The sequence below is a fragment of the Arvicanthis niloticus genome, chromosome 30 (genome assembly GCF_011762505.2).
Source record: "Arvicanthis niloticus isolate mArvNil1 chromosome 30, mArvNil1.pat.X, whole genome shotgun sequence".
Taxonomy (NCBI): Eukaryota; Metazoa; Chordata; class Mammalia; order Rodentia; family Muridae; genus Arvicanthis; species Arvicanthis niloticus.
In genome coordinates, this window is record NC_133438.1 from 22,263,923 (window position 1) to 22,552,280 (window position 288,358).

At 40.3% G+C, this 288,358-nt stretch overlaps 2 protein-coding genes and 1 long non-coding RNA gene across 16 annotated transcripts in view; 2 read left to right on the top strand and 1 right to left on the bottom strand.

Moving 5' to 3' along the window:
- The first annotated feature begins 90,365 nt into the window (after window positions 1-90,365).
- Ahi1 (Abelson helper integration site 1) lies at window positions 90,366-219,068 on the top strand. Of its 8 annotated transcripts, none has more exons than XR_013108290.1 (25): window positions 90,451-90,587; window positions 93,951-94,419; window positions 96,842-97,011; window positions 97,458-97,677; window positions 99,305-99,497; window positions 99,712-99,807; window positions 103,179-103,364; window positions 104,928-105,080; window positions 106,129-106,261; window positions 111,091-111,214; window positions 115,052-115,281; window positions 116,569-116,675; window positions 119,186-119,304; window positions 121,244-121,374; window positions 122,861-123,001; window positions 132,962-133,161; window positions 139,244-139,270; window positions 148,493-148,613; window positions 174,794-174,849; window positions 188,076-188,238; window positions 190,948-191,045; window positions 204,324-204,572; window positions 206,723-206,784; window positions 212,216-212,318; window positions 217,698-219,068. XR_013108290.1 is itself a non-coding variant. In XM_076928087.1 (24 exons), the coding sequence occupies exons 2-24, from the start codon at window positions 94,109-94,111 to the stop codon at window positions 217,698-217,700; spliced, it is 3,147 nt and encodes a 1,048-aa protein (XP_076784202.1). In that variant the 5' UTR covers window positions 90,366-90,587; window positions 93,951-94,108; the 3' UTR covers window positions 217,701-219,068. The 8 variants fall into 8 exon arrangements, 5 of the variants coding, with proteins under 5 accessions (XP_076784202.1, XP_076784204.1, XP_076784205.1 ...); XR_013108292.1 differs by having other exon boundaries at window positions 204,324-204,365; window positions 206,726-206,784; XR_013108291.1 differs by having other exon boundaries at window positions 204,324-204,365; window positions 217,698-217,902.
- A 9,410-nt stretch (window positions 219,069-228,478) lies between these two features.
- On the top strand, window positions 228,479-234,832 carry LOC143441035 (uncharacterized). The gene is made up of 2 exons (XR_013108293.1): window positions 228,479-228,805; window positions 229,999-234,832. It is a non-coding gene; the product is annotated as an uncharacterized LOC143441035 (long non-coding RNA).
- A 27,030-nt stretch (window positions 234,833-261,862) lies between these two features.
- Window positions 261,863-288,358, bottom strand: part of Myb (MYB proto-oncogene, transcription factor) — a 35,657-nt gene continuing 9,161 nt past the window's right edge. For 4 of the 7 annotated variants that reach the window (XM_076928096.1, XM_076928095.1, XM_076928092.1 and 1 more), the window contains exons 6-16: window positions 287,008-287,242; window positions 285,721-285,801; window positions 285,290-285,394; window positions 283,243-283,497; window positions 282,013-282,375; window positions 280,125-280,258; window positions 279,104-279,218; window positions 278,891-279,016; window positions 277,710-277,820; window positions 276,436-276,543; window positions 261,863-263,205 (exon numbers count right to left, since the gene is read on the bottom strand). In XM_076928096.1, coding sequence (XP_076784211.1) covers window positions 263,089-263,205; window positions 276,436-276,543; window positions 277,710-277,820; window positions 278,891-279,016; window positions 279,104-279,218; window positions 280,125-280,258; window positions 282,013-282,375; window positions 283,243-283,497; window positions 285,290-285,394; window positions 285,721-285,801; window positions 287,008-287,242 — 1,750 coding nt within the window. In that variant the 3' untranslated portion in view covers window positions 261,863-263,088. The remainder of the gene's footprint in view (window positions 263,206-276,435; window positions 276,544-277,709; window positions 277,821-278,890; window positions 279,017-279,103; window positions 279,219-280,124; window positions 280,259-282,012; window positions 282,376-283,242; window positions 283,498-285,289; window positions 285,395-285,720; window positions 285,802-287,007; window positions 287,243-288,358) is intronic. The other 3 variants (XM_076928098.1, XM_076928097.1, XM_076928094.1) reach the window with 2 other exon arrangements.

Consider the following 288,358-nt stretch of genomic DNA (forward strand, 5'->3'; position numbering starts at 1 on the left):
CCTTCAGTCCTCACTCTAAGTTCTCCATTGGGAAACCCTTGATCATATCAGTGGTTAACTGTGAGCATCGTCCTCTGAGTGTGTTAGTCTTTGGCAGACCTCTAAGGAGACAGCTATATCATGTTCTTGACAGCATGTACTTCCAGCCACCAACATCAGTGTCTAGCTTAGGTGACTGTACATTGGATGGATACCCAGGTGGAATGGTATCCAGATGGCCCCTCCTTCAGTTTCTGTCCCATGTTTTGTTTCCATATTTGCTCCCTTGAGTATTTTTGTTTCTCGTTCTAAGTAGAACTGAGGCATCCCCTCTTGGTCTTCCTTCTTCATGAGCTTCATGTGGTCTGTGGGTTGAGTCTTCGCTATTCCAAGCTTTTAGGCTAACATCAGCTTATCAGTGAGTAAATACCATGTGTGTTCTTTTGTGATTGGGTTAACTCACTCAGGATGACATTTTCTAGTTCCATTCATTTACCTAAGAATTTCCCAAATTCATTATTTTTAATATGAATAGTACTCCATTGTGTAAATGTACCACATTTTTTGTATCCATTCCTCTGTTGAAGGACATCTGGGTTCTTTCCAGCTTCTGGCTATTATAAATAAGGCTGCTATGAACATAGTGGAGCATATGTCCTTATTATATGTTTCATCAACACATCTTGAATTGATTCATTGTTTATCAAAATAATGGATTATCATTACCCCCTGAATAACACCTACTTTCCACCCTACAATTACTGCTCCATAAATTTATAGTGAGTCAATTAAGATGCATGTCTTAGTTAGGGTTTCCACTGCTGTGAAAGGACACCGTGACCATGAACTCTTATAAAGGACAACATTTCCAAGTTCAGACAGGAAGTATGACAGTGTCTACACAGACATGGTGTTGGAGGGACTGAGAGTTCTACATCTTCATCAAAGGAAGTCAGGGAAAGAATGTCTCCCAGGAAGCTAGGAGGAGAGTCTCAAAGCCCACTCTCACAGTGACACACTTCCTCCAACAAGGCCACACCTACTCCAAAATGGCCACACCTCCTAAGAGTGCCACTCCCTGGGCCAAACATATTCAAACAACCACAGTATAGTGATTATGCTTCCAGTTTTAGCATTACATCACTGATTCCATGTGATTTTCAGTATAATGTTTCCAAAATTTTTGTGCAAACAACCTGGGATCTTATTAAAATGTAGATACAGATTCAGTGATTCAAGTTGATCTAGATTTTTCAACCTGATTGGATTGAGTGATACCTAGGTCATTATTCCCATATAAATCTTGGTATGTCTATGAGAGCATGTCCAAAGATGATTAGGTCATGAGAGCCATGACATAATCAATGGTTTAATCTTTTTATAAATTCAAAATTAGAGACTATTGAGATATGATGGGACTGTGGAAGACAGGGCCTCATTGGAAGAAGAGTATGTGTACCTTTGAGAATATCTTGGCCTTTGGTGTCTTTCTGTTTACCTTCTCTCTGCTTCCTGACAGCCATGAAGTAAGCACCCACCTCCATCACATGATTTTGACATTATAATGTTCTTTTCATAAGCCCGTAATAGAGACGCAAGCAACCCCACTGGAACTGTGGGCCTAGATCAGTCTTTTGTCAAGTCATTTCTCTTGTGTATTCGTCACAGCTTTGAAAGTCTGACTGACGCAGTGGACCTGCAGTGGGGTCCAGAGTGCATTTCCAACAAGCTCCAAGAAATCCTGGGTCTGGGTTAAGGAAGAGACTTCCTGCTCATGCAACATCTACAATGACTTATAGAACAGAACTCGAATGTTCATAAGAAAACAGTGGCTCACGTGCACATTCAGTTTAGGAGTCCAGCTCTAGAGCCAACCTCCATGACCATGTATGGAAAAGTTAGTGTGGTTGAATTGAACAGCTTGCTGCCAATAGTGGAACACAATCCAGGTGGCTTTTGAATGTATAAGAAAACAAGAGAGGGCTTAGAATTGCTTCTAGACTCTGTGTTATTTATTGTTCTACCCAAAAAAAAAAAAAAAAAAGGTTACAGAGGACTTGTGCAGTAACTCAAAAGTAACACCTTCCAAAGGAAATAAAGAGAGAGCCCAGGGTCAGTCCTAAAACATTTTATAGAAAAGAATTCTTCTGAAATCAGTGACTAGCAAAAAAAAAATCCATATAGTTTAGTCCCAAAACATCATGGCAAGGTTGCCAAGATAGTGAAAACACTGTCAGGAAAATCAGTAACTCTACAGTAATGGGTCATCACCAAAGCCGTATCTCACAACTGCCGTGTATCCATTAGAGAGCTGACGTGAGGTGGAAACTCAAAGACCAGATACTGTCACCCCCAACTGGAGATGATACAGTGGCGGTGCACCACTAAAACGCCATCCGGACGTTACACAGGTACACAACATGGAAATGATAGCGATTTTTGCTGATGGAGCTTGAGAATATCAGCCTTGTGTTCCGAATAAAGAAGTTTTAATTTATGAGACTGCTGTCCAGTTTTGCTTCGTCTTTTAATGACAGCATCCCCCCAGCCTCGGAAACACTACGTCTTGCCATTTTTTATTGGTTTGTTGAGGGCTGCTGGCTGAGGAGTGAAGAAAGATGTCCTCTTTGTAACACAAGTAAGACGAATCAGTAAGAAATGTCGGGGCTCAAGGTAAAGTTGTTGGTGGAGATAAAGGACACACAAGCATGCTTTTGTTAAAAACAATGTTGAAAGTTCAAGAATGGAAGCAAAAGAATTGCGCTTTCAAGAAGTGGCACTTACTCAAGTGGAAGAGAGCAGAGAAGGTCCATTTGGCGCCGAGCCTGGCCTGGCAGAATGTTGTTTTCAAGGGCTCTTGTGCCTGGAGAGCACTTGCCGCCCTGCATGAGCGAAGGGGCTGGTACATGCCCTTTGTTCACAACCTGGCTTCCTAAGCCTCTCAACATGGTCTTGCCCTTCTGTTGCCTCTCATCTCTTAGTTCCGTCTCTCAGTCCCATACAATTACACTCCTAGCCTTCATCTTCCAAGCACATTCTTCTGGCCCGGTTGCTGGCCGCTTATATCGCCAGCTTTATTTACTTTGTTTCTCCTATGAACTCATGACCTTAATTGAGTGATGCCTCACTTCATATCGACAGCCCCAGAATCACGTGGTGCTTAGCACTGGGTCTGTGTTTAAAGCAAATGCGTCACACTTCGGATTTCCTTGGACAGGTATGTTGTACAGTGTGGCCCTCATCCTGCAGATGACTTCAGCCATGTTTCCACTGGTGGTGACACTTGACCACGGCTTTCTTTGGGTCTTTTACTTTCTTCACACTTATAGAAAGTCCAAGTCATAAGTTTTACTAAATGACTGTCTACTAAATCTTGATGGCTAACTCTAATTCCAGTTGCACAAAGCATAACATTGACTAGTGTGTTCTTTAGAAAGAAGAGAAATCACCCACTCTTCATGAAATGGCATCTATTCACAAATGATGGATACAGTTTATTCATTTACCTATGGCCCCTGAGTGTCTTTCCTGCATATTTATCTCACATCATGAAAGGATTTTTCATGCATGTAGAATGGATTTAAGATATGAGGCATTGCTACCTGCCTCACTAGCTTGGCCTTGCTCTCTCATAAACTTTCAAAAAAAAAAAACTAAAGGATATTTGAGAACTCAGAACCCAACCCAACTCTTTAAACATCTGCCATACACGTTTTACCTTACCGACAGCATACAGGGCTGTGGGCAAGGTTTGACCGCTGTACAAATTAATAAATTGAGCCTCAAAAGTTTACCAGCTTTATTCAAAACCATACAACTAGAAAGAGAAAAAAGCAAGTTCCCATGTGGGTGCACCCAGCAAATCATCATGGGATACCTATGTTCCTATTGTGTGATAAGGTTCCTTGTTCTCTACCAGAAGACACGTTGCTAATGGGATTTCTTTTGAAATTTGTGTTTAACCTCTGTGTGTCTTGGTAGATATGATGACCTCATGACAGATGGCAGATGGTGTGGCTGTATGTTTTTTATCTACTCTGTTACATGTCTTTTACTTAATGTGTTTAGGCTTAGAAGGGTTAGATGATTGCCAGTGTGTCTAGGTTAAGATTCTCTTGACTACTGACATCTTCGGTCATGAATGTTGTTCTCTGTTCTTATGTTGTCTTCTGCTCTTTCTCTATTTGTTGAGCTTTAAACTGAGCATATTATTTTATGGCATTTTCTCTTTTGGTATAGCAAACTTCTTATGTGTACTTATAACCAACCCAGTCAATTTTCAAATGCCCCACTGTCACAGCACAGATAGCTTTTTTTGATATTTTATTTATTTACATTTCAAGATGCCATCCCCTTCCCCATTCCCCCACCCATTAATCCCCTATTCCATCCTTCCTCCTCCTTTTTTTTTTTTTTTTTTTTTTTTTTTGCCTTTATACTGTTTAAATTACATGCAAGTATTAAGGTCAGTTCTAGGTTGAGGAACTAGCAATACAATAGATGCAAATAGTCCAGAAATAAGGAAGACAATAAACCCAGATAATAAAAAAACATACACAACAATAAACAGAGTCTCGTGATCACTCCTGTGATCACTATTTCTAAGGGCTTATCAGGATGATCAAAGTATCTGAGCCTACCTCCCTGTCCTAGCCCAAAGTCATTTTCATGCTTGAAGCCTATTTCTTTGTTCTAGCTTAAGACTTAGATTTCTGCCTATAATTCCTTTATTCTAGCCTAAGATTTAGATTCCTGCCTGAAATTTCTTCTTTGTTCTAGCCTAGGATTTAGATTTCTGCCTGAAATGACTTCTTTGTTCCAGCCCAATGTCAGATTCCTGCCTGCAGTCCATTTTCTTGTCCTTGGCCTATGTCAGATTCCTGCCAGGCAGCCCCAAATGCTTTCTACATCTCCCCATTTTTATTGCATAAATCAGACTGAGCCTGTCTTAGGTCGTTCTGACAAGAAAGCCTTCCTTACTCATCGTGGAAAATGCATTATCATAAGCAATGGACTTCTGTCTTAGGTTGGTAAGGCTCTGTGCAGAATTTTACCCATCCTTGGCTTGCCAGCCTGTTAATTTAATAACTCTGTCTGGGAGTCCGTTATCAGTTTCAAGTCATGTACTTTAGCTTCCAGTCTTTTGATGTAGTTAGAGACAAGCTTTAATACGATGGGCAGAAATAAAAGTATTCCCAGGACAAGAAGGGCTAGCCTGATCAAGCTATATATGCCGTTCCTGAGGTTTGGCCAAAATGGAAATACTGACCTCAGGCCATGGATAATTTTATCAGCATTATCTACAGCATCAAAGCTCAACAGAGCAGAATTCTTTAAATTCATAATCTCACTATGCAAAGTTAACACACCCAGAGAGGTGTTAGGATTATGCCAAATATCCTACAGGTGTCTTTAAACTTTTTTCTAATTATAATGAGAATCATTGTAAATTTTAGAAGTAACACTACTGCAATGATATTTGTCATGAAACTTGGGATGGCTCCTAACTCTTGAACCCTGAACCTCCTTCAGATAATTTGAATGGGTTATACAGCATCATTCGTTGTTCCAGATACCTACATAAATCCTTTTGTATATTCAATACATTAGTAATATATTTTGCTAGATGGTTAACAAAAATAGTTGTCTTAACTCCTTGTGTCAATGCTATTGCAGAAACAATTAATGAAATTAAAGCTGTTATTCCAGCAATAATCAAGCCTGCTACCCTCTTGCCTCTACTTAAAGCTTAACTCACTTCTTCCAGCACTTTCAAGCTTTTTTTTTCCCAAAGAATCAAGGTTTTCTAATACTCAGGGCAGTAAGACAAAAGCTGGTTGATAGACCCCCATAACAGACATGCCAGGTCTCAACACACTAACATAATTGGAAATTATACAGTCAATGCAACTTACAAGAAATGCTGTAGAAGAGACAAAACAAATTTTAGCTTGACAATTAAAAGAGCCTTAAAACATGCACTAACCCTTGTTTGAAATCCAGATTGTGTCCCACCTTTATGTCTTGCTATCACAAATACTTTATAATAATGTATTCCTAATTCTCCATCCCATCCTTCCTATCATTAAGCCAGTCACTTTTTGTTTATTGATAAGCTCCTACAACACCATAACTACAATATGTATACACACAAGCATATATAACCAAGTACATAGCTGCTATTACTTTTTAACAAGCAATTATATGTTTCACTAATAACGAACGACATATACAACTTCTTCATTTCTTCTGGTCAGAGTTTCCTACGTGAATCATTTCCCTTCCCTCTGAAGAGATTGCTTCAAGTTTCTGGCTGTGTATCTACTGACAACTTTTGATAAATCTTGTTAAATTTTTGGTTGCATGAAAGAGCAATTATTTTCTCCTTCAGTCTTGAGGCTTACTCCACGGTGTACAAGATCATTGGATCCACCCTCTTACCACCAAGTAGTCACTCTGTTCTTTTCATGATTAGGAGGGTTCTCAGAATTCAGGCACAACACGTTCCTTTGTCTCTGTGTTGGTAAAGTATTTTCTGCCCTCGTGGATTGGTGAATTGTTTTTTCAAGAGTATTTCTTTATCTTTGACTTCTGCAATTGTAACATGGTACAAGTGGGTGCATTGTTTTCGGAGGGTTGTTTGGCTGGTTGGTTGGTTGGTTGGTTGGCTTTTGGTTTTGCTTTGGGGATTGTTTTGTTGCTTGCTTTTGTATTTATTCTGCCTAATGCTCTGGTATTAATTTTGGAAACGCTCCTAGTAATTATTACTTCAATTTCTGTTTCTAGTTTTTCCTCCCTTTCTCTTCTTCTGACATTAATGTTATATGTAGATTAGTCTTCCTATTGTGGTTCATAGACAGCTTGTTCCATCTTTTTTTTTTTTTTTTTTTTTTTTTTTTTTGTCTTGTTCCCTTTGCTCTTGGATTTTGGAAGTTTCTGTCAACATATCCCAAAGCTTGGAGATTCCTTCCTCAGCTGTCTCAAGTCTAATCATTAACCCGTCAAAGCGGCTCTTCATTTCAATCATGGTAACTTTTATCTCTAATGTTTCCTTTTGATTCTTTCTTACAGTTTCCATTTATGTCTTTATTATTCCTCTACTTCTGAACATTCTTCACTTTGTCCCCTAGAGCCCAGGGCCCTAGAGCCTGTACTAGTCCTTTTCCCATCCACGTGACAGAACGTCTGAAAACAAACACCCAAGGAAGGACAGGCTAGTGCTCCTGGCTTTAGGGGATACAGTGTGTGATGGCAGTGAAATCATGGTGGTTACATTGTGTATGTTCTCAAGAAACCAAAAGGCATGGATGCTGTACCCACACTCCCATTCCAATGATCTTAGTCAGGGTTCTCAAAGGAACAAAGCAAGTATGACAGTAAAGCCTATGCATCCAAAGATCTATTTCTAAGAAAGCACTCATATGATTATGTAAGCTAGTCTGAAATCCACAAGATGGGCTGGTAAGCAACAAGAGTTTAAGTTTTGCACCTGAAAGTTGCAGGACAAGAAGACATGTTGCAAACTCAGGCAAAGGCTATTGCTGTGGTCTTGAGAAAAAAAAAATATCTTCTTGTCCAAAAAACCTGATTTTGCTTTCAAGTCTTCAGTTAATAGATGAGTATCGATTTTTGTTATTAAAAATACTCAGGCCAGTGAGATCTTTCAGTGGATAGAGACAGTTGCCACCAGGCCTGATGATTTGAGTTGGATTCCTGGACCCACATGGTAGAAGGAGAGAACCAACTTCCTCTGACCTCAACACACACACACACACACACACTAAATAAATAAATAAATGTAATAAAGAAAAAATTAAGAATAATTTTATGACCTGCTCTAAGGATATATATATATATACACCATATACATATATATACACATATATATGTGTGTGTATATATATCTCCATATATATATATATGAAAACAATGTGAAAGACACTAAATTCAGATATATTTTACTAAAGGGTAAAGAGAATTCATATTAATTATATCATGTGAGAATTTTAGGCTATTACTGTTTTAAGTCACAGTGGCTGATAACGTTTGACAAATTACTATTTTGCGAAACCCAGGGTCACGTTTTGAAAATAAATGACCTCTTGTATTATGATGAGGAGATGGTGGGGTCGGATAAACAATGTAAAATAACTTGCACACAGGACATATTTGCTGGAATTTTATTTGTTTGGACCAGGTAAGAAAGCCATATGACATGCTCTACGACTATAGCAGGTGTGTGTGTGTGTGTGTGTGTGTAACGTGTGGAGAGAAGAAAGTAGATGGTGGTAGAGGAGACTTGACAATCCCTTCTGAAAAACCCATTGTGTTTTCCTAAAATCTATCTCGCACTAGTCAGGGAGCTCTGGAGAAGCAAAACTAGCAGCATGAAAATATCCTGAGGAAAGAACCTGTTAGATTGGCTGGCATAGTGTGTTTAAAGAAGTCCAATGATGCCTGGCTCAGATGGGAGAGGCTGAGAACCTGGTAGTTGCTCAGAATATGAATCCTCAGCAAGCACAATAAGGATTCCTGGAGTACCATCAGCTTAGACTATGGTGAAGGCCTGAAGAAGCTGTTTCCGACAGCAGTGAAGGAAACATCATCTTCAGCAGCAACAGCAGCAATGAACTCACAGTGAGAATGAAACTCAAAGAAGCAAAATGGCAGAAGGCCTTCCTTCCTCCATGTCCCTTCTTCTGGGCCACCACTAAAAGGTGTCACCCACACTTAGCTTGTGCCTTCCCACATCAGTTAAGGTAAGCAAGACGATTCCCCAAGACACACCCACAAGTCAACCTGAGGTAGGTAATCCCTCGTTGAGGTTCTATTCCTAGATGATTCTAGATTGAGTCAGGTTGGTGATTAAAATGAATTATCACAGAGATGCTTGTAGAAGCCCAGGGTTGACATCTCAAGTCTCTCCCCTTGCACTCTGCCCTGTTTGTTGAGACAGGGTCTCCCAGTTGCACACAGAGACCATTGCCTAGGCGAGGCTACCTACCCAGAGTTCTCAGGACACTCCTGGCTCCACCTTATGAGAAACAGAGTTGCAGGCAGGCTGGCACATCTTCCTGGCATTTAAGTAGGAAATTAGGAGTGGGGTTGAATTCCATTTCTCATACCTGACTCCATCTCTCTAGCCTAGAAATTAATTTTTAACTTTCATACTTAAAATTGTTATTGATCAAATCTTTAATTTTATTTTGAGATGGCTTGGGTCAGTCTAAGGGATTTTAAACAAGAATAACACTATTCCTTAGTTTTACCAGAACTAATAATTAACAGTAACAACACGAAAGAAGTCTTGATATGTGTCCAGTCTAGAAGGACTGAAGCCAAAATGAACATTCGTGTCCTCTGCATGAACAGTTCATTTACATATGGATACACTAACTCGATTTGAATAGTGTGTTCTTGAATCCCGGGAGGAAAGAGCTAAGTTCATATCCCTGCTGGTTTGTATCCAAACCAAAAAGAAAATAAACAGTAAAATTGGGCAGATAAATTTATTGAAATTATACATCTAGATATTTTTATAGAAAATACTGACGTTAAAATATTTTCCAATAATGTGAAGAAAAAAAACATGAAGTAAGCTTTGTATTATCTTTGTAATTTCAAAACTATGCCCTCCTATACTTAGTAGGCACTAAAGGATTTGATCACTACGGTGCTACCTCGAATTAATATTTTATGTTTTCACAGATATTTTTCATGCTAATGAACTCAAGCTACAGTTAATAATTTTAATTGCATCTTGTTGGTTACTTTATTGCTGCCGCTTCTAAACTTCATTTTAATTATATAAAATGTATGCATGAGATGGTAAAAATGTGCATGGTTACAAACTATTTCATATATCACAAAATTTGCTTGCAGTAAAATAGCCAACTAACAAAAATAACTAAAATTGAAATTCATTGTTTCTTTTTTATGTAATAATTGTGATGGTTTTATTTTATTTCTAAACCTGAGAACCATAGGATGAATGGAGCAAAATGTTAAGTTGTTCACTTGTTTAAACGTTCTTTATATCAACTATGTCAACCTTGTGCTCATATCATGTTCATGGCATGTTCGTTGGTAAATGAACCCTCAGATTTCCGAGAGCAATCGTGGGTCTCCAAGAGTAGATGATATCCAACCAATGATGCCGATGCCGTCAACTTTATCATTGGAGTTGCAGTGAATGAAATTAGGCAGAAGAACAGTATACTGAGGAACTCCCATGGTTTCTGGAAATGAAGGAGGATGACAGTGGGGTGAAGGATCAGGAAGTGTCCAGGCGAAGAAACAATGTTTTATCGGAAGACTGCAGGGCACGTCTTACAACAGCAGAGTACCTACCATGAGGCAAGGTGAGGGACCAGAACCAACCCAGGGCTAAAAGGTCAGCAGAGGCAAGATCCCCGGCAGTCACTGTATTTCTAATTAGAGATTTCCATCTGGATCTTAAAAGGCACAAACCAAGGAAACTCAGGCAAGACAAAAATGGTGAGAATTTGCATTTTAGCCCAAAGTGAAGAGTGGGTGGAACTGGCTTTGTGGTAGGTAAGGAAAATCCTCTCAGGAACTCCCGGCAATTCAGAACAAGTGAAGAACAAACGTTTAACCAGGAATAGGTGGACTAGTAAAATCAGGACAGATCAGGAAACAAAAGCAATGGGAACTGAAAGCTGAATAAATACTAGAGGCTCGCTGAGGCTGGGAGAGCCACGGAGGGTGAGGCACCCAGCACAGGAACAAAGCCAGCCTCCGGGGAAGCGAAGCAGAGCAACAGCTAGGGTTTAGTGTACTCGATTTGTGGACATTGCTTTCATCTGCTGAGACAGGTAACCCTGGAAGCAGCTCACAATTTTCCTTTTGTAGTGATAAGGAAGGGAGCAGAGAGACTCAACTGTGGATCTGAGTTCCGGCACAGCGGATTTTCTGTCCTTGTAGATGTCCACAAGGAGGCTGTAGGCAGCGGCTGTACTTGTCTAGATGATAAAAGAGACCAGGAGAGAGACAGGTTGTCTCAGCACACGTTCCGCAGAGTCCCAAGGGTCTGTGAAGTGTCAGAAGGGCTTCCCTAAGAAAGACTGACTGAAAAGGCATTAAACATCAATCCCCCCTTCCTGTGCTAATGATGGCCTGTGAAGAGATATTCCTATTGGCAGCTGTGTTCGAAAGCTTTCCACACCTTACAGCGGTGCACAGGACACTGGGCATCTGGGGATGTCTGTCCTCAGCCCTTGGATACCCAGTTTGCTGCACAGAAAGGAGGAGCTGACTGTCAAACTTTTCCACACATGGCCAACCTCCTTTTATACATAGCTAGCCTAAGAATGCAAATAAATTAAGAATGCAAATAAACCCAACCAGTGTAATAAAAAGATAAAGAAGCTGTTTCATTCTAGGGTAGACACTCCAACACACTCCAATTTACCTTGTCCCTGCTGCTTGGTTCATTTATTTTGCTTTGTTTTGAGATGGCATCCCACAGAGTAGCTCTGACTGGCTTGGAATGCACTATGAAGACCAGGCTGGCCTCGAACTCAAACCTACTCTGTGCCAACATGAAAGGTACATGCCATTATTCCTGGCCTTGATTTTGTTTGTTTGTTTGTTTGTTTGTTTGTTTGGCAAATGATAAAAATGCGAACCACATAGGTTAAAAATAAATTGTGTCACTAAAGTTGGCATTTAAAAAAGATTTCCTTAGTACATGTTTCATTTCTGTTTAATTTTGTGTTTCATAACTGTCTGACAGCCCAGTGTGCTTACCTCAGAACACTAGATGTGAGCTACAGAAGAAGGGCCCTAAGCATAAGCCCCACGACACTTGGATAGAGTTTCAATGCTGAGTCCATTGAGTGTGCACAGTGAATAGACAGTAGGACAATGGAAAACACCTGATAAACGGAGAAATACTGAGAGATGCTCAACTCCAGAGCACAGTCATTTCACAAGTAAAGATGCTAAGTAGTGCTTCAGTCTGTCTGTCTGTCTGTATGCATGCATGTATGTATAATGTGTGTATGCATGCATGTATGTATGCATATATGTACAGTGTGTGTATGCATGTGTGTATAGTGTGTATATGCATGCATGCATGTGCATGTCTGCATGCATGTATTTTGGTTCAGGCTGCCCTTGAACTCACTATGAAGCCACGCTTTTCTTTCAACCCCTCATCCTCCAGCTTCCGCTTTCCAATGCTAACAGCCAGCATGAGCCAGCACCCTTGGTAAGACGCTGCTTATGTACAAAAAGTGATTTGAATCTCAAACAAGCAGAATGAAGAGTTTGTTAACAAAATACCACACCCAATGAGAAGGCTTAAAGAGCAGGTTAAATAGAAATTGTTCGAGTATAATATATTGCTCAGGAAAGGAAAGTTATGTACTTGCTGGGACTTTAGTAAGGAAAACGAGAAATTGTAATTCAGAAAATGCCAGGACCGATTCCATACAAGAAACTAAAGACGTCTCCATCTCAGCCAGCGTGAATGACAAGGTACAGATGGCATGTCTGTGGATGCTGACAATATTTTACAATAATAACGATCTTGAAAATAATAGCCTCTCGGCTAAGATTGATGTAGGAACAAATTTCACCAAGAGATGTCAAGCAGTCACACTTGTACTCCCACTGCAAGACATTATCTAAAAAAGCAAAGGACAAGATAATTTGATGTTTGTCTTCATACCTGAAAACAGAGAGTTTATTTATTATAAGTACTTCCTCGGTATTCACATGGATGAGGTCCTAGGGAAATTCATACCCAGCTTACCAATTCCTCCCAGACAGTTACTACTGCGAAAAACTCTCCAATGTGAACAGAAGAACAGCTGAATGATAAGATCAAAATGGTCAACTTCACTAAACAAAGACCAGTTCCTTCTTAAGTGAATTTGAAAATCCTAATGGTGCACACACTCAGCTTCCACAGCCAGAGCCTTGAGAGGGGAAGTTCTCAACAACGTGATTGGCTCTTCAGTGGGAACATTTTCAAAACATGAGTAGGTCAGGGTTTGTTAATGTTTGCTATGAATAATGGCAGCAAAACATATCTACTTGGACAGTTTTTTTTTTTTAATTACATTATCCAGTTGAATATGTCTTGTATGAGTCAAGGGGAAATGGTTTTGTTTAATTCAAGTGATAGACCTTTAAATTAAAAAAAAAATTAAGGAAATACAAATCACAAAGAAATTTGGGGATGTTTCAAGTGATCATTGATCTAGAATGAGAGTGAGGACCTGTCCACACTAGAAGCCATCCCAAGACTGGAAGAGAACTCAGCACAGGGGACTGCAGGGGCCAGCATGAGAACTTGATGTCTGAAAAGAAAACTGTGAGCAGAAACCAGCTTTTTCGCTCCAAAAGATGATGTGAGGCTTTGGGCAGCTCCGAGTCTCTGTGACAGCAGAGTATCTTCTCTTGCAAAGAAGTAACAAGCATTTTATTGTGGTTTGTAGTGTTTTTGACTTAGGTGACTCAAGTGCTTTCTTATCTAACCAACATCAAAGAACAAGGACAGACTTTTTGTTGTAGTTGAAAATAGAACACACATGTACTTCTCGTTTTGAGATCATAATATAGTTATACCATTTTCCCACCTTTTTTTTCTTCCTCCCAACCCCTCCCATTAACTCTCTTGCTCTTTTTAAAATTCACGAACTCTTTTCATTAATTGTTATTACATGCTTATTTGTACATGCATATATATATTCCTAAATGCATATATACAACATATATATCTTCAGTCGGTATAGTTTCAACTTGTATGTTTGTTTTGGGGGCTGAACACTTGGTATTGGATAACTACTTGGTGTGCTCTTCCTTGGGTAAGACCATTTCTCCTGTTCTCAGTATTCCTTGGTAGTTCCTCGAGTAGAGTTGAGGCCTCTTGAGCTGCCCCCATCCACACTGGCATCTGCATTGATGTCATTCTTCTCCAGGTTATAGGTAGGCAGTCATTTGGTGAGACTTTGTGGATGCAGCCTGTGATATTACTATGGGGATGGTCTCCCAGCACACTTCCTGATGCTCTGCCATTGCAATCTTTCTGCCCCATCTTCTGCAATGTTCCCTGAGCCTTAAGTGTAGAAGGGTTTAGTAGATGTGTCCACTGGGACTGAACTCCACAACTCTGCATTTTGATTAGTTGTGGTTTTCTGTGATGGTCTCCATCTGTTGCAAGGAAAAGTTTTTCTCGGAAGTTTGAACCAGTATTGAGAATTACTGTAACAAAAACTGAGCCACAGGTTTCATGTTAACTATGTAAATCTCACTGTTTTTTATTGAAATAATACTTTTAACCATATTAGGTCTCTAAAGAAGATTAAGGAATCAACATATTTGCCTAATAATTTTATAATTGTGCAGCCTAAATTTCAGTTTAATCATGTCACCTAGTAATAAATATTATGTTAAAGCTTTAAAACACATATGCGCACTTAAAAATACATACTTACATGCATATACAACAAATGATATTTGTATTTTTAGTTCTTTGGCTTATTAATGTTGGAGATTTTCTATAAAGCATTCATAATGTCTTTGTGTTCTTAGTAGCATTAATTAAATCAATTTGAAAACTTAAATTTATCAACTACAGTTATTTAGCAGAAATACATTGTTAATTTGTGACTTTTAAATGTTTTATTGAAAAAATAAGGACATCAAAATTTAAAGACTTAAAATAAGCCTAATGGCTTTATTTCTTTCGGTTTTCTTTTTTTCCTTCCTTCCTTTTATTGATTTAAAAAGGCTTAGTTTAAACAGCATTTTTAGCTGTAAAGGAGAAAACCAAAACAAAGCCTCCTGAGCGAACTCTCCCTTACTGGACTCTTTCATAGTAGGCACTCGTAATGAGATTGAAATATATCATGTACAGTTAAAAAAAATTAATTGGAATTTTCTTTTTTTTTCCTCAAGAAAAATTTAGTGTACCTTTAGCTTACATTTAAGTCAGTGTCTTTAGTGAAATGGGGAACTAGATCGAATGAGACGAGCTAATGACAAATTAGCCAAAAATAAATGGATTCATAGGAAAGCACCATTGTTTCCTTAAAACACGTGAAAGCTTTGGAATTTCAAGGCAAAAGCCCTTGCCCCAGGAATCCCTCAGACTAGGTGTGGTCATCCATCTGAAGAGTCAGAGACAGGAGAAGTGAGGGGAAGAAGCTCCGACCAGGACAGATGCAGAGGCTTCACCTGAGTGGGGGTGAGAGGGTATGGGAAAGGAGAAAAGACCTTTTCCCAGGCACCGGGCTTGGGAGGCAGAAACCTCAACACAACTGGAAAAAACCTCTAAATTGACAATAGAGAAAAGACCTATTTTTATAAAGATATCACACACAAGGATGTTCAAAACAAGAAGTCAATGTGTGTGCTTTGGGGCATAACGCCTCTGACTCCAAGCTTGAGCTGTATCAGCACTCTCTCCCCATGCCTAAACCTGAATAACACAGCTCAGAAAACCACCTCACAACTTAAAATTAGATAATCAGCACATAGTTTTGTAATTAATTTTTAAACATTGCTTAAACTTTAAACATGCTGGTAAATTGCCTCTTCTGAACAATGTAACATGCATGCCATGCCATGTGAAGATTACCCTGATAAGGAGTTAAGCCTGGATTCCCGTCTTGGGGCAACTGCTCCCGCTCAAGAGGGGAAATCTTATGAGGTGATCTCTTACTATGAAGCTTACTATTGCTTCTGATAAATTGGATCCCCTTCATAAAAAGCTTTATTCCCTAGAAGTGTAGATCCTTGAACCCAAGGTAGCTTCAGGGAGGGTGATTCTGAAGGGAAGCATTAAAGAGACAGAACAGAGACCAACAGAGGCAAGAGAGTGAGTTAGGCCAGTGACCAGCCCTCTTTCATTAATGTTATTTTTGGTTCGTTGCAGTTATAATCATGCTAATATACTCTGCACCGTAGAAATATGTCTTATTGGGAATCCAGCAAGTCCAAACCTTATCAAGAAAGTATGATATAGGGAGAAGAATAGAGAATATCAGATTAAAGCTTAAAGAAATGCAATACTCTGAACATGGTGGGTGTGTCTGTAATCTAAGCATGTGGAAGAAAGGACAGAAAGACCTCCATGAGTGCAAAGCTAGTCTGGACTGTAGAGTGAGTTCTCGGCCACTCTTGGATACAGAGTGTGATCCTGCCTAAAAGTTTACATGCACACATGCATACACACACACAAGTGCACACACACTCACAAGCACATGCCCTCACCCACACATGGACACATGTACACACACGTTCACACCAACACATGCACACACACACATGTGTATACACTTACACACATGTATGTATAAACACACAAACACAACACAACACAGACACATGAGCACATACTCACAACCAAAGGAGCCGAGAAAGGAGGATTGCTAGGAGTTAAAGGCCAACTTGGGCTACATAGTGAACACTAGATTATCCAGAGCTACACATCAAGACTCTGTCTTTTAAAAAAAAAAAGTTAAAGTAAAAATGTACTATTGTTACAGATCAAAAGGAAAATAATTGGCTGGTGAAAGCGTAATGAGAAAAACGGCATCATATGGAAGATGCAAGCAAGAGGAGACAGTCAGTGGAGGTCAACTCCATGGTCAGGCCAGTTTCGTGATTTCTCTGGTGTCGAGTCTTAAGACTGTGTTCAGCCCATTCAAGGGGTTATTCAACAAGAACTGAAGAGATCCAGTCACTGAATAAAGCTCACCTGTTTGCATTCTGTGTATTTCTATGTACAAGAAAGTCAGGGAGTGTTCAGAGTGTAACGTAGGAGTAACTGGGATTTGGGTGTGTGTGTAGAAGGAAGACACCAGAGGCGCAGAGGAAAGGCAGGCAGTGGACTGGCACAAAGGCAGTGGGAACTTCACAGAGATTCCATGTACATTTCATTTGGCCCCACTCCTCTCCCGGCACCCCACCCATTTTCCCACTGAGCCTCACATGCTCAGGGCTGCCTCTCTCTACTTTGTGCTATTGTCTCTCCCTTAAAGTGTGTTCTTTGCCTAGTCCGTGAACCACTTCTAGTGTCTTGGCCTTTACCTGTGTTTATCTCCAGCAGGTTATGTATATTTAAAAGAAACTAGGACACACACACATACTCAAACATATACACTCACATACACAAACACATACACACATAAACACACACATATACACACACATACATATACACACATACACAGACATAGAGGGTTCTTGCCTTTCTGAGCCTGAGTTATCTTGTTTGATATAAGCTAATCTTTTAAAAGGTAATGTAAAGATGCGTATGTCCATGTGTGTCATATGTGTGTTGTGGTCTGTGGTTTGGGGAAGGAAACACTAACATTGGTGTCACCCCTAACTACAGTGATCTCTACAAGACTTGACTCTTTAAAAACTCTTTGTGAAGTAAGCAAGAAGTCATGAAAAAATGAAGGCCGTGTGTGTGTGTGTGTGTGTGTGTGTGTGTGTGTGTGTGTGTCTGTGTGTGTCTGTGTGTGCTTGAGAGAGAGAGAGAGCACTTTATCTGCTACATTTTTTACAAGTAGAAGAGTTTGTTTTCTCTGTTAAGCACCAAAATAATGAGTGGATTCTTAATCCCTTAATGGATTAGGTAGAAGGGTGAAGAATGAGGAAGAGGGTGGAGAGGAGGAAGAGGAGGAGGTAGTGATGGAGTTCTGAGGTAGGTGGAAGGCAGTCCCATGGTACTAATGGTCAATCAGTGGGAAGAAGAAGCCATGAGGCAGAGGCAAGGTGGCAAGGTCTGCTATAGAGACGAGTTGATCTCCCGAGGATTGGAACCCCAGGTTTTGTTTTAGAGTTTAATTCTGTGCTTTCTTTGTTACATTATGCTACTCAGCTGTAAACAAAACCTAACTTTCCTGTTGGAAATAATAGCATGTGACAATTCACCTCGATCTCCTCTCTTCCCCTCTGTACCCCCTCTCTGCCTTATCTGCCTGCATCCCCTCTTGGCCGAGGACAAGAACAATGGTCCATTGAAAGCTGATGTAGGACCAGCAAGTCAAAGCCCTTTGTCGACTGCTATGAGGTGCCTGTGTTTGCCAGGAGTCATCATTCTGTTTGAGCATTCAATAAGAAGACTGCATATGCCACTACTCAAAGCAGATACTAAATCAAAAAGAGCAGAAGAATTTAAAAAAAGGAAGCTGTGATTGTGAGCATATAAACATGTCGCCCCTTTCTGGGATGGTGCCAGTTTCCTGCATCTTGTCAGTGTATATTGTGAATTTTATGAGATTTAGGAGGTTTCTGGCAGGAAAACTATTTGTGCTTTTGAAAGAATGTAGGTGGAGAAGCTGGAAGTAAAAGATTAATTACTTCTCCTAAGCAGGAGCAAAACTGGCCTTCTACTCAATGTTTTTTTTTTTAAAAAAAAAAAATCAAAACAAAATGGAAAACTGAGTAATTATCCTAAAGCACAGGGATTAAGAAATTACTCATTATGCTGGTGCTTAACATAGAAAACAAGTTCCTCTAATTGAAATGCTGTAGCAGATAAATAGCGTACACACACACACACTCACACACACACACTCACACACACGTGCTCGCGCTTTAAATAAGAGTCCCAAGGCATTCATCTGCTCCAGTGTGTGTGTGTACATGTGTGTACCTTTTGAGTGCAATGTGTGTATGTGTGTATGGTGCGTGCCCACATGTATGTGCATGCACAAAAAAAGTCCCTATGAGGTTGTCAGGGTTCTGTCCTATTACCCTTGCTGTATTTCTTAGAGATGGGCTCTCTCCCTGAACCTTGAGGTAGCCTGGTAACCAGTAAGCCTTATCTCTTTCAACTTTGTTCCTCTCTGTAGGTACTAGGATCTGAACTCAGGTCTTATTGTTTAGACAGCAGGCAATATTCCCCACTGAGCTGTCTCTCCAGCCTCTAGAAATATTTTTGATCTATAGCATTGAGCACAAAATTCCCAATTTAATATAAAAGTAAAACTCTCAAAGAATTCATTTACTCATGTGCCTAAAGCTATGTATTTGAATGAAGTATATTCTGAATATATTCTTAGATAACTTTATCCATCTCAGATTTCTTCTGGCGTATTAAGTGAAAAAACGGTGGCTCAGAGCAGTGTCACCAGCAGGCAATACAGGATACGCACTTCAGAAATTCTCCTGAGCAATGAAGGAGCCTGCAAACCCAGGCATATGTGTATCTACAGCATGTGGGAAGTTCTTTATAGAAAAAGACTTCGATAGGAAACTAACTTCAAATACTTGGTATTTGCACTAAGGCTTGCATCAAATGAGTTCTCGATGATTTCTGTGTCAGTCAAAATTATCTTTTATGTGTTTAGAATAATTGCTAGTATTCTAAAATGCCGATCTTGTAGAGGTGAATGAAACGTTAGCCGAAGACCCTTGCTTTGGGTTTTGCTCTCTGTTTTATTTTCAAATATTAGGAAAATAAAATACCAGGAGAAAAAAAGTCCACGAACTCTAAAACGAACACAGATAACATTATTTACTTTAAACTTGAATACTGTTATACACTACCTGGCATTTTTAAAATAGGCTTAAATCAATTTATTTTTATTGTATAAATACCCTTCTGTGGTAGCCACAGCTGGAGCCTGGGTCCTCTGAACAAACTGGTATGGTTCCTGGTAAGGAGACTTGGTGAACACAGTCTATTTCCAGAGAGATGGCGTCAAATTGGCCTTGTCAGTCAGCCTCTGGCTGATGTGTAGCAGTCACCAAGTCCGAACCATCATCCGTAGCTTCTTGGGCACAGGAGCAGAGACAATGCTAGTTTCTCTTGGGGCAAGAATGAGAGGCACAGACCAACACAGCAGCCTGACACCTTGCACGGATGGCCCCTGGGATGACACTGGATCTAACTTTGTAGCATTTAACACCAAGACCAGGTCTGATGGCCAGGCAAAGTCTGCTTCTGCACTGGCATGATCTTTAAAACCACATCCTTTAGGGTTGTGCCCAGGAAAAAGTCAATAATCTCAGATTCCTGAATGAGCACGGAGAACAGGCAGACCTCCTCCAAGGACTTGATCCTCGTGTCCTCATCTGGTGGCCCAACTAGGTGACAAGGATCCACTCCTTGACTTCTTGTCTTGGGCTTTACCTCCATGGGCCCTGTGGCCTCCTAATTCTGCCCACCACCAAACCTCCTGCCCCCAGGTCCTCCAGTGCTCCAGCTGCACCAGTCATCCTCCAGTTGGTATTTTCTTGTAGGAGAAACTACCTGGCTATTTTTAGATTGGTTGTATTTATATGAGTTTTAATATTCTAGTAATATTGTAATTTAGACTTTGGGGTTAGCTCACAATCTAAATTGCAAAACACTCACTCACCCCGTCCCCATCACACCCCATCACATCCACTATTTTAACTTTTATATCACTTGCCATTATTTAAATATGAATATTTGTTGACAAAATAGAAAAATCTATTTACTTGAAAATTGTTCATTCACTATCATATAGAAATGCCTCAGTTTCTCAATCATAAAACATTTGAAGCTGCTCATGCTTCTAATTCAGGATGCAGGGAATAGTCTTGTCTTTTTGATTCCCTTGGCAGAACTATAAGCTGCATTCTGTGCTAAAAGCCCATTACACAAATCACAAATTTGGATTAAGCCATCATTAGTTGCTAATTTAATGAAGAACTTTAAATAGGCATAATCAGACCATTTGAGAACAATTTAATGATAATCACAGTGTCGTAGTGAGATTTCTAGGTAAGCCCTCTTTTTGAACATGTGCCAACATGAAATATTCCTAGTACTATGCCTGGACCACACCCCACTGAACTCTGACAGAAGCCCTTCATTATAGGCACTAATATCTACCCCCATTTAGCCAACGAGGAAACTGGGACTTGGCCTGATTGACTAACTTAGCATACATGACTTGTCTAACAGAGAACATAACTACACAGAAGCATTTCATCTGAACCCCTGTCTTCAATACTTACATTGTATGGTCTGACAGGTAGAAACAAAACTTTCTGTTTCCAAATCTTAATGCCACCCCATCCTCACAAGAGGTGACCGGCAGGGAGAAGAGGAAGGTAGCCATTCTGAGAGGCTACAGAAACCAAGGCACTCTTCTCATAGTTTATGAGAAATCTACATTAAAATAATTTAAATATGACTTTCCTTATAGCTATGCTCTGCCTTATAAAATATGTGATTTTTAGGAGCCTAGTATGTATCTAAGTTCATGGTTCCCATTCATAAATACTTCTCTTTGCCTCAAAGATCAATCTATAAGGGCTTCCTTTAACTAAAATGACTGCACTCTTCTCTCCATCAAAAATTGTGAGCTTTATGGTTTTCTTTTCACAATCATGCTCAACACTTTTCCTCAGTGAAGTGACTCCTGAATGGCTTCATCTGACTTTAAGACAAAAAATGTTTGCACATCCCTGCCCCGTTGCTACTAAGCAGGGTATACCTTTCTCTTCCCTGAATAAATCTAAAGTTGTCCTTTCTGACTTATTAAGTTGAATGCCAGAAAAGATGCTACAGAATGCTCCCAGGAGTCAATAATAGAGTGGAGACAAAATTTTGACATGTCACTGGGTCATCCTGCTGAAAAGCACAATTTCATTGGCCAGTCAGCAAGTCCCAGGCAGCACTGGGTGTTTGCTTTCACTGACTCCTCCATGGTCATGTGCTACCAGCCAAGCCAGGAAGCACATGGTGTTTCCTGTCTCCCTGATACCTGGCAGAAAATGTTTAGCTTGAGGTAACTGAGGATGTAATGGCTGGAAAAGCTACAGAGGACAGAAGAGGCTGAGGCTAAAACCAGAGAGTAAACAGAGCTTCTTGGCTAAGTGTTTGTGTTAACTCGTGTGTGCATCTCCTCCTCATTCCTTCACCAAGCCCCATCTATACATAGTGATTGTACACACACTAGTATAGAGCTAAGTGATATTAAATATTTCACTTTATCTATTCTTAAAACTTCAATTCTACATCATTCAATTCTCTCTCTCTCTCTCTCTCTCTCTCTCTCTCTCTCTCTCTCTCTCTCAAGCCATAGATCATTCTATAGACACTGAAGTGTTTCCACTCTGTCATTAAAAATGGAGAGAAATGGAGTAGCTATTCTAATATCAAATAAAATCGACTTTTAACCAAAAGTAATCAAAAAAGATAAGGAAGGATGCTTCATACTTGTTAAAGGAAAAATCAACCAAGATGAACTCTCAATTCTGAACATCGATGCTCCAAATGCAAGGGTACACACATTCATAAAAGAAATCTTATTAAAGCTCAAAGTTCACATTGCACCTCACACAATAATAGTGAGAGACTTTAACACCCCACTCTCAGTAATGGACAGATCGTGGAGAAGGGGATTGTGTGAAGGACAGGAGGCCAGGGCAGGAAAGGTTACAAGGATCTCTATAGCACATTGCAGGCTTTACTGTACTTTACTCAGAACTGAACAAAATTGTCTGCATTTGGTAGTTACAAGAGTGTATATCTGGTTAATTAAAAATAGCTTGTCATATTAGTAATTAATAATATCTGATAATAGGACACAAATTTCCTTTTATAATTATTATAACTTCAAAATTAACATCACTGCTTGGGAAAAGCATTAGACAGAAGCAACTTTGAGCCCTGGGGATTTGGCCTTTCACCCAATGATGGGCTTAACATTTCTTTGGGCAGTTTCATCTCATAAATCAGTCTATTACTAGAAAATCTACTCATTATAAAGTTCTGCCTCTCCCTACCCCCCCCCACACACACACACTTGAGACAAGAGTTCTACTTTGTATTCCAGGCTGGCCTGGAACCTTTACATAGTCCAGATCTCCACGATCTGTCCATTGCTGAGAGTGGGGTGTTGAAGTCTCCCACTATTATTGTGTGAGGTGCAATGTGAACCTTGAGCTCTTTAGGCTGACTAGAAAGGGTTTTTGTCTTATTTTCATATAGACTTTAGGAGGGTATTTCTATAAACACACACATGTACACACACAAAGAAGAGTAATCTGTCAATAGACTTTAAATAAGTTAGGTACCTGAAAATTTTGAGTGGAATTAGGAAATTTTGTGTTTGCCATTAGCATTATTTAACCTCAACCTTCTAACAATGAAAAGGGTGATGTAAATATACTCTATTATTTTAAAAAAAACCCTGTGGCATGTGAATCCTAAGAAATAATACAAACATGCTGTTTACCTGTCTTTGGCTCAAAATTCCATGACCTATGTCATCCCAGACCATACTCACAATGACAAACAAAAATGTGTTTGTTGTTATTTTTAAAACATAGTTTTACTAGGTAGCCCTGGTTAGCCTGAAACCCTCTGGGTAGCCCAGGCTGGACTCAAATTCACAGAGACCTATCTACCTCTGCCTTCTGAGTGCTCGAATTAAAGATGTATATCACAAAGTCTGACCTGTTAGCGACAAAGCTATCATTTCATAACCACATATGTTTTCTGTAAACCAGTAAGCACATAGATTGTGTGTGCATGTGTGTGCGCATGCATATATGTGTGCGTACATGCATGCGTGTGTGTGTGTGTGTGTGTGTGTGTGTGTGTGTGCATGGCTCACTAGATATGTACATATGTGTGTAGGGTGCACATGTGCGGAGAGCAGAGAACAGCCTCTGACATCCTTCCTTGAACATCTTCCACTTTTTGTTTCAGACAGTGTTCTCCCTGGCCCAGGACTTCTTCATGTAGCCTTGGCTAGCCGGCCAATAAGCTGCAGGAGTCCCCTGCCCATCTCCATCTTTCCGTCCTGGAACTACAAGCATAGACAATATCTCTAGTTTCTTTACACAGGTTCTGAGGATTAAACTGAGAACTTTCTGCTTATGAGGAAGAAGATTTATTGGATGAAACATCCCCCTGACCCGGAATGTCTCTCTTTTCTCAGGTACCGAGTCACTAACTTCATTATACAAGTGAGAACAAAGGCAGTCATACAGGGTTGGCTGAACAGCAAAGTGAGAAGAACATAATTTGAACTAACCTATTAATGGTTTCATTATTTTTCCTTAGTGGAGCATGGACGCCATTCTTAACTAGCTTAAGGAAGCATTCAATTTGTCATAATAGCAGCTAGAGAAAGCATCCTATATACAATATAATAAACTAAAGATTAAAAACACGCAAGCAGATCCTGGCCATTACTGTGAACCTGTAATGAAAAAATGGACCTCCATCATTTCTAGTCCAGCTGGTCAATTTCATCTTTCTACATGTGAGTTTGCATATGAAAAATGTAGAGAAAAAAAAAAGGTGAAGTTTGAGGTGATCAGAGTGTTGAATTTCACTAGAAAGTAATAAGTGGTAATGGGACAGAAGTTAGTACTGTGACCCAGAGAAGAAATCCCTGAAGTCAGTCAGGTGGCTAACGAGCATGTGAGAGAAGAGATGGCCGCAGCTGTTTCTCATAGGACTCTTAGGAACAAGCCTTAAGAAAATGATTTTATCCATCTTCATAAAAACAAACAAAAGTGCTAAAGTGAAAAATGGTTATACTAACCTCCGCCATAACTAAACAAACTCTAGGACCTGAAGACCCTCAAGATATACATTCCAGACTGGTTAGACATTGCCTGGCAAAGATCTAGAACTTTGTCTTAACCAAGAAAAAGTCTATTTCCTAGATCTAAATCTCAGTCTTCAGGGAGACGTTTATTGAATTAAATATTTAAAAGTGTTGCCCGTGGAGCCAAACTGTCAGAGCTTGGCATCAGCCCAGTCACTCTCTATATGTGAGTCCAGTTACTCAACCTCCCTGCCTCTTGACCTCCCGCTTGGGAACTACTTACACGTAGTGGTATTTAATCGGTGCCAATCTCTGTTCGGAAAGATTTTTGTGAAGATGAATGATGTTACATGTCTTAAACACTTAGAACTGTGCCTACCCATAAGTAACTGTTGATTAGTTAGTTCTTACGTTACTTCCCACACTATTCCTCCATCTGAGCTGAGATGTTCTGGTTGCATGGGCCAATCTCAAACGCTGCACACTTTCAAATACACTGTGATCCACAATTGGCACTAATAAGTGATTACAATTCGCTTATTATAACTCCTCACAATATGCCAAGGATCTAAGACATGTGAATTCTGTATACAGCTTGAACTATTTCTTCTCTTTCCGTCCACTACACATTCACAGTGTAAAACAGAATCAACTCCAGCAGGAAGGCTTCAGAATGCTAACAAACCTGTGATTTAGGTTTAAAGACTTCGGATACTTTACACCTCTGCGATTTTAAGGAAAGTGGTATTTTCAAACACAAGCTACCAAACCAAAATCTGTATTCAAAGTGTGTCAATATAAAGACTTTAACAAAAATAATCATCTTTGTGTTATCTTCATGGATAATGAATGTAGAAATATTTTTTAAAAGTGATCTACTATTTATTGATACTACGGGCAATTGTTATATATGTATTATATAACACATAAATCACATTTAAAATAGTCATACTACTTTTCAAAACATCGTTAGTATTACAAAACTTAAACTACATTAGTTCCAGTATTATATCATTGTAACACACTGTAACGCTCCCAGTAGCTCATTTTGGACCTTTCAGTCCCTTGCCAATTAATTCCTACTTAATGATGAACTAACTATTTCAAATCAGTTCCCAGCTTGAAACTTCATCACATCAACCCAGCCTCTGCAATGTAAGGTACCCTGAAATGCAAATTTAGCGTTATGATGGATATGTCAAATAGACTAATTCATCCACTACTGAGCGTATGCTAAGCATATTTTTAAAGACCCTCTATTTCTTGATGTCTGGAAGAAATAAAAAAAAGGAAGAACTAGCTAACTTTTTTGAAAGTGTTCTGAAGAGTGAATTATGGCGAGTAGCAAAGCTTTAATTTCTAGAGAACTCTGTTTTTCCTTAAATATTTTCCTTTAAAGGAAAACAAATTGTTTCAACCTGTACCACACTGATCGGGAAGCCATGATCACGAACAGCCTAGAGATCATCTAGAGGTCAAGATGACCTTTGCAGAAAGTACACTGCAACTTGGTGCACAGTTATTCTGCAAGTCCAATGAAAGAGGGTATCCATGATTATTTTATAAAACCCCATCTGTCTAGATAAAGAGAGCGGTGGTTTTGTGTCACTCTGTAACATTAAGCAATGTGATTAAGTCTTCACATCTGTTGCTCTTTTATTTTTTTTCCTTTATCAGCAAATAAAGGGAAAACATGAAAGAAGCAACTATCTTGAACAAAGGTAAGAGGAAAACACTCCACCTTTGCTGGCCAGCAGCCCGTGTGCGAGGCTAAGCCCTACTCTTGAGCCCTGAGATACGGAGCGGAAACAGCACTTCAGTTTTTCCCAACAGAGTGTCCCAGATGCACATATGTCCTGGAGACAAGGCTTGTGTGTGGGTTATGTTTGCAGTGTTGAATAAGAAACTGTCTCTTCTTTGTTCTTCATCTGGCCAACAAGCAAGAGTTCTCATGTCTAGGAACTCAGTTACAGTTGGAACTGAGTTCAAGTCCTAACATCCCCACTCACAAAATGTGCTAACACTGGATGAGTTATGTCTACAAAGCTCAGCTCCTTCATCTGCAACGAAAATGCACAAAGGAGCTGAGCACCCATTGACTTAAGAAGCTAGGCTTCAGTAGTGAGCATACGGAGACCATTATAGTAACCTGATCAAGAGTGTTAAAGTGGATTCCTGTGGCTAAATAAGGAATAGTTATCGGCTATTTGGAGGAGACTCTGTGCGCTAAGTGTGACTAGAACTGGATTTTAAAACCAGAGAATAAATCCTAGTGTGACTGACAACTTTTGTTTTTTCAATCAATCCAGTAACTGAACAAAGTGTTTCTAACAGTGAGGAGAGGGGACGCCATCGATGAAGAAGAAAATCAAATGCTCAGCTGGAAATCAATTGTCATAATTCCAGATGGAGAATTTTGGACTCTAAACCAAGGGCTTTATGTTGCAAATACCTTGATGCTATTCCACTGAGGTTATTAGATTCTGGGTTCTCAGCCTCAAGTTTACTGCGAGAGTGTATCTATGCTACACGGAGCAGGAGCAATAGTATTGCCTATAAAATTCACTGTAGTTAGAGTTATTAAACTGAAAGGATAACCAGATATTAACTAGCATTACAGTTCAGGACAGTTTAGCAGCCCCATACATTCCAACTCAGGAAGTACAGGAGTCAGTCGCCCATACACCTCAGTCTCTGGTTTAATTTCTACATTATTGCCAGCAGTAAACATTTACTTTAAAATATTGGATGAAAAACTCAGTAGATTCCAACATTTTAAATTGCTTTAATATAGTATGTTGTTATAGTTATTATTGTCTATTATTAAAAGTGAGGCTAGACTTTCCCTGGAGAAATGCAACAGACATCTCATGCCAGATAGGGAATCCATGACAGAACAGAGGATATATTCCATCAAAGTCAAACTTGGAGAACCAATGAATTTTACTGGGGTTATTTACAGGAATATGGGTAAAGGGTTCTCACAGGAGCAGAATTTCTCAAAAAAGAGCTGCCTCTCCAAAACTCACTCCAGCATGGGTGACAGTTACAAAAGCTGAAAACCTGGAGCACACAGCACAGCTACAGGCCACTCAAGAGGTTGAAATGTGTCCTTTCCTAGTGATTCTGTGTGACCCTGATCCCCACAGCTGGGCTGGTTTCTTCTTCTTCCAGGCAACATTTCTGGTCTTAGAGTCTTCTTTGTACCTTGGCTTGTCTGGGATTGTTCCTTAACTATTTACTCTTGGGGCCCAAAGAATCTAGTCAGATTCAGGGACTTACTGAGGCTGTTTTGAATCCTTTACCTTCTGATTTATGGAGCTTCCCTGTAGGACTGAACGTTTCAGTCTTGGAGAAAACTGCTACACTGTAGATGTTGATCTTTTATTGTGACCAATTTCTCTAATTTACTTCTTTAGCCTTATTTTTGGTGTGCATATTTATGAAAACAAATCATATGTAGAGCTCTATGGTTTCCAGGTTGAGGTATTGACCGGGTTCTTGATATTTTGTGATGAGTGTAAAGAACAAGGTAGTGGCTTTAGAAATATACTCTGTCAAATAAGAATGACAGTGGGGCCCACGCTATCATTTTATAATATGGATAAAATTAGTTTTCATATGGAGAGCACCAGTGTCTGACCCATCCTAAATTTCTTTTAGATAGTAATAATAATGGTAGTGGCATTATTGAGTGATTTTTTTTTAATTTGCAACTTTTCTTATAATAAATTTAAAAATTAAAAAAAAATAAAATCAGATAAATAACACCTACTCAAATATATTTCTTTAAATATTTTACTTGGAGAGCATTTAGAAACTTGTGAACTGCAGAGTCCCTTTCCCAGGCTCCAGTCAGTCCTTGTTTTGTCTGCCCCTAGCTTTCACTTCCCAGAAGCTCTTTCTCCGCCCTCCAGCAGATGAATTAAAGCTTTTTACAGTCTTCCGCACTCATTTCCTGACACTGACACCCCAGCTACTTGGGGTAAGACACATGGAGAAAAATAACAATATACATCTGCCTTGGAAGACAATTCTAATCAAAGAAGAACATTTTCTTCTCTCAGAGTTAGAAGTACCCAGCAGCCTTGGCTATGGTCACTGTCACTCCCACATGACTGCTGCCCTAGCCAGAGCCGGTACTAGAAGGCTTCTCCTGGCTTCTCCTGAAAGTGTGTTCCCATACTGCTGTGGACTCACGAGTCTAGGGCCATTAGGAGTCTAAGTCAAGGATACAAGAAGCAGAAATGGCGAACTCTCCGCATATCCATTGGTGCTTCAAATCCTGGCCTTCTTGCCTACCATACGTATCTGGCTGTCTTCACTCTTTAAAATCCGCAAATATGAGCTGTCTTCATCCTGTCCAGGATTTGCAGCTGCATGTAATGAGAACAGTAATAACACTGGGAATAACTGTCACCATGTGTACACCTCTCTCTGTACCTCTTAAGAAAAGCAGGCAAACATTAGGTCCCGCTTAGCATTTCAGTAACCTGGGGCGATGCTTTGTGTCTCCCTTGGAGAGCTGTGAAAGAGGACCTGGGTTCACATGCTTGGCCTGTCTCTAACTGAGATTCTCCTCAATCCTGCACATGTGAATACATGGGTTTGTGTACCTGAGAGCTCATGTGACATTCAAACACACACACACACACACGTGTGTGTGTGCATATACACACGTGCATGTACACATGTGCACATACACATGTACACGCACAAACAAGCATGCACACACAGGAAAGAATGTTAGGAATATGTGAAGAATGCAGACAGAAATTAATTCTTTGTGTGAGGATGCTGCATGTAACTGAATAAGTGAATATAAGTAAGCACTTACGTAAGGATTGTTCACAGAGATATAGAAACTGAAATACGACAGGCCCTCAAAAATCAAGTTCCATGTTTTTCTTTTCAATTAAAATGTTCTGCATTGCAAGAAAATAACTGTTTAAAGATGCAGGCGTGGAAGAATAAGTTTGTTTAGATGGCAAAATATATTGGAAGTCAGATCATATACAGTGTTCATAATGCTAACAAGCATATGACATTTACATTGCCAGACAGTATATGTTATATGAAGCAAGAAAATGTTTGAGAGAAAGCTCAAGTGGCAGGGTGTTCTTCAAAACACCAAAACTGAATTTTGCAAAAAAAGAAAAGAGTAACTACTTTTTTTTTTTTTTTGAAAATCCAATAATACCTTGCATTTGGATATTTGTACTGTTTTAATTGAAGAAATGAATTGCCATCCCAAAATCGGAAGCAGGTAGTGTGCAGCATGAGAGAGGGAGAAAAGACAGTCGTTGGGAAAGGGACTGGTTTGCAAGTCTCCAGCCACAGAGGCTGGAACAGAACCAGCAAGGTTACTAATTCTACTGACACCCTTACTAAGCAGCTCTTAAGTTCTCTGCAGCAGAAGAGAAAGGATAAGTGTCTTAAGGTTCTACTGCTGTGAACAGACACGGTGACCAAGGCAAGCCTTATATGAACAACATTTAATTGAGGCCAGCTTACAGGTTCAGAGGTTCAGTCCATTATCATCATGGCAGCATCCAGGCAGGCCTGGTGCAGGAGGAGCTGAGAGTTCTACATCTTCATCTGAAGTAAGGAGGAGAATGCTGTGTTTACAATGATGTTCCCCAAATTTCATTTATTAAAAATTTTAATCTCTAAAATCTATGGACATTTAATTAAAAGTTAATTATTTATTTTTTTCTCCTTTAACCTTCTAATGTCATTTGTAGGTGGGGCCTTTGGAGGGTAAATAAGGTTAAATCACATTGCACAGTGGCTTTGTAAGAAACAGGAACTAGGAAGTGGGCATGCCGGGCTTGTCCCACCTTGCAGTGCTTCTCAATATGGCGTTACTATGCAGGGAAGCCCTCACCAGAGGCCAATGCTGAACGGTGCTATCAGGCTTCCAGAGATATGAGCTAAAAAAAATCTCTCCTATAAAGGCTGCAGGATTCAGTTATACCAACAAAAATGGACTAAGGCAGAAAATAAGCATATTTTCAACCTTAGAAAATGGGATTTTTTTTTAATGCCTTGCTTTTTCTTTGACTATTTGTGTTGTCTTGTTTGTTCCTTGACTATTTGCATCTATTGTATTGCTAGACCCTCAACCTAGAACTGACTTTAATACATGCATGTAATTAAAATGGTATAAAAGCATAAAGGGGGAGGGGGATGGGATAGGGGATTATAGGGAGGGGAAATGGGAAAAGGGGATGACATCTGTATTGTAAATAAATAAAATATCCAGTAAAAAATTTTAAAAGGAAAATGGGATTTTGCTGTATTTTAGGCCTATGTCAATGAATTTGAATTTCTAACATCTTTCACATTATCTTAGCTAAAAAGTAATATATAAAATGGACAAAGAATTATGTCACCTCTAGTTTTAATAAACTAACTTTATTAAGTATCTTAGTAAAGTATTTTACTAAGTATTAATTAAGTATTTTAATAAAGTAACTTTATTAAGTATCTCGGAGCATCTGCAGGTTAGAGCCACTTTTGTCTTTGAGAAATTAATAAACTCAGATAAAGAACAAAAAATTATTTTTTTAAAAAATTATTTTTTTACTAATTATTTTCATTACTAAGAGTATTCCTTTGGGTGATGAGTTATGAGCTGCCAAGCCCCTTTATTTTCATCCTACAGTTTTATAAAGTTCACAAACATAATAATTTCAGCCATTATGAGATACAGGGGTAAAATGTATTAAAAAAATCAACATTCGACAAGCAGCTGATGGGGGGAGCAGATGAAGAGACCCATAGCCAGACATTAGGAAGAGCTCCAGGAATCCCACATAAGACAGGGAGGAAGGGGCCAGAGGAATCAAGGACACCACAAGAACACAACCCATAGCATCAACTAAGCAGGGCTCATAGGGGCTCACAGAGACTGAAGCGACAATCAGGGAGCCTGCATGGGTCTGACCTAGGCCCTCTGTGTATACGCCATGGCTGTGTAGCTCGGTGTTCTTGTGGAATGCCTCATGGTGTGAGCAGGGGCTGCCTCTCCTACTGGGGGGCCTTGTCCAGCTTTGATCTGGGGGTTTGTGCCTAGTCTTATTTTAATGTTTCATGCCATGTTTGGTTGATGTACCTGGAAGGACTGCTCTTTTCTCAAGGGAATTAGAAAAGGAATGGCCCTGGGGCAGAGGGCAGGTTGGGGGAAGAAACTGGGAGGAGAAGATGAAGGAAGAGCTACAGTTGGGATATAATATAAAAGAGAATAATAAATAAATAGGTCTTAAAGGTAAATAAAAATAAACTATCAATGTTCAAAATATCCACTATGTATATGTGATGTGCTAAGTATTTCCCTAGACACTGTAGAAATGGCAGTGAATAAGATGGCTCATGCCTCAAGGAAGTTACATTCTGAAGATATTGACAGATAATGAACAGATGAGCGGATGAAATATATATATATTAGACAGTGATGACGGCTTTAAAAAGAAAAGCATAACCAAAAGTAAGCAACAGAGGGAACCTGCAAGATGGAAGACAGGAAAGTTACGTAAGTGTGCACGAGGCCCCAGAACTGGAAATGCCCTAGAACCTTCATCTGTGTTAAAACTAACGTCTCTAGGAAAACTGCCTTCCTTCAGCCTGCCTCACGATATCTCAATAAAAAGTCGAGTTATTCATGTTCAGTGTATTTCACTCACGGTTTCTACTAATTTCCACTTACCAGAAGATAAAATACTTCAAAAACAGCTTCACACAGGCTCGGAAGCCTTGGGCTTGAAGATGACCTCTGACGTAGGAATAACTTGACCCTAACATTAGAAATGGCATCAGCTGTTCCTCTGTGTGACAAATTACATTGCATAGTGATCTTAAAATAGACTTGAGAAGCAGTGGAACAGATGAACCCATTGGCAGCCGATCTGTTACCACCTGGAGACTCATGTTTACAAGGTGTGTGAGCATAAGACTGATCTCAAGAGAATTTCGGTGTAGGGAGCACTTTAAAGTTTTTTTTTTTTTTCCAAAGTACGATTTTAGGATTCCACGGGAGAATCCAAGCCACCTTGAGCTGAGGCTTTTAAGAACATTTTGCCAATATCTTGATTAAAAACAATAACTGCATGAATAGTTTTTTTAAACTCTCTGCACTGTCAGTACAGGTGGTCATTGGAGGTAAGTTTGTAGTTACAGAGTAATAATGAATCCTATTATTGATGGATTTTCCTCTAGTGATTAATGGAGGTTTTGTTTGTTTGTTTTGTTTTGTTTTTTTGTTTTGTTTTGTTTTTTTTTAGAAAGAAAAAGACTTCTAGATGTCATAGAGTAAGAGCTGCAACTTTGATCTATAAGACATGGGAGTTAGGGGGTACATAACCCAAGAAAAACATAATTGTGGGAAATGTCCTCCCAGGCACCACCCAGAATTCTTTGTTAATTCTCTAGGCATCTGTCAACACAGTTAAGTTGGCACTCAAGATGAGCCACCACATACACTAAGACAATTAGCTAAGACTGGCAAATTTATTTTGCTGGTATTTTCTGCTGGGGCTGGCATTTTCTAGATTAAAAAAAAAATAACTGTATTGGTCACTTTTTGTCTCTGTAGTAAAATATAATAACCAAAGCAATTTATAAATGAAAGAATTTGTTTTGGTTTACAGTTCCAAAGGGCTGGAGGGCATATTGGCAGGAAGGGCATGGTACACCACCAAAACCATGAAGCTAGTGGATCGTATCCTCATTCACATGAAGGGAGCAGTGAGGGTGGGCAGAAAGTGGGGTGAAGCACTAAACCCCCCAAAACCTTCCTGCAGTGGCACACCTCCTCTAGCAAGGCTCTGCTGAAAAGGTTTCACAACCTCCACAAACAACGCCAACAACTGGGGTCCACGTGAGCCAGTAGGGGGCACTCTTCATTCACATCACCACAATAGCCAAGCTGAAAACCGGACCTGTAATGAGCCAGACTAAGAATTTATTATTCATTGTTATTATTTTTTTTATTACCGTCATTGTCATTGTCATCATCATCTCATTTGAAACACGGTCTCACATGTTGCTCTGGCTGCTCTGGAACTCACTGGGTAGATCAGGCTGACCTTAAACAAAGCATACGCCACCACAGCCTGCTAACAGCGCTAAGATGACAACTACCGCTACAAGCTTTTACTCCACTACTCTGTCTCCGTCTGTATCCTGGTATTGTCCCTAGAGTTTACAATTCTCACCCAGAGTTCCATCTTTCCTGACATTTCCTCATAATTTCATTGGGGTTTGTTTTTTTTTTTTTTTTTTTTTTTTGGTTTGTTTGTTTGTTTGTCTAGAAAGTGTTAAAGCAGAAAGCTCAGTCATTTCCTTGGACATGTGAAAATTCCAGTACAAAGGGAATAGAATGAACTTAGTAAGGAAGTTATGCCTTCCTCTTGTGCTGCTGCTCTCGTGTTAGTGACTTCCTAGATCCTGACGAAGATCCAGTATGAGAACCAAGGAGTGCTCGAGCATATTTGTCTTTTCCTTACAGAATAAAAAGTAACTATTTCTAAACCTTCACCTCCATTTAAATTGCTTAAGTTTGTGGTTATCTCATTTTTTTTTTTTTTTGGTAAATCTATATCAAGAAGGCCTTCACTATGTAGTAATAATTACAAATAATTAAAGATAATCTATTAAATGATACTCCTGGGGGTGTGTCTTTTTTTTTTAACTTCCATATTCAAATTACTCTTTCTGTGCTATGGCTGCTTGTTTCTCCTAACACAGCCAATGCTTGTTTCATTTTGCTTTGTCCTCAGCCCTGAAATGTAGCCTAGAGCTGCTTGTGCGCTAGGTAAGTGCTCTAACACCGGTCAAATCCAGCAATACAGGGATCGTTTTCAACTCATGAGACTGTAGATTACTGCAACAGTAGAATTAACAGGAATGTTTCCAGTGAAAATCATTATAGATACAAGAAATGATTCGTGTTTTAAGTATGAACTTTAATTGAACAAAATAGCTCAAAGATCTAGGATGGCTGTCTAATGGCAAAGAGGTGATTAAATAAAGTCTGCATGTGTGTGGCTACTGTACAGTCGCAATCTGTTATTTCTAATGATGTGGTGGGATCCTTACAGAACAAGTTTGGGCTACAACTCTTAAAATATACTCACAGACTTCCCGGCACCTAAGCTGGTCAACTCTTGAGTATCCAAAGGTTTGTAAACATGTCACAGGAAAGAAATACAGCTTAAACAAGCGTAAGGGATGTATTCCTCACTCGACACCCTGACAGTTATAAGAGAACTGAGTGTTTTCATCGAACATACAGAACATATAGAAATCCCGTGCCTTTGACAGAATAAAATATGCTTGTAATAGTACAGTGTTCAAGTTATAGGTCTTGATGAGTCTTAAAGTCACAATCACATTATTTATTAAAACTCGCTATAGAAGAAAACCACATAAAACAATTTATTAACACACACAGCACAGCAATCATGCATATTACTAAATAAGACATTCACGCTATCCCAAGCTCTAGTGGATAGACTTTATCATTATCAGCTATATCCACACACAAGACTGCTGTGTAGAGACCAGTTGGTTCTAACAATAGCAGTTTGAGTAAATTCTTTTAAAATACTATCTGTTAAATGCTATGGTTTTTCTGGTTTGAAGCATGCACACATATAGGGAACCTGGTCAGATAGAAAGTGCTTCAGGGGAGAAACGGAGAAACAAGGCTATGAGGAGATAGGCACATACTCCATCTTGACAGGTTCTGAAAACTAAGTGAAAATAAAGATGGCTCGGCATTAAGAGTAGTTGCACATAAGTTCAAATTATTTATTTATGTACTGTATATGATTCTGCCTGTATAATTGTACATGCACCTCATGAGTGCCTGGTATCCACAGAGGCCAGAAAATGGCATCAGAGCCCCTGGGACTGGAGTTACAGAGGGCTGTGAGCCACCATTTGAGCATGGGGGATCTATCCCAGGGCCTTTGGAAGAGCAGTCTGTGTTCGTAATCTCTGAGCTACCTTTCTGGCCCTACTGAGACATATTTGAAATAATAAAAACATAAATATTAAAACAACAGTATCTGAGTGTCTGTTCCCTCATCTGAGAAATGTTACTGATGTCTGTACTGCACTGTGTTGTGCTAAGCAAAATATTTTGTAAAATCTGTAACATGTTGGGTGTTAAAAAATGGGAAAGCCAGCCAAGCTGGAGAGATGGCTCTGAGGTTTAAAGCACTGGCTGCTCTTCCAGAGGACCCAGGTTCAATTCCCAGCACCTACATGGCAACTTATAACTGTTATGTAACTCCAGTTCCAGGTGATCTGACACCCTCACACAGAGATGCATACAGGCCAAACACCAGCGCACATAAAATAAGAATAAGTAAATCATTAAAATATGTTTAAGTAAAAAATGAGAAAGCTAGAGTGTAAGTTGTTGCAGCTTAAATTGCAACTGACATTTTCCCCTTTCCCCCTCCAAATAAACTGTGCTGCAGCTGTGATCTTCAGGTAGTGAAGTTATTCAGTGTGGAAGAAGCTTTCAGAGACAGAACCTGTCCAAGGAGGGTGTCCTTGAAAGGTACACTGAGACTCGTCTCCTCTTTCTCCCCTTTTACTTCTTAGACACCACGAAGTGGGCAGCTCTAAGATAACACACACTCCTGTGTGATGCTGTCCTTCACAAACGCCTAGAAAAATTAAGATAGGTTATATTTTATTATTTCACCTACTGAAACACCTGAGGTTATAACCCAAATAGGTTTCTGTCCCTTAAGTCGATTCTCTCAGGTATTCTGTTGTAACAGCAAGCTGACTGCTACAGACATATATTCTCAATCCTGATGTCTTCATTTATGTCCAGTAGAAACAAAACAATTTTAAATCGTTCGGTATTGTATTGTCATGTAATGTGTTTCCAAGCCAATTTTATATAAAGTTTGAAAACACAAAGTGTGTGAAATCAGAACTTCAGAGACGAATGTGGCCCATTTCTCCGCCCTTCCAATTACATGCCAGCTCCAGCGACCCCAGTGTAACAGTGGCTAGTATAGACCACACTTCACAAAGAAATGTTTTCAGGCCTACAAAATCTGCCAATTAAATTATGGACCTTTTGATAAAAAAAAATTTTAAAACAATTTATTACCTCTCTTTCACCCTTGCCGCAATAGTCTCTCATTACTTTGAAAAATAAAATAACTTTCTGCTATGTTGGGGCTTTATTTAAATATGAATGATGATGCAAATCTAAGATAATTTTCTAAATTTGTAGTCGGCAACAGAAAACTGAATGGATTCTCAGAGCATATGGTACAGAAAATGGTTCTTAGGGCCGTTTCTAAGGTAGTGCTCGCTCATTTATAGCTTCTGCATTAAAAAGGAAATGTTCCCCTTACATTTAGTTCATTAGTGACTCTCATGACAAGAAGAGGCCCCTTTATCAAAGCCATATGACAAAGGGGAAGCATAAGTTTAAAATGGTGGTTTTCTTAGTCCTAACGATGTTCCAGTACTCATTAGACTGTCTCCCTCTAACCCCAGCCATGTAGCTCCCTTGTTGTCTTTCAAATTCATAGCCTATTGTTGTTATTGATATATAAAAGCTTCTCAGTCCGTACATGTTATGTGTGTGCACATTTCCAGGGCTGACCGCTTGGTATTGTATAACCTGTCTCTGTGCTCTTCCCCGGGGAAGGTGATTTCTCCTGCTCTCTGCGTTCCTCAGGACTCTAGGGCGGAAAGCTTGGGAGCTTTCCACTGCCCACTTTAGTGTGCCTAGTGATGTCATCCGTATTCACGTCATGAGTGGGAAGATAGTAAGCATACAAAATGGCATGGTGAACATGACTCTTCTCCACGCCCTTCTTCTGCTTCCCCAGATAACATGTACAAACCCTAAGATGTTTTCTCCCCTTACAGAACCAAGGACTAAATGTTTGGAAAACCAAGATATGTGTACATACCCAGCATAAAAGCGTCCATGTTCTCCAAAGCAAGGGTCCATTTCCTATGTGTTTCCTTTACCAGTCTCACAAAGAGTAATGCCCTTCTACATGTCTATATGTAACTTGTGTGTTACCTATGTTATCTAAATATGTTATGTATCATCTATGACGTGTAACGCATATGTCATTTGTCATGGTACTAGGCACGTCTTTAAAATCTGGAGGTATTTTCCATGAACATGTTTTGCCTTTGCAAAATATTACTAACCCATATATTTTCACAAAATCAATTGTAATGAAGTCGAGGTAACTTTTTAAGTGTGAATTCAGTTTAATCCAACATAAATTTAAAGTAAATTCAACCTTTTCATGGTAATTTAAAATATAATTAAATGTATGAAATTTTAGAAAAAAATTTTTAGATTTATTTAATCGTTTTTTACAGTCCAGATTTTATCCCCCTCCCCTGTCCACCCTCTAAGTATTCCACATCCCTTACCTCCTCCCCTCTGTTTCCACAAGGATGAGTTTTGCAGGCAAATGGATGGAACTAGAAAATATCATCTTGAGTGAGGTAACTCAGACCCAAAAGGACATGCATGGTATGTACTCACTGATAAGTGGATATTAGCCAAAAAAGTACAGAATACCCAGTATACAATCCACAGATCTCAAAAAGCAAGCCAAAGGGCCCAAATGAGAAAAATATTTTTTTTTTAACTCACAGTAAGGAAACAAACACGCACCCATAGTCTTTTACTGAGAGAGAAATACCTTGAGACTTTTGTACACAGTAAATGCATGTGCAGTCATTTGTATCATTTGTCTCATAAAAACAACCCCCTGCAGTATAGCATGGATTTGTGATGCTAAAACAAACACGATTCCAAAGGTTTCAGCATTCTGTTGAATAGCTGGTTTCATTTATTTTTACCAACTTTTTTTTTTTTTAAAGAAAACCCTTAAGCCAGCATTACCTCATCATCCTAACCCAAGAAATCAAACACAGGGAGAGTCAGAGTTCACACAGCAGAGAAAGACATACACAAGATAGCTTTATCCCACAGAATTAACACAGGTCACATCTACTCTGTGCGTGCTCCCGTTTTTTTGTTTGTTTTTTGTTTGGTTTTTTGGTTTTTTTTTTGTTTTTTTTGTTTGTTTGTTTTTGTTTTTTGTTTGTTTGGTTTGGTTTTTTTTTTTTTTTTTGGTTTTCCGAGACAGGGGTTCTCTGTGTAGCCTCTGGCTGTCCTGGAGCTCACTCTATAAACCAGGCTGGCCTCGAACACAGAAATCCGCCTGCCTCTACCTCCCAAGTGCTGGGATTAAAAGCGTGCACCACCACCGCCCGGCCTGTGCTGCGCTCTCTCTCTCTCTCTCTCTCTCTCTCTCTCTCTCTCTCTCTCTCTCTCTCTCTTTTAAATTTATTTATTCTATGTATCTGAGTACATTGTAGTTCTCTTCAGACACACCAGAAGAGGGTACCAGATCTCATTACAGATGGTTGTGAGCCACCATGTGGTTGCTGGGAATTGAACTCAGGACCTCTGGAAGAGCAGTCAGTGCTCTTAACCACTGAGCCATCTCTCCAGCCCCTATCAACTTTATATTGATGGAGCTTAGCATTTTCTCAAAATACAGTTTACACTGTTACACAGCATTCTTCATCTGAACACCTAATTCAAAATGTCCCCAAATCTGAAATTTGTGTCTCCGAATGATGTGGCCAGTGGAAGACTCCACAGCATGAGACTGTCTAATAAACAGCTATTTTAAAAATTGTGTAAAACTACCTTAACCGACATATATGAGCTTTATTGAAAACATTAATGAGTTTCACATTTAGACTTGGGTCCTTTCTTAAAATTGAATGAAAAGTTCACATCTAAAATACTCTGTCCCTGAGAATTTAAGAGAAGAGATATTCAAGCTGTAAACGTAGCTTGTAATTAATATCCTCACACTGATAAATGATATATAATAGGCCAAAGTACCAGCCAACCCATCAAAATTTATAGCCAATTAAACATAAAATAAAATTAAAAGGCCAAATCTTTATAGCCTTCTACATGCAAGGGTCAGCTTGGTTTATGCTTTTACAGTGTTTGCTTTCTTGGTTGACTATTTTTCTCTGGAAAAATTCTTTAAAATTGAAGTATTGGGTGGAAAATAAGAGAATTTTGAAATATGCTCTGGAATTAACTCTATAAGTGGTTGCTGTAAATTTATACTCCCATCAACGTTGATGGGGTTGTCCATTCTCAGCACTCCTCGACATTTCAATGCTAAATGCCGTAAGAAGGCAAAGCAGCTAACCCTATGTAAAAGGTAGCATACAGTAGACTGTGTTAACGGCACTGAGTCTGCACATGGCCTGTGTTAGCATGCCTTCACTTGTGCCTTTTAGTGTCTCTTACTAGAAGATAAAGATACAGTTCTCTGTTGGTTAGATCTGAATCTGGTCATGCCTTTTGCTTTGGCCAATGAGATGTTAGTCAAAAATAGTACAAAAAGATTGATAAGTACTTGACCACTGGGCTTTGGTGATTGGCACAAGAAGTATATCCTTAGGCTATCCCATTTGTCCAAGGAAAAGGATGAGAAACGCATGGAGACTTAGCATAGTACAGGACACAAAAGCAGAAACACTCTCACCCAAAGCTTTTCTAGCTTACCCTGAGAGAGTTGGACACCAGCCTACATATTAAAGCAAGAGCCAGCCCAGTTCAGACCATGCTTCTGCAGGCAACCCCCAGACAACCAAAAGATATGTTGGTTACTGTTTTAGTCACTGAATTTGTGGACATTTTGTGACACAGAAATAGCCAACTTACACATGATCTCTATTCATTTCAGCTCACATCTTTGATGTAGCTTTGTATCTATTTCTTCTGTGTAAGTATTTATTCTGTGGCCTCTCTGCTTAAACCCCTCATCATTTATGAAGGGATGTTATAATAGTTCCCATTAATGATGTATCTCATTTATTATATAATTTGCTTAAACATGACTCTCTGAAATATTCTGCAGTATTTTCTTAGCTCATAAGTCATTTTAACTGCATATGTTGAGTTTAGCATAAACTGTTATAAATATATATAAATTGACCAATAATTTTGTTTATTAATTGTGCCTTGAATGAATAGTGAGTTACATTTAATGGAATAATTAACTTTCATTGTACTGATTGGAAATTACGTGTTTATCATATACAGAACTAATTTTCAGTGCTTGCACTTTTACCCAGAAGGCAGCTGTCAGTGATTTGCTAAGTCCTCTCATTCACAGTTGCCTCCATGGTCCAGGAAACTTTATGCAAAACTTAAATCTTGAGGAGAAAATCCACATAGGTTAATCTTTTCACTTGTAAAAAAACAAAAGGGAATAAGGAAATTTATATTTGTTTTCCTTGCAAGCCAATTTTGATTATATAGGTGTGTGTGTATGTGAGTGTGTGTATGTGTGTATATGTGTATGTGTGCGCAGCCATGTCACAGTATGTGTAGATATCAAAACACGACTGTGAGAGTCAGCTCTCTTTCCCACCATGTGGTTGAACTAAGGTAATCAGACTTAGTATCAAGTGCCATTATTCTCTGAGTCAACTCTATAGCCCCTAATACATATACACAGAAGTAACAAGTCTTCTAAATTATTAAAATATTATTATACTCTATACTATAAATAGTTAATTATACTCATTATTAGCATTTTAGACATTTAATCATATAGGGGTTTTATAACTTTACTTACATTTACTATGCTGAGATGGACTCATATTTTTAATAAATTCTGTAGAAGTATTATATTAATCTATTTTTTTTGTCTGTGACAGAACATCTTAGGAAATCTGCTTAAAAGAAAAAAAAATTCAGTTCACAGTTTCAGAAATCTCAGAACACATATGAGCTGTGTATTACTTTCAGGCTGTAGCCAGCAAGAACAGCAGGGTAAAAAAGCATGGTGAGGAAAGCTGCTCACCCCTTGCCCTGTGGCAGTCAGAAAAGAGGAAAGGAGGGAGGTAGAGAGGAAGGAGGATCCATGGCAAGATATAATCTGCAAGGACATGCTCCTAGTAACTTACTTCTTCCAACTGGGCCTCATAGACCCCACCTCTTTTTCTTTATTGTATGAATTTATCAATAAATGCGTCTATTGATGAAGTTAACCCTCTTCATGGTCCAATCATATAGCAACAGCACCAACAACTGGAGACCAAGCCTTCTATACATAAGCCTTTAGGAAAACACTTCATTATGAAAATCACTCATAAGTAGTAATTTTATTGAGGTGTTGACTTTCAATTAATTTTATTTAATAAGTAATAACATAATCATCAAGAAATTTCTGTCCAGTAATAATGTTAGAAATAAAGGGAGAAGAAGATATGGGAATTGTTATTTTGAATTTTATGTAACCTAAAATATTTTTACACAGACATCAAAATTGGAGATTTATAAAGGGATTTTTCAGAATCTTTTTAATACATTCTAAGCCATTCTTCATAATAAGTTATCGATTGAAATGACAGAGTTCTCTACTTATAAAGTACATGAAACTTTTAGAGAAGTTTTTATAAATCATAATTTTATTTTAGACAGTAAAACCTGCTAGGGAGTACTACCAAAAAGCTCTTCCAGAAGCGTTAATAATTCTGTCATCTAATTCAAGAGCTTATAGGTTGTGCTTAGGTCCTCCAAGTTCCTAACATATAACTTTAAAATACTCAGGTCCACCTACTTGGATTTTGAATATTACAGAGAGATCAGTTTGACAAAATCTAACATCGGTTCGTGATAAATAGAATTAAAAAAAAAAAAAAACATACCTCAGCATAACACAGCCCATATACAACAAACCTACAGACAACATTATACTAAATGGATTGAAAGTCTAAATGTTTCTTCTAAAATCAGGAATGACTAAAGAGTGTCCACTTTCTCTACTCTTATTCAGTGCTGTCATTAAAGTCATAGCTAGAGCAATGAGACAAGAGAAACCAAAGGGATACAAATAGGAAAGGAAGTAGCTAGAGAGAGAGAGAGCCAAAGAGTTGGGAGCACATACAGCTCTTGGAGCGAACCTGAGGTCTGTTCTCAGCACCCACATTTGGAAGTTCATAACTACCTGTAACTCCTAAGATGGTGTGCACATTCAAATTTCCAACACACTTTTAACAAGTTCATGCAATGGTGGTTCTTTTTTATTGCATTGTGGGTAGATGGCGCATGAGACAGCTTTGTGGGGTCAATCCTCTTCTTCCACCTTCATACGGGTACCAGGGATTAATCACAAGTTGTCAGATTTGTGTATCAAATGCCTTTGCCCAATGGCACTCTCACTGACCTATGATAGTGGCTTGTTACAAACCCATAGAATGGTTTTTGTGTCAGCTAGAAAGATTATAAGGGTGTGTAGATGCCCAGCAATTGTACCTATGATGATTTGATGAGGTCCCAGTGCACAACTAGAACTGGCATATCCTTGTCTAACCAAACTCTGGTCTGTAGAATACTCACAGGAATCAAACTGAGAGGAGAGAGAGAGAGAGAGAGAGAGAGAGAGAGAGAGAGAGAGAGAGAGAGAGAGAGAGATTAGGATATAGATAGGTAGATAGATCTATAATCCATCATCTATCTATAATAGATTAGACAGACAGACAGACAGAGCTATACTGGGCCTCACTAAATCTCTATGGTTATTATTTGGATCTATGGACTGGTAAACTTTTAAAGTGTCTCTCTTCGACATTTGCAGTATTTTGAGGATAAATATCCCCAAGACCCTCGGCATCTAAACACTTGGTCCTAGCTGCTGACACTGTTTGGGGATGCTTAGATAGTGTTACTTGTTGGAGCAAGTGTTCCTGGGAGGCTCTGGGAGTATAAAGAGCCGTGATATTGAACTCTCAGCTTTTGCTTACAGTTGACGATGCTTTCAGCTGCCGTGGTATCACATCGTGAACTCTAACTTCTGGAACTGTACAGGCAAACTCTTAATAAACTCATGATTCTACAAAAGTTGCCTTGGTCAAGGTGTCACAGCAAGAAAAAGGTAGCTGATACAATCCTCAGATGGAGGTCCTACAGATAAAGCACTAGCAGTTCCTGGGAGCTCATCGTCAGTAAAGAATCCTGGGCCCCAGTCCAGAGCGCCTACACCAAAATGCTCACGGCAGTAAGATCTTTAGATCTGTTTACACAACAAGGTTCCTGGTGCTCAGATCTGACAGGATTTACTGTGTGGTCAAGAGAGAGGGTTGCTACAAGAAAACAGCATATCCTCCATTTTAAAGCCCAGCAACAAAAACATTGCTTCTAAGTTTGTCTTTCAAATAGACGTTTGGAGGGCTGAAGGGATAGCTCAGTGATAAAGAGTGCTTGCTACTCTTCCAGAGAACCCAAGTTTGGTTCTCAGAAATCACATTAGTTGGGTCAAAACTTCCTGTAACTCCAGCTCCAGGGATTTAATGCTTATTCGTATGCGCATGTGCACAAACACAGGTATACAAATACACATACAACACACCTACACACTACACACACATACACCCACTATACACACACATGTATACACATACTGCACACATACACACACATACACATGCACACTACACACACATGTACACATACACATGCATACTACACACATGTACACATGAATACACATGAATACACATGCACACTATACACACATACATACACACATACACATGCACACTACACACATACACATGCACACCACACACACATGTACACATGCATACACATGCACACTATACACACATACACACATACATACACACATACACATGCACACTACACACACATGTACACATACATACACATGCATACTACACACATGTACACATGAATACACATGCACACTATACACACTATACACACATACATACACACATACACATGCACACTACGCACACATGCACACACTAAACAAAAACACTTTTCAAAACATATTTTTTTTCAGTTAAAAAGAGCAAAAAAGATTTGCTTTGCTCCTTAAGACAGAATTTCACCAAAGGGGAAAAGGGGGAGGAATAAGAAGTCCCAAGGGGAACATCTCCTAAAAGTCCACTTTCTCATAGAATACCAAAAAGCGGTTTCAAGACTAAAAACAACTAATTTGCTACTCCCCTTGGAATTCCCTGATTCATTTATCAATGATACAGAGCTTCTAAATATTCTTACGCTATTAACAGACCTTTTATTCTTACCATTGTAGGTTGCAATTGTCTTTCTTTTTCCACCAATTATTATGAATTAAGGATTCATTTATCCTTATCTCACATCAGAAATACTGCAAAACATCCTCAGACTTTATCTCAGGAAAATCTTAGCTAAAAAATATCAGAGACAGAGAACAATAAGAGACATAGACTCAATTAGGGTGTGTGTGAACATGTGGCATGTGTGTGGTTTTGTGTGTATGTGTAGGTATGTATATGTGTGTGTGCGTGTGTATTGTGTGTATGTGTGTGTATGTATGTGTGTACAGTGTGTAGATGGGTGTACATGTGGGGCACACTTATTCTACAAAGCTCTATGTTCAACTTTGTTGCATTGATTTTATTGCAACAGTGAGATAAAGGCTATGATGAGAATCATATTTAAGAGTCATGAAAGAGGAAGATATTGAGAAGCAAGAGAGCATGTTATCCTACTTCCACCATTCCTGCAAACATCCTAGAATCAAGCAAGGCCAGGAACAGCTGTGTTTAGATTCATTTTGGTTGTTTAAGGAAATTAGAGATTCCATGGTCTTGTTTTTCGTCTCGAGTCTCATGATATTTTCCACATACTTAGTAGCTGAAATACTTTCTGAATGAAGAGTAATTAAGTCAACAAGACTAAAAGAATTCCTGCCCCCTCTGGCTCTTCCTAGAAGGACAAAAGGATTTCTTGAAAGGTGCCTTGTTCCATCACCATGGGATCAATTGCCCGACTTCCATAATAAAATAAAAGTCATTATCATAATGGTCTGATTCCCTGTCTGCTTTCCAGTAGGCTCCTCTTGAAATTGCCTTCTAAAAGCATTGCATGAGTTCTGTCTCTCTTAACAGACTGGCAATATCATACTTGTGAATTACCCAAATTTAGCCCCTAAAGACTTAAGTGCTTACCTGTTCCCAAAGAGAGCCATAAAGACATCAGTATTTGGTCAGTAGAACTCATGTCCTGTCTGTCTTGGGTCCACCACTGTATCTGCCCAGAGGTCAATGCCGCCTTTACAGGGGCTCAGCTATTTCCGTCCACCACCACACAGGACTGTAAAGCATGCCATGACAGTAACCACTACGAGACAGCACTTAGCCCAACTGGCCCCGTGTGCTGCTGGTGTCTGGCCTTACATAGTTCATAACATTTCATTTTCTCCAGTAAAGCCTCACAGACACACAAAGGGCCGGATATTCTCATTCATTTGTAACTGCAACCAATATAAATATAAACAGAAACATGATTGGAAATAGGATCCTAACAGCCTGTATAAGTAAATAGTATCCATGCTTCGATAGACTGTGAAAGTCACTAACAAAGACACACACTGTGTTGTGACATAGCTTGTTTTATTTGCTGAATTAAAACCGGATACAACTATTCCTTACACCCATTACAGTTCTTTTAACTTTGTATAAATTATTTACTGTAGCAAATTATTTCTTCAAAGTCAGCACCACTATCATTTGAAGCTCAAAAGAGACCCTCTATAAGCTATATCAGCAGTAAGCTTTCCTTAAGAGTTTAAAAAGCCCTCTGTTAATGGGGAGCACATTATACTTATGTGCGATACTGTGCTCACAGCCCCTAAAGAACATGCCTTTAATCTCGCATCAGGCTTCACGACAGTGTATGAAATTTAACTTTCATCTACTGTGTCATTAAAAGATTCTAAACATTTGAATATGTAGGAAGAAAATCTAAAGCAAGCCATGCCCTATGGATGCACACTCATTCTTTCCTCTCTTTTTATCAAGCCCATCCATGAGCAGTGATGCTGTAAGTCCTTAGCCCTTATTATCAGCCAGGTGACCAAGAAAGGGCTGGAAGCGTTCCTAAGGTGACAGTCCCCAGTGGAGGAAGTATCTATCCCTATAAGGTCCTAGGCTGTAGGAAATCCATGATGCTAACACCTGCCAAGGACATTTTCCTGGACATCCTGATCCTGTTTCAGGGGCCCAGGATTTGCCTTAATTATTAAAATGTCTCAAATGCTTTGTGACTGTATCCCTAAAATATTACATGTTTCTCAACTGTACCCTTCCTATAAGTTACCAAAACTGACTTTGCCCTTCAAATCAAGTTTTTAACTATTTGTTCACCACCACCACCACCACCACCACCTCCACCACCACCACCACCTCCACCTCCACCACCTCCCTGCTTGTCCTCTCAGATCTCTCTCTGTAACTCTGGGCCCACATCTGTCTTCTGGGAAGCAAATCTCAAGATGAGATTAGTTCTACAAGCATTTCATTAGTGGAAATTACTGGAAGATCAAGAGGCTGGTCTGGGATTAGGCATGAAGACCCTTCAGACTGTTAAGCAGATGAGATGCCCCTACCATGGAAGAAGTGAGCAGAGACCCTCAAGACAAGACAGTTCTGAGCAAGTTTTTGGCCCAGGCTAATGGAAACTTTCATAGCAAAGGGAAGAGTAGACCCTAACACCCCTATGAAACCCAGTCATGGGCTGTAAGCAGCACCAGGGCACACACACTGGGTGCATATGTTAAGAGTGGCAACTGGTAGCAATGACTGCTTCCTGCAGCAGGGCCTTCAAAGGAACTCCAAGCAATGCTCCGTCCTGTGTAAGCACATTAAAATGAAAGGCTACCCTAAGTCTGTCCTATGGGATGTCTCAGAATAAATTAATAGTGGACATACAGAAAAAATAAAAAGCTATACAAGAAAGAAAGATGATCCTAATTCACTGTGGCTCAGTGCTGGGCTATGTTTGAATAATCATAACAAACGTGGAATTTAACCAAGAAAAGGTATGAAAACAATTTAATCAAAACCTTCATCAGAAGGAAGGAGAAAGGAAAATGTGGATAGATAAATATAAAGTAATGAAGGTTACTAGGTAGGGAAAATTAAGAAATAATAGTATGAGCAGACTAGTCTCAAACATCAGAGTAAATAACACACATAAGGACTGAATTGCTTTTTTAAAACAAGGATCTTTATAAAGCAGGATGGTAGGAGACAGTGCTGTTTTGAATCCTTGTGGTGGTATTTGTTTTTTAATTCTACCAATGTTTACCTTTAAATAAGATGTTAAATTAAAAACTAAACAGACTGTTTAATACCTAATCATAAAAACAAATGAGGGATACTGATTTCATATAATTCTCAGTTGCTGTGCTAAGGGGGAGTGCATTATACTTATTGCTATACTGTGCTCACAGCCCATAAAGAACATGCCTTTAGTCTCACTTCACAGGCCACTACAAGTGTTTCAGTGTGCAAAATTAAAACCACCATCTACTGTGTTATTAAAAGATTATAAAAGGAGTGTTTCAAGTCAGACAGTGGGGAGTTTTATGGGGCTTTTAGGTTGTTTTCTGATAATACACACTTGGCTTAAGTTCACATGTGTCAGCTGCTATCAGCTGCCCATGTGCGTCATTCAGTGAGCTTTGTGGTATTATCTGCAGCCAACGGAAACACAGGGGAAGTCATCACAGCAGCTCCACACAATTCTAATCAGTTAGAGAGAAAACCTCCCTCCTGCTGGTATTTTCACACAAACCCTTAACAGCAAGTACACTGCACCACAGTAAAAAATGTGCAAACAAAAAATTGATACAGACTTCTGATAGCTTCAAAGACGGCCTTAAAAAACAGAATTTGTATCAAGTCGATAATTCTTGAAAACCACCCAGTTCTAAAGCATGCATTGGTCTTTGCCCACAAGGCACATTTTACACAGATACACACCCACCATCTTACCCTATTTCTCAAACATACTGTTCAGGGAAACACTCACCTTTCTATAGGTATGATTAAAACACACAGACATACACAGTACACACACATATGCACAGTGCACAGCACACACACCACATACATACACACAGCACACACACATATATACACATACCACACAGACATATGCAATGCACAAACACACACCACACACATACACAGCACACACACATATATATACACATACCACACAGACATATGCAATGCACAAACACACACCACACACATACACAGCACACACACATATACACACACATACAACACATGCACACACAGAGCACACACACACAACACACACAGAGCATGCATGTGCACACACACACACACACACGTCATCAAATGGTAAGATGTAACATAATAAATTGTTCTACAGTACAAGGTGCTAAAAGATGGCCAACATCTTTATCTCTATCCAATTATTCCTGGATCCAAGTTTTTACTCATGTAAGTGTGAAGGCAGTGGGTCAGAATCCACACTTGGTACCCCTCTGTGACTCTTAATCCCTTTAAAGCATTGCCTATGGAGAATTAGGTGGGAACCGCTCTCCTTCATCATGGTTGTCATATTGCTGTGCCTCGTTTGGCCATTATCTGGCCCTGTCATTGAGAAATGTTGATACAAGGGCTTTTAGAGATTCCAGAGGTTTCTTCCCGCCTCCGGTTCCCTCCACAGGACTGATCTCACCTCAACTACAAGAAGCCAGAAGTTGATCCACAATTTCAGCTCCTACAGCTTTACCGTCATCACAGTCTTCCACGGGAGATCACAGCCCCTGGGTTTTCTCCTTTCTTCCTCTGTTTCTTTTTTCTTTCTTGTGTGTGTGTGTGTGTGTGTGTGTGTGTGTGCTGCGCGCGCACACGTGCGCGCATGCACACTTAGCGTTTTTGTTGTTGTTGTTGTTGTTATTTACGTATTTATCCACATCCCAAACACTGCCCCCTTTTCTCCCCCTCACAGGGTCCTTTCCTCCCTCACCCTCCTCTTCTCCTCTGAGAGAGTGTCTCCCCTTGTTCTCTCCCACCCTAATGCATCTAGTGTCTTCAGGATTAGGTGCATCCTCTTCTCACTGAGGACTAAGAGTGTTTCACTAGGAAAGAGTGGGGTGAGATGTGTATGCACTACTCCCGGAAAACATCAGTATCTCGACACCTTGCCACAGTTATGTAAACGCTTCTGGTTACTCGTCCAAATTTTCTTAAGGTAATGAAGAGTGAGTGTATAATGCTAACACCCACGACTAAAATGATTACAGTAAGTCCTCACTCGCCACGAGGAACTGTGCTTTTGATTCCTGGGTTGACAAAACATTTTCACGAAGAATAAAAGGTTTTCAGAAAGTGAAATGCAAAGGCCAGACAAATACAAAACTCAAAAGCAAATTAAATAAAAATCCAAAAGATGACTAGTTCAATCAATGCAAAGCCTGCCTGTCACTGAAAGCCTGTTCTGGTAGGAAATCCCTTCCCAAAATACATTCAGAGTCATTCCTGCTGGTCTGTGATCTATTGAGGCAAAGCTGCTGATAAGCTTGTTGATCTTGTTTTTAGACTAAGAACCATTTTCTTCTCTTGCTGCCAGGATATCGAATGCTCTGCTTCTGTACTTTTCCACTTCATAGGAAAGGTCTCTTGAGGAATAACTACGAGTGTTATTGGCATGTCTGTATAATAATTATGGTAGCAAGTCAATACAAGCAGTCATGTTGAGGCTTTTAAAGGAAGGTGACATCACATTAGTCTAATATTTAATAGGAATGTATGTGTTAGCTGCCCCATAGCGCTTGAAGAAGTCAGAAATATCCTCATTTTTATGAATCAAACAAAAGCTGATGACCAAGGCAGCTCAGTCAGTCAACAGGTTCTCCAGCGCAGGAGTGAGGATTAAAAGAAAAAGACAATTAGACAATATTGCAGCCTGACCCTAGTCAGTTCTGAAGCTGAAGGCTGAGGCGGGTTTATTTTTTCCCAATTTTCTTTTAAACTATTTTAATTACATGCAAGTATTTAGGTCAGTTCTAGGTTGAGGAACCAGCAATACAATAGCTGCAAATAGTCAAGGAACAAACAAGGCAATAAACAAAGTCCCGTGATCAATCCTGTGATCACGCTCATGATCACTGTTTCTAAGGGCTCATCAGGATGACAAAAATATCTGAGCCTACTTCCCTGTCCTAGTCCACAGTCATAGTCAATGCCTGAGGCCTACTTCTTTGTTCTAGCCTAAGACTTAGATTCCTGACTGAAATTACTTCTCTGTTTTAGCCTAAAATTATATTCCTGCCTGAACTTACTTCCTTGTCATGGCCCAATGTCAGATTTCTGCCTAAAGCCCATTTCCTTGTCCTTGACCAATGTCAGATTCCTGTCAAGCAGCCCCAAAGCTCTCTACAAGCTGATACTAAGCTTTCATCAAGGATGGCAATAATTCCATGTGTGCTATTATTAATGTTCCTTCAGCTTTTTTTTTTTTTTTACAAAACACTGTATCTTTGTATTAATTATTGATGTGGTGAAATATTGGGCTGCAGAGATGATAGCTCATTAGGTAAGAGTCTATTCTGTTCTTGCCGAGGACCTAAATTTCATTCATAATAACCACACCAGGCTATTCACAACCACCTGTAACTCTAGCTCCAAGGGATCTGATAGCCTTTTCTGGACTTTGCTGGTAATTACGCTTACAGGTACAAACACTCAGACATAGGCATACACATATGCATACAATTTAAAAAAAAAAAACAAATCCTTTAAAAAGAAGTATTGTGTTCCTGAAAAGAAAAAACGGCCTCTTTGCTAAAAGAATACAATTTAAATTCACTTTTCCCTGTGACAGTTAAATTGTGAAGTAGCTGGATTGAGACATACCCAAGAGATTGGACAAGTGCACTTCTGGGATGTCTGTGAGGGCATCTGCACTCCTCTTGGTGCATCTGTGAAAGCATTTGCAGCCCTCCGAGTACAGCTCTAAAGGTGATTGCACACATCTATGTGGGCAGTTGCACACCCTAGGTGTGTCTATGAGGGCATTTGCACACCCTGGGTGTGTCTGTGAGGGCATCTACACAACACGGGTCACTGGACAGGGAGATCCTTACAAGCCATCTCTGGTCTGACCCCTGCCCACACCCACTTGCTCTCTACTTTCTTGCAGCCATGGTGTGGATTGCTCTGCTCGCCATAATCCATCATAAGACACAACCCTTTTTCTTTCTCATTCCTTTATATCCAGAAGTAGGCCACAGTGATGAAAAAAGTAACTAACAGTACGCTTTTCTAGAGCTGCACCAGATCCAAACGAAGAGGGAGAAATTTAAGGAGTGAATGTCCTTTTGCTGCCTAAGGCTCTTTGAAGCACCTGTTAAAATACTAAATTCTGGCTACCATTCCTGGAGATTATGCTTCAGTGGTTCTGGGGCAGAGCCCAGAAATTTCTATTTTGAATATTTATAATAGAGTTTAATAAGTAATGTCGATAGCCAAACTTTGGGATAAAAATATGAAATGAAACTAGATCTTGCAAATAGGAAAGATCTTATATTTTTAAATTTTTGCTATAAAATGTACATTATAAAAATTCCAAAGATTGGTTTGTCAAGAGATGTCTGTAGTGTTCTGAAATATGCCATTTATTTCAAGCCCTCTATTTCATGACTGTGGCAGAATCCACACATCATGAGATTTGTCATCTGAACCACTGTAAAACATAAAGTTTTGTAATATTAAGTGCATTCATACGTGTGGTCATTTGAATGAGAAATGACCCCCACAAGTCCTGGATCTGCCTCCTCCAGTCTCTATTGCCTGATCAGCGACAGTTCATGAGTGAGTGAGTTATCTCCCAGGAGCACTTCTGTCAACTATTCCTTCCCTTTCTGGCATCCATTTTTATATTTATTTTTATAAGTATGTTTATGGGAGTGTGTGCATGTGGACATGGGTACCTGCAGAGGCCAGAGTCATTGGATACCCCTGAAATTAGAATCAAAGGTGGTTGCAAACAGCCTAACTTGGGTGCTAGAAATCAAACACAGCTCCTCTACAAGAGCGATATACACTCTTAACCGCTGAGTCATCTCTCCAGCTCCTCTTCCCTGGATAGTCTAGTTTTTCTGTAAGCCATAATTCTGCCAATCTTTAAAAGCAGAAACACTCAGACCTGCATGTCATTTGCTGTGCCGCCAGACCTATTTTAACTGCTGAACACAGATGCCCACACCAAAAAACAAACAAACAAACAAAAAACAAAACAAAACAAACAAACAAAAAAAAAAAACCTTTATTTTCTTTATTCATCTTAAGCTTTGCTGTAAGTAGCAAAGCCAGTGACCACACACACAGCCCTACAGTCCCGAGTAAAGAAAAATACAGGCCTTCTAGGCTATACTAGTCAGCTTTCTGAAGTTACTTCAATTACTTGAAGTAAGCAATGATAAAGAGAAATGAATGATTTTTTGCCTCAAGGTTTTGGAACTTTCTGGGTCTGATCAATTAGCCCTCTGAGACCTGTGGCAAAGCAGTACATAATGTCGGGAAGCAGAGAGCAGTCACCAGCTGCACAGCTTGTAGCCAGGAAACAGAACAGAGAAAGAGGAAGAGACTGGAGTCTCACAATCCCCCAAAAGATATGTCCTCAATGATCTAGATCCCTGCTAAGCTCCCACCTCTTAAAGTTTCCAACCCTTCCCAACGGTACCATGCAGTAGAGCATATCTCTGACCTGTGGCCTTTGGGGATATTCCAGATCCAAAGCATAGCAAAGGTAGCAGTTACAAAACACACAGAGCTATACTGTCTCCCTTGCTCCTACATTATTTAGATGATAAAATGTAACTCAGGCACCATTGCTTTTTGCCCACACACACATAGGCACATGCACGCATAAGGACCCCCTATGCATGCACTCGAACACACGCATGTGTGTACACACACACACACACACACACACCCCTTTCAGAGTAAGTCTGTGATAGACTTTCTTTCCCTCTTGTGTGAACTACATTGAGCTCCTGGCAGTTACTTCCTTCTGTCTATTGCTGATTACAAAGCAGGTATGTCACAAGTTCTAATTCACCAGTAGCCAAATGACTAGACTCTCAGGACTTCTGAGCATCAGAAATTATGTAACCCACATAAACAAACAAACAACAACAAAAACTTGGCTGTAATCTCCAAAGTTGAGCTTTCAATTCAAAAACTGCTGTCTCCTCAGCAGGCTCTACACTGAAATTGGTCACTCTTGTGACTCCGAAGCTCAGGTGGTGACAGCACGGGCAGATTAAGCTTCACAGGGACCCTGATCTGACTCACAAGAGTGGGTGTATTCTGGGTCAAAGCTAGTAAACATTTCATTGAAATAGCAGATGGTAGGAATTGTTTTTCCAAACAAAGTCATTGTACAGGAATCAAAATCAACTAAGCTTTTAAAACCAGAATCCATAATGTAGGGAAAATATTTTTTTAAAAAACCTTTCTGTATCCCACCCCACACCCAATGGTAATATCCTCTTCCTTATCCTCCCCCTTCCCTGTTAAATTCCACCAAAAACTTCTTGGATATCTTACTACATTTTTTTCTATCTATAAGAATATTTTAATTGGATCCATTCTACCAAAACTGTCAGTTTAAAACAAAACAAAATAAAAATAATAATGTGTTATTAAAAAAATAGTTTGTTAAAATTCTACTTTAGTGGTGGTCTGTTTTCTATACTGCTGATCAATCTAAATGTGTATAATTTATTCTGTACATAAATATATGCATTATATACTATATTATACCCCTTATATTATATTGTTCATATGAATCATATACAAGACATACATTATATACATCATATGCATTGTATATATTATATAGCATATAATATACATTATTATACATTGTATGCATTATTTTATTATATACAATGTAAATAAACATATGCATAAAATACAAATTATATAGTCTATAAAATATACTATTTTTCTATCTGTATCAAGAACTATGAAAGCTATTACAAGTTTTACTTTGTTAACTATGCTTCTTAATAAAATTATCTAAATAGAGTTTAAAAGCACATATATACATATACATGGTATTTGGTACCATATGTGTTTGGTAGTGATATTTTAATAGAATATTTTTAAAAAGAAACCAGCAAAGTTTAAGCAAGTTACCATAGACCTTTAAGCTATTTTCATAATCTTTACCACTGTAAATATATGTATGACACACTGAATAGGCTACTGAATACAGATAATATAACTATAAAAACACATGGAGCTCAGGGGCACCTGCTGTTCTTGCAGAGAACCCAGGTTCAGATTCCAACATCCACACAGGGGCTCACAACTGCTTATAACTCCAGTTTCAGGACATAAAACACATTCATCTGGCTTTCTTGGGATTCTGCATGCGCGAAGTATACATTAACTCACAGAGTAGCTAATATATATATATATATATATATATATATCATTTATAAGTATATATTTTCAAAATCTAAAAGGCCAAAATTGTATAGATAATAGCAAACTTAAAGCAATGTTTACTAGAGTTGTGGCACTGCATTCTTTCCCAGTATTCCAATATTTCATAATATGTCCACACTATTTTATAGCTAAAGTGATGTCTGGCCTTCTTAAAGGAATAGCACCATTCAGCCTTATAAAATCAGTATTAAAATAACTGCAGTGCTAATGAATATGTTTCATCTAATAAGCGTATCTTTAATACATTTCAGTCTCTTTTAAATGCATATGAACTTTTTCTCATTTAGAATCTATCTGGGAAGACTCCCTAATGCTCCAAACCCTAATGCACTTACAGTGTTTAACCTACAAAACAGCTCTCTTATAGTCTGTTACCCAAATGAATGTCTCAAATGTGTGCAAACACAATGGGTTTCCAAGCTTATTCAAGCGCTAACCATTCACTTGGATGGAGGTTGAAAGTTTATATTATTTTCTCTCTGACGCTAATGAAATGTTTCTGACTATGTCATTTTCAACAAGGCCAAATGAAATCACAAATTATTCAGCTGTGAGGACCTTATCGCTACATCCTGCATAACAAAAAGAATGCACGGGAGAACAGCTTTGGAGAGCTGGTTCATTTATTGGGAGAGGAGAAGTGGTATTTATGTCCCTGGGGAGGTGGCCAAGGTCTTTGGGGCAAGGTTTGTGTGGCCATGTACCACTGGCCAGGGCAGGGGTATTGGACAATACCTCACCTGCATACACAAGGGTTGTAGGATTGGGGGGAAAGACCTTATAAGGCCAAACGAGGAGTGAAGCCCAATTACTGTCAGGGTACTAAATTCCTGCTAGGGTTGATGGTTGGGGAGCCGGCTTCACCATGACAGATTGGGATGGGGAAGAACCAAATCCTGCCATCCTTATACTTGAGGTATCAGAGGTTGACGCTTCCTCAACCTTTCCTCCATAACCATGGGCTATTGTGACCCTACACATGTCAACAGGGTATTTTTGTTTCATTGTAAATAAAGAAATGATAATGTTTAATGTCTGCCTCACTTAGGGTTATTATTGTGGTGATGAAAGAACATGATCAAAGAAACTTGGGGAGAAAAGGGTTTATTCAGGTACACTTCCACATCACAGTTCACCAACAACGGAAGTCAGGACAGGAACTCAATCAGAGAAGGATCCTGGAGGCAGGAGCTGACGCAGAGCCCATGGAGGAGTGCTGCTTACTGGCTTGCTCCTCCTGGCTTACTCAGCTTGCTTTTTTTTTTTTTTCTTTTTCTAGGACCACCAGTCCACAGACGGTACCCCCCACAATGGGCTGGGTCCTCCCACATCAATCACTAATTATGAAAATGCTCTACATGTAGAAAGATGCAGATCGACCCATTCTTATCTGGTTGTACAAATCTCAAGTCTAAGTGGATAAAGGACCTTCACATAAGGCCGGGCAGTGGTGGCGCACGCCTTTAATCCCAGCACTTGGGAGGCAGGGGCAGGCGGATTTCTGAGTTCGAGGCCAGCCTGGTCTACAGAGTGAGTTCCAGGACAGCCAGGGATACACAGAGAAACCCTGTTTCGAAAAAAAACAAAAAAAAAAAAAAAAAAAAGACCTTCACATAAAACTAGATACACTGAAACTAATAGAAAAGAAGGTGGGGAAGACCCTCGAATACTTGGGCACAGGGAAAAAGTTCCTGAACAGAACACCAATGGCTTATGCTCTAAGAGCAAGAATTGACAAATGGGCCCTCATAAAATTGCAAAGGTTCTGTAAAGCAAAGGACATTGTCAATAAGACAAAGCGGCAACCAGCAGATTGGGAAAAGATCTTTACCAATCTTACATCCAATAGAGCGATAATATTCAATATATACAAAGAACTCAAGAAATTATACTCCAGACAACCAAATAAGACTATTAAAAGTGGGGTACAGAGCTGAAAAAAGAATTCTCAACTGAGGAAACACAAATGGCCTGAGAAGCACCTAAAGAAATGTTCAATATCCTTAGTCATCAGGAAAATACAAATCAAAACAACCCTGAGATTCCACCTCACACCAGTCAGAATGGCTAAGATCATAAACTTCAGGTGATAGTAGATGCAGGCGAGGATGTGGAGAAAGAGGAACACTCCTCCATTGTTGGTGGGATTGCAAGCTGGTACAACCACTCTGGAAATCAGTCTGGCAGTTCCTTAGAAAACTGGACCCAGCTATACCACTTCCTGAGGCATATACCCAGAAGACTGCTCCAACATATAACAAGTACACATGCTCCACTATGTTCATAGCAGTCCTTATTTATAATAGCCAGAATCTGGAAAGAACCCAGATGTTCTTCAACAGAAGAATGGATACAGAAAATGTGGTACATTTACACAATGGAATATTACTCAGCTATTAAAAACAATTAACTTGAGAAATTTTTAGGTAAATGGATGGAACTAGAAAATATCATCCTGAGTGAGGTAACGAATCACAAAAGAACACACACGGTATACACTCGCTAATAATTGGATATTAGTCCAAAAACTCGCAATACCCAAGATGCAACTCACAGACCACAGGAAGCTCATGAAGAAGGAAGACCAAAGTTTTGGTCCTTCTTAGAAGGAGTAACAAAATACTCATGGGAGCAAATATGGAGACAAAGTGTGGGACAGAAACTGAAGGAGGGGTCATCTGGAGACTCTTCCACTGGAGTATCCATCCCAAGTGCAGTCACCAAAGGGAGACACTGATGTGGATGTCAGAAAGTGCATGCTGACAGGAGCCTGATATAGCTTTTTCCTTAGAGGTCCTGCCAGAGGCTGACATATACAGAGGCAGATGCTCATAGCTAACCATTGAACTGATCAATGGGTTCCCAATGGAGGAGTTAAGAGAGAAGACTGAAGGAGCCTGAAAGAGTTTGTGGCCCCATGGGGAGAGCAACAGTATCAACCAACCAGAGTTCCCAGGGTCTAAACCACCAGCCTGGGAGCACGTAGGGAGGGACCCATGGCTCCAGCTGTATATGTAGGGGAGGACTGGCCTTGTTAGGCATGGGTGGGAGAGGAAGTCCTTGGTCCAATGAAGGCTGGATGCCCCAGTGTGAGGGAATTCGTGGGTGGGGAGGTGTTAGTGGTAGGGTGGGTAGAGGCACATTCTCATAGAAGCAGGAGGAGGGGTGATGGGATAGGGGGGTTCCTGGGTGGGAGGGAAATGGGGAAAGGAGATCACATCTGAAATGTAAATAAAATATCCAATAAAAAAATAAAAAGAATAAAATGCCCTACAGGCTTGCCTACACCCCGTTCTTAATTGAGGCATTTCCTCAGTTGAGACTCCCTCCTCTCTGATGATCCTAGCGAGTGTCAAGATGACAGAAAACCAGCCAATACAATGTCCTATCCAAACAAACTTGTTCCTGTTTGCACACAATGCTAGTCAAAGCCATATCCAGATCAGAGCGTCATAAAAGGACCGTAGAGATGTGACTGGGCAAAAGTTGAAGTGGTAATTTAGAGTCACATGATCATGGGAATGTGAACTCCCTTGGAGCCACCAGGTGGCACTAGTGAGAAGTGAGGCGAGAGTGTCCTGTAAATCTGCCCTGTGGTGGGTTTCAGAGAGCTCCAGTCACAGGTCTCTATTGCAAATGATGTCTTCCTCTCAGAACAAAACAAGAAGCCTATGTTTGTGTGGGAAGCGTACACAGAAAGAGCATCAACAAATCTCTCCCCCATTTCCTCTTTGCCAGTGGATATTTCTAAGCACTTCCGAGGCCTTGATTCCATCCACACAGCTGTGGAAATAACCAAACCACAGCGGCAACGGGGGTGTTTCTTTTTTTCTCAGTGAAGTCCCCTGAGCAGCAGTCACCCGGAAATTTTGTGCTAGTTTGATTTATTTTTCTTTTTATTTTAAGATAGCTGGTCTTTCTTATGTCTTGATCTGAAATTCTTTTTATTATCAATGGTTTCTAACAATCTTTTCAGAGGTCAGTTTAAATTTTTTGCCAAAAGTCTCCTGGTTACATAAAGTCAAAATAGATCAATATCTACGGTTAGAAGAGAATAGGCGAATATCTAATAATTTTTCATTACTAAAGAAATCAAGAAGCTAGCTCAGTTTCCATAACTCAAAACCCTACTGTAGGTACAGCCTGCATTATATATAGGACTGTGCCTGCATTATATACGGGACTGTGCCTGCATTATATACGGGACTGTGGCCTGCATTATATACGGGACTGTGGCCTGCACTATATACAGAAGTGTGCTTGCATTCCTGTATCTCCCATGCACTTCCTCTCATTCCTACTTAGTAGAATCATAGAATCTAAAACTAAAAATTATCCTTGGGTTGGTGATATGGAATGGGCAAAAATTTTACACTCCTCTCTAATAAAGCAAGACAACACCAAGTCAAAAAAGGAAGCAGCTGGAGGATAATTTGCAACTGCACAAAAAAATAAGAGGGTTTTATACTTAATAAAAAGCTCAAACCATTAAGGAAAAGAGAAACTTCCCAATGGGGAAATGAGCAATGGACTTAACCTAGCAACTAGCCGCCATCCTGGGAATTCCCTGTGGGGTCACTTCTGTTACAGCTCTGTTGCCTGTCCCCCCTCTTCTTGACTCATGCCTGTCAACGATCCTTCCTATGTTCTTGCATTTCTGATAAAGCAGGCAACACAGGCTAATACATTAAAATCTTACAGGTCTGAAATTATTATGCATTATTCGTCTTGCTTCACATAGATTTTCTTATGTTAAAAACAGTAATATGCTCAGGGTCAAAGAGATGGGACAATGGGCAAAGTTGCTCGCTCCCTGCCCACCTGAGTGTGATACGCAGAACCCATACGATGAAGAGAGACTGCACCTCTGCAAGATGTGGGACACCCACAGAGGGACAGACACATACAAAATGCATAAATGTTTAAAATGAATAGAATAAGATGGTTTATTTTATTCTTACTAATTATTGAGATGTGTTTAATGTCAGGCACTGCACAACTTCTCAAACACAGGATTCATGGTGACAGAATCTCACACTGGGCTGCCTAACATGGCCCAGCATGTATGCTATCCCTCTGTCCGTTCCACATTGTCTATACAACACACCTACTAGTCACCTAGTATCTGCCTACCACGGTTATCAGGTCAACCGTGGCAGTGTCACAATTCTATGCAGTGATACCCTTTTACTTAATTGTCCCAAGGTGGGAAACTGCTGGATGTTCTAGGACAATATATTGTTAGATTTTTTTTTTATTGTGGTTGTTCATCTTTTACTATTCCTGACTTACAGATTTTATGAAGTAATCTCAGAGGTAGAAAGGGTCTGCATAGGGTATGCAAAGTCCTAGGTCTGTGCGGTGCTGTAGCTCATGCGTGGGTGTGGGTCCTGTTGGGCTGAGTTGTAGGTCCTGCATGTCTACCACAGCTCAGGAAGGCAGAAGTGCAGGAATTTGACTGAATTTACTCAGACGCTGGGCTATGAGAAGCCACCAAGCTCCACTCTGGACATGGGGAGATCTCAGTCTGAGACCCACAGGGGCAGAGCTCACAATCATTTCACCCTGCCCTCGTAGAGCAAACGCAGACATATGTGGGGATGAGCACACTATGCTATAATAACATCTTACTGTTTGACACCTATTTAAGTTCTATGTAGTTTCCCATCATGAGGATTTTTTTTTTTAATACTTCTGTCATTTGGGTAGTAATTAAAAATATAAAAGCCAGCTTTATATGAACAGGCTGCAGTCTCTGGACTGCACATTTTACTTGAAATACATAGACTGGGAATGGGGGTGTGTTTCTCAAAATCAGGATAATGAGAACCGAACCAGAGGCTATAAATATTCCTACTCTACGACCGTGATGCTTCATAGTTTCAGGCCACAAGCTTGGGGTACAAGGCTCTGTGAACTCATGGAGCTGTTCTGAAAGTGGAACAAGAGCAGCCCACCCTGGGTTTCTGACTCCCTGGTACTTTCCACTAGAGTTGTCCAGCACAGCTCATACAAGGGTCTGCTGAATTTTCTATACCATCAGCAAACAACTGGGTTAGAAGACAAGATAGGTAGGCCTCACAAGCCCTACCAACATTTGTAAGCTATGAATAGTGCCACCTTGGGCCCTCCCTGGAAAGTGCCTGTCCTGTGATTGAGCGTGAATGTTGAGAATCTGTTTTTTATAGCCACATGGTACCAGAAAAGAGGTCTGTTGTGCTAGAATGAGTTACAAGCTAGCCACCAAAGGTATTGATGAGTCGAACGTTACAAAGTAATGGCAGAGATACATCCTCCATTTCCCCTTCTTGCCTGCCCAGGATACTGGCTTTGCCCAGCAAGGAAATGTGTTGGACAATGCTTTGTTTTGTCTGAGTTGAGAAGTTCTTGGTGTTGACTTTCCTGTCCTTGGCTGGCCGCCTATCACTTACAACTCCTCTCAGACTAAGCCTATTGCTATGAATAAGATAGTACCATGGTGTGACCATAGACTCTGTAGCTTACTTTCTCTCTCTCTTATTTTAAGTAAGCTTCCTAATGCTGCAACCTTTTAATACAATTCTTCATGTTGAGGTGACCCCCCACCCATAAAGTTGTCTTCATCGTTGCTTCATAACTGTAATTCACAACTCTTATGAATTGTAATGTAAATATTTGAGATACAGGATATCTAATATGTGACCCCTGTCAGGGTTGCGGTTCACAGGTTGAGAACCACTGCACTAGAGACACCTCATACCCCACTTTCCTGGATAGCCTATTTCCTTTTTCCTTTCTTTCCCACTGAGAGATGACCAAAGTCAAATAGAAACTCAGTATCTCTGTTTTAGTAATTCATTTGGGCACTATAGTTCATTATCATGGCTTTTAAATGATGCCTTTCTCTAGTAAAAAAAAAAAAATAGGGGACAGAATAATGGTTGCATTTTGCAACTCAACTTTATGTTCATCAAAACAAATGTTAGAGGGTTAAAAAAAAAAAGATAGTTATTGTTGAGAGCATAACTCAAAATCTTGGTAATCACAGAAAATAAACCTGAAATGAACTAACTTCACACTCTAGTGTTTTGGATAAGACTATTCAAAACACAAAAGACCCTCCCACCTAAAAAGACCTCCCTGAAATGGAAACGAGTGTTCTACAGCTCAAAACCATGAAAAATTTAAATAAAGTTGTTGTATCTCCCAGCTACAAGGGGCCTTAGAAATCATGTTGTTTAACACCCTCTGAGTTCACAGTGTTGGAATTTTTATAGCTCTTTTATCCTTACAGTCCAAATATTTAAAAATTTTTAATGCCGTGTCTATGAAACAGATTATAAGGTTGTTTAAATCCTCAAATCACAACAATAAAACCTTTCTTTGTGCATATGTTTAAATCGAGGTATTTTAAATTAATGATTCTTATTTAGAGAAGGGATGGATGGCATCAGAAAAGTCTCAGCCTACAGCCTCTGCCCCCACAGATGTGACCTTAATGAAGATGTCGCTGTGACTCTTGCTGGCAGGAGGTGCACCCACAATCCTACTAGCCAAGGATGCTCAGAGCAAAGTCATTTCTTGTAAGACCCATGAGATAGAGATTAAGGAGCACTTCTCTGTTTTATGACGATGCTCTCTTAAGCAACAGCATCACATTTTAAGTAGACTTTTCTTCAAAATGTTTTTTTCTTACACTATTAGGAAAATCATTTAATCAACACATCATCGTGAGTGCTGCATTTCTTCCCTCTCAGTAGCAGGAATGCACCTCTCCTCCAGGTGTTGGGTTCTGTTGTCTATGTTGCTATAGACCAGACTCCATGTCTCTGTGAGCGCGACAGAGCTTGCTCTGTGGGCACAGGTGCATTCTCCATTCACTTTTTCAGCATTGAATAAGAAAGACTTCCCAGTGGGAAGAATGCTATAAAGTACCCAGTCACTTTTTAATGGGATTATTTGAGAATTTTTTCAGATAGTTCTTTTCTCTATAACTTCCAGGGTTGAACATGCCTTATTTTGGTCTATCCATGGGACCAATGCTATTACTATATACATGGATATAGACTACATTTTTTGTTTATCAATGCCTGTGGTTTAGAAAGATGCAGCAGATTTTTATAAATGGATGCAGCGGTAACTGTGATCAGCTAATGAGTCTGGCCAGCTCTTCTTCCTTCTCTCAGCCATTCACCCACTTAAAATGTACAATAATAAGTGCTTTAAAATCGTCATTGAGCTTTAAAACTATCATCAGTTTTAAAAGATTTCAGGATACAAGAGTCCTGATAGGAGAAATGGGAAACGGAGCTCTCTGAGGATGAGAAAGAGAAGTAAATCCAGAAGAGGAAAGGAGGTGGAAGATTAATAATAAAGATGTGAAGCAAAGCTACCAGACAAACATCCGAAGCACTGAGGCACCCAGCAGTTCCACTCAGTAATGGTGCCTGTGAACCACAGCAACAACTGACATGGCATATGATCCCTAAGCGGGCAGTAGTGGTACACATACTCCGGCACTAACCACCAGCTCTCTAATTGGCTGTAAGACACCCTCAGCAAGAGGAAGGCCATTCCCAATGCTGAAAACCTAGCTACCCGCTCAGTTCTAGTGAAGCTGTGGTTATTGAAGGAGAATCTACAATCCACTCATTTATTAAAGTAGCATAATCCCTAACAACAATCTATAAAGATTTGTCCTTATACCCACAGAAAGCCACAACCGGTCAAAATACAGATGTCAAGCTCAGTCCCAGTGGATATACCTACACATGCTTAGGGAACATTGAGGAAGAGGGGGTGGATGATCACACGGGCCAGAGGATCTGGAAATTTGCTATGAGATTGTCTCTCCTGATAATATTATAAGCTACACACATAAAGTCTCAACAATGTGACTGTCCAATCATGAACTAAACAAAGACCACCAAAGTAGATGAAGGAAAGCCAATAAGGCTTCAACAGTATACAAAGAAACTGTAAGCAACTTAGGAAAGCTGGGCGCAGGAGAAGCAGTCTTCTCCAGGGAAAAACAAACAATTGGTGCCAAATGGTCATCCTTGAAAACATACAGACAAGTAACATTATATAGACTGAGCAAGTTATATTTAAGAATACATGGATATTTATATGCATGCAATAACAATTAGTGTACAAAGAGGCTTTGAAGGAATGCAGCAAGAGAGAGGGTTTGGAGGGAAGGAGCAGTGAAATGTTGTAATTAAAATCCCAAAAATAAAATATAAAAACTGTAATAAAGGAGTTCTGTAAAAAAAGCTGTAATAAGGACTTCTCTGAAACCCAGGGTATAGACTTGACCCAGAGAGCTACAGATTTACATAAGCTGATTTGCTCCGAAGTAAGCAATAATTTTTGGTTGCTTATCTGAGGTAGAAAACCAGGGATCAAAGTTTGACATGGAGGCTCATGCCTACGCTCTCAGCACTTGAGATAAAATGGGATATCAAGACTGCTCTGAGTTTGATGCCAGCTTGGGCTACAAAATAATGACTCTGTCTCACAAAAGCAAAAAGAAAACAAGAACCAGGAAATGTGTACTCTATCTCAGTTGGTTGGAAGGAAGGACAAAATTCAGACAATCACACACAAAACACTGGAGCTTTGGTGACCTCTTGTGGGGTAATTTGTTAGCAGTCCCTAAGAAAACATTTCTAGAATAGAGTTCAGACAGGTTTCCTTTGTGATGTGGGAATTCACTGATAGTATCTGCCTAAGAGCCAAACTCCTCTCTCAGTTTGGGAATGTCTATTCATGCATAAAATGAATCTGAATGCTTTGCTACTGAGTAAGGAGAAAAGCCAAAAGTGAGCCCATGGAAATGTGCATCAACCAGACCTAGGCTGTGGTAGCGTTGGGATCATTGCTTGGATTTGTGTCACTGCATTTCACTGATGTCACTATTTCCATGTGCTCTGGAACACCGTTTTCAGAACTCTATAGAATGAGCATGCACTTCTCAAAATTATACCTCCTTAATAATCAGATGCATTCACTTTTTATTTACTAAGGAATCTAAAATAAATGTAAGGTTAAGTTAAACATTTTTTTCCTCTTAGTTTCTAGTTCCTTGAAAGCTAACATGCGATCATCTTTATGACATTGAATTATTAAGTTAAGACATGAAACTTGGATATTTTGAAAAGCAGGAATATAAAACTAAAGGCTACTGAGTGCCCATTGCAAAGCTCAGAGCCAAGTTGTCTAATAAAGCTGTATACACACTTAACGTGTTTTCCTTTACTTGCGTCTCATTCTAAAGCTAATTTTAAGAGCTTATGCTTTGATTATAAACCAAGATTATCCATAAAATAATATTTCTAGCATGCAAGGCTTGTAGCTCAACCTTGGAAGCCAGGTATATGATTCATTCATGTCTGAGTTTACAATTAAGCATGTAAGAAGAGGAATATTAGTATTTAGTATTTTTCTCCATTGCTTGGAGCATCTATCTCAATTTATATTAAGTGCAATACTTATACTATCATAATACTGATGATCATGAAGAACTTAAAAAGTTAAATTTTAATTACATGAACTTTTAAAATTAAAAAAATCAGGCAATCTATACCCAAGCACAATTACCTCCATATTTGTTCAAACCCTCATCCAAATATACTTGCAATTTTACATGGTTACAGTGAAGGTGGGTTCTCAGTGTCGAGACTGTTACTTCTGGTCCCATGTCTCTACACTCTCCCTGTGTCTCACCTTGGAGATGAAAATATTTTATCATATGACATGATAACATTTGTATATAAGTTTTCAGCTTGCTATTAACTGTGGTGCTTCAGTGAGTGTCTTTTTATATAAAAGCTTTGAAATGACTTTATTAAAGCCAATAATCTGTGCTTCATGTCTTTGGAAAATAACTGTCTGGGATCACATACTCAAAAAAAAAAGAAAGGAAGAAAGAAAGAGAGAGAGAAAGAGAGAGAAGAGAGAGAAGAGAAAAACCTCTCATTTCTTTGGAATTTAATGAGAAGTTTAGGTTTACCAACAGGATCGGTGACGATCACAGAACACAGATCTTGGCGCGAGAGAGACTGAACTACCAATCCAGAGAACTTGAAGTGCAAAGCGAAACTGCTGCAAAGGCTGAGCACCCGTGAGAAGATGACCCAGGCTGAGCTCCAGCTGGTGAGAGACACTGCTCTCTCTCCTGCCTTCCCAGACTGCGCAATGACCCCAACTGGCTCACTCAATGGACAAAAAGGGAGGTGAGAGCCACAGAGGACTCTGCAGTTTACAGAGAAGAGCTTCTGGGAGCAGAGAGAAACGGTTTGCACGGGGAGTGGAGTGGCAGATAATAACTAGCCCAGAAGCCCTATGTCTTCTTAATTTAACAATTTAAGTAGTAGATAGTTGTAGTAGCGCCAGACCAATGACTCCTTGCGTCCCAAGTAAAGCTGTCTGGGCAAACGGGTGTCCTGTGTGACCACCAGACACATCGAATCTTCCACAGGGAGACGATTTTTGTTTTGTCTTTTCTTATTTTTCCTTTTATTTAATTTTTACTTTTTGTTGTTTTTTTTTTTGTTTGTTTGTTTTGTTTTGTTTGTTTCTTTGGGGGTTGCAAGGGCAGAGGTCATATATGGAGGGACGGGGAGATGAGTAGGATTGGGGTGCATGAGGTGAAATTGACACAGAATCAATAAAAAAAATTTTAAAGAACTTAGGTAGAGGGGGCTGGAGAGATGGCTCAGAGGTTAAGAGCACTGACCGCTCTTCCAGAGGTCCTGAGTTCAATTCCCAGCAACCAAATGGTAGCTCACAACCATCTGTAATAAGATCTGATGGCTTCTTCTGGTGTGTCTGAAGACAGCCGCAGTGTATTCATATAAAATAAATAAATAAATCTTTTTAGAAAAAAGAACTTAAGTAGAACACCATTCAAGTATTTAAATATTGGTGCAGACTCTGCCTCCTTTCCTGATATCTTTTCACCTTTGACATATTTATGACATCACCACCCTTATTTTCCTTTCACAAAGCAGCTCCTTGAAAATAATAAGTTTGTCTATTTTCTCTGCTGCGAGGACTTCAACATATAGCTCTTGAATGAGCAAAGTGTCTTGAGAAGCAGTGTATCTGGGAAACCAGGGGAAGAAATCTTTACCCACAACTTTAAAATATAAATAACTGTAAAAATAAGGGGGGGTTCTCTTGAATGTTTAAGTGTTGAGATGAACATTAAAGTGTAAAAGGCAGTCTTTACACTTTAAACTATTTTCAAATATCTATAATATTCACAATAAGTAAAGGGACTGAAATTTAATGCAATTTGTAAAGCTACTTACAAATTGTTTAAAGTATTACTTCCTTACTTATTAGTAATAAATAAATAGCTTGCTATTTTAGACTCTGATACTGCAAAAGTTGAAAAAGGTGTTTTACATGAGTTCTTTACCTTTTAGGTTGACATATCTCTGTGCAGATGAACCATGTTGGTAATGTTGTTTCTTTTCTGTTGCTTAAATATGGAGCTTTCGGATCTTAGTAGTTTTACATGCTGCAGGTGTGTAAAGGGCATTCAGTCTTTGCCATTTGCAAAGCACCACATAGAAACATCATGTTACAGAAAAAAAAAAAATTTCCCTGAACACTTGACTTAGTTACTATTCCATTTCTGTGAAGAAACACCATGACCAAGACAACTTACAAAGTACTTCATTGGAGACTTGCTTACAGTTGCAGAGGGTTAGTCCAGGGCCGTCATGACAGGACATGTGGCAGCAGGCAAAAAGAGTAAGCTAGAATTGTCTGTCTGTGAGAGCCGGTCATTGGTCATGACGAGGAAGGAGGTCAGAAGTCCTCAGTTATACAGAGCGTGCCGATAGGTGTCTCCTTAAATGAAATACAGATGTGGCAGAAGATGTCAAGATGGCGCAGAAACGTAAAAATGAGATAGAAAACTTTGCCTAGTAGAACGGGCCTGAAATCCAATCTGCTTTGGATGCTAAAGCAGGGGGAATCACAGCTTCAAGGCCTTCCTTAGTTACAGCACGAACCTCACACCAGCCTGTAAGACCCTGGCTCAAATGAACATACGAAAAGTCTACGTTATATCTCAGTGGCAGAATGATTCCACAGCACATGCGAGACCCTGGGTTCGGCCACCCCTAGCCAAAACAAAAGAGAAAAGAATGCCGCTGAAGAATTTCTATCTCAACTAGCCTCCTAAAGTGACAAGAGGAGAAGGGCTTGAAATTATCCTAAAATGTTTTGAAAGCAACTTTAGTGTCAAATTCAAGCACATGAAGTTTTTACTAGGAATGATTTGTCTCATAATCATCTAGCAAGTCTGGAATGGTAAGGCTCGGGCAACCCCTGCCTCTGTTTCAGATAGCTTTAAATCTGAGCTGCTCCACTGTGCTTCAGCTAACCCACACTTTCTTCCCCCCCCCTCCCCCCCTTAACCCACACTCTGCTATTTACGCTGGCCACGCTCTTGGCTCTCTTGCTCCTCTGTCTCTGCTAACCTTTTTCTTTAGGATGGAGCCTTCCCAACTCCGTACATTGAAGTAGAGACTCTCCTACAACCGTTATCCCCCTCCTGAGTTTTATTTTCTGCATTGCCTCTATTGTTTATTCACACTAGAATTTACCTTCCCGGGAACAGAAACCGCTGTTACTTTGTTTCCCTGTTATTGGCCTCTGCTCTTCAGCTGATGCAGTAGCACCTGGCAGTTAAATGCTCGGTAAACATTTGCTGAGTGAATGTTTGCACCCACCGACAGTAAAACCATTCCAGAGGATTTATGAGTAATTTTTGTTTACATCAGTGGCAAATGACTTAGCGTGACGAAAACTGGCAGTAATAAAGAGACATCTGATATATCAGGCCCACAAACACATGAAGAAACAATGAGGTGATTTAATTATAAAGTATCCTTATTTAACCCTGAAAAATGTTTAAATGTATTCCTGTATATTGGAGTGCTATTTTTTACTGCATTTTAATGAAGTGTAAGTACTAAATAAAGGCCCACTCCTACAGTGCTCAAGGCAGTGAAAACTAAAAAGAGATTTTTCTCTTGACAAGTTTGCAAGACAAGAGATATTCATGTAAAAGACATGTGACCAAAATACTGCTACTGCGATGTTGTCCAGAACTGTTACTGGTGAGTCCTGTCCTTGATTATGTGACCACTGGTCTCCACGCATGCCCTCTGAGGCTCTAATAGATAGTCCAATCTGATGATCACACAGATCACTGGTTAAATAAAAGGGGTCACAGAATAAAAAATAAAGTCATGAGCTAGAGAAAGAGACTGGAAGGAAAGAGGAGACTTGATAGAGGGTGGGTTCTAAGAATGCAGGAAGGGAGAATGATCAAAATTCATTGTACACATGTGTAAATTGTCAAAGAACAAACTTCATTAATATGAAAAATGCTTTTGGATCAAAAGTTTTGTCTCTTAGGAACATACCTTTCTGCAAAAAAAAACAGCAACATTAAAATAAAGCTAATTAAAATATATATTTAATAGATTTTATTTAATTCAAGCATATTTGTGTGTGTGTGTGTCTGTCTTTCTGTCGTGTGTGTGTGTGTGTGTGTGTGTGTGTGTTGTGTCTGTGTGTAGGTGTATGCCTTGGTATGTATGTGGAGATCAGAGGACAGCTTGCTGGAGTTAGCTCTCTTCTTCTACCATGTGGGTCACAAGGACTGAATTCAGGGGATCATATTTGGCAGTAAGTGCCTTTATCTGATGACCCATTCTGGCCAACTCACGTACATATCTTTCAAAGGGCTCTTTTTTAAATTAAATGAAATAAAGACAAAAAAGTGCTTAGCAAAATATTAAGCATACAGTAAAGATTCACTAAACGCCAATTGTTACAACTTACATTTCCTAGTAAGGGATTCTTTGATTCAAGTCAGTGTTAAGAATCTTTTTTATGTAAGTTTGAAAATATATCTTCTCATATTGCTTCTGATAATAACAACCTACTCCTGTTAAATAATTAATTTTACTGGCTAAGTAATAGCTGATATCCGAACTTTATGATATATGCCTCAATTACAGAGAATCATCATCACTTGGTCATGTGGTGCAGACCTGTCCCTGTCATTCCAAACACTGGAGAAGATAAGGAAGAGGAATCCAGCTTGTAGTCCTCCCAGGGCTGTAGAGTGAATTCAAGGCTGGAATAGGCAGCCCAGCAAGACCCTATCTCAAATAAAAGCAAAAACACTTGGGTATAAGCTCACTGCCGGAGCGCTTCCCTAGCATGTGTGAAAACTATAGGTTCAATGTCTAGAATAAGATGGGGGAGGGGCAGAGAAAGAAAGAGAACAGAGATTATTGATCTGTTACCACTAATAATATTATTACATTAACATAATTTTCATAACTGTACTTTCATTAAAAATGGAAAGTCATCTTTCAAACCATAATCTTACTAAGACTATCCATGGGAATACGACCATAAGAGTCAGGTCCCTTATCTTGAAGAAATGTTCATCATGTAATACTGTAACTTACCTCTCATTTGCTCTTGGGCACTGCCCAAAAACAAATACTTTGTTTTTCAAATTATCTTTTAGCTTATTAAATGTAGTCTTTATAATACCTGGGTCGAAAAAGTCTTGGAGAGCAAAATACCTAAGAAATAAAGTATGCTAAAATTGTGTGAGGATAATCTGAAAATTAGATCATCGATTGATGATCTAATTTGTCTATTATATTATATTAATTATATATTAATATAATATATTATATTATATTAATATATATATATTATTATTATATTATATAATATATTATATATAATATAATTATTATATTATATTATATTATATTATAATATTATATATTAATTATAATATTAATATAATATAATTAATATATTAATATATAAGTAATATAATAATTAATATAATATTATATATTATATTAATATGTCTTCCAGGAAATCTGCAGTCTACGGCTCTCTTCTTCCATAGCTGTGTCATTTGAAGTATAAAATATAAATGTTGATATTGCTAATTTAAATATCATCATACAAACTTATAAAGTTATTTTAAAGAGTTATTTAGTACTTTCCTATTTCAGTCTGTTTTCTGTTCTGTGCATTTGAGAAACAAAATTCAGTAATTCTGAATTGTTCAAGAGTATAATTAAAATTCAACACCAAAAGATTCTGGAAGAAGTTTAATGGTGACTCTGTCAGCCCCATTCTTGTCCTATTCACACACATAAATCTCTATCTTCTATAGCAAAAAAATATAAGATACAATTGTGTTCCACAATAACCACCACTAAAAATATAAGATACAATTGTGTTCCACAATAACCACCACTATAAAACAGTATTTGTTACCCAAATATATATAACTGATTTATTACAGGCATCATTCAATAGAAACAGCATGTCAAAAAGTAATAAAATGTTATGAGTTTCTTTTTTATTGCAAATAAAGTTTACATATACTTTCAAAGGGAAAGACTTGGAAAACTGAATCTTAAATAGCTTCAAGATTAATGGGAGGGCACTCCCAACTGGCCGTGTCACAGGGTAGCTGGGGAAGATATAACTTAATTGCAGTCTGCAAATACATATGCTGGGCGTTTTAAAAGCAGTTTTCACTATGGCTATTTATTCAAACAATAATATATGCCCAGCCATAATAATGTTTTATTTTGTCATCTTGTTTGAACCAGACTTAAGCACACAGTTGTGGTGTGTTCAATTTCTAAGATGCAAAGTCAGTCCAGTTTCATGAGTTTAGACTTTCTGTTCCATATTTGAATTTATTCTGGAAAGAAATATTGTCTGGAAAGGAAAAATCATTATAATAGCATCTTGTCTGGCGCCATGAACATAGTAGAAGCTCAGCAAATATTTACCATTGTTGAAGTTAAAAGAACCATTGATCCGAACCCTGCTGGATACGTTGGGTTAGGACCATATTTCTTGCAAAAAGCAAGAACATTCGGGTGCAATATTAGAATCTTTGGCAATTTTTGAAAGTGGCAGTTTTAGTAGGAAGCCTAATATTCTCACAAAGGATAAAATGTTACTTATAAAGTATGATTAAGATGCATTGTAATCTAAAAGCATTGTTCAGAAAAGCAGATTGTACAGATTGCTGAAAAGTTCTTACTCTTTAGTATTGTGATCTGATCAGTTCTGGCAGGAGAACCAGGAAAGAACTATAGCCGTGGCTTTCTCTGCAGGAGAAAAGCAAGCCAACAATGGTGGGTCAGGGTCAGCCTTGTCGGTATGACTATAGAACTCCCCAGTTTTACAGACAAATTAAGGCTGGTAATCATCATCTAGGATGAGCCAGGAGGGATGCTGCACCAGAAATGGTCGCTATCTGATGATGATGGCTTTATGCTTGGAGTGGGAGTTGTCTGGCCTGTAATAAGACCTTCACCAGTGGGCTGCAGAGGGAAGAACACTAGGAAAAGATCCAAGTCCCCTGGAGAGAAGACATTGGCAAGACTCCTTGGCTTCTCAGACCCAGACGAATCTGGCTGGGGTTCAAGGCTGGAATCAGTTTCCAGCAGAGAGTAGTGTGCATACAAAGAACAGGGACAATAGTCTAGGTACACTATGGATTAGGGTCAGGAACACAGGCTTACTATTGGTGGTCACAGTGGATGTTTATACAGTACTCACTCAGTAGTAGGCCTGGGGCAGCAGATGAATCCCAGATTCTACTTATTAATAGAAATGGAACACTTCTTGTGTTGTCTGCCATTAGGCATTACTAAATAAGAGCTGTTGGTTTAGGCATTTTTTTTTTAAATCCTGAAATAAACTTGAATAAATCTAAACCTACTTTAACACTCTTAATTCACTTCTATAATAATAATAATATATTAGCTCTTTAAAAATGAATCCCCCTCCCGTGAGTATGCTATATATTTAGCTGGCATATGTATATATATATTTTAGTGGAGACTCACCAAACAATATTGTCACATTCTGGCAAAACTTGGCAATAACCCCCACTCCCTTTTTTTGTTTTTGTTTGTTGTCATTGTTGTTGTTGTTCTGAGACAGAGTTTCTCTGTGTAGCTTTCTGTGCCCTGGAACTCACTCTGTAGATCAGGATGACCTTGGATTCAGAAATCACCTCTGCTTCTTGAGTGCTTGGGATTAAAGACTTGCACCACCACTGCAAGGAGAGGCTGTCTTCTAATGGCCTTCACTTCATTTCTTTTCATGTCAGCTGTAGACAGAGTGGGATTCAAAGCATTTTTCATATCTCCATTCCATTAAAAAAGGGAAATTTAGTACTTTATTGGATTTTATCAAGAAAGCACACACACACACACACACATTCAACTGATTAGTGTGGGTCCAGATACTTGGTCTAAAGTTATGCTAGATGTTTCTGTTAGGGTAGTATTGATGAGTTAAACTTTTGGAATAAATGAACCACATCAAACAGACTTGACCTTGCTACAGTTGTGGATCTTAAGAACTCATTCAAAGACCTTGTCTTAGTCTGGCTTCAACTGCTATGATACACAATGACTAAAAGCAACTGGGGAGGAAAGGGTTCATTTGGTTCATAGCCTCCATCATAGCAGGGCAGTCCAAGGGAAGTACTCAAGGCAGGAACCTGGAGTCAGGGAACTGATGGACAAGTGACACTCATCAGCCTGCTTCCCGTGGCGTGGTCAGCCTGATTTCTTACATCCCCAAGGCCACCTGCCTGCGAGTGGCACCATTCCCAATGCACTGGTTAACTTCCATGTCAATGATTAACTCCCACATCACCGATTAGCCAGGCAAATGTCCTACAGACTTGCCTACAGGGTAATCAAATGGAGGCTTTTTTTTCTCTCTCAACTAAGAGTCCTTCTTCCTAGATATGTCTAGATTTACATCAAGCTGACAAAATCAGACCAGCATGGAACTAAATACAACAAAAATACTGACAATTTTCTGAACAAGCGGGAGTTCCTCCCATCTCATTACATTTGAACTGTGATTGACTTTTTCCGTACCTTTGGATTCTATCTGAGAAATTGGTTGTTGAGCCAGCCTGGCTTTGGACTGGAACTACGCTATAGACTCTCCTGGGTCCCTAGCTCACGAACCACAGCTTGGAAAGGTCCTAAGATGAAAGTAGCAGAGAATTCTGTGTCCGTTGGGAGTCCAGTCTCTGCTTCAACAATGGCAATGTGTTGATATGTTGTTACCTGGTGGAGAGGACAGACTACATCCTCATGGGGGAGAATCAACTGTTCTGGCCTCTCGAAAATCTTAGAGTAGAAAAATGTCACAAGCAATACAAATGACTTACAGTGTTCGGCTATATTAAAGTCATTGGCTCTGTAAGGAAGGAAGTTAGGAACAGAGATGTTGCCAGTAAATTAGTACAGGTGCTTGGGGACTACACTGAAAATAATTCTGAATACGCAGACTGGATTATTGTGGAGAAATGATACAACAGGTTAGCAATTATGGAGACAGCATGGTGGAGTATCCATTCATTTATTTCTACTAACAGCCAGCAATTTTCAGTCTCAACCATGCAAAAGAAGTAAAAATATTTGAAAAGGTAAGATACATATCCAAAATGTCATAATGACCAGTGTTGCATAAGTTAATAACATTTCCATTCTATTATGTAATCCCTGACCTCAATGAGAGCTGTCATATGACTGCTGAATTCTTATTGTTACCATGGAAACCTGAAGAACTTGCATATTTAGTGGATCATGGTGAAGCAGGAAGAAAAATATAAAAAGGAGAGGAGATATTTGTTGAACACCTTTACATAACCTGGTTTGTCCTTTACTTTTGCAGATTTTTATCTTAATTTAGTATATTTCAAATACTGCCTGCTAAAAATTCTTCTGAATATATACCAACTTAAGATTGTAGACTGACCACACACATGTATTGTCTCTGTTTCCTAATAACCCCGTAAATGCTCATGAAAGAAACCAACACATACTTCCGGTCTGGGCCCGAGCACTAAGTGGATCACCAGCAGCAGCTCTGCACCCAACCTAACAAAACCCAGAGGAGGCAGGGCTCCCAGGAGCTCTAACCCGGGCAGTATCTCAGGTAAGGAGACAGCAATACTCTACCCAAACAGGGAGTAACCAGGACCCACAGGGACCCAGGAATTTACTCCTGGCCCGGAGCACTGGTTTCTCAGCAGCAACACCCATCCCAAACAGTTCTGACACAACCAAGATAATAGGAAAGACAGGCTCCAGTCAGAGACAGCTCAGGTAGCACCAAAGAGAACCAGATGTCGAAAGGCAAGCGCAAGAACACAAGCATCAGCAACCCAGGGTACTCGGCATCATCAGAACCTAGTTCTTCCACATTAGAAAGTCCTGAATTACCCATATCACCAGGAAAGCAAGAGTCAGATCTAAAATCACTTCTAATGATGATGATAGAGAACTTTAAAAAGGATATAAATAACACCCTCAAAGAAACTGAGGAGAACACAGATAAACAGGTAGAAGCCCTTAAAGAGGAAACACAAGAATCCCTTAAAGAATTACAAGAGAACACAACCAAACAGGTGAAGGAATTGAACAAAAACATCCAGGACATAAAAATGGAAGTAGAAACAATCTAAGAAATCACAAAGGGAGACTACCCTCAAGATAGAAAACCTAGGAAAGAAATCAGGAGTCATAGATGCAAGCATCACCAACAGAATACAACAGATAGAAGAGACAATCTTAGGTGCAGAAGATACCATAGAAAATATTAACACAACTATTAAAGAAAACACAAAATGCAAAAAGTTCTTAACACAAAACATCCAGGAAATTCAGGACATAATGAGAAGACCAAACCTAAGGATAATAGGTATAGAAGAGAGCGAAGATTCCCAACTTAAAGGGCCAATAAATATCTTCAACAAAATTATAGAAAAAAACTTCTGTAACCTAAAGAACGAGAAGCTCATAAACATACATGAAGCCTACAGAACCCCAAATAGGCTAGACCAGAAAAAAAAAAAAAAAAACCTCCCGTCACATAATAACCAAAACACAAAATGCACAAAACAAAGAAAGAATTTTAAAAGCAGTAAGGGAAAAGGGCAAAGTAACATACAAAGGCAGACCTATTAGAATTACACCAGACTTCTCACCAGATACTATAAAAGCCAGAAGATGCTGGACAGATGTCATACAGACCCTAAGAGAACATAAATGCCAGCCCAGGATACTATACCCAGCAAAACTCTCAATTACCATAAATGGAGAAACCAAGATATTCCATGACAAAACCGAATTTACACAATATCTTTCCACAAACCCAGCACTACAAAGGATAATAGCAGGAAAGCTCCAATACAAGGAGGGAAATTATACCCCAGAAAGAGCAAGAAAGTAATCCTCTTCCAACAAACCCAAAAGAAGATAACCACACTAACAATGCCTCCACTATTAACAAAAATAACAGGAGGCAACAATCTCCTCTCCTTAATAACTCTTAACATCAATGGACTCAATTCCCCAATCAAAAGACATAGGCTAACAGACTGGATACACAAAGAGGACCCAGCATTTTGCTACATACAGGAAACCCACCTCAGTAAAAAATCAGACACTACCTTAGAGTAAAAGGCTGGAAAACAATTTTTCAAGCAAATGGTCCTAAGAAACAAGCTAGAGTAGCCATTCTAATATCTAACAAAATCAACTTTCAAGTTAAAGCTATCAAAAAGAATATGAAAGGACATTTCATATTCGTCAAAGGAAAAGTCAACCAACAAGAACTCTCAATACTGAACATCTATGCTCCGAATACAAGAGCACCCACTTTCATAAAAGAAACCTTACTAAAGCTCAAAGCACACACTTGCACCTCACACAATAATAGTGGGAGACTTCAACACCCCACTCTCAGAAATGGACAGATAAGGAAACAGAAACTAAACAGAGATACAGTGAAACTAACAGAAAGTTAGGAACCAAATGGACTTAACAGATATTTATAGAACATTTCACCCTAAAACAAAAGAATATACCTTTTCCTTCACCACCTCATGGTACCTTCTACAAAATATACCATATAATCAGTCACAAAACAGGCCTCAATAGATACAAAAAAATTGAAATAATCCCCTGCATCCTATCAGATCACCATGGTCTAAGGCTGGTCTTCAATAAGGACAAAGACAATGGAAAGCCCACACTCACATGGAAATTGAACAATACTCTACTCAATGATAATGTGGTCAGGGAAGAAATAAAGAAAGAAATTAAAGACGTTTTAGAATTTAATGAAAATGAAGACACATCATACCAAAACCTATGGGACACAATGAAAGCAGTGCTAAGAGGAAAACATCATAACTCTAAGTAGCTTACAAAAAGAAACTGAGAGAGCATACACTAGCAGCTTGACAAGCACACCTGAAAGCTCTAGAACAAACAGAAGCAAATACACCCAAAAGAAGTAGACAGGAGGAAATAATTAAACTCAGGGCTGAAATAAACAAAATATAAACAAAAAGAACTATACAAAGAATCAATAAAACCAGGAGCTGGTTCATTGAGAAAATCAACAAGATAAATAAATCCTTAGCCAGACTAATCAGAGGGCAGAGAGACAGTACTCAAATTAATAAAATCAGAACTGAAAAGAGTGACAAAACAACAGAAACCAAGGAAATTCAAAAAAATCATTACATCCTACTACAAAGGCCTATACTCAACAAAATTGGAAAATCTGGATGAAATGGATAATTTCTAGACAAATACCAGTCACCAATGTTAAATCAGGAGCAGATAAGCAATCTAAACAGTCCCATAACCCTGAAAGAAATAGAAGCAGTTGTTAAAATTCTACCCACAAAAAAAAAAGTCCAGGACCAGATGGTTTTAGTGCAGAATTCTATCAGACCTTCAAGGAAGACCTAATACCAATTCTCTTCAAACTATTCCACAAAATAGAAACAGAAGGAACACTACAAAATTCATTTTATGAAGCCACAATTACGCTCATCCCTAAAACACACAAAGACCCAACAAAGAAAAAGAACTTCAGACCAATCTCTCTAATGAATATCGATGCAAAAATACTCAATAAAATTCTCGAAAACAGAATCCAAGAACACATCAAAGCAATTATCCATCATGATCAAGTAGGCTTTATTCCAGGAATGCAGGGTTGGTTCAATATATGGAAATCCATCAATATAATCCACTATATAAACAAACTCAAAGAGAAAAACTACATGATCATCTCACTAGATGCCGAGAGAAGCATTTGACAAAATTCAACATCCCTTCACTGATAAAAGTCTTGGACAGATCAGGAATTCAAGGCCCATATCTTAACATAGTGAAAGCAATATACAGAAAACCAGTAGCCAACATCAAACTAAATGGAGAGAAACTTGAAGCAATTCCACTAAAATCAGGGACTAGACAAGGCTGCCCACCAGGTTACAGCCCTATGAAGACAGAAACACAGACTGGAGTGATGGACTACAAACTCAGAAATGTTAGCACTCACCAGGAATTCAGTGTTATCAAGACCTGTATGTTCCCCTTGACCTTAGGATTCATTAAACAAAATCTGGCCTCCAGGTTCATGAAAGAATACATTTTTTGTTGTTATTTGAAACTACTGTGTTATTAAGGATTTCTTAGAATGGTCACAAGAAACTAACACACACAGTATCAAGAAACTGAAAAAACAAAAACTGGTCTTGTAGAAATACATAAAAGTAGAGAAAATACCAATTAAAGGGTGGTAGAATGCGGAGTCTAGACAGGAGAAAACTGGAAACAAGTGTAAGCTGTAAGTACTGTCCCCACTATCCCCACTATTTCCCCTCAAACTCAGGATGGTTTTAACCACAGCTGGACATTTACCATGTCAGCATGATTTTGACATTGTGTTCACCACAGAGACTACACCATTTAGTGAAGAGAGCAGGTGTGAATCTCCAGGTGTTAAAGCAAGGTTGAGGCACAGATGATCTCAGCCGTCAACTTGTCTGGTTCTCCACTGCTTTATTTCTTAACAGATAACTAAAGAGCCTAGGCTATTTTATTACATCAGGACTTAAAAGAGTAGCTGAGAGTTTTTTTTAATGGAAAAAAATCTGGAAAGAAAGCTGAAATAATTCAAAGAAAAGGAGAAAATGGCAATTAAATAAATAGTTAAGCTATTTATTGTATAGAGTCTAACTAAGCTCTCTCCTCTTCTCTGCAACTGGACATCTGGTCCTTGGTGATCAGTTTTGTGTGGCCTTTGGCAGAAATAAGAGTACTGGGAGTAAAACTGGCAGTATTAATAGGGAGGATATATTTTGCCATTATTTATTTTTTATTTTAACCCACTCAATTGAAGGATGACTGAAATGTGTTTAATGATATGACTTGATTAGTCTGGAAATAAGTATTCCTTGTAAATCCATCAAAGCCATAGAATGGGCCCTAAAGCAATGGAGACAACCTGTATCATCAATAACATTTTTGGTCCAGACAAACAGACAGTGTCGCAATGGTTAAAAAAGTTTTGCAAAAGTGAGCCTTGAAAATAAAAAGCAATGTAGGAGCTCGGACATTGGAAGTTGATAATGGCCCACCAATTGAGAACAATCATTGAAGCTGATCTTCTTACAACTATGTGAGAAAATGACAAATAAGTCAGCAGGTGCTTTTAATGACAATGGCCCCCATAGGCTTATATGTGTTGGGAGCCTGACTTTTAGCAGAAAGCGGCTATCAGCTTTGCAGCCATCTTGAGCCATATACCCTGACATGAGACTTGGATTACAATAGCCTACAACAGCTGAGCACACTCTGATAACATCTTGCTTTAGATACCCTAGGACTTTCCTTGGGTGTGTGAGATTAAAGGTGTGTGAGATTAAAGGTGTGTGACTTAAGAGTTTGACTTAAAGATCAGATTAAGAGACAAGACCTAAGGGCATGATTAAAGGTGTGACCAAAAGGCATGGCTTAGAAGTGAGACTTATAAAAGGAGAGAACAATTTGGAGTAAGGGAGAATCAGACACTTTAGAGAGTACAACTTAGAGAACAATTTGGAGTAACTGAGATTCAGACACTAGGAGTAGGAGTAGACATTAGATACTCGGAAGAGAACAATTTGGAGTAACAGAGATTGAGTACAACTAGGGACTAGGAACTCAAGACTTGGGACTTGGACTAGGAAGAGAGACTGAAGAATAAACAGGATTGAAACATACTATGTCTGATCTCCATTCTTTGAGTTCGTTCTCACTCTCTCTCTTGCTGAACCCCGACCCGCGGACCTGAGCGGCAGCTTGGGCCGGGATACAGTGGCCACCAAGCGCGGAGTGGAGAGGGCCTCAACATTTTAGGCCGCCCAAAGTGGGGCAGCCTAGGCCCCAACATTTTTTGGTGCCCAAACGTGGGACTAGTGCGGTCCTCAACATATATGCTTGAATATTTGGTCCCCAGTTAGTGGAACTGTTTGGGAAGGATTAGAAGGTATGGCTTTGTAGAAGATATGTCACTGGGGGAGGGAGGACTTTTAGGTTTTAAAAGCCCATGCCAGACCCTCTCTTGGCCTGCAACTTGCAGAACAGAAGTGAACTCTCATCTACTTTTCTAGCATTGGTGCTATACTCTCCGTCCATGATGATGATGAATTAATCCTCTGAAACTGTAAGCCAGTTCCCAATTAAATGCTTTATTTTATGAGTTGTCTCAGTCATGATGTCTCTCCAGAACAGTAACTAAGACAGGAGTTGCTACCAAGAGTGAGGTATTGCTGTGACAGACATGACCATACTGTTTGTTGGAGAAATATGGAAGACTTTGGGACTTTGGATTAGAAAAGCACTGAATTCTTTTTTTTTTTTTTTTCAATTTTGTTTTCTTTAATTTATTTTTTATTGGATATTTTATTTACATTTCAGATGCCATCCCCTTTCCCCATTTTCCCTCCCTAGAAAACCCCTATCCCATGCCCCCTTTTCCTTTTTGCTTTTATACAATTTTTTAAATGTTAATCAAAGGGAAAAACACTGAATTCTTTAAGCAGGACTTAATGGTCACTATAGTAGGACAATGGAAGACAGTAATGCTAAAAGTAATGTGGCGCACGCCTTTAATCCCAGCACTTCGGAGGCAGAGGCAGGCGGATTTCTGAGTTCGAGGCCAGCCTGGTCTACAGAGTAAGTTCCAGGACAGCCAGAGATACACAGAGAAACCCTGTCTCGAAAAAACAAAAAAAAAAAAAAAAAACAAACAAACAAACAAACAAAGAGTAATGTGGAATAAGGTGGCCCGGCTCAATAGGTTCGAAAGAAGAGTAATATTGGAAACTGTTCTTGTGACATTTTGGGGGGAAAAAATGGCTGCCTTTTGCCCTTATTCTAAAAGTCTGCCAGAGGCTAAACTGAAGAGATGTAGACTAACACCATCAGCAGAGGAGACCTCAAGATAGCCTACTACAGTTGTGTGTGTCATGGTTATGTGATCACTTATATACAGATCTACAATGAAAAGGAGCAAGAAGGGCAAATAGAAATACAAACGGTATGGTCTGAGGAGAAAGAAGCACAAGGAAGTGTAATGTTAAAGTCTTGCCAAGTCTTGTGCACAAGGAGATGAGAAGTTTACAGAGAGGTCTGATGCTAAACAGTAAAGGGAGTGGCACCCTCAGGGCAAGACCCCACCCAGATAATCCTGCAAATTGTGAGAGGAAAAGGGCTAAAGCAGTGGTTATCAACCTGTGGGTCGAGACCCCCTTAGTGAGCAAATGACCCTTTCGTATCTAAGACCATTGGAAAACAAGAGATATTTTGATTATGATTCATAACTACAGCAAAATTACAATTATGAGTAGCAATGAAAATAATTTTATGGTTGGGGTCACCCATGAGGAACTGTATTCAAGTGTCACAGCATTAGGAAGGTTGGTGACCACTGGCCTAAGGCATTTCCTAGGTCTAAATAACAATGTAAAGTGTATGCAAATGTAATTCAAGAATGGGGCCATGTTCCAGCCCCAGCATGCAGGAAAAACTTGGCAGCTTTGGCCATGTGATTCTGGATTTAAGTCAAATAGGATGCAGCAAAGGGGTTGTCTTCCTTTACAGTTAAGGAAAGCTGCTGAGGCTGGACACGCGACAAGGCATCACTAAATGGAGACCCCAGAGTCCAATGTGTGATGCTTTGAAGGTGAAGCTTGGATTGCATTGGAGATGCCAGAGCCAAGCGATGAAGACAGTTCGTGGAGCCAGACCAAGAGAGACAAGTGTGTTGCAGTCAACCAAGCTGAAAGGACACAGCCATCTGATAAACCATTTAACATCCAACTTGGAGGGTAGGATTTGGAGCCTGCCTGATGGTTTTCAGTTCTGCTTTGGTCCAGTGTTTACTCAGTACCCTCCATTTCCTTCCTTTTGGAATGGTAATGTATACTCTGTGACATTGTATGCTGGAAGCCTGTGATCTATTTTTATTTTATTGTATTTATATTTATTTTACATGCATTACATGTTATTTTTACATGGATTTTACTTTATATTGTTAAGGGAGTGTCTTGAGTTTCAGAAGAAACTTTAGACTTTGGATTTTTAAGCAGCCTTTGAACTATGGAAACCATGGAGACCTTTGAAGTTGGACTAAATGCATTTTTCATTATGGTAAGGCTACAAACCCATGGTAGTCAGGGAGTAGAATATGGCGGTTTGAGGTCCCATAGACTCCTATCTGAATCCTTGCTGTTCAGTCGGTGGAACTGTTTGGGAAGGATTAGGAAATGTGACTTTTTGTTGGGGGTGTGTCACTGACGGTGGGCCTTGAGGTTTCCAAAGCCCATGCCAGGCCCAGTTTTTCTTTTCACACCTTGAAGATTGGATTCAAGCTCTGAGCTACTTCTCCAGTACCATGCCTGTCTGTTGCCACACTTGGTGTCATGGTAATAATGGATTAACCCCTTGAAACTTTCAAGTGCTTTCTTTTATAAGCATGCCTTACTCTCCTCACAGAAATAGAACAGTAACTAAGACAAGGACCATTCAATGGTCCTTAGTCATCTGAAGCAAATTGGACATTTGAAAATGCTCATTAAGTAGATGTCGTATGAGCTAACAGAAAAAAGTCAAAATGTTTTAAGCTATTGTTTGGTCTTAATCTATCCCACATTGAACCATTTCTTTATATTGCAATTTTTTTCCAGTGTGTGTGTGTGTGTGTGTGTGTGTGTGTGTGCATGTGTGTGTGTGCATGTGTGTATGTGTGTGCATGTGTGTATGTGTGTGTATGTGTTTGCAAGTGTATGTATGTGTGTGTATATGTGTGTAAGTATATACAAGTATATGTATGTATGTATGTATGTATGTGTGTATGCTGGTACCCATGGAGGGTAGAAGATAAGGTCAAATACCCTGGAGCTGAAGTAACAGGATATTGTGAACCACCTAATGTTGGTGTTGGAAACCAAACTTATGTCCTCTGGAAAAAGAGCAAGCTCTGTCTCTTCAGCCCCAGGGTAAACTGTTTCTTGACTAGATTGAAACTGGATTGTATACAATCACTACCAATGGCCCACTTAGTGGTTGGGTTTAAAAGGAGTTCCAAAGCAGTTCCCAAAGCCAAACTTATACCAGAAAGTGTCAGGGTCACCATTCTATTGTCTGCTGCTGGTCAGATCCATCACAGCTCTGAGTCCCAGTGAAACGTCATATCTGAGCGGCATGTTCAGCAAATTGATGAGACATACTGAAACCTGCTGTCGATGGTCCCTGTCAAAAGAAAAGGCCCACTCCTTCTCCAGGGTGATGACTGACCTCAAGCTGCACAGTCAAGTACTTCAAAATCTGAAGTAATTGTGCTCCGAGATTCACCTTATCCACTACACACAGCTGTCCTGACCACTACATGCCGCTGACCTGACCACTACATGCCGCTGACCTGACCACTACATGCCGCTGACCCGATCACTACATGCCGCTGACCCGATCACTACATGCCGCTGGCCTCTCACCAACAGACTAGCACTCCTTTGAGCATCTCAACAACTTTTTTCAGAAAAACCACTGGCAGCAGGTACAGAATCCGCTTTCCAAAAGTAAATCAAACCCCAAGGCTCAGGTTTTTATGTTACAGGAATACATTGGCAGAAAGAAATGTGCATTGTAATGGTTCTGATTTGGATTAATAAAGATTTGCTTGAGCCTAGGTATAATTGTTTAAAATTCATGATCTAAAAATTCAATTTTCATTGCATCAACTTATTAGAAAAAGAGTAAATTGTGATCCAAAACCAGCAGAAGAAAAGCGCTAACAAAGATTAGAGCAAAAACTGAAATTAACTATAAAGAGATCACTAAAACTAATTTGCATTTTGAAACACAAAGTTGATAAACCGTTAGCTAGACTAAAACAAAAACAAAAAAATTTTCAAGTAAATAAAACTGTAGACAGAAAGGACGGAATTGAAGTAGGCATCATAGAAATACAAAGAAGAAATCTGTAGAGGCTATGGTGAGCATTACTTCTCAAATTTGATAACCTCAAAGAAAAGAAAATATTCCTATAAACATACTAAGACAACACTGAATCATGATAAATTACTTTTAAAAATTGCACAGGTCAATAATGAATAAGAATATTGAAACAGTAATTAACCGCACCCCCAAAGCAAGGCTTAGTCTCAGATCCTCACTGGTACCAGTGCCAATTCTCCAGCTCCCCCAAAACATTTCTATGAACATTTTACAAGGGCAGCATTGCTTGATGCCAGAGCCAAACAATGACATTACGAGGAAAGAACATTACAGGCTAACATCCCTGGTGAAAATGGATGCAAAATTCTCAGTGTAACACTAAACACAGCATCTCATTTAGAGGGTCATACACTACAGATGAGAGGTGCTGGTGCTTTTCATTCTGGTGTTACTTCCCTCTCATCTCGAATGCAAGTGGCGCTTCAGTTGTCATAGCAACACCCTGTGTGTTTCTGTGGCAACCAGGCTTTCTGTGGGCTTCCTTCTCTTCAGTTTCTATGTTCCTTCCTCATGCACTACTCCTTCTGTCCAGGAGTGTTGACTTTCTGCAGTCACTCTTCCTGCATACCACAGGCTCCCCCTGTAGTAATCAATACACCTCTTACTTAGCTCATTACTTATTAAATTCACAACTATTTTCCCTATCCAAACATTAATATGATTTTTGTTTTCTGACTGAATCTTACCTGCTGTGATACTCTGTATGAAATTGAGTCTTTAAAATGCTGAAAAACTGAACATTAGAGATCAGATCAACCTCTTAGAATGTATACATTTTTTAGTTACCATAAAACATATATCAGATGGTTAGAAGATTAATAAATTCTCCCAGAATATAAAATAAGCCCATCAGCAATAGAAGACTTTGGGAGTGAGACTGTGATGGGGAAGAAGAGCAATGTAAGGTTGTGAATGTCTTTATCTTAGAAGGTCATGTGTCAGGAAATAATATGTAAGGCAGGTGGTGGTGGCGCACGCCTTTAATCTCAGCACTTGGGAGGCAGAGGCAGGCGGATCTCTGAGTTGGAGGCCAGCCTGGTCTACAGAACAAGGACAGCCAGGGCTACACAGAGAAACCCTGTCTCAAAAAAGAAAGAGAGGGAGAGAAAGAAGATATGTATAATTGACTAAAAGCAAGAGGTTGACGTTACTTAGACATGTAAAGATAGAAACTAAAATGATTAAAACACAAAGATAACAAAGTCATTGCACTAAAAAGTCTAATACTTTACGTGTATTGAACCATTTATCCTCACAATAATTCATTCTCTAAGAGTTTTCGTATCCACTTACCAATAAGGAGAGTGAGGCTTATAAGTGTAATGTACCCAGGTCACACAGCTGGCAAGTGACTCAAGTAGGACTTGAGAATGTGAGCTCTCGTCTCAGTACTACCTCATAACTGGGCATGGTGCTGCACACCTGTCATCCCACACTCGGGAGGTGGAGCCAAAAGATGAGGTGCTTAAGTTCAAATTCATCCCCAGCAACACAGAAGTTCAAGGCCAGCCAGGGCTCACTGAGACCTTGTCTCAGAATGAATAAATGAAGAATAAATGGTGGCTGGAGAGATGGCTCAGTGGTGAGGAACGGATGCTCTTGCAGGGGACATGAGCTATTTTCCAGCAACCACATGGCAGCTCATAGCAATCTGTAACTCCATTCCAGGGAATCTGACAGCTTGTTCTGTCCTCCAGGGGAATTTGGTACACACAAGATACATAGAGAGATAGAGATAGAGATAGAGATAGAGATAGAGATAGAGATAGAGATAGAGATAGAGATAGAGATAGAGAGAGAGATAGAGATAGAGATAGATAGAGAGAGAGAGATACATACATATACATACACACATACATACATGGGGAATCAGGTATACACAAAGTACATAAACATGCATGCAGGCCAACATTCTTCCACAAAAAAATAGAAATAGAAATAAAATACAAAATAGTAAAAACACAAATTCAGGCTGGTAGAGTCCCCATCAGTGAACACATTTGGGCAATAAATCAATGCGTAGTAAACTGTAAAGAGTCTTCCACAGCAAGTTCAGTCTAGTATGGCTGTGTGCTGCTCTGCTGCCCTCTCGTGCCCGTTGCCTCAAAATGTTAGAGTGAGCACAGGTTACCAGTCTATGGGGGACCACAGGACAATGATTGATTTGTTTTCTTGTAGTCTCTGCAGAAGTTTCTGTTTTCCATGACTCTGAGAAGTCAAAATGTTTCCTATTACAGTGGTATTCATATGTAGGCTGCAAATCTACAGACAATTTCCTGGAACCATGGAAAGCTGAGAGGACCCTGGCCAAGTCTGTATCTATAGGCAAATATGTTTTTCGCAGAATTACACTCCAAATAACATGTATCAGAAAGAACATTGTTTCAAGAAGTCATTTTCTAAGTCTGAATGAAAATTACTACTACAAACAAGTTTTCATTAATATTCAGAATTTTAAAAAATAACTCTTATTTTGCTCAATATGTCAAAGAGATACTCTGAAAGGGAAATTGAAAATCATTTCAGAATGCTGGCAGAATTACATCAATGGCTTTGAAGAAAGGCAAAGGAAATTCTCAGGCACACACACACTTAAGATACTTACACATTCACAAGTACTTAATAGCATCTAATACATAGACTACAGTAAAATTTGATTGCTTTATTTATATATATATATCTTATATGTATATTATATGTATATATGTGTGTGTGTATATACATATACATCATATACACACACATACATATACATCTTTCTACAGTTATTTCATTTGAACCGGAAACCCACCACTCAATAGAACTGTTGTTTCTATAAATCACTATTGTTATGTGCTGAGCTTACTCCCAAATTCATTCAAGTCCTGAGCCCAATACTTTAGAATGTGGCAGTTTTGGAAGAAAGGGTCTGAGTCAAAAGGAGGTCATTAGGATAGGTCCTAAATTAATATGGCTGTACTGAGAGGACATTTGAACACAGTCAGATGGAGTAGTGGCAGAGCATGCGAAGACATGGGAAAAAAAAAAAAAAAAAAAAAAAAAAAAACAGCTATCTTAGAGCCAAGGAGAGAAATCCTATAGACACATTCATTCTGAGCTTCTAACTTCTGAAAGTGAAAGAACAACTTCTTATTCTTTAAGTCACTTAACATGTGATGCTTTGATTATGATGCCTGTTTCCAGGTAGAGTTTGATGTTGATAGTTGCTTGACTAGTAGTGGTGATTTTTATCACCACTGGCACATTTCTACAGTGTCCCCTTTATAACAAAAGTACACTTAATGGGCTACTTAGTATGTGTGTACAAATAACATTATAAGCTTCTTAAACTCTTATCCTTTGGCTTAACATATAGTGATTTTTCAAAATGAATGATTTTTATAATGGTTGCCACATGGTCATATTTCTGCACATATCATTCCTTCTATATTAGTTTGCATTTTAATGTAAGAGAGAACTTTTTCTTTCAAGTTTTCAGAATATTCTTTTATTTCACTGTGGCTTTATTCTTGTTTAGTGCACTCTAACATGATTATAAGGTTGCTTAGTTTGAGCTGTCTGTAGTCAGCTGTGGCCTTTTCAAGATGACTTCTGGCAATCTCTCATATGTTTCATCATTCTGCAAGAATATCCTTAATTTCTTTCACAATATTTTTTTCAATTCCATTTTGTACATGATCTGTTCCTGTTCTAGAATCAAGCATTTCTCCAAGGGCCCCTCATTCTTTTACAGGAGAATGGTGCTCAAGAAACTAAGGCCTTGTAAGTACTAAGTACTCATTACTCCTAACATCCCACTTCTCCTAGATCCTTCCAACAGACAAAACTGGGGAAAAACTACAGAGCAGTAAACACACAGACCATTTTACCCAGAAATTCTTTTCAACCAAAATACCTGTACATGTTGTTAGGCTTTAAATGTCACTTCTGCTAGAAATACTGCCTGCTCCCACAATATACATTTGCAAATACACCCCTCCAATATATGTATCTACTCAAGCTGTTACAAAAATAGGGGCCAAAATGGTCACTGGCATGAATCTCAGCCAACTGTGTCCTGAAAATAATACCCGATCCAGAATAAACAACCAACATTATAACTGTGAAACTGGGAATTCAAATGTTAAGAGTATATATGCAAAGTTCAGAAGACACAGCTCTAGAAGTTCATAATCCATCTAATAACTGTGTATTAGGTACTATCCGATACTTCTTAACATGCTGTGGGTGAAAATATCAAAATCCAATAAAAATTTTTAAAATCAATACACACAGTCTAATGAGGTGAGCATATTAGGAATGCTCACAGTATTTAATAGGTAACTTACTAAGATTCACAGAAGGGACATAACTTAGGATTTTCAAGAGAGGGGGACAATATGTTTGAAGATCATGGCAGAAACGGGTGCTTTGGCATTGCATCCATAATTCAATATTGTATAAAATTACATGCAACATACAATTCAATATTGCTTATTTCATGATGTACGCAATTCAGAAAAAAATCGTATAAACTGAAAAGGTAACGAGAGAGAAAACCAAGTGAGGAGCAGCATGGTAAAGTGATGAGATTTTTCTCCTTTGAAATAATTAAAAGAGGGTACCAGTAGGGTCACATTAAGTAAGGTTAGTCTGGTAGTGTTGTGAAAGAAAATTCGTAGTCAAAAACTGGAGTCAAGACACAGGTCATGAAGCTAGTTCCCTGTAAGTCATACTGGCAGCTCGCCTTATGTAACGGTAATGGTGGAAAGGCTATACAGTGGGAACATTGAAGATAGGTTTGGTAAAACACTGCAGGGATGGTTGTTAGTCGTCTGCATTAGAAGTCTGGCTGCAGCTCAGAACAGACCACTCCAGACCACACGGTTGGGGGTGGGTGGGGAAGGGTTTATTCAGGAGATAGGGCAAAGGTGGGGGGAAGGAGATGGAAGAAGAGAAGTAGAGGCTGGCCATGACCACGTGGAGAGAGAGGAAGAGAAGGAGGAAGGGAGAGGGGACAGAGAAGCTAGAGACAAGAGAGTAAGAGAGTAAGAGAGAGGAGAGGGCAAGCAGCCCCTTTTATAGTGATCAGGCGGTTGCCAGGTAACAAGCAGCCCCTTTTATAGTGGATCCCTACCTGGCGGTTGCCAGGTAACAAGCAGCCCCTTTTATAGTGGACCAGGCCCACTTGGCTGTTGCCAGGTAACTGTGTGGAGGTGGAGTTTAGACTGAATACTAACAATGGCGATAGCTTAAATCAAGATAGATTTAGAGGTGGAGATTTTTGGAGTGGAAAACTCAGCAGCTCGACACGGCAGGCTTCATGGTGGTGCCATTTCCAGTGATGTCATTGCGTTTTGAGCCCCTAATGAGATGTGTTTTGTTTAGGTCTGATACCAGTCAGAAGGGAAAAACTGGCGTCCCCACAAATATGCATTACTGTCGCCATAACAAAGGTGCCTCACGGGTTGCAGAAGATGGCTTCTAATTCGGAGGGAATGACGCACCTAGTATTTTTCCACTCGTGGTGACTCACAGCCCAAGATGGCGCCTGAAGCGGAAGTGAGGGGGCGTTGGAAAGAAAACGTGGCGTAATTCTTTTTTTTTTTTTTTTCCAACACAGTTAATTTAGCGCCTGACCGATTTGTCTGCAGCAGGGCTCCCCGTTCACACTTCAAGGCGCGTTTCGTTTTGTGGAGTGACGAGCCTTTCACGGTCATTCACTCGCTCATTCATTCATTCATTCATTCACTAGTTCATGGATCTACGCGGGACGCGTCGGCTTCCACTTCCGTTTCCCTCCCCCCCCTCGACATTCCTTAGAGCTCCGAGTTAACGCGCTTTGCCCGCGGCGAGAACGGACACGACAGAAAACGAGCAGAAAACCAGCGCCCGGAACTCGCTTCCGGCTGCAGGGGCGGAGCCTCGGCCCCAGCCCCGGTGCGCGCGCGCGCGCGGCCGCCGAACTCCATTAGCGCGCCGCTGCGGCTGGGTAGGGGGCGTGGCTGTGGTCCGGCTGGGAGCGCTGGCTGGGCGACTGAGTTACCTAGGTAACAGCGGCAGAGGCGGGCCTGACGTCACGGGCGGCGCGCCTCCGCACTGCGGCACTGGGCTGGCTGGACCGTGTGCGTCGCCAGCGGTTGAGCCGGCGGAGCTGTTGCCTCCTTTGCCTAGGCGCAGGGAGCCGCTTCGCGCGGCCGGGCTGTCCCTCCTCTCCGTGAGTATCCCGCGGGCGCGCCGTGGTGGGGGCTCAGGTCTGCCCGCTCCCCGGGGAGCGGCGAGGGGGCTGCGGAAGACCCGGGGATGCCCGCAAGGGGCCTGTCAGAGACTGGGGGATGCTCACGAGCGGCCCCTCCTCTCCCGCTCGCTCTCCTTTGGTCCAGGCTGTCCATCCAGCCCGGTGCCCTGATGGACGGACGCAGCCTTCACCATCCCACCCCAGGTTCAGGCTTAAATGCCCCCCAAGCTGTTGCGTACCAAGTCTGTTCTCTTGTAAATGACTGCGAGGTGTGCTCTTGGTTACATCTAAGTAGAGTGATGAATTTATTATACAAATTTATTATAAGAGTCCACCTCTAGGGTCATCTCAATACGTAAAGCCCCCAAAACGGAGGCTATCCGGGAATCTACCAAATGGTTGCTCTGCCTTTATTATAAGTGCGAAAGCATCCGTAGAAACGTTTCTTCCGTGATTTTGTTTTGTTTCATTAAAGCAAAAGATGCTAACAGGTATTTCACCTGTTGCGTCAACTATATTGCTTGAGCTCTCGGGAGAAGCCTGTTGTGAAGAAGGTAAGGGAATTTTTAAAAAAATATATCTGAAGCAAATTCAAATGCAAAAAGGAATTTTAGCAATATTTATAGTATTTATTTATGGGGACTATCACAGATTTACTGGTCGAATTATGCAAGCATAATTTTTGTTTTCTTCTTTTATTATGAAATTTTGCTAGAGCCATCGTCCAAATGCGGCCGCTTTGTGTGTGTGTTGATGTGTAAGCACATTCTTCATGTTTTTCAGAAGGGAGGGAGGAAACATAATCCAGTTATTTTTTCTGCGTAGTATCTCTTAGAAGCTCATGTAAAGAAGCTCCCATCTTTGGATGGGAAAGACTTAAAATAATGATATAATGATATCTAATATTTTGTATACTGTTTAAAAATTGTTTTATAAAATGACATCTACAAAATTCGGGATGTTTTATTAAATATAATCTAAATATAAGTCTATATTGTAAAATATAAATTATAGTTATGTTATTAATCAAATATAAGTTACTAATTATCTGTCTTCTGTAGTATACATTAACATTAAAATGATTATTTCTGTAATTGTGGTGTTATCATTAAATATTACTGTTTATTCAGTTATGCCTCAAAATATCAAATATTAGATCATTTAAATATACATTTAATCTTTTATTTCTTAATTATCTATTTGTTAAATGGACATAAAGTAATTTTACCTGTGACGTGTAGAATCTTTGTTAATTACCCTTTTAACCTGAAAGACACAGACCCAGCCTTCTAGCAATGTAGTGTATGTGTGTGTGTTTCCGCGCGCGCGCGCACGTGTGTGTGTGTGTGTGTGTGTGTGTGTTTCCGCGCGCGCGCACGTGTGTGTGTGTGTGTGTGTGTGTGTGTTGGACACTAGCTCAATCGCACAGCTTAAACGCACAAGGACTTGTGAGCATGGGAGGTGCGCGTGCACGTGTGTCTGTGTGTGGTATGTACACGCCCACAATCACACTAGCGCTCAAGCACTGAAGCAGCATGTGAGAACTCCAGAGCATGTGTGCGGAGTGTGTGTGTGTGTGTGTGTGTGTGTGTGTGTGTGTGTGTGTGTGTGGCAAGGGTGCGCGCGCACATGTGTATGTGTGTGTCTGTGTGTGGTATGTATGCGCATGCGCGCAAGCGCACATAACTGCACGAGCACTCAGGCGCAATCACGCGAGCACAAGAGAACGCGCAAGCATGGGGGAGAGGTGGAGGTGTGTGTGCACACTTGTGTACATGTGTGTGTCTGTGTCACGTGCCCATTCGCGTGAGCGCGGGGGTGGGGATGTGCGCCCGTGTCCATTGTTTGTATGAGAGGGTGTGCTGCGGCTATGTGACTGACTGTAGCCATTCTCATTAGAAACCCTAGACTATATATATAACTATGTATATATTCGTATATATTCACTATAAAGAACATACACATTTATATTCACTATAAATCACTAGGCATTATATTGTTGAGACGTCATGAGCTTTCCTGTCGAACACAGTTAAGCATGCTTCTCGCTCCTAGCAGCGCTCCTTTTTGCAGCAGACAGAAACCATTACATAAATCAAAACTGGTCAAAACTGAGAACAACCAGCTGTGAGGCATCCAGCCCCAACCTATACATAGTCCCCACACCAAGGCTCATGGGACATCACAGAAGGGACAGAAAGGCTCTCGGAGCCAAGGAACAAGAACATCAGTTTTGAGACAGTCTTCTATGTCCTTACGTCCTTTCTTGTCCTTACGTCATTACCTCCGTAACACCTTTCCTGACCCCGTGGCTATTTCATGTATCCCACCTCTTCAAATACTCCAATGTAAACACACATATCGAATAATTCACAGCAAGGGTCTGCATATGTGAGAGTATGTTTTCCCATTCCATCCATTTTTCTGTAAATTCCTTTTTTAATGGATGAATAAACTTATCAGTGTAATCTTGATTATTTTTTAAATTCTTAGAGAATTTCTCTAATTTATTTTCTATCTGATAATATTCTTTTATAAATCTTAACCTTTTACTGTTTTTATTAAAAATTATCTTAAATAACTTTGACAAAGAGGTATGGATTTATTAACTTGTCACAACTTTCTAGTTACTATTTAGCATTTTATGGATACAGTTGGGAAACAATTGAGGATGATTTGGCCTTAGAGCCATTGTTCTCAACCTATGGGTTGTGACTCTTTGAGGGTTGACCAGCCTTTCACAGGAGGCACAGATCAGATATTTATATTACGATTTGTAACAGTAGCATATAGCTAGAAAGTAGAGATGAAGATAACTTTATGGTTGTGGGTCACTATGATATGAAGAACTGTGTTACAGGGTCACAGTATTAGGAAGGGTGAGAACCACTGGCTTAGAGTATAATTATGATTAATTATTACAAGATTAATAACCCATTATGAGTTTTTTTCTTGAGAAATTTAAAATGTTTTATCAGCCATGGCTTTTTGATGAGTTGTCTAAAACATATTTTAGCCAAATTAACATTTGGATCACTCTACTAGTAAGAAAATAGCAACTAAGCAATTAATTTGTTCCCCAAAAGCCCATAAGTACTCTTGTTAACTAACTCAGATAATAACTAACATAACTACTCTTGTTAATCTGAAACCACTTTCAGAGATTTTTTTTAATCTAAACATACAAGTATAAACTAAGAGTGCTCATCAGATGTTCTAGAGAAGTATCATTCTACCCTCGAAAAATCTGGTTGTCTTAGTAGTGGTGGGCATCAATCATTATATTTCCCTTTAAGTCATACACTGTCCCGGACTGACATTGTTGTTGTGTTCTTTTCCTAGCCTGTTACCTTCAAAGTAATCTTCTGGCTACCTTAGAACTAGAATTAACACTAATAACCTAGAGAAGTGAGCAGCACGTGAAGATTCAGCGGATAATGTTAGTGTAGAGCCAGGCAAGCAAGAAAAGCCAAATAAACGTTACCCAGATCACACAGGAAATGGAACCAGAAACTCCAGAAAAGGTGGATTCTGCACAGGAGAAAGTCAGAGGCAAGTCCCAGCCAGCAGGTGATTCAGATGACGGCCAAGAAAAGGCTGGGACAGAAGGGAAAGGAGAACTGACCGAAGCCTATCAGCTGCAGGTAGCTGAAGAAATGGCCAAGGAGATCAAGAAGAAAATACGAAAGAAGCTAAAGGAGCAGCTAACCTACTTTCCTCCCGACACTCTATTGCATGACGACAAGCTGGGCAGTGAAAAAAGAAAGAAGAAGAAGAAGAAAGTCCCGGTGCCAGCTAAGCCTGAGACAAGGTACTTCACAAAAATATAAGACACACTCAAGCACCTTCACCTCATCACACACAGTTGCGCTTCAGGGTGTTCACATCGACACACACAGACACACTCTGGGGTCGTCACGTTGACACACTGATGCATTCTGTAATTTAAGAAAGTTAGCGCTGTGTTTGGAAACATTGCCACTGAAGTGATAATTGCCAGCATTTACGCAGTACTTGTGCTAGAAACTTTATGAGAATACACTCTGAGTATTTACAACAGCCCTGTGAGGGACAGGAATGGCGCTATCCTATTTCTTCTAAGAAACTAAGTGATGTAAGAGCCTGAGCCGTAACACTGACAGTCTACCTCCAACATGTCCACATTCACCCACTTACAACTGCTATGGAAGTAACAGGCCTGCTGACTATGGTGGTTCATACATGTAGTCCATGATTCATACATACAGTCCAGCACTCGGGCACTAAGGCAGGATAATCTCGAGTTCAAGGCCAGCCTGCACCACATAGTGGAGTTGAGGCCTACTAGAAAACCATGGTGAAACCCTGTCTCAGAAGACCCGTTTGCATCTACACACACACACACGTGCACACACACACACACAATTATTTTTTTGAAGTTAAATATGTTAATCTCAATTTTTTTCCTTATTATACAGATAGTATTTGTTCACTGTAGAATAATTATCAATGATAATAACTATTGCCAATTTAATATTTAGTCTTTTATGTATGATACTCATGCATATATATATATATACATATATATATATATGTTTCTGGAACTATATTCATATTTGTAAGTTCTCTATATGAAGCAGTGAGATTTTTAAACTGTCTTCCAAGTGGCATATTTCTCTTTTCCCCTGCACTCATTATTTACATAAACAGCTTGTACGTGGCTAGTTACTTTATCAGCCTCTTTGTGACTAGCCTTTGGCAGTTGAGGTAATTTTCCCTTAAGCTCTCAGCTAAAAAGAAATCTCATAATCTAGATGGTCAGTGCTTCAAGGATATGTTAGTATAAGAATGACCTATCTGTTGGCACTTTAAAAACTTAGCCCAGAATATACTAACTTAATACACTTGTCTCACACCTGCTGCTGTTCAGAAGGCAGCTCTGACTTTCACAGGCTCTCACAAGCTTCAGTCAGGATGCTATCCAGGACAGATGTCTCCCCACAGGAGCTTCAGAAGAGATGCTTCTCTGCATCACCATGAGGCTGTAGGCAGGCCTCAGGTCCTGGTGGCTTCTGGTCAGAGATACGAGTTCTTAGCCACATGGATCAATGCATTGGGAACTCCTCACCCAGGTGGCAACTTTCTTCCCCAGATCAAAGTTCTGAGAGAGTAATAGCAAGACAGAAGTGAATATTTTTAAAATAGCATATATATTTCCTCTATCTTATTGGAAGTGGGTGACAAAGCCCAGCCGGTACTCACAGAGGAGATTCTTGAACATTAAGAAGCAAAGGTCTGCTATGGCCATCTTACAAGATGCTCTTCATAGTGTACTGTAAATCATTAACACATTGGCATGGAAATGAACATTCTCTAGTTTAATTCAAACTATACCATACGTGCTGGTGGCATGCAAATGTACCTGTTCTTTAACAGTAGTATTTTGTGACCGATAAAATAGCATATAGTATTCAGGAATAACTGCTATAAAGTATTTATCTAATCTTTTTATTTCCCGGTGTTTCTTTTTGAACAATAAATGAATATGTTGGAAGTTAATTTTTTATTATTTAAAGGCATATTTTTACTTCATAGATTATGAACAGACTTTAATAGGGCAGCTTCTGTTCCAGGCTGCTACCTCTTACTGTTTGCATGTAGTACAAATTTAATTTTTATCAAGAATTCTGAAAAATGTAGTCTTACACCTGCCCCTAGAGAACAAAAGCAATGAACTTTTGCATAGAAATCAAAAGTTGTATGGCTGAAATTTCTTAGAACAAACTTGGAAAAATTCTTTTACCTTTTAAATCATTTAGAAATGTTTTCATTAATCATTTAGTTAGCAGCAGGCTGAGGATGCTTTCGAGTTCTATACAGTATAGGTCCACAATCATAAAATAGGATTTTATTTTCCCGTTGTTTGTTCTCAGACAGTGTGACAATTTGTAGTTGAGTCCAGCCTCAGATGTGTGGTCCTCATGTCTGAGCCTGCTCAGTATGAGGTTATTTTGTGGAGTTCATAGTTTTGTTTTTGTTGGCTCCTAAGATATGTAACTCTTCATTGGGTTGAAAATATTATCTATGACTCCTGGTTTGACAGTCATTTTATTCTATGAGAAAATATCAGATCGTGACATTTTTACAGGAACATGATAGATTATCCTTGCTTCTACTCACCACTCACCCTGCTATACCATGAATAACAGTTGTAGAAACCATTTGTAGTGATTTGTTCTTGGGCTGTGCTTCAGTCCCTCAGATGTCTGTAACAGTGCAGTTGAAGGTGAACAGAAGAAAGAAGGTGCCCCTGAAGGATCTCACCCCATGGAGGGAACACACTCCACAGACCAGGATGCGGATGCCAGTGTGCCAGAGAACACAAAGCCCAAACCCAAAAAGACAAAGAAGAAGGCGAAAGCAGGTTTGTTACCTAAATTAAATAAAAAGTATGTGCCTTTGTATTCCCCATTGGGAATACAAGACTCTAGAAACCTTAATTCTTAAAACTGAAGGTATAATTTAAAATAAGTCAAGATACACTGTGTATCTTAATTCATAAGAGTAAGATGTTCATTTTTTAATAATGACTTATTCACAATTATATGTGGGTATGTATAGTGAGCTTATAGTTTTTTATTTAACTGTACAAGGAAATGATTTGTAGTGCATTGTGGCATAAAATTTTTTATTCTTAAACGACTGATTTTAGAATTGCAAATGGTTATCTTGGTGAATGAAAGCTAGCAATGGCCTTTCTTTTCCCTTGAAGTTCTTCTATTAACAGAGTAAGACAGTCGATTGTAAGATTAACTAAATGTAACCCCTAAGTATGAGAGCGATTATTACTGACTTTTCTTCCTGCTTTAGTTTCAGAGGATAATGAAGAGACAAATGGAGATGGTGTTCATGAGATAACAAGCCGAGACAGTCCAGTTCACCCCAAGTGTTTGCTTGATGATGATCTTGTCATGGGAGTCTACATTCACCGTACTGATCGGCTTAAATCTGACTTTATGATTTCTCACCCAATGGTAAAGATCCATGTGGTTGATGAACACACTGGCCAGTATGTCAAGAAAGATGACAGGTGATTTTAAACATTACACCATCTTTAGGTTGAAACCGTGCAGTAGAAATCCTCTTGGCTGCCCTTGTGGCTGAAAGTGAGTAGGCAGAGAACTGTGGGCTGACGTCAGAGAATATGCCTATGGTTTAGGTGTGCCTCAGTTCAATCGGTAAGCACCACAGAAGAAATGGAGGGAATGCACCATCTTGAATATTGAGGCTATCAGGCTTACTAATTAGGTCATAAATTTGCATGGTAAATTTTGTAAGTGTTCTCATTGTTAGCCTCTTGCTTTCCATTGAAATTACTGTGTTTGATGGGCCTGAGGTGCTGAAAGTATGTCTTGAAAATGTTTTCCCCTAAGGTTTATCTAGAGAGAACCATTTTTGAATCTATATACATAAGTTATAATGTATATAATAAGAGAATACACATACATAGGTTTAAAAGCCATTAAAATAAATCATTACTATAAAAGTAACTTTTATTTGTCAAATGTAATTGTCATCTCGGAGGCTTACTGCTGAATAAGCTCACCCTTTTAGTTCTTCTGGAACTCTGGATGGCTGTTTCAACTCAGCTATTCCGGCTCAAATTCCTCTCCAAGATGACTTACTCAATTAGGCTTCTGTCAGATTCTGACTGAATTGCTCTGCTTGGCCTCAAACTAATTCTAGCAATCTGTTCTAATCTTCTGGCCCCTTCTCATTCTCTGGCTCAGTCTGTCTTCACCAGTGTCTAGCTTGTTCTCTCTGCAACCTATCTCTATAAAACTGTCCCAGTAAAAACTGCTTCTGCTGACCTGCACAGAACTGTACGAACTTACCACCAAGGAGCTCAACTCTACTGCCTACACTCACTGACTGTCTGAACTCAACTCTGTGGACCAGAACTGACTCCCAACTGACTGGACTCTCTCCCTGTGCTCCTCTTAAATAGCTTCTCTTTCCTGTGCTGTTCTTGTTGAGAGTTGGGCGTATCCTATACTGTCAAATCTTTCTCTGATTCATCACTTTGTCTGTCCCTCAATTGGACGTCATTGTTTGACATTAAAGGTGTGTACTGAGGGGCATGTCTGCATTCCAACCAGAACACACAGACCTACAAGGTCATTGGATGTGGCTAGAGCAGCTATGTTGCTGGATTAAAATTTCTCTATGCATTATACTAGATTATACTAATTCAAAAAAGTATTTGCTTAAAAGAACATTAAGATTATTACAAAAAAGAGAACACATCTGCGTAGTTGTGTTAGTACATACAAAGAAAATATGATAGTGTAAAAGATCTTTTTACGTTATTATCTGGACTTATGCATTTTGTCATAAGCTCATTTAAACTTCTGGAAGAGTTGCCATATTTTAGCTCTGTACATTAAAGGTTGATTACACCTTTCTACTTTCATAATAAATTATTTATCTGACCCAAAGAACCAAAACAGAATACAAGATTGTAAGAAGACATCGTTACTTCTAATGCTTTATAAAATTTATGATTTTTTAGATGTTAAAAGAACATTATTTTTGCTTTTGTGCCATTGATAGCTACTATTTCTGCTTTTATGGGCTGTGCAATTTTTTTCTCCTTAGTGTTACTCTCTAAAAAATATGTAATGAATTGTAGTAATAGAAACTTTGTCTTTGAACAGTGAACGTCCTGTTTCCTCTTACTATGAGAAAGACAATGTGGACTATATTCTCCCTATTATGACGCAGCCATATGACTTTAAAAAGCTAAAGTCAAGGCTTCCGGAGTGGGAGGAGCAAGTTATTTTTAATGAAAATTTTCCCTATTTGCTTCGAGAGTTTGATGAGTGTCCAAAAGTCATTCTGTTCTTTGAGGTATGAATTTAAAAATAATTTTAGTAAATATTTAAGCATACAAGTGTGAATTGTTGATTTAATAGTTTTGTTATGTGCTAATGTGAGAATTTAATACCAAGAATGTAATGTTTCAGTATGATCTGTGGGTGCCAGATGATAATGTATCAATAGAGACTATGGAATTTAGACAGTCTGTTATTCTGTGAAATAACTTTTTAAAATGTATTTACAGATTCTTGACTTTTTAAGCATGGATGAAATCAAGAATAACTCTGAGGTTCAAAACCAAGAATGTGGCTTTCGAAAAATTGCCTGGGCATTTCTTAAGGTACATTTTCACCTGTTCTTTTAAATGTATTTAAAATAATCTCTTCTAAATTTGGTTACAGTTTTCCACCAAGTTGTTTCAGTCTCTAAGAGTTTGTTAACTCTTAGTAAAGCAATTAAAAGTCTGAAATACTTATTGATTACTCAGAGTGCACTATTTATACTTTTTGACTCTGGGGATATTGTACTCAAAGACACATGCATGCTGCCACCTGTTGGTCACTGTGTGAGGTATGTATTGAGGCCTTTCAGTGTATGAGCCATTGTGCAGTCAGCAGCCCTGAATCCTTTGACCTCATAACATGAGTATTGGTAGATGGGAGGGTCTGAGCTGCTGCTAAGTTTTCATGAGCACTGTAAAGTATAATAGTGTGTCACACAAAGCAGGTTAGTAGGAGCTGCTCATTTATCCTGTGTTACAGTTTGAGCAGGCCTCTGTGTGGGCCCTAAGCTATAGCTAGAACACCACGGATGTCACAGCATCTTGTTTTTTATTTTTTCAAGATCATGTGGATTTTAATTCATCCATATTGAGCCATTGTCAGAAGAAATTAATTCGGGAGTCTATCCCTGTCTCCATAAAGGGGAGTGGATTGTGTGTTTTCCATTTTTAATACTGTGTGTCTTTTCCTTTATTGTACTATAAGCCTTACAGAGTTACCAGTAATTTTGTTTGGGTTAATTTTTGAACAGTTTTAGTTTTTATTTTATTTATGTGTATGCACATATACATACACGCAGTTGTATTAGATATATTACATAATTTCCCTGGACTTTCACAAGGTCACTGTGTCCCAGCACACACAGACACACAAAGGGGTGAATGTCAACTGAAGGATTTTCTGACATGAGTGGAAAGCAATTAGGGTAAACTTAAAAATTGAGTAAAGTGACAAGAAACAAGTTTAAATGTAAAAGTCTCAGTATTTGTGCTGGTGGATTCAGGACCATCCCCCTTTTGCTATGGTCCATTAAACATATGTTAATTTTCAGTTAAGCCTTTGGTCTCAGGTACTTTCAATTCTTGTAGAATATGTTTGTGACTATTTTAACCATGCAATAATGAAGCTTATATAGAACTAGCTATATTATACTGTAATGACATGTTCATTATGGATTTATAGTCACAATGACTATAGTCATAATGACATGTTCATTATGGATGTCTTAGCATGAATTGTTTACTTGGCTAAGCAATACACTAGTATAAACTACATTATCTAGACAATAATAAAACAACTTTAAAAAGTATGTTTTGGGAACTGGGGAATCCTTAAAGTGTGTTGTGCTTTGGGCAATAGTAAAACAACATATCAACCAACCAGACCCCACAGAGCTCCCAGGAACTAAACCACCAAAGAGTAGACATAGGGGGACCCATGGCTCCAGTTGCTCATGTACCAGAGAATGGCCTTATCTGGCATCAATGGAAGGGGAGGACCTTGGTCTTGTGGCGGCTCAATGCCCCAGTGGAGGGGAATTCGAGGGCAGGGAGGCAGGAGTGGGTGGGTGAGTACCCTCACAGAAGCAGGGGGTGAGGAGCATGGGATAGGGGGTTTGCAGAGGAGAAACTGGGATGGGGTAACATTTGAAATGTAGTAAATAAACTATCCAATAAAAAATTAGAAAAAGGAAAGGGGGCCTCTGTCGAGTGTGCAGAGATCGTGTTTAAAGGGCAAACGCTAGTTTACGCAGTTTTAAACTTGTTTCCCAGTCGAGCACAGTACTACTCCCTGAGCTTGTAAATCCATGGTCTCGTCATGCTTTCCCCAAGTTGTAGGGGAACATGCTACATTTGCTGTGTGCACTTCTTTGATGATATGTTTTCAACAAGCCACAATTTGAATTTCGCCCCTGCCACCAAAACTTTTCCAGCTGAATCATGAATGTCACTTGTTCCTGTGTCAAACATACATGTGTTTAACAGACTGTTCCTGTGAGTCCCTGTTGTCTCTGCTTTCCTGTCAGCACCCTCCTGTGCCGTGGTTATCCCCTTCCTTCAAGACTGGTCCCTACCTCCTAATGGAACCCAGTTTCTTCACTGATTTACTTTTCTTAAGCCCACTTTCATTTCTTGCTCTTTAAATTTGTGAATACATTTTCTTTTTGGCCATTTCAGCTTCAAATATCCTGCCAAATCTCTTATCCTTTCTCCTGTCTCTTAGTTTTCCTACTGTCTACACAGTCTCATGAGCTTATAACCATAAGTAACACATAGCAAGTTTATTGCAGATTAAGTGAAATTAATCATAACTAAAAGCTCACTTGTGTAGTTGCATCAAGCACACTTGAGGACTTGACAGGCCCATGTGCTCACTCAGCGTAGAGCATCCCGTCATCATAGGTCTTTGGGACAGCTCTACACTGGGTCTCCCTTGGCTCTTTTCTCCCAGTCATCCAAGTATGTCAGTCAGCAGCAACTACTGATGCCCTGCGCTTCATGCCTGTGCTTCTGCTTCTGGCCACACGTAATTGCTGAGCTGCACAGTGACGTCACTTTGTACTCCAAGTTCACAGTGTGCACAGCACTCACTTTTGGCAACATTTCCTCTTCACTCATTAAGTAGGAAAAGAAAGCTTTATCCGAACTGCTGAGAGTTTAAACTTTTTCCTAAGAATCTCCCTGCTTATCTTGGTTTACCTCTATGATTATCTTATAATCTGTCTGCTTATCTTGTTTTTTGTCTAATTGGCTTTTTCAATAGTCCTTTCAAAGAAGGTAGACTAAAATATTGAAAACTGAAGTGGACAGTTTGGATTAACTTATCTTAAAATGATTTTGCATCTTAAAAAATCTAAAACATATCATTTTAACCACTAAAACTATTAATGTATTCCTGGAGTCCCAGCTACTGGGGAGGCTGAGGCACAGTGTTAACAAGTCCAAGACCTGCTTGAGTTCCAGGGAAGGAAAAGAAGGCTAGGGGCATGTCTTTAGTAGTAGACACTTGTGGAGCGTTTGGAAGACCGCAGTGGGTTTAATCTCCAGTCCTGCTAAGAACAACGACTGCCATAAATGGAGAAACGTGTTTGTGGTCAGTGATTTGTACTTTATTCTTTACTATTGTTAGTTCGAACAAGCGTGTGTCACCCACTTTGTTTGTGTAACGTACCTCCTGGTACATGGTGTAACTGCTTGCACAGCAGTCTGAGGCTGAATGCTGAAAAGAGTGCTTTAGGAAGTGTTCTCCAAGTCATTTGTCAAAATGACCTCACGGTGATCTTCCTTTTTCTTCACACGCCTAAGGAGTTTCAACCTTGTTTTAATCTTTTAAAGCCAAGCTTCTGACTCTGCTGTTGCTTTCTGTTGTGTTGCTGTTGGATGTGTGTGTTTCAGAAAAGTCAATAATTAACACAAATTCTTACTTTAAGCTTCTGGGAGCCAATGGAAATGCAAACATCAACTCAAAACTTCGGCTGCAGCTCTACTACCCACCTACTAAGCCTCGATCCCAGCTAAATGTTGTTGAGGTGTTTGAATGGTGGTCCAAGTGTCCAAGAAACCGTTATCCATCAACCTTGTATGTAACTGTACGAGGATTGAAAGTCCCAGACTGTGTAAGTTAATACTGTATATAAATGCATCTCCTCTATTACAATTAAGGATGGCATAGTATATTTTCTATATTTAAAAAAACTGAAGCTCTGAGAATTATTTTAACAGATTTTTAGATGCCTGCAAAGACTACACATTAAGTGTATAACAGTTGATAGTTCGATGAACTTTTAAGTTTTAAAAAAGTATAGACTTCATTGTTTAAAAGAAAAAAAAAACTCTTTGGCACACTTTCATATTTTGTAATTAAAAGTGAAAGGATGAAAAGTTGGTACTGGGAAACCTTTTATTATAAAGGGCAATAAATAAAGTATTTTAGGCTTTCAGCCAGGTTCTACGTATCACAACTACTCACCCTTAAGTGAGAGAGTACCTGTGGAGACATTAAGACAGAATGCCTTCATGTGTTCAGTGTATCTTTATTTGTAACAAGTAGTAAAACAGACTTCATACGTGGCCTGTCCTTTGCAGACCTCTGACTTACGTATTTCTCACTGGAGTCATTCAGAGACCCAGCAGTAGCATTTACACTGCTCTTGTCTACGATTGTATCATAAATGATCCTAAAATTAAGCTTTTGTCTTTCTTAATATTAATCTTTCAGGTGAGCTTCACATTCCACAACTGATTAAATATACTGTGAGCACAGAGTTGATTTGCACTGATCTAAATAGAGTTAAGTAAAATATATGAGGGGATAGACTTTTTTTAATCTCAAATTTTTAATAATAGCTTTGTGATTGTTTTGAAGCTAGCAGTATCACGTTATATCAGAGGCATGCCATAGCACTAGGTAGGTATTTATGAAGAGGTAGACACAGGAGACAGAGCACTGAAAAACATTCTGTGCATCTGGATGTGGATGCAAGCCTGTCACCCCAGCATGTGGGAAGTAGAGAACACAAAGCCCACTTCATTCATAGCAAGGTCGAGGCAGCCTCAACTACCTGCGACCTTGTCTCAAAAGCTAAAACAAATAATGTAATAAAAGTAATAAGTAAAGTAAGTACTACTGGAGTCTTCTGGTTTTTTTTCCAAACTTTTAAAGCTGTGTGTTTATAGAAGCATAGTTAAAATAGCTTTTATTTATTTAAAGTAATATACAAATAAAAACAAAATCTGGCTTATGTTTGGAAAAGGTTTCCATACTGTTTGTTTCAGTATTTTAATTTTGTTTTGTTTTGTTTTGTTTTGTTTTGTTTTGTTTTGTTTTGTTTTGTTTGATGCAAGACAGGGTTTCACTATGTAGGGTCTAGCTGTCCTCTAACTCACTCTGTAGACCAGACCAGGCTGGCCTCAAACTCACAGAGATCCCCCTGCCTCTAGCTCCTGAGTGCTGGGATTAAAGGTGTGGATCATCACACCAGGCTCTGTCACAGTATTGTAAAAACATTAAGAAGGCTAATTAGCTTTGGACAAGCCTCTTGACCTCCACTTGACCCCCATGGAATTGGTTCACTCAAACCAGTTCCCACAAATGCGCCATGGCCTGTGCCTGTTTGTGCGTGTGTTTAATTTAACAGTTGAACTTGACATTCATTTTCCCATTTTCCACATACATTTAGATAAGGCCGTCATACCGCTCTATGGTGGCTCTCCAGGAGGAAAGGGGCACACCAGTGTACTGTGAACGCCACCGTGACACAAGTTCCGTGGACACGGAACCTGGACTAGAGGATTCAAAGGAGGAGGTAAAGTGGAAACGTCTGCCCGGCCAGGTGAGCTGCACTTGCTGGTTTAACCATTCCTGCAACAAAATATGAGAGAAAAGCAGTGTAAGGAAGGAAAAGCTTACTTGATGCAAACTCCCTTCTGAATAATCTTTATTAGCTGGGTTTAGTTAATAGTACTTACTGTCGGCTGACAGTAACTATTCACTGGGCTATTGTAATGAATATATTTAAAGTCCTTTGAAGTGAAGCACAACATTGATGATCTACACTGAGGATCCAGTGTGTGCTTACTTCCTCTCTTGAGTAACTCAGGAGCTAGGCCTTCTCACCTTTGCACTCAAAGGAACGCCATGTACAGTACCACCGCTTTCATGCCTGGTGCCACCATTAATGAACACAAGCTCTGCATATCATGATAGTCAGCCTGATAACTAGTCAATGGCTAAGTACTAATGGGCCAGTAAAACACATAACATTACATGAACAAAGAGATCATTCATATCCAGGGTAGGAGGTGGGATTACAGAAGTCCAACACATTTTAAAACTGAGGAATTGTTTATTTCTGGAATTTCCCACATGATAGTTTTAGATCATACTGATCATGACTAATCGAAGCTACAGAAATCAAAACTGAGGAAAGTCAGAGGACTGTGCTCTGTCTTGGAGATAGCAACAACAGGTGGTTATTGGAGGAAAGAAGTCCTGAGAACAACCATTCATAAGTCCTCAATTTGGCTATGATGTTATGTGTTCTTTAGTTTTGAGATGTTAGGACCTTAGGAAAGGTGGCTCCTGCCATGGAATAAACAGGTGAAAACCTCTCTGTGCCTGTGTAGAAGCAGTGCAGCAGTGATGGTGTTGAAGCATCAGACATTGGCATTCTTCCCTTTGTTTTAGATTAATCAAGTGCTAATTAGACACACTAATTTCATGGAAAACCAATCCTGTACTGTAGTTTTCCATCATTCTATGTACATGTGTTTCTTTTCCTATATGTAATAGTAAAAGAACTTTAGGGGGAAATTATGGTAATGGAAATTATCAGGTTATTTTATTTTTTGATTCACGTAGTTTAAATGTATTCTTTTCAGGCCTGTCGTATCCCAAACAAGCATCTCTTCTCACTAAACGCTGGAGAACGAGGCTGTTTTTGTCTTGATTTCTCCCACAATGGAAGAATATTAGCAGCAGCCTGTGCCAGCCGAGACGGATATCCGATTCTATGTGAGGACTAATGCTACCTACTTAACCGGGTTGTATTCTGTATAGTCAGTATTGGGTTTTTTGATATCTAAGTCTTAGTTTAAGAAGTCCCTAGTATTAATCAGATTTCTTCAAATAAAGGGACAGTTACCTTATAGAATCTACTCACAATGAGACTGCTTGAATGGAAGGTATTACTTTTTAACATACAGGTGGAATTTTATAAACATTATCTGTCTTAAATATACACATTTAGTACAAGAAGGAAGAGTAAATGTCACAGGAAACTTTTAGTCCATATTAATTTAGTGGATAGTTGTGATGATGTCACAACTATCCAGCATTTGTCATATGCTAGAATTGTAAGAAAGACCTGAAGTCCTCAAAGACAGCGCCCATGGTGACAAGGGTGCCAGCAGAAGGGCCAAGACATTTCTGTTGCTTTAGAGCGTTTCACAACACTGCTGCACTGTTCTGGACTTAATGACTCCTTTCATCTCAGTAATTAATGGGCTCTCCTGGGCAAGAAGAAGCAGCCCCTCTGGGTGTCTGCCCTGGGCGCTAGACCGCACTGCACTTCACCCTACCTCACACAGTTCATGGTGTTCATGAGACACATTCCCAGAAAGCAATACTCAGTTTTTGCTTTTGGGTAATGAACAAACTACTCTCGTTCTGATTTGTCTGTGCTAAATGTTATTCCAAGCTTAAATAATCAGAGACTTAAATATGCTTCCTATTTAGATCCAGAAAATACAGTCAGAGTCATTGTCTCTGGCTTTGCACTGTTTGAGTATGGCATGTCTGACTGAGAATCCACCTAGCTTTAGCTTGTTCAGTGTGTCTTTCATGAACTTCAGAAATCTCATTTATCATCCTCTCCGATGCTCTGTTTGCTCCCGTTGTCTCCTAGGACCGTCATCACACCCCTTTGTGACGTGGTCTTGTCCAGTGCATCTCTGTCACTTACTCCTCTGTCCTTCAAACCAGACCATCTCAGTTGACTGACTGTCGAGTTCAGTGCTTCCTCCTCCACCAGCTTAGAGCAGTGCTGAGCCACTATGCTGGGTTCTTCATTTCAACAACTTTGCTTTCCTGCTTAAAGCTTCCTTTGGGTTTGTTTTTATTTATTTACAGATGCTTTCTCTCTTTGTGAGGAGTCATTCTTATGCTTTAACCCTTTGGTTTTCTTTAGATCTTTGACCATACTGATAATGATAGGTTAATGATGTCCTGGAGAAAGTGAGCTGCCACAGTTTCTGTATGGATGCTTTCCAGTAACTGCTTTTCCTTCCTGTGGGAAGCTGTACTTTCCTGTTTGTTTGCTTCTTTCCATGTTACATCTTTATGGTGAAAACTGGGAATTTGAAATGATGTACAATGTAGCTCTGTTTCCCATGGTCTTCCCTCAGCCAGCTGAGTTTAGCTACTGCTCTGGTGCAGTGAATCTCCTGGACGGATTGTGTAAAGTCTTTATTGTCTGCTACATTATCAATCTTCTGTAGACTCTTCCCAGTCCGCCAGTTAGTATTAGTATTGCATGGATCTGCAAATCTTCATCTCCAGGGAGCACTATCCTGGGATATGCCAGGGAGCACTATCCTGGGATATGCCAGGGAGCACTATCCTGGGATATTGTCTCAGTTCTTCAGCTCACAATGCAAAGCTCCCCAAGCCTCCTCTTCCTCTTTGTACTGAACCTCTTCCTGTCCCTACACAGAGATAAAACCCTCCAGGTTTTTCTTGGTTATGCACATAGCCTTTACCTATGGGAACCTAGGTTCTAAACAGTATTTAGAATCTGCTCTATTTTGTGTGCATTGAGTAAGCGTCTTCTTTTCCCCAGGTAGTGTCAATCCCTTAGACAGCCACAGTGTCAAACGATGCCACTGACTGCTTCAAGTGCACACTAGAATCGGCACGTCTGTATGAAGCCTACAGAAAGTCCTGTTACGTAAGCCTTGGGTCCTATTTTGGATCTAACAAATCATGAAATAGGGAAAATTCTTTGGAAATGGAGTTTTCATGGAGTCCAGAGCTCTAGACCCATCTTGCCTCATTGAGTAGCTTCTGAGCACCTGAGTTGCGTTGTTTGTAAGGTTGTGTGAGTGTGTAGGGAGGAGGAACTAGATAGTTGTAACAACACAAAACTGATGTCCTTACTGAGACTCAGCTGTTTTCTCAGAAAGTGCTCCCCAGCTCTCCTAAGAACTACCAGGTAATTCTAGAGGAATGTGGCACTGAGGTTTCTCTTCCCTTTTACAGGGGAATAGACACCCAGTCCCCACTTTGTTAAAGTGCAGTTGAGTTGACCACTAGGTGGGAGTAGAGAGTTGGCCCTGTTCTTTTTTTTTTCTCTTTTTCTTTCTTTTTTTTTTTTTAAATTGTACTTTGGGTTATTTTTTTTCCTGCTTTCTTTTTTTTTTTTTTAATTGGATATTTTATTTTCATTTCAGATGTTATCCCCTTACCCCACTTCCCCCTGCCCAGGAACCCCCTATCCTATCCCCACTCCTCTTGCTGCTATAAGGATGTGCCCCCACGCCCCCCAACCCACGAATTCCTCCACACTCAGTATCCAGCCTTCATGGGACCAAGGATCTCCTCTCCCACCTATGCCCAACAAGGCCATCCTCCCCTACATATACAGCTGGAGCCATGGGTCCCTCCCTATGTGCTCCCAGGCTGGTGGTTTAGACCCTGGGAGCTCTAGTTGGTTGTTACTGTTTCTCTCCTCATGGGGCCACAAACCCTTTCAGCTCCTTCAGTCTTCTCTCTAACTCCTCCATTGGGAAACCCTTGATTAGTTCAATGGTTAGCTGTGAGCATCCACCTCTGTATATGTCAGTCTCTGGCAGACCTCTAAGGAGACAGACAGCTATATCAGGCTCCTGTCAGCATGCACTTCCTGACATCCACATCAGCATCTACCTTTGGTGACTAGACATGGGATGGATACCCAGGTGGAATGGTCTCCAGATGGCCCCTCCTTCAGTTTCTTTCCCATACTTTGTCTCCATATTTGTTCTCTTGACTATTGTGTTACTCCTTCTAAGAAGGACCAAAGCACCCAGACTTGGTCTTCCTTCTTCATGAGTTTCACATGGTCTGTGAATTGAATCTTGGGTATTGAAAGCTTCTAGGCTAATATCCAATTATCAGTGAGTGAATACCATGTGTGTTCTTTTATGATTGGGTTACCTCACTCAGGATGTTATTTTCTAGTTCCATTCATTTGCCTAAGAATTTCTCGAATTCATTGTTTTTGAAATTAGACTCCAGACAACCAAATAACCCTATTAAAAATGGAGTACAGAGCTAAATAAAGAATTCTCAACTGAGGAAACTCGAATGGCCAAGAAGCACCTAAAGAAATGTTCAGTATCCTTAGTCATCAGGAAAATACAAATCAAAACAACCCTAAGATTCCACTTCACACCAGTCAGAATGGCTAAGATCAAAAACTCAGGTGATAGCAGATGCTGATGAGGATGTAGAGAAAGAGGAACACTCCTCTGTTGTAGCCCGTACTGCCCGTTCCGGTCCGAGGGTCAGGGTCTAGCGAGAGAGAGAGTGGGGATAAAGGGGAAGAGACTCGAAGAATGGAGACAAGACAGAGATTCTGATCAAGTCTCGTTTATTGAAGGGAATTCGGAGCTATTTATAGGCTTTTGCCACGTGCCTTGTAGGCTCGTGGATACCACGTGCCTTGTAGGTGTTGATATGATGTAAGCCTTACAGGCGTCTATAGCGTGGACAGCACGTGCACTGCAATGCTTTGCAGGCTTGGATAGCACGTGCGCCTTATGAGCATGTATGGTGTAGATAGCACGTGGACAGCACGTGAACTGCAATGCCTTGCAGGCGTGGCTACCACGTGCACCTTGCAGCTGGGGCCAGTAAACAGCAACACAAAATATGTGGGATATCAGAGTGTGCTTCAGCTGTTATAGGCTATTGAAAACCAAATCTTTCGTCAGGGTATATGGTTCTAGATGGCTGCAAAGTTGATCTAGCCGCTTTCTGCTAAAGTCGGCTCCCGACACTCCTCCATTGTTGCCGGGATTGCAAGCTGGTACAACCACTCTGGAAACCAGTCTGGCGGTTCCTCAGAAAATCGGACCCAGCTATACCACTCCTGGGCATATACCCAGAAGACGCTCCAACATATAACAAGGACACATGCTCCACTATGTTCATAGCAGCCTTATTTATAATAGCCAGGAGCTGGAAAGAACCCAGATGTCCTTCAACAGAGGAATGGATACAGAAAATGTGGCCCTGTTCTTATTAGCCAATTGTCCTGCCAGTTTCTTTGAGCCCTAATACTGTTCACCATGCTCTGTCTGTCTGTCTGTCCAGTTCACTCACTGCACATCCCACTGTGCTCCACCATTCTCAGATAGATTTCTTCCTCACAGTGGAACAGTTACATCTCTCATTACATCCAAAACTTTTGGAATTTAATTTTTTTAGAGGAAAGTAATACCTTATTCATGAGCCCCCAAGTTGTAAAGTACTTAAAATGAAATGCTATGTAAATTTTTATTCATTTTTTACTAGCAAATTATGAAAAGTTCTTTTGGTATTCTCACAATGTGAGAAACTGAGAGCATATTAAAGAATATTGCCAACATTTAGCACATATAAAATGTTGTGTAAACTTGGGATTAAAGCAAATGAAAATAGTTCTTGGGTATATTTTGAAATTGTGTTAATGTTACAAATATTTTTGGTTTTAATTTTATAGATAGTGCTTAATTTTTATCTAAATTACTATAAGTTGTGTGTTTATATATTTGTTGAAATAAAGATCTCCTAGAAATTTAATTTCTAAATATTTTTATTAGTATATGAAATTCCTTCTGGACGTTTCATGAGAGAATTGTGTGGCCACCTCAATATCATTTATGACCTCGATTGGTCAAAAGATGACCGCTATCTCGTTACTTCATCCTCTGACGGCACTGCCAGGTTAGTATACATTCAGGAAGAACTTACTGTGTATGTTGTTTGCGATCAAGGAACGCTACAAGAATATAAAGCAGTCCATATGCCCCTGACATCTTAGCTGTGCACTGTGCAGACTGACTGGTTCACAACAGTAAAACTTACGGCAAGTCGTATCTTTTATTTGTGTAATATATATCATTTCTGGCTCTTGCTGGTTTTAAATGATTATATGTAAACTGCTAATTAAATCTTGCAGAGAGGTTAAATGTTTGAGATTTGTCCTGTATGTATATGATGATTCTGTCCTCATTGTAGGCTTGACAAAGGAGCTCGAATCCACTGGTCAAAGTAAACCAAGTAGATCCTCAGTTAAGCACCCTACAGCTTTATAAATTATAAATATTTGCATTTTCACAAAGTCAGTTTTATCTCCTTTCAATTAAATATGTTTCACAATACAACATTTTTATTTATTATCTGATTATTCAGTTTTTTTTATAGTCTTACTTGTAGCTCAGGGTAACCTCAAATGTGCATACTTAATAACTCAGCCTCCTGTGTGCAGAGGTCATAGGCATGTACAGCATACCTGACTCAATAAAATATGTCAAAAGCTAATACTTCAACTCTGTTTACATCTTTTAGCTGTTTGTTTAACCTTGAATATTTATGATAGTCAAAATATGACAAAACATGATAAAATGAAAGATGTGTGTCATTTTTTATGTGTCATTTAGATTAGACAGACATGTTCTCTTCAGCCTGGGAAGCTGTTACTGGACTCACTTTGAGACCCACGCTAACCTCATTCTCATTTGCTCTCGCTGTCTCCTGTGCTTGCTTAATAAACCATGTGTTTTCTAATGCCTGGGCTCCTCCACTGGTCACTTTGTCAGCTTCCCTTTTTGTATAACTAGTGATCAGAATGTCCCGTTGTTCATATTTAAGTGAGAGACTGTAACTAAGGACCGTTCACTTCCCTTTCTATTCACTGGGAGACGCGCTACTCCTCGAAGTGTACTTGGTATTGTCTGGCAAACTCTCTCAGCACAGCCGTCCAGTAATGCTAGAGAAAAGGGCGGAAGCTTGCTGAGATGTGACTATGGGTTTTGAAGTGCTGAGTCACCTGACCACTTAGCCTGCTCAGCCGTCTTTCCTCACCTGTGGGCCACAGATCCACACCTTCAAGGCCTCAGTTTCACTATCTTCCATCTTTCATTAGGTTATGATAGGCCGATTGTCTCCATAGTGGCTATAAGTGGGACTGTCTTTTATAATCTGTGCCTGACTTTTAACAAAGTACTGACTTTTTACATCTGTATGGGCATGGACTCCTTAATCAATTAAAATCCAACCCAGAGTGCTAGTAAAGCAGTCACAACCCAGCCTGAAAACCTAAGACAGTTGGGACCCACATACTGGGAAGAAATGGCCCACGTGTGCAGATCACTCCTCACCTTTACATATGCGTGGTGGCGCGTGCATAGCCACAGGCATACACACACAGAAAATAAATGTACGTTTAAAACTGTAAAGCCAGTTGAGATTTCATCGTTTCTTGAAGCTGCCATGGGCATCCACGAGCATACAATACGGTTCATTGTTTTTCTCTAGCATTAAAATTGGCAGGAATTCAAGCTCTATATATCATAAAACTTCTGTGAATGCATAGAAAAGCATCATAACTGGAACTGAGAAGACCAGACCTTTGAAAGAGAGAGGGTATATTAGTAATGAGTGCTTTATCTCTGAAAGGAAGGTAGCACAGTGACCCTGCCCATGAGCGGCAGAACTGTGGGTTTCTACCTCTGACTTGCACTCTGTTCTCCTGACATCACTGTGTGTTTTCATTAGTTTTTCCCAGTGTCTCCTGTGTCTGGCCTGCTAGCTCTGTCATCCAGCCTTACCTTATTCTCTCCTTGACTTGCTTCGTGCACAGTCTGGTCCTCTCAGATCAGCAGCTTGTGATACAGTGGGACAGATAACCACCCGTGCTGGCTCTCCAACAGGCTGCTGTCTCCCAGTTATACACATTTCACACAGTCCGTTGTAGCTGCTTTTAGGATATGTTTTTCTTTCCCAAGTCTAGAGACATTTTTGTATTTTTGTCCACTCTAATTTGCATCTCCTCATTCTTTATGAACAGCTGAGAAACCATGAATACATTTCCTTTGATGTTGGAGCTTACTCTTGCTTTAAAAAAATCCACTAAAAAGTTCAGCTTTTCCACAAAAAAAGAAAATCTTTATTTAGAATACATACACATCTACCCTATACTGTATTTAGTCATTTAGAAGGTCTTCATTTCATTGTTATGTATGGTATTTCAGATAATGACCTAAGACTCATTAACAACCGACTGAGGAATTTACTTTTAACTATCATGATATTCCTTTCAAACTAGCGATTTTGTTACCTTCATCTTAGTTCTATCTCACTTAGCATATGTTCATTGAAATCTGTCTGTATAGTAGCTTGTGCTTTAGTAATCAACGTATATTTTAATCAGCTGCTGAGAAAACTCAAAATACCTATTTTGGATAAATAGCTTGACTATATTTTTTCTTTTATTTATAATTTGGTTCATAAGTCTTAGGCAGTAATTTATAAATCAACTATAAATTACCAATACAAATATACTCTTTTGATTTTATTCACCTAATTCATAATATAAAATACCTTTTGACCTACACTCATAGAGCGACATCGTATTGCCTGCTTTCACCTGTCTGACACATGCACCCGGGCATTTAAAAAGAAACGTAGTGGTTAGCATAAACATAGTGCTTAATGTATGAAAAAGTTGTTCTCTGCCAAAATACCAGAATTCTTTTACTCAGAGCAGGATATGCATAAAAGTGCAAACACAAGGTTCTGAGTTCAGATCCCCAGACCTGTCCACAAGAGCCAGGCACAGCAGCACACTCTACAGGAGCAGAGGACACAAGGATGCCTGAACAGCCTGTCTAGACCATCAGTGAGCTTCTGTCTCAAAAAATAAGGCTCAAAGATTGAGGAAGTATCATGCTTTGGTCTTCACATGTGTGCACATGGGCACATACACAAAGGATTTTTAAAAAGGAAATTGGTTATTTAATTATGATGTGCAAGTGTTTAGGACCTAAATGTATATTAATTATTTAGACTTCGAAATACAAATAAAAAGTTATTAGGCTCTCTAATTCTCTTGGCCTCCACTAGGAAACATTTTCAGAACCAGTTCATACAACCTAATAGAAAACTCATTAAAAGTTTCGTCATGTCTTTTAAAATTATTTATTTATGTATGTGTGTATTTAATTATGTGTTTGAGTGTTTTGCCCGAATGTGCGTATGGTCACCATATGCAGGCCTGGTGCCTGCAGAGGTCAGAGAAGGTGTCTTGGATCTCCTGGAACTGGAATTACAAATGTTTATGCGCCACCATGTGGGTTCTGAGACCCTAACCTGGGTCTTCTACAAGAGCAGCCAGTGCTTGTAACCTAGCCGTCTCTCCAGTCCCCTTTCCTACTTTTTAATACATATTATACTAATATACCAACTACTCACTGTACATTTACTCAATATCAAAAATAGTTTTAAAGTAAATTATGTCCAAATAGAAATAAATTTTAGTTTTACAGTATAGATTAGTTATAGATAAAATGTATTTGATTAGAAATGATTTTGTAAAAAGCAAAGTGAGATCATCTAGTCCCATCTCATTTGTGATCAGCATCATGATTTTTATAAATACTAGTTTACGTTTGTTGGCCATTGCTTGGCATTTGCTCACCTAGGATTTATTGCCTATATTCTCCTAAAAATGGTTGGAGAATGCTTTGTACTTGAAGTCAGTTTCTTTCTCTCCTTTTCCAGGGTTTGGAAGAATGAAATCAACAGCACAAACACATTCCGAGTCTTACCTCACCCTTCCTTCGTCTACACGGCTAAATTCCACCCAGCCACACGAGAGCTGGTGGTTACTGGATGCTACGACTCTGTGATACGGATATGGAAAATTGACGCAAGGGAGGACGCTGCCATATTAGTGCGTCAGCTGGATGTGCACAAGAGCTTTGTCAACTCAATCTGCTTTGATGATGAAGGTATATCACAGAGTGTGCTCACATCAAGAGTACTTACCCGAAGAATCGAGTCCTTTATTAGTTGGTGCTTGTAAGAGATGTGCTATATTACTGTTTGCACATATTTACAGTTATTTGTAGTTTCAAGTAATGAGATAAATCTGATAGTGAAAGTATTCTGTTAATAACTTTAAAGTTTTTAAGTTCCTAGTATCTGTATTCACTTACCATTCTTTGTTCTAAAAGCCCTCATGTACTGCATTTCATAAATATATTTATTTGGGTTAGTGGTTATTATTTAGTAATTGCCTTTAAGAACATTTTAAATTAGGTTGTACAGAAATAAAAGAGATGGGAAAAATTCCAAAAGAGTGTTGTAAATACATCTGCTGGATGTATTGACAGGATTTTAAAACACATGTAGAAGGGAATTTGCAAATAATTAAAGGACCTCAGCATTTGAATAATATATGTAACATTTTAAAATACAACATAGGCTTTTATTGGTAAGAGAATAAAGAAATTCATCTATTAACTTGTCATTTTATATTTCAGAGATTAGACATGACAGCTGCAGCTATAAGCATCTAAAATAATATTTAGAGAAAAATAATACTGCAATATACTCAGTTCAACTTTAGAGATTCTAATATAAGAATATACTTTTCTTTTGTCTTTGCTCAGAATTAGAGTCTAATATATGGCAGTATTCACCATATAGTTGAATAAGCTAATTTGTAAACTATTAAATTCACAGTTCCAAAAACCATATTTGTTAGTGGTGATGTGTAATGTAGTCTTACCTGGCCATGATGTGGAACCTATATGTTTTCTGGGTCCCATTCAGTTTTTTAAAACTGGTATTACAATTTTTAAAATTCTCTGATCATTTCAAATTTAATAGTCACTATAACTGTGTTTACAATGTATATTAAAACATGTATTTTTCTAGGAGAATAAACAATTACAGAGGCTAATAATAGACACAGATACACACTGGGTACCTGAGATCCTTGGAGTGTGAGTGTATGGGTGCTAGACAGGCAGACTACATTGCCCATTTCTTTTTCCATTCAGATAAATGACAAACGGAAATGTTATCAAAAATGCTTTTTAAAGGTGAAGAATTTACTTAAGATAATTGGCATATTACTATGCATTTTACTTTTTAACCTTTATAAGTTGAAAAACTCTTCATTGACAGTTCAGTGCTTTGACTGTTTGTCTAAGTCATGGCTTCCCCCAACTTCATACTTTGTTTTTATAACTTGTGTGATGTTCTTGAGTGAGTACTTGCTGTTTTACCAGGTCACCACATGTACTCAGGAGACTGCATCGGGGTTATCGTTGTCTGGGACACGTACGTCAAGGTGACTGACGTGCAACACTCCGTGCGCCATTGGTCGATAAATAAGGTACAGAACCACATTTTATAACCTGAGGCTTCATGGAGGGACTGCAGGAGAATCAACCACAGGACTGACTTCTAAAGGACCATGAGGACATTGAGTCTGTCCTTTGAAAACTTAAGCTTCTCTTGGTCCAGACGCCCACCTCAAACCTTCCTGCTGACCACAGTCTGGAATTACTGATTCACCGTCTCATCTTTCTGAGAGGGGACTGGTGTCAACTCAACTTTTGAGTGTGGTCACACTTTACTCTCTGCTTTTTTAGGCCCTGGACCATGGTAGGCAATGACTTTCCACTAAGCTACAACTTCAACCCATTTGTGGTCTTCTGAGGTCCAATCTACAGAATGGCAGTAGCTGAAATTCACATTAAAATAGCATATATATCCTATTGCCACCTGTAACTGACAGCTAATTTTCTGTTATTGGTATCCTGTGTATTCTCCATAATCTAGTACAATCACTAAAAACAGCATCTGTAATGTAGGTATGGTGGGGATTGTTATTTAATCACAATAATTGCTCCGTTGAAGTTTGCTAATGAGAGAGACAAACAAGGAAGTAATTCCTTCTGGGATAGGGTATTCTGGTCTATAAGCAATTGTGCAGTTTGATTTTTGTAGTTAAAGATGTAAATGAATTGGTAAGCTTGAGCTTTTGTTATATGTTCTGCTGTACTGCTGTGGCTTCTACCTGGAACTGCTGCAGGGCTCCGTCAGCTGCTAGGCCTAGATCTGCTAGAGGAAAACCTCTAGGTAAAAACTATGAAGCTCAAGTGAGAAGGGGGCCAATTCAGAATCCTGCCCTGGGTTAAGGGATTTTCTTAGACTCTTTAGACTTTAAGCAAAGTTATTTGGGGAGACAGCTCTGCTCAGCAGTAACACCACTAACTCCAAAAGCTTTTTGAATTTGCAGGGTTTTTCTCCCTTGTGGCAATCCCAAAAATGATCATTGGTAATCTTTTTTTAAAAGTTTATTATGTACATTGAAGGTTATAGCGTGGTTGAGAGCATACATATATTTAGTAAAATGTTACTATAGTGAGTCAAGTTAACATAACCATCATGTTGCATTGCCCTTTTGGTTGTTTGTAACAGAGAAGCTGAACTCTGTACATTTTGCATGATTCAGTGCAATTTCATTACATGTAGACTTCATATTGCATACTCAGTGACGAGCTGTTCACAGTGTGTTCTGACCTAAAGCTTCCTGTTTCCCCCACAACTCAGTTTCTTATACATTTAACTCTTAGTTTCCACATATAAGTATTTAACATGTCTTACAGGATCATCCCTGCTGTGACAAAAATAGTTTTGTTTGAGGAGATTAATAATATTAGAGAGGAAAGAGAAGAGATGTGGATGGATGGATACATTCCTTAATGCCTAGTATCTTCAGCCCTGTTCATGTCCTTTGTGGAGCTATGTCTATTCACTCTTTTCCCCAATTATTTGTTTTGCTGGTACTGAGCTTGTGTGTTTAGGGATTGATCTCTATTGGGTAGATGTGCAGATTACTTTCCCAGTGCGCCCCCTGTAGTCCATTGTGCAGATTACTTTCCAGATGTGCCCACTGTATTCTGTGAGCTGTTGCTTAGTCTACAGTACAGCTGCCTTTAGTTTAATGGACTCCACTTTATGCATATTTTTGTGGCCTAAGTTTTTAGTATTGACCATTCTCCCCCAAAATATTGTGAAGGCCAATACTCAGCAGCGTCCCCTCTGTTGCTACCAGCTGTGTAGTTTCTGGTTCTCATTCAAGGTTCCTGGAGATGGTTCTCAATGCTGATGTCTTAAACGACACTGTCCGTTACTTATCCTCACCAGCTGCTGCAAATAACTGGAAAAAGGCAGCAGGAAGGAGTGGAGTCAAACTTCCCAAAAATGATAATAATCTCAGGCATACAATGCAGATATCATGCCTGGAGCACTCTCTCTGAAAGCAAGTGGAGGTTTATGAGGAAAGAGTCAGCTCTAAAACTTGATGTGTCACTTTTGAATTTATAAAATACTGAAGTTTTTCTTGCATGATATAAACATACAGGGCAGTGTGAGAAGATGCATGTGAAGTACTTCTTTTAAGAATTGCTATATCTTGAGAAAGTAAATGGCATATAATAATTAAATACAACACTAAATAACACAAAAATCCAATTTGCTATTTTTATTTTTTCAATCTAAATTGAAGTTGCTAAAAATCCTTGTTACTAATAATGTTAAAATATTCAGTGTAGTAGAATTGAAATTTTTGGGTCATTCTTAATTTTATTTTATTTTGTTGAGAAATGCTATTATATTGTTTCCCATGATAACCTGAAACTTACTTACTGTATATGCCTCAAACTCATGGCAATTCTCCTGCTTCAACCTCCCAAGTACTGATATTATATAGGTAAGATCTTGTTCTCAACTGGAAATGGCATTTTAGATTTAATTTGTCCTTTATAAATGGTGTAACATGTAACATCAAACATGTCAGTATCAATAGTTTGACTTTTTTCCCCCTCACCATTTTAGGAAATTAAGGAAACTGAATTCAGGGGAGTTCCAATAACTTACCTGGAGGTTCATCCCAATGGAAAGCGTTTATTAATCCACACCAAAGACAGTACACTGAGGATCATGGATCTGCGTATGTAAGTATCTTAGAACTAGTAGGATAAGAACGTCAGTTGGTTTTTTATAATTATAAAATGTAGCTGTGTTTTTGAGTAGGCAGTGTGGCCCTAGGCCACATCTGTAGAGATCTTTCTGTTGCTTCTTACATCTGATGAGTGAAGACCAGGGGTGCATGTTATGTGGGGGACTAGGACAGCCCCCACAACAGAGAAATACTTGACACTCCTTGAGTAGCTCTGAGGCTGAAATGAATCAGTGGTTTCTATTTTCACAACGAAAAGCAGACACTCATACTTTGGTACTGGCCTAGACTACAATATATATAACTGAAGGAGGCGCCTCTTGGCTAATGCTCTTTGTCTTTGACTTTAACAAAGGAAAGGATGGGAAATTCCTTACTATAAAAGGCAAGCAGAGTTGGTCAAAGGCAGTGTGCACTGCTAGTATAGTTTTTGTTGGTGTTACAATACCATGTGAAACAGACAAGAGAAACTATTTCCTGGGTTTGCTATTGTATTTAGCAATGCACCTGTCAGTCTATATGAGTTGATCCTGTACATACCTTTTCTGTGCCTTAGTTCTTCAGTGTTTCTATAATAGCTCAAGACCCCACCATGTACAATGTGGGAAAGTGATAGCAGAATTACCACATCTGAAGTTAGTAATCTCATTATTGGCTTTTGCATAACAACAAACATTTAGGTGAAAACATGAGATTAGTATTGTAATCTGAATATTCTTTTTTTCTATGCATAGTATCCATGGCATCCCAGTAGATAAGCCAGATCTCAATATGTGCATCTTAATGAATATAAATGTGTATATATAATTACTATATATATTACAGCAACAAGAAAGGTGACAGTTATCATTCTATTAAAGGTTCTGTTGAAATACTGGCCTTTGAATCAGCCTTGAAGGATGGAAGATGAAGGATTTCAGTAGGGTAGAAAATGAAATAGAATTCTAAGTGGGTGTGTGTTCAAGACAGATAGGCAGCCTGAGCATGGGTTTCTTGACAAGGAATACCAAGAGGGAAGTTCTTAAAACAGAAACTAGGACTAGATAAGGGGGCCAAGTTATTCCCTTCTTAAGCCCCATAAGATCATACCTGGATTCCAGAGGAGGGCTGCTTAAAGAGTCAAATGCTGCTTTTTCTAACCCTTCCCCTTTTGATGGATGGGAGAAATACTACGCCATATCCACAAGAGGTTTTGTGGAAGAATGAACTAGTTAGTAAGCAGAATGCTTACAACAGTAAGAGCACACTGTAAGAGACTCCATGAATGTTTTACTCAGTGACTCACAGTCTGGAAATCTAAACCAAAAATGTTAACACACACACACACACACACCAAGATTGCTAGGAGAAAGCAAGACATACACTAAATGTTGTCCAACAATAGAATATTTCATAAGATACAGTTAGACAATGACATGATTCCATTGAAATCAAAATGTATTCTCTGTTATCTGATACACAAACCCACTATTGATGACATTTTGGTTGAGTGAAAAAGCATGTATCTGGTTTCTTATCTTAAAGATTGTGAGCACTAGAGGCAGGCGGAGTTCTGAGTTCGAGGACAGCCAGGGCTACACAGAGAAACCCTGTCTCGAAAAACCAAAAAAAAAAAAAAAAAAAGATTGTGAGCACTGAGACAATGTCAGCTGTTGCTAAATGAGAAAGTCTATACATTAATTTTATATTCATATTTATTATTATTATAGTTCAGCAAAGGAAAGAAGTGTATCACATAAATTAGAAAGAAACAGAATTAATGCTTGTTTGTTGACTGTCCATCACAGAATGTCTACCATATCATATACTCTCAGAATTAGAGTTACTCAAATTCAGGATTTACAAATAGCATCTCTTACCCTCTAGTCCTTTAAGTAGTTAAGTTGGGTCGGTTTTGCATTGGTTTGTTTGTTTGTTTGTTTGTTTGTTTACAGATTGGCAGCCAGGAAATTTGTGGGTGCAGCAAATTACCGGGAGAAGATTCACAGCACTTTGACACCGTGCGGGACTCTGCTCTTTTCTGGGAGTGAGGATGGGATAGTGTATGTTTGGAGCCCAGAGACAGGCAAGTGTTCATCGATCTTAAAAAGTATTTGGTGAATGGGTTGGAAAGTTCAAAGTATATGACAACTACAGTTTTGAGTATTTTTAGAAAAATTCTGACTTTGTGTTTTTAACTATGTGTTTTATAATCAGGAAAAATTAGTTTCCTCATTACCCTGACAAAATACTTGAGAAGAAGCAGTTTAAGGAAGGAATGGTGTCTTTTGTTTTTTTTTTTGTTTTGTTTTGTTTTTTTTTTCTGTAGAGTTTCAGGGATATAATCTATCATGGCAAGGGGTACATAATGACAGTAGCAAGAAGCTGCTGTTCATATTGTAATGACAATTTGGAAGCAGAGAGTGGGATTGAGGAGACATTTTAGTCAGTAAAATAACTGTTTGCCATGTAAGTGTGGAGACGTGAGTTTGAACCTTCAGAAACAGAATACCAGCATTCCTGTGGCAAAGTGGGAGGCAGAGGTAGAAGAGCACCAGGAGCTCTTAGACCAGAGAGTCTACAGGCATGTGCATGTGCTTGCACATGCGTGTGCGCGCACACACACACAGAGAAGCCAACCTGTCAGCAGGCATAGGACCACTAACAAACTTCAAGGCCCACCTTCATTGACGTTTTTCTCCACCTCCAGGAAGGATCCACATCCTAAGACCAGCTCAGACCAGCTCGAGACCGAGTGTGCAAACACATGAGCCCATGAGGAACATTTACAACAGACCACAACAGATAGCTTTTGATAAAATTCAGTTATATTCTAAATATATATTACATTTGTTCTTGATTGATTGAATATCATTGTGAATTTCACATTATAAATCAAGGTTTATTTTTTTCAAGGCCTGTGGGATAGTTGAAGATGCTTGAAAAGTAACTTATGAATACCGTAGCACAAGGTATAGAAAAGTATGAGCTGAGCTGTAATTGTGGCGATGCCTGGTCAACACGGATGATGCGCTTTGACTGGTGATGAGACATGCTTGTGCAAGTCTCTGATGCCTGAGACTTCTGGATGATGACCCTAGGTATCAGAGACTTCAGCTGCTGCATCTTCTAGCTGCTTCAAGCAGTTAGTGCCTCAGCCTCCAGGAGAAAAATACAACAGAAAAATTGAGGCCTTGCTTGTTCTTCCCTGACAAGAGAGTTTCCTCAGTTACTGAGTTTTGTAATCCCTCCCCAGTTTTGCCAAATTCTTTTTTAGTTACAATTCACACACTTTTCTCAGGTCTCAGTCATACATAACTCTCCATTTACATCAAAACACTTCCTATGTATTTTGTTCCACAAAACATTGAAGAGGTTGGACTAAAACCTACAAAGAAGCCAACGTAGATAATTATCCCTCACAGAGGTACTCAGACACCTAGAAGTATTTACTGTCATGTAAATAATGTGAGCCTCATCGTTGCTGCAGAGATCTTCAGGTGAGATATAGAATAGTCTTGGAATGAGAAGTGTGTGGCAAAGCACAAGTTGCTGCCTTTCTTTTTCTTCAGGAGAACAAGTGGCGATGTATTCTGACCTGCCATTCAAGTCAACTATTCGAGACATCTCTTACCATCCATTGGAGAACATGGTTGCATTTTGTGCCTTTGGACAGAGTGAGCCGATTCTTCTGTATATTTATGATTTCCAGGGTAAGTCTACTACTTAATGTAAGTGAAGTAATGTTTACATTTATGATGGACCAAGAATCAGGAACACTATAAAGTCTACTAATAATTATTTCAAGTAACATAGTCTCTTTGAATATACTATATAAAAGAGCCAAAAAGATGGCATAGGCTGTTATTAGGATGTTGGAACATTTCACTATTTTCTGTGCATTATGAGCATGGAATTTAGATGTTAGCAAAAGTGCACATAATGAGGCTGCCATAGAGATCAGTTGATAAAGTACTGACCTAGCTAGCATGCATGGAGCCTTGCCTTTGATTACCAACGCCACATGAATGAACACACACCAATACACATATGGTGGTGTATGGCTAGTGGAAACCTGGTGGAAACAATGCCTATTTAGGTTTACAGTGGAAACAGGAGTTTCACATTTCTCCTGTTGTGTGTTGGTTTGAAGCCAACCTTAAAAAGTCTTAAAAACAAAACACATGACTGTGCTGTATTGGAATCACAAATAAATAAATGAAATCCATATAAAATTAGGACTATATCAACTTACTTTAAGTGGTAAATATTGTACAAAATACGGATTTTTTTTAATGTTTTAGTTGGATAATGAATTATTTTGTTATTTGGGTCTTGTTTGTATGTTAGGGGATTTGTTCGGTTTGGATTTTATTTATGTGTTAGGTTTTTTATTTATGTGTTTTGGCTTTTTTGTTTTGGTTTGAGACAGAGTCTTTGTAGTTCAGGCTAGCTTTGAATGCATTTTGTAAGTTTAGGGCGCCAGGAACTTAAGGCAGCCCTCTTGTTTCTGGCTCCCAAAATAGAACACTGGTTTAAGCTAATTTCTTTTCCTATGATTTTTTTTTTAAAGCAAAAATCTTTGGTAAATTTTAGTTAGGAAATTTTTAATATAAAATATGGACAAACTTTTAAATGTAGATGAAAATGGAATCTGGCAAAGATTATATGTGCCTATCATTCTAAAAATAATGATGATAAAATTTGGATCTACTTTTTAGTAATTAAGATGCATTCTGAGAATAATTTTGGTTCATGTTTCTAAAATATTTATTTTTTATTCTGAAATTAGTATTTTTCTTTTCTAATTGTTCAATCTTTCTCAAAAACAATATTTTATAACCTTCATATATTAGTTGTACAAAAACTATTAGTTTCCTTGCTTTAGTTAATTATGACATAACATGATTATTTTTGCAAGCTAGGGTAATATACATGCATGGTATTTATACATGTAGGCATACAATTGTATGTGTGATAGTAATGAAGCCATAAACAAGTTCTTAATGAAATAGCAGTTACATTTGTTAAGTCACTACATGTTGGCTTATGTGATGCTCTGACAGATGTGATTAGACAGTTGAGCTATCATAACCCTGAAGGTTTTGTTCATGGTACAGAATATAGTACACATTTTCCAATGAATTATCTTAAAGAACACAGAAAAAAAGGTTTATCTTAATGATCTTTATAGAGAAGAAATTATTTCTGCAACTTACACTCGAATTTATGAAATGCTGTTGCTAGTGATAGAATTGCCAGGCAGGGAGTACCAGTTCCATTCACTCGCAACTGTTGGCAGGGATGCTGCTACCCTGTTCCGAGAGGGCTGAGTGAGATCCTCAGGTCAGCCAGGACCCAATCCTGTCTCACTGTAACAAGTTTCCTGAAACAGTTACTTGCCCCGTTCCAGTTTTTCCATAGACAAGGAGAATTACAGCCCATTGCTGTCCAATTGGAGCTGTTCTCCAGGACAAGAGAGCAGTTATTGCCTCAGACTCTTAGGAGATTTCACAACATTTTCATTCAGTTTATAATTTGCTTTCTTTTAGACTTTTGAAATTTTCACTGCAAAGATTAGTTAAGTTCCGCTCTGTCTTTTGTCCTTAAGTAGCTTCCCATTGCTAGCAGGGACCCTTGGCCCAGAAACAGCAAGTGGCTTTAGCTGGCCAGTAGCATGGAGCTCAGGCTCCCATTGTGCTCACTTCAGGGACCTTGGCTAATGTCCCCTGCCCTTCTGACCCTCCATTATCTCATCTTTGAAAGACACTTTAGGAATAGTGCCTGCCCTACCAGAGAGCTCCAAGGGCCAAGACAGTGGCTGTGAAGGAGCCTTGTAAAGGGATATGCGGGCGCCCGAGTAGAAGATCCACGATTAACAGTTTATAAAGCTCCTCTACAGTAGCCAGTCACACTCCAGACCCACAGGCACTCGTCTGTGGAGCTGAGAAGATGACGTTTCCCCTTTACTCCATTACTCAGCCTTTGCCACACCAGGCCAACTGCACTGCGGCATTTAATACATAAGGTCAACTCATCTTCGAGCCATGAGGTCTTAGATGCAGGAGGATGGATTTCTGTGAGCATTTCAGAAATGATATGTGAAGAACAGAACATGAAATTACTTATTTTATGCAACACATTTAAAGCATTTTTGATACAATGCCTATACCTTGCCCAAAAAAAAGTTTTTTAAAGCTCAAAATGTTTCAACATATTTTCCAGACTCTGTTGCCTATTTTTAAAAAAAGGGGAAGCTTAGGAAGAAGTAGAATAACTTGAAGACATCTAAGATCTGGGACAACTCTTAATGACATAGGTACAAAACAAATGAGAGTTACCTCAGTCTGAGTGCTGTACTCATTGAATATAGGCCATAGTCAGTAGTTCAAATCGTCACTAAGTTTTTATTAAAAATTTAATGTTTAATGAACTTATTACAGGTTTGCCCTATATTTTACTTTTTAAACATAGCTCAAACTATGTTTTCTGAGAATGAAGTTCACATGTGGTTTTACTGAGTTTTAATGGTATAAAGTTCAAAAGAAACAGCTAAGTTACTTTTAAAATAGCTTCTGAAATATTCAAGGAAAAAGAAGCAAGTTCTTTTTTTGTAAGTTAAATCAGCTACAAATGAGACCACAGTGGTAGCTAAATGTATCAGTCTTCTTTCGGTTCCAGCAGAATCTGTGAGAGTCAGCAAGCGTCTCTCCTGCTGAGTATATATTCGGCTTGTGGTCTTTGAGTCCTTCATTCTACTGAATTTTTGCCTTTTTTTTTTTTTGTAAGAAGTGTAATTTTTACTTTCAGAAGGCAGTTTTATTTGCCTGATTTTGAAAGGGTTAATCATCTAGTAATACAAAGTTTACTCACAGTATACCACAAACACAGTATACCACAAGCAGTGTGCATGGACGTTCCCACAACAAGGTTCTGCTCAGAGAAACGGTTTCTGCTGGATTAACTATGAAGCCAAACTGTAGCAATAAATGCTTTGTTATTAAACAATAGTTGTATATGTCTCTAGGATATTATTGTGTATTTAAGAATAATTATAGTACCCATTTAACACTGTATTAAATACTATAAATATATATTTAAAATTTAAAAATTTTCACTATGGTTTTATGACAAATTTTCACAATTTTATAGGATCTAGGAGTTGCATCACTGTAGACTGTTTTTTTGTTTGGTTTGGTTGTTGTTAGTTTTGTTTGTGTTTTGCTTTGTTTTGTTTATTTGAGACAGAGTTTCTCTTTGTGGCCCTGGCTATCTTGGAACTCACTCCATAGATCAGGCTGACCTCGAACTCAGGGATCCAATCTGCCTCTGTCTAAGATTAAGGCATGTACAACCACTACCACCCAGCCAAAATTTATACTCATATTTGCCTTCTAAATTAATTAGCATATGACCTGCTATATTAGGTTTTGAATGGTAAAGCTTTTCTCTATAGTATCAGTTTCTCTGAAATATGTAATTTCTATAGTATTTTTATATTTTGTAGGAAGCAAAAATGTAGGCTTTTTCATTTGTTTATTACCAGCACCTAGCCTAAATGCTGACATACATGACTATGTATGCAGTATGTTAAGTAGGGTCAAGTCGGCTTGGCAACTTAATACTGCTAACACTGGGTAAGGAGCCTGAGTTCTCACTAGGTGGCAGTGTCCCTTTCTGTGGCAGTACAGACCTTTCGAAGCACCTGTTGTGCACCAGGCTCACTTGAGCCATATACCCAGGGGTCGGACTCAGTTTACCTGCTCACTGCAGGCCCTTCATGCTGTTTACAGAGGTGATTACAGTACCAGAAAACCTTTAGTCAAACTAAATAGCTGTTTCTACAATGACAACATTTTAGAACTAGAATTTAGTGATCTGGAAAGATATATTGAGAAATAGATCAGTGATCTCCTTTGTCACCTTGGTAATAGCTTTATTTTTCACACTGTGGCATGCTCTCCCATAGTTCAGGGACTTACATATCTTTATACTCATAAAATTTTGTTATAGCTGAGCGTGGAGTCACATGCATTAAATCCCAATATTTGGAAGGTAGAAACAGGAGAGTCATGACTTCTGGGTCATCCTTGGGTACATAGAGCTTCCAAGGCTAGCATGTGCTAAAAGAGACCCCCATCTCTCAAGTTGCTAGTTGCCTATAGTGTCTATAAAGTACTATGTTTAGCATAGGTCATGTGCAGTACATGTTTGCATTAAGAATTAAAATTCTTACAGAATAGTGTTATTTCTTAAGTTTTATAAAAATATAAAATGGCATCATTAGTAAATTTGGGATTATTGAGAATAGTGGCAGTCATAGCTAACATCAAGTGCTTTCTTATAGAATACTTCCAAAATACTTGAGAAAAATCCCATTATTGTCACTATTAATACATGACGAAACTGAGGCACCACAGAGTGAAATAACTCTCCTAAGGTCACAGAGATGTGGGTAAAGCTACCATTTGGCTTTAGGCTGTCTGACTTATGTCTTCACAGGATAATACCTAGGTGATATAAATTTAATACCCACAGCGTATGTATCATTTAATGTTTTCCATGAATGATTAAAAGTTCAATTTGGATATTATAATTCTCATCTTTTCATGAAATTACACCATAACAAGTAGTACTGATTGTAGGATAGAGTTTTAAATATTTATTTTTACCCTAGTATAAGAAATTACAAATTAAAGCTACCATGACGAAGGCCTGATGAAACTGCTTTCCTGTATCCTGAAGTACTTACTGTTTCCCACATAATGGATTCTTGGCTTTCAAATCCCAGACCATTAAGTGACTAAGGAGATGGGAAGATTTTCATGTACATAATGGCCTTGAGTCCCTCCCTAGGGCCTTTGTATGCTTACATGTGTGCTTTCTAAAGCACAGCGAAAAGGAACGATAGAGCCCAAAGCAGACAGCAGCATGGCAGGAACATGTGCAGAGGGACTGGACCTTTGACAAACACTGTCACTCTGTTTAACCCTCAACACATCGTTTCCAATTTTATATGCATCTGCTTTCTAATCTGTGAAATAAAAATTATGCTTATTATACCTCCATATTTTTTGTAATGATAAACTGAAACCATAAAGCATAAAGATGTGGCGCCTGGGTATTAATAGAGTTAGGAGCCAGGCTGCAGCAGGGAATGCTAGTGGTTTTTCTGTAGCAATGCATGTCACACACTTTCAGCTGAACAGTGTCATGTGGATAGGAAGGCAGCAGTAAGAGAACAGCACTTCCAGTGAGGATTTGCAGACAGCCTGTGGGGATACCAGAACATTTTGGTGTCTGTAACTGCTTTCAAGCAAATGCAGTTGCCATCTGCAGGTTCTTGTTGCCTTGTCCATTCCTCTGCTGTTCACTTAGCTCCCTGTAGTAACTGGTTCCGCTCCAAGAGTCAGAACTCTAAAAGGAGTGTTTGTACTTCCAAGCCTGCTATAATGCATGCATGTAAGGATTTCTCAAAAAGAGATAAAAGGGTATGGATAAGAATATTAAAATTGTGAGCTTTAAACATAGCAGGTTAGATCAGACCTAAGTCTTAAACATACAAATTACATTGGTACAAAGAGCAATGATACAATGCAGAAATCGGACTGTCTAATTGCAACATGTTCTCTAACCAGAACCTAAAAGTAACTTGGTAACCTCCAGATGGTTACACGCGTACAGCTTGAAGGATAATCCAAAAGTCATCTATCACCAACTATTTTACAATGAGAAAAGCCTATGTCTTAAGCACATGTACTGATGGGGGGTTGGGGAGACTGAAGAACTTATAGACAGCAGTTTCTGTTTCGGGTGTGGTCTAGTATACTTTGTGAATATGTCTGCAGACTGTAAAGATCCTCCTCACGGAGCTAGAGGCACTGACAGTATAGTAGGATGCTGATTTGACTGCTTGAAGTCCACATTTTTATATAAGTGTGAACATGGCACCATAGAAACAAATACCATAGTTTGTAGTTTTGTTATTTTACTCCTTTTAGAATATTTTAATTTACAAGTATAATTCACAACACATTGTAAAATATATCTTAATACTTTGAAACATACTTAATAACTTAAAAACATAGTCACTGCCTTTTTCTGTTTTTACCAGTTAAAAATTCTTTGAAAGAAAAAAACATAATGCATACTTAATGAATTGTAATACTTTAAAAATACAGTTTAATCCAAACTATAAGAGAAAAAGTAGTTAAGTCCTGTTAACTTGCTACTGATGCCAGTACATGTGTTCCTTGGCTGCCCTGCGGCTGCTCATTCGCTCAGTGAGATGAAATTGTAGTTCACAAATTAAAAGCTCAGAAGATCTGGGAAGTTAGCATGCCAGACTGCTCTTATGTGCAGCATTATGTGCAGCAAAGAAACAGCTAAAGGTTGGTAGCACAGTTTTCAACATGAAGAATACAGAAATCATGTAACACATTTTTCAGTTGACTTCTCAGCCCTGAAACCCACTCACTGTAGAGGCAGACCTTCCCAATCCCACACATGGAGCACTTTTCCTGAGTTGTTTTCTACAGCTCTACACTTGCTTATTTTATAAAGCTGTCTTTGAATAATTGAGGGTGAAGTAAATATTCTTGTTACTCTGGAAATAAGTCCAAATTAAATACAAGAATGTCAATGTCAAATGCACACATACCAAATAAAATAAAACAAACAACAACAAAAACCAACCCTATAGGGAGTGGCTTATGTTTTAGCATCTATCAACAGCTCATCGTTTTAACCGCCTACTGTTGCTCCATTGAAGAGATTTGCCAGTGTATCTGTTGTCTGTTGATGGATATCTAGCTTAGGACATTACAAATAAAGTTGCTGAGTCTTCATGTGCAAGTTTTTGTCTCTAGAGATGCTTTCATTTCCCTCATATAAACTCAAAAATGAAAGGTCGGGATCATATTGCTAACGTATTTTCTTAAGCCAAGTTAGACATGGTAGTATACCTGTAATCTTACTACTTAAGAGACTGAGGGAGGAAGATAGTAAGTTGGAAGCTAGCCTACACTCTACAGGGACTGTCTCACAGAAAAACAAAAGGAGCCTTTCCCCTCAAGTGTTCAAGCTTCTTCATATCCTTGGCAAATCTGAGATAGCAAGACTTTTTTTGTTTTAGCCATTCTGACAGACAGACTTGCTGCTTTTCCCTTGCTCTGATTCACTCATCCCTTTCTGACTGGTGATGCTTTCTTAGGCACCTGTCCACCATCTTTAGAGCTTCTTTAGAACCTGTTTAAAATTGGACTGTATTTTTGGCTTCTTGTTGTTGTTGTTGTTGTTGTTGTTGTTGTTGAAGTTGGCTTCTTTTCTTTGTTTTGATGTGAGAGTTCTACATGCAGATGCTTCCAGGAATATGAGTGACAGATACTCCTCCCAGTGTTTGTCCTATCTTCTAATTACTTTAACAGTTTGCAGAACATTAAATTTTTGAAGTACAAATTATCAGTTTGCTCTGTCCTGGATTTTAGTTTTGTATCTAAGAAACTTTTGCTTACTCCATGCTCCCAGAATTGTTTGCCTATGTTTCATTCCGGAACTTTCAGAGCTCAATGTTTTATATTGGCACCTCACCACAGGGCGTGAAGTACGGATCAGAGTTCATCTGGATGTCCAACCGTCCCGACACCATTTAATGAAATATGTGTTCTTCATGGTTATCTTATTCCTTGTCTGTATATGTACTGGGTTCTCTGTTCTGTTGGTCTCTTTAACATTATGCAGACATCTAACTGTTTAGCCATCCAGTTAATTTTTGTATATTCCTTTCATGGTAACCTAACTGAAGTTAGTTCCTAGTTCTAGTGGCTTATGAGGTTTTTTTCTGCTTGTTTGTTTGTTTTTATTTCCTTCAGGTATTTTTACAGAGATACGGGGCTAGTTCTTTGGAGTCACTGCCACCTTAAGCTTCATTCCCTAGATGCCTCAGTTTTTTCTCCTGCCTTAGCATGACATAGAAAATATCTTACAAAGAAGTCTTCCTTTTTTTCCTTTTCTATATTTTGTTCATTATTTGGTGATTTTCGACCAAGAAAGGAAATCTGGTTCCTTTTATTATATTTTTATCCAGAAATATGAAAAGTCATTGCCTGTCATATGCTTTTTCATTTATATCATTGTGGGTCTTCGTTTGTTTAAATAAAGATCTAAATGTTTCTATAACAAAATGGATCGTATTTTTTTTTCTTAAACATGTTGGTAATTCTTGACCTTTTCTGACTCACTTAGCCCTATAATGGATAGATAGCCTATGAAATATAACAAATCTGTTTTTCTGAAAAAAACATCTCACTTCATGTTTCTGTTTGTAAGAGTATACAGAATTTGAAGGCTAGTTCATTGACTCCAGTTTTCATTTTCTTCTTTTTGTGTCATTTTTAGAAAGCCCTCCATTTCAATATTGTATAATTAAGAACACAGTTTTTAAATAATAACTTTATGTATTTTTCCCCTTTGGATTAATTTTTTCAGATTCCTTTATCCAGTCAAGTAAGAGAATGTATTTGAGCATTTTTTTTTAATATTTTTAATTATTTATTTATTTTCTCTATTTGAGTACACTACACTATAGCTGTCTTCAGACACACCAGAAGAGGGCATCGGATCCCATCACAGATGGTTGTGAGACATCATGTGGTTGCTGGGAATTGAACTCAGGACCTGTGGAAGAGCAGTCGGTGCTCTTAACCACTGAGCCATCTCTCCAGCCCACATTTAAGCATCTTATGCCTAATAAAGAGCAGTGAAGATGCTGCTCTCAGCACTGGTTACCACCATTGTCAAAATCAACACCATTTAAGCCTGTGTGTCTGTATAGGTATTTAATCCAAAACAAATATTATGTTAAGAAACAAAGCTGACTATGAAAAGTACTTTTCATACAACATCTACAACACAGAAAGACAAAATATTGTAAATATTTAGTGACAGAGAAAAGTGTTTTAAAATTATGATGGGGAAAGGCTCCTTTTGTTTTTCTGTGAGACAGTCCCTGTAGAGTGTAGGCTAGCTTCCAACTTACTATCTTCCTCCCTCAGTCTCTTAAGTAGTAAGATTACAGGTATACTACCATGTCTAACTTGGCTTAAAAAAATACGTTGGCAATATGATCCTGACCTTTCATTTTTATGAATTTATATGAGGGAAATGAAAGCAAGCAAATGTTATAAAACATTTAACATGGTAGTTATAGAAGCGTGTATTTAATTTGTATTTAAATTAAGAAATTTTTAAATTATACTTACATTTTAGTGTTTTATATGGAATAGATATATGTATATAATTTGAAGAGATAGAAATATACAAATAGGCTTAGGTACATGGGTTTGTAAGTGATTATTTTTGTCCTTTTGTATCATTATTGAGCATTTGAAATGTTATCCGTATGTATATAAATGTGTATTAGGCTTAAATCTCAGTTTACATTGCCATCAAAGCTCTATTATAAAATAGCTTGGTGAGGAACTATCAATTTTCTGCGATTTCATATCACCTCTGGTTTTCCATCTTGCCAGTCATGTTTTCTTCTTGTTACTTAGTAATGGAAATGTACTGTTGCGTTTCTGACTGTTTATTCTTATCATTTCATGCCTTTAGAATTTGATTATCTTTTTGCTGTGATTATTTGAACTAATTTTAAATTCTTTTTTTCTTTTTAGTAGCCCAGCAGGAAGCTGAAATGTTGAAACGCTATAGTGGGACACTCCCGTTGCCTGGGATACATCAGAGTGAGGATGCTTTATGCACCTGTCCTAAACTGCCCCAACAGGGCTCTTTTCAGATTGATGAATTTGTCAACACCGAAAATAATTCATCAAGAAAGATTCAACTTGTGAAACAGAGACTCGAAACTGTCACAGTATGTTTATTTTATTTATTTAAATTTTTTGGTAGTTAAAAACTTAAAACCATTATGCAATAACGATTAACATAAGGAAGTTACTTAATTTCTTAAAACAACTTTTTCTTTTATAGTTCTTTCCAAGTACTAGTTTTGAAGCCATTATTCACAGCATACAAGCTAAATTTTTACTAATGTATCATGCTATTAGGACTTACACTTTAAAGACCAGTTCAAGACCTAATAATGAAGTGTTCTGAACCAAGTAATCCTACCTAACAATTGTCACATGAACAGGATGAGAAACCATATTCCCATCGTCAAGGGCAGGCTGCCTGCAGGTATAGCTGACACTCATCTAGAGTCTTGTTCTCACTGCCAGCATTTCCAGAGACTGCTACTTAAAAAAATCAGGTCTTGAAAGTCTTTCTCAAAGCATAAGTCTGAGTGTTTCTTGAGCTTCTGTGTGCATCAGAGTCACCTAGCCAACTTTCTCATGTCACTGACTGCCAGGCTCTGTTCCTACAGATTTTGATTCCATATATCTGGCTTACTCTGTGAGTTTTCATTTCTGGCGTGTTTCCAGATGCTGGTCAGGGCACTCTGTTTAGGACAGCTATGCTGGCTTAGTCTATAGCACATAGGATGTCACACACTGGTCATGGCACTCTGTTTAGGACAGCTATGCTGGCTTAGTCTATAGCACATAGGATGTCACACACTGGTCATGGCACTCTGTTTAGGACAGCTATGCTGGCTTAGTCTATAGCACATAGGATGTCACACACTGGTCACGGCACTCTGTTTAGGACAGCTAGCCTGGCTCAGTCCCTAGCACATAGAATGTCACGCATTGGCATTTTATTCCTGCATTCATACCATCAGCTTCTTGAGGGAAGTTCTGATCTTTTTTAGCATATTTATACCCTGGACCTGCTTGCCTGATTTTTCACAATTCAACAGAAGTGGACAATCAAGGGAAAATTTGAATTCCTAAATTTCTCTTCTATAGAGAATCTGTTTATTAATTTGTTTCTGTCCATTCTTTTCTATATTCCATTTTAAAGGATAAATCAATACCCTAATTTTCCTTCCAGTTTCCCCATTTTGACATTTTCCATTACTCTTTACCTTCCTATTCTCTGATTGGTATTACACTATTGCCACCAAGTATTAATAATGTAGTAATGGCTTCTGCCTGGCAATACCCTGTCCTCTACACGTGTGTGCTTCCTTTGTAGGAAGTGCTGGCCAACCACAAGTGATAAACCATCACACACACACACACACACACTGTATAAACTGCTCGCATTGACTCTTTTATTGTAGCAGGTATACAACATTGACACTAGAGTAGCTGGTATCCGTGTTTTATAAACAACGCAGCGATTTATGTTCAAAAGACAGGTTTCATGATTTTCAAGATTATGATGTCTGTTGGAGTATTGTTCCTCACATTTTATGGCAACCTTCTTTAAAGTCCATTGATATATATGTACACATTTTAGAAAGTTTCTACAATAGTACACTTATTTATGGCTTTTTAAAAAGACCTTAGCATTAGTTATCCCTCCCCATATTGCCTCCTCCACCTTCCCCTCCCGCTCCCCACCCCACATAACTCCCCTTTTATGATTTCTCCTTTATCCCTTTAACTCCATATTCTATTTCCTCAAAAGATCTCCCCAGTCCATTATTGTCTACCTAACCTCTGCTGGTATTCTAAATAGAACTCAGATATAGACCTGCATAAAACCTGCTGGACAAACCAAAATCAGAAATAAAACGAATTGCCATTCATGGAGAAACGATAACCTCATTTAAAGCAAGAGCGCCATTAAATGTTGTGAATTACAGGACTCAGTGGCTGAAGTGCTTACTGCACACTCATGAGGATGTAAGCTCAGTTCTTCAACATGCACAGGAAGGCTGGCATATGGTCTGTGTCTATAATCCCAGCACTGAGTAAGTAGAGGCCACAGGATCCCTAGAGATCACTGACCATCTGGCTTAGCCAATCAATGAACTCCAGGTTCAGTGAAGACCCTGTCTCAAAAAATAAGATGGAGAGTCATAGAGGCAGAAATCTGCTGTTGACCTCTGAACTCCAGGTGTATACACAGGTGTACGCATCTGTCTGCAGATGTGCCTATGCCACACACACACACTCACGCACGCACTCATACGCACATATGTACTCAGGTATGCATGCACACACTTATGCACACACACATGATTACGTGCAATAACAAGAAAAGGGCAATACAGGCAAAGCATATTAGAAACAATAATTTTGATTGTTTTGTGAAATAGAATATGAGGATTTTTATTAATGAAATCAAAAGGTAGTCTGAGAATTTTATTTAAAAAGAAAGACTTCCTAAGTTAAAAATAAAAAACCAATCAAAGACAAATGTTAAAACTCTGCATTGCAAATGGTAATATGGAAAGTTGATACTTAAACTCTCCCATTAATAAGATGGAGAACTGACTCATCAGCTTAAGAATGCATGTGCAGTGAGAATGCATGGTAAGTAGCTCTAGGCCGAGAACTTAGGCACAGGCATAGGCACGTGGGTTCTAACCTCTGCCTGCCTGTGACTCTCCAGTACATTAAGGAAGCCTAATTTTGCTCATTTCTAAAAGTGAGGACTCACGAGATCCTAAATATCAACTTCTCCTAGGGTCTCTGAGATAAAAATGGTAGCTGTCTGCTGAGAAATAGTTCAGCTACCTCAGCCTTCTCCAGGTGAGCCAGGAAAATTAGAGATGATAATGAGGACAGTCTTATCTTACCAGATATTTAAATATATCACAAAGCTGAAATAATATAGATAATGTAATGCAAGTTCATAAAACTAGATATATCTGAAGGGAAAAATAAGAACTATAATATTAGGAAATGTAGATATAAAATTAGCTGGGAAATGTACGCATTAGGTCACACATGCAAATAAAATTTCGCTGACCAGAGTGTGTGGTTAGTAACTATGGAGATGGACATAAAGTTCAAAAAAAGGCCACTCATCTTCTCCTCAAATAGTAATAAATTTTAAATTTCTAATAAATATAAATGTATATATGTGTGTTTATAATGTGATATGCCTACATACATGCAGCAAATACCAACATGCAAAAATGTCAGCACAAGCTGTATTAAAGAAACGGTCTCATTAACTTGTAATAAAGAAAAACGGTTACCATTAAAGAAAAATAATAAAACCTCAGAAAAAATGGGTAAAAGAAATGAACTTGTAACTTAGGATTTCTTTCTTACCGCTAAGTGCCGAAGAAGCTAGGTGTCCCCTGGAAGACAGGGAGGGGCTATGTTCCTGTCTGCCCTTAGCATACGTCAGTAGACGCTCTTAGTTTCAAAAAGAGATGTGAGTGCGGGCTCAGAAGCTTAACCATTGCAAACGTGTGTCTTCTCTGACCGTGGTGTTGAGACGGCCTTTGCCTGGGGCTCCTCAGCCTTGCTCAGAGGTCGTCGCTGTTCTCCTCAGTCTACGCTGAGCCTGGCAGTGCTCCCTGCTCCTCCCTGACACAAACCTTGACTGCCAGGACTGACCCCGCAGCCCTGGTCCTCCGTATGCCTCCCTGCCCACCTTTTCTGCCTCAGAAGCTGCGCTAGGGTATGAAGCATGCTCCTCCCTGGGGTTAGATTTAGTTGCAAAGGAGAGGTTGGTGTATTTTGTTTTTTTTTTTTTTTAATTTTACTCAATTAAAATGAAGACTATATGACTTTGTATTTGTTTCAGTGTTTTAATTCTTATACATTTTAGTGTTTTTAATATAAGCAATCAGATGTGTTCTACATTTTAAAAGGAATTGTAATAAATATGTTGCTTTTTAAAATTTAGAAAAAAATGCATCTGCAGTGGAAGAAGACAAAGGACTCCTGTCCAGTATTCCACGTAACAAGTTTTTCTGTAGACACAAGAGCTACTGTGTCCTGAGCACTGACCCTTGCCTCCACTCTGTCCTCAGGTGACAGTCGACACCCCAGAACACAGAGCTTTTATAACTTGTCTTTTGATACTACTTTATGTCTTTAGATAAATGAAAATAAAACAAAATTAAATGTAAAAGAAAAATAATGTCAAAAGGTATTTTTAAGAAATTAAATCAAAGACAGAAGAAATAAATTAATAATTTTTATGAAAGAGAATTTATATCTCCTTACTTATTCAGCTTTTAATGTATTTTCATTTTAAAATAGAGAATATATATGCCTTGGATTGATATAAAAGTTGTCTTTGGAAATAAATCTTTGTCCACTGTCTGTGGTTTAAAAACAAAACAAAAAATACATTATTATGCCTGTGTAAAGAGATTTTACTAAACTTTTTTCATGTTATGCATGATGTATTTTTTATCAGTCAGATATAGGAACAAAATATTTTTATCTCACCTTTTGTTACAATATCTTTTCCCTTGTTTCTTGTAATTATATAATTAGAAACCCATTTTATTTATGAGGTCCTCTAGTTATAGAAGATAAAGCACTCAGCATAGCCTTTTGTTGCTGAACCAGGAATATTTTCTAATAGAATTCATGTTCAAGGTGTGGTTTGTATATATTTAACTTACATAATAAATTAATCTCATCAGGCACTTTATGGGTGTTTATTCATTAGGAAAGGACATAAATGTAGGTGATAATCTGGTCCTTAGAGCATTGTCATCCAGTCATAATATAAATCATTGTGCCATGGTCTGCAGACCTGACGACTGGTCCCTCAGTAAATCCTACCAAGGACACAACTTCTCAATTTTTAGATTCAGAGATTTGCCCTCATGACTATATTCACAGTTGCTTAGAATCTTGGGTACCTGTCAGGAATAAACAGTCCAACAAGTAGTTGATCTATAAAACTGAATCTATGAGAAAAGGTCTTCTGATGACAGGAGACCCTATCTCTTCAGCAGCTGGACCACTCAAGATTGCCCCAGTTTTCACGTTAACCTGAGCCCAGCTTAGTTGTCACAGGGTGCTTGCCAGCTAGAACCAGAGACGCAAGAATAGAATGACTTTAAGAATTATTTATGTCCATTTTCAGAAAAGTTAATGTTTTCCATTGCATAAGCAACTCATCTTATAGAGATTAATGACAAACAATGTTTCATTGTTAATAATTCTCATTATAATGTATTTCTGGCACTTTTGTGCCTGTTTTAATGCTTTAGGACAATAGAGTATTAGTACCCTCGCTTTCCAGAGAGGAGCTTGAAGCCTATAGACAAGAGGTAGAATCCAAGAGATTGCGAGGGTTGGATCTGAGATCCAGCCTGGCTAGCAGGGTTCCCGGCTCTCCTTTTGGAGACTGAGTTACCATCTCCATTAAACAGTGCCTACTCTTCAATTTTTGCAAGAAAACCCCAGTGCTCTTCGTTTACTCTTGTTTGCTTGTTCACTTGTTTGCTTGTTCTAGACTTGAGGTTGATTATTGGTTTTTTTAGTATGATGATAAATACTAGTTAATTCTAACCACAGTTAAATATTTTTGTTGTCTCCATAATAAGAAATTTTCAACTTGCCCATTATTCATTGATTTCTACTACTCTTCTTTTTAAAAGTGATCACTGTGGCCTTATCCCATGATAAGGGCTTATATGTGGCTTATATCCCATGATATAAGCAGTTTGTTTCTGCTTATCTATGGTATTTATGAGATTTTTGTTAGATACAAATTGCTAATGTTTCCACATTATAGGTATTGATGCCAGTCATAGTAACAACTTTTTACTCTAGCCAATTGAGAGTTTATCTTTTTGGGCCTATTTCTGTTGTAGGACAGGATTTTGATATTTATGGCAGGCTTATTGAGGAGACAAATCTCCCTTGAGGCAACCAGAACTGTGCCCTCGGCAGTTTGGGAATTGGCAAGCTGGTCTTACTACAAAATGGAATTAAGTCTCTTGAATTTATCCTATTTGCAGCTCAATGGAAACAATGCAGACTAGCAATACAGGGTGACAAGGAAACTCTCAAATGCTAGTTTGGGTCATTAGAAGATTGACATCTGAATGTTTGAGAAACCGCAATACTTTTTTTAAAGAAAATTATGAATACTTGTTTATTGTACTGTATTTCTTTTAGGAGGTGATACGATCCTGTGCTGCAAAAGTAAGTAGTTATTACCAGGAAGACAACTTAAAATTAAGTTCTATTGTGATATACGAAAAAATTGGATTGCACCATTATGGAGGTGACAGCTCCTATAAACGTTGCCTGAGGTGTGCTTTTCTTGTTGAGCTTCCCTTTGCCAGAATTTTAACACCGGGCCCCAGAATAAAGTCCTAGCAATAGGGGTGTAATTTCAGTGCCGGTCCAGCGCACAACAGGCATCCCCTTTTTACAAGCAGCCTATCTTTACATATGCTAGCTACTTTAAGCATTAAGGAGTCACAGTGCAGTTCCTTACATCCTTCCCTCCTCTTCTGACATTTTATCATTTACCAAATAAAATTATATGTCGTATAGTAAAAGATGAGACATCCAGAAGAGAAAGCATTAGGATGGTTGGAAGACGCCTTCATACAGCGTCACTACAGAGAAAGAAAACATTTTGTTGAGTAGGCATCTGCAGCTGTATGCGGAACCGTGGAGTGAGACAGGCATGCCAGAAAGTACCAGGCTTACCCCAGCACTGAGCTACTCGGTATCATTAGGACCGATCACATTTTACCTAATTATCACAAGTCAACCGGATATTGATTATAGACAAGGGGAAGGAAGATGGGGAGGGGACAAGAGAACGAGCTGTGTTCTGACTCGGCTGCAGATGTTCAGGAAGCTTGTTCCTGATAGCAGTGACTGTTGTAGTGATTATAGCTCCAAGATTACCAAATCCTTCCAAGTGTGCAATATATATAAGGCTGATAGCAGTTTTCTCACTAGTTCTGACCTCTCTTTCTCCCACTCTTTCCCCTCTCCTTCTCCCCATCCCTAATGGTGCAGTATCCTTCTCTACTGATGCTGTTTAAATGTCAGTTGAGTCAGCTACTCTGTATACATTTAACCAGTCATTAGAGACAATGCCCTATTCACCTGAAAGCTCCCTGAGGGAAGTGGGCAGGTGGCACCTTTCATCTTTGTATCCCCAGCACTTAACACATGTAGAATGAACCCTCATCGAAACTATAATTACATATTTGAAAATTAAAATTAGGATAGATTAACATTATTAATGTCTTTTTATACTATTTTAAATAGCTTTTCATTGAGATATAATTCATATACCATAATGCCCTTTTTAAAATTTATTCTCTTATACAGTGCATCCTGATGGCAGTTTCCCCTCCCTCCACTCCTCTCAGCCCTTCAGCACATCAACCGTCCCTCCTCCTCAATTTCCCTTCAGCAAAGAGTTGGCCTCCCAGGGATATCAAGCAACACAAAAGCAAGATAGCTCGGTGAATGAAGGCACAGCTACAGAAGCCAGAGTTTGGTCCACAGGACACTTGTAAAGAACTAACTCTTAACAGGCTGTCCTCGGGCCTTCACATGCACACTGTGACACACACATGCCTACATACATCATACACGATAAGACAAAAACAATGCATAATAATAAATCTCAAAATAAAGTGGATAGTTCACTGTTTTTAATTATATTTAGCATTATGCAAGTTTCCCACATAGAAAACCAGTGTCTGTTAACAGCCCTTGCTAATTTATACACATAACATGTGTCCATACAGACTCACTGTAACTGTTCATGTGTTTTCCATAGATTTTTTTTTTGCATGTGGAAATTTTATTTAAATGGAGTCATACAATATGCTATCTTTGGGTTTAGGAATTGAGAGTTTTCATTTTATTTTTATACAGGCGTTCATTGTGTAATCTAGGCTGCCCTCATGTTCCCTGAGTAGCCTGGGTTGGCCTCAAACTCATTGTGATCCTCATATCCCAGTCTCCCGTGTGCGTGGATCATAGGCATGAGCCACCACATGTAGCTTTAGTATGTGGCCTGTCAGGACTGGCATCTTTCTGTAAGCGTCTCACGATTGCCAGTGGAGACTGCATCCGTGGACTCCTTAGTCAAATGCGCCTGTGTTGCAGTTTCCTACCTGTTCACCAGCTTACCAGCATTTCTACCCCTTAGCTTCGAGACTAACATTGTTATGACCATGTGTCGGTACAAACAGTATTGGTGTAACTATTGTTGTTATTCTCTGGGATTTTTGTGTTAGTGGGAAATTTTTTGGATCACATAGTAACTATTTTTAATACTTTGAGGAACTCTCAAACTCATTTCCAAAATGGATAAATCACTTTAGAACCCGACAAGAAAGGTGTGAGGGTTCTAGTCTCTCCTTGTCTGCTGTCTCCTTGTCCATCTTTTTTGTATCATATACAAAGTCACATCGACTATCCCTATGTCTTATAGATTTACTCCTTTATTTTCTTCCTGGGGTTCTTATAGTTTTGGAGGTTTTAGCTATGCAGTGATTTTTTGAGTTAATTTTTTTTAATATAACATGATGTGAGAGCTCAGTTGCAACTGGCTGCCCAGTGGTCCAGGCACTTGTGCTCCTGCCCCATGGCTGGTCTCTTGTTCACCTTGTCACTAGTCATTGACCCGTCAGCAAAGCGTACTCGTATAGCCTCTCATACACTCCTCCTGAATAGTAAGGTTTTGATAAGTGCTTGACAAAAATAAGGGTCTTTTTCTTTTCAAAATCTCAACCTGATGATTACATTTTTGAAGATTCAGATTGTCTTTTGAGATCTTTATAGAAATATTTTAGTGGCTACCAGTATTTTTCAAAATGTTTGGGATGGGATAGAGCATTCACAAGAGCATGCTATTACATGGGAAGGCATCCTGGATGAAGGAATTGCAGATAATAGCTGATAGAGAGCAAAGTAAGCTTGTAGGGTGGAGAATGAGTAGAGCAGGAGAGGCTGCTTTGCAGAGGAGGATCATGGGATATTTCCCAGAGAAACATTTCATAAAGACCCAAAGCAGTAAACTAGGAATAAGGCTGTTCAAGAATCAGAAACATTATTTAACTTAACTGGGTAGTGATGGTCAAAGGCAAGTAAGGTTTCAGGACAGTACTAGGAAGGTGTCAAGGAGTGATTGTGCATGCTTTTTAAAGGATTTTGTCAGCACAACAGGGAGTTAGTATGTTGTCATAGAGAAACAATCCAGGTTGAATAGGAGACTTGACTTTTACTCCAGTAAGGTCTTCCAAGCACAATGATCGGCAGACAGGTCCACTGGTCCTAGAAGAAATGCTGGGAAGACCCATATGGATGAAGTTGCGAGTGGTAAACAGATTGAAGACACTGGTCAGTTTGTTGATTTTGCATATATTTTGGAAATGGGCCTTTGGATATATCCAGTGTGGTTGAAGAAATGAGGAGCTCTTCCGGGTTTGGGCTTTCGGCAGCAGTGCAGCTGCTACTCCTGGTTTCTCATGGGATGAGGGATGCTAGGATGGAGGGAGCAGGTGTGAGAAGTAGATTTGGGGGCACGAAGAAACTGAAGTAGACAGTGGCTGTGTGAGCCTTGCGTTCAGGGCCAGAGTGCTTTTTAAAAGAGTTATAAAACTGGATAGGGCTCCAGTGGAGACAGCAGAGCTGAGGTGGTGCCCGAGAAGGCAAGGCAAGGGGGTTTTACAGAAGAGCATTTCAAAAAGAGGAGTCATTTCCTGGCATGTGCTGTGGGGAGAACTAGTAAAGAGAGAACAGAGCTGACCTTTGTATTTGACAAGATAATGGCCTCATGTTACTCTCCTTACATGGGTACAAAACTCATGAGGAGTGAGGTGAGAGTGGAACAGGAAAGAGCAGTTTACAGTGAGTGTTGTGCTGGGGACTAACGTGGTGGGAGCATTTGATGGACATTAGAGTATCTGTGTTTGCTGCTCTGAATGGGTCATTAATTCTGGCTGTCCACTTCCAGCACTAGATCATCAGTTAGTTCAAAAGAGTCTTCTCACCTCTCTCCCCTTCCTTTACTAACCTATAAATCATAGCAACATAAGCATTGAGTTTTTTATAATATTGTTTTCACTTCTGGGTCTTGCATATCTGTCTCTTCACATCCCTGTGTAAGCTTCTTGAAGCCAGGCAACCTCACCTTTTCAAACTTAGTATCAACTCTTGGCTTATATTAATAAAAATTAAAATACAGTTAAGTTTAATTTAATTTTTCTGTTCCATATGTGATGAGATTGGGCATGTTAAGAGTGATGTGGCCATAGATTGGCTAGTACAACAATATGGAAGAAAGTTAAAAGTGCTGGAGAGGAAACTGAGTCAGTAAAATGCCTGCCATCAAAGGCTGATGGCACGCTTTACATGAGATGCACACCACTTACAAAGTGCTAGCCGTGCGCGAGGCAGAGGCAGCCAGGGCACTGGAGCTCACTGCTTCAGGAGGAAACTCCTGTGCAGACCAGCTGAGGGAGATGCCTGATGCGGACCTTTGGCCTCCATCATACGCATAAACTGTTGCATATGCATGTATACTCACCCACATGTACATGCACACAATCACACACACAGAGTGCTATAAAGTAGTGATGTATATTTTAGTCAGAATTACCTTGAAATGCACTGCTTACCAAAACCATCTTTTAAAAATATTTAAATAATAGAATATTCGGTGACTATAACTTTTTAAATTTTTATTATATGTGCATATATGTATGTATAATGTACCCATATATATTTACATATATATGTGGAGCTTGATAATACACACAAGATGTAGAGGCAATAAGGATCAGGAATTGAAAGCTAGCTTCACCTGAGTAACAATTTCAAGGCCTGGACTCTATCAGAACCTGTCTAAAAACATTTAAAAATAATGTGTGTGTATATAAGTATTTGTATATATTCATTATTAAGAAGACAAGAATGATTTGAGCAGAATAGTATTTCAAGAATTGATTTCAGTTATTTGCAAAGGTTTTAAAATCATTTTTAAAATACAATTTCTTCCTGACTTGGGAAACTAAATAAGAACCAATTAATCCTTGTTGATCTGAAGATATGTGGAAGGCTGGCTTGGGTGGGAGACCTACTATGGTAATTGGTAGGCCCCATGTACAGGTCAGGAGCAGTCTGGGCTGAGTCAAGCATTATGGCCTGGTCCCTGTGCTTCCTCGGGAAAGACTGAGTCACCTCTGTACTTAATGATCAGGAGACAGATGCTTGTAGATTTAAGAAACAGGGACTTAGAGAGCACACGAGGTGATGGCATAAACAGTCCTGCCCAGAGCACCCTGGGAGGTGAGGTGGTCCTGCCCAGAGCACCCTGAGAGGTGAGGTGGTCCTGCCAGAGCACCCTGGGAGGTGAGGTGGTCCTGCCCAGAGCACCCTGGGAGGTGAGGTGGTCCTGCCCAGAGCACCCTGGGAGGTGAGGTGGTCCTGCCCAAAGCACCCTGGGAGGTGAGGTGGCCCTGCCCAGAGCACCCTGGGAGGTGAGGTGGATCCAAGGGAGGAGGATGCAGGTACATCCAGTGAAAAACACTGTCAAGAATGGCAGGTGCCAAGAATGGCAGGAAAAAAATAGGGGAAAGGTGGTGGGGGTGCTGTGTGGCAGCAGGGCCTGAGCAATGGGCTGGACTCAGCTGTTCATGGAGACAAGCTCTGGTGAAAAGAGCTGAGGTGTGGCATTGTTCTTAAAAGAGCTTATCTTTCAGTGAAGCTTAAGGGAGTTCCTAAGGTGGAGGGAGAGCTATTTTTGGTTTACTGATATTTTGTACTAAGTAGAGGGGTCTGTGTAGAGAGTTCTACATAGAATTTGGAAGCGCCTTCGTGACTCCTGTGAGAACATGAAGTGTCCAATTGAGTGGAACCACCTCTTGTGGCACTGACAGAGAAGAGGATAGAGGGTGTTCAGAGATTGGATTGGGCCAACATAAAGGGTCCCCTATGAAGAAGGACAGACTGCCAAGACAGACTGGAGATGTAGGCTTAGAGAAGGCCAGGAGGTACACCTGGAGGCAGATTGCTGGAGTATCGCTTTGAGCCAGACTAATTTTAATTTTGAACTTCATGTAGGAGAATCACATCAGAAATCTATGAACCACAGATCCTTAGTATCTGCTATAAGCTCAAACAGTCCTGATTAAATACTTAAAAAAAAAAAAAGAAAAGCTTTTCTATAACTGCTTCGCATTTGAATTCTTGATGTAATAAGGTATCGAATGGTTGAGAGTTTTCAGAGGAAGGACCCCTGACCCTTTCCTATTGTAAAACCTTGCTGGACGTCACTACTGCTGTTTCTCACCTCTTGTCCTGCCTTACATGGAAAACATCTGAGGCCTTTGATCAAATCCTATAAGCTACTCATTCTCCACATTTCACTCTCCAAACCAGAGCAGCATAGGCACTCACTCTCAGACTGAGTGACCTGATGGAGAAAAATGACAGCTGTCTGGGAAAGTCAAGAGTTTGAACTTTTCAACAGGAATCACCGAAAGTTGAAAAGTCATAAACTTGTAGTTCTGGTGAGAGCACAATCTGATCTGCAATCGGCTGCCATGATTAGACTTGTAAATATGAATGAGAGTGAGTGTGATCTCTTCCCCAGAGGTTTTTCATTTTAATTACTAAAAGAGAAATTAATTATTAGCTTGTTTAATCTTTCACATTCAGTTTTATGTTCGGGGCAGTAAGAGTTTTAACAAGAAAATCAACCCAGTCCTGGGAAATTAGTGCTTGTATTTCAGCATGATGCTGCTTAGAGCCAGAAAGAACAGGAAAAGCAGTTTTGTAACTAACTTGGCAGAAGTTCTTGGTAATTTTTTTTCTTTCTCCTTATTATAAATTTCATTCAAATTTCTGTGCTTTTAGGTTTCTCCAGTATGGAAGTATTAAACTGACCTTAGCAAGCTGTGGTTTTTTGCATGAAGCAAGCAGAAAAACGTGTTGTGAAAAGAGGGTAGATTGGTAGAGGCAGACTGTCTTAGCCAACCGTTCTGTTGTTGTAAAGTTATTAGGCAATCCTTTTCCACAGCATATATTTCAAAAAAACACGTTGCTCCACTCTATTTAATGGTTATTATTATTTTTCTTCCTCTAAATGAAATTCTAAATATATGTCAGATCATTTTGAAAATCTTTTGACTTCTAATTTCCAATCCCTACTAATAATAACTGTTATGTCAAATTGTAAAAGGTTTGTTACCTACTGTACTGTTGCTACTCCTGACCTCATCAACATTTGAATAGTATCCAAAAAAGATGTCGGGAAAGATCAGAGTCATAACAGTTGCTTAGGGAAAACATGGAATTATTGTTGTTCTCCCTACACACAACATTAACTTATTTTAAGAAGAGTATTGAGTCTTAGGTTCGAGAAGAGGCATTTAAGCACCCTATTGTAACTGTCTGCTATTTGTTTTTGTTTTAGCATAGATAAAGCTTTAAAGAGGAAGATATGAAAGATGGGTATACCCATAGTCATGGCATAGATAAAGGCATAGAATCGTGTAATTACATCCCTAGTATACACCTGTTCATTTACATCACACTTTAAATACACAGTTTAACATGTTTGAAAATAATTTTCAAGAATACAGAAGCAAAACTGACAAAGGCTGTAACAAGAGGGTAATTAAATAGCCAAGTGATAAATGTGTCTTTTATATTACAATTTCTGCTAAGAGCAGGGAATTACTTCCTGCATCATCTCTATTAGGTTTGCCTGATTTTCTGATAGATCATGCTAATACCTAATACTACATTGGTATCACACTTTATAGTTTATTTTTGCAAACAGAAGTATTTGTGTAATTTTATAATACAGACAAAAATCCTGTCACTGAACAATAGCACCAGCACTATTTACTGTCTTCACTACGTCGTCCAGTTCTTGATAGTTAGCATGTAAATAGAATATCATCTTTATTGACACATTCTTGATAAAGCATAGACAGGACTTTCATTGAGATTCCCAGTTATAGATAAATAATGAGGCTCAACGGTTTTCTTTGTTATTTTAGTAACATATAGTTATATTAATTTTGGCCAGAGCTTAATAATGGATCCTGAGAATTTTTCAGGTTTGGTAATAAGTTAACACTGATGTGGTTTTAACTCCTTCTAATTATTTTGAACAATTTTTTTTTGGCTGGGAATATAGCTGTGGGGTAGGCACTTGCCTAGCATGTATAAAGTCCAGATTGGATTCCCATAATTATACCCACAAAAAGGTATGGGGTTTTTTTTTTTGTTTTGTTTTATGAGATAGCATAATAATTGGTATTTTAGAACTGTATTACTGTATGGTCTTAAATACCTTTTCTCCAAATCTGCTAAAGCTCTTTGCTCCAAGAAAAGAAGTGAAACTAAGATACATAATCATCATTTGAAAACAGAAGCATTTATAAATTTGTAACAAATGAGGCAGATGAAGAGCATGTAACTACAGCACCACACTATCCTGTACAGAACACATAAGTCTTAAACATTAATGTACTGGGATGCCTAGGGAAGTTCTGCGTGGTTTTGATTATTTAAAGCAAACTAAACAAAAGAAAATAAAAAGAACAGTATTTTCATATACTAATATTTATAATGTGTTATCTTTTCATTTTGTTAATTGAAGGACTATTTTCAGTGAATTTTTAAAATCAGGCTATGTCAATCTGTAAGAATAAAAAAGGTCATATTTTATGATTCTTAAAAGAAGAAAAAGATTGAATGAATTTTTCATAATAAACAAAACTAGTTTTTTCCTGAAATTAATTCTAATTTCTAAGATAAATTTACTAATAAACTTTTTAACTGTTTTAGTGAACATGTGAACATCTAATGAAAATGTACCTATTATATATTTTACTTCTTGGAACTGTTATGCTTTTAAGTAGTCATTCTGTGTTTAGTCTTTAAGAAAAGGATTTTTTATGCCATGGAAACTTTGTCATGGCAAGTGAGATTGTCATGTGTGAGTTACATCTATCATCATAATACATGAGCAGCACAGGTCTTTTCATCTCTATATTGCCTCTGCTGCTGTCTTACTAAGATACAAGGGAGATGCGGGTAGGAGAGATTGACTTTCTTAATGGAAAGCAATCAAGGAATCACTTATATATCTACATTTCTTGGAATCTTAAGACCTCTGTTTTTTAATTCATTACATAGTATTAATTCCAAAAATAAGTATTTAGAAAGGTAAACTACTTTGAAAGCCATTGTATCTTTAATTAAAAAAAACTGGTCCTGTCTTCCAACTGTAAAATGTAACCACCTAAATCCCTGTCATTCCCCTTGCCATGTCCAGGTTTGGATAGTCAGCAAATAGTTCTCATCTGGTTCTTGTGTTAGTAACTCAGGAAGTCTGAGGTGCTTTCTGATTTGTCTTTTCTATTACAGGTCAACAAAAATCTCTCAATGACTTCGCCACCACCAGGCCCCGCAAAGAAGCCAAGGGTGAAACAGTCGTTCGTGCTGACCACTGATGAGATTATACATCAGTTTGGACTCCCTCAGACGGGTGAGCAGCTTTCTTGCACTGAAAATCCTTTTAAGCGTGTAATGCTGATTGTATGAGTGTGCTTATCTCTATTCAGAATAACACACACAGCGATCTGCTGCTGGGCTTTCACTCCTCACCAAGTCTGTCCTACAGTTCTTCTTTCCTTACATCATAGAAATGGTATGCAAGTTCAGATCTGGTGACTTTAACATTCATTACCTTGAATTTATATCCCGTTAAAGAGGTCATTTAAAACTTGAAAACCAGAAGACTTAAACAGTACAATATGAAATAATGAGGTTTTTCAGTTGAATAAAGGAACTATGGCTTATGGGTAATTTTATTTTTAACTGTTTTTAAATTTTATAAAAACCCAAAACAGTATGCCTTTTGTGGGTAAAAGAGGCTACAACCTGAAGTGATATCTCAGCCCTTCAAGTTATCAAGTTAAGAGAAAATACAAAAAGTTTACTTTAAAAACCTATATTAATCACTGAATTGAAATGAATTGTGTACAGTTGCAAATTTTAGACTAATATTTTAAATGTGCTTGAACAAGGTTTTCAAAGGATATTAAAGTTAAAATTTCTATAAGAAATGATAATCTTTGTATTGAAAGATGACCTTTCCTGTCCTTTCACTACTTTTTACAGTAGTCTACATACTACCAAATTAAATTAAGAACTGAAAAAAAATCACAAAATACTCATCTCTGATGAAGAGACTATTACAAAGAGGTTTAGCTTGAAAAGATCGACACAGTTTACTTTGAAATGTGGGGATTGTATCACTTTTCTGCTATGAAAGGATTTGGGATTCATCATTATAGAAGTTATGTTAATCTTTGTATAAATTATATATCTTCGTGAGGAGATGCTTGGATTTAGAAATCTTGTATACACTCTTGTAAGAGTAAGGTATTGTATAAATTTGGCATTTACATTATAAGCATGCTTGTGTGCAAAATTTGAAACTACTTGGAGTTGTCATTTTAAATCACAATAGTAACGATATTGTCCCGCGTATTAGAGGCTTTACATTTCTAAGGCTGCTGATGTGCAGCGGAGTTTCTGACACCAACAGCAGTACACATGTGCCGTGTGTGCCCAGCAGACTTAGTCGTTCTAGATGCTAGAGGTTAGCTTCCGTGACTAGACAAGAAGGGATTTTGTCTGCCCATCACGCCTTACCACTTTTCTGCCGAGTTTCTGGGAAGAAACTTTTTATTTGTCTCAAAGGCATAGAAGTTAAAAGTCTAGTTTCATTATTATATTTTCTTAAATCAATTCGAGAAGAAACGTCTGTCAGCCAATAAGATAAATACTATAGAACACGTTCATAATACAGGCAATGTGGCTGCACCTGATTCTGCTTTGGTCAGTAATGTGCTGACTTTATTTTAGACCAGGTCCTTCATACAAAGGTCACATATATATTATACGTGTGTGTGTGTGTGTGTGTGTGTGTGTGTGTGTGTGTGTGTAAATAAAAATGTAATTAGTTGTAAATTGACCACTAATTGTTTGTCGTGAAAAAGTTAGTGTTTGTGAAAGAAGTCGTCATCCACAGCCAGATGACCTGTTCCCCTGCTCACAGGTGGCTGGAGCAATTTCTTCAACCTTTAATTTTTTTCAACCCTGCAGAAAATTGAGGCATTTGGTTTCTATCTGAAAATTCTGTGATTCTAGAGTCTATCTAGGAAGAGATGGGGAGGAGCTTTGATGAATAGGATCAAAATTTATTGTAGACTGTTCTTAAAGGATTAATTAAAATATTTTAGAAAAATTATAGTATTTGTCTCATGTTCAAATAAGCTTTAAATATGTATAAGCAAGTGTTCTTAATTATATACAAATCTGTTAGGATATGAAATATAGGAAAACCAAAACAAACAATGTACATATAATATTTTAAAATATAAATCTTGGGGGTTGGAAAGATGGCTTAGTATTTGAGACTGAATAGTGCTCGTGCAAAGAGCATAAGGTCAGTTTCTAACACCCAGAGAGGCAGCTACAACCCCAGTAATGCCAGCTCCCAGGGATCCAGCTCCCTGTTCTGGACTGCATAGGTTCCTGTACTCAGAAGTACATATTCCCACATATAGACACAAGTCACACATGCTTTAAAGTGAAGTAAGTCTTAAAATATGTTTTTATACACACATATGTATACATATTTTACACACATTGAATAGGAAGCCTTAATTCAAAACCCACATAAAATGTGCAGGCCCTGTAATGTTTAGTATAGGGAAAAGCTATTTGTCCAGAGCTATAATGGACGGGCCCACTTGGAGTCATGCAGAGAGACTTTCCATTGTAGACTACATATAAGTGTATTTACATGCTAAGAGTTTGTACTCTGAAGTAAGTCCATGTTAATCTTAATCTAGTCAAAACAAGTTCTAGAAAATTGGGGCTGCTAGAAAAATAAGCATTTCTTTCTTAAGTGGTTTATAATTCTCAAAGTTTGGAAATGCTTCTTTACTCTAAAATTGTTGTAAGTGATTTGTTTGTTGTGACTTCTAAAAGACATGTAGTATTACAGTCCCTGCCTTCAGAAAGCATAAGTTCAGCCTGGGAGACAGTGGGACTGTAGAAAATTAAGCCGGTGTGGTGAATCTGAAAGTGCAGATTGAAAGACTGTCCACCAAAAGCAGTAGCCCAGAGTAGTTAAGAGGCTCCTCAGACTGCAGCTGCAGGTAGACCCCTGCCTCCTTTCCTGCCTCCCTCCGCCGAGCATCTCTCTGTCCCAGCAGCCCACCCACCTCTTAGATGCTGGCAGACTCACTGTACTTAGCCTAGGAACTCACTTTGAGTTAGCTGTGTAGAGTAGAATTACCCAAGGTCTGAGTATGAAACGAATCCTATATTTTATGAGATAAAATATGTTTTAAAATTACATTACTGACATCTGTGTGAGAGAAAAACTGAAGAGGGAAAGCGTTCCTGGGAATACTTCATTTAGGTATTATTCTCTGAGCTATTACTCCATGTCCCTGATCATGAAACAGTTAATAAACTGACTTTTTAAAAATTAAAACTATATTTTTAAATGGAATTCTAATTTAAACATTTGAGGTAAAATTACAGGTACAGCTCATAAAACTGCTTTATGATATAGTGAGCAAGCTGTACTATATCTTAAAATTGCTTTCAAAACTTGGAGAGTTCTCATCTTAGTAAGTTCCCAGCGCTCCTGAAAGCTCTAAAACAAAACAAGAAGAAATAATGCCCCAAAGGAGTAGATGACAAGAAAGAATGAAAGTCAGGAATGAGGGCAGTAAAACAGACACAACAGCCAAACAACAACAGTATCAGTAATCAATGGGACAAGGTTGGTTGTTTGAGAAAGTTACTAAGGTTGATACACCTTTAGCCAACTTGACTAAAAGATGAACGCAAAGATCCACATGAATAGACTTAGAGATGGAAAGGGGACATAACAGCAGACTCTGTGGAGACCCAGAGAGTCACAGACCTCAGCTGGAAAATGACAGGCAGTTCCATTCTCCAGTGTAGTGAGGAAATACCAAGTGATACCAATTCATGTTTATATTGCTCTCAACAATTCTATAGCAGTTACTCATGAATCATACTGAATAAAATCATTTAAATCGTCCAAGACCTTAATTCAGTGAAGTAACAGTGAATCTGCGACACAGAGCACTGCCTGGGAGGCCTGCAGCAGACTCAGTGCGCCCTGCTCACCATTCAGACCGCAGTCCCAGTGGACGGCACAGGTTGGAGAGGCCAAGTAATCGCTTAGAGCTGCTTCTCTGCCAGTGGCCTCGTCCCTCTACTTTGCCAGGTTTCCTAAATAGTAACTGGAATAGGGAGCTGTCATTTGAGAAAGTGTGGTTTCTGAAACTGAGGTGTCAGCAAGACATCTTAATTCTTGATTGTCAGTAAACTCACTCTTCCTATGGTCTTAGATTTTGTACTTGTCATTTATTGGGTTTTTTTTTAAGCCCACATTCTAGTGTAGTGTAGTATAGTGTAGTGTAGTGTAGTGTAGTGTAGTGTAGTGTAGTGTAGTGTAGTGTTTGTTCTCTAGTGAAATCAGCAGGCTCTCAGGAAAGAAATTTTACTCTGTGTTATTTGGTCTAAGTCTAGGTCCCATTCAGCCACCTTGGTCTCTTCTATAGAGCTATATTTTAAAGTGTGACACCAGACATGGTGGTCCATACCTAGTCCCACTCACTCCAAAGGCAGAGGCTGGAAGAATGCCTACGCCCACAACTTCAAGACCAGGCTGGACCACATAGCTAGACCCTAATGTGGGTTATTTAATAATAGATTATTTAATAGTCTAATCACTGTTGAGTAGATGGGCGCAAAAATATCAGAAATTTTCACTGCTGGCAGGGCAGTGTTTGTATCATCTTTACAAGTTATTGTTCAAGGAGAATTATGTATTGTGTATTTTTTCATATCATTTCTCTAAATGCAGTTCAGATTAAATAGATAGGTCAAGCAATATAAAGTAACTTTATTCATTTAATCTTCATATCTTTTTAATTATAAACTTGAGTTTGTATAACATCTAAGCTGGAAACATGATGATTCTTGTGTTTCAAAGGAAAAATACACTTTGGCAAAAATTAGGAACTAGAATGACTCAATAAACACAGCTGATGTTTAAAAGGGGGTTTCCATTGTAAGGAAAGTAAATTAAGCTTCAAAGAATCCCCTCAGCCCGTCAGAGTTGGCACGGCCTTCGCTGGTGTTACTCAACGAACTTTAAACTGTTAATTGAGAAGAGTGTCTATTGAATTCTGATTTCAGACTTTTCAAAATTCCAAAATTTCAATCCAGTGATGAGATAAATGAAAAAAAATAGTTAATTGTCATAGATCAAAGATAATCTCCAGAATTAACTGATTTTTCTGTAAGCAGATATCTTTAATTGGACGTTAGTGTATTAAAAGAATCAAATGCTTTTAATGTATTGTTTTTTGAAAGAAAGACTTTATTTAAAAAAAAAACTCTTTTATGAATTCAGCACATACATCATGGTGGCAAAGCCTTGGTCTTTGGTGTCTTTGATCTGATTCCTAGTTTCCCTCAGTAGCTGTTTACTTGGGTAGTTGGCTTCCTCTCGCCAGCTAGATGTGCCTACATTTCTCACTTCAGAGCATTATTAGGGTCATAAAAATACCTGTGCCTTATGCACAATGTTTTGAGATTAAATAGCATGAGGTTATTCAAATTTTTCCCATCATTTTGAAATCATTGTGGCCAAAGTAACGGAGGAAATCTTATTTAAGGAGAGAAAGGGTGTGGAGGACAAACAGTGAAGACACAGTGTTGAGAAGCACTCAGTGGAGAGGGCACCGTGAAGAGGAGTTACCAAAGAAGTCTCCAAAAACGAGTGTCCAGTGGGAAAGATACTTAGCGCTCACTTGACTGTTGAGACTTTAGCTTTCTATTCAAGTGCCAACTTGCGGTCATCTTTGGAATGTGGTGTTAAGATCAAAACATACCTAAAAAACAAGGCAGCATGTCAAAATCAGTGTTAAGAGTACATGGGCTGGCAGGTTACACTTTGCCTCACAGATGATGGAACAACCACGTACCAACACACTCTGTTAGCTAGCATCTCTTGGGTTTGCTGTCTTAAGAAACATCAACTCACAAAGCGTGAAGAGTGCAAGGTGCTTCTTATAACCCAACTCTGTAGCCTCTTAAAAAGTGTCCTTATAAGTGTCCTTCTAAGAAGGACCGGAGCACCCACACTTAGTCTTTCTTCTTCATGCGCTTCATGTGGTCTATGACTTGCATCTTGGGTATTTTGAGCTTTTGGGCTAACATCCGATTATCAGTGAGTGCATACCATGTGTGTTCTTTTGTGATTGGGTTATTGGGTTACTGGGTCACTCATGATGATATTTTCTAGTTCCATCCATTTGCCTAAGAATTTCTTGAATTCATTGTTTGTAATAGTTGAGTAGTACTCCATTTTGTAAATGTACCACATTTTCTGTATCCATTCCTCTGTTGAGGGACATCTGGGTTCTTTCCAGCTTCTGGCTGTTATAAATAAGGCTGCTATGAACATAGTGGAGCATATGTTCTCAAAATACTCATGGGAGCAAATATGGAGACAAAGCATGGGACAGAAACTGAAAGAGGGGCCATCTGGAGACTGTTACACCTGGGTATTCATCCCATATGCAGTTACCAAAGGTAGACGCTGATGTGGATGTCAGGAAGTGCATGCTGACAGGAGCCTGACATAGCTGTCTCCTTAGAGGTCTGCCAGAGACTGACATATACAGAGGTGGATGCTCACAGCTAACCACTGATCTGATCATGGGGTTCCCAGTGGAGGAGTGAGAGAGGAGGAGCTGAAGGAGCTGATGGAGCTGAAAGGGTTTGCTGCCCCATGAGGAGAGCAACAATACCAACCAACCAGAGCTCCCAGGGTCTAAACCACCAGCCTGGGAGCACATTGGGATGGGCCCATGTATATGTAGGGGAGGATGGCATTGTCAGGTATAGGTGGGAGAGGAAGTCCTTGGTCCTGTGAAGGCTGGATGCCCCAGTGTGGGGGAATTCGTGGATGGGGAAGTGGGAGTGGGTGGGTGTGTGGGGGCACATCCTCATAGAAGCAGGAGGAGGGGGGAATGGAATAGGGGGGGTTCCTGAGTCGGGGGAAAATGGGGAAAGGGGATAACATCTGAAATGTAAATAAAATATCCAATTTAAAAAAAAGTGTCTTTCTGTAATAGGTACCATCAAAATGGGAGAAAGGCATTTTATTATTATTAAACATTTTGTTATATTGTTGACTAACAGAGGCAGTATTATATAGAAGAGTCAATTTCAGATTCGGAATTAATGTCACTTTTCTAATTCTGCCTTTATTGCTCAGCAAGTTGCTAAACTTTTTTACCGTCTTCTAAACAGCTTACAGTTAGCCAACCAGTATGGCAGTGCTGGTTGTTGAGATTAAAATCTAAGCTCCCGGGCTGGAGAGATGGCTCAGTGGTTAAGAGCACTGACTGCACTTCCAGAGGTCCTGAGTTCAATTCCCAGCAACCACATGGTGACTCACAACCATGAGATCTGATGCCCTTTTCTGGTGTGTCTGAAGACAGCTACAGTGTACTCATATATGATAAATAAATAAATCTTTAAAATATATATATATATATATATATACATATATATATATGTATATATATCAGGTTATAAAGAACATTTAAAAAAAAAAAAAAAACTAAGCTCCCTAGCCTGCAGTATGGTGGTGTAGGCAAGGGAGAGATGTTCACCCTGGTATCCCCACCCTTTGCTGGCTGCAGCACTCAGGAGAGTATGCCCTGCACCTGGCCTGGGCAGCACAGAGCTCTCCTGGAGGTGTGAGTGCAGATGAGCCAGCCCGAGAGCTGGAGAGCTGGCTCTGGTTGTATGAGTGTGGGAGAGATGGCAAGCTGACCAGCCTAGCAACCACCCAAGACCAGATCCAGGGCTTTGAGTTGGCCCACACCATTACCTACCCCATGTGTGAACTGATCTGCATCAAGGAAGCTTCAGAGCTGCAGGATCTCCGTGACACAGGCCAATAAGATATCAGAGAGGAGCTTGGTGAGGATCTAGTACTGATAGTGTAGCAGAAGTCAGAGGCCTCAAACCAGACCAGTGACACACTGCAATAAGCATTCTCAAGTAAAGACGTGCGGACAGAAGGGTGTACTGTGGGACACACTGACACAGTGCAGCCTCTGTGTTTTTAGTTTGGTTTGGGGGGTGGGGGGTGACTTGCAAGGGTGGAGGGCAGATATCAGCGGACAGGAAGATGAGTAGGATTGGGGTACATGATGAGAAATTCACACAGAATCAATAAAAAGGTAAATAATAAATGTTGCAACTATGTAAATAAAAACTAAAAATCTGGGGTGACTTGGTAGCTGACCGTGTGTGGCTGGCATGCTTGAGGCCCTGGGTTGGATTCCCCATATCTTAAAGTAATTAGATTTTAGAGCTTACCTTCAGAAAGTCAGCAGGTTTTTTTGTTGTTAGAAAAGGACAAGAAATATTTATGTATTCAGTGATTTCTAAACTAAGTTTTGTTTTTTTTTTTTTTTTTAAGTTAGCGTGTATTAAAAGAAAAGAGCTCTAAGTTTGAGGAGCAGCAGCAGCCTGTGGAGATAGAAGGAGTAGAGGCTCGCAAGCCTGCTTTTCTGGCTACTCGGTGACGATTCCAGAGATGCAGTGTGGTAGCGTGTACCATGAAGTCAGTTATGAAGTGAATGAGCAACCAAACGTAGGAAGCGGATACTACTTTAATTTTCTACCATTAATACAACAATAGTCCCTTATAAATAACTAGCAGTATTTTTTAAGTTATAAAAATGAAGTCAGGATGAATATATGTATGTGTTAGACAGCTGGTCATGCTGTCTAATCTAATTAAATGAATTTAATCATTTAAATTCTGTCATCCCTCACATCTAGCAGAGATCGAGTCACTTCCAAAGCTGGTGTTCATAGCCTTCTTTTCCTGTTTCTAATAAGCAGTCAACACTGGAGGCCCGAGAGTGACAGATTTTACATTTGGGTTTTTCTGATCACTGCTTCGATCTTAGTTGCTTGGATATGTCCTCCAATGTGTCATTATTTGTATTCCCTTCCCCAAATACTGAGACCTCATTTGTTAGATTCTCATCGTTTTGGGAATCTCCAAAACTTGAGTTTGAGCTGTACATTAAGAGTGTGAGTTACTGTTTCATGTCCCAGAGACCATTTAAGTGAGCATCCAGTGATGGGTATTAATCTACTAGTTAAGTATTCAAATTTATTTATAATAGCGACTAATTTTAATAAAGATATTAGAATTCATCAATTGTTTTATCTCTGCTGATAATTTAAAATATATTCTATATGTCATTTCTTAGTTTAATAACATTTTTGCCAGCCTGTGCATGGTAATCATCATGAACCATTAAATTAATTCCAGTGTTTTCAGGAGGTAGATTGTGAATGCAAACCTTTCTTATCTAAGTCAGATTCAAATGAGTGTTGGTCTGCCCATTGTTTCCTAGCCATTTATTTCTAAGAAAAGCCATTTTATTCAATTTTGTAAGGTACATATGGTTTCAGCCTTACAACTTTGAACCTTCCCCCATCTGTTCAAAATAGGAAATTTACTAAGCTCTCATTTCTCAGCTACATCGTTGTATAGCGGTGTTTTTTCTCTTCAGGGACCTTCAAAGTATATTGTCGTATTTGTCCAGTGGTATACAACCAATGAAAAATAAAAGCATGTAACTGAAATTTTTAAGCTGTAGGAAAATTTTAAATAAGGTATAATTGATTAATGAATATGAAAACTTTGTAACCCTATATAACCAAAGTGTAAATTCAATTTTTAGAAGTATATATAATTACAACATTTATTTTGTACCACATATGTCATAGAATTCTGCTTGAAATTCTCTGCTAAGACAGAGAAAAAGGACTGGAAAACTAAATACTAGTGATTCTCCGCAGGAGGTGAGTTGTCTTGCCCCAGGACCTTTAAGATACCTGGAGATGTTTGGGGATGCTATCAGCATCAGGGATAGGCATGCAGGACACTATGAAACATCCCAAAATGCATGGCAGCATCCCTGCCACTCCAAACAACTAACCAAATAGCTAGCCTGAATTGTGCACAGCTCTCTTGCCGAGAACACTGGTGACACACATAGTTAGAAACCATGCTGATCTCTGGTTGAGGCTTCCAAAATAGTGGGATATGTAAGGAGTAGTGAATTCAAACTTTAAAGACTCTGGTACCTACCTCTTCTAACGCTTTCTAGTTGGTGTGTTAATTATTTCTTGATTTGTCCTATTTATATTCCGTAGATTCGTGGAATTATCTGCCTATAACGTCTTGAACAGAAAGTTCAAATGTAAAAGTGGAAGACTAGGGCAGGTAGAACAGAGCTATTACATATGTGACTGAAATAAATATAACGTAATCTGACAGGTGATGTTCGGTCTCACAGTTGTATAGCAGGACACCGATTTCCATGAGTGTGACAATGTTGCTGTGAGTGGGTGTAAGGTCCTCAGAGCTTCTGTGACTCACTGTGGCCTCCGTACTGAGGCCAGCACTGCCGATCTTCCTAGGAAGACTTTGCATTCACCTTTGACATCTCCCAACCTTTCTGTAGTTAGCCCTCCTCAGAATTCTCTCGTTCTGTGTTCTGCCTCTCACAGCTGATGGATTCCCCGTTCTCTCTAACTTCTTGTAGTCCTGTGCTGTGGGCACCATTACATCTTCCTAAAGTCTTCCAGAGTTTCTGCTCAGAGGTTCCCTGTCTTTACTTGTTTTTATCCGCTTCTGTGTTTTTCTTCATTGTTTTGGCTTTTCATTTGTTGTAAATTTCTAAAGATGAAGGACTAGTTTTATGACTTCTTCTATTGTGTGAATAACTGTAATCTTACTAATTCATTTGCCCATGCATACTTATTAAAAATTTACATTTGTGGCTAGGACAAACAATGTGCACTTTATATTTAGGATAAACAGGAAAAGTGTGTCAGGATACTTTCCAAACTGAGAAGGAACAGCTGGGACAAGGGCTGTGTGCTAGCAGCCTTTGCTCCTGCAGTGTTACTTTTGGAGACTGATTCTATTTCTCGTGGCCTGGGTTAGTGCTGGACAGACCCCCAGTTATTTAGGGCTTGCAGCCTATTTGGCTTAGATTGTTTTTTAACCTTTGAATCCCAGATTTCTTTCGATTTGACTTCCACCAGATGTGCTGATTGCATGCTCATAGCTTTATCATAGCCAGGATGGCATCCATACAGACGACCTCACACACTCCCAAGCAATGTCTGTCCCCAGATGTTTCTAGTCATTTTCCATTGTATGGAAGTATAACATTTCTAGTATATTCTTTTCAAGCTCACCAGTGACCCTGGCACTGCTAATGCCAGTCTCAGTTCTCCCCCTTATCTTACTTGACCGATCACCAGCTTTGAATACATCTAGTTACTTCCTAATGCATGGTTTCCAGGACACCACACTCTCTTGGTTTTTTCTTATCTTGTGAGTCAGTTCTCTCTCTTTTCTTATGCTGCATGCCTCATGGTTCCTGACATGCCTTAATAGACTGTTCCTTCAGAGTTCTGCTCTTTTGTTCTCTACATACACTGACATCTTTAGTAACTGCATGACTTTACATAAAACTCAGGGAGCAGTGACTGTCTGATGTCTTACATTATCCTAGGCATCTTTCCTGAGCTCCAGTTACACACAATACATTATTGTAGCCCCCGAGCTTATGTGACTGTTGAGTACATGCAATATCAGTGTGACTTAGGAACTCAAACGTTGATTTTAAAACTGTGCATGGCCTGTAGGTACCGCATAGAGTTCAGTTCTGTTCCAACTACTTCCATTTAAGTCTGTACCTGATCCCAAGGAAATCATCTAGTAAACAAGTGTTGGTTTTTAAGCAGATGTGAGTAATGGTCTCAATAACAGACTTCCTTGGGTAAGAGTTTAGGATCTTTTATCAACATGACTTTGACACTGTTATTAAAAGAAAGTATCTGTAAATTCTTCACTCAGGGGGCTGAGGCAGGAGGATCAGGAGTTGAAGATCAGCTACATAGGAAGTTTGAGGGCAGCTTGGGCTCTGGCCAATGACTTTCACAGAAATTGTGTTTATCTCTTACTTCTCTCATTTAGGTCAGAGCATGAGAGTCTAGTAGTGGTTAGCAAAGAGAATTTAGATATATAGTCTGTACATGTGCTATGGCCTTGAGTGACCTTTTTCATGTTAGTGATGAAAAGTAATGTTTACTGGTAGTATTCATACAAATAAAAAATATTAAATACCAAAATATCCATGGCTTCCAATACAGTAGAAGTTATAAAAGTACATTGCATAACTGTATTCAGAATTACTCTCATACGTGAACCTTGTTTTAAAGGTCTCTGATTTTCCACTAGATTTTAGAAAGGGAAGAAAACCCTATGCTCAATGGCTTACACTTCAGAATCTCTCCTGTTAAATTCTTACTCAATGGTACAGGGTGTTACTTCAAAAGAGAGTTTTTAGTAGTACTGACTAAATGTTAGGTGGTGAATAAAAGCCTTTCTGTTCTGTCATTCCAAAGCAGAGGACTGAATAACTCATGCCGTGGCCAGAGTGCTCCGGGTCTGTAAGTGAGCGCTGTGCCTCCATGAGAGGAAGATACGGGCATGTGGTTCACTCAAGGCAGGGGTGGAGGAGAGCACGGAGAGGAGGCTCTGGTACAATGGCTGAGCCATGTCGACATGAGAACAAGACTCTCACTGCCTTCATATGCTTTACTGTCAACCGTTGATTCACTGCACTGACTTTATAGTTTTAAACTGAAGTTGACAATTTTGCATATTTTCACATAATAAGGCACATAAAGTAATATTAGAATTTATTTCATAGTACTCAAATTTAGGGCAAATTTTTCTTTCTTTTTTTGATAATAAACTTCCTGTGTGCTTCTTAAAGAAAATGAGTCGAGCCTCATTTCCAGGCCACTCTTTGGCTCCTCATGGCTCCTGTGCTGCATCTTCAGTTGGAGCCAGAGTGTGGCCCCTCACCCTCCCGAGTCATGTGCAGCTAGCACTTCCTGCATTTCATGCCAGCGTCTGAGGCAACCACTGATTCTACAAAAGGGAATTTTTAAAAGTATTATATTTACTAACTTACTTAGAGTGGGTACTTCTGTAACTAAGTAAGCAGGTCTTCATGTCTTCTTCCTTAACAAGGAGAAAATGAAATATAATCTGTATGCCATAAATAATAATTCTTGTTTCCTTTATAAATTCCTAAGACTCCAGGTAATTCTTCATTAGCTCTATGACAGGATAAAGCTTGGTTCTAAGCATCTCAAGTTGTATCTACTACAAGCATTGGTAGGAAAAGAGCTGCCCACATTTTCTCATTTACTCCCCTCAGGCTGAAGCAGTATCTGTACTGAAATAGTCCCAGGGCTTCCCTGAGAGAACGAGAGCTTTTGCATTTTGTGGTTTAGTCAGTTTGGGGTGAGTAGTGAGTGTCTATGATATCACAAAAATTACTGGTAATGTTTTCTGAAAATGAATACCCATCACTTATTGAAAGCAGCCAACTAAAAATGGAAATGAGGTTTAGGAGCCAGACCTTCTGGTAAGGATAGAGACCCCTCGAGGTCAAGAAAGTGTTGATTTGTATTTTCCAGAATTTTAAGTGTGCATTTTCAGGAAGCTTTTTCCTTGAATGAAAACTGAATGAAATGTAAAGAATCATTCTTTATGTTGTTCTTAGTCAGCACCTTGCCTCCCTGTCTCAGAGCCAAGGTGATGACACATACAGAAACTGACAACTGAGTGCACGAGGTGACTGTCAGCATTTTAAAGTCATGTCACAGGCTCTGTGTTATAAATGTCCAACGAGTAGGCTATGTGTTCATCGCAGTGTACTTTTCTCTCTGAAAAATATCTTCATAAGAAGTAAACTTAGGAATGACTTTTTAACAGTTCTTACCTTTTTTGAAAGTAGATTCAGAAACACTATATTCTTGGCAGAAATATTTAATGAAAACATTTCCTTGGTTTTCAAAAATAAATACTTTTCTTATACCTAAAAATGAGTCCATGCAAATGACTAGACTGTGCTTATGGAGGGACTGTTCTGTGCAGAGGCTCAACCCAGCAGATGGCAAAATGAAGATGACAGTCAGCCCCCAGGCTCACCCAGCCTAGCAGAGAATCCAGCAGGCACCAAAGTTATAGTCGCCCAACAGTGGGGAGCTTAACAGGAGCAGGCATGTAACGTTGTGGGGACAAGAAGAGAAGAGACCAGGCTAAGCAGATGACATTTACTAAATGCTCCTAGTTGTTTCATGATGCCGTGTAGAAATCTGGGTGGTGTGGACAATACAGAGCACTGCTGTCTATCCAGGGGGCTTCTAAATGGTAGTTGAGATCCGAGACTCTGCATTTTATTGCTGACCCTTTCACAAGTCCTGTGGTGCCTCCAGTTGCTATTCTACATTTAAAAATAGAGCTGCTAACAGTGCTGTAGCTTCTGAGAGGGAGTAAATGCTTGGGATTCATGTTGAAACATAGGTCTGGAGTAAGTGTGCTTCTGTATGTGCTCATTTTGTATACCTGCCCTTCTACTGCAGGAGACTGAGTTCTAGATATTTATGGCTATTGAATTTGAAAAAAATAGGAAGTGATCAGGTTTCCTTTTTTTTCTTTTCTTTTTCTTTCTTTCTTTTTTTTTTTTTTTTTCTTTTTTTTTTTTTTTTGCAAATTAACATTCACTGAGCTTTTTTCCTCTTAGGGGGTATTTTATTTTCTTCCTCCTACTTTTGGTAGTAACATGAAGTTTGACGTCATCTTAGTCTTTTAATATGTATTTTGAAGTAAATATTTAAAGAATGGAAAATAAACAGCTTAACAGCTAATGGCAAAGGCAGTTATAAGAATTACAACTTAACCTTTTTATTAGAAATAATTTTCATAAGAATATTTTGATCCCTTACAGTATATTTTGATCTGTCTCTCCTCCTACCTCCTCAGACGCATCCAACTCCATGTTTTCTTTCTATCTTTAGAAAACAAACAGGCCAATTTTTAAAAAAAGAACTAAAATAAAACAAAGTAACGGACCAATAGAGGGGGAAAAAATACAAGACACACATACACACGTGCACACACAAAACCTATAAAAACACCAAATCAAACCCATAATAAATAAGCAAAAGACAAGTAAGCTTAAAAAACAAAGTATTATGTGATAATGACTCTCCAAAACACCACTGAGTTTGTCCTGTGTTGGCCATCTACTGCTACGCTTGGGGCCCCTTAAGTCTGGTCTGTACACCCACTGAGACTCCACTGGAGAAGAGTAGTGTGTCCTTAGCAAGCACTTATCAGTTGGAGATAACTTCTGCTTAGGAATATGGGGGCTTGTGTCTACTGCTCTTCTCAGCATGGGGCCCCATCTGGCTTGAACTTGTTTGCAGGCCTGTGCCTGCTGCCACAGTCTCCATGAGTCCATGTGTCCCTCAGCCCTGTGTGGAAGATGCTGTTGGTTCCCTTGGCATTCCCCTCTGGCTCTGAGTCTTGGGGCCTCCTCTGTATCCCTGAGGGAGGTGTGTGATGGAGACATCTCATTTAGAGCTGAGGGTTCCAAGGCCTCTCAGTGCACACTACCCAGCCATGGGTCTCTCTCTGTGTTGGTCGCCATCTCTTGCAGGAAGAAGCCTCTCTGATGATGTGAAACATAAATCTGATTCCCAGACAGCTCTTGCTGCACCTTTACAGTGAAAAGGAATAGGACATTTTTAAAAAACTGATTTCTCTTTAATTCAAGGTATAGGAAATTTCTAAATCATGATTATGCTTAAAATTTTAATTTATGATTTTCTCTTTAGAAATTACATCATATCATTATTTGTAGATATGATTGTGTTCCCACCTTCCCACATCGTCAGTATCTTACCAAGCCAATAAGTGAACTTTTTCTTCAGTAACTCTTTTCTTGCTTAAACTTTGCTTCTAATTTTAGTTGTTTGTTTTACTTATAAAGATAGTTTATCCCTATACATTCAGGATCTGAAATGCAAAGTCATATATTAAGTAAGAACCCAATAGTGCTTTTGTCTGTGGCACTAGACCCAGTTAATAGCTAAATCTAAAAAGCAAATGATGCTCTTTCATGAGTGTCCGAGCTAATCCTGTGCAGATAAATGTTTTGTGTGTCTTGGTCTTCTGGTGGGAAAGACAGTAAATAAAAACTAAACACAGACTAAGTGACAAGTGACAGAGAGAAGAGGTCCTAGTCAGCACTTCACTGGGTGACAAAGTGCTTTAAGATACCAGTGAATAACCAGGAAAGGTTTGCCTTGACTCAGTTCTCAGAGACTGTGACCCACTGGCCCCCTTGGCTTTGAACCTGTGACAAAGCACAGTAACACGGCAGGTGGCGAGCAATAGAGCACAGCTGCTCCCTTGTGGTATCCAAGAAGCAGAAAGACCTTGAACCCTATTACCGCCTTCCCACATATACCACTGGCAAACCAGTATGTGTCCACTGGACCCTCCTTCTCAGCCATCACTCATGCCTTCAGTACATGGTGTGTACAGACAAATTTAAGATCCAAACTAGAGTGGGAGGGGTAGAGTCACATGCTGAGTAAGGATGGTCACCATTTACTGTTAACTTCATTATTGACTGTGTTTGTGTGCATGGTTGCGGGTGGGGTGCATGTGTGAAGATCAGAGGACGATTTTACATGGGTTCCAAGGATTAAACTCAGGTCTCTAGGTTTGTGCAGCAAGTGCCTTTACCCCACAAACTCTTACTGGCCCATCAGTCAGTATTTAAATAGATTAGTCAAGGAACATGCCATAAAGAAGCTGACACTTGAACAGAGTTTTACATAAGAAAGACGATGTTATGTAGAAAACAATGTCTCCAAACAAGAGCCAAGACAGGAGTTTACTTTGTGTACACATGCTTTGTGTGTGCACATGTGTGTGCGTGAGAGACAGACAGAGACAGACAGAGACAGAGAGAGAGAGAGAGAGAGAGAGGGAGAGAGAGAGAGAGAGAGAGAGAGAACATGCATGCATTTTGGCCTTGCCAGTGTAATATGTGTGGCATGTTTTATTAAACACACACCTAACTGCCCTAGACTGATATGTATAGCATGTGATAGCATGTAGTAGCATAAGCAAACTTGAGCCTCTTCTTACAGATATGGAGGAGATTTAGCAAGTGTTGGAAATTGCTGCCCCTAATGTTTTGTTTTCTCCAGAGAAAATAGTTCAATGTGTAATTAGCTATTAGTAAGCATAATTAAATTATTTGGGCAGTAGTTTAAAATAGTTAAATATCTACTGACTTTATATATTCATAAGGTAGCGGTACATGCCTGTTGTGTGTGTGTGTGTGTGTGTGTGTGTGTGTGTGTGTGTGTGTGTGTGTGTGGTGTGTCTGTGTGTGTGTCTGTGTGGTGTGTGTGTTTGTGTATGTGTTTGTGTTTGAGACAGTCTTGATTCATTATAATAAACTGTCCTCAGACTCAGCAATCTTTCTTCCTCAGCCTTCTGAATGCTAGGATTATGTATGTAGGTATTAAGTCTATGACCTCACCTCTGGTATGAATTTAATTTTTATTAGTGTTTGAGAAGAAATAGAACAGATCAGTTAAGAGTGGCGTAGACTAGGAAAGCTTCCAGGGCTATGAGGAAACACACACCCGAGTCACAAATCTCATAAACTCCTCTCAGTCTTACTCTCAGTGTCTCCAAAATCAGGTTTTGAAGTAATTTATTTGAATATGAATAATTTATCCCCAAATGGTGTTTATTCTATTTTTATTTTGTGTGTGTGAATGTTTTGTCTGAATGTACATGTCTGCTGCACATATGTGTGTACCTCATGCCTTTATAGGGGTTGAGTTCCTTGGAGCTAGAGTTACAAACAGTTGTGAGCCATGATGTGGGTGCTGAGAATCAAACCCAGGTCCCCTGGAGCAGCCAGGGTTCTCGACCACCAAGCCAACTCTCCATCCCTCAAATATAGGGTTTACTAATTACAAAAGGAAAATACTGGTGAGGGGATTGACTGGGTAAAAATTACTACTTTTCAATAAGGATAACTTTTTTTCAATTTATTTTGTATGTTATGTGTCTGAATGTTTTGCCTGCATGTGTATATGTCTGTGCACCATGTGTGTGCATTGCCCATGGAGACCAGAAGAGGGCATCAGATTCCATGGAACTCAAGTTACAGACAATTGAGTGTCCTGGTAGTTCTAGAAATTAAACCTGCATTAACTGAAAAAGCAGTCAGGGATCATAACCACTGAACCACATCTCCAACCTCAAATATTACTTTTTAGCAAGTCAATCAATATGTAAATATGAATATGTATTATGACATCTACTCATTCATGCATATTCGATGTTTGTCATTATAGGCATGTAGTTGATAAATCCAATGTTGAGAAAAAACTAAAATGAGCTTGTGGGTATCCACTTTCCTTTCTGAAAACTTCACCATACATCTGATAAAACTAAGGACTTTACTATGTAAATGTACTTTATATAGTACCATTATCATATATGAAAAGTAATAAAGGTAATAGAAAAACTATCTAATGAAGGCTCACATTTAGATATCCCTAATTATACCAAAAATGCCTCAAGCAATCTTTGTATCTCCAGCATCCAGTCAAGATTTATATTTTCATTGATGGTTATATTATTCTTATCAATTGTATTAGCATCAGTTTCAGTTAACCTAGAAAGAAAAACTTTCTGGGCTAATTGTCTTATAAAATGTCAGTGTTTTAAATCTATCTATTTCATTGTGGTTTCATTCAGGCAAAACTTGTGGCCATACTATGAGTGATAATCACTTCTGCACATCTTATCAAGTGTCATGTGTTGTCAGGGTGTCCCACTACTGCTGCTGGTAAGTTTAGTCTTGGATGAAGGAGGTGGACAGCAGATCTCTCTGTTATGAAAATAAAGTGCTCCTGTTTCCTTTACTGCATTCTATAGGGTGTCTCTTCCCAACAGGCTTGCTGAGTAGTGTCAGCAGCCATTGGTAACTTTCCTCAACTTTCCTAGTGAGAGAGAACACAAAATGCCACTACTTTTCCAAAGTAGCCATTCCCTCCCACTTTAGGGCTGAGCACAGTTTGAGTCCATGACCACCGTGGTGGGAACATGGCAGCAGGCAGACATGGCACGGCACTGGAGCTCACATCTTGAGACACAACTACAAGGCAGAGAGACAGGCATTGGGAACGACATGGACTTTTGGAAGCTCAAAGCCCACCCCCCAAGACACACCTCCTCCAACAAGGCCATATCTCCTAATACTTCCCAAACAGTTCCGTCAACTAGAAACCAAGTATTCAAGCAAGTGAGTCTGTGGGGGCATTCTCATTTGTCAGCACAGCCACCAACTGCAGACATAAGCTGCTCTAAGAGATGCTGGCCTATGAGAAGAATGGTAAGTCATCAGAAGCTAGTGTAGTATTGTGTCCATTTAGCGCTGTAATAGTAGTAGATTCTCTCCTAGGGCCTATGATCTGTCTTAGTCGGATAGTTGTGGCAAGTATGGGTATATTCTTGTAAAGAGAAACTTAAATCCCATCAGGGAGTGGTCAGTTGTCCCCAGGACGTTTGCGCCACTGCTGCGGTGGACATGCCTTGCCAGGAGAGACCTGTAGCCCAGACTTCACAGCTGGACGTCACTGATGCTTACAGGTCTCTTCTGGCAGCTCCTTATCATCTTCTAACACTGTGAAAACTTGTTGGTAAGAAGGGAGCTTCCAGGTCAGTAAGTACCAGCTTTATTTTGCATGTTATGTGGCACAAATATGTGGTGTCTTCAGCAATTGTGTCTTACCATAGATTCTAGAGGGTAACCAGGAGCAGTAACAACCACCTATAATACCTGGGGTCTAGAGGACCTTGCTGGGAAGCAACTCCAAAAGAAGTGACTGAGTAACTGGTTCCAGCACTGGGCTTCCTGTGTGTTACACTGGGGTAGCTGGTAGGGTCGTGCTGAACTAGCTTCTCTCTCTCTCTCTTTCTCTCTCTCTCTCTCTCTCTCTCTCTCTCTCCTCCCCCCCCCCCGTGTGTATGTGTGCATACATGTGTGCTCATGTAAGCGTGTACAGCAGTGGGTTTACATATGTTTATGTGAAGTCTTTGGTGTTAGAAGCCCTTTCCCACCCTCCCTCCTCTACCTTACACCACATTCCCAAGCTCCTGCCCAACTCTCCTGTTCCATTGCCTTCCTTTGGTCCTTCATAACAGCGTATTCTCTCTCCTTTTCCTTGAAAGCCCCTCCCTCATGCCCCTTAGTAATTTTCTGACCTCTATGGATATTCCAAATGACACACATATCTAAAGTGTCAAAGCTAACGTCCATAGTTAAAATGGGTCACAGCTCTCAGAATGAATGTTTAAAGGTTCATCAATTTACTTGAAATGTTTAAGAAAAAAACAGTGTTGTTTTTCTTAATAGTTGAGAGGTATTCCATTGTGTAAATGTACCATATGTTTAGGCTGTCTCAATGTTCTGGCTGTGAGTAAAGCAGCAGTAGACATGGATGAGCAAGTGTGTCTCACGGGAGATGGACTGCAGTAGGTATGTTCTCAGGAAAGATATGACTGGATCATATGGTAGACTTATGAGAAACTTCCACATGGTTTCTATCATGAATAGATCAGTGTTACACTCTCACCAGCAGCAAATGAGTGTCTCTTCCCACACCCAAACCACCATTTGTTCATTCTTTCTTCTCCTCCTTCTCTTCTTCTTACTCCTCCTCCTCTTCCTCTTCCTCTTCCTCTTCCTTTTCCTCCTCCTCCTTTGCCATTCTGACTTTGATGAGATGAAATCTCAAAGATGTTTTAATTTGCAATTCTCTGATGCCTAAGGGCGTTGAACACTTTTGTTTCTCAGTGGTTTGTATTTCATTTTTTGAAAACTCTGTTTAGTTCTGTGCTACATTTTTCATTGGGTTTTCTTCTCTTTTTTTTTTTCCAGTTCATTTTATGTTTTAAATACTAACCCTCTGTGTTGCTGGTAAAGATTTTTACCAGTTCTGTAACTGCCTCTCTATTTGAGTCCTTGGCCACATAGAAATTTGTTTCATGAGGTCCTGCTTATTAGTTGTTGGCTGTAATTCCTGATCTGTCATAGTTCTGTTCCGAAAACTCCTGTGCCAGTGAGTTCAAGCATAGCTCCTACTTTCCCTCTCTCAGGGTCAGGATGTTGGGTCTTTTGTAGGTTACTATGGAAGGTTTTTTTGTTTTTGTTTTTGTTTTTGTTTTTGTTTTTGTTTTTTGTGGCGGGGGGGTTGGTTTTTTTGTTTGTTTGTTTGTTTTTTGTTTTTTCAGTTTGGGAAGAGCACTATATTGGAATGTTGCTAAGGATTGCACTGAATCTGTAGGTTCTGGAAGGATAGCCATTTTCACAGTATTAATCCATGAGCATGGACAGACTTCCCATCTTCTGATATCTTCTGTTTCTTTCTTTTCTGTCTTAAAAGTTCCACTCTACCAATCTTTCACTTCTTTGGTTAGACTTTGTTCACACTTTTGTTGTTGCTGCTGCAGACTGTTACTCCTGTTGCTGAGGCAGTTGTGAATGGTGTTGCTCCCTGGATTTCTTCCCTGCTATATTTGTCTTTGTATATATGAAGACTACTGACTTTTGTGTGCTAATTTTGCTTTTTCATGCATGGCCAGATGTGTTACCAGTTGTAGCTATTTTCTGGTGCCATCTTTAGGATCATGTCCATATAAAATGGGATCATCTGCCATAAAGACACTTGCAGCACCTTTCCCTCCATGTGTCCAGCTGCTCCAGCTTGGGGACCGTGTCAGGCAGGAGCGGAGAGAATGTGCCCGTCCTTATGTCCTGTAGCATGTGCCCGTCCTTATGTCCTGTAGCATGTGCCCGTCCTTATGTCCTGTAGCATGTGCCCGTCCTTATGTCCTGTAGCATGGAACGCTTGCCCTCTGCATGGTTTTTTGCTTGTGATGTTCAAGGTTCACTCTCTCCTGCCCCACAATTTTTAAAAATAGTTTTGATGCTACAAATGGATAATGGAATTCAGGAACTACATTCTAGGACTCAGCACACTGGCTGCTGTTGATGAAAAATTACTCCCAGGCCCTTTCACTCCAGAATCATAGCTAGGGAGTAAAGTTTTTAAAAGTGAGTTTATAGTGAAACTGCCACTTCAAGTTTAAATTACATTCACATTTGTCTGCTTTGGCTTTTTATAACATGAACTTGTCATCAAAACAAAGGTTACAAATATTTTCTCTATTTTTCCATTTAACTTTGAAATAAAAAAAAAAGCCTTGTTTAGAAGAGGTTTCCCCATAAATAAATAAAATAATTAAAAAAAAAAAAAAAAAAAAAGATAGCTGGCCTAATGCAAAGGACAAAAAAAGAAGGAGGAGGAGGAGAAAAAGAGATTTCCCCATACCTGAGTATGCCCACAGTACAGTTTACCTGTGTTCATCTAAATTGGAAACTCTCATTTTTAGTAATTATCTGATGCATTAGAATATATAATATTTATATAGATTGTGACATATAGAACATATTGGTATAGATTGTGACATAAAATTTATTGATATAGATTATAACATGGAATATATTGGTATAGATTGTGATGTATAGAATATATTATATTGGTGTAGATAGAATGAAATATAGAATATATTTTATTGGTGTAGATTGTGAGGTATAGATATTTTTTTCCAAAATGTCCATCCAGTTGTCTGATACCACAAACCAAAAATAATCTCTTCATTCTCATTTGCTAATAAGCACTTGGATCTTTTTTTAAATATTTTAAGCATTTCTGTTGGTCTATATAATCACCTCAAGTCAGTAATGTGCTGTTTCGGTTGAAGAGGCTTCTTCCCTCATCCTTAAATATCCTTTTTGGGTTTTGTTTTATTTCTGTTTGGTTAATTTTTCAGAAAATACAACTAATTTTTAGATAATGTAATTTTAAACTACATAGCTCTAAATCAGTGCTAAAACTAACATAATAGAAGCTCAAAGAGCATGATATAAAATTCAGTATATAGCTAATATCTCTTAAATATTCAGACAAATTAGATGGTGATAGAGAATACACTGTTTACATGAGAGATGTCAAAGAGGAACCATGACAATGTAAGAAATGAAAAAATGAAAGAAAGAAAGAAAGAAAGAAAGAAAGAAAGAAAGAAAGAAAGAAAGAAAGAAGCAATGGTCCACAATTATCTTAGGAAATGTTAAGGCGACCCTTGCTCTGTGACCAGTGTAGCACTCTACTGTCAGCTCTGCCCAGAATAATATGTGAATTTAATAAGATTTCAGTTAAAATGGAGGTCCAAAATTCATGTGGATCCTGAAAGAGTTAGAAGAAAGAAAGAAAAACCAGAAGAAATAAACACAGCTAAACATCAGTCCATCCCTGACAAGGCTGGTGGTGGAGTTCAGGGGTCAGCACTCACCTAGCATTGTGTAATGTTGGTATGCATACACTCTTCATACTGTGCTGTACATTACAGAAGCACTTTCAGGTGTATCCATACAACCTTTTATTAAACTTCACAGATACTACCTACCTTCTAAAATTCTATTCTAAGGAATATAGTAGTCTTTAGTTTATTTTTCATAGGCAGTTGTCTTAGTTAGGGTTTCTATTGTTGTGAAGAGACACCGTGACCAAGACAACTCTTAAAAAGGAAAACAATTAATTGGGTCTGGCTTACAGTTGAGAGGTTTAGTCCATTATTATCATAGTGGGAAGCATGGCCGCGTGTAGGCAGACATGGTGCTGCAGTGATGACTGGGAGTCCTACATCTGGATCAGCAGGCAGCTGAAAGCAGAAAAGATAACACTGGGCCTGGCTTGAGCTTCTGAAACCTCAGAGCCTACTCCCAGTGACACACTTCCTCCAACTAGACCACACCTTCTAATAATGTCATCCCCTGTGAATCTGTGGGAGCCATTTTCATTCAAACCAACACAGCAAGTAACCAAACCATAATTCATTTATTCTCAACCTACTGTGCCTCCCATGTTGTCTGGTGGAAATCTGTTAGCAGAATTTCTTTCTCTCAGGAAAGGTCAATGATGTTTTTAGGCCTTCAACTGATTATGTGAGGCCCACTTACACAGTGGGAGTAATTTACCTTACTCTGATTCTTCTAACTTAAATGTTAATACTGTCCAATAAAGAGCCTACAAAGAAACATCTAGAATAGTGTTTGACTAAATATCTGGATACCATGGCTTAGCCAAATTGACATGTAAGGTCATATATAGCACGATAAACCACGTGTGTGTTTTCAGTTGTTGTATGCTGAGAAATGTAAAGCCAGACTGAAATGTGGACTTTTAAAGTAAGAGCTACTTAGAAGAGGAGGCTGATTCAGATTTCCTCTATGACCGTTTCTTTGTATATGTTTTTAACTTCAGCCTTCAGGAAACATGTACTATTGTCCTTTCAAACTGTTATTTCTGTATGCAATTGCAATTTAAAGCTAAGCTAATTTATATAATCCATTTCTAAAATTTCTCTTTTGGGGGGCTAAGAAGTGGGTGCTCACTGATTAGAGAACTTGCCATGCAAGCCCCCAAGGACTCTAGTTCAGATCTCCAGTACCCAAGCTTATGCTGGATGGGCATGACATCCTGCCAGTGGTCTTAGAACGTAGCGCTAGCTAGATTAGTCATTGGTAGTCTGTAAACTCTGGCTTTAAGAGGAAGACCCTACTGTATATAAGGGAGCAGGCAACGAAGGAAAATACAGAATGTCAACATCTGGCCTTACACACACATACACATACACACACACACACACACACCTATGCATGCACACACATGCACATATGCATGCACACACATGCACATATGCATGCACTTGCAAGAAAATTTTCTGCTCTTGAAATTGAAAACTGAAATCTAGAAGGTTTATTTTTTTCTCTTCCTGTAATTGTACAAATTCTAATGACGTAAATGAGGGGAAAGTTTGTTTTTATCATTTTAAATTACATTTTATTTCTGGGCCATGCCAAACTCTTCTCATTGATTGCCGCCATGAAAGTTAGCAGAGGTGGAGGACAATAGAAATTGCACAAATCGACAAGAACCAAAAGTGTTTAAATATTTTGTAATTTTTTATTTGTCTTTTTTTTCCACTCAGAAGTAAGATTAATCTGTGAATGAATGTCATTTTTTCAAAGTTAAAGACTTTATATGTAAGGAAAAAACCTGCTTCATTTACTCTACATTTTTTTTTTAGTATAGAACCTTTCTGTTTTATTATACTAGTTTATCTTTTATCTCACTCCGAAAGAGCCACTCAATAAGTGTTAGCCTTGGTTGGACCAAAGCTATATAGTGATTCATATGCTATTGCAAACAATACATGCTGAGAATGTGGGAGGTTTTGCTTTCATATTGCTTGAAGGCTTGTTTTGTACCTTGGATTTACTGGATGGTTGGGGCTGCATCAAATTTTTTTTTTTTTAATTTTACCTGTAGAGGGCTAATGCAGACATACTCAGCATCCTCAGTGCTGAGATTAGTGGCATGTATCACCATACCAAGCTCTTAGCATCCTCAGTGCTGAGGTTAGTGGCATGTATCACCATACCAAGCTCTTAAAAAAAAAATTTAGAGGAAGCAAAACTGTATTATTAAATATTATGATGTTTTATTTTAAAGATAGTATTTGAAAGTGATATAAAGCTATAGTTTTTCTTAATCTCATTTCATTCATTTACTTTAAGGAGAGTTAAATAAATACTTACATAGTAATAATGTACATAGCCTTTTGCTTAAACTGGGAATTTTGCTAATTGCTTCTAGTAGACTTTATAGTCCTTATCTCCAAGGCCTGTGTGACAGCCATTATCGTTATTTGAACCAAACCATTCTAGTTAACAGTTACAGCATTCCAGCCCACACGTTAGTTTGTAATGTACAGACATTAGAAAGTAAATGAGACCAGAACCTGTGTTCACTCTAAGTCTAAGCTGGGCTTTGAGCTAGTGTCTTACAGATCAGATACAGATGGTATGTACTTTACAGGCTACTTACCACAAAGAAATGCAACAGAGAGCACTAGGAACATGTGATAAAAGGATGTATCTCAAGATTAGTCCTCGTTGTTACCTACCATTGTAAAGGGAAGAATCAGAACCTACTTTCTGTCATTGGATGGTGACTGGATAAGTGATGGAATGATCACAGTAGGAGATATCGGAGAGAAGTTCAAATGGATTTGTTTATTCTTTTGAGAGACTACGGGAGCATGGTTCTTTCAAAGCTTCTGTGGTGTTGCTTTATAAATCCAGTGACCTTCAGTCAAAATTACCTCTGCTGGAAGAATGGTGGACCTTCCGTGCTGAGAGAAGGCTCCAAATACATCTGCAACCATCTCTAGACGCCACTCAAATGGGAAAGCTGGCCTAGCGAACCTTAAATTGGCCATCTTAGCTGAACTCATCAGCTGCCCCTGACCAAAGAATTTGTGACAGTTTGGTAGGCCCCTGCCATCTGAAGACCGCTTCTTTCTTACAAACTCTACAAGGCATGTCATATTGACATAATGTTTTAAAAATAAAATGGACATAATAACCAAGTGTGTTTCTTTCCCTTCCACAGCATTTATCAGCATAGAAAGAGAGCCTTTTGTGCAACAAGTTGATCCACCACCAATGGTAAGTAAGGCAGTCTCTCTCTGTCTCTCTCTCTCTCTCTCTCTCTCTCTCCCCCTTCTCTCTCTTTCTTTCTCTCTCTTTCTCTCTCTCTCTCTCTTTCTCTCTCTCTTTCTCAATTGTTAAAACTAGTAAGAAACTACAGCATAGATCTGGCTAATGACATAAAATGCCATATTGAAAACTCTTTTAACTTCTCTTTTCCAAAGTTTTAGCCCTACAAGAAAATCAACTTCATGTCTTCCAATTAAAGAAAACCTAATTTTTGCCAAAACATAGGAAAATAAGACACAATCTCTTACAGCCACACATTCATTTTTTAACCTAAAATAATTTATACTTTTAATAATGCAAGTATATAATATAATATTTGCACTTAAAATGAATTATTTTCTGGGATGGTGTTATTTAGAATGGATATTTTATAATAGTAAAAGACTTCCTTAATCCATCATTTCTCTTAAAGGTTATTTTTGCTATATTATTATGGAAGTGAATTTTTACCTTTTATTCCTTTTCTATTAGTAGTAGACAATAAAAGGCATTTAATTATAATATGTATTACAGTAACATACATGAAATGGTATTTCCTTTTAGTCTCTTAATGTGCTTATATGAAATAGCCTAAGTAACTAAATTCTGGTTGGGATTTTCATAAGATGATATAATCTATGCTATATCTGTTTTCCCATCAATGTAGTCTTCTCCTCCCTCAAGAGTTCCAAGCTCTTCACATGACTCACTATTTTCTATTGTGAGAAACAATTTTAAATGAAATAGACAGTATTGAAATGTATGTTGATATTTTCTTAATAGTTGCCTCCTAGAAAATTAACATCAGTTTTTTTATTTGATTAGTTTAATGTATTTTATGAGTCATGGTATGGTATGTATGACATGGTAGTCACCAAAATAATCATCAAAAGTATTCAACTGTAAGACTGTTCCATCTTCCCTTCATATATGTGCCGAGACTGTAACCACAACATTGTGTACATTTTATTCATTTGTAAAATTAGAAGCTTAATTTAGGAAGTTTGTTATTTTAATGTATTTGAGTAAAGTACTCAGTCCTTGGATTGCTTACATACTGTTATTCTAATCTTAATCATAAACAGAATGGAGATGATACTTAAGTGTGCACGTCTAAACTATCCCTCGGTTGACTCTGTTTAGTCCCATTTTTGTTTGGGAGTATAATCTTTCACTTTTAAAGATGTGATAGAAAGTGATCACTTCTGCCTCCTAGCAGTTAGCCTAACATTCTTTTGTATAACTAACCTGTTATTGTCCATCATAGATTCTGTTCCATTTGTACCTAGTATCCTTGGTCTGACCTGATGATTGACACTGTAACTTTCTTCTTGTTGACTGTTCTGATGAGCAGTATTTACTTGAACACTGTCCTGAAAATCAACAAGGCACAAGTTGGTTACTTTAGTAGATTATATGAAAATAATTAGATTATGCCCTTTAAAGACTAGTCTCCCACCTGCTGCGAGCCTGTGGCAAGTTAAGGATAAATCTCAGATCTTTCAGAAGTCTTTGTCTGAACTCTTGAGAGGCAGGTGTAAAAGTTAGTTAATAATTAAGTCAGAAAAGGTGTGAGTCCTTTATTTGGTTTAAATGAAGGGCTTATTTGCAAATCAAAAAGAAACACCCACTAGTATAAGTAAATGTTCCTCGGGAACATAGTATAAAACAACCTGCTTTTTAACATGCTATCATATGCATACCATATCGTTTCATATTTTGTGTCAATTATTATCTTTGCAGAAGACATTAAAACATAGTAATCTGTGCCAAATATGTACATGCCTCTTAGTGATTGGAGCTTTATTTTTAATCTCTTCAATAAAATGATAAGGCACAATGCAAATAATATTTGTTGACCTATTCTGATTAGTGACTTGAATTTTTGCAAAGTTCTGCTTTTCAAATCTGTAACAATTACTAATATGCATTGCTCTTAATTTGTTCAGTCGTCCTACTACTGAGAGAGAACACATTGTCTTTTAACATATGGATTTGGAGTAGTTTATAAAATTACAGCTTATATTTTCTAAGAAGTTTATTTTCACACATCTGCCACATGCTCAGACAGAACAGTCTGTCTCCTTAGGCTTCTACCTGTTGTAAAATACTTTTACATTTGTCAAAGTAGCCCTTTCATCAGAAGGAGTTAAAGCATCCTACCTCGACTTGACATCTAAATGTTAGCTCAGTCGTTGTTCTTCCATTTGTTCTTTAGGTTAACATTGAATTTTTATTGGCTTAACTGATAGATTTTTGTCATAACTTATTAGCAATAAACCATAATGTTTTAGACTTATTTTGTTACTTTTGAAATATTTGAGATGACCATGGTGTTGCTTGGCCTCAACACTAAATTTGTTCATAAATCTACTAATTGAATCACACAAAGTAAATTTTATTGTGTGTCTTTGGGATTTTATGATCTGTCTTATTCTGTAACATTTTGAGCAATTATCGCTATATAATTATCATTCTTTAGCCCTTTATGTCGACAAAATTCCTACATATTGTATTATTGCACTTCGTGTAATAACCCTTACTTGTATACTTATATAAAAATACAACTGTTTCACAGGCAATGTATTATTTCTAGATAAAAGTATAGATTTAAGTGAAATGTCTTGATTCAAAGGGCACACGTTATCTTCTTCAGTGAACAGCATTTTCCAGGAATTCATAGTATGTAAACTGAGGTGAACGTGCCCCACAAAACTCATAAACTGGGACCTGAGGCTGGTCTCTTCCTGTCGGTAATTGCAGGGTGGAGAGGGGACATGGAAGCTCTAAGCCTTTATAACTTGTTGTAAAAGATCCTATTTTCATTTATCAGTGAAGTAGCAATTCAAAGAAGCTCTGCTGAAATTTCCATTGAAAATCAAATACACATGCTAAGTAGGATCTCCTTTAAAACCATGAATGGCTTTCATGAAGGCCTTTTTCATTGAGTATCCTCACTCTTCTCTGTGCACTGTGACTGTAAAGCCTGTGTGAATTTTCCCATTGTCACTTGGCTGACATTTATGGTTTTCAAAGAGTTCTCTCTTCTTTGTGCTTTAGTAAGTGTTTTTAGTCTATCAAACTGACTCTGAAGTTTTTCTGTCTCTGAAGCACTGTAAAGTAACGGTGGCATAAACCCAATTCTAAAGTATCAGCAGATACACAGTGTACATGGGAAAATAGCATGGCAAATGCTATTCAAATACCAAAAATCAACCAACCAAACCTGCAATAAACGTCTTCATCAACTAGGAACAACCAAACAAACATGCATGTCTTCATCAACTACCATCATCAAGGAACATGCCTTTGACTGTTTCTTATACTCATAAGAAAGGTGACCTGTATACAGCTAAGTCAGTATAAGATGACCCGTCAGGCTCAGAGCAATCACAGAAGGAACCCCATGGCACCATGGCACCACGGCAGTCCACACAGGTCGAGTTAGTTCAGAACAGGCCTGAATGCTGTGAGAATTCCAGGACTGAGTCATTTGGAAACTCTGCTTAGAGTTAATATGTGCTAAACCGGGTCTTACAAGAGGGAGAGAGAGAATTTAGTAAGTGGTAGGATGTTCTAGAGCAAGGTAAGAGAGCAGAGATTACAGGAGGAAGCACACACAGTCTGGCTGAAGGAGAGTAGGTGAAGTGGGAAGTGAGGAAAGGTTGCTTTGGAAGTGAGTCTAAAGGTCATCGGGTGTTAGGTTAAGAAATCATAATAAAATACTGAATTGAGAATAAGTGATTGAGAGACTGCTGCTCTGAGAGAATTCCACTTAAGTAGCTTTGAAGTCAAAGCAGATGGCTGGGGTTGGGAAGGGCTTGAGTGTAGAGCAACTTGAGTTCACAGCGGAGGTGATTAGAAGCCTGAAGGAACCGTGCAAGAGAGACAGGACTACAGAGTTGTCATTGACCCTTGCTGAATTTCATCGACCTGCTTTTTTACCTACTGAGTTTTATGTTTTGTTTTTTGCACTTGATATTAGCTTGAAAGTCAGCTTTGTGCAGTCTCTGTGGGATTGGCACATTTTATAGCATGGCTTTATGAATTCTCTGCTCAAAGCATTAGAAAGGCATGAAACAGACGGTGGCTACTGCTTTGGTCTCGGGCAACTTAGGGTTTTTCAGTCTTTTGTTTGAGATTGTTATTGAATGGTATTTGCAGTTTTATTTTGTTTTTAACAAAGTTATAACTGCATATGTTTTAAAACAGTATTTAGTGGTTAGTTAAAATTTATCTTTTGTAAAAAGCAATTAAATTTATTCTTTTAAAAAGAAGTATCGAAATACTCTACAACAGAAATCAGACAAGAGTAGATCCTGTTGTTAAAATGAAGAAAATGTTCTTTAGAAAAGAAACCAATTGCCTGACAACTGTGGCACACACCTTTAAACCCAGCACTTCAGAAGCAGAGGCAGGAGGATCTCTGTGAGGTGGAGGCCTACATATCCAGTTCCAGGACAGCCAGGGCTACACAGAGAAAGCCAGTCTTGAAGAAAAGAAAGAAAAGAAAAGAAAAGAAAAGAAAAGAAAAGAAAAGAAAAGAAAAGAAAAGAAAAGAAAAGAAAAGGGGAGGGGAGGGGAGGGGAGGGGAAAAAGGGAAAAGGGGGAAAAGGGGAAAAGGGAAAAAGGGGAAAAGGGAAAAAGGGAAAAAAAGGGAAAAGGGAAAAAAGGGAAAAGGGAAAAAAGGGAAAAAAAAGGGAAAAAGGGAAAGGAAAAGGAAAGGAAAACAATTAACATGAAATATTTATTTTAGGATAAGTGTAATCAGAGGGTATAAAACTAGAGACAGAGGACCCAGCTTTAGTGATAGAACCTAGCATTTGTAAGACCTTGGGTTTGTTCCCAGCCTTGGAAAGTAAATAAATAAGGACTATCAGGTTAGTACTGTGTTGTCTGCTACGACTGATGTTCAGACCGTAGGTTTTCTTTTTCTTTCTCCTTTTGACAAACATGAGCTGACCAGGTTTCGACGTTCTGGATGCTGTTTACTCTGCCGTCCTCGGCCTGTAGCAGAGATGGCAGTGATGCTTAGAAATCATGATAAACTCCTTTTAAAACAAGGCTTATTCTGTGATTGTATTGGACATCAGAAAGCTTTCTGGCCGCCTTGTCTCTAACTGCTGATACCTCTGTACACCGGAGTCAGGCTTCCCTAGGGATACTTCGGGGATTTAGAGCATATTTTACCAAACATGTAAATAAAGCATGACTATTTTCAAATATGTAGTTGGAATTAACAGATCGATATATAAGGTCATCTTTATAACTTCAGGGTTTTTGGGGTTTGGGGGTCTTTTTTGGTTGTTTTTTGTTTGTTTGTTTGTTTTGTTGTTGTTGTTGTTGTTGTTTTTGGTTTTTTTCGAGACAGGGTTTCTCTGTGTAGCCCTGGCTGTCCTGGAACTCACTCTGTAGACCAGGCTGGCCTCGAACTCAGAAATCCGCCTGCCTCTGCCTCCCAAGTGCTGGGATTAAAGGCGTGTGCCACCACTGCCTGGCTAACTTCAGGGGTTCTACAGTAGTATTTTACTTGAAATAATATTCCTCTATGATTTGAAGAGTTTTTGAAAAGTTGAATAATAATACTTATCTCCAGCATACTAGGCACTTTCTGTGTACCAAGCACTGTTCCTTTTAAGTGATTTCAGTTTTCTATCATAATTATATAAAATAAGGATATTCTCATTAACATCATTATTTGCCAAAGGAGAAACTGAAGCAAACAGTGTTTTAAGATCATCTAGAAACACTTTAATGTGTTAACGAATTAAGGCGGTCATTATACAGCTAATAACATTAACTGTAAAAGTAGAATCAGTCTTCATTAATAAATAACTAAATTCCTATGGTGCTCCATAGCATAAGGCAGATTTTGTGGAAATCATGAGTTATTCTGATAACAACAACAGTTAGTACTGTAAAACATTTGAAAGTCTTTTTAAAGTCTGCTACATAGTGTTATTCATCTCTTCTGACCTGCATAACATCACTGTAATGTGTAACGCTTCTGTGGTAGGTGGAGAGCCGCCATGACAGGCTAGGCCACTGAGCACCATTGCAAACACTGAACAGAAAGAGCTGCACTAGAGAAGGGCCGTGAAGAAGGGAGCAGAACCCAGTCCAGTGCCTTCCTGGGAAGCTCCCCAAGAGGGTCGTTTTCTGAAACAGTTCTCGTAAAGCATCCTGTCAACCCACCAAGAAGTTTCTAGCAGATGATGGTTTGAGATTAGTGGATATAATCTAGGTGATTTCCTAGGAAAAGTGGCCTTGAATTTTTCAGTAGCTGAGGGGTGAGAGACACATAAGCCAGAGTAATCTGGATGTGAGAAGGGGACCTTGGGGTTTGGTGGGAAGAACAGGGCCCGAAGCTGTGGTTTTTCTAGTGCATAGACATTGTCACCTGTGACCTTGAGAAAGGAAACTACAGACACCTGCTGCCCTGCAGCCCTGCTGCCTGCAGCCCTGCTCCCCACATGCCACAGACAGCTGTGTGAAGACGAGTGGGGGGATGAGAAGGTAGTTATGAGTGTCCCCAATGAGGGAGAGGGGATAGGCCTCCTGCACTCTTCCCCGGGGGCTATTTGGAACGCTCAGTAAAACACTTGCATTAATACCTAAGTGTGAGTGATTGGACAACTGGTATTCTGAGCTTAACTATCATTTTCCTTCTACGCAAGAAAAAATCTTTATAATCAATATTTAGGGTGTTCTCATTTGAGAACCTACAGAAAACAAAACTAAAAATAAGCATTGCTCAATACTCCTGTCTTCTCCGGGGCCTTCCCATTCACTCCAGTTTTCTACTCCAATACTAAGAGCCGGTTCATTCCTACAAAGAAACACTTGGGGGTTATTAGGCTTCTGTAGTTTCCTTGTGTCCCATACATGTTGCTTTCTCTGTCCATTGTAGTCTACGATCTAACCTCTCGTGTTTACTTCCTGGCCAGAGCTAGAGTCTCCTCTCTAACATTGTTGAAGTGTCACCAGTACTGTTGCTTTGCCTATCATAAGCAACTTTACCTCCCATAACGATTATTTGAGTTACAACTATACTTATTTATAAATAACAGCTTCATTTTAATATGCTTCCCATCTTCCCATTGCATAATATTTAGCCTCTTATTACATTTATGTATGTGCGTATGTATGTATATATGTATGTATATGAGCTGGCTGGCTTTCAAGGCTACCTTGGTGCTGCCAAGGAAGTGTTATGTGTAAGGCAAGTTAATGCTTTAGTTACTGTTGTTTTTTAACAAGATTTAGCAATTTTTATTAAATACATAATCCTCAAATTGTTACAAGCTTTTGTTACGTTTTTAGAATTTTGGTAACTCTGCAGTTTTTGACAGCGTTCTTGCTTTTTTACCCTGTTTTTTATTATTCCACGTCACCAGAAGCTTTTCCCTACTCCTTTAGAGGAGTAGAGTCAGAGTCTTCCATGTCTCAACTGCTATTTGTTATTTTCTGTCCTGTCATTTAACAGATTTTTTGTTAAGCTTGAGAGTCTCTTACTTAGTAGTGTCTATCTATCCCTGTTAGACATAACAAGAATTAGATGCCTAAATTTTTCTGTAAGATTATTCCGTTTTTTTCTGCTATATCTTTATCTTCTTCCCTGCTACATCAAATACTCACATGCATGTACATGAACATATCTAGGAAAATTTAGTCCTTTTGCTTTACGGCTATGGCAAGATAGTGCCAATGGAGAAACTATGTATCCAAAGGAAGTTGCTCACCTCACTGCGGCTAGGAAGCAAAGAGATTAGAAAAGAAAATTATCATATCCCATAATCCCTTTCAAGGGAAAACTGCCATTGTGTTTCCCTTGTTAGAAGCTCCGTGGCCCAGTCGTGTTACAGACTGGGGCTGCCTTTGCATTTGTGCTCCAGTTACTCTCCACAGAGCCTGCATCTGTGACTGTGACATTGGCCATTAGGTGTCAAAACATTGATTTAGAGGGACACAGAAATTCATAGGATGGCTTTAGTCATCGTGTTAAAAATAAGCCTTCACATATAAAGTGCTTTAGTTTTGAACCCAAAGTAAAATTCACTAGCCTCCATTTTCATTTGTTAGAGAACTCCCAAAATAGTCAACTCATAGGGACTTCTCAAGACTAATTATTATTAAGGGCTTTTCTGCTGTAAAAATTGCACCCATCAACTAGAAGATTTTACAACTTGTATATGACCACAAATAAGACCAAATCATTATCCTGTATATTAATGGCTTCAATTTACTTTTAAGTCTATGAATGGTGTTCTTTTGGAATAGTTATTTGAAACATGTAGTAAAATTCTATAGTTGAAAGAAGTATACCAAATACCGTTACACGAACTACGTATTTAAAAGTCGTGCACACCAGAACTCTTCTTGATTCCTAGTTTTATATTCTTTTGATTTACTCATGGTTATTGTTTTATCTGAATATAATTTAACCCAAATGCTTTCAAATACTTCTTAGATAAAATGTGTCTAGTTTTGTGTGCACCAACAATATAAAGCATGACAGCAACAGAGTGTATCCTGTAAAGACAAACAGCTTTGTACAGCTATTTGCTTTCTTTATCTCTGATTCCTTATCTATTATTATCTAGATAAGATTAGTTAAAAGTAACAGGACCTAGATTACTTTTTACAAATATTCTCAGGGCTCTCTCATGTAGTATTCATATAAATAATTAGAAGACTGGTTCTGCCATACTAGTCTAGGAATTGGGTGTGTGTTTATTTATTCATTCTTATGAAGGAAAGTAGAATGCAGTATCACTATGTGGAAAGGGATTATATAACTCTTAATAATAGGTTTCTATACAATTCAAGATTTATCATTAAATTTTCTTTTCATGTATTTTATCCTCTTGTTTCTATTTTAATAGCAAAGAAACAATGTTCCCTAATTAGTACTAGAAGCAACTTTCTCAAAGTCTATTTAATTTTAAGATAAATACTAAAAAGTAGTTTAAATTTCATCTTTTATTACTTAATTGGTAATAACCTGCCAGTTACCATTATAAGTACATTTATGTATTGACTGAATGCCCATATGCCCATACATAGGACAGAGGACCATCAGAGAGTGCCCGGCACAAATAGCAAGATTGGGAAATTTTCCATTTTTGATAACTGTAGTAGAAAAGCATGGGTTTCAGAATGATTACATTGTTGTATCTTGTCTGTGAGGCTAATTCCGCTGTAAAGTTGTCTCTTAAATTATTCTGACAAAACTTAAAAGTGTCCTAGAAAGTGTCGAGATGAGCTAGGTCACTGCATGGCACAACAGGACCCAACTCACATAAAAGGGATACAGGAAAAACCAGCTCATTTGCAAAACAAAATGCACATTTTGTGATTCTCAGGGTAGGGTGGGGGCTATAGAGTTGGTAAGTAAAACCATCAAACATTATTCTCTGGAAGTTCTGAAGGCAGGAGAGCGTAGTGAATAAGTGAGGAAAAGCATGGAGGGTAGGAGAGCACTGGTTTCAGGCTGGCAAGCAGAGGTCTCCAGTGATTATGAAGCCAGCTGGAGCCCTGTTTCAAGAGAATGTGCTCAAATGTAAGAATTTATTCAGCATAACTTGGCTTTCTGAATTGCCTGAAGACACTATGAATATTGACTATTGATTTTGTTCTAGATAAAAGTACAAGGAACAGCCAGATTGCAGAACTTCACTGTTCAGTGTTCCTGCAAGGGTCATTGAGACTCCTTTAGAGATAGCCATAAAAAATGTTTGATTTCTTGAAATATATTACAAAGAAAACTCTACCTAGCATCTTATAATAACCAGAATAATTTTTAAAAAATACAAAACTGTATCCAATAGCTACTGCTGTTAAGAATGAAAAAAACATATGCATCAATAATTAAAGTTTAAACCTCAGTTAAGCAGTACACACCCATAATCCAAGTTTTTTTTTTGAGGTTGAAGCAGCAGTTCAAAGCCAACATGGGATTCATAGTAAAACCCTGTCTCAAAAAGCCTCCGACTAGAGCTGTAGCTCAGAGGTAGAGCTCTTGCACAGCACATGTAAGGCCCTATGCTTGACCCCCAGTCCTCATGCCTCTGACAAAGGAAGGAAAGAAGAAAGGAGAGTCAGACAGAACAAATGACCAACCTAACTCAGTCCCACCATTAGGGAGGCTGAGGCAGGAGGATTACTTAAGCACAAAAATTTGAGACCATCTTGGGTAACATAGTAAGACCTGGTCTTAACTAACAGACAGACAAATAGAAACAAAACTTGCATGTGGCCCTTCACTCAAAAGTGTGTTCAACCAACTTGGCTCTGAGAAAGAAACAAAATTCTGTTTTGAATATCCAGTCTTCACTCAGGGTGGCACAGAAATGTACCCATATAAATACTCTGCCTTCCAGCATAATATTCAATTAATTGTATGTAGTATTCAACATATTGTTGTGAATAGACTACTATTAAATAACATTTCTAAGTGTAGGCCTAATATGAATTTTTAAGGTATATTTACAGTATGTCAGGATAAGCCATGCTACTGGATAGATTGGGTATATTAAATGCACTTTCCAGTTAAAGATAGTTCGGTTTACAGATCAGAGGCCATCTGTATATAAACAAAGTGGATTTTATGAAGCCTTTAATTTCCCAGACCTTATATTACCAACTTGAACACACTAGCATGTATCTTTAAACATTTGTTATGGAAAAATTTCATAATTACTCTTTTCAGCTCAAGAATCAAATCATATTGCAGAAAACAAGTCTGCCCTATGTATATGCAGGGAACATACACACACACAGTGTCCTACATGAATGCATTGTGGTTACACACCAAGTGGAGTGTTACAGAAGGCAGTCACTGAGAGCCTTCCAAACAGACTGTTTATATGGAGGCTGCTGTAACAAGAGAATGGGCCAGATATGGTTTACTGGGGACAAACCTCTTGTTAAGATTTTGCCTACTTGCCGGGCAGTGGTGGTGTATGCCTTTAATCCCAGCACTTGGGAGGCAGAGGCAGGTGGATTTCTGAGTTCGAGGCCAGCCCGGTCTACAGAGTGAGTTCCAGGACAGCCAGGGCTACACAGAGAAACCCTGTCTTAAAAAAAAATAAAAAAAGATTTTGCCTACTGTTGTTTGGTTGGTTGGTTTTTGTTGTTGTTGCTGTTCTTACAGTTTTGCTTGAACACTCAGACAGTAAAATCTTGTAGCTAGAAAGGTCACGATGTATTTATAATTTACTACCAAATTCAACCAAAGAATGCATGGTTTCAAATGAGAAGTTGCAAGCATTTTAGATATGAACACATCCTTGAATACCACACCACCAGCTTCTCCTGAGCCACATCTATCTGTCATAGATTTACAACATGAGAGACGAGTCTAGCCAAAGATCAGACTCCTTTGCCAGAATGTAGACTGTTGATGTGACAGGCACTCCATTGCCTCGCTGTGTAACAAATCTGTACCTAAATGTCAATAATACCATGGTGGCATGCTCCAAGAACTATCCCATTGCTTTAGAGCATGGGCTCTCAGCCTTCCTAACGCTGTGACCTTTGAATACAGTTCCTCATGTTGTGGTGACTCCAACCATAAAACTGTTTCATTACTACTTTGTAATAATATGATGTGCTATATTGGATACTAAGAAAGCATCCAGTGGGGTCTATAACTATTAGAAGTATAGTGGGCAATCTTATAAAACCCTGTCTTTCAAGAGATTCTTTCATCAATGGATGCTTATGAAACTTTACTGAAAACTAAATGTCCATTACTAATATATCTGTTATTGATATATAGTTATCAGTTATTGATATATTAATGTCAGTTAGTAATGTATTAATAATATATTAATGGCACATATTAATGGTAGCATATATATTATCAGTTTGTAAACTCTAATGACATAAACCTGATGTGAGACTTTGTAAATGATACATGTGCCTAAGACTGAGTCCCTGCCGTCCTTCTGAAGACCACACATGGCCACTGTAGTCCTGTGACATATGTCATCAGACCCCAAAAACAAACTTATTTACCCTAGTTTCAGCTTCCCTTGCTTTTGACTGACACAGTGCTGGGCTTCACCATATTGAACTACTTGAGGGTTTCTCTTTCCTGCACTTAAACAATCAATAGAGAATCTGGCTGAGACACACACCCATATGTTTTGCCTAGCTAATTTAATTATCCTCTCTTCTCCTGCCGAGCCTACATGAGGTGCCTCTTCTAGAAATGATCTTATGAACCACTGCTGCCAGGACACCATGCACATTAGCATTTAAGTCCTTATTCAGTGAGACACCGTCAACCTGCGTACAAAGGGCTACAATGGTGTGTCTTCATGATACAGTTCTGTAACATATACATTTTGAAGCCTTATTTAGGAAAAATGGTAAAGTAATCATATTTATACACATACATGTCATATACATACATGTTAGGCACATACATGTCATGTACATTCATGCTGTGCGCATACATGCCATGCACATACATGTCACTATGCCTCACTCTATACAGTGCACCAGATCTGGGTGGACTGAGCTCCCCTCTGAGATGCTATAAAGGGCTTTTAAACACCTCTGCCATGCAACAGCACCATTTTGACTTTTTTTTTTTCCTTTAAAGAAAAATAAATCAAATATAAGGAGTAGTATAATAAGACAAAGAAGAGGATTGATTGTCTTAGGACCTTTCCTCTTAATTCTTGGCTAGCAAAGATCAGCCTTTAAAGTTAAGTCAGGAGAGATTTAGGTTGTTGGTATAATGACAACAGAATTATATAATCAAGTTGTCCCATTGAGCTCTTCCTTTTTTGTAGTTGATAACCTGCATTTTTTCCTTTCAGATGCATCTGCTTAGCACAGAGAACAGAACCTAAAGGAGTATTATAAAGTGCTTAAGGGTGTGTTGTGGGTTTGTTTTTTTTTTTTAATTTGCTTCATACTTTCAAACTTTAACATCTGGTATTTTGAAGCTAATCTTGGTGTGATGAGTGTTCTTAGCCATTTCTCAATCCCACAGTCTTTTATCTTGCTTCTCCTGCTGTGTTCCCACCACCCCTGATCCTATTAGCAACCCCTGAGACAGCCTCAAACTTGCCAAAGTCCTGCTTTGGTTTCAGCTGCTCTTCTGCAAGAGGAAGTGAGTGTTGGGGCTTTTTCTGTGGCACAGTTGTGATAAAGCTGTGGTGGTCTTATCTCTCCTGTAGGTAGTGGCTCTTTATGACTACACAGCGAGCCGATCAGATGAACTAACCATCCATCGTGGAGACATTATCCGAGTGTTTTTCAAAGATAATGAAGACTGGTGGTACGGCAGCTTAGGAAAGGGGCAGGAAGGGTTCTTTCCAGCTAATCATGTGGCCAGTGAAAGTAAGTGCATGCTGTCTTCCTGGTACACTATGATATAACTAGGCCCAAGATTTGCTCGGCCTCTACCCTTTACTGTATGTGTTGTCTACATGATCATTGCTTATGTTTAACGTGGAACATTTTTTCCTCATGATGGGAAAAGCTGAAAAGGTGCCAGAGAGCTACTCAGCTCTGAGGTTGGAATGTGTGTGAGCTGCCCTTTTCACGCCTGGAGAGCCTGCAGCAGTTGCTTCCTTCAGCTCCTTCTGCACTAGGTTTTGTCAGCTTTGCTCCCACCACAGGGACTCTTGGTTGACTAGCATCATAAGAACCTCAGATCCCTCAGCTGCCGTTCTACCTGTGTGCACCTCAGCTCCGGCCAGGTTCCCACTGCAACAGGAGTGAAAGGGGGCTGGTCCTTCTCAAGTTCATTAAATGAGAAGAAGAGAGCACAAACAGTTCCTAATGAGGCAGACATACCATTTGAATGCTGAAACTACAGCTACCTCACAGAGCCTGAGGATGAGGTGAACTGTCATGGAGGAAGGGCACACAGTAGTGCTGCTTCTTCAGAACACGGCCTAGTTGCCTCTGCTGGCCTAGTGGCGTGCTGGCAAAGCCCAGGACTCTAGCTAGGAACCTCCAGCCCTTGCCCAGCTCATACTGACCTGTGGAACTTCACCTTTGAAATAAAAGGCATTGGGCTGCATCAGCTAAGCTGTCTTACACAGATGCTGATGTGGTGTGGTTCTGGTTTAAAATGAAATAGGAAACACTGTTTTGATAGTTTTTTGCCTTTTGTTTCTGCAAATAATTATTTATTCCTAATAGATGATTTTCATGCTAGTCTTTGAAACCCCGTTTAAAACAAATTATGACTGAACAAATGTACTATTAATTCCTGACTTAAGTTTCAAAATTTGAGAGTAAGAAAGTAAAAAATTAAAAGGAGGAAGAAGAATGTCTTAATGATTGCCATGCTAGGCTTCATCTAGATGAAGTGACTTCCCTTTAATGTCCCCCCTTTACTGCCCACTGCTCCTTCCCAGATCTGTACTCTGGTGTCTCTTGCTGCAGTTCCCTTCCTCAGATTGTCCGTTGTCTCAACAGACTCCCCCCTTAGACGTGCCAAGGAGTGCAAAAAGTGCCCACTCCTCTCCTATAACAGAGTTTTGAGTTTTCTGGTTGCCCTTGGTTTGTGTATTCTCTGAGGAACTAGTAGCTTGTAAACTCTCCTAGATGTGCATTCTTTGGCTAAAGAAAGTGCATACCTGAGAAAGCTTTAAGCAGACCACCGAAAGGAAGTTGTTTTAGGAAAGGTAACTCCCAGGTAGACTTTAAAGTCCTTTCCCACAAGCTCAACACTTGTAACTTCCTGCCGGGCATCAACATCCACATGGCCCTCGGTGGTTGCGTTCCTGAGCCAGCTCTGGTGCAGCCACAGCCGAGCTGCAGTGCAGTGGTTGCTGACAAGAGCTGCTGTGTGCACTCTTGCTGGAGGATGCCTGGACTGACTAGGAGTTACAGCCTTCCCATCGATATCAGTGAAAGCATTACAGCTATGCTTTTACTTGACAGTATAAAAAGATTACGTCCTGCAGAAACAAACCCGTATGCTTGCTTCTTTAGAGGCCACAGACATTTGATCTGCAATGAGTTAAAATCTAAGAAAACTTATTTTCCTTATCTAGTAACCCTCCTGCAGTGGCGGTCGATGGCTTTGTGCAGAATTGTTTCTTTTAGTCATAGCCATCCTGCAGTTGCCATTTCTTACTGTGTCCTAGAAGAGTCACCACTGTTTGTAGTCACCCCTTGTGAGAGCCATGGGGGTGAGGACAAACAGGAGGAGGACGTCAGAATACTTGAGAGCACATAGCCGAGTCTCCCAGTGCAGCAGGTGCTTTTCTCTCCCTTTCTCCTGCTTGTTCCCTGAATTTAACAAAAATGCAACTGCATTTTTGCATTGACCGGGAAAATGACTCTCAGCAGCATATTCTGTTCTGAAAATAGTGGGAGAACTTGTCCTTGATCTTTATCTAAAGCCACATATGCAAAGCAAATGTAAGAGAGTCCCGATTACCCTTGCAGGCATAGTCCCACTGTTCCTCGGAGCCTGATGCTCCCTCCTCCATTCAGGACCATCCCAGATCACTTTGTTATTAGCTGCCTTTCATAGGCCAAAGGTTCTCAACCTGTGGGTCTCATCCCCTTTGGAGGTCACCTAAGACCATTAAAAAACACAGATATCTCATTAGTAATAACAATAGCAAAATTACACTTATGAAGTAGTATCATACTAACTTCATGGTTGGGGTCAGCACATCATGAGCAACTGTATTAAAGGGTCACAGCATTAGGAAGGCTGAGAGCCTCTGCTCCAGGTAGACAAGAGTTCTTGAGAAGAGTGATTGTGTTGCTACCTAACTTAACCATGCCTACATTAGGTTCCTGGTAACTGTGTACTGAGAGCAACTAAGGTAAGCATCTGTGTGACAGCACAGTAAGGGATTGATCCCTTCTGCCTGTCTAAACTCTTCAGTTAAAGCTGTCCAGTCATAACCAATGGGTCAGACTACAACCGTAACAGTAAGCACCATATCACTTGCTGTCACATCAAAGAATCGAAGATCAGTGTCTTTACATTTTCGTGTCTGCCCTCTGTGATAGTTTGTTCTTGGGTGGAAGAACTGCTCCTAGATTTAATTAACTGGATTCCTTCATTAATTCCAGCACTGTATCGAGACACGCCTCCAAAGGTAAAGGAGCGTTCCCCTCCTTTAACTCCCAAGGAGAAAACAAGAGCAGGAAAGCCTCCAGCTTCTCAGAAGGTGCGTGTCGTCAGGAGTGGGCATTGTGTGGAAGGGGCTTTGGTTTTTCCAATCTGTATAATCTTCCATTGTTTACATCGTTATTTTTTTGGTCTGGGCACCAATGAGAAATATATAAGGCGAACATTGTAGCCACTTTCCAGATAAGGAAACCAAGGAGGCTCAGAGAGGATAAAGTCCTAAATCCCCAACCCACAGCCTATGATGGCACAGCCCAGAAGTGGAGCTGTGACCTTAGGTGCTGCTGTCTACTCTACGGTTGCATCTAGAAGGCGCCTGTTGATACCAGAAGTCATAACAGTCCACAGAACACAGATACTCTGTCCCTCTGAGGCAGTTTCTTTCACCTGATAGTAATTGAAGACATTTTCAGCCGTTCTCAGCCAGAGAAATGCCACTGCCTTTTAAGGTCTGTGCCATCAGAAATAGTGGTCAGTATTGTTCTGATGAGAGTTGTAATTCATAGGGGTATTGTGTTGCTTATTAGATCTGTTCAATTATGTGATGTTAGCTCTTAAGTCAAGAAGCCCATTGTTTATTGACTATGAAGAAGTGTGTGTGTGTGTGTGTGTGTGTGTGTAAATATATATAATATATGATATATAAACAATATATCATGTGTGTATCATTATAATGCCATGGTAAAAGGTTTTGGCAATTGAACACTGTATCGGTGTGTATTCAGCATGTAGTTACATTGAACACCATATTGTGTATTCAGCAGGTAGTTAAAATGAACGCTGGGTCAGCATGTAGTTCCTTAGTTCTTCTATACTGAACAGTCTTTTAGGCCCAGATGAAGCTGGCATAACAAGGCACTTGCCTGTATGGGTCTGATGGGCTGCTGGTAAGCCACCTGTGAGCTTCAGCAGACTCTTGGAACTAGAATGGAGGTAAGATGCAGTATGTTCCCAATGCATAGGCAGCACGTGGGAATAAAGCCTTTCGTTCTGTTCTGGGAAGGCCAGGAATAGTTGCCAGGGGGAAAAAATGCATGGCCTGAAGCGTCTAGGATTTCAAAAGTAGCACTACATGAAGTTAAGACAAAACCTTCCCAAAGATGGGGAACTTGAATAAGGTATGGTACATTATGATTGTGCCTGGGGAATCGGAGCTCAAAAGGAAAAATTAGAGAAGAAATGCAGATACTGGGCCACAGCCAGCCTAGTGCCTTCTGCTAACATGCTTAGATTTATCCTCCAAACGAGATCCCCTGGAAGAGATGACCCAGAAAATGATATGAGAGAATTTCCATGTTAAAAAAAAATTATAGGCCGGGTGGTGGTGGCGCACGCCTTTAATCCCAGCACTTGGGAGGCAGAGACAGGTGGATTTCTGAGTTCGAGGCCATCCTGGTCTACAGAGTGAGTTCCAGGACAGCCAGAGCTACACAGAGAAACCCTGTCTCGAAAAACCAAAAAAAAAAAAAAAAAAAATTACAGTGCTAGCACAGGGGGTTAACATAGAGGCAACTGTACGTAGCATGTGGAAACTAGTTAGGGACACATGGAAATGAAATACATAAGACTGAACTAGAGGGGAGGCAAGCCAGGCCTTTCTCTGCTTCAGCGACTTAGTGACATTAGAACCTAGGATAATGCTGAGGTCACTGGGTTACTGTGTAAGCAGGTGACAGAACTACAAAATGGATGAACTAGGAAAATTTGAGAACATAGAGGTGAGGCAGGGCGGGCAATGAGAGCTGATGAGCTCAGTTTGTATTTCAGTGATCCCAGGTACAAATACTCACAAACATCCAGAAATGCAGAACTGGAACTGGAGAGAAAATACAGCTCCAAAGCCACATGAAGAAGAATTAGTGTCACCAGGGCACTGACGGGAAAGCAGAATCTGTGGTCAAGGCTATGGCCCTGAGTAAGGCCTGTAGAGTCCAAAAAGACCCTTAAGTCTGGAAACAGCAGATAAAGGACATGGCCACAGCTAAGGGTGAAGCAAAGAACTTCTGTAGACATGTCCAACTGCTTGTCATTGTGACTCTGCCTTGTTGTCTATAAAGTCCCGGTGAAAACCACACAGTCAGGTTACAGAAAGAAAACAAAATCACAAACACACAAACCTCTAATGTTTTATTTAAATAAGCTTACAGTCCTGTATTCACCACCCTCGTAGCTGTCCTTGGACCCATGGGCAACAGGTTGAGGGGGGTACACGTCTGCCAGCCAAACAGTTGAATTATTTGGTACTACTGGGCATTTGGTAGTTGGGAGGACTCTTGATAGGTGCGCACCAGGATCAGAGTAAGAAGCAGGTGTAAGCCATTCTCAGAGAAGAGAGAGTCAGGAGGAAGCAGTTGCCAGAGAAAAACTAGGTATCACGTTATTTTTCAAGTATTGAAGAGACACAGACTGATAAGCTGTGGAGGCAGATTCAGGACACGATAGATTATGAAAGATGCAGAACAGTTGTTTGATTATAGAAAAACAAACTGATAGCCGAGTCCTGGCATAAGCCAGGGCTTCTCAGCTGATAGTGATTTTACCTTCCATTTGGCAGTGTCTGGAGTTTTTGTTGTTGCATCAGCTCTAAGGAAGGGGCAGGATGCTCCTGGCTTCTCCACAGTATTTAGAGCTCATCACTTAACCTTCTGCAACCCAAGAGAGAACTGACTAGCAAAAGAGTCACACGCCAAGCTTAGAGCAGCATTCCTTTCAAATGGAGGGGGCAGAAACATTGATAAAGTCAAAGTCTAGAAATAAAGAGTGAGAAATGTCCTGCGTGATCCACCAGATGGGAGAAAACAGAGAAGGAAGAGAAACTGGCAGACTTAGAAAGCCGCGTCCCCATAAGGCCACAGGAATACCCAATTTGCTGTTCAACATTGGACTTATGAAATTAGGCAAATGATTGTCTTAGTTTGGGGCTGTTATAACAAATATACAGTAGTTTATAACTAATGGTTTAAATAACAAATAAGTTTCACAGTATAAAAAGTTCAAGATGGAGGTGCTAGTTAGATGTGGTGTCTGTTTAGGGCTGACTTTCTGGTTTGCAGCTCCATTGCAATGGCCCGGGAGAGAGGAGACAAAAGAATCTATCCTGTGTCCTGTTTTGAAAAGTCACAAATCCCATTTTTAAAGCTCTATCCTCATCACCTCATTACCTCCAAGAACCACCATGGCCAGGCTTAGAAACTCAACTCATCAAAATTTTACATGAATTCCATAAATAAATTAATGCAATGAAAATATAATGTCACCATGAGGCAGCAGTGAGGCTTTTGGTTTAGAATGAACTACAATGAAAGATGACGCCTTACTGGTGTCCCCAACTTGTCACCATGCTGACCATTGAAACTAAGGCCACGTAACTCCCAACTCAGTGTATTCTTCTCCATTTATTCTATGTCAGCCAGATGCTAGGAGTTATCCACACTGCTCCTGTGAACTGGCTTTGTCTGTTCTCTTCCTGGTGCCTGTGTTCCCAAGGGACCACTTACTTAAGAAAACTCTGATTGCCTGTACCCTGTTCCTTAGATGGACTCGGTGCATCGCGGTCTTAGCTTAGACTCTAGTTGATGTTGCAGTTTTGATCTCCATGCTGCAGACGGACCTTTGCATCGACCTCTCAGTAAGCATTCATCATACTAGCTCTTGAGATGACTAGCTTAGCCCAAAGTCTGTTCCAGGCTCATCTCGCTAACATCCAAGTCCTAATTCTAATATAGCCCAAGGAAACATACAGTATGCAAATTAAAATAGTTTTAAAAATAAAATAATTAGGCTGAACAACACTTGCCTAGCATGTACAGAATCCCTGCAGAAGCAAGGATGACTCACACTAACACAGAGCAAGTGTCCCTGAAGAAGCAAGGATAACCAACAACAACATGTAAAGCAAGTGTTGCGTGGGGTAAGGATCCAACTGAAGGTGATCTGTCATATATGTATATGAATCCATGCGTAGACTATAGCCCTACAAGGGATCAAGGATGTAATTCAGTCGTAGAGTACTTGCCTAGCTATGTAAGACACTAATTCAATCTCTAGCTTTTAAAAAAAGTGTGTGTGTGTGTGTGTGTGTGTGTGTGTGTGTATGTGTGTATCCTCTGAGGAATTTGACACTTTGATGATTCCTGGAGAAAGTGTGGTGAAATGAACTGTGCTGATATAAAAGGGTGTCCCTGATAAACATGATGTTGCCCCAGGCACTAAAATGCCTTGAATGCTCTGAATCTGCAGGCTGATGGCCAACCTTGAGAAGTGCAGAACAGAGCTTCCAGCTCACCCAGTTAGTTGTATATCTTAGTTATCAAAATGCATAAAATGCGTCTGAGACTTAATTTTATATGCAAGCCTTTTCTCGTTATCGTATATAAGATAAGCCTCTTAAAGAACTTGGGCAGTGACTAGAGTTAGTGGGAGGTCTGGTTCATAGCACTATAGCACTGGAGTCAGGAGTGAGGCTGCCACTCTTGCTTGGCTGCTTCAGTGTGCACATGAACAAAGCAGACACATAACATTGGAAAGCATTCATGCAGATGGCACTGCTGGTTAGGGGTGTGGCCCCCACAGTCTCTAGCCACCCTCTGTCTTCTCCCACATGGTTACCTCCACAGCCAGGTTTTGTATCACCGTGTTCTTGTTTGTTTTTACATCCCTGCTTAATGTTTGTTTCACTGTGCCTTCTTCATGTGGAGCTTGCAAGAATTATATTCTGTATGTTTCAGTTTGGGTTTTGTTTCTGGTTTTGAGATGGTGGCCTCACTGTATTGCCCAGACTGGCCGTGAGCTGCTGACTTGAGGGATTCTCCCAGTTCAGCCATATACCAGACACACTCAGCTTTATTCTCTAGACATTTAAGGAAAACAGGAAAGACACCTCAAAAGCCGTCCTCCTTTAAATTTACTTCTGTTGAAACTGTACAATAAAAAGCACTAACTAGTGTGCCTTCCTCTGGCATAGAAGTTAGCTCATCCTCTCAGATCTTCCCAGCGGCATGTGGAGATAGCAGTGGCCAGCAACAGCACTTATTGCCAGCATGGAGGGAGGCACTCTCCCCCAGGCTCCTCTAGGACTTAGTACCAAGATGTGCTGCTAATCCGCATCTGACACAGAAGAGAAGGCCGGTGCTAGCCGGGAGTAAAGAAACTTGGAAGCTTTGAAAAAATGATTCTAGACAACTTGCTCTTACTTTTCATTTGTCTCTTAGACATTTTAAATTAGTTATACTACAAAAGTAATATATCCCTATTTTTATAAAAATAATATAGGATTAAAAATAAGTCTTGTACACCTGTAATCCTGTTGATTCTAAAATTTTCATGATCTCAAGTTCTCTGCTTATGAGCATGTATAACTTCGTTCATGTTATATTTATCTTAATGAAATTAGAATTATACTAATGTTCTATTTTCTCTAACTAGTAAGTCTTAGACATAATTTTTATTAATATAGAAAATTCTATTTTTAGACCTTTAGAATTACTAAAACACCCAGAATATTCTTAATTCATAAAGTGCTGTGTGGTATTGTTGTAGAATTCTGGTAAATGCTCAGCTTTCTTTTCTCTTTTAAATTTTAAAAAAACAGTACTGAAAATTGAAAAGGGCCATGTGTCTTCTCTAAGTGGTTCAGCATAGTCAGTACATATGTGTTTTTGTATAGCTGCCAAATTTAATGAAACTTATACACAGAAATACTAGACTACATCTGAAAATATAGCTCAATCACTGTGATGCTTTGGGCATTACTTTAAAAACTCATAATAATTCTAAAAATATACATTGTAGCTTATCTTCCTTATCTTATCACATTTTTCAGTGTTTTCCAGGCTTGTAGAGTCAGTAAGAACAATCTGGTTTAATTAAAAATGGCCACTTTCTAAACCAGAATGCAGTCTATATTATATAGATATTATGTGTTATATGTAATAAAGTATATCTTATATTCAGTGACATCTGTTTTGGGTTTTGTTGTTGTTGTTGTTGTTGTTGTTGTTTTTGTATAGTCCAAAGTAAGAACAGAGAACCAAATTGCATCAGGTAATTCCATGGTAGTTACTGTACACACATGCATACATAGACACACACCACACACATATACCCACACACACCACATTCATACATACTATACACTACACACATATACACTACACATACCACACAGATACACACACAGATACACACAGAAACACACAGATACACACACATATATAATTTTACAATAGAAATTCTATCAGCCTCTCATAAAAACATTAGGTGTGTAAAAAACATGAAGCTTTCAATTTTTATTTCTGAGTCTTCTATCTCTTAGTCTTCAGAGAAGCTTATGATTGTGCTGTATGACATTATTTTCAAAAATGGTTTATATAGCAAAAAAAAAAAAAATGTTTGGGTCCTATACCGGGGTAAATTGGAATTATTATTCTTAAACCATAAGAATATTTTATTTTTATGTCAAGTACCCAACAAAGATACTTTTGCAGTAGTAATTTTGGATATGGTAACCAAATACATAGAATTCAGGAACGTTAAAGTACTGAATTGAAAATACAGTTATAATTATTGCCTCCTTCCTATTGCTAAAGAATATCATTTTGTTTTTACTTTAGTAATTCTGAGAGAGAAAATATAGTGGTATATCTCTATAGAGTTTGCTCCAAAGCTTCAGGAATATTTTATCTCTTATCTGAAAAGAACTAACTAAAAATATAATAGGAAATTCATAAACTTGGGATGAAATTTTACCTTATAGTTTAAAAAATAAAATATCTAGTTCCTGAACTTCATGAGGAAATACAGTGCATCCAGGACTGCTGTTTTCCTTACCGTAGCCAGGACTCGTTATGGTAACTTAACTACTGCAACCAAAGTGTATCCGTTCTGTACTGCAAGAGTGTCTGCTAGTCTGTAAACAAGAACATAGAGCAAGTACAGGAAGCCCCAGTGACGACAGACAGTAGAGCCAGAGCAGACCCGGTGCCCCTCAGACTCCATCCTCCACAGTGAGGTTCCCAGTGCCACACAGAGGAACACCTCAGCCCTCAGAGAGGTAGGCAAGCCTACAAAGGAGGAGTAAAGCCTTTTCTTTCATGTAATAGGGCTGGTTTACAGCTGCTTCTCCTTCTGCACCTGTGCCCCCACCATGTGTCAGCTCGTTTACCTCAGCCTTCTCTTCTCTCTGATGGATCCAGGATCCTCTGGCCTCCACAGGATGAGACCATGTGTGCCACAGCCTGTTTTCAGACTATGTAAGCAAGTATAGAGTCAAGACAGTTGCCAGGAGCTCTGGGACAGAGTCTATGTGACAGTCCCTCTATAGTTTGACCCCAAAAGTAGGTTTAGAAAATACTCCCTGATGTGTTTCTTAATTCCATTAATTACAGTTATCTTTAAAAGGCATGTGAATTATTTTCCCACCCAGCAACTCCTAATTTGAGCCTGAACTTGGCATCTATTGCATTCCATTTCATCGTGCTGAGCTTCCATTAGAAGCTCAACTTATAGAATAATATAGATTCCCAGTGAAAAATCCTTTTTTAAAAAAATTGGGACATACAAAGAAGTGTGCTTAGGGCATTTATCCCAATAACTATACAGAAATGCTATCCCAGTGTTCTCTGCTGTTGTCTGTGGTGCATAGAGCCCTGGACTCCGACAAGACAGAGTATACTCTTCATGATGATGTCTTCAGAGGTAATCGGAACATCGGTAACATTTCTCTGAAACCTGTCAGAGATCTAAAATGGAAAGATGGGATTTCAGGAACTCCCTCCCGGTCAGTCTGTTGGAAATGTCCTTAGGTAGTGGCAGGGATGATTAGAATCAGCCACACTGTCTTACTTGACAGTAACGCTCCTTGGAAGCTCTCTGGCACCTACTGTGTGCTCATTTGGCAGCCTATTTAAAAGTTTCTCACCCTCAGCACTGTAGGCATTTCACGACAATAATGCATCTGTCTAGGAAGATGCTGTACACTGTTGGAGGTCGGGTAGGGCTGCGGGTGGTGGCTGTTGTTGTTGTTGTTGTTGTTGTTGTTGTAACCTTGAGAGAAGGAACTTTGGTATCTGGCCTAGACCTAGCCAACTCTTTACCTCATAAGCCAGCAGACCTGCTTTATAAACCCATCGACTGCTGCTTGTTTCCTGTGCTTGAGGTTTTGGTGTTAGTTTTAGCAAAAACCATGGAAAATTAACTACATGCTAATGTTCTGGTTATTACTTACAATCACAGTGATGCAATCAGTGTTAGTACTGACTTTTAACAGTTGTGAATACTTTTGGTTTTTAGGAAACATAAAAGGGAGTGAACTTTTTCTTACTTAAGAGTCTTATTAGCCGGGCAGTGGTGGCGCATGCCTTTAATCCCAACACTTGGGAGGCAGAGACAGGCGGATTTCTGAGTTCGAGGACAGCCAGGGCTATACCTGTCTCAAAAAACAAAAAAAAAAAAAAAAAAAAAAAAAAAAAAAAAAAAAGAGTCTTATTTATTCAGATGAATCATGAAATAAAATGTCTTTCTCAACATACTGGAACAAATCTGCTTTATCACTTCCTGACTTAAACATTTGGCACTGAGTGAGCCTTCTGTTTACCTGTGTTGTTTCCCTATTATGGTAGGTGTGTCTATGTATCCAGCACCTACATGCTTCATATCTCACTTAGTGCAGACAGTTTTCTTAGAGTCCATATGACCTGATTTGGGAAGAATTGTCCCCTCATGATGAGAGATTAGGAAATAGCTCCTGCTCAGAAGAGAAAGAAGAAGGCCCAGTCACTCTTCTGTTTTCAGGAATTGAAAAGGGGTGGGGATCAGTGGGGGGCAAGATGGCTCTGCTGATAAAGGCAGTTTCTGCCCAGCCTGACTACCTGAGCTCAGTCCCTTTGTCCCACATAGTCAAAGTAGGGAGCTGATTCCTGCATCTTGTTCTCTCATCTCCACATTTACTCTCTGTAATACACACATCTTCACAACTGTGTGCTCACTTGCACACACACACAAACTGCATCCTCACAGCTGCATGCACACTTGCACACTCACACACAAACTGCATCCTCACAGCTGCATGCACACTTGCACACTCACACATAAACTGCATCCTCACAACTGCATGCACACTTGCACACACACATAAACTACATCCTCACAGCTGCATGCACACTTGCACACTCACACATAAACTGCATCCTCACAACTGCATGCACACTTGCACACACACACATAAACTACATCCTCACAGCTGCATGCACACTTGCACACACACATAAACTACATCCTCACAGCTGCATGCACACTTGCACACTCACACATAAACTGCATCCTCACAACTGCATGCACACTTGCACACACACACATAAACTACATCCTCACAACTGCATGCTCACTTGCACACACACACATAAACTACATCCTCACAGCTGCATGCACACTTGCACACACACATAAACTACATCCTCACAGCTGCATGCACACTTGCACACACACATAAACTGCATCCTCACAACTGCATGATAACTTGCACACACACATAAACTACATCCTCACAGCTGCATGCACACTTGCACACACACATAAACTGCATCCTCACAACTGCATGCACACTTGCACATACACATAAACTACATCCTCACAGCTGCCTACTCAGTTGCACACACACATAAACTACATCCTCACAACTGCATGCTTACTTGCACATGTACAAGTAATTGACACACTCTTTGTAAATGGAGGGTTTCTTTGGTGTTTTCTACTGTCTGGCTTGCCTACAATTTATTTCTGTGCTTCCCACACCAAGTCACTTAGTCCCCAGGAAGTCAGTTCATACAGGCACCAGTCGCACTTGGAGTCTGATTTGTCAGTCTCCTACCCTGGAGCAACCTACTTGTCCAGTTTTGCCACATCTGTTCTGTGTTTATTCATTGTTGTTTTAAAATTGCCACCATGTGGAGTTGTCCGGCTATGGTTACCTGCCTCGGTGGGGCACAGTGTTTTGTCATCTTTTTGTTTGTTCCTTTTGACTAGCTACCACATTCCATAACACCTCATTTCTCAAGCTGCTACTCCTGTCCTCAAGTTGACTCTGACTCCTGCTTTCTGCATGAAAACAAGAGTCCCTCAAGTTTTCATTCTGGTTCTCTCTGTAAGTTCACCCTTTCTGCTGATATTTTAAGAGATCAGCATTTCCTTCTATAGAAAACTGATTATTTTCTGCTTTCATTCTCCGGGTCCTTGGGCCTTATCTGAGGACTCCCATTCTCACTCTGACACCTGCTTTGTCATCTTCTCATTGTTTCTCAGACACTGCAGGAGAATGGAGTCTGAATAGTGATGGCAAACAAATGAAAAATAATCACTGCATTATTGCCTAAAGAATGGAAGTGACATTAGTCATAAAGTCGTAAAATTAAACATAAGCAATAAAAGGTAGTGACAGGAAACTGTAGGGTCATTTGTGAAAACCAGAAGTTATTACTGGAGAATGCCTTTGAGATAGGAGAACCAGCCTGTGAAGGTCCTAACATGGCCCTGCAGCATCGTGGTAGGAGGCTGAGACAAAGGAGGAAAGACAAAGAAATCAGCAGAATCTCAGAAGCCTTCATATGGCAGCTTAAGAGTTTATCACAAGTGTGGGAGGAACCTTCAGAGTACGGAAAGCAGACAGGTGACATGGTTAAATTGCTACTTCAAAAGCTCCTTCTCTGGCTAGAGAGATAGCTCAGTGGTAAAGCATTTGCGTAGCCCTGGGTTTGATCCCCAACAACTACATCAGAAAAGAAGTAAGAAAAGAAAAAAGCAATCTCATTCTAAGGTAGAGGTGCCTGAGTAGTAGACCCTGTACTCAGCAGCCTTCAGCTGTAGGTGCATACCTCCGAACTCGGGGTGAATAGATTCTATTGTATCAAAATTCCTGAAAGAAAGAATTTTAAAAGATGAAAGATTATCCTGGCTCACAGTCCCTGGGTTTTAGCAGCCAGCGATCTTCAGGTTCCAGTGTTTGGGGGCCTGTGGTCCAGTAGAGCATTCTTACAGAGCAGGCATGGTGAATCAGATCTGCTCACCTCATGGCAGGCATGGAAGCAGAGATAGGATGAAAGAAGGACTAGAAATAGGGTATACCCTTCCAAGGGAGTACCCCAGATGGCCGTCCTCCACCAAGGCTCTTCCATACTGATCACAGTAATGCCATTAGATTTTATGTCAATAACCATATTAACCCACCAATGGGAAGCATTTTTGTACCCTAAGTGTAACAAAATCCACCAACAAAAGCTCACTCTTGAATCTCTGGTGAGACTGGAAGCGGGTACAGAGTACTTATGTCTCTAAACCCACTCCCTGCTTTCCTGGATGCCAAAAAAAAATTAGGACATGGAAATTGGCAAAGGAGAATTCATTTATTTACAATTTGGCCAAAACAGAAAGGGAAAAAAAAATATCTAAATGCCTGAGACCATCTTATAGTTTAGAAAGCCAGGAAACAAAGGCCAGATGTGTGTAAATGTAGCTGTGAGACAGGTGATCCCAGGTCGCCTCCCTTGCCTCTGTTGTGGTTCATAACGTCTAGTTCGAACTGTAGATGGAAGGAGAAGCTTAAAGTTCCCCTGATTTACTTGTTGGTAAAAGAAAAGAATAGGAAAGAGGGTGTGAGAGCCTATCCATCCCTGGCCTGGTAGAGTTGCTTGTCCTCAGGATCATTTGTATGGAATGAGAGCCCTTTGTATGAAGGTTGACTTCAGACTTGACTCCTGTGTATTTTGTAGACATTCTGAATATTTGCCAGTTAAAGGGTGGTGGTTGACAGCCAGGGGTCAGTAGACAGGCTCACTCTTTTAGAATATGCCCCCCATCAGTGTTTTGCATAAATGCTTCATACACATGGCAGAAGATTCATTAAAGCCATGTCAGACATGATTGGGAAATCTGTCCTAATCCCAAACAACTTCACTTCACTTTTTTTTTTTTTTTCTGAAATTCAAACAGCAACTTTTAAAAGCTAACATTTTAACACGATAACTCAAAGATAGAGCAGTTTGTCACATGCTAAAGACTGACACAAAGAAAATGCTCTTTGCTTCTTTTCATTCTATAATGAAAATGTTTTGGTTCTGTAAGTGCAAAAAAATTGTATGTCTGTAGTAAAAACAAAATTCATAACGCAATCCCCTCATACCTGAGCTATTATTGGACAGTTCCTGGCGCTGTGAGGCAGAACACGAAGAGGGTAGCAGTGCAGAATGTGTGTGCTGTGGGTTGTAGCACCAAGGTGGCTGGGTGGAGGACACTTGATACTGCACACGGGCGTGCTCATGACGCAGAAGTGCTCAGGACACAGCACAAGGGTGTGCTAACAGAATCACCTCAAACTCCGCTCCCATCTGACTTTTAATTAATATTTGTACATTCCACAACAGAACCTTTTCCTGTTCCCAATTTTTTTAATAGCTCCTATATTTAGTTACAGGGCTGTGACCCACACTTTAAAACTCAGATCTACACCAGTGGCAAGGGGGTGCCAGGCCATACAAACCTAGTTTTTACCCAGAATGATTCTACTTATACATGTTGGCACTTGAGGCTTCAAATAAAATGGTACTGAAAATTACTTGTACTGTGAAGTCAGTTCTAGGAAATGTGGCGTGGCCCTCCGGCTGCTCCTGTATCCTTGGTGACTCTGGGCCTCCATTTCCTCATCTGTAGACATTGGTGTGGGGCTGTGAGAGCTTATGCATTCATGCTGAGCCCACTTCTAGTTAACAAAGCCCCAAGAGAGGGTAAGTGGCTTCTTAGGACCATACACAGTAATAACAACCATCCACCCCTCATTGGCAACCTCCCTCTCTTGTATCTATGCTCTAAAAGAAAAAAATATCTGACAAAGTAGAAATGAGCCATTTGAGATGGTAAATATATCAGTGGGCTCATAAGAGCATGTAAAATAAAGCTGTACTGTCTCAAAGTCTGCCTCATCTGGTGCTGGTGTGATAGCTACAACATACACTGATTGAATGTCCGTATGATTTTACATCCGTTCCTCAAGTTTTTACAAGTGTCTATTCCGGTGAGTTGTTTGCATGCCCATTTCTCTTTTGCAAAGCTGTTTTAAGTCGTTTTCTTCCTGATAAATCTCCACATAATCAGCGATGCCATTTTAAATCACTATTTATCATTCATTTCATGTGTAAGCCTCATGCATCCCACCCTGACAATCATCCCAAAGAGGCCGTGAGGGTTGGGAAGCAGGCATCTGTAGGCTCGTCCTGCCATTCCTCATCCTTGCTTTGCTCATCTTCCTCTCTCCATCCCTCCTCTCCAAATCAAGGGTGTCCATGAAGAGGAAACGAAGTCACAAAACAACTGAGAGGTGTGTGTGGAAAGGAGGGAAGGAAGGGCCACCATGCTCCTTGGCCTCCCTGATGGTGGGAGGCATGTGTGGGCTGATTGTGTTCCAGCTGTGGGGCTTCTGTTTAAAGATAAAATAAAAGAGCTGACAGAGACAACTCCTTCTTCCCCTCCTACTGCCTCCATGAGCACTTCCCATATGGCTGCTGCTGCCGAGACCAAGGAATGAGTGAGTAAAGGTTTTAGAGTGAAGTGTGAGTCCTAAGTAAGTAAGAGCTCCTACGAATCAGTGTCAAGACAATGACAGCTGGGTTCCCTACTAACCGAAGATTCATACATAGCATTTGAACATAGCCCAAGCCGCTTTGCATCATGGGAAAAAAGAATGCGGTATACCAGTGGCGGTTATAAAAGAATGAGGTATACCAGTGGTAGTTGTAAAAGAATACGGTATACCAGTGGTAGTTATAAAAGAACGAGGTATACCAGTGGCGGTTATAAAAGAACAAGGTATACCAGTAGTGGTTACATAAGAACACAATAGGAAACATGGCATGGACGATGTTTAATCTGTTTTCTGTCTTTTATTAAATTTGTTTTTTACTCGCATGCACATACTGCATTCTAATTACTGTCTCCTTCACTCTACTTAATGTCTACAATGTAAATCTGAGGGTACCCTAGCATCCCATTCTCGTGAGCAGACTGTTATAAGCAGGACTCCTAAGAGCTGTACAGGGCACCGCTGGCTTACCAGGGAGACTGCTTGTTTTCTCTGGTCAGCTCCAGAATAGGTGCAGATGATAGGAGTCGGCTTAGAGCTGTGTGACCACAGTGCTTTTACCGTGCTTTACAAGATACAGATTGTCTTGGTAAAATGCTGGCCTTTCTTGGACAAAGAGGTAGAAATGATACTTAAACCTTGTAAAGAATTTTAAAAATTCAAACCTCCCATTTAATTCAGTTAATGTGTGTGGACCTTTGTGCTCACGAGAACGCTGGGGGAAGTTCTGGGGGGATTGCTGCTCAGTTTGATCCTTTCTGTTGCTTGTGCTGTGGAGTGAGAACAGGCTAGGGATTTAACAATTTGAACTACTATTAGAATTGAAATTGACTATGAGTATGTATTTTTTTTTTCTCAGTACGTTTTAACTGAGACTTATCAACTGTAGTGGTGAAGGCATATCAAGGTGGCATTAGTTCTTATATTGTTGGGGTCACTTGCTACAGCACCCACCTTTTACCCCTGCCTTGTCTGTCTATAATTCTCACCTCAAATGTTTGATTTAAAGCCACTTGATAGTAAATACATGACCACAGTGAAGAAAAGCAGGTGTCTTAAAATCTTTATAATAAGCACAGCACTGCTTGTTGGAAGGTACTTGGTGAATGAGCTCTCCACGGCACAATCTCCAGAAATCTGATTATGAAGGAGGAATCTGGAGGCACAGTGAGCATCAGTGGAGAGAAGACGGGAATACAGTAGTTCTCAAGCAAGGCTGAAAGAAAAGCTGTGTCCTTTTCTTGCATCTAGTTTTTCATTTTGTCTTCTGAATGGCTTTAATTTAAATACCTGTATAGACATCTTTCACCTGGATATTATTCACTAGTTTATTGTCTTATTTTGAGTGTCGAATGGATCTTTTCTATAATGTCAGTGATTTCGATTCAGTCTGTTTCAGGACAGCGCTGGGTGGATTTGTAACGTGCCATGTCACAGTAAACTCCATCTCCTCACTGAACTTTGGGTTGGAGCCAATGCTCTAAATTCTAGAGGAAGAGTCTAGTACTTGGAATATAAGTTGATACCTCCTCCACAAGTCCGTACTCGATCCTTCTCAGGGATCCTTCTCAGGGATCCTTCTTGGGTGCCTTAGTAAAGTAAGAGTCACTGAGCAAGTCTGTAAAAGAGTCACAGTGTTCAGCTTCAGAATCGTGCATTCAGTTCAGTTGACCCTCGAGTAGAAAACATGCATGGGCTGACAAGACCCGAGAGAAAAGCAGTGAGAAAAGACACACGTGGACTTTAAGGAACCAACAGCCACACTGAGCTAATCTAAGCTTACACACAGCCTTTCCCTTCGTTTTTCTTTGTGGATTTTTTGTTCTTGTTGTTAATGATTTTGTTTGTTTAAGAAGGGTTTTGGTTTTCATGCCCTTCTCTGAAAGGTGATCTGAATGGTGCACCCCAGGCAGTACACTAACTTCTGGTTTCTATAGGACTGAGTGGGTTACAGGGATGATAGACTTGCAAGTTCAGTATAGGCGTAAACATTCGTTTCTGTCTTCATTCAGAGATGGTAGGGACTCTGTGGGTGCTGACTCTGTAGCCCTCTTTCCTGTTTGACTTGCTGTTTGGTTTTCTCTTCTTCTTCACAGCAGCAGGCGCTCAGTAAGGACAGGCCCCTGGATTCCAGACTGGGCTCACAGTCTGTGGAGCAGTAAGTAGCCTCTCCTTTTGGATTATTGCAATGATAAATAGCGGTGTTTTGTTTTGTTCTGGTCCTTAAGGATGATCTATATCCCTTTTTCATAACACAATGATCACACTACAAGTTAAACTTCATATCTCTGACTTATGAAAGACCTTAAGAATGTGTTAGAAGCCAGAGAAATAATGTTATATAAATATCAACACACTAAACATCAGAAGACTTATTTTTATCTTTCATTTACTTTGAGTAATGTTCTGAAATAACATTAGCTGAATGCAAACACATGGTTGGTTAGGTAAAACTAAATTATGAAATGTCTACTCTGAGGCTTTACAGGGAAAATAGCCAGTTCCCAAGATGTTCCCCATCAGAACATATGTGTTCTGTGTCACCAGCGAAGCATAAATGCAGCATCCATGAACAGCACAGGCATGTGCTAACTCCTCCTGTGTCCTGCAAGTGTGCACACAGCCTTTCCCTGCTGGGCTTCCTTCCGATGTGTTGTTTCAAGTTAAGAGAAACTACATGCTTCCATAGTTTGAAGAGGAATCCACCTCTTCCACTTCAAAAGTTCTTCTGCAGATGGTGAGGATCACCAAATCAAGCCATGCAGTATGCTACAAGACAGGGTTTTACTCCACAGATAAGAGACGTGTGATTTTTAAGTAGACTTTAAAAGTCATGGAATCATAAGCTAGAAGATACCTTATTATTCCCACATCCCCTCTGTGCTAATGCCATAGGGCCACACTGTCAGTGCCTAAATTAAAACCTCAGTCCCCAGACCTTCACCACTGGGCTTGCTTGTCCTTTCTCAGCTAGAGTCTCAGCCACAGTTGCCATGGGAAGATATTGTTACTGGAATTGGGGGGGGGGGGGGGGGCGCGGGTGCTGAGGGAGGTGGCTCTTAGTGATTGCCAAGTGATACAGGAGAAACCAGGGCCCCTTCTTGGGGTCCTTGGTCTCATTAATAAAATAATTTAAGAGTGGATTTGAACAGAAGTCAAAGACAAAGTCATTAGGGTTTAAAAGGAAACCCCAGGGCAGTCACACTATGGATCTTAGCAGCTTCAAAGAGAACAGTGAAAAAGAAAGAAAGCCAGCCAGCATGGGGCTCAGCAGACACAGTAGACAAGCAGCCACATGGTTGGGAAAAAGATTTTACAGAAGGCAAGGAAGCTCAACATGTTAGGGAAGCTACTTCGAAAATAGATTTTAAAAGAAGAAAAGGAGAAGTTACACTTTTCCTCACAAATTCGGCCAGTCTTACAGACCTGCATAGCTACGGCGTGATAATCCATGATGATCGGCTGCGCTGTTGGATTCTTTTTAAACGCTCAGAAACTGACTGAATGTAAGGAATAAAATACAGCATCATCGTAGGTCACAGTATCTTTCTATTCCCTCCGAAAGGATGTAGTTTGCAGCCCACCTTTCTCCCCTAAAACGTCCTGTTTCTAATAACTTTCTTCTAGGCTGTTACTTTAGTTACTCAGAATACAAATTACATATTAGATGCAAACTGAAGAGAAGCAAGTGATCACTGCAAGAGAAGAGCTAGCCTGCCTCCGGAGGGCCGGGGCCAGGCTTCCATTGGGCTTTCAGAGCTGAACATTCAGAGCATTGACACTGAGACAGCAATGAGGTAGGAGCTTCAGAGAGAAAAGAAGCCACTCAGATATCAAGGGCTATTGGGAGGAGACTAGTGGTGGGATAATCTAGTCACTAGTCACCCTAGTGAGTTGTTATTCCTGAAGAACATGGGATTGGAGAGTTTGGAGCAGTTGACAGTTGAAAGGTGGGACCAGGAGACCCAGCTTGCTGCATGTGCATGGTTTACCTGAGCCAGAATAAACATTTCCATATCAAGAACTTAGTTGTGTTCTGACCCCGCTGCTGTGGCTGTCATTACAGGGGAGAGTCAGCCTAGTGGAGAAATTGCTGCTGGTTGTTTTCGGCAGGAGCTGTGCTAGGCACACATGGTGTGTGCCTTTGAGTGTGCTAAGTATGTCAGAGAACACGGATGCAATGCAAATCATTTTGCACATGTAGATCTGTCAGGCACCAGCATGTCCTCATGTTCTAGGCACTGGGGATACAACAGCAAACCCATAAAAACCCGTCTCAAAGAGTCGCTGTTTTATTTCCTCATCTGTAAAACATCTGAGTCAGAGTGTGCTGCACTGTGGAGAAGAATCAAATATGGGCAGAAGCTAGAAATAGGATCTGTAATTGATACAGGTTTTTGGTTTTGTTTCATATTGTTAGTGATTTTGTTTGCAGCAGTCATGTTCTGTAGTCTAGGCTGGCCTTGAACTCATGGGTGATCCTCCTGTCTTATCCACCTAAGAGCTGGGATTATAGACACGAGCCACTACAGTGGGTCTAGTGTGGCTTTAAGTTGAACTGTCAGAGACGATCTTGCAGAGAAGAGTAGAAGACTAAAGGGAATTGAGTTGTGTATGTGAGAGAGAGAGAGACAAGTGCAAAAAGCCTTGAGGCAGGGTTGTGTGAGAGAGCTCTCTAATGCAGTGGTGAGGAAACTGCTGGGGTGTCTGGAATAGACAGAGCCATTGAGAGAGAATGCAGAGACCAGGGTAAGTCATAAGCATTAGAGTCTTACAGAAAGTGAAAAGGGCATCATCAAATAGAGGGAGTAGCTCAAGTGTTAACAGCATCAGTCTAACATCCGACATAAGAATGCACATTAGTAGGTAAGGATGGAACCAGAGAGACTTGTTAAGATAATGTTAAAATTATTCAAAATAGATTTGGCTCTTCCTAACAAAAGTATGGTAGCAATGGGGTTGGTGAGACAGGACCAGAATTGGGGCTAGCGATTCCTCGGTGAAGTAAGTCCTTACCTCAGAAGCATGAGCTTGAGCCCCAGACCCAGGGGAACGTGCTAGACATGGAAGTGTGTGGCTATAACCCAACCCTAGTGAGATGGAGGCAGAATCCTTGGCTTGCTGGCCAGCCAGTCTAGCCTAAGTGCTGAGCACCGGGTCAATGAAACACTGTCGTCTCAAAGAAGATGCAGTGTTCCTGAGGATGGCACCTGTCCTGTCAGGGTGACTGTGGCTATGATGACACCAAGACCAAAGTGACTGGGAAGGAAAGGGTTACACTTCCACATCACAGTTGACCATCAGAGAAAGTGAAGACAGGAGCTCAAACAGGGCTGGAACCTGGAGGCAGGAGCTCCTGCAGAGGCCATGGAGGGGTGCTGCTTACTGCCTTGCTCCCCATGGCTTGCTCAGCCTGATTCCCTATAGAATTCAGGGCCACCAACCCAGGTGTTGCACCAACCACAATGGGCTGGGTCCTCCCCATCAATCACTAATAGAAAATGCCATGTCAGCTCATCTATAGCTACATCTTCTGGGAGCATTGTCTTAATTGAGGTTCCCTCCTGCCAGCTGACTTTAGCTTGTGTCTGGTGGATATGCAACTAGCCCCCCCTCCACCCAGGGTTGTCCTTATGGATGTCACATGTACCCATAAGTACATATACACCAACACACACATTCATAGATACACTCACACATATACAAACATATTTTTATAGGTCTGGTTTTATGTATACATGTGTATTTATGACACTTTTAGTGAAATAAACTTAGTATACAATAAATAACATGTTACACATTTCAGATTTTAAGAAAGGTAGACTCCATGAGCCATTACCACAATTAAAGAATTTCTCCTTTTTAAAAATATCTCCCTTCTATTTCTTCCTTTCTATAACTACCATCCCTTGATAACCAGGGACCTCTCTCCTTCTAGAGTTTCAAGTTCTACAACGTGTTTGTTTATTATGTTAATAGCTCCTTGAATTGTCTAGTTTGGAACCACTACAAATATCAGTATTTGTATACAAGTCATTGTATAGACATTTGTCTTCTCTTCAGTAAATAGTTAGAATTGGGTTGACTAGGATTGTTTTCATACGTTTTTTCTGTATGATTTCACACTTATCAGCTTACCTGTATGCAGATAGCTGTGCTTCCTTACCAATACTGGTATAGCAGACTGTAATTGCAGTCATTAGAATTCAAGATGTAGCTCATTGCTTGGAATTTGTATATCCTTACCCCTAATTTTGTGTGTGTGTGTGTCCATCCATGTATATTTTTATTATTTACTTGGTAAAATAAATATCTGTTTAATGTTTTACATATTTATTACTTTTCTACATATAATCCTTTACTTTGGGAGGGGGCAGTCCCTGTGTGGAGTGGAGCTCAGGATAACTTGAAGAGTCAATTCTGACCTTCTACCATATGAATGTAGGAAATCAGACTCGGCTGTTCCTGCTAAGCTGGCTCTCCAAACCTGTCATTACTAAGCCTCACAGTGCATTATGTCTTCCAAATATGGCCTCTCTACCGAACTTCCACATGGTCGCCTTCTCACTGTGGCTTCAAATGCCCTCTGTGTGCACACATATGGAGAGCCTGTATGCATGAGCTCCCAGACACACATATGGAGAGCCTGTATACATGAGCTCCCAGACACATATGGAGAGCCTGTATACATGAGCTTCCAGACACACATACGGAGAGCCTGTATGCATGAGCTTCCAGACACACATATGAAGAGCCTGTATGCATGAGCTTCCAGACACACATATAGAGAGCCTGTATGCATGAGCTTCCAGACACACATATGAAGAGCCTGTATGCATGAGCTCCCAGACAAGCAGATTCTCGTGTCTTTTCCTTCAAAAAACACTGGTACGGTTCTGTCTGGATAAAACCATATAAACTTACTCACCCTCCCTAAAAGTTCCAGTGTCCAGATGCTCACGGGAGAGCCAGAGCTTGACCATGAGTGTACATGTGCAGTTTGTGCATGATCTTTATCAGTCCTGCTGATGGCCTGAGTTTTCAATTCCTGCATCTTTTTAAAGCCCTGTCAGGATAGTCTCACCTTTCATACATATTCTAGATAGAAGACTAGGCTCTTAGTTCCTGGGTTTCTCTCTTTTCATGTTCCTGTGTTCTTTTTCCTTACATGTAACATTGTGCTACAGCAAACCTGTGTGTGCCTAGCTGTTTCCCTGCACGTGCCACTGCCTTCTGCAGTTGCTGTGTGCAAGCTCACTTAAGAACCTCTTCTCTCTCTGTCGTTAAGAACAATCCTGGAACAGCATGTTGGCCATCTGTGTTGACAAAACTTTCTGGTTTTCCCTATGCATCTGACTGTTTTTCAGAAACAGACAGAATTTGTGTAGTTCCTTTCCCAGTGGCTAGGATGGAGCAGCTATCTCCCAGCCCTCTGGATAATCCCACATTTAACTCTGCCCAGCTGTTTCCTTGGGCCCTCCCACCTGTCATCTGTGTCCATCCTGTCCCTTCCCTACATCCACGCCTTATCTAATCCACTCCAGCCGCTGGCTCACTGGCTTCTCACTCATCCTCTTTCCTTCCTGTAGCTCTGAGAAGGGCAAAGATCAAAACTTGGAGGACCGAGGACACAAAGCGGATATGGAGATGAAGAAAAGTGAGCCGATGGTCCGCAAAGTCACCCTGATAGAGGTAAGAGAAAATCAACAGAAAGTTAGCGGTGAGAGAAAACAGGAGAAAGTTATTTCATCACCAAGAAAAGATGTCAGGCATCCTGGTCAACAATGGCAGATGACAGAGAGCACCTCTGGTGTAAGCACTGGGAGGGTTGGGAAGGCTATTGGTGGCCTTCAGGAGGTGTTGGTAGACAGTCCTGATAGTGTAAGTCAGCTTGAAGGGAAAGACCACCAGAATAGTCTTTCTCTCCAAAATCCTGGGCTGTGAGCAGAGAAAGAGACTGAACAGTAACTAGCAGAAAGCTCTGTGTGAAGGTCTTTATACAGAGAGAATGACAAAAATGCCTGCAAACTGAGAGTACAGAGCCACTTGAAAACCCATCCAGCTGGGGTGGGGGGGGGCCCTAGGGTCCCAAGGAAACAAGCCTGAGTTATGCTATAAACTGGACAGTGGACCACACTTACCTCTGAGATAGGCCTTGGGGACATGGGAGTAGGTGCACAGGCATAAGAAGTGGAAGGAAGTCTGTCAGACATCTTGTTTTCTCTGTAGGCAGAAATTTGTTGAAACAAAATGTTCAGTATTCCAGCCCTAACTGTACCCATATGCATACATTTGGTACTTGCTAGAAATCAGTTTCCATAACTTTTTTAATTAAAAAAAAATAAGTTAATCTACGTGTATAGAAAACCTAGATGAATAATTAAATCATCCTGGGAAAGGCTTTTTATATACTCATGATATTAGAATCAGAAAACATTTCTGGGTTTTTGATTGTTTTTGCAGTGTCGTCGTGATGGTTTGGTTTTTAGGAGAAGGGCAGCTCCTGTTTCCTAGACTAGCCTCAGACTCTTGGGCTCAAGCAGTTTTGCCTTAGCTTCTGAGAACATAAGACTATAGCTAGCCAGGCAGTGGTGGCGCACGCCTTTAATCCCAGCACTTGGGAGGCAGAGGCAGGTGGATTTCTGAGTTCAAGGTCAGCCTGGTCTACAGAGTGGGTTCCAGGACAGCCAGGGCTACACAGAGAAACCCTGTCTCGAAAAACAAAAAAAACAAAAACAAAAAAAAAAAAAAAAAGACTATAGCTACATGCCACTGTGTCCAGCTTAGAACCATTTTGAAACCATTGTTTGGATTTATGGAATGGAAACTTTAAGATCATGCATGTCAGCGATGAAAAAAGTGGTGCCGGAAAGATGGCTCAGCAGCTAGAGCACCTGCTGCCAGTTCCCAGCAGGCACGGCAGCTTACAGCTGTCTGTAACTCCAGTGCCCGGACCATGCCCCGTTCTGTCCTCCTTGGATACTACATGCTGTGTATGCATGCATACATACATACATACATACATACATACATACTTACTTACTTACTTACTTACTTACAGGCAAAACACTTGTACCCATAAAATAAAAATAAATTTGTTTTTAAAAAGAATCTATAGACCAATAAAGTTTTTAAATAATAGCTGGGCTGGAAAAGAATGTTACCTAAAGGATTTGTACAGGTAGCATATAGAATTTTTCCTAGTAGAATTTGTGCTGTAGCATGTAGAAAGCTCTAAGAGCTCATCGGGGAAAGAAGCATCACTAAGGGAACTGGTGAAGAATGTATAAGGGGTGTTATTAAAAGCATAAATATATTTGGTAATAAACATGAACAGTGTTTGTTAGCAGTGACAAATTCATGAAATGAAAAGTAAAAAGCAAAATTAGACAATTTTTCCACTACAAAAATGACAGCAAGCTTTAAAATATAGGAAATATAATTTTTATGAGACTCTAAGCAAGTGGGTTAACCTCTTAGACGTGTGTCCCTATGTACAATCCATTTGTTCTTCATGAATGCACGCTTGCTAATAAGTTTGTTTTTATTGCCATAAAAGAGAGCCTGTGAGGGTGTACGGTTTTCAAAATTCTTACATAGCTAGATGTGATGAAGATTGTCTGTCATCCCAGTCGCTCATGTTTGAAGCTGGAAGAAAAGTGCCAGCCCAAGGGTGCAAAGCTGTTCTGGGCCAACCAGGGAAACCCCATCTCAAGACTGAACATGTCCTTCACGGACAGCAGGAGAAGATTGAGGTCGGGGTCACTTAAAAGACAAGTCGGTGTTTAAGAGGAAATTTTAATTCAGTCTTTATGAGGAAAGCATTGCTTAAATTATCTCTGGCTCAGTATGCTGGTTCAGCTGATTTGCCTTTCAGTGGAGAGGTTGATGGTTAAGCCCACCTGCAACAGGACAGTTGGGGGCTGTTATTTCAGAAGATGCTCTTCTAAAAGGAATTTATTAAATTGTGAAACATGCAGGTAATTGTCAGGTACTCGTTATTCATAGGACAAATTGTTTTGTTGTCGTATGTTTTTGTCATATTGTATATGAGTGAAAAGATGTTGTTGATAAGTCTAGAAGGTAGAAGGTAGGTATAAATAGTCAGCACGTGTGTGCTCCTGAACAGCGTGCCTCAGCAGGTGTGAGCTCACTGAGTGCTGAAGCTGTGGTGATTGATTTTTTGTTTGTATCCATTTATTTCCTGATTTTTTTTTTTTTTGGTTTTTCGAGACAGGGTTTCTCTGTGTAGCCCTGGCTGTCCTGGAACTCACTCTGTAGACCAGGCTGGCCTCGAACTCAGAAATCCGCCTGCCTCTGCCTCCCAAGTGCTGGGATTAAAGGCGTGCACCACCACCGCCCGGCCTGATTTTTTTTCTGCTTGGCATTTTCACACTACTTCAACATTCCCTTCAAATTGAACATAATTTCAAATTCTAACAGATCTATTCTTTCTACACAAAAATACGAAGTTCAAGGTCTCCTGACACAAAGCTCCCTAAGTGGAGTGTTTTTCTCCTCCATGTTGAGGGCTCTGCCTGGATAGCAAGTGTTTGCAGTGCCTACAGGCAGCCATGGCATGCTGCCATTTTCTGCGCCCCAGCACGTAGTGTGGAGCTCAGCACAGAAACAAACCTGTACTGGTTCAGTTCCTTCTGACGTAAGGCCTGGCCAGAGATGTGGTGTCACTGCTTTACACAAACATCAGGTTTCCTATTCATTTTCATAATCTTGCTGTACAGATTCCCTTCTCTCTCTGTTTTACAGCCTCCGTCCTGTGTCAGCTGTGGGCTGCTCTGTGGGAGCCTGCCTCAGAGGAGGGGCTTGGACTCAGGGTTGTGTTCTTGGGAGGAAGGGTCTTCCATGCTCTCAGCAAAGCTGGACTGCCTCAGCTTTGAGGGCCCCATTCTGTCTTTTGGCAGCCACGTGTCCCACTGCCTCCTGAGTTGCTGGTGGTGCACACTTGACTGTGCCTTCTGTCCCTCTCTCCTAACCCTGCCTCCTGCTCACAGGCAGTCTGTGTGTGTCACGCTCACTGTTCCTGCCTCCTGACGTAGGAATCATTTCCCTCAGAGACTGTCCTGCTTCAGCTTTCTCTCAACTTCTCTCTGGGTTCACTTTGGAGTTTCTCCTGCTGTCTCTGTTTACTTCTCACAGCTCGCTCCTCATCTTCTGCACCTGTGGGCTGAGCCGTCCCTGATTTCCAGATGTGGCCTGTCACCTTTCCCTTTCTGTCTTCCTCCTTGTGCCACCACCATGCGTCCCTCCCCTTCTGTCTGTTGCCCTGACCTTTCTTCTCCTCTCTGTGTTTTGCAGGCTTTCTGGTCTCTGTGTGACCTGTCCCTGCATCTGTTTGAACCTCTATGCTACTCTTACCCTCTCTTCTCAGTCCCTAAATGGGCTGGAAGTGTTACATCCACTTCTTATACACACAGAATAGCAGAAATGACGTTTCTGACTCCTCCTGTTACTCTAGTATTTTAGCATGTTGTGTCTATTGCATTTTACACGTAACCAGTTACTGTCATGAGCTTCACGTGGACCAGTTTCTGCGCTTCTGTGCTTAACAGAAGTTTATCTGTATAATTGCATTTAACAAATTTAAAATCAGGAAACCTGAACTAACAACAGAATTTTTCCAAACCTTGAATGTAAATTTTTTCTCATATGGAAAAAAAATAATAACATAACCACATACTTAAGGTAAAGCCTCCTTTGAAAAACACAAGTATTTGCCTTCCTGGGAGAGCCAGTGGGGAATGGCTGGCCTCTGCCCTTGCCTGCCAGTGTGTCAACCATTGCTTTTCTCAGAGGTGATGGGTTGGCCTATTGCCATTGTTGCAAGGCTACAGCTGGTTTCTAAGGACAGTCTGGCCTCTCTGGTTACAGGGATCTCAAGAGGTTTAGGTCCAGAGAGTCAACTGTGCCTCTTGAGTGGTGAAGCCCACTGCGCACAGTCGCTGTCCATGCCCACTGTGCACACTCGCTGTCCATGCCCACTGCGCACACTCGCTGTCCATGCCCACTGCACACACTCGCTGTCCATGCCCACTGCACACACTCGCTGTCCATGCCCACTGCACACACTCGCTGTCCATGCCCACTGCACACACTCGCTGTCCATGCCCACTGCACACACTCGCTGTCCATGCCCAGTGTCACACACTCGCTGTCCATGCCCACTGTGCACACTCGCTGTCCATGCCCACTGCACACACTCGCTGTCCATGCCCACTGTGGTCTCTAAGAAAGCAACATCTGCATGATGGCTCTTAATTTTTACTAATAATTTAATTTGCTGTAACCCAGAGTTGTGTGTAGATGCATGGTGAGCAGTGCTAGCTATTGATCCAGTGATGGCCGTGGTGAGCAGTGATAGCTATTGATCCAGTGATGGCCGTGGTGAGCAGTGCTAGCTATTGATCCAGTGATGGCCGTGGTGAGCAGTGCTAGCTATTGATCCAGTGATGGCCGTGGTGAGCAGTGCTAGCTATTGATCCAGTGATGGCCGTGGTGAGCAGTGCTAGCTATTGATCCAGTGATGGCCGTGGTGAGCAGTGATAGCTATTGATCCAGTGATGGCCATGTGGATCAGAAGCACAGCACGCCTTGTCTCACTTGTCATAGAGTTTGAAAAATATATTTAGCCCAGCTTGACATTTAGACCCAGCCATGGAGTAAATGAGAGAATCTTGATGAAAATGGTCTATCTCTTCATAATGATGAAACTGAAATGCCCTCACAAGAATGGCCCCCGCCCGTGAAGGGAAGGACTTTGCCTCCCGGAAGCTGCTTCCTTCAACATCTTGCTCAGTTTGGAGCTGCCACATCTACTCTTGAAAAAAAAAAATTGTCTTTCCCGCTTAGGTTAGCTCATCAGTACTAACGATGCATAGAAACGTGACCAGTATAATCAGGGGCAAGCTACACCACGGCCAGTATATCAATATTGTTATATCAATGTAGCACTCTTAACTAGCGTGTGAGGTGGTGCTGGGTTTCTTGCTTGTGTACCTGCTCCGGTTGTAGCCGGAAGACATCACTCATTACCTTGTGTGCTTTTCTCCCTAGTAAAAAGCTGGAAAAGAAAAAAGCAGCAGCCCGATGAGCGCACGTGACACGAAATCCACGCCATGCGTATTTCTCTTTAGATTTTGGATGAAAAGAAGCAGTATTTATTGACCTTATGAAAAACCTGAAGCAACGTTAGCTCTAAAAAAAAAATCACTGTGGCCGTTGGGCTCAATTGTTATAAACCCTGTGAGTGTTACTGGTCAAAGTGTTCTACTTGTGCTACTAGTAACCGTATCAGAATTAGAGTGCTGTTGCTGCTGGAAAAAACAGTAAAGCAAGCCCCAGAACTGCCGCCCAGGACGTGTGAGTAACTGTGTGCAGTGTTAGTCATTGACTAAGTCATCACCCCGTGTGGCTATGGCCGTGACGTGGCTGTGTCGTAAGCCATCATCCCATGTGCCCGTGACTGTGATGCTCTCTGCTCAGAGTGCAGAGAGTCTGCTTTTGAAGTTAACTGTGTGTAAAACACAAGTAGCTTCTGGATATTGTGTATTCACACAGCCCCAGTAACAAAAGCATTAAAAGAGACAGTTTGCTTTTAAGAGCTAAATGTTTATGTTGCCCATGGATGAATTAATTATATGTGTAATTCAACACACCTGAACTAAGAATGATTTTGGCTGCACTGGCGACAGTATACCAAATGTATTGTTATTTTTTAAAACAGTTCATATTTAAGAATATAAGTAACTTATGGGTGTAAACTGTTTAATGGTTGTTTTAGTCTGAAGTTTGGTTTTAAATTATTACACAGCATTATTTATGCCTTTATTTCCAGAACAGCCATGCCATTGCCATATGGCCGTAGGTTGCAGTTGGCTAGAACAGTGTAACTCCTCCATCCTGGTTTTCTCTTGACTCTTCCCTTTCTTCAGCTGCACGAGAAGTCTGTCAGTAAAGCATTTAACCCCAACAAGGTCAAACCTGTGGTAAAGTTACAAAAACTTATTTACCGAATCAGACAATTGATCTCATTGAAATAAGAAGTGAGAAACACTGTGTTGAGCACTGAGGTGTAAACGTGTCCAGATGTGCCGATAGCTTCTAGTACAGATGTCTTTGCCTCTTATCCCTGCACATGTTGTAGAAGCTTAAAATGGTAAACATGGCCCTGCCGTGCAGAACCTTTATAGAATTGTTGTCATTACAAAAAGGAGGTCTCCAGTGCATACAGGGTGACACTAAAAGCCGCTTAAGCCCACAGCCCTCAGCACCAAAGTCTCTTGTGCCAGTGCCATTATTGTGGTTGTGTGTGTCCGTGCTCCCGGTGCACTTGGGCTGGCAGCTGAGTCACTCTGAACATGCTTCTTTTCCGTCTTGTGAGTGTACTGCTTGAGACAATTACAAAATAAAGGTGTGTTCCTACTATTTCAGCTTGTGGTTTTTTTCTTTTCTGCGTGTGCGTCTGTGCGTGTGTACGTGAGTGTTTAGGCATGCTGGTGTGTGTTCATACACCTGAGTGGGCCCTGTGCTGACGTCAGCCATCTTCCTTCCTCAGTATCCCCCACTTCACTCAGCAGGGTCTCTGCAAACCCAGAGCTCACATCCCAAGGACCCACACGTCTGCCTTCTGAGCCTGGAATTGCAGGGAATCCATCCCCTCGGCCGGCCGCATTCATGCAGGTCACATGATCTGAGGTGTATTTGTTCTCTGACTTTTGGGTTTAAATTCATCAAAATGAATTTAAATCAAAATTCAAATCAAAACTAATGAAAAAACATATTAGATGAGCTGAGCGTTTGCTCAGATCTTCATGCCCACATGAAACTTTAAAAGTATTTTTATATTGTACCTACTGAAGGCAGGAGCCACAGGTGTGTCTTTGTACCAGGAAAAGCAGGCTCTCCTCAGGCTGGCCAGTGTAAGTGTAGGGTTACATTCATGAAAATACTGAGAAGTGTCTTTGGCATACCCTCGAGAAATTGGCCCTGACTACACCCCTGCAGGAAGTAAGATGTGCATCCACTGGGCTCGTGTGTTTTAGTAACTATTTCTTCTTTATCATTATTATGAAATTATTGGATGTTATCACACTATCCAGATGAACACTGTGACACTATCTCTGTATCACGGTGTCTATAGTATCAAAACTATATTATGAATAATAGTTTCAAAACTTTAATAATATAATAAAAGCCCAAGCTATTTTTCCCATGGCTGTGTGGTAAGCATGTATGTATACATGCTTTCATGTGTGTGGATGCACCTGTATACAGCTGAAATACCCACCCACTTGATTTTGATCATGGAATATTTATAATATAAATGCAAATTTTTGACATAAAATGTACATTTTGAACTGAAATTGATAATTTAAAGGGCTAACACTTGCTACATACAAAACTTTGTGCATGGTTTCTGGCACATAGAAACATGTTCTTGACTTTATGTATAAGTGATTATAAAATTTTATTTGTGACATCTGTTTAGGAATGTCAGTACAACTATATCCTGAAATCACCATGTTATAGGTAAATATGTTACTTCTGTCATATGTTAAGTATTTTTTAAAAGATAAGAACAATATAAAATGCTAGCAAAAATTAGTGATTTTTTTTATATATTTTCAATTGATTTCCATCTGAGGTCCCTATGTGTAAACGAAATAGTACAAATATTTTTAAATCGACATGTTAACAGTTTTTACCCAATTGAACTTGATTACAAAAAATATTTCCCAGATCTTCATTTTTTTTTTACACAATCTCCATTTATTTTTGCATCAGATCTTTGAGCTACACAAAACTTTCCTGCTCTACAAACAAATAATGCCAGGCTCTGAAAGTGACGTTGCTTGTCCATGTGCACACAGCCTGTAAACGCCCATGCTGGCTGTACGACGAAGACATGAACTCCATTGCAAATCCTCACATGCTGTAGAAGACAAAACCAGTCAGCACTTAAAGGTGCTTATCCTTACATTTATGAGTGACTGAAACCACGCTCCACCCGGGTCTAGACATTTGTATATACCTAAGTGAGGACTTTCTGTGTCCTATAATGATCGTCAGGATCACCTCAGTCCGCACCACACAACCCTTATGTCTCCTAGAGAAACGGGTTCTATAGAATCAAACTAATTACATGTACAGTAACATTGTATTCATGAAACAGAAAAGCCGCCATTCCAGTCATGTACAAGATAATAAAAACATCAAGCAGAGCGTCAATCACAAGGCTGTGTTGACTAAGAACTCAATCTATGGATGGACCCAATTATCTGAGGGAGAATGGAGTGTCAGCATCGCTTAGGGTTAACAATGGGCTAAGTAGGCAAAAGCAGACAGCTCCTCTCTGCGGAGACCCAGGAAGTAAAGTCAGTAATGAGGCACCTCATTCATCCTATCCTTCTGCTCTATTTATTAAACTGAATAGGAAATACTTTAAGCTAAGGCGGGAACTGGAGAACATAAAAAACATTTGTTTTGTAAACGCAAAGAACGTGTCTTTGGATCCCTCACATCTAAGCGCAGGCTCCGAGCACCTCCCTCCCTAATCTTGCTTTTCAACACCTCAAAGCTCACACTGTTTATGGATGGGTTACTTTTGCCTCAAAAAGTTGAAGAGGTGTTTACTAACAATCCACAGTTTTATTTCTCCAATCTTAATAAGGAGACGTGTGTCATAATTTGTAATTCCCTTTCCAACTCTCATTGTTTAGGTCAAAATGGCTTAACTCCTAGCATACTTCAGTGCGATGATCAGTGTGCCTGCTCATCAAGTGGTTAACTCATTTCTTAATTCATCATCTTGTTCTTCTCCAGAATGGAGAGAGCTTATCATACGTGAAAATGTAAGAGTGAGATTCTTCTAGACGTAAACTCACAACTGCCAATCAAGGAACAATTTCTCGGATGTTCTTGGGATGGAGATGGATCGCTTGATAAGAGTGGGAATGGGGATAAACAGTAAGACATCGAGGAAGGTAACTTGTTGAAACGGAAGCTTCAAAACAAAACAAGGCAGAAGACTGAAGGAAGCAGGTTCCCTGGAGAAAAGCTTGGTAGATTCAGTTCAGTTTTTGGTGTTTTTAGCAGAGAATCAGTTGGCTTTTTTGCGGGTGCTAAATTTGTTCACAGGGATGTGGACAAATATAAAATGCCTCGCATAATTTTTCTGAACTATTAGTGTGAGGTTTAGTGAAGGGTGGCTAGGCAGAGGCACTGCTACCCAGCCCTGACTGCTACTCAGAAGATGATGTTGAGAGCTCTGTGTTGATGCAACTAAGTATCTCATGTGGTAAAGGAATGTCAGTCAAATTTATGTACTTTAAGAACATCAAATTCTTATACTATACTTATCATATGTGCAGGCAGAGTACATAATAAACTAGCCTATAGCAGCTGTAAATTTCTGAGGATTTATCTAACCACAAATACATTGAAATGGGGAAATGGGTCTATATTAAACCATGCAAGATGCTTCTGGAGCCTGGCCATTTCTGCAACATCCTGTAATTAATTTGTCGTGACAGGTCTGGCAAACTGAAATATTCACCGAGCTTGCAACAGACTGTTAAAACACTACAGTGGTTGCTGACCCACAAGCATGCCGAGGGAAGGTAGTTTTTCTTCCCAAACATGACTTCAGTGTACCCTGTATCTGGGATCAATTTGTCTTCCTTTCAATCTCAAAAATATCTGGAATTTAGAAATGATCTGGGCTCAAGAATTGAACCTGGTTTGCTTTCTGCTGTGTGTGTCAATCTTCCTGATGGGGACAGCTCCCTAGCAGGAGAACAGTACCATTTGCTCAGCCCTTCCCACAAATGTGCTGGGATCATCTTATGGGAGATTTGAATCAGTTTTGGAAGCCTCTTGGAAAGCTCCTTTTCCTATGAATAAGGTTCACATAACCACCTCTATTTGTATAACACTCTCTTCTGAAATTTGAAACTACAGAGAAGTATGATATTTTTTTATTGTTACAATGGATCCTAACAATGGGATCTTCTCCATTTCCTAACAGGGTGTTAGAATGATCTCTGCCTGGTTTGATACAAGTGGTATCATGACGGATGTTAGAAATGAGTCCAAAGGTGGAGATGGCTCAGTCAGTAAAGTGCTTGCTGCAAAAGCCTGAACGTAGACCCCCCCACCCCCAAACCTCAGCACCCACGTAAGAGCCATGCCAGGTGGATCCCAGATTAGTGAGGCAGCATGTCTCAAAATATGAGGTGGACAAATAATTTGAGGAAGACATCAATCTCTAGCTTCCACAAGTGCACACAGGAACGAGTACACACATGGCTAAGTGCACACATGCACACACCCACAGATCAGGCATACATGCACACCCACAGAGTCCATAGTAAAAGAGGCTGTGTGCTAGGGAAAGTGGAGCTACCAATTCTGAGAGGTGGGAGTTATGCTGTACAAATGTATGGAGACTTGTTCGTGTCCTGGGAGAATTCAGAGTTCTTCATTCCATGGACAGGAGAACTAGACCTGCTGAGAGCCGGGTATCTCAAAGTGTCAGTAAGAGGGAAAGGTCCCAGACGGAAGAGGTTAAGATGGATCTTACTCAGAGGTAAGACATGGTCACAATGAGTAGAGGAAAAGCTGTGGTGTCTTCAGCTCCTTCTCACATGAGGATGCCCCTCCAGAGCTCATCTAAAAAACCTTGGGAATGAAGTAAGAATCTGAGGGTTGTTCAAAAACAATCGTGAAGATCTGTTTGGTTTGTTGAGTTTTGTTGAGTAAAGGTCTTACTATGCAGTTCAGGCAGACGTCACACTTGAAATCCTCCTGCCTCAGCCTCCCAAATTACAGGATTATAGGCCTGGGCCACTGTGCTTTAATACACTGCAACTAAATACCTTACCCACAGCTCTGTGACAGAGCTACTCTCAATGGCAACTTTAGCTGTTTCTTAGGTAACACCCGTATGAATGTATCTGTATGTATGTATGTCTGTATGTATGTTTGTATGTTTATATGTATGTTGACTAAGTGAGCCAGGGCTCAAAGTGGGAGACATGTAAATAACATAACAGCCAGGGGAGTTGATGTTTCTACATACATGTAGGACAATTTTTGTTTTTAACAACTGGATACAGAGGGTGGTTAATTCTATTTGCATATCAAGAGCTGGAATCAGCTATGTTGCTAAATACATTGATAATTTAGGACACTCTGCCTGGGGCTGTAGTTCACTGGGGGATCACTTGCTTAGAATACAAAAAGTCTAGGGTTCAGTCCCCAGGGCTGAAAACGTAAGTAAAATAAAAGGAGGACCCTTAAAGATGTTCGCGCATCTATTTGCTTTTAGGTGTGCATACATGCTTGTGCACGCATCTGCATTTTCTTATTCAGCAGCTGGTTCCTGGATGCCTGTCTGTTCCAACATTTGAGAGGAGCTAGATACAGTTGAGCCACGAGATTCACCTTGAAATGCCTTCATGCCACCACAGAGTGGTTTTTAGAGAACTTTCCTATGCATTACCAAACTTGAACCCCTTAACAGTCCACATCAGGAAGGCATTGCCTGCCCTCCCCACCCCACCCCAACCCCTGCCACCCATGTGTTCAAACTAGTCACAATATTTTGTGACTTACTCAACAACTACTGACCAGAACAAGGTCCTCTCCCACACTCTCTGTTCTTTCCAAACAGGAAAACTCCTTATTGACACGTGGAAAATACAAAAATAAATCTTTGGAAGAGCCAACCAGTGCCCCCATCTTTAAGCGGCAGCAAGACTTGTTTACACGTCTGTCTTTTGGATTCAATTTGTTGTCCCTTTGCAGGTAGTCAGTTATAAACGCTGTTTGTGTTTCTCGTTAAAGTCTTAAACTTGAAATGTGAACGTGTAACAGAATTTAAACAAGGGCATTTCTAAATGTTTTAAGTTGTGTTTTCTAGACAGAGGAAGAAGAGGATATACAGAAAACTTTGGAGTCCCTTCTCCAAAAACCTTAATTTTGCATGCAATAACACTGAAAATAAAGAGGCCATGAATTTGAAGGAAAGGAGAGATGGGTGCATGGGAGAGTTGACAGGGAGGAGAGGGAAGGAAGACACTAATTAAATTACCATCTCAAAAATAAACAAAATATTTTTGTAAAAAGTCAGATTGCTTCTATGCATTGGGTTGAGGGTCTGAATGGAAATGAATTATACTTGCTGTTAATTGTTTTGTTAATGGACTACAAATTCCCATTTGACCTAAGACATCATTAGATCAACGCACCAACTTGGAAGGACCATGGCGCATTCCTAAAATGAAATGCTGTCTTAAACCTCTTCCCAGGCACTCCCACCCTTATGGCACTAGGGCTAAGAGCATTGGACTTCTCCTGCTGGCTTGGAGACCCTGGAGCTCTGCTCCTCTGGTATTTTCTTGTATCACAGGACACTAAAATGAAACACAGTCACCCTGGAGGTGACAGAAGAGAAAGAGAATTGGTCAGTATCTGGAGGCAAGGTGACCTGGAGCCACCTCACATGGCAAACACAGACCTGGGTGTTGAGCCCCGAGGAATCTCCAGTCAGGGCTTTCCTAGAGAAGCCCAGTGTTCGGGCTTTAGGAAGGCCAAAGACACTGTGCTCTAGTGCCTTGAGTTGCTCTACTGCTGGAGAAGAGCTTTTTATCAAAACCTCTAAGGGGACAGGGCATTCCAGTTTCATCTTGAATGTCACTAAGATTCCTAATTAGGACATAGAGAGTAACTTCCTCCCTCATTCTTTTACTCATGATACTGAAAGTAATATGGTCTTAAAGAAAGGAATGACATCATAACTTCATTGTGTGCCTAGAATTTACCACCGATTGCACGTAGTAGGAGGTAAACCTAAATGCCAACTCAACTGGATATGGATCCCAGTAGAGAGGCTAACGTACAAGGACGGAGAAGTAGCTCAGTGGAACAGGACTTTCCTAGCATGTATGAGGGCCTAGGTCCAAAGCCAGCAATCAATCAATCACTCAAATAAAATGTAATACCACACCAATAATATAACTACATCAGCACCCATTTCTTAGCTCCCTGGTATGGTCCTTAGATTTCTAACCACGTGTCCACTATCACAGGATATTATTTTATGTTCTTTCTTTTTTTCTTTTAGACAGGTTCTCATTGTGTAGACCAGGCTGGCCTTGAATTCACAGAGAGCCATGAATGCTGGGGCTGAAGTCAAGGCCACCACACCCAGCTCACAGGCTCTGAGGAGAGCCTCCGTCTTAGCTACACCTGGCCATGGCTGCAGCCTCTTCCCTTTGCAGTTCTGCTCTCTCACATTCTTCTTTTTTTTTTTTTTTTTTTTTGTCTCTTCTCCTTTACACCAACCAGAGGCATCAGCAGAGTTAACAGTTAAGTCTTTAATAGTCTTACTGATGGCCACATCAGTGTGCCACCAAAGCTAGGACTCCACCTGGGAACCCACCCAGTGACCTTGGATAGCATTCCTCACACCCCTAGAACATTCTGAACAACTCCTTATTTACATAAAAATATGACCTTCAAATGTGGATATAATCCCTTAGGCCTTTTGCTTTTTTTTTTTTTTTTTTTTTTTTTTTTTTTTTTTTTTTTATTGAGGCAAATGAGCCAGGAGGTTAAATTAATTTGCATGGCATTTTGCATTCCTTTTCATCCAGGGTAAAAGCCTTCAAAAGCTGCTGACATGTGTACATTGCTCTCTGAACCTGAGACCCTGACTATTCTGTTCTGTGCAGGTTTAATAGTTTTTTAAGAGAAACAACCCTAGACCCATAAAAGCCGGCTCTGGGATCTCACTGCAAGAATTCAGGGCTCTGTGAGTTTATATTTTGTTTTCATATCATCCAATGAAGCCTTTGTAACCTCATTTTTTTTTTTTAAATTTTTGTGTGTTTCAATATGTGCATGTATGGTTGTATCGTTAACCGCCTTAGCAGCTGTAGCCACTGAAAGCACAAAATCACCACCATTATCCAGTTCACTGTCTTCTGTGCAGTCATATTTGAGCACAGAAAGGAAAAGTATTTATTATTATAATTATCCATAATTATATGTCAATTTTGATTTTTTTTTTTTAAAGCTAGCATTCACTGAGCATAGGCTAGTTAAAGGGGGAAAAAAAAACCCTCACTGCCAAGCACCCTACCCATAGTACCTCAATTATCAAAATAAGCTTACAAGGAAAGTATTATTCCCACTTCAAAGCAAAGCAAAACTGCGCTTTAGACGGTGTGGCTCTCGAGCTAGAGTGACAGGATTGGGTTTCCAGTTTGTCAGATTCCAGAATTTCCTTTTTCATCATTAGATTGAGTCTGCCAAGCTGACTACTCCATCTTCCTTCGACATAAACCTGATTATTTTTAAAAATGCTCGTTCCAAACACATTTGATAAAACATGACACTCCCCTATTGAACACTGACTAAGAAATGGAAGCGTTTACTATTTCCTGGATCTCTGACACCTCTTGCAAAAACCAGCCGTCTGCAGACCAAAACAGGTTAATCAAAACTAATCTTGAGCTCGCATCTTGCTCTGGAGAGCCTCTAACTCATTAGTAAGGTACCCTCAGTTTTCCCGTTAGAGAAGGCTAGCTTGGTGCAGAGATGAGTAAAATAAGAGGTGTCTCACGTCCCAAGGAAATTTTATCTGTTGGGGTTGATGACAGCAAAAGATGAGGCTTGGGTATAAAGTCTTTCTTCGTTCATGGTACACTCCTATTACTGTGTCCTGAGATTACAACCCCGTCACACTCAGTCCTTACGTCTGCCTCAGCCATAGGCAACAGTCCCCCACTGTTCATTTGCTGCTTCCCTGTGTGGTGGAGATACTTAATCCCAACATTTACACAGTATGCGCAGTTAATAAACACTGAACAGAGGAAGCCCCAGGTCCAGTCGCTGGCTTCCTATATATGAACAAACTGCCTGAGGATGAGTTGTGTGTAGAGACTGTCACGTGGAAAGACACAGCAAGTTCACATCCTGGCACAAAGATGACAAAGCCATGTCTTCTCTGTTTCCTATAGAAATCTCTCTTCAACTCTTTCTCCTTTCCTCCCTCTCTTGCCTCCTGCCTCACTCCCCACCCCCACCCCCATTCACCTGTATGCTTACCCCCTCTGGAACTCAGCTACAGCAGCCTGCCAATTAAACTCTTACATCTCCCGGATTCTATACACAAAATTGTTTGCGAGGCTCTCCCGAGAGAGCCTTGTGCCTTGAGCGAGGTGCAAACAAAAGCAAGACAAACAAATGACTCTTGAATCGCCCTGGGTTCCAGGTGGTTGGAGAGACTGCACAGGCACCTGGGGTTCAGGTAGGAGCAGGCTTGTTACTGGTCCAACGGCTGCCTGCGATCCCATCTCCTTCCGTAGCAGACAGCTGAAAACTGACCAGCACTCTGTGTGCATCTGCGGAGTGAAGCACCAGAGCAGTTGCCTGCCCCATCTTCATGTTAGCCTTTGTCTTCCTGGAGGCTACCATGCACTCAGATTCCTCCATCTTCCCTTCTGAATATTTCACTCCCGGACTAAAGGGGGAACCTCACCTTTTACGGTGGTTCTGAACACAGGGCCTGCACTGCCTGGTTTTGTGTCTCAGTTGAGGAAATGCCTCCATGAAATCCAGCCGAAAGGCATTTTCTCAATTACTGATCAACGAGGGAGAACCAGCCCATGTGTGCTGGTGGTCCAGGGTTCCTGAGCAAGCCAGAGGGGCAAGCCAATAAGCAGCACCCCTCTACGGCTTCTATGTCAGTTCCTGCCTCCGTGTTCCTGCTGTTTGAGTTCCTGTCCTGACTTCCTTTGAAGAACAGCAATGTGAATATGTAAGCTAAATGAACCCTTTCCTCCCCGAGTTGCTTTTGATCGTGGTGTTTTGTTGAAGCAATAGAAACCCCGAGACAGTGCCCAAGAGCCTCTCTGGAGGTAGCCCTTAGGGAATCCACACACTAGGGCACTGGGTGAGGAACTCCTGTCCCTGCACCCCGCCTGTTGCCAGTACCCTTGTCACTGACTGCTCTCATGAGTTGCTTGTGGTATGGTGCGTGTGAAAGCCTGACTCTACTCCCAGCCACAAACGGGGCTCTAGATCTTTGTCCAGATCTCTCTGGCCTGAATCAAAAAAAGAAAACAAAGTTGAAAAGCGAAGTGGACATTAAAAAGGTAAAAGGGGGTTTCGCTTGGCATGCCTTTTTGTGGAGAAATTAAGAAACCTTCGTACCACTCTCCTGAACATTTCCCGTTGTCTTTCTTAATTCTTCCAAAATTCTTTGATTTGAAGCTTGGTTTTCAACAACTGGCAAATCAAGTAAGAAGTCCATTTCCTTATGGCTCAGCCCAGTAAGAGAGTCAGGGTGGGGAGTATGCATCCTTATTCCCAAGACGGTAGGGGACCCCATTCAAGATTTATGCAGAACTTCAAAGGTCGCCCCTCCCTGCACACACCTCCCCTAGTGTGGGTGTTCCTTTAACCCCCCCCCCAACAGAGCGAGCTTTTAGGTGAACATAATTGTGCTTTTGTCTTGAACTTGGCTCACCCTCCTACCCTCTTCTTACTTTGAGATCCCCTGGCCTGAAGCCCAGGGTGGGGCTTTGCCTTCATACTGTAAATAATGGTAATTACCTTTACAAACTTAAAAAAAAAAAAAAAAAAGTTTTCCCAAGGTCAAGAATATCCAAAGTCTAGAGTGTTGCTATTACCACCCTTGTGTGCAGATCTCTCAGAACAAGGGTGGGGATTTAAAGAGTCTCTCCCTTTTGGAATAGGCAAGTGAAGAGCGGTGTGTGTGTGTGTGTGTGTGTGTCTGTGTGTGTGTCTGTGTGTGTCTGTGTGTGTCTGTGTGTGTGTATGTCCTGCTCTGTTTCTTGGTGGCCTCTGCATTGTCAGTGCCAAAGCTTCCACATTACAATGGTGACATCAGCTCACAGGACAATAGATGTAGGAGTGACTGGTCTCACACAAGTAATTGGGGATTCTATTAAAGCAGAAGCCTAGTCTAGGGGCTATGTTCCACTCTGATGGAGGGCAGGAGGTTTGCCTGCCAGGGCTCAGGTGTCTCTGAGAGGCATCACTCCCCGAGGACTGAGCCTGTGCGTTTGTCGTGCATCTGAGCCTTGCCTCATGAGACTGTCACCACGGTACTGCCCAATCTTGATATTTTATTTCACAAACAATCACTAGCAGCTTTTATCTATGTCGAAGATCAGAATGATTAATGAAAATTTAAAGTTTTGTTTTTGATTCAGTAGCTTTGGGCTGCAGAACCACATTAAGTCTCATTTACAGAGGTTTGATTTATGAATGGCATAGATTGCTTCGTCAGTCACAAGTTTCTCTTGATTGTTTTACTCCATAGATGATCTGGACAAGTATCTCCCACCTGGCTCATACGAGCTCTTTTCAAAGGCTAAGCTAAGACCAAGGACACAGAATGGTGCTCTCTGAGCAAATGTGATCACTGGAAGTTTATCAAGACTCTCAAAAAACATGTCGGAAGTCAGACTCTCACCGCTTGGCTGCAGCAGGGAGCCGTAGAGGTCATGGTCTGTGGTGGCTATGGTATAGTCTCTGAATTAAAATCAAGAGTGTCCATTTTGTGCTAAGAGATGTTTTATAATGTACCACCAAATGAGAAAACATGTAATACTAACAGCTTGCTAACAAGCCATTTTCCTGAGCTCAAGTCCCTGATGAAGAAGCCCAGAAGATGTGGGGTTATCTCTGAGCCCTGCCCAGCTCTGGGGCCTTTCTCTATGTATCCACAGTACATCCCACTCCCCTTAGTAGAAGGCTCAATGTTTAGGAAGCAATTCCTCCTGTGCTCTTGGCCTTTTTCCAATGTTTAACTTTTGAGACATCAGAGAGTTCACAGCTTTTGCATAGGAGTTTGTCCTTGACTGGGTTTGCCCTGATTTTACCCCTCTGCTCACTCCCACCCTGGTCACCTCAAGCATCCTTCCAGGATGCCGGGACTGTAGTCTGAAGATGATCTATCTACCTAGACTCCACACAAATTTGGCCCTTATGTGGAGGACTCACAAATACCCATGTCTCCACACACCACACAACTGTGAAATGTAATCTCAGGTAAGGATGCCTGGAGCCTGGCAGGGGACACAAGCAAACTTCAGAGCTGGTGAGACATCCCAGCATTCTCTGGGGCAGTTGTAAGCCTGGCTATGCGGTTGCGCCTCTTCTCTGCTCTGGCTCAGCCTGCAAAGTAGCTTGTTTGATGGTGAGGAGAGCAGTTGCAGTGGGAGTCAGATTTCTAGGTCAGGTAGCATCAGGCACATGGAGCACCAGATCGTGACCCACGTTCTAGCTTATGTAGGTGTCGCTTAGTTAAAAGAAGTACATCGTTCTGATCAGCTTGTTCCTCCAAACCTTAAAATTCTTCTTCAACGTTACCTTCACTCCTGTCAGGTAGCACTGGTGTGACACCCTGCTCTCATCCACCTGGAAGGAGTCTCTTTTGAGACCGGAAGTGGGAAGGAACTCTTTGAGAAGCACAGGGCTTTACCGTAGTGCATGTAGGAGAAGAAAGGGTTAAGTTTGCTGGGTGAAACATTGTCAATCACTGGTGCCTGCTGCACCAGGGACAAAAAAACAAGCTGCACCTGTACCCGGGCAATTTAAGAGATTCTGGTCAGCTCCTTTCCCGCCTGCTTTGTTCTGCCAGCTGCCTGTGTGCTTTGGGTGCAGGTGGGAGCATGGACTTTGCCGTCTATAAAAAAACTTGATGGTAAAGATCAACTTCCGCTTCACCTCCCCAGGGATCAAAGTATCTGGCTGGCTTGCTTGCTTTCTTTCTCTCTTTCTTTCTTTCTTTCTTTTTCTTTCTTTCTTTCTTTCTTTCTTTCTCTCTTTCTCTCTTTCTCTCTTTCTCTCTTTCTCTCTTTCTTTTTCTTCTTCCCTTTCCCGAAAGACTGATAGAGCAAAGCCCAGAAAAAAAAGTGGTTAAGCTATTGAGTCTCCCGTGGTCTCCCAGGAGCAGATCTTTGGTGGGTGCTCTTTTTTAAATTCCCTGCTTAGAGGAGAGAAAGGAAACAAGACAAAGAAAGGCAAGTGGTGACTCCTGCCTTAAAAGAAATGGAGGTTCTGCTGAAAGGAGGGGCCAAGGACAGTAGCCTGGGGGATCTCACAGCTGCCTCCACACAGGACACTTGGGATTCTGTGGCTTCCAGTATGAAGTGGGCACTCACCACTCACCGTGTGCCATTGCCTCTAGGTAGGCAGCATCACAAATATATCTGGCCATAGTACTTTTCACTGCACAATTGTCAACCAGTGTAGTGTGTGCATGAAAAATAAGTATATGAACTCCCAAGCATGCGCCTTGCCAGTAACTGCCTCAAAGGCGTCAACAAAAAAATTTATCGTCTACATATGCTGGCACTAAATTTGAGTTTGGACACACGGTGATTGTTACAGGCTGACTGGGGACTCCCTGAGATTCATTTGGTGAAGCCCTAGTCCCTAGAACCTCACCATGTGACTGTTTAAGATAGGTCCAGCAAGGCAGATATTAAGTTAAAGTTAGGCTATCAAGTGGGTGTGAATCCAGGTCTCTCTTGTTTTCTTTTGTTTTTCAAGACAGGGTTTCTCTCTGTAGCCCTGGCTGTCCTGGCATTCACTCTGTAGATCAGGCTGGCCTTGAACTAACAGATTCGCCTGTCTCTGCCTCTCGAATGCTGGGATCAAAGGTGTGGGCTGCAGCCACCTGGCTCTACTGTCCTTTCATGCAGAGGAAATAGGAACACACCAGGCACACATGCATGGAGAAAAAAAAAAAAAAAACACTGAAGACACAGCCAGACAGAGGCTGTAAGAGAGGTCTCACAGAAGAGCTACTGACACCTTGATCTTGAACACCTAGTTCCCAGAACAGCAAGAAAACTCAGCTGTTGCTTAGGTCCCTCTGACCGTAGAGTCCCATGCATCAGCCGAGTAAACCAGTAAGCATTGAGCCAGACAGGGGCCTGCAGCTGGATGGACAGACAGCTTGTTAAAGAACTCAAAATTTCATGTGTACATGGACAGGGGACAACCCCTTAACCTTGCCTGTTTTGAGAGTCCACCAAAGACCAGCGTGTCTTGGGTGTTTCACTGCAACACTGTGGGATTCATCACGACAGTGGGACCCCACTTTGAACGGAAAGAAAAAGAAATCCAGTCCTGACTGGGTGACTAGGGAGAGAAGGCGTCTAACAGATCAAGCCTACAAGGTTAACAAGCAAAGAACTATCCAGCGCAGGCACATGGAGAAGGTATGGGCTGCATTAGCAGCCGAAGCCATGGGCAGCTGTGAGTTCTTCATAATCGCTTCATAGGTTGTTTTCCTGGAAGATGTCAGCTATTTCTTTTTAAGCCGGCTGCCCAGTAGATTAACTGCCTCTGAGGGAACATGAGACAATGTAGAAGCTGCTACTTGGAGTTCATCAGATTAACACAGAGCTGGGAGTGGCTTCTAGGCATGTCATTTGGTTAGCTAAATACACTCAGTCCCCCAATCTGTAGGAGACACTGAAGGACTCTGGTCTGAATCTTTTCCAACTCTCCTGGGACCCTTCCTGTCCTTGGGGTTTTTCAGTGTGGTGACTGGGGGCAACCAAGCTTCGATTTTTAAAGAAATGTACAAGAGGCTGGGTGTGGTGGTCCATGAGCCCAGCACAGAAAGAGAGAGGCAAAGGGATAAGGAGAATAAAGCCAACCTAGGAATGTACAAGTTAGGGGCTAGCCTGAGCTATACGAGATCATGTCTTAAAAGAACAAAACCTAGATGCAAGACATGTGTGTCAGGCAGGAAGAGCCTGGGTTGTATGACTCGGAGAGCAAGCTTCTACTTACACAGGCAAGGATGCCTGTGTGCACAGAAATGGAGATGAAGCCATGTGTGGGGACTGTTCTTGAAGTGCCAGCAGCTCCCAGACAGAGGTGTGCAGACAGAGTTCAGGCAGGAGCGCAGATGAGGAACATTAAATAGAAAGGCCTTTGGAGGGGACAGGTTCTCCTGATAAGTAGGGCTGCAGAGTAAAGTGCAAGTCTCCCAGTCAAATCTGAATTTCAGGTTATTTCAGGGATGGGGTATGTCCCATGCAGAATGCATAATATCTGTCACACACCTATAATAGAGAATCTGTGATGAGGTTGGAAGTGGAGGGGAATGAATGCCTTTGGTCCTAGACGAAGGAGACAAAGGTAGGCTGAGCTCTGAGTTTGAGGCCAGCCTGGTCAACATTACACATTGTAGGCAGGCTAGACCTAGATAGTGAGAGCCTGTTAAAAAAAGAAAAAGGAAAGGAAAAGAAAAGAAAAGAAAAATCGGTATCTCTGACAAAATTCAAACTTGTCTGGCTGCCCTGAATTTTTATTTGCCAAACCTGGCAATTACTATCTGCATGGCAAACAGCAGTTTCAGTGGGAAGGGAAACAGAATTGGCTCCATGCTGGTGGAGATGGGCCGAGAACTGAGTCATGTTTTCTGGGAAACTGTCCCCATGGTTTGGGGTTGGAACTGAGTGATCCTTCTATATGGCATGTGGTTTCAAAGCCAGCAGGTTACAGCAAGACCAGGTAATCATACAGTGCCATCCTCGAATGCTCTTGGCTTGTTAGTGTTTCCTCCCTCCTTAGTCGCTGTGACCTCTCTAGTTCCTGGGCTGTGTCTTCTGGGTCAAGCTAACAAACTATAGAAAAGTAGAAATGCAAAAAGGAATCAGAGTTTGGAAGAGCAAGGAGAAAACAGGGAAAGCAAGTGGTCCGCTGGGAAGCTTTTCTGGAGAGCAGATGCCTTCCCTAGATGTGCCAAACTGCCACCAACTCAAAGCTCCAGGTTAGGCCACAGCAGGTTCCTCACCCTTCAGCAAAGTCACCTCTAACTCATCAACTGACATGTGGACAGGATCCTTGATTTTCCACTTCTCAACCCCTAGAATAATTAGCAATAAAAATCTATTCTTTGTAAGCCACTCAGTTCATGGTATTTTGTGGTAGCAGCCCCTGAAACTCAGTACCTCCTTGAACTAAGCTACCTGTCCCTACACTGCAACCGGACCCAGATGTACTCTGTTGAACAGCCCCGAGTCTGTCATGTTGCCTTGCTCTATGGTTCTCCCAGAATAATTATAACCTGCTTAGAGAATGCTTTAGTCTGTTTCTCTAACTACAATAAAGTACCTGAGAAGTAATAACTTATAAAGGAAAGAGGTTAATTTGGACTTGTGGTTCCAATTTCTGGTGAGTGCCCCCACCCCCGCCCTGCTGCTTCCGTGTTTCCTGCAGAAACACGGAAGGACACCAGGTACATGTGGGGGACAGAAAACATCATGGGTATCCTCTGCCTCATCTCTTGTTCTCACAGTCACCAACCCAGCATCCGAAGAGTGAGAACCTGTCTCTTGAGGAAAGCACTGACCAGTTCCTGACAGTGGTATCCCAGGACCTAGTCACTCGTCAATGCCAGACCACTCCTCAACACTGCAATGACAGGAACCAAATTTTAACGTGTGTTCAGGAGCCAACAAGGCAGATCAACTGGACTTTGAGTCATTCGGGACTCAGGAACCATAAGATGATCCAGAAATATTCTGTGGCAGAGGTCACCAAACTATGTCCCACAGGCTTGATTTGGCCTATAACCTGTTTGTGTGTGTGTGTGTGTGTGTGTGTGTGTGTGACACTTGATTGAAGAAATCTAAATGATTGATGAAAAACTTGGAAAGAACAGTATTTTGTGACTTATGAAAATGTTATAAAATTGATTGACATTGCCAAAAAGTATTAAGAATTTGTTAATTTAAGAAGTTGTAAGGGGCTGGGTGGTGGTGGCGCACGCCTTTAATCCCAACACTTGGGAGGCAGAGGCAGGCGGATTTCTGAGTTCGAGGCCAGCCTGGTCTACAGAGTGAGTTCCAGGACAGCCAGGGCTACACAGAGAAACCCTGTCTCAGGGAAAAAAAAAAAAAAAGAAGAAGAAGTTGTAAGGGGACCAGTGCTTACCCTCATTATATGAATATCTGCCTGGCTTTTTTACTACCCAAAATCTGAAATATTTACTACGTAGCCTTTTACCCCCAAAATCAAGCAACCCAGTGCTGTGTTGTCCAGAGGCCCGATGTCAAGCCATGCCATACATTCTTTCTTCCTCCCCAGACCCACACTTTTTTAAGCTTAATTTTCTCATACAAAACTTGTGGGTGGGCGCTCAAGAGGACTATGAGTTGGTTTCCTTCTTTTGACAGAAAGATTTTTTAAGATAATTCTTCAATGGCTGAACATTGCCAGGTCAGTAAGGCTAGCCTGGTTTGTTTTGTTTTGCTTTTGTTTTTCCATGGTGTACTAAAATTGTAAATTAGTTCTGTCTCCTGTTTTTATTAGTGAACATTCTAATTAGGTCTTACCCACTCTGTCAGTACATTTCTTTATTTCTTTTGTAATTTTAGACCTTTTTTTTTTTAGTGTGTGGTATGATACGTGAGTGTGTATATATGTGTGTGTGGTATGTGTAGTGTGTGTGATACAATGTGTGTGTGTGTGTGTGTGTGGTGTGATGCATGTGCATGTGTTTGTGTGTGTATATGTAGGTATGTTTGCATATGTGTGTATACAGGCCACACAGTACATGTGTGAAGGTCAGAGGACCACTCTCAGAAGTCAGTTTTGTTCTACCTTGTGGGATCCAGGACTCGAACTCAGGTCCTCATGCCTGTGAAAGCACCTCTGCCCACTCAGCCATCTTGCTGGCCCTATTCTTTCACTTAAAAAAAAAGTTTCTTCAGGTCTAGGTATGATGGTATGAGTCTGTAATCCCAACACTTGTGATGTCAAGGCAGGAGGGTCGAGAGTTCAAAGACCTTCTCAGCTCCATAGAAAGTCTGCAGCCAGCCTGGGTTACATGAAGCCTTTTCTCAAAAAGTGATCTTTCTTCCTTTGCCACTGCTTCTTTCCATTCTTCTCTGATAAATGGAAGTCACATGAGGAAGATGCACTTCCTCAGTAAAATGAAGGCTTTAGACCTGGCAACACTCTGGTCATTGCCCAGGGATTGTCCTACCTCTTCCTTTTTCTTTTCTCCAGAAAAGCTGAGTGAGGTAAGCTTGGAATCTGTTCAATGCCACAAATTCTCCTATCATTATAGTATAATATTAACTGAGTTTACATTCAATTCTGAATTATCTTCAACTGGCCCCTACTTTTAACTTTCAGCCTTAACCCCATGTCAAGAACTCGGCTTAATGACCTATTGACTGACACATACTAGTTCTGACGGTGCAGCTGCCTTTTGTTTTGTTTTCTTTTATTCTCTTTTTTTGTTTGCTTTTGTATTTGTTTTTTCGAGACAGGGTTTCTCTGTGTAGCCCTGGTTGTCTTGAAACTCACTCTGTAGACAAGACTAGCCCTGAACTCAAAGATGCCTCTGCCTCTCTGCCTCTCTGCCTCTCTGCCTCTCTGCCTCTCTGCCTCTCTGCCTCTCTGCCTCTCTGCCTCTCTCTGCCTCTCTCTCTGCCTCTCTCTCTGCCTCTCTCTCTGCCTCTCTGCCTCTCTGCCTCTCTGCCTCTCTGCCTCTCTGCCTCTCTGCCTCTCTGCCTCTCTGCCTCTCTGCCTCTCTGCCTCTCTGCCTCTCTGCCTCTCTGCCTCTCTGCCTCTCTGCCTCTGCCTCTGCCTCCTCTGCCTCTGCCTCTGCCTCTGCCTCTGCCTCTCTCTGCCTCTGCCTCTCTGCCTCTGCCTCTGCCTCTCTCTGCCTCTGCCTCTCTGCCTCTGCCTCTCTGCCTCTGCCTCTCTGCCTCTGCCTCTGCCTCTGCCTCTGCCTCTGCCTCTGCCTCCTCCTCTGCCTCTCTGCCTCTGCCTCTCTGCCTCTGCCTCTGCCTCTGCCTCTGCCTCTGCCTCTGCCTCTGCCTCTGCCTCTGCCTCTGCCTCTGCCTCTGCCTCTGCCTCTGCCTCTGCCTCCTGAGTGCGTGTGCCACCCTGTCCTTCTGGAACTTCCTTTGTAAAACTGCAATGATTCCTCTAGGAAAAACAAAGTCTTTTTAAAGTCAGGGGTGGCATCCTGGCTACAGTGTATGGGGACTTGGAATGTCATCCTCTGGCTGTCTCAGCACTGCAACGTTCTCCCTGTCTGAAAGTGTCTTTCTTGGGTGTTGTTTACTCATTGAGCAACCATTTGCTTTTCTTAATTGATTTTGCAAACGCAGTATAAGCTCTTTGTGCCAAGCCAAGACAGTGGAGTTACACAGAAAGTCATCCTCCTGCCTCCTGGCTTGAGCTTGTCAGAGGTGACAATAGGGATTCATTCACAGATATCCTTGTATTCAATTCAGAGTGTATTCACAGTTTTTTTTTTTTTTTTTTTTTTTTTTTTTTTTGGTTTTCAAGACAGGGTTTCTCTGTGTAGCCCTGGCTGTCCTGGAACTCACTCTGTAGACCAGGCTGGCCTTGAACTCAGAAATCCGCCTGCCTCTGCCTCCCAAGTGCTGAGATTAAAGGCGTGTGCCACCACCGCCCGGCTTGTATTCACACTTATGTGTCTGCCTTTTACAGAACTATACCATAGACATCACTCAGCAACTGTAATGAATATGTACAAATCTAATTCCCATGGCCTTCTAGCCTGGACAGCCAGGACTGTTGGAGAGGCAGGAAAAGTACTAACTTTTTTTTACACACGATGGGAATATCTACAGAAAGTTTGGGCTTTCTGAACATTTTCTGAATTCAGAGTGATTACTGCCTGCCTCAAGTACCTACATTTAACTGAATGAGAGGTTTTTCTCCATTGACAGAGAAAAAGGAGTGAGAAGACTCATTAGGGGCCCAGCCAGGAAGGGCCCCTCATCTCAAGCACTCTGCTGCAGAACCTGTGACTCCAAATAGGCAGCCTTCAACCCACAAGCTGTAAATCCTCCTGCAGCTCAGGCAGCTGGGAAGGGGTGGTTGGGAGTAGGATTTTATCTGCTGTGCACATCTAACCTGTACTGTCACAGGCAGCAGCTCTAAGGGCAGCCTGTTGTCAGTGAACATTCCCACTGGAGTGACCACGACCATGACCTGTCGGTCCTTGTTCTAGTGTTTGCCCTCCATGTTGTTTTGCATCCAGTAAATATCTTGAGTCACTTGCTCTGCACCGTGGCAAGGACACACGCACGCACGCGCTTCTGGATTACTGGAGCAAGATCCACCTTCAACGTGCTCTCAGACCAGAAGTCCGAGTGACAGTGTTCAGAATATCCATGCTTTAAATACTATACCCTGCTCATCATTTAGAAACCATCTCGTTATCAGATTGGGGGTATCACCGTGTTTGTGGCCCGGATTGAATATTATCACAGGTGTGTGTGCACAGGGAAAAAAGTGATCTATAAAGTATTTGACACTATTGTGCTTCATGGATCCCCTGGGGACAGAGACTGAGGAATGTTGTGTGAATACAGCTTTCCAGTTTGTGCCCCATTTGTGCCTAAGCATTCTGTTTCTGAGGTTTAGGATGGGATATTGTGCAGCTGGTTCCTGTGTGCAACAGGCTTAGGGACCACTGCCATGAGCCTCCACCTGGAGCGGGAGGAGTTCTAGGAAAGACTTTTGTTTGAGAAAGCTCGTATTGGGGGCAGGGAATGGTGGGTTGATGGGGCAAAGATTGGAGTGGAAGGCTGAGTCATGAGAACTGATGGGGCCTTAGATATGGGTCTGCTGAGGCTTCCTGTGTGTGTGCCAGGTGCAGCCGCCTCTGCCATCCCTCCTGGGAGGGGCTGGTATGCGACCACCGCTCTTTCTCTCTACAGCGTGTTCTCCCTGGCAGCAAGGTGCCTTGGCTTGTCATTTGGATTACCCATTCTCAGAGGAAAATAGAAACCAGCTGGGGTGGTTTTGATCAGCATGCCCTCTCTAGAGCGTGTGTGTGTGAGTGTGTGTGTGTGTGTGTGTGTGTGTGTGTGTGTGTGTGTGGGTGAGAGAGTGTGTGTGTAAGTGAGGGACCTTCAGACCTCTTCCCAACATCCACCCAGCTCCCAGTTCAGGAATCCTGCTTGCTTCTAGCTTCTCATCCTGCCAGGAAACAGTGAAAGCATCGGCCTCCCTGATTTCCAGTGAGTAAGACATAAGCCTCAAAGAAAGGAAAGAAGACACAAGTCTTCTTCCCCAGCTGAAATGAAATAAGTGCTCAAATGTTCTCTGACTTCTCAACAAAGGAAGGAAGGAAGGAAGGAAGGAAGGAAGGAAGGAAGGAAGGAACAGAGGAAGGGAGGAAGAAAAGAAGGAAGAGACAGAGGGAGGGAGGAAGGAAGGAAAGAAGGAAGGAAGGAAGGAAGAGACAGAGGGAGGAAGGAAGGAAGTAGGGAAGGAAGAGACAGGAAAGGAAGAAGGAAGGAAGGGAGGGAAGGAGGGAGGGAGGGAGAGACAGAGGAAGGGAGAAAGGAAGGAGAAGGGAAGGGGAGGGAAGGAGTGTGGGAGGGAGGGAGGCAGGGGAAGAGAAGAGGGTGGGAGAGGAAGAAAGGAGAGGGGGTTAGAAATCTCACAGCTGCTAGCAGGCCAATTAGAAAATGAAGTTAATTAAAGTTGCAAATAGGCAAACATTCTAAGGGGTTTTCCCCCTTGGAAATGTATCCCATGTTCTGATTTTGAGAAACAAGCTGTAACAATTTCTGAGCAGGTAAAAGGAATCATCTCAGAAGCTGCCCGGCCTCCACTCCCCGCACCTCCCTTTGTTAAGTGTGGGCAATACCAGGAAACGAGCCCCTGCACAATGTTTGCAGTAGTCTTCCTATCTCCCCCATATCTATCCAGTGTCTTGGGTAAACAGGACACAGAGTACACCAGGCCTCTCCCACAAAACACCTCCTCTCTACATTCCAAGGCCTTCGTCACCTTTAGAGACAGAAAACAAAAGAATGTGCCCTAAATTCAAACAGCAAGAGCTGTGCATCTACAGAGAATGCTTGACAGGTGAGGGCTACCAAACATCAAGGCAAACTTGTGCTTTGTCCTCGGGTTGTTGCTGTATAAATCTCAAGTGCACGTGTGTAATGTGAAATGCACAGTGTTCGCGCTACACATACAGCCGCAGCAATGTGCATAGCACGTAACCTGCTGACAAGCACGGCTCACAATGGAGCGCTATACCTCGTGGTAACGTTTGCTCTATCCCTAACTCTATTCTATTTGACATGCTAATTGTCTTTCTTCTTCCAGAGTCCGAGCATTTGGTTTGGAAGAATAAGGCCAAAGACTTACATTGTTCCAACCGTGTGGCCAGCTGCTGGCTTTACCACAATGAGCTTCATTGTTGAGAAAATGGAGTCCCTCAGGTGAATGTAATTATGCAAATCCTTCCCTAACTACTAGCCTTTCCTGGCCCTCTCCCCAGGCTGCCCTGCCCTGGGCACACTGTCACTTCCAATTACCAAAGTCTCACTTGTTTTTCTGAGTGTCCTCCCTACATTCTGGGTCCTGATCCCCCAACCTGCTGCTGACTCTGCCCCGAAGGCTTGCTAGAGCTACTGGGTGCCTCCATGGATAGACCTTCACAGCGAGGCCTGTCTGCACTGGATGCCAAGCACTGGAATAGATTCCCTTTCATCCCCTGAGGCAGCTCTACCCTTGACTGAAGGCAGGCCTTACCTCTAAGGTCAGATGCTACAAAGAGAGATGGATGATGTGTTTTTATTAAAGACCATGGAACTGCTATAGATTCATGATCTCTCTCCTCTCTCCTCTCTCTCTCTCTCCCTCTCTCTCTCTCTCTCTCTCTCTCACACACACACACACACACCACATGGAGGGAGGGAAAAAGGGAGGGAGGAGAGAGAGAGAGAGAGAGAGAGAGAGAGAGAGGATTACAACCCTATGTGATTATGCCACTTTACTGTGACCCCCATCTACAGACATGGAACACTGAGCTACAATGCTTATTTATTGACAACTATAGGCATACTTAGAAATAAGGAACCTAGGCAAAAATCTCTTGAAAGTCCCCACCTCCTTTGATTTAAATGAGTCACTGTGTGCTGGGGGTCATTTTTTCCATGTTTTTGGTTATTTCCCAGAGTCATTGAAATAGAACACTGCTTCAATGCTTAATAAATGCATAACTGCAAGGCCACAGTTAAACCAATCTGTGTTTACTACATGGACTTACCCATTTGGGTAACCCGCATTCTTTACCTCCCACCAGAAAACGGCCAGAGAGGGTTGCTAGGTGGTATAGTGCACTTTTCCGATGAAATAAAATACCCATAGAGCTTAGAAAAACCACAAAACTGCAAATCATGGATACGTTAAATTAAAACTCAAACTTAATGACAAGCTGACCTTCAAAGGATGGACTATCTTGGAACCAGAAGGTACCGGTTTCTGTATCATGTCAAAGTAGGCATGAGACTGAGCCTTGGAGAGCAGAAAGGGAGCTGAGACATCGAGCTCATTGGGGAAGAACTTGCCTATTCCAAAGTAGAGGTTGTTGAGGTTGCAAGGCTTGGTTGGTCCTTTATTCACTCAAAAACTGGGTAACTCCAGTGGAATGGAACCAAAAAAAAAAAAAATGTCAGAAGACACGTGGGCATGGGGGCGGGGAGGTGAAGGGGGAAGAAGGTAAAGAGCATTGTATGTGCTTTCAGCTATCCAGAAGTTAACACTTTAAAAAAAAAAAAAAGAAGAAAGAACCTGGGTTCTCGTAGTAAGATACAATATCAGGTAACCTCCCACAGTCGGTCAAGGAACATTAAGTGTAGATGTACAAAGAATGAATTGATGTGCCAAAATCTATCACAGCTGTATTCAAAACTGGTTAAAAGTTACTCATGACATGTAGGAAACAGAGAATGGGTTTCTCTAACTAAATCATTGAATCATATGTGTATTGTCATATGTAAGTGTTCCTAATGCAGGCATATGCCACACACATTGGGTCCATAAGACGGAAAATCTGGTATTCCCTAATGGCATAGCTGTCTTATCATAATGGCCTTATGCTTTTGCTCATGTGGGGGTCGGAGGGGAATGCTCGTGTAAACTCACCTACTGTGCTGCCAGCTATATCAGAGTGTAGCACATACAACCATGCACAGTTCATAGTGTCATACAATAGCAGATGACTAGTCTACTAGGTGACTAGGCTACTAGGTGGTTGTTGTTTTTCTTTTGTTAATAACATTTATCATGATCTTAGATGTGCTGTGTGAAAATGAAGTGTGCTCTAATACAACATGCTTCAGTCCACTGACAAGCAGCCTCCTGCCTACATCTCATACTTAACTGCATCTCTTGCTTCAAAAGGTCACAGTGAGTGAGTGACCCACATCTTACAGGTTAGTGCACAAACACAGCAATAGTCTTGCTTAGCAATTCCATCCCAGTTGCTTTCTGTTGCTGTGATAAACACTATGCCCAAAAGGAGCGTGGGGAAGAAATGGTTTATTTGGCCTACACTTCCACATCACCAAGGCAGGAATTCAGGGCAAGAACCTAGAGACAGGAACTGAAGCAGAAGCTACAGAGGAACACTGCTTACTGGCTGGTTCCCATAGCTTGTTCAGTCTGCTTCCTTAATTAACAACCCAGGACCATGTGCCCAGGGGTGGCCCCACCCATTGTGAGCTGGACCCTCAATCATTAATCAACAGAGTGCTCCACAGCCTTGCCTATAGGTCAATCCATGGAAGAGTTTTCCCAGTTAAGTTCCCTCTTCCCTTCCTTGTAACAAATTAACAAACAGTAAAAACAAACCCTAAGCAAGCTTGTAATAAATTAACAAACAATAATAACAAGCCCTAAGCAGTACAGATGCCTTTCTCAGTTGTCATTTGTATTGATCAGGTACTTTACTAATTCCTTAAAATGATCACATAAAGAGGGAGTTATTCTGTCTACACTACAGAAAAGGAAATTGAAGCCTTCAGCCTATATCAAGGAAGAAACAAGAAGTAGCCTGGCTCTCTCTTGCCACAAAGTGGCAAGGGTCCTGTTGTTAACAGCCTGGCAATCATGTTGAGCTTCCCTAAGGGACTCCAGTGCACAGGACCAGTGAGCTGGGAAAGTTTGGGACTGGTAGGGTCCCTGGTGAAAATTTCAGCAGTCACAGACCCTTTCCTGTCACTCCTGGGAACATGAACACTGGTCTATTATTCTAGACTCTAGAATCATAACTATATTTTTAAAACCACTTTTCTTTTTAGGAACATGATTCTATTTGAAACTTTTTATTTCTTAGAAGTACATAGTATCTTACATAAATATTTACACCATGGGGTAAGAGGGTGATTTCTTAAAAACTGAAAAAGTACTTTGATTAGTTAAAAAGAAAAAATTGCCTTGGTGAGGCTAGTAGGGGTTGTATTTGATAACCTACATACAAAACACAAGTTTGTATCCATGTTGACGAATATAGGGAGGAAAAGCAAGATTATTTTTGTTCTCATCTACCTCTTCTTCAGGGACAAGGGACCTGTAGCCACAGACAGATTAACAAAATAAAAACACACAATTTTACATTCACAGTCCAAAGAAATGTTTGTTCCTGGATTTGGCAAGTGCCACTGCTTGATCCATGTTGGTTCAACTCTCCAAAAAACTTGTTGAAATATAACCACTGCTCTGCATTATTGAAAAGAAGGAATCTAGGGGTGGAGGGAACATTAAGAGGGAACCAGGGCTTTGTCAGCCCAAGTAGATTAATACATTAAAGGGTATCAGTTACTTCTCTATTCAATGACAAAACACCATGATCAAGGCAACTTATGAATGAAAGCATTTGATTTGGGGTTCCAAAGATCCCATGGCCATCATGGTGGGAGCGTGGCAGAAGGCAGGCATGGCGCTGGAGCAGTAGCGGAGAGCTCAGATATTGCTCCACAAGCAGGAGGCGAAGAGAGCTAATTGAAAATAGCACTGGCTTTGAAACCTTGAGGCCACTCCCAGTGGCACTCCTCTTCCAGCAAGGCCACACCTCCTGATCCTTCCCAAATGGTTTCACCAAATGGGGACATTCAAACATGTGAGACTATAGGGGCCACTCTTTGTTTGGTAGTTTATCAGTCTGTGGAATTGTGTTATTAGCAACAGAATATGGATTAAGAAGAAACAGCTCACCAGGCATAGTCACTTCCCAGGACCCATGTGGTAGAAGGAGAAGACAGGCTCCTCAGAGTTGCCCTTTGACCTCCACATGCACAGAGTGACATACACACACAAAACGTACAAATGTGATTTTTATAAGAGAATGGGCAGGGCGACAGAGATGGCTCAATGCTTAAGAGCACTGGCTGCTCTTCAGAGGATCTGGGTTCAATTCCCAGCACCCATATGGCAGTCATACCTGCCTGTAATTACAGTTCCTAAGAACCTGACACCCTCACATAGACATACACGAAGGCAAAACACCAATGCACATAAACCATTAAAAACTTTATTCCTTTAAAATAAAGGAGCTATCAAGGGCAGGCAATAAGGACTATAAGAACTTTGGTTTCTGCTTTGACCAAACACTTCAGACACTGATCTCAGGGAGAACTCCTATCCTCTGACTTTGTTTGTCTCACCCTCAGAGATACCCCTAAAGTCAGTATGCTCCAGAGCAAGTGGAGCATGTCATATCAGGCCCCACATCGAGCACCAGAAACTTTAGGGTGATTTTTTTTTCTCTTTCATCTTTTATTTTAATGCATGGTCCCGTAACAGAAGACAGATAGACAAGAAGGTATCCTGTGAAGTTTTTTTTTTTTTTCTGTGAAATTTATGTTCATTAGGTTTTTATGTGACAGGAGAGTCTTCAGAAATGCGGAGCCTAAGAAACAGGGAAGCAGGGTGTTTATGTCTAGTCTGATGAAGCAGGCAGATGTGAAGAGGCTTGAGCAGACAAAGAAGCGAGACCTAACACAGCTGACCGAGGCTGCACACGCCCTGTATGTGTTCAGATAGCCTCAGGTCTCCTGAATTTAGAAGGAGCTTTCTTCTGTTTCCTCATGACCATATTGGTAGCTTGGCGAAATCTCACCATTCTGTATGGTTTTAAAGGATCCATGGCCTCAATGTGTGTGTGTGTGTGTGTTCATATTCACGAGTTTTACCCTGTTTTAGTTGACTATTCATGTCAATTTCTCAGAAGGAATAGATTCATGTTGTGGTTGCTTGGTTTTGGTTTTGTTTGTGTGCTTTCTTGAGATAAGGCAGCACTATGTTTCCCAGACTGTTCTCAAACTCTTGGACATGAGTGATCTTCCCACCTCAGCTTCCCAAGTAGCTATAACTACAGTGATTCACAAGCACACTCAGCAGTGAGTAAAGTTGTGACTAACAACAGAATCCTCTCGGCCATGTGACAGTGGATTACTTTCTCCGTTGCTGTGAAAAGACACTAAGCAAGGCAGCACAAGGGACAATGTGTATCTGGGCTTATGGTTCTGAAGGGTCAGAGTCTGCCACGGGATGGAGGCGTGGCAGCAAGAGGCAGGCTTGGAGGCAGGAGCTGGAAGCTGAGAGACTGCATCCTTAACAGCAAGCTTGGAGCAGAGAGAGCAAACTAGGGGTAGCATGAGGCTTTTAATCTCAAAGACTGTGCCCCAATAATAATAATACTAATTAATAATAACATAATAAATAACCTTTAAAAGAAAGTTAAGTGTTTATCAACTATCCACATGAGTGTTTTTTTTTTAAAAGGGAATGAGAAAAGCTAAATCCACTTCAAAGATTTTAGTAACCCATCACAAAGACAGTCTTTAGCGGCTTCAGAAACAGGAGGCTAGAAGTAGAAACCCTTTTCTTGCGTTGGAGTCATGGGGGTGGGTTCTGAAAGGCAACAATTGCCCCTCACAGCTTTTCCCAGCTAGGGAGGTGCGAGCAGGTACAGCCCTAACTCTGACATCTCTCTGCTGGCAAAGCCGTCAGCTTACAGCAGTGCAGCTCATTGACAGCAAGCCGGAACCACGACAGAGCTGTCAGAGGGGATTCTTGACTGCCGGGGCGACAGCAATGCGGAGCTTAGAAATGACAGCAGAACAATGGGAAAATCCCACCGTGCAGTTATTAATCATGGAAGGAGGGAAGTATGCCCTCTTATGTCAGCAGCGAATGCCTTGCCGCGGGGGGCTCAACCTCTTGGCTCCCTCCCTCTGTCCAGTCCCAGCACCTACACAGCCAGACAGGTGAACCGTGGAGAGGAGGGAGCACAAAGCTCTCCCTAAACTCAAATGTCCCCCATTTTCTTAGGAAAAAAAAAAAGTATCTCTATGAGGGTGGAGTTACAGTGCTAGCAGATGAAGGATACTGCAGAGTTTTGTCGACTGAGATGATTAACATAACAAAGATCCTGTCCCTGACTGAGGACAACCTTCAGTGTTGATTCCTATTTCTTCAGGCAGAGACTTACCGAGCACAATTCTGTGTGTGCACAGTGGCCGTGGTTACAAATATCTCGAGATGGATACGTAAATAAACAGAGTAGTTTATTTCTTTTCTTTTATGTTTCCCATGATTGTGTTTGGTATCCCTACTCCAGGGGTAACATCCAAGGGTAATTCAAAGATGTTCCTCCCCCTATGAACAGTGAAGAAAGAGGCTATGCGCCATCTGGAAAAGCTAATGTTTGCATAGTCTCTGTCCTCCGCACACCCGGAAAGAAAGGCATGAACACATTTGAAAGACAGAGTCACCTCCAGCGGCTTTCCTTGAAGGACTCTTTTCTGTTAGTTCATTTATGGATTTGCTTTCTTTCTTTCTTTTTTTTTTTTTTTTTTTTTTTTTTTTTTTTTTTTTTGGTTTTTTTTTCGAGACAGGGTTTCTCTGTGTAGCCTTGGCTATCCTGGAACTCACTCTGTAGACCAGGCTGGCCTCGAACTCAGAAATCCGCCTGCCTCTGCCTCCCAAGTGCTGGGATTAAAGGTGTGTGCCACCACCACCCAGCATGGATTTGCTTTCTTTCTGTAGCTCTCTGAATGCATACGCAGAGCTGTAACCTTCTTTCTTTTCCAATTCTATGGGAAGAATTTTTCTTGTTTTCTGCGGGCTACAGAGAACTTCAAATGGGTGCATGGCCGACATACTATAGAACAGGGACTATTCCTTCCTTGTCTCAGAATCTTAACTTCTGTCCTTGTTTCTTTCTTCCTTCCTTTCCATATTGAATTCTAATGTTTCTTCTTTATTCTGCCTGTTGCTTCTGGTTACCTGAACTGGGATACCAGTGTCAAGGCAAATACAATATTTTATTGTTCTTTACTTGTATTGCTTAAATGCTTTCTCAAAATATTTGTAGCAGCCAGTCTTGGTGGTTTACTTAGGGAGTGGAGGCAGGAGAATCAGGAGTCACACTCAGCTAGGTTCTTCCTCAGCTTGGGCTACAGAGAACCCTGTCTCACTATACCCCCATTTCCCCTAAAACAGTAGATGAACCATACCCCAAATACCACATGACTCTTCTCACAGTTTAAATTGCCAAATATACACTTAATGTGGTTCAAATCTTGAAGTATTTTTATTTACTAATTATGTTTCTCACTATGCAAATTAGCTATCGACTAGGCCTTTGCTTTTCTTTCCAACTTTGAGACCCTCTTGTCTTAGAGTCTTTTCCTGTTATTATGATAAAATGCTCTGACAAGAGTGACCCATGGGAGAAAGGGCTCGTTTGGTTCACAGTTCAGGGATGCATCATGGAGGAGAAGTGGAGGGACTTGAAGCAGCTGGCCACACTGCATTCACAATCCAGAAGCAGAGGGTAGTGAGCACATGCTGACCCCTGCTTATGTCCCTTTGACATTGACACAGTCCAGGATCCCATGCAGGAAATGGTACCACTAACCAGAGGGTGGGGCTTCCTGCCGCCACCAGCATGCCTACAGGCCTGTGTCCCAGGTGATTCTGCAGTCTGTTAAATGGACAAATTAGCCCTGACCATCACCTGTCTCAACTCATGTTTGTATGCATTTGTCATGTGTGGTAGCTTTGGAATAAGCTAAGGTACAAGGCAGTGCTAGCTTTCTTTTTTTAGCTCTTTTTTTTTTTTTTCCTAGAATATTCTTTGATGTTTTTGCCTCTTCTTTCTTCTAAGTAAAATTTGAAAGCATACCATTCAATTTGAAAGCATCCTCTTGGGGTTCGATGACAGTGCTTTCATTTGAAAGACTCTTCCTCGAGCTGCCTGGGACAGGTAACAAATGATTAGTAGCAGATACCCTGAGTCATACTGGACTAAGGAATTTTGCTCAGAACAGCCTGAAGCCTGAACTCAAAGGCTGTCACAAATTATAGCCAAGAGCAAGACTCAGTCCATGTCTAAGGGAAATGTCAAGATACAGGTCCAAGGTTACTCCTTAATGGAGGAAAAATGTTAGGGAAAGAAGAAGCTAAGAGCAAGTCAGGGAAACAGACTGCAGTGGCCCTGGGAACACTGCTGGACTCTGCTTCCTCCTGGTAGTGGCAAGCATTGGGTCTGGCTGTACATTCTGTCAAGAGGCAGCAAGCTTTTATGACTCTGTGCAAACAGTTTGCATCAGTTTACCCAAGCATCTCTCCATTGACTTGTGTCTGGAAGATTGTGTAAGAATCTACACCGGTTCTTGGTGACACTTGTACTGCTGTTTCTTCGGTGCATAGCTTTGAGTGAGTTGAAGAAATATTCTGTAATATTTTTTTTGGAAGCATGCTCCCTTTTGGAACCAACTGTGGAGTAAGACTAATGTATTTGGACACAGTATCCCCAGAGGATTAAAGAATCAAGAATGTCATTAACATGATTTGCAGGATCAAACACTATGATCATTATCCACAAAACTTGGGATGCTACATACCCCTGGTTGATTGCTCTTGACTAGTCAACTGTGGCCAAAGTGGTGACATTGCCTATGTAAATGATGACAGTTATATCCACTAGGCCAGTGACAGAAGGGAAGAGAAGTCCCCACAAATGGATGTGATGGATAACTGACCTATAATCATGCACTTTAGCTGTTTCCCAAAGAAGCATTTTTTTTTCAAAGCAAACCAACTTATGCTTGCAGCCTTGGAACACTGAGCATCTGAGAGCTTGCACCCGTGACTTCCGTGAGCCTGCCTTAGACTACTTGAGACACTTCCCTTTATGCATCACCTGAAGCCAGAGAGAAAAGCACCAGCTACTTACACTTCTCAGTTTGTCATTAGTCATTGGTTCTGGGAATCCAGAAGCCCAGCAAAGTTGCCTTTGTCTGGAGAAACTCAGCACACTGTTAACACTTTAGAAGTCTCTTGCAGAACCCAACCAAAGATGGGGTTTTACCAAAGTCATAGTTACTTAGCATCTCCCTTCCTTATCTCCCCTGCACCCCCTTCAATTCCTTCTTCCTGACAGCCCTTCATTATGCACACACAGCCTCATCACAGGCTTTCTTCAAGTGAATGGGACCCAAACTAATAGTGGCTGAGCCTAGGTTACTGAGCTGATGGCCTGGACCTATGAGACAGAATCTTACCAGGATAGAAGTCTGCAGCTGCTGATGCTTTAGAAGCCAGAGATGGATAGACCTACAGACTGAAGCACAGACAACCTTGATGGTGCTGCAAGCTCTGCCTCCAGGTGTCTTTGAGGCTATCTCCTCTCCTATTCTTCTGAAAATGTGGTCAAGATAGCTAGATTCCTGTCAGTTGCATTCGAGAAAATCCTAATGGAGTTAAGACTAAAGCTCCCAAATGCTGTTGGCCATTTTGTGGGAGAACAAAACACTAACTACAGTCAGCATTGTGGTTTAGATATATAGTCCCCACCTCAAGACTCATCAGTTCAAGACTTGGTTACCAGCTGGTCAGCTTTGGGGATTGATTGGCTCCTGATCTCTTTAATGGAACAGTCTGCTGATAGATCCATAATATGAACTATTGGGAGATGACATGAATGTTAGAAGGCAGCAGGCGTGGGGTGGACGGTGAAGAGGGGAGGGAGGAAAGGAGGTAGTTAGAGGAAGTAGCTCATGAGGGCTTGTCCTGGGAAGCCAGGCCTTGTCCCAACAACTTCATCCAGTTGTTCCTGGCTGTTCTCACACCGTGGTTCCTGACTGCTACAAGAAGAACAGCCATGTTATCACAGCAATGAATTGCTGAGTCACCCAAGTCACATACAACTTCACACAGAATTTCAGGGCTTCACAGACCCACTCCTGGAATCTTTGTTTCAGAACACGATATGTTAGCATCACAGGCATACTGATAATTTTATAAGAATTAAACTTTTTGGGGTTGCTCTTCTTGCCTCCAGGCAATAGCACTAACCTAGCTGGGGAATCTCAGAAATTTTCCAAAAAAAAAAAAAAAGAAAGAAAAACAACTTTGGAATCTCATCTCCCTTCAAATAAACACCCCCCTCAAAATAAACAAAATTACCCCCTCCAAATAGTTTCCCCTCTTCAAATAAATAGAAAAAAGCAAATCACCAAACTAATCAAAAATAAATAAATAAGCTTTAAAAAAAAACACATTGCAAAGTTGAGAACATGTACACAATTGTGGAAATGTCTGTGAGCAGGAAGTTTACAGAAATGTGGGCAGATAAAAATTGCTGGGCAATTTAAATATCTCTGGGCACCCATTGCGTAAGCAACACCAAGCTGATTGATTGTTGCATCCCCCTTTTAAGGAACTAACTGCTTGAAGCATTGAAAGTTCTTAGAACCATTGTTGGGGTCCAGGACTTGCTCCACAAACCACACAAACACTGATGTCAGTCAGACAGGGATGGTTTATTAAACACATACTCTAAAACTGATAGATCTTAGCTGTAGCTCAGAATTCAGGGGCTGAAGGCTATGACCCTGAATACTTTTCTTTGTCACCTTATAAGGGCTAAAACCACAGTGAGCTTGTGCGCAGGTGCTGGAAGTTCTGCCTGGTGGCCTACCCTGACTCAAGCCATTTTAGATGTAACAGTTCACATTGACCTTTAATTTGATGGCCCCTACATAAAGCTTTGTGGAATTTCTTAAGATTAACAAACCTCGGTGGTGGCGCACGCCTTTAATCCCAGCACTTGGGAGGCAGAGGCAGGCGGATTTCTGAGTTCGAGGCCAGCCTGGTCTACAAAGTGAGTTCCAGGACAGTCAGGGCTACACAGAGAAACCCTGTCTCGAAAAACCAAAAAAAAAAAAAAAAAAAAAAAAAAAAAAAGATTAACAAACCTCAGACAGAACACAGCAGGGTATGTGATCAGCATGACCCTGCTCTGAGTCAAGTTACTTTTCGGTATCAATGACTGGCAGGCATAGTACAGCAGCAATATGAAATAGCTGGCAGGCATGGACCAAAATAGCTACAGCTATGCTGGGGGCGGGGGGCAGCCCTCAACACCATGACTTATGCTCTGCCCCCCTGATTTTATATTTGTCTGTCTTTCATGTGTCCAAAGGGCAAAGTACCATTTGCCTTATGGCAGTTAAAGGGATCCTGTCTTCCCTTCATCTTGTGCTCTAGGTGGTCTGTCCTTACCTGGCAGTACAGGACAGTGTGTCTCAGGACAGAGTGGATGCACACTTTCTCTCACACACAATTCCTACCCTTTTCATCAGTCCTGACACAGCGCTTAGCTGCCCAACACGTTCTTTGCGCTAATACTAAGAGCCTGTGGGTGTGTGGGCTCAGTGATATGAGCGGGAGCCCCAGGAACATGTGCCTTCAGCGGAAGCTGATGCTGGGGAGAGGGCAGGGATCCTACAGCACCCTCAATGCAGTAAGCTGGCCAGAAGCCAGGGTTTTCATTAGAAGCAAGCTGAGCAGGTAGAATCCAAGTTCTCCCGCTTGGCGGTATTTGCCATAAACAACACTGTAGTAATAGGTAGAAACAACACAAATCTTTTTGGGTAAATTTTGGGGACCGAAGAAGCTTATGTCCATCTGAGTGTGCTATCTTCTGCTACACGAATAATAGAAAACTTGTATTTTTCCTAACTTTAAACTTCACTTATCCATAAGGGATATGTTCTGAGACCCACAATGGGTGCTTCAGACAGAAGCAAACCATATATAAACACATGGAGCCATCAAATATATATTTGCAGCACCTACAAACCTAGGTAAGGTTTAAGTGACAAATTAGATACAGTGGTAATAGCAACAGCATACAGTAATTTTTACACTATACTGTAATAAAAGCAGTTTAAAATGTATGAATTGTTTATTCCTAGAATTTGAAGCCTGTGGTTGGCTTCAGGTAAACTTAAGGTCAGAAAGCAAAGTCTAGATAAGAAGGGAGACTTGTATATTTATAAATGCAAACATCTCTTTATTCATCTGAAGGAAGGAGGGAAGGGAAGGAGATATTAAATTTGCTAACTGTATTTGTTAGCGTCATTTGCTAATTACAGCTCTCCATTGTAATGGGTCCATGTTAAACACAAACAGTTCCTCCATAATTAATGGCCCATATCAGCGGAGCCATTTCTCCACCTCCTTTAATATTTTAAAAGGTAAATTGCTGAGCGTGTGATTACATTGATAGTCTGTGATTCCCAGCTGTCAACTTGACTATATCTAGAATGAACCACAATCCATAAATGAAGGGCATACTTGTGATCCAGATCTTGAGGCATAGTGGCCATGAAAAGCTTAGGACCAGGCACCGAAGTACACACCCTTATTTTCAGGAGACAGAGGCAAGCAGAGCTCTGAGTTCAAGGCCAGCCTGGGACAGAGCAAGTTACAAGTAAAGAACAGCTTAGGTGCAGGCATAGTGATACTCACTTTTAACCTGGGCTGTACTTCCTGCTGAAGGTCTACATAAGAACGATGGAAAGGGGAAGTGTTCATTCTTCTCCTGCTTGTACTTAGTGGCCAGCATATCTGTTGGAGCTTGCTTCTTCAGGATTCCAGCTTATACAGAAGACCAGCTGAAACACCAGCCATGTGGGACTGAGCAACTACTAGATTCTTGGACTTCCTATTCACAGCTGCCCATGGTTGGGTTAGTTGGACTGCAGACTGTAAGTCAGTCCAATAATTTCTTTTAATATATATAGACATCCCATAAATTCTGTGACTCCAGAGAACTCTGACTAATATAGAGTCCAAAACCGGCTGGGTCCCGGCTATCTTCTCTGCAATGTATGTCTATTGCTTGCCAATAGGAGGTGGAACTCAGGGCCCACTCTGGGATGCTTAGCTAATATTGTGATGCCGAACTGCTCTGAGCTCCATCAGTAGAGACTGGACTTCTCTTCCTGCCCTTGCGGAGCTGCACTAACCCTCACCAAGCCCCAAAACAGAAACTGAGCAAGATACGGACACCTGAAGAAATCCAGAACTGTAGGTTCACAAAAGACTATTGTTGGCTGTTATTTTAACAAACTGAATTGAGTCCTGTAACTCACATATGTAATCAAACATACTCAGGAGGCTGAAGAAGGAAGATGACTATAGGTTCAAGGCCAGCCAGGGCTACATAGTGAGTTCCAGGCCAGCCTAAAACTCTATCTTGGAAAAGAAAAAAAAAAAAAACCTAATTTTGAAATATTTTGTGCTACATTACTGTAGCTCTGTTCCTCTTAAATGGAGGGTTAAATTGTAAGTCCTTCCTGCTTCTAGTGACATTAAATAGTGACCTGGGACAATAGTCTCACAGTGATTTTGCAAGTGTAGTGCAATCCACATGTATCAGAGCATGCAAATTATCTTATATAGTTGTCTTATATGACAACTACAATTTCCACAAATTTGCACTAAAACAGTGCACATTTAGTGAGATCTGGATAAAGCATGGGTTTCAGTGTTAGACAATCACAAGAACATACCTAAGGATGAAAAACATACCAACAATCAACCAACAAACAACACTTAAATGCATGATGAGTTTCAGGGCCTTCAGGTCAGAGGGAGTTTTATTGAGTCAATGTCTAACCCTTCAGATTTGTGGTCATCTAACACTGAAACCCATACTTTTTCCAAATCTTAATAAATGATTACTAGTTTGGAATTTGGATAGTATATTTCACTAAAGGCCTTCAAAATACTATTCCTTTGTTGTATAACATCTTTTTAATCTGGACAGCATTGAATGGCAGAATCATAGTAAGCCACTTAATTAAAAAATCCTATTTCCAGTCACCTGTGTGTTTAACTTCCATGTGTTTCTAATCAGCTGCTCACTTTTCAGTGCTCCCGTATTTATATTTTTTTCTCCTCATTTTATAGTTTTTGTTTGCTAGCTATTATCTTTTCAAGCTTCTCTATGAAGCCCTGGCTGTCCTGGAACTCCTTCTGTAGATTAAACTGGACTCAAACCCAGGGATCTACCTGTCTCTGTCTCTTGAGTGCTGGGATCAAAGGTGTGTGCCACCATGCCCGGCTCTATATTTTAAGTATTGTAAACATTCAGAAAAAAAAAAAGTAAAGTCAAAGCAAACACACATACACTCTCTGTCTAGTTGACAATTAACACTGAACTGTAATTGCTATGTCAACTCATTATCTTCAATCCATGACCATTCATCAGTCTGTCCTGTATCCATCTGTGCTCTGACGGCTCAGTAGCTGAGGACAAGCACATGTGAAGAACGCTGCAGTGTGAGCAAAGCTTTGGCCCTTCCCCTTATCACCAGGGTCTTCAGAAAATGCTGACGATCTGAAAAGTCAAGTTCAAAGGAAGGATGCCAATGAAAGAATCGACTGCCCTCAGTTTCGAGATGACTTAGGCAGGATGAGTGGAGGCCTTGCCCATCTGCTCTTAGAAAGGATTGGCAAGAATGCCACTCGTGTCTGCTGGCCCAGAAAAGGTTCCTTCATTAATTAATGTTCTAATTCTGAGTCATAGTTTGAGCCCTGCTCCCTTTTTAATAAGAAAAAAACAACTTCCTTCTCAGTAGTGATAAAATCTAATATAACAAGGAGAGGAATCAAGGACTTCCGGGATGTAGGATGACAGAAACCAGCCCTGCGACTCTGTCAGTGGGTCAGGTGTCCAGGATAAAAGTCAAAGTGCACTGTATAGAGATAGCAAGAGCAGCCAGTGCAAACAGGGAGATGGAGGAGGAATGGGACAAGACAGGAGTTTGGAAGTAGGTTCTTTAAAGACTACACTTCATCAGGACAGGAACCCAGGAAGGTAAGGACAGGGATGCAAAACAGGAACCTGAAGGCAGGAAGTAAAGCAGAGGCTGTGGAGAAACACTGCTGGCTGGATTATTCCTCATGTCTTGCCAAGCCTAGTTATTTATACAACCCAGGACTACAGCTCAGGGAAGGCACAGCCCACAATGGCCACACCCTCTATCATTGACCATTAATCAAAAAAAAAAGTGTACCACAGACTTGTCTGTAGTCCAGTCTGATGGAGGCAATTTCTCGATTGATGGTCTGTCTCCCCAGATTACCATAGCTTGTATCAAGTTGTCAAAACTAAATAGCACATGAGTCCAAACTTGTTTGTAGATGAGAATATATAGACCCAGAGATATGAGGTGCTTATCCACAGATACACAGTAGGGTAGAGAGGATGCTAGCTTATGCTAGCCTATGATCATTCCATGTATTTACTGAGTGCCTACCTTAGACTGGGTCACACAGTAGAGACATAAGCTGGTCCCCGCAGAACAATTCTTACATCTAACTCATGAGTCATATTTTGACACATAGTTTGGTGTGCCTGCACAGTCTTCATAGAACCCTTCTTTGTTTCATTATGAATGAAAAGAAAGGAGGAGATCTTTCCTAGATTCTCTGCTGGGATTATCTAAGTTCTTCTTTTATTTTATGGTATCGATTACACAACTATGGATTTATAACTGTTTCGATGTCAGAAAAACCAGTGATTTACGGAGACTTCTAAAACATTAAAAGAGACGTCTAAGATTTTTTTTCTCTCTTTTATTGAAAATAGATTATTTTCTCATACAGAGTATATTAATGACCACTCTCTCCACTCTTCTCAGGTCCTCTGTCCCACACCTCCCATCTGTGTCTGCTCCCTTCCTGTCTCTCAGTAGAAAAGAACAGGCTTCTAAATGATGATAAAATAACAAAATAAAATATGGTAAGAAAACCACCACATTGATGTCGGATAAGATAAAATATCAGATGGAAAAGAACCCTAAGAGAAGGCACAAGAATCAGCAGCCCCTTGTTAACACAGACAGGAGTCCCATGAAAATACTAAACTGAAAGCTATTATATATACACAGAGGATGTGGTACAGACATGTATAGGCCCTGTGCTTGCTGCTTCAGTCTCTGTGAGTTCATATGTGCTTTGCTCGTGTTAACTTAGAGGTCTTTGTTCTCCTGGTGCTCTGCCTCCTCTGTCTCGTATCCTCATCCCTCTTCTATGGGGATCCCTGAGCTCCAAGAGGGGGAATTTGACGAGACATCACACTTGGAGCTGAGTGTTCTAAGGTCTCTCTCCCTGTGTAATGTCTGGCTTCGGGTCTCTGTATTTGTTTCCATCTGCTGCAGGAGGAAGCTTCTCTGATGGCTGAATAGGGCCACTGATCTATGACTATAGCAGAGAATCATTAGGGGTTATGTTATCATGTTTTCTTTCTGTAGGTCTCTGGGCTATCAAGCCTCTGGTTCTTGGTCACCTAAACAGTGACAGATATGGGTTCCATCTGGTAGAGTGAAACTTAAGAAAAGCCACATTTTAGATGTAAAGAAATAAAGTTACCCAAGTATACGCCTATTTTTTTTCCTTAGTATGTTTGGGGGGTATCTAAGAAAATAATCCTGTCTATAATCATGAATGTTGTACACACTATATACTTGTATGTACTTAGTGTATTTGTGAGCTGTATCTACTCAACTGAACTCTGCCTTGCATTGGGAGTGCTCAATAAGAAAAGAATTTTTGAGAAAAAATGAGTGCTAGCCTCTATCCTGGCTAGCTGGATGGGTTCTCCGTCCATGGTCAGATCTATTTACTACTATTAGAAAGTGGCAAGTACTTATGTTTTTAAAGAGATGAGTCAAATGAAAACAACTCTCAACTCTTTCCTTACATCTTCTCCAGACACAGTGTAAGGTGACTCCTTAAAGATGGAGGTTCATCTTGTGGGGTGTAGGTTCATCTTGGAGGGTGTAGGTTCATCTTGTGGGGTGTAGGTTCATCTTGTGGGGTGTAGGTTCATCTTGTGGTGTATAGGTTCATCTTGGGGGTGTAGGTTCATCTTGGGGGGTGTAGGCTCATCTTGGGGGGTGTAGGTTCATCTTGGAGGGGGTGTTCTTGGTCTAAAAATCCCACAGCCTGCACTGTGCCTTCCAATGTCTTTGGACTACCGAGGTTTTCTTTGAGTTTTATCTTTGATCTGAGAACTTCAGTCTGCTTTGTAACTGTATATAGGATTAAATACTTCCTCCATTTGAACAGAAACCCAAAGCATAGAGGTTTAGGTGAACAAAGGTGATCAGCAAGTTCATTACAGCCTGGTTTAGAAACAAGAATTTCTCTGCCTGACAGTTGCTTTGTTTTAATGTCAAATTCATCAGTGTATAGATTCCCTTTTGATAGAACACGGGCAACAGAGCCATTTGATGAAAGAAGCCCAAATGTACTGTAAGTGAAATTATGCTTCTTGCAATTGTAAAAATCAGACAAAAGACCTAATTACCAACACTGGTAACAAACTAAACCCTTAGAGTTAAAAAAAAAAATTCTATAGCTGTGAGCTATGTTTTCTAACATTCTGTTGTAGACCAATGGACATTTTCATTATAACTTGTGGAATGGTCAGATAGAAAGCTCTGGTTGTGAATTTGTTCACAGGACAGGGTCTTTGTAGTTCAATCTCCTCAGTCCTCCTGTGGTGGAGTCACTTGGAAGCTGTCAAACACATGTTGTAGTCCACACAGTACCCATCCCCGGCTTAACCTCCCTCTACCAGTGTTCTAAGCCTCTGTGTCCAATAAAACCCAAGACTCACTGATTATCGGTGTTCTGGCGTGAAGGGCAGACTACAGTATAACATTAAGTTGAAATTTCTTCAGGAACAAATGCTGGAAAGATTCCTTAATCAGTGAATATAAAAATCCATCCAAATATTCAAAAATAACCAAGGCTTATGCCACATAAAAATTCAGTGAGAGGTTTGGCAGAGAAGATTTGAGACAAAGTAATGGCTGAAAGTGCCCCTGCTTCTAAAGGAGAAAAGTGTTCTGTGCAATCATTTCTTCCTGAGTCAATTCCTACTTTATGGATTGTAACACTTGAAATGATGTTTCATGAAGCACAGATCAAAGTTGTTGGTTTTTTTTCCCAGATAGATTTTCTAGGATTAAAACACATCCTTTTAAAATTAGGCAGCAGGAAACATGCTACAAAAAATAAGTCAACTGGTGTGAAATTTGGACTCTGATCATCTTTCCCTGCTAACCTGAGGATTAATTTTATACTATATGTGAATAAAGAATTTGAACAGGATTTCTACAAGTCAGATATAAATTAATCATTTTATATCTCTCCCTAAAAGCCTTTAATAACCCCCCATATCGCAAAGGACAAAGTTCAAACCTTAGTTCACAGCCTCCTATCTTTCTCCTTTTTTTGCTAGATTTCCCTTTCAGTTTCTCAAATCTTGGGCCCTTTGCCTCTCACCTCTCACTGCTGGGAATCATTTTGCCTGCTCTCTTTAACACCATGTAGTAAGCACTTAGCCAACTCTGCATCACTGCTAATATCATCACCGGCGATAGATGAGAGGAGTGTGTGTAAGATACACTGCACTAGACTCCAAGAGGTTGAAGGCAAACTGTTCTATTATTTGCATATATTACCATGTAAGAAGGATTCCTCTATCGTAGAACAACTGAGAATGTTAGGAAGGAATATTTATATTTGAATATATTTAATTTGCAACCAGGGACATGAGCCTCAGACATCATTCATTCTTCATCACTGAGCGGTACACACAGTTCTTGTTTGCTCAGATGACCTAGTGAAGCATCTTATGGACAGGTGCCACCGAATCTTAGAGACCCATGAATGCATTTCCTGTTTGGCATCATCTTTTTTTGTTGTTGTTTTTCAAGACAGGGTTTCTCTGTGTAGTCCTGGCTGTCCGGAACTCACTCTGTAGACCAGGCTGGCCTCGAACTCAGAAATCTGCCTGTCTCTGCCTCCCAAGTGCTGGGATTAAAGGCGTGCGCCGCCACCACTGCTGGCATCATCTTCTTAATGCCTATACTTTGAGGTATACTTTGATATCCAACATAAGTAAAATGAAGGTAGGGAGATGACATAAAACTTGTGTAAAGTCACAAAGATGGTAGACTCTGAATTACAACCAAATTTTGTCAGACTCCAGAACAGGTGAGGCAATGCAGGGGGTCCTAACACAGGAACCTGGTGATGCACAAGTCCCTTTGGGACCCTATTCCTTGATATCACCTGCATCTACCAGTCCTATCTGGGAACAGAGGACAGCTTGGTCCTCTCAGTATCTCTCCCATTTTTCAGACACCACTTTACAGTGACTTCAGAGCAGCTTCTCATTGAGGTAGTAAATGTATTACCTCCATGTATTCGCCACCTGAGTTTTGGTCACAGAGCAGGATCACTAAAACATGAAACAAAACAAACAACCAAAATAAACCAACAAGAGTCGGGCATACTGGCCCATGCCTGTAATCCCAACGCTTGGGATTGGAGGTGAGAAGTTCAGGAATTCAAGGTCATCCAAGCTACAAAACAACTTCAAGGCCAGCCTGGGTTACAGGTGATCTTGTTTCAAATAAGCAAACCAACCAACCAACCAACCAACCAACCAACCACCCACCTATCCAACAAAATAAATCAGGCCATTCTGTCATGTGAAAACAGAAAACACAACAAAATGGTGTCTTCTGTGAAACAGAAAGTATGCTCTAGCCAGGCACTAAATCCACCTACTGAACAGTGGTCTTAGGCTTCCTAGCACACAGAACTATAGAGCCATATACTTAAAAGCATTGGATTATAAACCACTGCCTTCCTGAAAGTCGCTAGAAATATTTGGGTAGTAAAACAGCCATTCACAGTTGCCTTCCATATAACTATGATTTACATATGGGTAAGAGTTTATAGGGTCAAACCCTCTATAAGAGGGCTTCATATGCTTAGTTCTTGCCCTACCACTGAGCCACACCCTTAGGCTTCTCATTGCTAGTCACATTCATCATCTCCAGTACTTAGTTTGACACACTGATATTGCCAAGTGGTCATCAAGGCTCCATTTTCTGACAAAAGCATCAGTTATGCTCCTGAACACTCAGAAAATGTGTTACCATGGCCGTCAAAGATTATAAACTGTCCCTAAAGATTAGTCATCAGATCTAGCACATCCTTGGGTCAATGAACACCAACTATGTTACACATATGAAAACTCAAAATTGGAGTTTGGATTTGAGTTGTGAAAATCAATCAGTATTTGCCCAGGGGATACTGAACACTGGACCACAATGGAATGTCTTTGTTTGTTACTTTTCTTCACTGTGATAAAATATAGAAGCAGCATGAGGAAAGAAAGATTCTGAGATGTTAGCCATTATGATGGAAAAATAGAGCAATGTATATCAGAGTGGCCGGGAAGCAGAGAGAGAAAGCCTTTACCTCACCAAGGGTCATTGCATCTCTCAGTGTCTCCTAATTTCCATGAGTTCCTCCTTCCATTGAGCATGACCCTTTAGTACCCACAGCCTACCTATCCGTGTTTAAGTTCATGAATACCTGTGTGTGTGGTCGAGGCGGGGCATATGCATGCCACAGCTCATCTGTGGAGGTTGGAGAACAACCTTGGCTGTCAGTTCTCTCCTCCCACCATGTCTTGAGACAGCATCTCTTAGTTGTTTGCCATTTCCTGTGTTGGTTTGTTGGATGGATGCCAGCTTCCGAAGATCTTTGTCTCCATCTCTGTTTACCACAGGAATACTGGGACTCCAGCCGTGGATGCCTTACCTGGCTTTGTGGGGCTTCTGGAGATGGGGACTCAGGTCTTTATTCTCGATGGTAAGCACTTTCCAAGCCAAGCTGTCTCCCTAACTCAGATACCAGCACGCCCTTCTAGAGTGCATTTTTTCAAATCAAGAGCCTCTGAGCCCTTGCTTGACACAGGCTGGAAGAGTCCTCAGCTGCCACTGGGACGGTTCTGTGGACTTACCTTGGTTTGTCTTTACTTTCCCTGTAGTGTTGACTCTCCAAGGGAAACGTTAGATGGTAAGCACTTTTTGTTTTTGAAGGAAAAGGTTACTTTGAGTTTGTTTCATCTTCTCGATTATGTAACTATCACCCCAAATCACAGAACCAAGACTTCAGGAAGCATGTAAATAAGAGGATAGCTTTATTTTACTACAAGGCAGTAAGTACACTGTCATTTCAGAAGTTCAGGGCCAGCCTTCTTGCAAATGTTCTCAAGGCGGAAACTGGCTATTGAATTCCAAATTTGTCTTCCCCACAAACGCAGGAACCGCGAGGCAGTTGTGGGTCCATACATTTAGAAACCTACAGGGAATGCTGATCGAGCTAGGAAACTGCCCAAATGGGTAAACATTCAGGCTGAACTCAAAACAAAACATACGACACAAACAACACAAATCTCCCAAAAACAAAAAGAAGTGCAATGCTTTTATAAACCAACAATAACAACAAAAAAAAATATTTCCTAAAAAAACAAAAATGTACAACAAATGCAAAATTCTCCCAAATAAGTTTTCCAATTACAAAAGGAAAAAGGTATATATATATAAAAATAAAAAAGTCTGGAATACTAGTGCATAGTCTGTCGTCTAACACCAAGTCTTTCTTTTTTTTCTTCTAAGCTCTACTGCCTCTGACACTAACTAGCAGCATGTCTACAGGCTAAAACCATAGCAGCGAAACACAGGTCTCCATTTGGCATTTACAAAATTAAATTACTAAATAAAAATATAATTTTTTAATAAAACTATCTCATACAGTAATAATTTTTCAAGCAAGCTGACAAAAAAAAATCCCCTCATGAAACGGTTTAGTACAATAAAGGTATTTCCAAAATTATCAACCATAAATGAGTTCTTATAGGTTCTGTTAAGTATTACTTGGTATTTAACTAACATTCATAATAATGCTTTTACTGATTTTAAAAAAATATCTGTGTGTATGTTTAGTGACTGAGACACATGGAATACTGGGATATTTCTTTGTGTAAATTTTTTTTTTTAAAAATTCGCCACAGTCAAAAATACTGATCTGTTGGATCCTCTAAAATACAAATAAATCATTTTACTTTAAAAAAAAAATCTGATTATGATATTAACAAATGGTTACAATTCATTACCTAATAATTTAGGTAAGACTGCTATTCATTCATTTTTTTAAAAAAATCCTTTTTAGTTGGGTGAAATGCAGTAAGCTTTCACGCAACTAAAACGCACTTGGTGCTGCTCTCAACTGTTGTACCACAACAAAAATAGGTTCTTCTCTCAGTCATGGAGGGCTCCATGTTGAGGAACAAGTCGTCAAAAGTCAATTTTAAGTGTTCTGAAAATCATAATGCTTTTCTGGAAATGTCTCACATGACCAGAGTCCGAGCTGAGAACGAGTTCACATATTTCCGAGCCTGACTGGAAGCAGTCATCTGGTCCTCTGTCTTCCCACAGGATGCTGGCTCCCAGGCACCAACACAGGGCTAATGGGGGAGGAGGAGACATCAGGGTCAGTCAGGCAGGGAAGCATGAGCTTCCCCACCCAGGCAGGACAGCCCAGGTTGTGCGGGGAAACCTTTGTCCCTCAGAACTGAGTACATTATCATAAGATATACCGTCTTGAGCCAAGAAGCTTAATTTCTATAATGTACCACTACCAGATAAAACTTACACTCATACACATACCTAAAATATACACATATATTTACATACATGTACATTTCAAAGTTAACTTTATTAGCATGTACATTAGGACAGCTTCCTTTTTCCGGTGTTGAACGTCAAACCCAGAGCCCCACACACTTGCTAGGCAAATGCTCTACCAGCGAACTACAACCCCAACTCCTAGATTACTTTAACTTTCTTTTTCCTTTCCTTTTAGACAGAGTCTTATGTATCTCAGGCTGATCTTGAACTCACTGTGTAGCTGAGCTGATTTAAAACTTCTAATGTCCTGCCAACTTCCCAAGTGCTGGGTCAAGGTTTAATGCATGGCAGAGACGTAGTCTATCCACTGAACCACAGCTCCGGGCCTACTTTGGCGTAATTTCAAAGGACACATTGGAAGTCACAAGATAAAAGCAATAAAGAAGAACATCCAGACACCCAGGACAGTACTGGGTCCCATGCATACACAATCACATGTACGTAGCACAGACATACCATGAGGAAGGTTCCGACAAACTTTAGTTGGACAGGGAAACAGAGGTGAGGTTTAGAGGGAACTTGCCCAAGCCCAAGGCATGGTGCACATACAGCCGCTGGAGCTCTGTTCTACCCGCTGTAGCTCCTGGCTCCTGCTGTTCCTCCATGTCTACTCAAACTGGAATATGTACAATTTATGTCCCACTTCATTCTCAGAACGATTTACAGTGTTCATAGCACAGATACAACAATGATTCTGAAGTAAAGAAGCAGGGTTGGAGAGATGGCTCAGTGGTTAAGAGTGCTGACTGGCTGCTCTTCCAGAGGACCCATGTTCAATTCCCAGCACCCACATGGCAACTCAAAACTATCTAGAACTCCAGTTCCAGAGCATCTGACACCTTCACACAGAAATACGTGCAGGCAAAACAGCAATGCACATAAAGTAGATAAGTCATTTTTTGAAGAACAAAAACAGCAAGAACACTAGGGAAATGGATGTGGAGACAATATGAAGTTGGAGAGCGATTTATACACAAAATATTTATTGAAGGGGACAGTGTCTAGACAGAGGTGAATTGCCACCAGGACTCTGAGCTCCCAAGGAGTCACTTCAGAGAGGAAGACAAGCATAATGGAAATGAATGTTTAGGAAAAATATAGTTTCTGAAGTTGACATCTGACAGGAATTATTTTCCACAGAACAAAAGAAAGACCATACCCAGGCACAGTGAACCACAGCAACCCCACATTTAAGAGTCAGAGGTAGGGACCTCAAGACTCTGGGCCCAATCTAAGCTACATAGTGAATTCAAGGCCAGCATGGGCTACGTAGCTATGCTTTGTCTCCAATAACATGGCTTTTACTCTCCAGAACCTCATGCTTCTTTTGAGAGATAAAACACACATCTGCTTTTATACAGTATAACAAAGGTTCGTGGAGGTGTGTGGTGCCACAAGCAAGTGAACAGGACATGGGACGCTGAGAACACTGTTTAAGAATGGCTGGAGGTGGCTGGGTGGTGGTGGCACACGCCTTTAATCCCAGCACTTGGGAGGCAGAGGCAGGCGGATTTCTGAGTTCGAGGCCAGCCTGGTCTACAGAGTGAGTTCCAGGACAGTCAGGGCTACACAGAGAAACCCTGTCTCGAAAAAACAAAACAAACAAACAAAAAATGGCCGGAGGGGAAGGGTAGTGGGGGTGGGGAGTTACGGAGAGAGAAACAAAGGATGTAGTGGCTGCAGGGCATCATGGAATGGACCTCACCTCACACCGCATCACCATGGTCCTGTCACACATCACTCTCATACAGAACACCCATGGAGTGGCCACCCCGGTAGCACCCCATGTAGGTCACACAGCAGGAAGTTACACAGGAGCAACATGCTCAAAATGACATCACTAAGAAAGGAAGGAAAATGATCTGAATGAAGTGGAATTTGCTGCCCTAAGCAGCAAGCTGCTCCCAGCCGACCTCCTATCAGCAACACAGTAGGGACACTGATAGGAAATTCAGGGGTTCAATCACCAGGACCTTCCGGTGCAGACAGAACCATGGGGGTGTGGAGTGAGAAGTCACAAGCTTGTGGCTGAGTAGCTAGGACAACCTTGAATAAACACTGCCAGAATGAGGCTGAGTCCCCCTTCTACCCTCCACCCCCCTACTCTCCACTCTCCCATCCCCCCTTCCCCCTCCCCAGACCAGTGACTACACTAAAGTTCCAGTGACTCTCCAGCTACCTCCAGATCACAGTCATGTGCACGCATGTGCTCTAAACAAACATACAGGTGCAACTTGGAACACTCCATAGCAAGCGGGTCGGTCGTCCTACAGACTTTCAAGGGACAGCATGTCACAGACCAAGATGGCAGCCATTCTAGGTTGACTTCCAATGCAAAGTCACATCTGATATTTTCCTAAACAATAAGTTTAGTTACAAAATTCTTGTAAATGGTTCTAAACCAGCAGCTCTCAACCCGTGGATTGCAACTCCCGTGGGGTCAAATAACCCTTTCACAGGGGTCATCCTGTGGGAAAACACGATTCATACTTTACAATTCAAAAAGTAGTGCAATTAGAGCCATGGAAGTACAGACAAAAATAATTCTGTAGCTGGGAGTTACCACAACATGAAGAAAAGGGGTCGCAGCACTGGGAAGGTTGAGGACTGCTGTAAAATGAGTGTTTCCCTGGACTCAAGTGCACAGATGGAACACACACATCGCTGAACAATGCTTTGGTCCACCCAAAGGCCCTCCTTTAACCTTACTGAGTGCTGACTCACTGGAGCTAAAAGTTTCCAGTGGAGCACGGAAATATAAACAGACTACATCACCTAAAATAATGCAATTTAATGTTTTAGCTTCAATTATTGAGTTAGTGTTTGTAATTCTTGCAGCAAAATATGATATATAACAATTAGTGGTTGAGAGACAACAAGTCTTCCACATAGAAATATACAGTGCTTAGAAGCACTGACTAAAGGTGGAAGCTTACTGCAGTGTCTCAGCACCTCATCTATCTGCAGGATCTAATGATACTGTGTATGTAGATGTAAAATTACAGATATATACAATACCAAAACCATTTTTCGTATTTGCCAAAAACGGAGGAGGAATGAAGGAAAACAAAACATACCGAAACAAAGAACTATTTCTATTCTTCTCTAAGAATTTTCTACTTAAAAAATGAAAATCTCTACTTGGCTTGACTTAATACAGAATACAAGTCCTGCATGCAGACTAAGTGTCTTAAAATTCCACAACAATATAAGTTATGTTTGCTTTTATTGCTCATGGCCACACTCTGATCCATCTTTTGTAGTATGGTGTGTCGGGTGACTCCTAACTGTCCACGTCTGTTCAAAGAATCTCATCAACTCATCAATTTAAAAATGGTTGTGATTTTGACAAATCTCCAGTGTGATCATCCCTGGATTCACATTTTGTCCTTCCTCCTCAACTAGATATTTGAGATGGAGTACTTTTGTGGGGACTTTTAAATATTCAGGTTCTCCTACAAAAGAAAAAAAACTATAAAGATCAAATTCAAAATAATTAAAGTACCCAGATTCCTCAGCACATGTCAGAGCCTAAGGCTGGTGAGAGGTCTCGGAACACCTGGTTCTTGGTGTGTACGCGGCAGTGTGCAGTAAGCTACTGTGTGTAAGAATCACTGTAGACAGAAAGGCCAGCTAGCATGAGCTAAACAGCTCTATGTAAACTAGGAGAGCACAGAGCAGGCACATTCCACAGAGAATGTAATGAACTGAACAGAACAGGTGAGAAAGTAGAGCAAGGTCAGGTAGTCGGGCACTACGGTTCAAATGAAGAACTGTTCAACCAAGGGGGGATAGCCCGAGAGTAAAGGGCTTACTTTGCAATGAGGAAGAACCTGAGTTGGATTTCCAGAAACTGTGTTTTTAAAAAATGGGGAGGGTGAGGGGTTGGCATGGTAGTGTGCACTTGAAATCCTAGCACTAAGAAGGCGGGGACAGGTGGATCCCCGAGGCTCACAGGCCAGCTAGTCTAGCTTAAGTTTGATAAGCTTTGATAAGTTTGATAAGTATTTGATAAGTTCCAGAGAGTCTCCAAAAAAGACAGAATCTGAAGATTGTCCTCTGTGCTTTTCCCAAACACACAGAGAAAGAGAGAGAGAGAGATAGATATATATATATATATAGAGAGAGAGAGAGAGAGAGAGAGACAGAGACAGAGACAGAGAGACAGAGAGAGAAAGAGAGACAAGATCAGCTCCTGTTTTTCCTTAGGATCTTGAACCTGGGGCCCCACAGCAACTTCTCAAGCATATGACAGCTCTAACAAACTGGATTAGGTGTCTTTCTGTTAAGAACTATTTTTGAATTCTGTCACCCTAATCTCTGTGTGTTCCTGTTTTCGAATCCTGCATTTCTGTCTCTTTACATTAAGGGAGCTTCCAGGCACAGCAGCATCTGCATGTGAATTCTTGCTGCTCCCAACCCCCGGTGTCCTGTAGCTGTCATCCTGTCTGAATTCATTTAAATGTTAATAAACTCCTACCTTACATCCCCCTGCAGCGGCCAGGAGAGTCGCCTTGCTTATCCTGTAATGGATCTTTCAATGCCTCTGGGCAGAAGTGAACTATAAACACTCTGCCAAAACTTTAACTGCGATATCCTGTTTAACTGCGATATCCTGTTAAAGCACTTTGAAAAGAAAAAATACCTAGACCCTTTGCAGAAGCGGAATAAATGAAAGGAGACAAGACCATGTCCACAGGTGGTTTTCTGCCAGAACTAGACTATTTCGGCATTTCCTCTGGGCTTCCCTTATGCTGAATAACTGCATTATTACATTCATAAAGCCATCTCACACAGTATCAGCTGAGGTCAAGATGCCTGGGAAATTCTATTTTACAATGTGAAGACTTTATAGGACAGCTAGATGAATCATATATACATATATATTATTATTATAATATATAATTACTATTTTATTAATATTTATATTACTTTTAAAAAAGACTAATATGCATGGATCTAAAGAATTCAGAGTAAGAATTAATTCTATTTAATTCACCCAAACAAAAATACTACTTATCTTATCCTGAATGAGATTCTGAAAGTCAGAATTCCTTTCCACAGGGACATCTGTGTAAAATTATATTCATAAAGGATGCCATAAAAAGTCTTAATTGTATCTTACGTCAAGAAGTTGCTAATGTAAGATCAATGGATACCAAACTTCAGGGTTCCTAACTGAGGGGATGGATAATGCAGGTGGTGATGGGATGCCCCCTACCCATTAGTACCTCTACATCCAGGCTAAATTAACAATGGCTAAAAAACACAGGAGTCTTTTGCAGATACGGGCTTTGATCCAGATGTCTCTAGAGGTTTTCTCTCTAACATGTTTATGGACACCTTAATAAGTTACATCCTATAGCTTGGGATACTCAAGGTTTTGGAAGAATACAATAGGACTTTCTTGGGGATCTTCTAGTACCTGATTATCAGTAGTCAGACAATTGTCAAATCGATATGAAGCAATTTACCTTTCCTGGCCTCCCTAAGACAGAGTCTATTTTGGTGTTTATTTAAATATCATCAAAGCATATGAAGAATTTATGTCTTGGAACAACTTGGGCAGAGCAGACCGACTCCGCTCATCAGAGAGCCACATTTTGCTTGGCCTCTCTATCCCAGAGATACACAAGGAAAGCTTAATTTATGTCACCAATTGAACGCAGGTCATTTAAACACACTTCTGAGAGTGACATGGGTGGGAAAATAGTGACTAGAGAGAATACCAACAATTGGAATGACACCCCGGGATTAACACCAGCAGCACAGTAGATAAACAGATACTCAGAATGTACACTGTGTCCATGTCTGTCTTTCTGCTACCCACACAACAGCAGGCTGTCCATTACCTGCTCCATCTCCACTGTACCAAGAGGCCTGAATCTCTGGTTGGTCAGCTATGTCTTTTAGTGACCCACTGACACATGGTTCTGCAAGGTAGAACAGGGAATTGTAGACATAATTCACTATAATATAAAAAGACCTGGCAATAGTGAAACCTCCTTACTTTCCCTTTAATTAATTTATTATGATTTTTTAGATATATTTAGATTTGTTTCAACATATAACCAAGGCTATATTGAAACTTAGTTACACATGAACTCCTGATCTTCCAGAATGCTGGGATTACAGACTTCTATGACTGCAGCTGGCTTAAAAGGTGCTGGCTCAAACCTAGGGCTTCATGCATGTTAGACTAGCCTTCTATCAACTGAGCTATGTCCCTTTGATAGGACAGAGGCTGTATGCAGTTTTTCTCTGATAATGAACAGCATGGGAGCAGCCTGGTTTATGTGCCGCCATCTTGGATGCATCTTAAGAGATCAATCTTAAGAGACCAGTGGATGGAAGACATACCATGGTCCTTAATCTATAGACAAGAGCAATTTAATTCATTGCATTTACTTCATTTAATGAACTCAAGTCATCCAAAAAGAAAGTAAAGGAGCCCAGAGCAGAGCCCAGGCTCTAATACCCACGTGAGAATTCCTAACACTTCTGAGCAACACCAGTCACGACGAGGAAAGGGTGGTGTTCAGAGTATGAACACTTATAAACAAGTGAAACACCGGCCGAAACACACAGAACAAAAAGAGGAGAAGACAGAGTCTCAACTTCTGCTAACTCTGTTAAATTCTTGAACTTTTGAGGATGGGCTTAAGTAGTAAAGACTTAAGGAATGTATTCAAGCCTGGCGGTGGTGGCCCCCACCTTTAATTCCAGCACTTGGGAGGCAGAGACAGGCATATTTCTGAGTTCGAGGCCAGCCTGGTCTACAGAGTGAGTTCCAGGACAGCCAGGACTACACAGAGAAACCCTGTCTCGGGGAAAAAAAATGTACTCAAACTCACTGTATTTTTTTTTTAAGAGTAAGGCCCTGACAAACCAAATCAGGAAATTAAAATTTAAGGCTGTCATTCTGTGGTTACCAAAAAAAAAAAAAAAAAAAAAAAAAAAAAAAAAAAATCCAGAGAAGAGTGAGTGAGTAAAAACTGCATATAAACACAGCTTTTGCACTCACATTTTAAACAGCAATAAAAATGAATTATAATGGAAGAGAAAACTAAGCTCAGGCAGCTAAGGGCAAGAATATGGTTTTGAATCTGGCAATAGAAGTGTCCACCCTGAGAAATGTTTATTAGTATAAACATGTTTTTCACCCTGTAAAGGAAACTGAGAGCACACAGGAAGGCAGGGAAATCCTCCCCCAGCTTTCTCTGGTGTCTACCTCAGCTCTGTCAGGGTAAACTGAAAGGCGGGCACTGGTCTCCCACAGCAACTCTGACTTTCACGCTCCAAACTCTCTCGGCTTCTCCATTTGTGATCATTGTACGCACTTCTAGACTCCAGCCTGCACCACACGTAACCTGGGGAATAGGCTAGGCACTGACGACGACACGATGAAAAAGTCTCACACACACTGAGCCACGTGAGAGGCACAGATGCTGGGAGAATGTGAGTGCATTTGCTTTATGGTTGAGAATTACAAAAACATGTTAAATAGAGAAAGAAACCCAATAATTAATGCTCAAGCAGCTTCAACAAATTCCTTCTGAAAACAGAATAAGAAAACAATGCTCAGTAGCTCAGAACCTTCTCATGCTTCTGTTTACTCAAACAAGTAAGATAGACACATTTCTTCTGGCTAATAGAGAAAATTAAATTAAATTCTGGGAATCAGAATATTGAGGAATGGTAGTTAATGTATGATAATGGTGTGGTGTTCTACAGAAACACCATTTTTAGACTCTGGAAATACATTTTAGACTCTATTTTTAGACTCTGGAAATACTTTTGAATAAGATGTTATACTGCCTGGGCTGACATTAAGTGGGTCACAAAAAGCAGATAAACATGGCAAACTATTAACAGCTGCTGCGATCACTAGCACTTCTATATCTCAGTGTGTTTGAAATTTATCATAATAAAATATAATACATCTAGTTTCCTGTATTTCACATTTCTCCCACCCTTCCTCGATCTCCCGCTCTCTCGCTCTCCCTCCCTCCCTCAATCTGTCCTTCTGCTCCTTCTTCCTTCCTCCCTCTCTAAGTCAGTGGTTCTGGGGCTGGAACCCGGCCTTTCACACACTCAGCAGTTGTTATGTCATCATCTATACCTCCATCCCAGCTTCCCGGATTTTTAAGATGTGAGATGTCTTACATCTATGCATGTTTATTCAATCATAGCACACTCACTAGAAACACAGGTATAATAGGTAAACACAGGGGTCACTTAGCATGTAGACCCCAGCATGATAATAACTGGTTTGTCTAAAGAGCTATTATCACAATTAAGTCTGTGATTATTAAAACTGGGTTTAATTACATTGCAATTTATTACACTAGATGAGTGGCAAATATTTTATATTTTCTAAAACATTCAACTTGTAAAATATTTGGGGAATTGTACTTTGTTGTTTCAGTTAAAGGTTGGGCACAATGAATTACAATTTGCAATCCCAACACTCAGGAGACTGAGTCAGGAGGATCATCACAAATCTGGGGCCAGCCTGGGCTATACTATAGTAAGACCTCATCTCAAGAAAATAAATCCAAAATAATGAAACACTATGTTGTGTCAAAAATATCTAAATGATTTGGCTAAAGATCCATTTAAAATTTAATTTATTTTAAAAGTACAAAGGAGAAAAGTTTTAGATGATACGAAACGTTCTTTATTCAGCGAGAAGGCTGACAGTGATCGGCAACTTGACAAAATGGAATTACTCCAAGGGGCAAGCCTTTGGGAGGAGCTGTAAGGAATTATCTTGATTAGTTAATTGAACATGGAAGACATACTCTAAATATGGACAGTGCTGTTCTCTGCACTGGGGTCCTGGATTGCATAAAAAGGGGAAAGCAAACTGGACAGCATCACCTATTGCTCTGTGCTTCCTGACTGGGGAAGGTGTGACCAGCTGTCTCAAGCTCCTGCCGCCATGACAGATGGCACCCTCCAACTCTGCGCCAACACAAGCCTTTCCTTCTTTAATTTGCTTTTGTCGGATATTCACTTCACAGTAAAATGGAAAGAAAGTATTCAAGGCAGACTATTTAATAAATGCACAGTATGGTCCCCAATACCACAGATGAGAGACCGGCCTTACCAGATCCAATTGAGTTATCAGTGGAAACACCGGAAATGGCATTATGTTTCAACAAACAAAATCACCAATGCAGGAAAACCAGTGAATCTCCCTATGCCCCACCCTCAGTATTTCTGTAGTTCAGTTACCTGGGGGCAAATGTAGTCAGAAGATGCAGAAATAAACAACTCATAGGGTTAAAATGTATCATTACTCAATAGAGTAAGATTACAGTTTATTATCATACATGTATCTCGGTATTAATATCTCACTGTCTAGTCTATAAGTTAGACTTTGTGATAGGTATGTAAAATATCCTATATGTAATGTTTGATATCAGCCACAATTCAGGTGCCACTGTGGGGAGGGGATAAAAATTATACCCTCACAGGTAAGGAAGAATATAGCAAAGTATTGTCAGATTGAGACAAGGGCATTAGGGACATATTAAAATACTCAGGATCCCTCGATTCATCCTTCAGTGCTCACTCACATAACAGTCTGAAACATTTTAGAAATCATATGTGTGTCTGTGGCTTCAGAGGCTAGATGCCCCTGTTGATAAGGTCCCAGACTAGTTTTCAAAATGTTAATAGCATTAAAAATAAAAGTTTTTATTAAAAGAGCTGGAGAGCTTTCTTAGTGGGTAAAAATACTTGCTGCAGAAGCCTGATTACCTGAGTTTGGATCCCTTGAACCCACATGAAAGCCAGAGGCAGTAATGCAAGCATGTCGTTCCTATGTGGACACTGGGGTAGAGACTCGCCAGTCCCCAGAAGCTCACGCGCCAGCAAGCACGGCTTACACGGTAGCAGAGACCCTGCCTCAAAGATTGGACCGTAAGGATTGACCCTTTCAGTCAGACAACCTACTTTTTATTAAATTTTATATCTAGCCCATGATATATCTAGCTCTGAATAGTCAGGCCTAGCCACTGTTTGGCAAAGCTGAAATCTGATAGGATTCAAATTTAGGAGCACAGTCACAAGTTTTCAATATATGAAATAATTACTGTCACCAAATATTCTCACACATTTACTCTGGAGTTATGAATGTTCTTCCTTCTCTTCCTTTCTCTTCTTATTTTTAAAGATGTGTTCTCACTATGTAGGTCTGCTGATATAGAACTCTGTGTACACGAGGCTGGCCTCAAACCCAGAGATCTGCCTGCCTCTGCTTCCAAAATGCTGTGATTAAAGACATGCAACCTCATGTCAGGCTACACTTCTCTATACTTGTGAAGACGCCACATGCTTCAGGGCAAGGCTTTCCCCCTGCAGCAACGATGAGCTCTGGGTTAAATAGCTACCTTTGCACTGACATGCTTGTGATCCCCTTCCTGAGTCCCACTAGGCCTGGATGAAGTGTGCTCTCTTCTTCACCTTCCATACCTTTGAGGTATTCTGAGTTCTCTCTGCATAGGGCAACCGAAAACTTTCATCACAGCAGTTAGTGCCTGAGGAAAGCTGCAGGGACCCAATCCAACTGAGTTAATAAGTATCTGTGTCTACAACTCATCCAGTTGTCCTAAAAGGTGACAGCAAATACCAACTTGACTTCTCCATGTCCTGTGACTGAAGCATGTGGTGTCTTCAGTAGCAGAGTCTTAACACCACAAGCAATGGCAGTAGCCTGTATTGTTTCGGGGTTCCTAGGATATCCCTGACCAACAACTAGAGGGGAAGTACCCTGCACCTAGAACTGGCCTTTTTATTCTACAGCTTATAAAATGAGCATAATCCCCTTCGTAGGGTAAATTAAATTATATGTTATAAAATAGTGGAACTCCAAGTGGTTTTTCAAACATCCTTTATGTTAGTTATCTTTCTCCTAACCCGTCCTCTAGTCTGTCCCCAGACTTATACCATTATTCCTCCTTTTCCCCTTCACCTTTGTTCAATTGTTCCCCCCCTTAAGATCTTTCTTCCCTCTCCCCACCAATGAATCTTTTCCAGGTGCCTCGATTATACAGGCCATCCAAATTAAACACACAAATATAAAGATCCAGCAATAAAATCTGCATGATATGTTTGCCTTTCTGAGTTATCACTGACCAGGAACGAGAAGACGCTATGCAGGCTGCTGAGAGGGCAGAGAGCTATCATCAGTTTTACCCAGCTGTGAACACTGTGAACTTCAATAATGACCCATGTGACAAGATATGCCCATAGTAGTAACAGAGGCACAAACGTTACAGAGGTAACCAACCGTTTTATTATTGAACTTATTAAGACTTGCTTCATAGAAGTTAGAATACGCCTGCAAATTTGGCCAAGAACCCATGGCCAGGGAGTTCATAGGCCCCATTTGTAAATCTACTACTATTATTTTGCTCAATAGAACAGTATTGAGCTGCTTTCTAAATTCCTATCTCTCCACCTGTACATTAGTGAAGCTCTCAGACCTCATCAGATACTTTTCTTGTTTTGCTGGATGATGGCTAAAGCAGAAACTCACCACTGGTCAAACTGCAGTCAACAGGTTATTGAACATAGAGAATATGTGACTGAGAAGTCCTTGGCCACAATGTAGTATCCATGTCACAACTTTCTCTAAGACTCAGAAGAGGGGTAGAAGATTCTAAGGGCCAAAGACGGGGGAAGTCTGAAGCAAAACAGTGTCTTCTGGGCATGACAGGACCATGGCATTCACAAACTCACAAAGGCTGCACAAGACCAATCCAGTCAACACTGTATGTAGCATGGAGTGGGGGGTTCATGAACCCTTACCCTCAGTTGCAGAGCTATGGACAGTTGGTGACTTTTGGGGGAGGGTGAGTCAGTTTTCTTTAAGGGTGTGAGACTTCTGACAGGTTAAGCTTGCTACAGTGGATGGGTCGTTTCCAGTATTATGGACAGCACAAATTAGGTCAGTAGGTTATTGAACAAAACAATGACAAAGAGGACAAGAAGCTGGGGACCAGGGATCTCAGAGGAGATAAGGAGGACTTGGGGATGAATATCATCAAAACACAGCACATGAAATCCTTAAAGAATTAATAAAGATGTTTTAAGTGATAGCAAACAACACAAATACTTTAGAAAAGGTCAGACTTTAAGATTCTCCCGACTTGGGATGAGCAGGAATACCACAGTGGCGGGACAGTCCTATACAGCGATCAGCTCTCAAAAGCTACCACCATTTACACTGCCTTTGAATTTACAGCATCAGATAAGACTCCTTACTTCTAACCAGTCTATCTATCTGCTGGGTAGAGTTTCTTTCTGAGTAACAAAGGGGGAAGAGAGGGGAGAGAATTGCAGCTGGCCTGGTCCTAGGCTATTTAATGTCTGGAACGGCTTCAACTAATTTGAGGGAACAAATTTGCATTCTTATTCACACTTGGCTCAGGATTACTTTGGAATTTGTTGTATTTCATCAACACACACCTACTTCAGAGTTACAAGGGACATCTCTTTTGATATTAAAACTTGGTGGCAGATGGCCCACCAACACTGATGGCTGCCTTTTTGTTCTCATAGTCAAAGGCATTACAATTATTTTCTAGCTAATTTCCCATTTCACTAGAAATGTAGTCTCTGAGCCCTTGGTTGCTTAACGATAGAGAATACACAATAACATTCTGAAACAAAAAAATAAACTACACGGATACATATTTTAAAGATTGTTTAAAAGCAGAAGGAGATACTGATACAGCCTAGGGCAACACATGATCTCAGTCTCAGTTACAGTTAAAAAAAAATGTTTCACTTCATCATGTTTAGAGGCCCCGATTGAAAGAGAATTTCCAGTGTCTCACATGATTAGTAACAAAAACACCATAGGCTCACTTCTAGACATTAAGACGTTGTTTTAGAATATCATTCCTTTATATATAAAACATTAAAAACAAGGTAAAAGTAACGGATTTTCAGTTTGAAAATTTTAAGACACAAAATGTTAGAACAGTCATTACCTGCAAGGGACCCACCAGGGGCCTGTTTTTAGGTCCAGTAAAGGCTTTGAGAACATTGTCTTCATCTTCTGATACAGGCGTCATTAAAACAGAGCTTGTAAGAATATTCTAAAGGGAAAGGAATCATTTGAAATTTAAATAAGGCGGGAGAATACAAGAGTGAACACAGACCTAACTCTGAAGAGATTACTGTGAGATGACACACATCAGCAAGAGGAAACACAAGTATCCACCAGAAATGTCCTTGTCTATGAGCTGAAAGGAGTCAACTTTATACAGGTTTCACATCTCACTGCTGCAAACATAACGCAAATGATAAAAACCCTGTAGGGTCCCACTTAATTCCAAGTGTGTGGGACATATTATGTATCTACTAAATGAATTTAAAGAGATGTGCTAATGAGAAGTCTTTTTGTTATATATTGACACAGAGGCGTTTGAGATGTACAAATCAACAGCAGGATTCTACAAATGGTGAAAGCATGGTGTTTACAAACAGACTATCAAAGTTCCAATGCAGCAGCACCCAGTTTAAATATATAATATTGAGCAACCAACTCCCTAAGTTACCCAACTCACAGTTGCTTTAATGAAAGTGAAAATGTTACCATGTTATTTTGAGGATTGCACGAATTAATTCATCTAAAGCCCGTGAAATGGTGCTTAACAGTTAACACACTAAGTATTAACAATTTTCTTTAGCTCTAGTAGTCCATAAGATGTAGGAGAGCTTATCCACAGACAGTTGGACTGTGACAACCAGAGGAGCAAGGTGATGGAGCTTCTCTGCTTTGCATCCGTGGATTCACGGATCAAAACACTAAGACAGAGAAGTGCTATTAACACAGCATTTATACAATGTGAGAGACGAGTTAATCTAAAACCAATGTAAAGTACGCAGGAGGACAGAATGGGTTATATGCAAATACTGTGCCATTATAATTATGGAACACGAGTATCTGGTATCAGACCATTCTCCTGTGGCTATGTAAGGACCCCTAGGCTAGGCTCCTAAAATGCCAGGTATTTGCTACACACCGTGATCGACTCTATGCTAGACACCACAAGGAGCCAAACAACACACTGCTTAAGTAGGAGGAAATACAACATTTAGAAGTCGAATAAAGCAAACGCAAAAACAATCATGTGGGTACGAATATTTAGAAACCAGGTGTTCTAAAGACTGAGTACTAAAGGCACTGGCTCCCACATGCCACACACGGGACTCTATGGACACATGATCACAGAAGGGCTGGTGCTCCATGGATACTTACTGGGACATCTGCCACAGGGGACGCCTGAGCGAACAGCTGGGTGTTCAGATTGTTCTCTTCCCAGTGGTTTGAGCAGAAGAAATTTCCTGCTTTATCAGTCGGTGACTCCACCTAGAAGCAAACAGAAAATTCTCTGTATGGAAGAAAGACTTCCTGGAAGCATTTATTCTCGGGCATAAATTTCTACCCACTCTCACAAACACAAGGCCTTGCATGAAAGAACTTCAGGCCTCCTTGGAAGTGCCTCTTTCCCAATAAGCTAACACTTTGATTCTTGATGGCTAGACTCCTGTTCTCTGAGGGGTCATAGCACTCGGGGTAACTTGAATCTACATTCTCTGGGCATGGTCACTCTTAAACCATTTCTTGGTCCTTAGACAACAGGAATGAATCTAGCATCTATTTATCTGTCGTCTGCCTGGCTATTCATTCTCCCACCCATCCCCCTCTATTGATAAACCCAACCTGCCTCCATCTTAGGCTTGAAAGCCATCTTACAATAAAGACAAACTAAATCCATCCCTGTTTATGATTAAATCTGTTTCTTAAGTATTGGATTATGGTCCACCTATAACCTTGCCTTCAAATGGTTCTATACTGCCTGTTCCAGGAAACAGCAACCATACTTTTGATTTAAAGGTTATTATGACCACCTTATCATGACCGCCTGTTTTACTTTTTTTGTTTTACGAGGTTGTTCTGACCAACTTGTTATGCTTGTGTTCGGCTCCTCTAATCCTGGCTTTTTGCCTGCCAAATCCTCCATTTGGAAACCCTCTATTCCCGTACTATAAAAACCCTTACTTTCCCCATATCCAATGCTAATCTCCTGCCTTACAGAGAGATAGCCTGTGCAGGCAAATAAAAGAGCTTGCTCTAATTAATTTGATCATGATTTGGGTTGGCAGTCTTTCTCTTTGCATCTGTGTGATTACTACTGTCAATCATCAATAAATGTTCAAGGAAGAGTATAAGCTAAGCCTGCGCTCTTCCCTTTGCTCTTCTAGCATCTTTTCTGTCTAAAGAAGTTGACCCACCAGTGTGACTTTCCAGAGGGAAGGTTGGAGTCCACGTTGTGCTTTTCAACTTGCTTGCATGACAGTCTTTCATGAAAAGCATCACTGTCACTTAGCACTGATGTCAGGCAGTTCAAAGTACACAAAGCAGCCAGGGGAACTTACCTCTTGCTTGATTTTCTTCAGTAATGGTGGTCCATTCTCTTGAAACTCAGCAACAATTCCAGATTCGTCAGATTCCTGCTTGATCACATCTTGTAGGTCTTCCACTATGTGAGAGGGGGTCTGAGGCTAAGGGAAGAGTGGATATTTCTGGATCAGAGGAAACTTGTCTACATGCATAAGCCCACTAGATCTAAGGACCTTTCTTGAACTTACTAGCATCTTCAGAGGACCATATTTAAGTTCTTGAGCTGCGAGGGCGTGTTTGAACGGTGTGGGAGTTCTGGGAGAGCTTTCGAGGATTGACCTTTTGATAGCTGGAGTTCTAAAGCTAAAGAAGAGAACAAGCAAAGGTTCAATAAAAAAGAAAAGAAAAGAAAAAAAAAAAAAAGACACGTCTCCCTTATGACGCCGTCAGCATGGACACTGAGAGGCTGTAACTGACAAGAGAGGGGAACGCTCATTAACCACATGCATTCACTAAGGGATGGTGACTCTGTATTAAATCATACTGCAGATCTACAAATTTTTCGAACTATTATGCCCCAAGACTAAGAGCACTGAAGTAGTTCCCAGCTTTTGAGAATGGGCCTGAAGACACAGGTAATAGCCCTGGATTTGTACAATGCTAACAAGCACTGTGATATCTGGTATCATTTACAAACCACTCTTATGTACTGCTTCAAATGGGGCCAAAGCAAGAAAATATGTTAATGTCTAAAACTTTGTTTTTCCTTGGAAGTAATAAGAATGCATTTCTTTTCAATTACTTAATCATCCCTGGGTTTTGAAATACATACATACATATATACATACATACATACATACATACATACATACATGCATCTTTATTCCTGCATGTAAAAAGATCCTAACGTATTCATTATAAAAAGAAAAAATAAGATTAAAAATATAAACCATGTACCGTTCTCAATTTTATTCTGAAGGCTTCAGTCTCTTTTGTTTGTTTTTAATAATGATATTGAAAACCAGTGGAAAGAGAAACCCGTCAGAGGTATTGTATGGGAATTCTGCATGCATATGAAACAATAGAATGTACTACAAAAGGTAATTAGCTCATTTCCGACTTTCTGCCCTGGTTAGTCATAACATACTCAGGATGTAGTCATTATGGAAATGCACAGGACACATGCAGTGAACGAATGCATTACATACATATAAGGGGTTTTATTAATATAAATAAACTAAACATTTTTCTTATTGAACTGAGACTTACATGGAATTTTCCTTCTGGGTTTTCACAGTCTGGTCTCGATGACATGGTGTCAGTTTGTGACCAATGAGAGGGGTGGAGGATAAGGTAGGCACATCTAAGCCCGAATTGTCATGGTTGCTGGGAGTGTTCAAGAACTAAATATGAAAGAAAGAAAGAAAGAAAGAAAGAAAGAAAGAAAGAAAGAAAGAAAGAAAGAAAGACTTTGATTAAATAACAAGTCTGTGATTATGCAATTTGAAGCCAAACCCAGATGGCAAGCAAGTAAACTCTAGTGACTCATAACCCCAACTACGACAACGTTAACAACCATTCAGTGTTGGCAAGGATATTGATTTACTCCACCTGAGAAGCCAAAGTTTGGAGATTTATAAGAAAGAAAATCTAGAGGGTCAAAGCTAAAACCCTTGTAAAACTCAAAGAAAATCGTCTCTGTAAATGACACTTGTCATTTAAGAGAATGATGTCTGCTCTTGAGCAACATTTTAAAAATTATTTTCTTTTTCTTTCATATTTGGTTTGCTCGGTTTAGTGATCTAATACCCTAGACTAATATTATCTAAGGTTTGCATTATGTGGGAAATTATCCCGTTAGAAGGTATAGCTCTCAGAATCCTGCAGTTCCCGAGGTAACACAGGTTTGGGAAAGACAGTGGAAAGAGTGATGAGCACAGTTAGGGCTCTCAGGGGAGTCAGGCGTAGTGGCTGCTGGCTGTAGTCACAGTTATTTGGAAGCAAGGATCTCTTCTGAGCTCAGGAACATGAGGCAAGCTGAGCAGAATAAAAGACTATCTGCAATATGAAAAATTAAAAAAAAAAATCCAAACAGACACCAAGTCTGAAGGACCTTCTAGTAAAGAGGCCTTTTAAAGCCCGAGTTAGCATTTGCCAAACTTTTATGTCTACTTAATTATCTTTCCTGAGACATCTATTAGGTCTTGCAAAAATGATTTCACAGAACACAGTTTAGGAAAATATGGAGGGGGAACCCACCTGTTTGGGGAATAGGGAGATTATTTCTCTATACTTAAAGTTCTTTTAAAAACAAGTCCAGAAGTATGTGTAGCTCAGTGGGAGGGCACTTCCCTCGAGCACACGAGGCCCCAGGTTAGATTCTAAGGACCACAAAAACCAATAATAGTAATAAAATGAAGTAAAGCAAAACAAAATACAAAACCTTCAACAGATATAACTGGGAAAAAATTTTTAAGGAGCCAAACTGTCTCAATTATAATTTAGAAACATGTGGTTCCGCTAAGCATTACAGTGTTGTATACCTTAAAAGCACTATTATGAAATAAGAATATTCTTTGGCAAACAGTGCCTTAGTAAAATATCATAGCAAAATTTAAAAGACCCAATGTTGAAAATGTTAGTTTTCGGAAGCATCTCTTTTTCATCGCGTCCGTAAACATTCCCACTTACAGAAGGGGCATAATGGTTTCGTTTTCTAGTTGTAATCCAAATGTTATGTAATCATAATTTGGTTCCCTCCTCCCCAGGGTCAGTCAATCACTTAGTAGTCAATGAACAAAGAGGCAGAAAACACGTTAAAATTTTAAGAGGCAAGGATGACATGGGAGAAGAGGGGAGGAACGGTGATGTCAAGTTGTGGTGCTAAGGGAAACGGAAACACATCCCATGCAACTACCCATCCATCTTTCAAAACACCAAGACTTCGAGAGAAAGAGATGCGACAAAATCACCAGTGGGCCTTCAACCAGCCCAGATGCTAGGAAGTCAGCCACCTTTACCCCAGTGAGATTCAATGCAGAATTAAATCCGCCAGGACGGCATTCATTAGTCATTTGTTCAAAACATTAGTTTCTAATTATTAAGGCTCGGGTGTCTGCTGAAAATTAGTAATTGCTGTGCAGAAATTGTGCTCTACCTGCGAGGGAGAGAAGGGTAGGCTTTTGACAGGGGAGCGCTTGGAAGGTGAGCTGATGACGTCAGCAAAGAGGGAGGAGCTAGAGTCTCCAGCGGCTAGGGGGCTGGCCTGGCCCCGCCTTTTTCGAAGGCTGACCAGCGGAACCACGCTGTGCCTCGCAGGGGGTGAGGCTTTGGCAGGGCCGAGGGAAGCCTCGCTCAGCCCTCGCCTGGTCACCCTCAGGCTAGGCTCTCCGACAGGTCTAGTCCCATGGCCCTCTCTTTGCTGAAGCTGGAAGGCTTTGCCTGTGTGCTGCTGGCTAGGTGAAAAAGCTGCCGCTTCTTCAGAGAATTCAAAACTGCTGAGATCACACCATGAAGAATCCTGAAACAACGTGGGAGGCACAGAGCTCTGAGATGGTATGCATGTGACAGCGCCACCATCACCCCAATACAGCACTGAGCGATGGATGCTGCGTGCAAGAAACCGCTGGGCCTGCCTGCCTGCCTGCCTTCTAGCTTGGGGGCATCACAGGAGTCCATGGGTTACCTTGCACATCTACTTTGGGGAGCTCAGGCACTCTCTTTTGCATGCAATTTAAAGCAAACAGAAAACCTTTCTAGATGATACATTGTGGCAATAGCTGGCCCTGTCCCCTGTGTAGAAAATAAATGCTTTTTAACCAATTAGGAGGGCAAGAAAATGAACTGAGTGACTGAGCTCAAATTTGTTTCACTCAAGATGGTTTATTTCGGTGAACCTATGAGATTGTTAATCAATGTTCAGTATTCTGTAGAGACACCTATGCCCTACCCTTGAACTGAAATCTTTAAGGCTAAGAGAAAACAAAGTCCACATGTGCTGTCCCAAAATAGACAAAACAAAACAAAAAGCAAACAAAACCAAAACAGCAAAGAAATTTTTCTAGAGAATCATAAAGAAATAAACAAAATACAAGAAATTCTGTTAAAAATAGCTCAGACTCAGCTCTCATTCTGAGCCCTCTGTCCTAAGTCAGAACTTCATTATTCCCATTTGGAAGGAAAAAAAAAATGGAAAGCTGCCTTTTGTGTGGGTAGCCTACAAAATCAGACTGCTGAGAGAAATGGAATCGTCAAAACTAAAGGTCTTTCGCTTTACAAGAATGTAGGCCCAAACCATATTTGCTATAGAAAATGACAAGGATTTATGATGCACCAGTTCTCAATTCCTCTTCCAGAAACATTAACACGCCTTAGCAATTCTACTTACAGAATCTATAAACTGGAGTGTTTCTGCAAATTCTAAGAGGTTCTTAACATTGTCCAGAATGGTACCCTGGTGGACGATCATGCACCTTGCTGGCGACGCACTTTCTTCAGGTAGAGAGCCAGGGTCTGCAGGCAGAGACGGAGTGGCATGGTGTTCCCCCAAACAGGAAACAGGTGCACTGTCTCCATGAGGTCTGGTCTGGTCCACAATGGAGGTGCTGTGCCAACCAGGGTAGCTGCAAGTATGGTTCTGTGTCTGAGGAAGGGGGTGTGTAGAAATAAGAATGGGGAGAAGAAAGGAAGAAGAAACTTAGCAACAATGTTGCACAAGGTATCAGATGCCGGTGGAGACAAGATAAAAAGTGGTTGCTTCATCCAAAACTCAGGCCTGCCAGACAGTTGTCAAGATGTTTCCTTTTTGACAGCTTTGCAATAGCTCTCCAATTAATACCTTCAGGATTGCTTCAGTTGCTATGATTTTAGTCAAATGTTAAACCTTGGGACTGTTGCAGAATACAAGTTTTAGGTGTCTTAGAAATCCATTGGAGTTTAATTGCAAATGGCTCCTGATTGCTATGATGTGAGAATGGCCCTATTGGCATGTTAAGCCATTGAAAGGATTCAATGGTTAGAATTGCTTTTATCTGTACATATTCTGTTGCTTCTACTGGCTTTTTGTTTTGTTTTGTTTTTGGCTATAAGCTGCACTGATGCAAGGTAGAGCTGCAGAGTATATGTGGTTAGGAAAGTCAATCAAGTTAACAGAAGTCCCCTTACAGTGTGACCATGCAAGAGGAGAAATTGCAAAATAGTAACTTAAGTTCAAAAGTGGCTGAACTAGCACAAGCACATTATTTTATTGTTTACCAACAGCAACAACAAAGGACGTAAAACGTTTCGCCTGAAGAATTCCTAGTGGATATCCCTCTTCACATACTTCTTGGCTAAACTACCAAATCTCCAAAGTACAAGCCGCTTTCCCAGTTAGCTGCCCATTCAAGGATTCAGGAACGGTCCTCACAAGAGCTAGAGCTGCACCTCGGGGGCAGTGGGCTGTGTAGAGTGTGTGAGACCCTAGGCTTAATTGTCACTACAAAAAGGAAGGGAAGCCCATTGGGGAGATGTATGGCAGTCTGAAAGGTGACTGCCATACAAACAGAAGAACCTGGGTTTGGTCCTCAGGCACCCACAGCTGTTCAAGTTTGTACACCCAACACTGGAGAGGTAGAGACAATGGCCATTCAGCCCAGGCAAATGGGCAAGCTCCAGTTTTCATGAGACCCTATTTCAAAATATAAGCTGGATGGCTAGCAAGATGACTAGGCAGTTCAAAAAGAATTCCATCCCCAAAGCCCACGGTAGAAGGAAAGAACTAATTCTGGAAAGTTGTCCTCTTACCTCTAAGTGCACACTGCATGTGTACACATGCAGACACAACTACAATTACATTTTTAATGTGGAGATCTATCAAGAAAGATACTTGGTATCAACCTCTCTGGCTTGAATACATGTATGCACATATATCTGCATGCATATGTGCATACACCTATGGGAACATGTATGTGTTTACACAAAGACATTATCACTACTAATTGGTGAGCTTTCATACATGCTAACAAAAGATAGCAAACATTTAATGAAATGGGTTGTATATATATATCCCTTTTTAAAAACACATATATACTAAATACACTTCAAATGGAATTTGAGGCTGTAAGATATATAAATACAGGCTACAAAAGATAACAGTAAAGAAATCAAACAAACAAGCAAAGCATGGACATAAGCTTTGTGCTTCATTAAAATGTAGATGCTGAAGGTCACAAGTGGGTACTGTGGTCCTATACTATAAAACAAACAGTGAATTCGAGTTCAGTTAATGCACATTCTGAGACTAACAGACTTTTATCAGTTATTAGTAGCAGTTTCTGGTGTTTGAGCATTGTTAGAACATATACAGAACTTGGATGAGACAATCTTTAGAAGAGAAGACACAGGAAGGAGAAGAGTACTGAGCAAAGCTGCCCATCTCGAGGTAACAGTCTTACTGGTAATGCCTGCTGTCCCTTCAGTTCATTCTCTGTTGACATCAGGAGCAACTCCAGTTCCTTTATTCGCTTTTCCTTCTCAGGGTCTTCATCATTATAGTGTCTCTAGAGTTTCAAGTGAAGCAGAGTAAGACAAGGTCTGAGCCCAGAGAGCTTCCGTGCAGAATCACCCCACGGAACTCACCACTACCTGCTCAAAGTGACAGGGGACTTAAGGCAACAAGGGGTAACACAGAGGCTAGAGCACATGCTCACAGATTCATCAGGAAATTCCAGAAGCCACCAAGGTTAAAGGCTAGCCCAAAGTAGGTTGGCAAAACAGTTAGTTTTTCTTTCTATTACAGGGTATAAAATACGTGTGTATGTAGAAAAGTGTTCTTTAAAAGTGGTGCCTCGCTCAGCTAACGGGTTTGCCCATCAGATGGTCTCACCTGGATGGCTGCAGCAGCTGGCTGAGGGACATTGACTATATTTACATGCAATGCGACAGGGTATGGAACATGACTGGAGATCTAGACCAGAAAAGCAAAGCAAAGACGAAGTCATTCCTACTTAGCAAGTGCTTTGGGAGACTCAACTCTCTAAAGCTTTGTTCTGGGACCGAGGGAAAAAGTACTTGGTTGATAAAATTCACAGAATGATTTAAAAAAAAAAAATCAAAACAAAACTTCTCTAACTTGACAGTTAGTCTGATATTTAAAATTAGCTAACTAGTTCAAGAAACATAGGGAGTGAGGCCCATACTGTCTGTCTATCCCAACAGAAAACATTTCTCAATCAGAGAAAGGAACAATGGGAAAATGTTCATGGATGGGCAAAAGATTTGTCACCAGGGGTACTTTTCTTAGAATAATGTTCCATTTTAATAAAAAGCACAGAAGCTTTTATGATAATTCATTCACCGGAGACCTTTCTGGAAATTCTGTAGTCAAATCTAAGAAACGGATAGAGCCGAGTGAAAGCTACTCATGAATATGTTTTACATAACATTTGCATATGATCTCTGTGATTCTTCGGTGAGTTTTGTCATTTTTTTTTATCATTGGCTCTATGATAAGGTCTTCTTGATAGTCTCCTCTTTAGACTTCGTTCCCATGTCCTGTAAGAGATTTCTTTGCTAGATTCGAATGTCTAGAAATGAGGAAGAAGTGATACCAACCCAAGTGAGGGTAGAGGGGAACATCACGGAACTAATATCACAGTGCTGCCCTTGACTCTGAGTAAGAAGGTAAACATTTACTGTCTGTATCCATCAATTCATTTTCTTCAGATCACTGACAGAATTGAACTTACAATCTCCCTTCATGTTTCAGAGTTCAGCTATCTCCTCGTTATGATCTTAAATGTAATATTACATCAATGTTTCGTTTTGTAAAAGAAAGCTATCGGACCATGCATCTATCTTCGTCTACCTACTCTTAAGACTTAACAATATACAAGTACATTTACAGTCAAAAACTATCTTTAAATCAGGTTTGGAACAAAAAACTAGAAACAAGCGACTTTGATTTCTATTCAGCACTACTTTTATGTGATGGACAAACTACTTCTCATTCTTGTTTCCAGAAACATAAGTCAAGTGTATCTTCCCCTTACCTCCCACAGTGGGTCTAGCTGAAGGCCGTCTGTGACCATGCAAAGCATAGACTGTAAAGTATTTTTATGACCCGGACTGACATAGCCTCTTTCCTCCCTCTATGTTCTTGGGAGTGGCTTACGTTTTGTGCTTCGGAGATGTGGTAATAAGGATATTCGCTGTTGACTGAGGACTGGCCAGTTGGAGAGAGCTGAGATGGAGATGAGGCATGGGCAAACCCCATCAAATGATTGTTCTTCTGGAAGCTAGTGGCCACTGGTGTCTGGCTGGCTTTGGAAGGCTCCTGCAGGTAGCCTTCCTGTTCCACCTTGCGACGCATGGTGGAGTTCCAGTGGTTTTTGATAGCATTATCAGTCCTGTGTAGAACCATACCACATACAAACTTTATAAAACTTTTAACTCAGATTACAGTCAATTGACAGAAAACTGTTTCTTAAAAAAAAAAAAAACCTTTAATTTCTGAGGTTCCACTTTTATTTTCTCTTTTTAATTACTGTGGTCCTACTAACTTTTCTTTTCCTCTTTTTAATGTCTTCGTCTTTTCTGCCTTGCCGCCTAACTGAAAATCCAGATGTCTCTTGCTCATGTGATTTGGGATGTATTGAGTTTCCTGCAAATTTTATTTTATCATTTTGACTCCTTGATAAAAGCATGGGTTCTCAGTAGTCATATGCCACTGGACCGTAATAGAACTCAGAGTCCCAGCTGGTCTAAAGTTCTTACATTGTGGCTTAGCAGTGTTGACACACCAACAGCAGGGACTTAGCTCGGGAATAGCAATGACAAAGCCTCAGTGCCTACTCTATTCCTCTCATAACTCTAAGCACCAAGTGTGAGGCAAAAACCCCTCGCCCCTTTTGGAAACCACTCCAGACAAAGGGGAGCATGTGTAATGAATGCAACAGTATTCTCCACTCTCAGCAAGACCCTACACAAGAGACACTAGCCCCAGGATATTTTCTTTCTTTTGGGAGGAGTAGGGGCTGTTTTCCTGAGACTGGGTAGCAGTAGTCTGGCTGGCCTTGAATTCCAGATGGTTCTGCCTCTACCTCCTGAATGCCGGGACTACAGGCTTGTGCTACCTCATTCAGCTCCCTAGTACAGCTTCAAACTACAAGGTGTTTTCACGAAACTCTTTCCATTTCCAGGAAAAGTTTCTCAGCTTAAAAAAAAAAAATTAAGTAAAAATATTTTTACTATTTCCATGGGGGTGGGGAAATGTGTGTTTAAAAAAAAAAGAGGAAGTTCAGTTGCCCCTTAGTCTTTAGAAAAGTCAACAGCATATCCTCTGAGGCCACATGGGAGGAAGGACCTCTGACCAGATCCATGGCTTCTTAAAGCCACGAGGGAGGGAGGTGCCCTATTGGTGCAACACTTAGGAAATTCTAGATAAGCCATCCTTGAAAAAAAAATCCTTTCCCCACTTTGGGGTTAAGAAGCTCAAGAATAAAAATACTTTTAGTATCTTTTAT

Bases quoted from the DNA above. Each gene is read 5' to 3' on its own strand.
- Ahi1 (XM_076928087.1), top strand. From the start codon at position 94,109: ATGGAACCAGAAACTCCAGAAAAGGTGGATTCTGCACAGGAGAAAGTC. The intron at 103,365-104,927 runs GTAAGTTAATAC...ACATACATTTAG, and splicing joins GATTGAAAGTCCCAGACTGT to ATAAGGCCGTCATACCGCTC. The intron at 116,676-119,185 runs GTACAGAACCAC...TCACCATTTTAG, and splicing joins GCCATTGGTCGATAAATAAG to GAAATTAAGGAAACTGAATT.